At 45.6% G+C, this 233,410-nt stretch overlaps 2 protein-coding genes, 1 long non-coding RNA gene and 1 other non-coding gene across 23 annotated transcripts; 2 read left to right on the forward strand and 2 right to left on the reverse strand.

The window, feature by feature from the left end:
- Nucleotides 1-10,115: 10,115 nt before the first annotated feature.
- LOC130267320 (uncharacterized) lies at nt 10,116-16,200 on the reverse strand. Its single transcript, XR_008843142.1, has 3 exons — nt 16,013-16,200; nt 11,638-11,851; nt 10,116-10,249 (listed from the first exon to the last, which is right to left on the reverse strand). It is a non-coding gene; the product is annotated as an uncharacterized LOC130267320 (long non-coding RNA).
- A 26,089-nt stretch (nt 16,201-42,289) lies between these two features.
- LOC130267318 (zona pellucida sperm-binding protein 4-like) lies at nt 42,290-155,225 on the reverse strand. 11 transcript variants are annotated; one of them, XM_056516869.1, is made up of 16 exons: nt 126,390-126,528; nt 105,412-105,495; nt 98,441-98,528; nt 95,015-95,091; nt 80,755-81,789; nt 51,062-51,183; nt 48,211-48,316; nt 47,727-47,879; nt 47,175-47,365; nt 46,656-46,753; nt 46,458-46,585; nt 45,035-45,224; nt 44,812-44,962; nt 44,506-44,584; nt 42,638-42,754; nt 42,290-42,440 (listed from the first exon to the last, which is right to left on the reverse strand). In XM_056516869.1, exons 7-16 carry the CDS (start codon nt 48,302-48,304, stop codon nt 42,304-42,306), a joined length of 1,338 nt encoding a protein of 445 aa, XP_056372844.1. In that variant the 5' UTR covers nt 48,305-48,316; nt 51,062-51,183; nt 80,755-81,789; nt 95,015-95,091; nt 98,441-98,528; nt 105,412-105,495; nt 126,390-126,528; the 3' UTR covers nt 42,290-42,303. The 11 variants fall into 11 exon arrangements, with proteins under 11 accessions (XP_056372844.1, XP_056372845.1, XP_056372846.1 ...); XM_056516870.1 differs by lacking the exon at nt 126,390-126,528 and adding an exon at nt 124,828-124,934; XM_056516871.1 differs by lacking the exon at nt 98,441-98,528.
- Nucleotides 126,421-190,157, forward strand: LOC130267319 (zona pellucida sperm-binding protein 4-like). 10 transcript variants are annotated; one of them, XM_056516876.1, is made up of 14 exons: nt 127,124-127,238; nt 139,727-139,810; nt 153,157-153,336; nt 172,767-172,888; nt 175,096-175,201; nt 175,821-175,973; nt 176,336-176,526; nt 176,948-177,045; nt 177,121-177,248; nt 181,934-182,123; nt 182,196-182,346; nt 187,372-187,450; nt 189,700-189,816; nt 190,009-190,157. In XM_056516876.1, exons 3-14 carry the CDS (start codon nt 153,252-153,254, stop codon nt 190,143-190,145), a joined length of 1,557 nt encoding a protein of 518 aa, XP_056372851.1. In that variant the 5' UTR covers nt 127,124-127,238; nt 139,727-139,810; nt 153,157-153,251; the 3' UTR covers nt 190,146-190,157. The 10 variants fall into 10 exon arrangements, with proteins under 10 accessions (XP_056372858.1, XP_056372851.1, XP_056372854.1 ...); XM_056516879.1 differs by lacking the exon at nt 153,157-153,336 and adding an exon at nt 155,001-155,082; XM_056516877.1 differs by lacking the exon at nt 127,124-127,238 and adding an exon at nt 127,358-127,470.
- LOC130267887 (U2 spliceosomal RNA) lies at nt 185,192-185,382 on the forward strand. The gene has a single exon (XR_008843324.1). It is a non-coding gene; the product is annotated as a U2 spliceosomal RNA (small nuclear RNA).
- Nucleotides 190,158-233,410: the final 43,253 nt, after the last annotated feature.

Below are 233,410 nucleotides of genomic sequence, written 5' to 3' on the forward strand. Positions count from 1 at the left end.
GGAGTGGGCCAAAGCACTTTCGTTGGTACCCTGGAAGCAGGCAAACTCTCCACGTCGGAAGAGGGCCTTGGTACATACATTTGTACCTGTGCAGGAGGAAAACTCTCATTGCTCCGAGAGGGCCTAGGTACGTACGTTGGTACCTCTGGAACAGACAAACTCTCATTGCTCCGAGAGGGTCTAGGTACGGTCTTTGGTGCTCGCAATTTGGGCCAACTTTCTTGGTCTTGAGCAGGTCTTGGCACTTTGCTGTATGAAGAAGATGACTGATGCTGTAGAGGCTCCTCCTCCTTGAGTACGGTGGTGGAGGCATCAGGAGCAGACCATTTCGGCCTCAGGTTGAAGGGATCCGATTCACAATCTGTAGACGGAAAGTATTTGAAGGGAAGCTGTGTTGGGGCTGTTGGTCTTGTGACCGCTGCAGCCCATTCTCCACGCAGGCTCTGGAGGGGGTGTATTCCACTATCTCATCCACCTCCAGAGAGTAGAACTTTTTATGAAGATATGGCCTCTGTACTGCTCGCCGGTTTACGAGGATGGTTTGCCCTGTGTGGCAATCCAGGAGTGTCCCATAACCTCTGACCTTGTTGAACTTGGCCACAGTTGCTCTTCATCGTTCTAGTGGTTCCTCCCCTTCTCGGGGGGTGATCCCACTTGCGGATGTAGCGTGCCTCCATCTCTTTAGTATTTTCCTGATAACAAATCCTTTCTTCAGGAGGCAAATGCACATGCTTTGGGGCGTACAGTTCTCTGTGTCGGGCCTTTAATTTGTCCATCAACTCAGCCAGCTCCGCTTCTTGATGGGCCCTTTCCCTTTGTGCGGTTGGAATTGGTGGGAGTGGCTTCCCAGGTATAGGTTGTAGAACCACGTGCATATATTCAATGAGTCCTGGCTCATCCCCAAAAATCCACTGGGGCAAATCTGGTGAGCACGGTCGTGCACTTGGCAATCTGGATAGGGGTATTTCAGCTTCAGGGCTGGAGAAGGAAAAAAGGCCGCCTCTGGCGGTGTACTCACTGCAGACTCCTCCGATGGGATTTCGGCCCACGAGCCCCAAGTTCTGTGGTTAGGGGACAATCTCAACGGTGATGCATCTCCAGGTGTCCCTGCGCTCTCTGCTGGAGGTGTGTCCGGCCAGTCATCCTCGTCATCGGGCAGTGGGGGAAGATTGCAGGCCCCCTCTTCATCCAGTGACAACCGCTGCAGACGGTCGGCAATTTCTTGGAATAGTTGGGCCGCGACTGCCACAACTTTCCGCTGTTCCGGCGCCATTTTGCTGTTCTCACCATGTGGAACGCTGCTCTCCTCCATGTCTGTACTCTCGGGCTCCTTGTGCAGACTGAAGAGGTCGCTGTGCGTGGTGTCTTTTATATTGGGCTTCCCCAAAATGGCGGCTGGCAGGAAGGACGTCATCGGTGCAGCTCCGACTTCCTGTCCTCCCAGAAACGACTCCTCTGTTTCCAAGTTCCCTTTCGGCTGCGATACAGCAACTTGACGTGGCGCAGTGCGGGCCTTTTTCGCGCGCTTCTCTGGTAGCAGGTTAAATCTCCCTGTGCCGACCAGACGAGAGGATAGTAGCATGTATTCATTTTGCAGTTTACACATTCTTGCTGCGCATAAATTTTCGCCTCCCCCCCTTACTTTTCATGTGGCCCCCTTGCAACTTGCACCACACGCACCGCTCTCGTGCACAATAATGCAGTTTACAGCACATGAATAAAGTCTATTATATTGGGGGGGAGTACAGTTTCACTAGTGGCAACAGCAGCAGGCACGCACCCGAATCCTGTTCGTCAGACACCAAAAAGCTTTGTGGTAAACTTGGGGAATAAAGCCATGTGGGGGTGTAAGGTAGTTGGGGTGTTGCTGTTCAGTATTATAAAGTGCGCTGTTAACCCTTGTCACTTGTGACGCCAGGGTGAGGGTTAAAACTCTGTAAAACTCTGATGCTGGGCCTATCGGCACCCTTCCCAAGAGAGATAGGTGAGTGTAAAATAAATAGATTGTCCACAGCAGTGCTGAACTTAATACTTGCGGAATCTTTACTGAAGATTTTCTGTATTTGCAATAACGGTAACAGTCCAGATAAGGGTGGGTTCACACTACGTTTTGTCCCATACGGGAGCGCATACGGCAGGAGGGAGCTAAAAGCTCGCGCTCCCGTATGTAACCGTATGCGCTCCCGTATGCCATTCACTTCAATGAGCCGACCGGAGTGAAACGTTCGGTCCGGTCGGCTCATTTTTGCGCCGTATGCGCTTTTACAACCGGACCTAAAACCGTGGTTGACCACGGTTTTAGGTCCGGTTGTAAAAGCGCATACGGCGCAAAAATGAGCCGACCGGACTGAACGTTTCACTCCGGTCGGCTCATTGAAGTGAATGGCATACGGGAGCGCATACGGTTACATACGGGAGCGCGAGCTTTTAGCTCCCTCCTGCCGTATGCGCTCCCGTATGGGACAAAACGTGGTGTGAACCCAGCCTAACAGAGTCTATTTAAACAGCACAGCAGTGATTGACAGATGCTTAGGACCAGAAAGTTCTCTTTAGCTTTAGAGGATTGTATTTGTATAGATCCGCCGGGTTTAGGGGTTTGATTAGGTCCGGAGATCTTGTGGAGATAGTGGGGAATTGTATTAACTATCCGTCTCTAGCGCAGGCTTAGGCCTAGTAATTTGTCTTGTAAGCTGCTGAGGTCCTACCTCGTTCAGAATCAGCAACCCAAGAGCAATGATGCTGCTTGCTTGGCAGCAAAGGAACAAGAGAGAGCTAAATGGATACAGCTTCCTTATATGGGCAGGAGCTGGCCGTTTTGGATGGGTCCAATCAGCTGTCACTCACCGTTACAATGGATTGTGGGTGATCATATGTCCAAAACCACCAAAGGTCCTTTAGCAAAAACCATAGAGTTCTGCAACCCGATCACATGACCCGCAGGTCCTGCGACACAAACAACGTAAGGCTGCTTTCACACTGTGAAACAGTTCCGTTTAGGAACTTCCGTCAGAAGTTCCGTCACTATATCGGCGAAACCCGGCCGTTACAAAACCCCTGACGGCCGTGACTAAGTTGCATTGCAGCCTATGGGGTTTTGTAACTGCCCGTTTGCACCCGCATATGCCCATAATTCATTACGGGCGTTATATAGTGATGGGACATCGTGGCGGAAAAATTACTGCATGCAAACTTAGAAGTAAGGAGAGATCTAATGGGACAGTCAGGAGAAAACACAAACATAAAATGACTCACAGGAGACGTCTTCTCTGTTGTTTATCCTTTTCTTCTTCATCTGGTCCAGACGCCATGTCTTCTTCCAGCTCCATCTTCCTCTGTGAAGTTTGACGCCTGGACATCATTGGTTCCTCACTTTGCCAACCGCTCCTCAACCTCTGTATAAAGACAACAATCATTATAACCCTACAAGAGATTGTGTTTTCCCCTGCTCATCATCCCCCCCCTGCTTATCATCCCCCCTGCTCATCATCCCCCCCTGCCCATCATCCCCCCCTGCTCATCATTCCCCCCCTGCTCATCATTCCCCCCCCTGCTCATCATCCCCCCCGCTCATCATTCCACCCCTTGCTCATCATCTCCCCCTGCTCATCATTCCCCCCTGCTCATCATCCCCCCTCGCTCATCATTCCACCCCGCTCATCATTCCATCCCTTGCTCATCATTCCCCCCCTGCTCATCATTCCCGCCCCTGCTCATCATTCCCCCCCTGCTCATCATTCCCCCCGCTCATCATTCCCCCCTGCTTATCATTCCCCCCCCCTGCTCATCATCCCCCCCCTGCTCATCATCCCCTCCCTGCTCATCATTCCCCCCCTGCTCATCATCCCCTCCCTGCTCATCATCCCCTCCCTGCTCATCATTCCGCCCCCCCACTGCTCATCATTTCCCCCCCCCACTGCTCATCATTTCCCCCCCCACTGCTCATCATTTCCCCCCCACTGCTCATCATTCCCCCCCCCTGCTCATCATCCCCCCTCGCTCATCATTCCCCCCCTGCTCATCATTCCCCCCCTGCTCATCATCCCCTCCCTGCTCATCATTACCCCCTTCCGCTCATCATCCCCCCCTGCTCATCATTCCCCCCCTTCTCATCATCCCCTCCCTGCTCATCATCCCCCCCCCACTGCTCATCATTCCCCCCCCACTGCTCATCATTTCCCCTTCCCCACTGCTCATCATTCCCCCCCCACTGCTCATCATTCACCCCTCCCCACTGCTCATCATTACCCCCCTGCTCATCATTACCCCCCCCCGCTCGTCATTACCCCCTTGCTCGTCATTACCCCCTTGCTCGTCATTACCCCCCTGCTCGTCATTACCCCCCTCTGCCTCATCCTCCTCCCCCACTCATAATTCTCCCCTGCTCATTGATCCCGCCTCCTCCTGCTTTTTCTATTTTTCATATTTGCTTACCTAGCCGTGCTCGGCAGGCTCAGGTAGCGTCGGGTCTCGTGGGCTGTGACGAGTTACGTCTTCTGCGGCTCCTCTGCACGAACTCACTCGTCATTTCCTGCAGCGCTGGGGTGTAATGAAGAAAACTGTGCCCTGTAGCGGGGCAGCTGCCGGAAATGACGAGTGACGTCCCTGAAATTGTGCAGAGGAGCCGCAGGAGAAGTCACTCGTCACAGCCCACATGACCCGACGCATCACCTGAGCCTGCCAAGCGCGGCCAGGTAAGGAAATACTGAGCAGCCCGCAGGGATGTCCCGAATGTGACGGGGGCCCCCTGCGGGCTCGGGGCCCGGAGCAGGTGCTCCATGAGTGCCAATGATGATCCGGCCCTGCATAGAGGGGAGATTCATTTGACAGAAGTTTGTGCAGGGATAAGTTAGTTTTATCCCTAAATAAGATACGGACCCATCTGCCCAAGGGAACGGGAAACAGGATTTGTGAGTCTGGATAGTGTTAGTAGATAAGCCTAGGCTAAGTATATGGGATTTGTTGCTATTAATTTTATAATAGGAGATGTTTCCAAATGTGTGCAGGTCTTGTCTCATATGAGATAAAGAAACTAATGGGTCTCCACATATTATGACAACATCGTCAGCAAAGAGGCCTATACGATGATTAACACCTCCCACGTCAATACCCGAAATGAAGGGATTAGTTCTTATTTTTTCTGCCTGAGGTTCAATTATTAAATGGGCACTGTCACCAACTTTTTTTTTTTATATGTTGTAGTACTTATGTACGACAACATATCTCTAATATATTTTCATAATTTTTTTATTATTATGGTGAAATTTACGTTTGAAAACCGGCCACTAGTCTTATTTTTCTTTTTGAACATTTAGAATAATAAATATTTTTTGTCAAGGAGGGGAGTGTTTTGTTAAAATTATAGTACGGCCATTGATATTGTAAAATAGCAGTATCTGCCATAATATAGTTTCCCAATATTATGCCCCTAGGTTCACAACTACAAATCACAGCATGCCCTCACAGTCAATAGCTGTCTGGTCATGCTCAGAGTTGTAGTTTTGAAACAGCTGGAGGCACACAGTTAGGAAAACACTCATGGCATGTGTATGTATATACATATATATATATATATATATATATATATATATTCAAATGAGCTCACCACACCCCTATACAGGTAGTGTGTCCTGCAACCAGCTCTGACTCCAGTTAAGAAGTCTCAGAACTGATTGGGATTTTATGCCAAGCCAGAACTCTCTCCAGAAGGAAAGAGAACCCATCTGCAGACAGCTGTTTCGGGGTACTTGCCCCTCGTCAGTACAGAGCAGGGTTATCTGGCTTGGCCGGGTATAGGACACACTACCTGTATAGGGGGTGTGGTGAGCTCATTTGAATATTTTTTACCCAGGTGCCCGCGGAGTGCAAATGGCCTACTTAAATCTCCGTCCCACGTCAAAAGTGGCGTCCTCTCCCCGAGGAAAATACTGATCCCTTATATATATATATATATATATATATATATATATATACATACGAATGCCGTTATATACAGTGGGGATCAAAAGTTTGGGCACCCCAGGTAAAAATTTGTATCAATGTGCATAAAGAAGCCAAGGAAAGATGGAAAAATCTCCAAAAGGCATCAAATTACAGATTAGACATTCTTATAATATGTCAACAAAAGTTAGATTTTATTTCCACCATTTACACTTTCAAAATAACAGAAAACAAAAAAATGGCGTCTGCAAAAGTTTGGGCACCCTGCAGAGTTAATATCTTGTACTGCCCCCTTTGGCAAGTATCACAGCTTGTAAACGCTTTTTGTAGCCAGCCAAGAGTCTTTCAATTCTTGTTTGAGGTATCTTTGCCCATTCTTCCTTACAAAAGTCTTCCAGTTCTTTGAGATTTCTGGGCTGTCTGTCACGCACTGCTCTTTTAAGGTATAGCCATAGATTTTCAATTATGTTGAGGTCAGGAGATTGTGAAGGCCATGGCAAAACCTTCAATTTACGCCTCTTGATGTAATCCCCCGTGGATTTCGGTGTGTTTAGTATCATTATCTATTTGTAGAAGCCATCCTCTCTTTAACTTCAGCTTTTTCACAGATGGCATCAAGTTAGAATCCAAAATTTACTGAAATTTTATTGAATCCATTTTTCCTTCTACTCGTGAGATGTTCCCTGTGCCACTGGCTGCAATACAACCCCAAAGCATGATTGATCCACCCCCTTGCTTAACAGTTGTACAGAGGTTCTTTTCATTAAATTCTGTTCCCCTTCTTCTCCAAACGTACCTTTGCTCATTCTGGCCAAAAAATTCAATTTTAACCTCTTTGGTCCACAGAACTTGTTTCCAAAATGCATCAGGCTTGTCTATATGTTCATTTGCAAAGTTCAAACGCTGATTTTTGTGGTGAGGACGTAGAAGAGGTTTTCTTCTGATGTCTCTTCCATGAAGACCATATTTGTACAAGTATCTCTTTATAGTGGAATAGTGTACCACAACTTCAGTGTCTGCCAGATCTTTCTGGAGAGATTGTGCAGTCAAATGTGGGTTTTGAATTGTTTTTCTCACAATCCTGCGAGCTGTTCTGTCTGATATTTTTTGATGATTTAGAACAATCCATGACACTGGCAGGTCTCAGCTTTGCAAAGGGGGCAGTGCATGCTATAAATTCTGCAGGGTGCCCAAACTTTTGCAGACACCATTTTTTTGTTTTCTGTTATTTTGAAAGTGTAAATGATGGAAATAAAATCTAACTTTTGTTGACATATTATAAGAATGTCTAATCTGTAATTTGATGCCTTTTGGAGATTTTTCCATCTTTCCTTGGCTTCTTTATGCACAATAATACAAATTTTTAACTGGGGTGCCCAAACTTTTAACCCCTTAAGGACACATGATGCTCTCATACGTCTCCATTTCCGAGTCCTTAAGGACACATGACGTATGAGAACGTCATGCGCTTTCCCGGCCCCCCGCAGCCATCTGGAGCGGAGTCGGTGCCCGATGCCTGCTGAAGTCGTTCAGCAGGCATTGCGGCATATCGCCCAGGGGGGTCATGATGATCCCCCATGTCGGCGATGGCCGCAGATCGCTGGACAATTCAGCCCAGCGATCTGCGGCGGATTCCGGGTCAATCGGGTCTCCAGTGACCCGGTGACCCTGAATTACTGGCTGATAGCCATAGCCAGCAGGGGAGAGGTGGCACTGGGGCCACCTCATGATCGCCCTGATTCGTCGGCCGGTTTACCGGCCGACCAATCAGGGCACCTGCTGCGGATGTCACTCCCGCAACCCGCTCCGCCCCTCTTCCGGAGGACGTGAGCAGATGCGGGACGTGGACCCCGGCAGCTGGGGACCCCGATCCCCGGCGTCCTTGTTGGGATCGTGGCCCCAGGAGCGGCGGCGAGGGACTGACCTGCAGCGTGGATCAGCAGTTGGACGTGAGTGACAGCCTCCTGCTGTTGCTTAGCAACAGCTCCCAGCATGCAAAAAGGGCATGCTGGGAGCTGTAGTTATGCAACAGCAGGAGGCAGACCACCACAACTCCCAGCATTCCCTTATGGGCATGCTGGGACTTATAGTTTTGCAACAGCTGGAGGCACATTTTTTCTATGGAAAAGTGTACCTTCAGCTGTTGTTTATCTACAACTCTCAGCTAAAGTGCATGCTGGGAGTTGTAGTGGTGCATCTGCTGGTTGCATAACTACAACTCCCAGCATGCCCGTTGGCTGTCGGTGACTGCTGAGAGTTGTAGTTTTGCAACAGCTAAAGGCACACTGGTTGTGAAACACAGAGTTTTTTTTTTTACTTAACTCGGTGTTTCACGACCGGTGTGCCTCCAGCTGTTGCAAACTACAACTCCCAGCATGCACCGGACATGCTGGGAGTTGTAGTTTTGCAACAGCTGGAGGCACACTGGTTGTGAAACACTGAGTTAAGTAGCAAACCAATGTGTCTCCAGCTGTTGCATAACTACAATCCCCAGCATTCCCAGCCAAAGTAGTATGCCTCCAGCTGTTGCAAACCCTCCCCCCCACCCCCCCAATGTGAAGGAACACTCGCATGGGCGGAGGTTTACAGTAAGTATCCGGCTGCAAGTTTGAGCTGCGGCAAATTTTCTGCCGCAGCTCAAACTGCCAGCGAGAAACTACTGTGAACCCCCGCCCGTGCGACTGTACCCTAAAAACACTACACTACACTAACACACAATAAAATAAAAAGTAAAAAACACTACATATACACAGCCCCCCTCCCCAATAAAAATGAAAAACGTCTGGTACGCCACTGTTTCCAAAACGGAGCCTCCAGCTGTTGCAAAACAACTACTCCTAGTATTACAAGACAGCCACTGACTGTCCAGACATGCTGGGAGTTTTACAACAGCTGGAGGCACCCTGTTTGGGAATCACTGGTGTAGAATACCCCTATGTCCACCCCTATGCAAATCCCTAATTCAGGCCTCAACTGCTCATTGCGCTATCACTTTGGAGTCCTATCGTATTTTAAGGCAACAGTTTAGGGTCACATATGGGGTATCGCCGTACTCGGGAGAAATTGTGTTACAAATTTTGGGGGGTATTTTCTGCTATTACCCTTTTTAAAAATGTAAATTTTTTTTTTTTTACATATGCAAAAGTCGTGAAACACCTGTGGGGTATTAAGGTTCACTTTACCCCTTGTTATGTTCCCCGAGGGGTCTAGTTTCCAAAATGGTATGCCATGTGTTTTTTTTTTGCTGTTCTAGCACCATAGGGGCTTCCTAAAGGTGACATGCCCCCCAAAAAACATTTGTCGCTCCTTCCCTTCTGAGCCCTCTACTGCGCCCGCCGAACAATTTACATAGACGTATGAGGTATGTGCTTACTCGAGAGAAATTGTGTTTCAAATACCAGTAAAATTTTCTCCTTTTTACCCCTTGCAAAAATAAAAAAAATTGGGTCTACTAGAACATGCGAGTGTAAAAAATGAAGATTTTGAATTTTCTCCTTCACTTTGCTGCTATTCCTGTGAAACACCTAAAGGGTTAAAACACTTACTGAATGTCATTTTGAATACTTTGGAGGGTGCAGTTTTTATAATGGGGTCATTTGTGGGGTATTTCTAATATGAAGGCCCTTCAAATCCACTTCAAAACTGAACTGGTCACTGAAAAATAGTGAGTTTGAAAATTTTGTGAAAAATTTGAAAATTGCTGCTGAACTTTGAAGCCCTCTGGTGTCTTCCAAAAGTAAAAACACGTCAATTTTATGATGCAAACATAAAGTAGACATATTGTATTTGTGAATAAAAATAAAATTTATTTGGAATATCCATTTTCTTACAAGCATAGAGCTTCAAATTTAGAAAAATGCTAAATTTTCTATTTTTTCATGAAATTTTTGAATTTTTCACCAAGAAAGGATTCAATTTACTACAAAAAATTACCAATATGTTAAAGTAGAATATGTCACGAAAAAACAGTCTCGGAATCAGAATGATATGTAAAAGCATTCCAGAGTTATTAATGCTTAAAGTGACAGTGGTCAGATGTTCAAAAAACGCTCTGGTCCTAAGGTGTAAAATGGCTGGGTCCTTAAGGGGTTAATCCCAACTGTACTAAAACTATAATTAGTGTAAAATCTACCAGTAAAAAATAATTCAGCACAAAAGGGTTCAATGTCCACTATATACCCTACCTCATAGTTATATAGCACGTGACAAGGTGTTTATACGAGCGGTTGCCGCTCAGACTAAGAGGGGATTCTTCAAATATTTCACCGCTATCGTCCATATCCTCAAACTCTGAGAAATCAAAGTCTTCCATCTGGAAAATAGAAAACACGACAATATTTAACTTTTTTTAGGTACCTGGAGTCTTGTGGCTTTCAAAACTCCCACAGCATGTGGTCTATTGTATTGGTATACTTGACATCATAAGTATCGGACCCTCATCCAGCTGATTGGGATGCACTTACAATTCTTTGTTCTTACACTATACCTGTAGCATATTATGCAAATTATATCTTATGCAAATACTTTGGAAGGTTTCCCCTGAGGCTGCAGGTACATCTCAGCAGATATACGTCGAGAAACCTACGAGTTGGGTCACGAGCCCATATGTGACATAATATACTGTAATATACATTCGTATTTTCTGTATAGTGTCTTATCATTTGGGACCCTTTTGGGCAGAGACGGTCCACACATCCATCTCCAAATGATTATGACCGTTGTTGTCTGGCAATAATTTTATAATTTTTTTTCCCATGATTGGGATATAGTATCTACACTATTTTAATTGATTATTAGTAAAAGCTATGTTTTCAATAAGTCCCTCCCCGCTCCATATGGTTTGCACCACGAGTCTTGTTATTTTTCTTTAATAATAAGTATAAATAAGTGCTAGAGGGGATTCTAGTAGGAGAACACAGTATATACACCAGATTCTCAGCAAACACTGACACTGAATGATCTGAATGGAAACCAAATTATTGGGAAAACTCTTCATATGTCAGAACTATTAGAAGCAGAACTATTAGAAATTAGGAATTTTAGGATTTGTTTTGAACATTAACCGGTTGTCTTCTGTGGATAACCCTGTCTCTATACTCTCATAATACAGACAAAAAGGAGCGCTCCATGGTGCAATAAATAACATATGTGGAAACGCTAGTAATGATAGAGCGCTTACCAATGTTAGTTGTGCAAGTGCCAGCACAACTTGGATAATAGCATGAAACAGATCCCTCTGCTGCCGCTCCACAATATAAGCAATATAAAACCAACGACCTCCAGACCAGTGGATGATAGGGCGCTGAGGGACCAGGCAACAGTTGAAGCAATCAGCTTATATTCCCAGCATGCAACGCATTTTGCGCTAGTGCGCTTCATCAGGCATATCCACACTATGGAAGTCCAGTAGCAGATCTTCCAAGGAAGATCCAGATTATGCTGAAAGAATAAACATGTTCATGCTATTGACAAAATCCTCCTCCATTCTATGTGGAGCCGAATCTGCAAGGAAATTCACTGACAAAATTCCTTGATAAATTTCTGTAGTATACATGGGTCCTAAAGCCTGAGCTGCTAAACCAGTCCATGGACATGAGCGGCACAGTTTCTGGGAAAACACAAATTTCTTTTGCACATACATGTTATGCAGGGGGATTCCAAAAGGATGGTGCAAAATGATATTCAACGGTATTCAATTACCCGGGAGAACGGAACACGAATTTATGAACATCCAAAGACGCACGATCTATCCAGGACTTATCTATACAACACAAATGTTCAGAGCGATTTCTATTGGTTACACGGCAGATGTTTAGAAGGTGGTCCAGTCCTGTCCAGATGCCTTCAGCATATCCTCCTATATGGTCTCCATTGTCTCAGGGATGTATTGTCTTAGGTGCTTCAAATCTTGTGGCTGGAAGGAGAAGATACACTGAGTCATTGATGTAGAGAGAAGTCACAAGGTGACAGATCTGACAATTGTGAAGACCACTGCAACATTACTGAATTGTTCAGTCACTATAAAGATGTGGAGGTACCGGCACTGCTGTGTCACGGAACAGTACTATATGTACGGCCAAAAATTGTACAAAATCCCAGATAATAGAAGATGTGCGGTGCTGTACATTAAAGTGCTACAGTATATTGCACAAAAATAGAAAAAAGCTAAGATGGAGCACTCACCACGTAGATCTTCTTCTTACAGTCTTTATTACATTGCACTTAAATGAACGTGAACGAACACGGGACAAGTTCAGGGGAGGGGGTTACGGACAGGAGGCGGGGAGAACACAGGTGGAGGGCGACCATTGTTTCACGCTATCAGCGCTTCTCCGGCCCAGACTCGAGAGAAGAGAACAATGGTCGTCCTCCACCTGTGTTCTCCCCGCCTCCTGTCCGTAACCCGCTCCCCTGAACGTGTCCTGTGTTTGTTCATGTACATTGAAGCGTAATGGAATAAAGACTGTAAGAAGAAGATTTACGTGGTGAGTGCTCCATCTAAGCTTTTTTCTATTACTGAATTGTTGTTTCCATCTGAATGTTCTCAGATACCGGAACGTTGTGTTGGCCATGCCGGAAACAACAATTCACCAATGTTAAGCTGCCTTCATGATGGCTAAAGAGAACATCTTCCCCCCCCCCCACCCCCCACATGATCTGGAGGACCTGACACAATGGAGTGAAGACCATATCTGAGGATATGCTGACACACGCCTAGAATACACTGAACTACCGCCTAGACATCTCCTGTGTTACCAACACTTGGATAGATAGTGTGTCCCCCCATTACATAGTTGTGAATGTGCCCCTAGGACTCATTTACATTATGTAATATCAGTCCGGAGATATTTTTGGGGTGGAGATTCCATCTGGGGTGGGTGCCGGCGAAACAAGCCAGCACTAGGACCACTCACAAATGCAATGTCTCAAAAGATGGGAATGCGTTTCCGAGCATATTTCGACAGAAGAATGAAAGTGTTCATTCTATCAGCGGAGTCTGAGATCTGGAATTTCCAAGGAGGAATTTAGTGTGAATGTAGAAGGATCCCATTGAGAACAAAGGAAAACCAAGTGGAATTCCACTCAGAAAATATATAGATGAAGGGTATGTTCATAGGTACACTATTCGCTGTAGAAATTCACCTGCAGATTTTCTGCAATGGACAATCAATGGGTAGTAAATGGGTATTGCTGTGATTCAATAGGAACCTTAATGAATGGGATGGACTCACCGCGATTTGTTATATCAATCCCGCACAGTAACAAGCCATGAGGCTGTGAGCACATCACATGACCAGGACTGATTTTTATGGCTCCTATTGAATGACAGCAAGCAGAGATCTTGACAATTAATGCTAAAAATATACTGAAAACTTTAGCTCAGTGTTTCCCATCCAGGGTGCCTCCAGCTTTGGCAAAATTACAACTCCAAGCATGCCATACGGGCATGCTAGGAGTTGTAGTTTTGCCACAGCTGGAGGCACCCTGGTTGGGAAATTCTGCTTTAGCTAACGAAACAGTTGACTCTATTCATTCAAAACAATCTTCAGATTTCAGTAAATCTATCTAAAAGATTTATGTTTTATTTGTCCAGGTCCAAGCCGGTTGCTGTTTTGTTGCTATGAAGGACTCTGCAGAGAGGACACACTAATAAGAATATTAATATGATCAACTTTATTGCTAAATTGTGAAGGACATTATACTTCTGGCTAGATGATCACCACAGAGACCGAGTTATATAAAGAACATTTTATGGGATTTCATTATTACAAATAGTGAAAGAAAGGGCATCAAATACTTCGGAGCCTGAGATTCAACTATATATTTAACTCTAAGAGATAATGGGGGAGCAGGGAAAGGGAATTCTCCATTGTGGAGAGGAAATTCGGTAGCTCGTGGGGACATAGAGTGGTCATTTTCAGTACTGCAATTTAAAAGACAAACTTTGTGTAAACTATTTAAAGGAGTACTCTACTGCAGAGTACTCCTGCTCCGTCCTGCCCGGGCTGCAAAATAAATGAAAATGAACCATCACTCACCTCCCTGGGTTCCCGCGGAGCAACACTACAGCTGATCGGTCCTCCGGTGCATCTCCTTCATACTTCCGGGTGTAACGAAGCGTCACATGGCGCTCAGCCTATCGCCGGCCGAGGCTGAACATCGCGGCGGCCGGCGATAGGCTGAGCGCCATGTGACGCTTCGTTACACCCGGAAGTATGAAGGAGATGCACCGGAGGACCGATCAGCTGTAGTGACGCTCCGCGGGAACCCAGGGAGGTGAGTGATGGTTCATTTTCATTTATTTTGCAGCCCGGGCAGGACGGAGCAGGAATACTCTGCACTAGAGTACTCCTTTAAGGTGGGTATTACGGTGTAAAATATCAGATGGACAGGTAAAACATTGGGGGATATACAGAACATCCCTAAAATAGGTTGTCCAACAGTATAACTAACACATATATATATATATATATATATACATATATATGTCCATACATTTAATATATATTTGCACAATCGTCTGTAGAGAAACGCACTGGAGGGTGAGATGAAAGAGCACGAGGTGAAGAGTGTCCTACAGACCCTAGGGTGCGGGTCCCTACCAGGGGACAGGCAGCATTGCTTTAATAGCAATTTTACTTATGTACTGTGCAGTGTTATTTCTATTTATTGGGCCAATGTGCACTATAGTATATAGAATATAAAATATATTTGGATATTTGTGCAATTGTTCAGATTAATTATCTACAATATTTGGAATATCTTTAGATTCCGGGCACATGCAATTTGTATTGTATGTCTGTCATTTCTTCATATGTAGATTTACTATTTGTTTCATCATATCTCGTGTTCCGCCATCACAGTTTTTAATTTGTCAAATGTGTTTATGGGTTTTATGGGTATTTTGGGATTCTATGGATTGTATATGAGAAAATAAAATAAAAACGAAATAAAAAGCTAAAATAAAATCTATTGGATATTTTGTGTAATTTTGTCAGAATGTGTTCTTTCGGCCATCTTGTCAGAATTATCAAAGTGTGTTTAAAGGAGTACTCCGCCTCTAGACATCTTATCCCTATACAAAAGGATTTCGGATAAGATGTCTGATCGCTGGGGGTTTGGACGCTGGACCCACGCGATCTTGGTCCGGCACCCTGGCATTTTATGTTCAGAACCCCAGCTGCCCTAGGCTGCCGGTGGCCGTGGTCGTCACTACCCCGTTCTTAATGTCTATGGGAGGGGGTGATTGTTGTGGTCGCTCTTAATATGGCACGGAGCGGAGTTCCCTCCGTGCAGCAGATTACTTGGGTGTCAGGCCGGAGATCCTGGGGGTCCCTGCGGCTGGAATTCCAGCGATTTGACATCTTACCCCTATACTATGGATTAGGGATATGATGTCTAGGGGCAGAGTACCCCTTTACATTCAGAGACCTTTGTATTTCTTGATTTTAATGTTATATTCCATCTATGATTAAGTGACAATGTAGGGGCTGGGTGGTATGCCCCACATATTGTTGTTTATACCTGCACTCTATTAGATATAGAATACTCTATAATATAGATGGATGGACAGTTTATATAATATTTAATAGAGAACATTTCACCCGACACATGAGAATGAAAATTGCCAACTGTGTCCTGTATCATTTGGTAGTATTTCCTAAAGCTAATGTTTTGTAGACAGATGGCTACCATGCAGCATTGGGCACCATAGTCAATAGTCTATAGATGCTATATGACAGAGCTTCCCATATCCACAGCACCCGTCTCTACATGGCGCTGGGTCACACACGGGAGACGGTGCTATGGAGAATGAAGTCCAAGAATTCAACACTCTCCTTACTAAAATGACTCGTGAAACTGATTACCCCAAGGGTTAACATTAAAGTATGATGAAGAAAATAAGGGTGCAAAATATCCACTACCTCTCTGTTCTAAATAAATATGGGGTCATCTAGGTATTGTTAAATAACACTACATTGGATGTCCACCAATGGTGGCTATCAATGAAAATGTTTTCAAAAGCCCCACATAGACAGTGATGATGATGACCAAGACGACCATGATGACCAACCAGTATAGTTCCAGCTGCCTCGGAAAAGCTGGAAAGGATGGTGATCTGTATTGCTATAGTACACTGACAGCCATATTGACAGCATGAAGGAAACAGATGAGTACGGATAAAAGAAACTTCCAGAAGGTCAACCGTCACTGCAGCACTCCACCAATATGGTTGCAAAGATACACTTAAAGACTGTGAAAAATAAGATTCTCTGGTTAAAATTTATATTTTTTATACATACACAAAAAAATACAATATATATATTTCTATCTATCCCTCCACTTACTGAAGTATAAAATCCAGTTGATGACATCACAATGACATCATGAAGGTTCTATTCAGACAGACGAAGCTGATGACTTTCCCTCATTCACTTGCTACTACTTACTCAGGAAAGTTATATGTGAGTGCTCACTTGCGATTTCTGCGATTCTAGAGAGATATTTTTCTTCGCATTCTTCATACAATGAAGGCAACAAAGAAGAGAAATAATTTAGAAAAAGAAGGAGAGAAGAAGGAGAACAAAACTGCCATCGAGCAGAGAGATAATGGCCAGGAGACTAAGAAACCAAAAAAGAACAGGTTCTTAGGTTACCTGCGAAACGCCGGGACCTGGATGAGAAAAACTTCTGACAAAGAAAAGAGAAGTTTGAGTGAACTCCCAGGACCCAGCAACATTGATGTGATGGACAGCAAAGGTAGGACCTCTTGTAATAATCAGGGACTGGAGAAAGCCAAGAAAAGGCCAAGTGTCTTAGCCCATCTGCAGACGCCATGGAAGTGGCTTGCTGACCTAAAATGGAGAGGATCATATGTACTCAATGAGGAAACTCCAGACATTTCCTCTGAACCAGGTCACAAGGAATCAGCACATGAAGCCAAGAAATGTCCAAGGGTCTCCTTAGTCAAGCTACAGGCACCTTGGAAGTGGCTTGCTGATCTAAAATGGAGAGGATCATATGTACTCAATGAGGAAACTCCAGACATTTCCTCCGAAACAGGTCACAAGGAATCAGCACATGAAGCCAAGAAATGTCCAAGGGTCTCATTAGTCAAGCTACAGGCACCTTGGAAGTGGCTTGCTGATCTAAAATGGAGAGGATCATATGTGGTCAGAGAGGAAATCCCAGGACCCAGTACATCTAAAGAGCAGCAAAAAGATGATGAGGGGGATCATACCATCCTACAGTCTGGTACGTCATCTAAAACAGTCCCCCTATCACTACACTGCTTCACTTTACACAGTATACTTGGGAAAGGAGGTTATGGCAAAGTCTACTTAGGAAGAGACATCATACGAAAAGAATATGTGGCCATTAAAGAAACAAACAAGAAGTGGTTCACAAGATATGGACACACGTTCATAGAGCGCCATGTCCTCCAACTCTCCCACCAGTGCCCTTATTTAATCCATGGCCTGGCAGCCTTCCAATCACTAAGAAGTGTCTACTATGTTATGGAGGTGGCCACCAGAGGGGATCTGAATGACTTTATCCTAAGGTACAGTCCTCTTAAAGTCAGAACAGCAAAATTTATCACAGCTGAGGTGGTTTGTGGCATACAGTTCTTACACAGTAAAGACATTGTCCATAGGGACCTCAAACCAGGAAACATTCTCCTAACCCAAGATGGCCACATCAAAATAACAGATTTTGGCCTTGCTGCGAGAGATGTATTCCTGAAGATCAGAGGTACACCGGGGTACGCAGCCCCAGAACTTGTAAAGAACAAGGCACATGGGAGAGGAGTGGACTACTATTCCATTGGCGTCATCCTCTATAAAATGCTAACTGGACGGCTTACAGTTTACATGATAAATGATCATGATGCATTTTACCCATGGTTCCTGACTCCTGACTCAGTAGACATCATAAGAGGACTGCTTTGTAAAGACCAGTTTCAGAGGTTAGGAGTTACATGCAACATCAGGACACATCAGTTTTTTGAAGACATTAACTGGAATGATGTGGAAGCCAGAAGGATGAGACCACCAGCAAACATGACGGCAGCTCCTGCTATGATTTACCCAAATGCTGAAGAAACTGGGCACCTTGTGGAACAACCATTGGAAATCACAGCTAAAACTCACAAGATCTTTAATGATTTTAGCTTTGTGTGTCCAGCATGGTCGGATTATTATCATCCTGTCATCATTCAGACTGAGGACAATCGGATGGGTAAAAGGCTATTCAGGAAGAAAAAACCCTAATACCCTAACCCCATCCATTTTCTACCATCTTTGCTGTCAATAAAGGCTGTGGCTGCCACCATTTGTATATGTGTTTCTTTATAATGATGGTTAGGAATCTGGGGACATTACAACACTATATTATATTCATGTGTCTATATGGCTAATACCCCAAGTATCCCAAAGGGAGATATTGGGGGAGATTTATCAAAACCTATCCAGAGAAAAAGTTGCCCAGTTGCCCATAGCAACCAATCAGCTTGCTTCTTTCCTTTTTAACAAGGCCTCTGCAAAAATTAAAGAAGCAATCTGATTGGTTGCTATGGGCAACTTCTCAGATGCTGCTGGGGAATGTGACAGGGGGGGATGTGACAGGTTGGGGAGAATGTGACAGAGGGGGGAATGTGACAGAGGGGGGAGAATGTGACAGAGGGGGGGGGAGAATGTGACGGGGGATGTAATGGGGGAGAATGTGACGGGGGGGAATGTGACAGGGGGGAATGTGATGGGGAGAATGTGATGGGGGGGGAGAATGTGACAGGGGGGAATGTGATGGGGGAGAATGTGACGGGGGGGATATGACGGGGGGGGGGGAGATTGTGACAGAGGGGGAGGGAGAATGTGACGGGGGAAATGTGACGGAAGGGAGAATGTTATAGGGGGGGAGAATGTGACGGGGAGGGAGAATGTGACAGGGGGAGAGATTGTGACAGGGGGGGTAGATTGTGACAGAGGGAGAATGTCATGGGGGAGAATGTGACAGGGGGTGGAATGTGACGGGGAGGGATGTGACAGGGGCGGGAGAATGTGACAGGGGGGAATGTGCCAGGGGGGAGAATGTAATGGGGGGGTGGAGAATATGACAGGTGGAGGAGAATGTGACGGGGGGAATGTGACAAGAGGGGGGGAGGGGATGTGACAGGGGGAAATGTGACGGGGGGAGAATGTGACGGGGGGGGAGAATGTGATGGGGGGAGAATGTGACGGGGGGGGGGGGGGTTATGGGGAGAATGTGACCGGGGCGAATGTGAGGGGTGAGGGGGGGGGGAGAATGTGACAGGGGTGGGAGAATGTGACAGGGGGGGGGGAAATGTTACGGGGTTGAGATGTGATATGGGGAGAATGTGACAAGAGGGAGGGGGGGAGAATGTGACTGGGGGGGAATGTGATGGTGGGGAGAATGTGATATGGGGAAGAATGTGACAAGAGGGAGGGGGGGGAGAATGTGAAAGGGGGAATGTGACATAGGGGGAGAATGTGATGGGAGGGAGATGTGATATGGGGAAGAATGAATATTTCATATTGAAATCGCAATATTGAGGCCCATTATCGCAATCGCACATTTTCCCCATATCGTGCAGCCCCAATATATACATATCACACTCTAGGCCGGAACAAGCGGAATTAGCGCGAAACTTTGCCGCCAGTCGCCTCGCTTCGGAGCGCCCTGCTTCGTGTCTGAGATCTGGTCGTCCGTCGTTGCCAGAGGAGTCAAGCTACTGCAGCCCTGCGGTGAGTGCGGGTACCCTGTTTGTTATTTTTTTGGTACCTGATTTGTGACTTTGGGCTTCTTTGGTCCCCAGGACTGATAGGAACTAGGACTCTCCTCCTCCCGAGGACAGACCATTACTGACAGCTGTTCACTATTAGTGACTGAGGCTCTTAGCACACTTTTTGATCAAAACGTGTCCCCCATCCACCACGGGGAGGTGGCCTCATTTAGGATGGGACCCTAGCACAAATTCTGGGCCTCACGCTCAACTATCCACTCACCTCTGCTGGGCATATAGCCTCTGACTGGGTGACATGCTGGATCCATTTAAAACTCCACCTGTGAAAAAGGGGGAGGGGTGCACAGTTAAACAGGGTGCCATTTCCCCCTGAATTGTACATACAAGAAAAAAGAAAGATAGCCAGCACAACAGCCTAATACACGGGTGCACACTGCCATGGCAGATACAGAGTATACAAAAAAAAAGAGGATTGCAGCAGCACACATTGGTCAAAAATAAATTATTATATATAGTATTTTTCTTTTATTTTTTACGTTATTCACTTTTTATTACCTGTACCAGTATTCCTGACAGGCAGTGAAAGAGTTACCATATAGTTACCACCCACACTGAATTTAGATCTATAAGCTAAGCAGCCCTGCCATCTACTGACATTTTTGGGGTACTGTTAAGGATAAGTGTTGCATAGAAGATTCCAGAACACAGAGTCAAGATCTGTTTTTTAGCCTCTGTATACACCCAGTATAACTGGAGATCAGAGTTAAAGGGGTATTCTAGGTTTATACATCTTATCCCCTATCAAAAGGATAGGGGATAAACTGTATGATGGCAGGGGTCCTGCTGCTTGGGACCCTCACGATCTCGGTGCAGTCCCCAGCATTCTGTGCCGGGAGCTGCCTCTGAGACAGGGATGTCACGGCCACGCCTCCCTAGTGACATCACGGCCACGACCCCTCCATTCATGTCTATGGGATGTCATACCATGCCCCCTCCAATAGAAATGAATGGAGGGGGCATAGTATGACGTCAGTAGGGGGCCTGGCAGTGATGGCATGTCCCTGTCTCGGAGGCAGCGCCCCGGGGGCTGCACAGAGATTGTGGGGGTCCCCAGCAGCTGGACCCCTGCAATCATACATCTCATATCAAAGTAAGCACAGACCACTACCAGACATAGTTAGGTGCCCAATCTTTTTCCTTTGCAGTGTATTTTCTAGACTTTCTTGCACACTAATGAGCAGTTCTGTTAACCTCAACATGTATTGTACCTAAAATGTAGACATATTGTAGGGCATCTCTGTACTAATATAAAAGCTAAGTAACTGATGACCATGACTGGTATATAGATGGGTGAACTCAAACATAGACTGATAGGGGTGACCCTTATGTTTCTTATGACTGATCAATATACTAATAGTAATATGCCATTGCTGCTGGAAAAATATATCTGTTCCCCTACCCTTTAACCCATATACATCAGAATGCTATATGTTATTGCTAAATAGTGCAGAAGAACTTTGCTTTCCTTAAATCAAAACATTTCAGCTTGCTCTTTGCCCGTAATTAAGATTAGAACCTTGAGATGGAGACTATGGATACAAGACGTCTAAACATTAGACTTCGTGGAAAGATGGAGAAATCTCAAGCTAGAAGTCTTGCAACATAAATGACTTATGCTATGCAACGCTCAAAGGACCAATCAGCATATAGAATGACTCATAATTTTACCTTTCACCCTCCCCTTTCTGTCAGTTTGTAAAAAAACAAAATTTACTTCCTGTAATAAAGGAGAACTCCCTGTGATACCGAGGAGGAAACTCATACCAACCTGGCCAGGTGTGAATTTTCTTACGTCGATGCTTGGAAAAATGAGTACAGCGGTAGTCACTCACAGATTAAGGCCGCACATTAACCAATCCTTAACAATACTAGTAATGTGTAACACATCTCGACATCCAGTGAAGGGAACTCCATCTTCCATAGTGGTGAAGGGAGTCATATTATGTAGATATTATTGGCACGTACTAGTTCTGAGCAATGGTATGTGACAACCAACATAACATAAGGGCAGTCCATGGCAGAAGTACATCAGGTGAGAGAGAAAAGGAGGAAGAAGAGAAAGAGGTAAAGAAAAGAAGGGTTGGGGAAAGGGTAAGGAGAGGATCCAGGAGCAGAAGCAATGGAAGAAGTGATTACCTTGCGTGCTGGAGCAGCCACGGACCTCCACGACCCCCCGGCGTGACAAATCAATAAAATCCAAGAAGTCACGACAGGTTCCATGGAGTGAGTGTATGAGTGGGGTAAAATGGAGAGGGACCAGAGCAAGTAAGAGCTGCCTCTAGTCTCAATTTAAGGAATCTTTCTAGAAGTTTCTAAATGACTGGCGTGCTTGGTAGGTTTGCTCACAGCTCAATGAGCATGTTCCCATTGGTGGCCAGTAAAATGAGACTGAAGTTCAAGTTCCCACTTAGTTATAATTTGGGTCGGGCTTGGGGGATAAAGAATTAATTAGGAATACATAGAGATTCCCAAGGCTGGGATATTAGAGGTAGTATGTTTCATGTTTTGCAGAAGGGATGTATAATTGGCCTCAAATAAGTTTGTGCTGGGATAAGTTAGTTTTATCCCTAAATAAGATATGGACCCATCTGCCCAAGGGAAACGGGAAACGGGATTTGAGAGTCTGGATAGTGTTAGTAGATAAGCCTAGGCTAAGTATATGGGATTTGTTGCTATTAATTTTATAATAGGAGATGTTTCCAAATGTGTGCAGGTCTTGTCTTATATGTGATAAAGAAACTAATGGGTCTCCACATATTATGACAACATAGTCAGCAAAGAGGCCTATACGATGATTAACACCTCCCACGTCAATACCCGAAATGTAGGGATTAGTTCTTATTTTTTATGCCAGAGGTTCAATTATTAACCCCTTAAGGACCCAGCCAATTTTCAGTGTAGGACACGGCCATTTTTTGCACATCTGACCACTGTCACTTTAAACATTAATAACTCTGGGATGCTTTTACCTTTCATTCTGATTCCGAGATAGTTTTTTGTGACATATTCTACTTTATGTTAGTGGTAAAATTTTGTCGATACTTGCATTATTTCTTAGTGAAAAATTCAAAAATTAAGTGAAAAAATTGAAAATGTTGCATTTTTTTTTACTTTGAAGCTCCCTGCTTATAAGGAAAATGAATATTCCAAATAAATTATATGTTGATTCACATATACAATATGTCTACTTTATATCTGCATCATAAAGTTGACATGTTTTTACTTTTGGAAGACATCAGAGGGCTTCAAAGTATAGCAGCAATTTTCCAATTTTTCACAAAATTTTCAAAATCGAAATTTTTCAGGGACCAGTTCTGTTTTGAAGTGGATTTGAAGGGTCTTCATATTAGAAATACCCCATAAACGACCCCATTGTAAAACCTGCACCCCTCAAAGTATTCAAATTGACATTCAAAAGGTTTGTTAACCCTTTAGGTGTTTCACAGGAATAGAAGCAAAGTGAAGGAGAAAATTCAAAATCTTCATTTTTTAAACTGGCATGTTCACCCAGTTTTTGAATTTTTACAAGGGGTAAAAGGGGAGAAATCTTCCTAAAATGTATAACCTAATTTCTCTCGAGTAAGGAAATACCTCATAAGTGTATGTCAAGTGTTCGGCGGGCGCAGTAGAGGGCTCAGAAGGGAATGAGCAACAGTGGGATTTTGGAGAGTGAGTTTTTCTGAAATAGTTTTTGGTGGGCATGTCACATTTAGGAAGCCCCTCTAGTGACAGAACAGCAAAAAAAAAAACATATGGCATACTATTTTGGAAACTAGACCCCTCAAGGCACGTAACAAGGGGTCCAATGAGACTAAACACACCACAGGTGTTTCACAACTTGGATGTGTAAACGATAATTTTTTTTCCCACTAAAATACTAGTTTTCCCCCAAATTTAAAATGTTTACAAGGGTTAATAGGAGAGAATGCCCACCAAAATGTGTAACCCCATTTCTTCTGAGTATGGAAATACCTCCTATGTGCACGTCAAGTGCTCTGCTGGTGCACTACAATGCTCAGAAGAGAAGGAGTCACATTTGGTTTTTCAAAGTAAATTTTGCTGCAATGGTTTTTGGGGGGCATGTCTCATTTAGTAAGCCCCTATAATGCCAGGACAGAAAAAAAAACAAAAAACACATGGCATACTATTTTGGAAACTACACCCCTCAAGGAACGTAACAAAGGGGAAAAAGTGAGCCTTAACACCCCACAAGTGTTTGACGACTTTTCGTTAAAGTTGGATGTGTAAATGATTTTTTTTTTCACTAAAATGCTGGTTTTCCCCCAAATTTTACATTTTTACAAGGGGTAATAGGAGAAAATGACCCCAAAATCTGTAACCCCATCTCTTCTGAGTATGGAAATACCTCATATGTGCACGTCAAGTGCTCTGTTGGCGTACTACAATGCTCAGAAGAGAAGGAGTCACATTTGGCTTTTGCAAAGTAAATTTTGCTGAAATGTTTTTTTGGGGGCATGTCCCATTTAGGAAGTCCCTATGGTGCCAGGACAGCAAAAAAAAAAAAAAAAAAAAACCCACATGGCATACTATTTTGGAAACTACACCCCTCAAGGATGTAACAAGGGGTACAGTGAGCCTTAACACCCCCCAAGTGTTTGACGACTTTGGATGTGTAAATGATTTTTTATTCTTATTTTCCACTAAAATGCAGTTTTTTCCCAAAATTTTACATTTTTACAAGGGGTAATTAGAAAAATGCCCCACAAAATGTGTAACCCCATCTTTTCTGAGTATGGAAATACCCCATGTGTGGACTTCAAGTGCACTGCGGGCGCACTACAATGCTCAGAAGAGGAGTCACATTTGCAAATTTTGCTGAAATGGGGGGCATGTCGCATTTAGGAAGCCCCTATGGTGCCAGGACAGCAAAAAAAAAAGATCACATAACATACTATTTTATAAACTACGTCCCTCAAGGAACGTAACAAGGGGTACAGTGAGCCTTAACACCCCATAGGTGTTTGATAAATATTCATGAAGTGGGATGTGAAAATTTGGTTTTCTTACACTAAAAGGCAGGGGTTACCCCAAATTTTTCATTTTCACAAGTGGTAAAAGGAGAAAATGTCATTGTAAATGTGTAAATACATTTCTTTGGAGTAAGGACATACCTCATATCTGGGCGTAAACAGCATGCACACCGGCCTCAGAGGTGCCGGAGATCAGTCAGGGTCCTTGAGCTTTGGCTTTCTCCTATGGAGCCAGAACAGTGGGACCCCCCTCAAGGGGCATTACATGGGGTAATTAACTGGGGTACACTAAATAACTAAAATGGGGTACAGTGGGACATAAAATTATAAATTATGTTCCCAGAATGATGACCCAGAGCATAGCCAAAACTAAAAAAAATATGCCCATCCCAAACCCCATGCTCTGAATCATCATTCTGGGAATGTGATGTGTGTGGCCGTCCCTAACTTGTTGCCTCAAATGCGCACCCCGCTCAGGTGGAGAGAGAGCGCTGTGCATTTGAGGAAAAATAGAAAGTCCCCGATGATAGTGACTCAGTGACCCATGACCCAGAGGTCTTATCAGTTTTTATTTTTTCAGATTAAATATTATTTTGGGCAATTTAGTGGTTTATGGGGTTAAAACTTGGAATGTACTCTGGACTTGGTACATTGGGGTCAAATTATGGAAAATTAAAATGAGAAGGGAAAAATTTAGTACTCCATGGAAGTGTGGTACTCCCTGAAGCAATCCTTAATGCAGAGGCCCGGATGATCGGGGCAAGTGTAACACACTCTGCATCTTTTCTGGGTTCGTCCCTTCTTTCCAGTGTGGGGGACTTCACCTGGAAAGTGTTGACCTCGGACGATCCTGGCACCTATAACTCAAGTTCCTTGGGAAGTCCAGCCTGCTCTTTCCCGGTCGCCAAAGATCAGGACCTTTAGGACTTCTTCTTGGAACTGGAGGAATGTCCCTGTGTTGCCAGCGTGCTGGGACAGTACAAAAGAGTTGTACATGGCAACCTGTACCAAGTAGACCACAACGTTTTTGTACCATACCCGTGTTTTGCACATGGCCATGTATGGCTTGAGGACTTGATCAGAAAGATCAACTCCCCCCATATACCGATTGTAGTCCAGAATACAATTGGGCTTGAGGACCGGTGTTGTGGTACCTCGCACAGGGACAGGTGAGCTGCCATTACCATGAATAGTGGTCAGCATAAGGACATCCCTCTTATCCTTATACTTGACCAGCAACAGGTTTTCATGGGCAAGGGCACGGGACTCACCCTTGGGAATAGGTGTCTGGATCAAATTTAGAGGGAGGCCTCTCTGGTTTCTCCACACGGTCCCACAAGCGGATGTGGATCTGACGGCAAGGGATGTGAAGAGAGGGATGCTGGTATAAAAGTTGTCCAGGTACACGTGGTAACCCTTATCCAGCAATGGGTGCACAAGCTCCCAAACGAGTTTCCTGCTAACACCCAGAGTGGGGGAACAAGCTGGGGGTTCAATACGGGAGTCTCGTCCCTCATACACTCTAAACTTGTAAGTGTACCCGGAGGTACTCTCACAAAGTTTATAGAGCTTCAAGGGAATATACTGGCGGAAGATGAGTCTCCCTTTAAAACTGATAAGAGATTCACCGACCGAGAACTCCATGAGGGGTACGTAGGCCTCCAAAAATTTGGCCCCAAAGTGATCGATGACCGGCCTCACTTTGTAAAGCCGGTCATAGGTGGGATCACCTTGGGGTGGACATGCCGCATTATTTGCATAATGAAGGCATTTCCGAATGGCCTCGAACCGCTTCCGTGTCATGGCCATACTGTAAAGCGGGGTCTTGTATAGGACGTCCCCGCTCCAGTAGTGCCTGACACTAGGCTTTTTGTCCAGGCCCATATGCAGCAAGAGGGCCCAAAATGTCCTCATCTCTGCTGCATCAATGGCGCGCCATTCATTGGGCCTGGCCAAAAAAGAATCAGGATGGTGGGCGATGAACTGCCTGGAATACAGATTCGTCTGCTCCACCATTAGATTGACCAGGCCGTCACTGAAAAAATAACTGAAATAGTCAATTTCAGTAAACCCAGCCATGTCAATCCGGATTCTGAAGTCGCCAACAAACTCCGGAACAATTTTGCGCAACTGGATTATAATCGAAAACCCAGGTCCCTGTGAGTCGAGCGCCAAAACTGATATGGATTTTATCAGTTACCTAGTAACTATCTTGCTCCAGTCCAAATCTGTAATCTGTATACAAAATGTATATACCAAAGTAAATCAAATGGAGCCATGTCAGTTTCAAGTACTTCAAAATCCTGCTTCAGAGCTTTATTGCAAAATGTCCATGCTTATATCACCATTGCAATTAACGTAAGTTCCCACCCTCAATAGTGTGGGGGGGGGGGGGTGTTCTTAGTCCTAGCATACCATATAAGGTATAGTCCTTTGTTAAACTTCAGCGGGCTTCAAGTTCTCTTGGTTGTTGGCCAGCAACTTCCTCTATTCGATGGTGGGGGCAAAACAGGAAGGAGTAGCATGAGAAGAATGGAAGTTTTGTGTCCCAAAATGGCAATTTTATGTTACATACATATATTCACACATCCATTACCCCATCTGAACTGACTGGCAGCCATGTAATGCTACATCAGAGGTCAGGTGACACCTATGACGGACAGTTTGCAGACAGTATATACAGGTATTGGGATTCAGAATCTGAATTTGCATCAGATGTTCTGCTAAGGATCTTCCATACTGTGCACTAAACAGCAGAATCCCACGGAGATCAATGGTGATTTGCTGTTCAGTGCACACTACGGAAGTCCAATAGCAGATTCATACATGTTCATGCTTTTGACAGAATCCTCCCAGAAAAGCCCATTAACGTAAGGGACTTTTATTTCCGCAGTAAAATTCTGCGCAAAAATAAGTGCAGGTTCTATGTGGAGCCGAATCCGCAAGGAAATTCACTGACAAATTACTTGATAAATTTCTGTAGTATACATGGGTCCTAAAGCCTGAGCTGCTAAACCAGTCCATGGACATGAGCGGCACAGTTTCTGGGAAAACACCCATTTTTTTTAATACCATACAGTTCCTTCCTAACAACTTCAGCGCTGCACAGATATTTTTCATCTTCTGTAACAAACCACTTCAGACGTTCACATTCATTTAATTCAATCTCTATTTTTTATTTTTGCACATACATGATATGCAGGGAATTCCAAAAGGATGGGGCAAAATGATATTCAACAGTATTCAATTACCCGGGAGAACGGAACACAAATTTATCAACATGGAAAGAAACACGATCTATCCAGGACTTATCTATACACCACAAATGTTCAGAGCGATTTCTATTGGTTACACGGCAGATGTCTAGAAGGTGGTCCAGTCCTGTCCAGACGCCTTCAGCATATCCTCCTATATGGTCTCCATTGTGTCAGGGATGTATTGTCTTAGGTGCTTCAAATCTTGTGGCTGGAAGGAGAAGATACACTGAGTCATTGATGTAGAGAGAAGTCACAAGGTGACAGATCTGACAATTGTGAAGACCACTGCAACATTACTGAATTGTTCAGTCACTATAAAGATGTGGAGGTACCGGCACTGCTGTGTCACGGAACAGTACTTAATTACACGACCAAAAATTACAGAAAATCAAAGATAATAGAAGATGTGTGGTAGCCGTCACGCCCCCTCCCATAGACTTGCATTGAGGGGGCGGGGCGTGATGTCGCACAAGGGCGGAGTCAAGACGTCGTGATCTTCCGTCCCCGTGGTCGGGAGCCATAACCTCCAGTGCTTCCGGAGCAGTAACAGGTGGGTGCTTCGTGCTATATTACGGGGGTCCCCAGTGGCAGGACCCCCGCGATCAGACATCTTATCCCCTACCCTTTGGAGCACCCCTTTAATGTCTACAGGAGGGGGGTGACAGTTGTGGTCACTTGTAATACGGCACGGAGCGGAGTTCCCTCCGTGCAGCAGATTACTTGGGTGTCAGGTCGGAGATCCTGGGGGGTCCCTGCGGCTGGAATTCCCATGATTTGACATTTTATCCCTATACTATGGATTAGGGATATGATGTCTAGGGGCGGAGTACCCCTTTTAATTCAGAGACCTGTGTATTTCTTGATTTTAATGTTATATTCCATCTATGATTAAGTGACAATGTAGGGGCTGGGTGGTATGCCCCACATATTGTTCATACCTGCACTCTATTAGATATAGAATATTGTATAATATACAGTATAGTATAAGAAAGACGTGATTCAAGAGTTCAAAGGTAATTTTGTCCTTGACTTTTAAAAACTCATGTGGAATAAAAGAATGTGCTAAACACAACCTAAAATTCCTATTCATGGAAGAGCTTAGGCTATATGTAATTTGTTGTTCACATATTTTAATTGTATCTTTGGAAGGACCTAGTGCAATGTTTCCCAACCATGGTGCCTCCAGATGTTGCAAAAGTACAACTCCCAGCATGCCTGGACAGCCTTTGGCCATCTAGGTATGCTGGGAGTTGTAGTTTTGAAACACCTGGAGGCACACCGATTGGGAAACATTGACCAAGGGTAATGTTTATTGATTAAATTGGGTTTGGATCTGGGAGGATATTTCTATGCATATTTAAACCCTCAATCATAACAACCGTCCACCATGCGAGTATTCCTTGCAGAATGACCAGTGAGATTAGATTTGAGCTGGGCCTCTCAGAGCACACATATCTATACTGAAGCTCAGCTTACACTAGACTCAACTGACCTCCTCCCCCCCTTTACACTACATAGGGGAGGCTTTAGGGGTTCCCATTGGCAGGCAGGGTCACTGCCCTCATTTAAGGGTACAGTAACAAAATATATACACAATATAATGGATCTGGAAAATATATTACTTTGCAATTGTCATACTTATTGTAGGCCCAAAAATGAATCACCATATTTAATAGTATGATATCGGACATCTTGTATACATCCGCCATATTGTGTATACAGTATAGACAATGGCCAGTATTTATCATTGTAGGTATAATTGAAGCATTTTTCTACACCTTTTTTGTGTGTGCTGGTAATGTTCAGGAGCACCAAATTTATTACATTGTCACAGAGCATTTGATAAATTTTGGGCAGGTAAACATTTTCAGAAATTTCTCTTCACATACTCCAAAAAACTAAGCTTAGTCTGGGCTGGTGTAGTTTGAGACTTTTCAGTGACTTTGCGCCTTTTCACAAAAAGGCGCCGCTCATAAAACCCTTCCATATGATGTGTATTGTTAAAATGAGTGGATTACAACTCAAAATCAGCAGAAATGTGTAAATCAAATGGCACAAAAAAGGCACAAATAAACCCCACTTGCTCCTTTGTTGTGCCTTTTGTAGACACAAGAAAACTGTCTAAAGACAATGATAAATGTCGGCCAATGCCTTAGTATTACTGAAGAGCGTTGCAGTCATTAGCATTTGTGAGCATTCCAGATGTGAACTGTGACCTTGTTCTAAGCAGTGCTAGCCTTGTGTCTAGGTTATTGCAACTAACAATTAATTACCCATTTGACCAGACAGAGAGAGAGATTCACACGTCTATGTAAAAGAGACCTCCATGTTATTCTTATTTGGACGTCTAGATGGGCCCCAAGATGTCTATAACAATCCAGGTTTTAATTACTTATGACGTATGGACCACTAAAAATAATTCAGGGATAATTTTTTGACATATACATAAGTGTGGAATGTGGGTTTGAAACAAACATTGGACAGTTAACCCTTAATGGTAATGATGCTAATTGTTCATGCAATAGCACCCCCTAGCATATGGGTAGTTGACATTACACCAACAGGAAAGGCATTATTGGTGAAATGCTCAATGCATTCTAGGTATTATAGTGATGTCATAATCATTACCATATGTACACACCCAACCTACATTCATTGGGAAATTCCAATTTAGGAGGGTGTGTCTAATTAAAAAGTCTGGTAAACCAGATTTTAGACACTGTAGAAAACACAAACACACAAAGAAACAAAGAGAAGACATAACTAGAGGAAAGACTTAGACAAAGGTCTGCCACTGAAAGAGGTCCACAAGATAGAAGCCATGGTATCGTAGATCCCGGCAAGTCGGATTGATCACACGGTACAGACTATGGCTACCCATGAGGATGTGATGGACCATTCAGCTTTCCTAAGAGCCGAAGCAAGGTTCTTAAATAGACCTGGTAAGACCCACAAAAATGGTATTCCATTTAATTAAGACCAATTTGGATAATGTGTATGGAATTATACCATTTAGATTGGCAAATAAATTTAAATAATGAATTATCTCCATATTGAGATTATAGTTTTAGGATATTGCGAGACTTCATTCTACCTGCAGAAGAATCAAGACTCCTAATCTATCAAAGCATTAAATAATTGCTTATACATATTGATAGAACTCCTACTTACCAAAGTAAGGGTTATAAGTATATTTCCCACACAGGAAACTTGTTTCAAGTTCTTCCTCCTAAAATATAGTCTAGCAAGATCAAAAAACTCTGCTATTTGTCTTACCAAGATCACATATAGAAAATAATCCAGAATGGGGTGGAAGTATATTAAACTTCTTCCATGTTTATTTCCTTAGATGGATTTGCCCATTGTTGGAATCATGTGATTTGTAGTTGTTTAGAAAGGGGTGGGGAGTGTATTTAGTATTCCATATTGATGTCTATGATTAAATATTGCCCATCTTGATATCATGGGGTGTCCTCTGGACAGAGTGATATGTAACTTTTATTGCATGATATTTCTAACCTAGCAGCTCTTGTTTTATTGTAACAAGTTACTTACTACTCACATGTTTTGCTCTACTATATGTAGTGAATTAACAATTTTATGTTTACTAGCATATCTAATAGATTGTTTATAACCAATAAAATTTGCATACTTTAATACCTGTGTATTGTATATTACAAAACTACATCTTTAAGCGTTAATGTCATCCCATCATAAAAGACTTTGTTTATATCTGAGGAAATAGTCGGACTCAGATGTAAATTGTATTGATTGGCTTTGTCTACAACTCACCAGGTCATAATTTTGAAAAAAAAAACTTGTGATTCATTTTTATGACCATAATTCATACTTGAGTTATTACCACACAACACAATGAAATACAATCATTACCAGTAAGGCTTTTATTGGGCCCAACACAGTACGCTACCAAACTGCCCGCGACAGTATAAAGCCACACTGCAGCTATTGGTGCTAGGACACCCCACTAACAGTAGCACAGAAAGGGTATTGTATCCCCTGTGAATTTGTAGGGCTGGTGGAATTTTATTGAATAAATAATCCGTCTGTGCTTCTGGCTGTGTGTCAGATTCTACAGAGGGAGCAGTTTTTTGTGGAGGTCAGGGCCAGGTGAAGAAAAGAAAAATTGAGTGACATCAGAGAAGGATGTCATTCTGGGGTATTGTGCAAGGGAAGGGCTATACTGAGGTCTGTATTTGACAAATTATAAATATACACATTATATAGCGCATTCTAATACACAACCATTGTATGAAATTATACAGGTGCACGCTGTTTGGCTGAACTACAAATACAAGCAAAATAATTTCAGCAGCACAGAGCTGTATTGGCCAAATAATAAGCTAAGACCCTCTTTTTCACCATAGCAGCATTTCTAAGTTAAAATAGGTAATATTTCATATATAGCTGTGCTAGCAGTGTACTACTGTCTCTTTGCTCCTCGCTGCTTAAGAGCCATAACATTTTTCCATTCACAGGCTTGTATAGGCTTCCAGAAGGCAGACCATACAAGTGGATTGCAGCAGAGCAGCTAAAGAGACCTCAGTCATGCTGCAAGTGATCTGATGAGTCTCTGAAAGCCTGCTCATTTAGATGCAATGATCATGACATCTAACGGCATGATGGCTGATAACGGCTGGGACCCATGTCTATAAAGACCACAGCTCCTGCACTCACTATATTGTGTAAGACATTAGGTAAGGCAGCAGTAAGCTTTTCAGCCACAATAGATAGTTTCCATGAGAACAGACTCATTAGATAAGGCAGTAGTGAGCCAATGTTTATGTTAACTGACAATAAGGCAGCCACTTAATCACAGTAAATAGTTTGTCAGTAGAGGCTCACTGCTGCCTTGAGTCTAATTAGCAGTGATATCAGTACACCCCTGTGACGGATCCATCTGCTGGTTAACCTCTTGACCCCAATTAGAACGTTGTGGTTAACCGCAGACACCTCTCCATTCCATTCGTACGGGTGGTCGGCGTTTGCCGACCACGAGGCGGTGGCCATTTATTGGGACCCGAAGAAAAATCAGCAGTGTGCGGTACAAATCCTATGGAACTAAAAACGGACCCTTTATCTACCAAACACCGCTGGAAGCTGCCGCCCGCCTTCTATTTCGTCCTTTGTATGTTTTAATGTGTTTTCTTGTTGTGTTCTGGGATGGCAATTGTCTCTGTCCTGGGAGATAATTGGATTTCTTCGTCCTGGGAGATAATTGGATTTCTTCCCAGTTGTCTGGGGAATAGAGAGGAGGGAGGTATGGGTAAAGTGGGAAGGGCTTATGTTGAAGCCACTGCGATTGGCTACTGTCCACTATGTTTTACAGTCTTCCATCAGGTCCCCTAGGGGAGTGGCCACCTGGTGGAGACCTGCATAAATACCGGGCAGGTAGCCCCATTAAAGCCATTCCTGTTTGACCCTCAAGACGGAGCTGGTCTCTTTTGTGGGGGGATTACTATTGGGATAGGGCTTTGGTTATTTCTAGCTATGGAAGGAGTTCGACTGATTTGCTGATCGGGAGCAGCCGCGTTCGTATCCTCCGATCGGGAGTTGGATGGTCGGCTGGAACCAACCTGCGTTCCTGGAGAAGGGGATCATTCCAAGCAGTGGCTTCCTCTACCTGTCGGGGAGTGTCGTAACAATTCAGCTCCCCCCTTGTGGGACACTCCGACAGACCCGGCTTGACCCTTTTGGTGGGTCAACTTGGGGATGACCGGATTAGGAGGTGGTAAGAACATCGGTTTGCCGAGACAATTCATCTGCATTCCCGTTCTGCTTATCGGGTCGGTAGCTGATGTTGAAGTTATATGGTTGTAAGGCCAAACGCCATCGCAGCAGCTTCCATTGTCTCCTGAAACCCGGTTAAGCCAGACTAGGGGATTGTGGTCCGTCACAAGGGAAAATTCCTGTCCATACAAATAAGGGCTTAACTTTTCCAATGCCCAGACCAGGGCCAAGCATTCCTTCTCCACTGCCGCATAACTCACTTCTCGGGGTAACAGCTTTCTACTGAGATATACGACAGGGTGTTCTCCTCCATCTTCCCCGACCTGGCTCAGCACAGCCCCCAGTCCAAACATGGAACATCTGTGTGGACGAGAAACCGTTTGTTAGGGACTGGGGCAGCCAGGACATGGGCATTCACAAGAGCTTGTTTAAGGGCCTGAAACGCAGCTTTACAAGATGGAGACCACAGGACCTGCTTAAGGAGATTTTTCTTGGTCAGGTCAGTCAGGGGTTTAGCAATAGTGCTGTAGTCGGCGACAAAGCGTCTATAGTACCCTGCTGTCCCTAGGAAGGCTAGCACCTGGGTCTTAGTGATAGCTGTGGGCCAGTTAGCTACTGCCTCTATCTTGGCTGGCTCAGGTCTCTGGCTCCCACACCCCACTCTGTGACCCAGGTATTGCACTTCAGCCATGCCTAAATGGCACTTTTCTGGCTTCAATGTCAGGCCAGCGGCCCGAATTTTGTCCAGGACTACCCCTACATGCACCAGGTGTTCCTCCCAGGACCCACTGTAGATCACAATGTCATCCAGGTATGCACAAACAAATTCCTGGAATCCATCAAGAAGTCTATCCACCATGCGCTGGAAGGTAGCCGGGGCATTCTTCATCCCAAATGTCATGACCTTGAATTGGTACAAGCCAAATGTGGTGACAAAGGCCGACTTGGGGATAGCATCCTCGGCCAGGGGAATCTGCCAGTAGCCTTTACACAGGTCTATGGTGGTCAGATAGCGCCCCCTGGCAATGCAGTCTAATAATTCATCTACCCGGGGCATCGGGTAGGTGTCAGTGCTTTGCTCGTTGAGTCGCCTGTAGTCCACACAGAACCGGGTGGTCCCATCTTTCTTAGGCACCAGGACTACAGGCGAAGCCCACGGGCTATCAGAGGGTTCGATGACCCCAAGCTGGGTCATCTCCTGTATCTCCTTCCGCATTCCTTCTTGGACTGCTTCAGGGATATGGTAAGGGGGTTGTCGCAGAGGGTTATGTCCAGGGGTCTCTACCTTATGTACAGCTAGGGTAGTGTAGCCGGGCTCTTGGGAGAACATCGCCTGCTTCTCCCACAGAAACTGTCTTGCCTGTCCCTTCTCTGTGGGGCTCAATCGGTCACCTAGCTGTACAAGGCTGGTAAGGTCAGTCTGGGAGTCCCTCTCTAACAAATCGGGTAAGGGTAAACTCTTTGTATCGTCTGCAGCAGGGGCACATATTGCAGCGATAACCTCCGGTCTCTCCTGATACTCCTTCAGCATGTTCACATGAAAGGATCGCTGGATCCTCTCATCTGAACAGCTGGCTATAAGGTAGGTAGTATCACATACCTGAGCTAACACCTTATACGCAGTGGCATTGCTAGGGTTTGTGTCACCCGGTGCGGTAGAAAATGGTGTCACCCCAACATGCTGGGAGTTGTAGTTTTGCAACAGCTGGAGGCACCCTGGTTGGGAAACACTGACATAGATAGATAGGGAATACATATAGACCAGGGGTACTCACCTACTTTTAGTGAGGGTCCGCTTATCCAGGTCTGCCATCCGGTAAAGGTCCAAGCTGTATGCTAAGGCTTGGTGCACACCTAGCGGCCTCACTGCCATGAAGGCAATAGCAAACTAACAACTGAAGTATGGAGGATGTATGACCTGAATACTGCTGCACACTGTAACCACTGACTATAGTACTGCCACACACTGTACCCACTGAATATAATACTGCCACACACTGTACCCACTGAATATAATACTGCCACACACTGTACCCACTGAATATAATACTGCCACACACTGTACCCACTGAATATAATACTGCCACACACTGTACCCCTGAATATAATACTGCCACACACTGGGCCCCTGAATATAATACTGCCACACACTGTGCCACTGGTATATTACTGCCACACACTGTACCCCTGAATATAATACTGCCACACACTGTACCCCTGAATATAATACTACCACATACTTTGCCCTGAATATAAAACTGCCACCCACTGTGCCCCTGGTATATTACTGCTACCCACTGTGCCCCTTAAAATAATAATGCCATCCACTGTGCCCCTGAAAATAATTCTGCCACACACTGGGCCCCTGTTATATTACTGCCACACACTATTCCCATGCAACATTACTTGCAGATGCTATGCTCTAACGCTGACTAATTGTACCTCTGTGTCTCTTAAAACAATAAAATGAAGCCACTGTGCCTATAGAATGAATGACGCCACTGTGACCCCAGAATTAATGATGCCAGTGACCACAGAATTAATGATGCCACTGTGCCCACAGAATTAATGATACCACTGTGCCCACAGAATTAATGATGCCACTGTGCCCACAGAATTTATGATGCTACTGTGCCCACAGAATTTATGATGCAACTGTGCCCACAGAATTTATGATGCCTCTGTGACCACAGAATTAATGATGCCACTGGGACCACAGAATTAATGATGCCACTGGGACCACAGAATTAATGATGCCACTGGGACCACAGAATTAATGACACAACTGTATCCCCAGAATTAATTATGCCACTGTGCCCACAGAAGTATTGATGCCACTGTGCCTCCAGAAGTAATGATGCCACTGTGCCTACAGAATTAAGGATGCCACTGTGTCCCACAAAATTAAAGATGCCACTGTGACCCCAGAATTTATGATGCCACTGTGCCCACATAATTAAGGATGCCACTCTGTTCCACAAAATTAAGGATGCCACTGTACCCACAGAATTAATGATGCCACTGTACCCCCATATGATCTTTGCCACTGTAACTCTCCATCTGTTGTAAACTACAACTCCCATCATGCACAGACAAAAGGTCATGATGGTAACTGTAGTTCTACAATAACTGGAGAGTCACAGATGTGGGAACACAAACTTTTACCTGAGAGCTTAGGCTCGCCCTCCCAGGTCCCGCACTGCTCCACTGCTCTGGCCTCTTCTAGTCAGGCCTGGCCAGAGCAGATGATGCAGGCAGCTAATGGTCCCACCTGCATCATAGGAGAAGCGCAGAGCAGGGACACATCGCTCCCTTGCTCCAAGCCGCGGCTATTCATTTGTATTGGCGTTTTAAAGACACAGCTACAAATGAATAAGGGGAGATCCAGCGGATGGTCCGAATGACTGGTGGACGCAGTCCGGATCCGGACCGTGGTCTGCCAGTTGAGAACCCCTGATATAGGACATAGATCAATGTTTCCTAACCAGGGTGACTCCAGTTGTTGCAAAACTACAAAACCTAGCATGCTGGGAGTTGTAGTTTTGAACAGCTGGAGGCACCCTGTTAAGGAAACACTGATCTATGTCCTATCTCATGTTTCCCAACCAGAGTGCCTCCAGCTGTTGCAAAACTACAACTCCCAGCATGCATGGACAGCATTGTAGCTTTGCTTTGGAGACACCTTGGTTGGGAAACACTTATTTATGTCAGTGTTTCCCAACCCTCCAGCTGTTGCAAAACTACAACTCCCAGCATGCTAGGATTTGTAGTTTTGAAAAAGCTGGGGCACCCCTGGTGAGAAAGGGGTGGGGGGGGGGGGGGGTGAGCAGGGATTGTGCTGGGAAGGGGGTTGGGATGATGCTGGAAAAGGGTGGGCATGGATGGTGGGGGGTAGTTGGAGAATGTGGCGAGATTTCACCGGGTCAGGAAAGCAAAGTTGCAGGAGGTGCAATCGTTGTTTGGCAAATTGAACGTTGCCTGTCGCATTATGCCTATGGGGAGGGTTTTTTGCAGGCGGTTGGGGTTGGCCACAGCGGGGGTGTTAGTTCCCCATCACTATGTGCGCTTGAATGCGGAAGTTCGGGACGACTTGGTGGTTTGGGAGTCATTTTTGCCTTTGTATAATGGGAGGTCGCAGTGGTTGTTACCTTGGATGGATGATAGGGGAGCTGGAATTGTTCACCGATGCCTCGTGTTCAGTGGGTTTTGGGGCCCTACCTTTCATGGGCAGTGGTGTGCTGGGGAGTGGCCTGAGTCTTGGCGTGCGGCTGGGTTGCTGTCGAATTTAGTTTTACTGGAGCTGTTTCCGATAGTTCTGGCCACGGAGATTTGGGAGGACAGGTTGCGGGATAGGAGGGTCAGATTTTGGTGTGACAATATGGGGGTGGTGGAGGCCAATTAACCATCAGTCGTGCTGCTCTCTGCCGGAGCTGCGTTTTCTGCGTAGGTACCCCTTCTCCCATATAGCAACTCAAAGGGGGAGAACCCAGTAGATTCCTGGGGTACCTCTCTGTAGGAAAACAGATGAGGCAGGAATCGCTCCCAGTCTCTGCAAGTGTCGGAAAAGGTCCTCAACATCTGTTTTGAGGGTGCCATTCAATCGCTCGCAGAGACCGTTATTCTGTGGATAAGGTGAGCTAAGCAGTGGTTTAATGCCGCACACCTTCCACAGTTGTTGGGTGTGCACAGTGGTAAATTGGGGTTCCCTGGTCAGAGAGAATCTCCTTAGGGAACCCAACCCTGGTAAAAATCCTAACCAGGGCATCAGAAACTGTCTCTGCCTCTACATTAGACAGCGCTACTGCCTCTGGGTAGCGGGTGGCGTAGTCCACCACGTGTGGACCTACAATGTCAACGGCTATGCGGGCAAAGGGCTCCCCAATGATAGGCATAGACATAAGCCTAGCTCTTGGGTGATCCCCCCACTTTCCTACCCATTGACAAGTGTCACACGTACTACAATATATCCGCACAGCCTGATTGAAATTTGGCCAAAAGAAGTTCTGCAGGATCCTATAGGCTGTGCGTTGGGATCCTAGATTTCCAGCTAGCTGAACATCATGCCCTATCCGCAGAATCTCCTGCCGGTATTTTGCGGGTACTACTAGCTGTCTGAGTGGGAGTAATCCCGGGCATTGAATCGGGCTGGGAGTAATCCCGGGCGTTAAATCGGGCTGGTTGAACATAATTGTTCGCTGGTGGCATCGTGGGGATGTGTTGCGCCGGAGGGGTGATACATAGTAGAGGTTGGAGGTGCTGCCGGTTTGTACTCCACTCGGGTAGGGACCTTGGTTGTTGCCTGGTCCAGCTTCCGTGCATCTGTGTACTCATCAGCCAGACGAGCAGCTTCGGGTAAGGTAGCGGGTTTGCGGTCCCTAACCCACTCTCGAACTCCTGCAGGAAAACAATCAAAGCAGTGCTCCAACAAAAACGCTTGTAGTACCTCTTCCCCAGTTACCGCTTGGCACCTGCCATCCAGTGGGCTGCGGTGCGGTGTAGTCTGCATGCCCACTCCACATAGGAATCGCCAGCTTGTTTGTTAGTGTCCCGGAAATGCCGCCGGTACGTCTCAGGGGTTACAGCGTATCTGGCCAAAAGGGCATCCTTTACTGCCGGTAACTTGTAATTTCCTCCTCTGGGATGGCCCGAATCACCTCACTGGCCTGGCCGGATAACTTCCCAGAGAGGATGGTGACCCATTCTTCTGCGGGTACCTGGTGTAAGGCACACTGCCTTTCAAAATCAGCCAGGAACTCGTCAAAATCTCCTGATTCAACAACATTTTTAAATGCTGCAAACGGTACCTTCCTCCTTCCAATATTGTTATTGGGTACCTCTGCTGCGGCGGCTCCTCTTCCCTGGGGCACCTGCTGTGCTGCTTGCACCTGCACTACAATATCTGCTGCAGGGTTGGGGCCGAAGTGTGCCAGCCTTATCTGGACTGCCCTGGTTAAATTGTACCTCCCCAGGTGTTAAATCCAGTATGCCAGGCACATTAGCTCTCTCCATTCCCTGTGCCGCATCCATTTCCAATAATATGGCAACAATCTCTCTTTAGATTACTTGCTGATCGTCCTCTGCGTTCCAATATATCTTTAAGGGTAGCCCGCCTTAATTCTCCATACTGCATTTCCATCCTGGGATGTGTAGCTGGCCTTCTGGGCGATGGGATTTGTCCTGCCGTTTGCCACCAATTGTTACAACACTCCCCGACAAGTAGAGGAAGCAGCCACTTGAAATGATCCCTTCTCCCGGAACGCAGGTTGGTTCCAGCTGACCGTCCAACTCCCGACCAGAGGATACGAACGCGGCCGCTCCCGATCAGCAAATCAGTCGAACTCCTTCCATAGCTAGAAATAATGAAAGTGCTGTCCCAATAGTATTTCCCCCCCCCCCCCCACAAACGAGACCAGCTCCATCTTGAGGGTCAAACAGTAATGACTTTAATGGGGCTACTTGCCCGGTATTTATGCAGGTCTCCACCAGGTGGACACTCCCCTAGGGAACCTGATGGAAGACTAACAGTGGACAGTAGCCAGTCGCAGTGGCTTCAACATATGCCCTTCCCACTTTACCCATACCTCCCTCCTCTATCTCCCAGACAACTGGGAAGAAATCCAATTATCTCCCAGGACAGAGACAATTGCCATCCCAGAACACAAGAAAACACATTAAAACATAAAGGACGAAATAGAAGGCAGGCGGCAGCTTCCAGCGGTGTTTGGTAGATAAAGGGTCTGTTTTTAGTTCCATAGGATTTGTACCGCACTCTGATATTTCCTAAGGTCCCAAAATCGTCCACCGCCTCATGGTCGGTGAACGACAACCACCTGTACGAATGGAAAGGTGTCTGCAGTTAACCACAACGTTCTAATTGGGGCCAAGAGGTTAACCAGCAGATGAATCTGTCACAACCCCCTCATAGCACTGGTCTTGGTCCATGCTGATTCCAGACAGCTGCATATGTTTTGATGAAAACTTTGTGCATGTTGCTTTTGTCAAATAAAGCTATAGTAGTTAAACCCTAACACCCCCATATGCAAGGTCAGAGTTTTGTCAAAAGTTGCAAGTCTATGGCACTTCAGTACCTCATCTCACAAGTTCTGCATTTCCCAGGGAGTGTGTCAATCCAGCTGGCAAGCCACACCTCCTTTTATGGCCTACAATATCACAGCTCATCCCCATAGGATGACCTGCCAACACCAGGTACCCTAGTAGGCATATTATACCTGGTCTGTAACTTGTGCCAAGCAGATGTCTATAAGGGCTGATATTGCATTAATCACAGTAAGGGGTTGAGTGACCATTTCACCTTAACTGCAGCTGACACCCACCACTAATGAGTAGATCAGTACCGCTGGCACCTGCTGTGTAAGTAGGCCTAGTTTCCAACCCTGAAGGTAGTTTCCCTACCTGCTGAAACATTTTCTGTGGATGGTTGTACAGTACAAATAAATGGATTAACACCCAGAATATAGCACAAGGGTATAAGTGTGACATGGTAAGTGGATGCTCAGTCCATTCAGAACATCCTTCACTAGAAAAGACGCACACTTCGAATCTTTAGAATTTCAAAAGCTTTAGTAACATTTAGTTAATATAAAAAGGTTACAAAAAAATTCTCACCCATTGTGCTCTAAGCGCCAGACAACTTTGGATACTTCCAGCACCTGTATTACCTTATCCCTTTGTGATGGAAGGAGCACTTGGAACTGGGAGCCCAAGCCAGAGTGACAATTACCTGGATAAAGACTAACCAGGAGCCCATGAAAAGGGTGAAAACATCCCAGAATCCAAAGTTGTCTGGCGCTTAGAGAGCACAATGGGTGAAATTTTTTTTTGTAACCTTTTATTTTAAACTAAATGTTAAAGCTTTTGAAATTCTAAAGATTAGAAGTGTGCGTCTTTTCTAGTGAAGGATGGTTGTACAGTGTTTAACCCATAGATCTTTCCAGTGATTTGGCTCTTATAGTGCATAGGGTCTCACAGTGCTCTAACATATGTCAAGCTGCACAGCAAGGTGATGCTGATATGCTGACTGCCTAGCCCATTTAAGCAGTCAGACCATTTCGCCCCTGGAAATGTATACTCTGCAGAAGTGCCCTTGAAGTAGCACAGGATGATAAACATGTACTGCTTTTATATTTATGACTACTACTCCACCACCTATAGAGCACTCTTCTGCATCCCTTTCTGCAAGTGTAAGGAGATTGGTCCCTACAAGGCTATTGCCCCTTATTGAGAAGTGCACTTGCATTAAATATGCCAAATGTATTAAGACTTGCATATCAGTCAGTCAATTGCCCCTGAATTCCAGGTGGAGGTCCAAACTGCGTTTTAGACAGCACAAGGTGGTCTACAGTTGGGTCCAGTGAGTCATTGTCTTTGTTTAGAGAAAAATCCTATATGGGCAGAAAAGTTCTAGAAATTAAACTGCCTGCAGTCAGGGACCTTATGGCATCATGTTACCTCAATTTTAGTAACAACAACTTCAGTAACCGATCAGTCCCCAAAATAAAAACCACAAGTTCTTTTAAGAAAGCTTTATTCAAGCATTCACACTGGACACTGCGCATTTCTTTTGTCTGCTGTACAAGTAGATACCAAGAAGTGACATCATCAAGACGAAGCCAACACTTGCTGCTCCTTGTAGCCAAATCAGGGCAAGATCAGAACCAAGGGGACCTGTAATAGGGGGTTAGACTTTAGGATACCATGCAACCAAGTGTCATTTTCAGCTCCTACAAGAATTAATCTCTCAAAGTGCAATTAATGTAATATCCAATGAGTTGGTGTTCTTATGCCAACTTGCAATTTGACCCAAGACATTAAGTTACCATGGATCCCAATATCCACATTAGTTAATCTGTATATCACATTACCTTCCTCTTCATGAAGAACCTTATCTGCTTCCATCGCTTCAGAATAAAACATAACTGGACCATGAGAAGTGACTGTGGTAGGAGCATCCTCTGGTTCCCATGATTTAGCTGCTCTCCCTGCAGGAGAAAGGGAAGTGTTACTCTATAGACACCTTTTAGAGAGATCATTTGTGCTTACTGTATGTGAACTTTACTATTTGTATTTTGTTATAGATTCCATATTTTGTGGTTTTTCTCCAAAGTCTGAGTAGGTCTTACTAACCCTTCCCCTTAGCACTAATGGGGCAGGGGGCATCGTATAGTGGTTCCCAGACTGACCCAGCACTGTTCTAGTATTACCAGGGTAGCACAGACAGTGTTACCTCTTGGTGCAGTCCTGGTTCAACAGTAGAATCACATCTCCCAGCTCAGCATCTCCAGGACCTGATCCACCCTGAAGCCGTGTTACTAGGCAATGCCTGCCTGGTGTAGTCACTCCAGAAGAGCCCACCAAGTCCTGACACCGTGGGACAATTTTCTGTGGCTGTCGACCATTTAAGTGAGTCTTATTCTGGGCACATAGGTGATGTAGCGTGAGGATTAGTGGTGTTTGTCATCATCTGATAAGGGACTGCTACATAACCTCCAGCAAGAATGTTGGGTCAGTGTCTTAGCAAGTGGGAGGAGCAGTCTTAGCAGTGATGGGGAGACAGGCTTTTTACCTGCCCACCTACTTTCAGTGGTTGGACGTAGACCAGACAGTGGCCAAGATCATAATTTTAGGAGCACTGCCAGGTGGGCTGGCACAGCACCCTTCGAAGCCATCTATGGGGCAGTTTGAAAACTGGTCTAGTACATAGAAGTCCTGCTGTGATGGCCCACTTTGTAATCTGATGGACTGTACATTGCATAGTGCATAGAGGATCTGCCAGGCTGCCTTATGCCTTTGCCTTTCAAAAAACAGATGTCAGCCAGTTAGCTTTTTACTGCAGCTGATGTGCGGCTTTGAGGGACTGAGACTCCTAGCATTGGTCAGGGTAACAAAAACCTCCAGACTCCAAAAGGACTTGGATTGGTGCAATATAGACAAAGGTTGATTTATTCTGGAACAACCTGTTTTGATGCTGAACAGGCACCTTTTCAAGTTCACTTGAAAAAGATGCCTGTTCGGCATCAAAACGCGTTGTTCCAGAATAAAGCGACCTTTGTCTATATTGCTCCCATCCTTTCTGTGCGGATCCAAGTCCCTTTGGAGTCTGTAGGTTTTTGTTACAGTTGCTACACCGTTGCAGTGGTGGGACTGGCTGCATTTTGGAATACTCTACCAGTGTTGTGCCTGGGTCTAAGCACAACTTACAGGGTAAGCGCTGCCATTAGTTATTGGTACAGTTCACCTACTCTTAATGCACTATGGAGCGCTTCTTGTTATGTTTTCTCTAGCACTGGTCAGGGTGCATTTACACCCCTTTTTTTTGCAATACAGTTCCTGTATCAGGTTTTTGATGAAAAAATTCCTCAAACTACCAAAATGTGTGTACAAATTTAAACCTGTCTATAGATTGAAAAAATGTCTAGTTGCATCTGTTTATGATAAAATAAAGACACAAGACGGATGCATTGTTTGGCATGTGTCTTCATTACAGTTTCAAATTTTTGCAATACAGGATACTGTACTGCAAAACATGGTGTAAATGCACCCTCACATGGTTTTATACAAAATTAGCAAATTAGGAACACTAAGTGGCCTCAATCTTTAAGTGCATAGAGTAAGCACATTCAAGAAACAGATTCTATTCAGAAAAAAGTTGCACTTTTAGTAGTAAACAATGTGGATAGAATCTTTCAACAGGTGTCAAACTTTTTGAGAAACAATATACATCAATACATACTATTCCTTGGGGTGCAGTTCACAGAACATGACTCCGTGGCAGATGGGACACATACAGAAGCGCTGCAGTGGAAGTACACCTGTAGGGCCACAAGACAAGTCATTGTACAATGTCTTCAACTTCTGGTTTAGACTGCTCATTTTGGAACAAATGCTGTTGTATAGAAGATCAAGTACTGAGTATGTTACATAGCAAGTCTGCTAGGGGCATCTAGTCAAGTGATCAGTTTTAACACATTATCTGGTTTAGTAATAGGGCACCAATGCTGCAATAGACAAGTCTAAAGGTTACATAGAAGAAGCTTACCAATCCATTAAGAGCAGTCTGGGTGCTAGAATCCACAAAGGTGAAGGTGCTAACAATGAAGCGCTTGTAGTGTGTTGGGAAAGGCACGGCCTGTGTGGAAGGGCCAACAGGAACCAGCTGGGTAAGATAGTTGTCTCCTTCAAAAGGGCAGCTGAAACGTGAACACAATATATAGTTATACCTTGGCTACCATGAACAAGACATTCTGTAAGTCAGTCCTCACCTGTTTAATAAGATGGGCCATTGGGGAGCATCAGTAGGCACAGGAGAATTGGTGGCCCAACAGTTGTTTAAGACCAGGATTATGCTGGGGTCAGTCCTCTGCAGAATCCGAACTTCGACATCTACAGGATCCCTTAATATTCTCTCAATAGGATAATCTTGATCTGCATAGTATGTGGTATACTGCCCATCTGTAAGACATGGACATCAGTTTCTGTAACACTAATCCAACTGACTATGGAAGAGCTTTATAAAGTAGCGGCTACTACAGCTGCACACTACTGATATCTGCAGATTGGAAGGAAACTACAGCTCCGAGTCTGAATAAATATAAGTACTTCTAAAAGCTGCTTGTGGATTTTAAAGTGCTTTATCTGTGTTTCTCATTCTTGAAGAATTACCTTCACACCTTTTCCCCTATGGGACATTTATAAGCAATCATTTAATTAGATCTATAATACTAAACCAGTTTCACATCTGGAGGCTCATTATAGCTTTTCCAGGTGTTACTCAGGTTAGTTGGGCATCTGAAACCAACTTGTGTATTTTCAGTAACAGTTCAGTTTTGCTTCCAAAGCTGGAATAGGTCAGTCCCTCTGTTAGGGTGCATTCCCACACAGCCTAGATGCAGCGCATTTCATGCTGCGCAAAATTTATGGCAGCAGCGGAAAATATGCTGCATATTCCTTGCTCACTGTACACGCAGGGCTTTCCAGCGGCAGCCCTATGTGTGCAGTGAGTTTTGGAGGCGGAGCTGCGCGTCACAGTCATGCTGGCACACGGCCCTGCCTCTAAAACTCACTACACGCATAGGGCTGCCACCGGAAAGCCCTGTGTATAGTGAGCAAAGAATACGCAGCGTATTTCCCGCTGCTGCAGTAAATTTTGCGCAACGTGAAATAAACTGCGTATACACTGTGTGGGAACTCACCCTTAAACATGAATTGTTCTGATGAGGCTGAAGATAGTGAGCCAAGGTACTGCCAATATCAGGATTACCTCCTACATTTAGGCTTCATTAATCACCAATCCAGTCTGCAACAAGATTGACCCTAACCCAAATTCCTGCTCTTAAGCATTTATAAAGTTTACAAGGATAAATTGTACAAGGGCATTGCTAAGTTTACACAATCTTTTTATTAGGCCTCTGGACAAGCCAGAGACCACCTGTGTCATGTCCCAGTTTGCCACAAGAGTAAGTGGAGTCTTAATGCATTTCCCCATGGCCCCTGATGTGAGATCCTTACTGTAGTCTGGACATTAAGCTAGGCCATATTTTTTTACCTGTACATCTTTACAAACATCCTATATCACTACATTTTTGCAACAGCATCTGCTTTAGATTTTATCAGATCTTATGCTGAATCCTACAATGTATCAAAGCTGTACAGAATTTGTACTTTGACCAGTTCAAACCAAGTTACCTCGGGCTATTCTCATCTCCAGGAGCAGAGGTCCAGATGTAGATACAGGGAGAGGTGGAGGAAGGGTCAGAACTTCTACTTGCAGAGGGGTAATACCAGAATTGGAGTAGCTGCAGCGTACAGTCACCCTGCATTAAGATGAGCATGTTAGTAATCTGACCAGTGCTAGTAGGGTCGCCATCACTCTGGAATTCTTACCTTATTGTACTGTCTCTAGTGATGGATCCCATTGGCCAAGTCCTTATATTTTTGGTTGCCTCAAATGTGTGTTCGTACACTATAGACATGCCAGCCACCTGTGAAGCCAGACCAGTCAGACAACCTTACTAAATTAAGTCTGCAAGACCAAGTTAGATTGCAGTGTGCATACAATTCATTGCAGACAGAGCAAAGCTGGTAGAAGCCTGAGGCCATGTTCACATTTCTATGCATTACAATCTGGCAGTGATTTCTGAGCAGAGTCCTGATGAATTCAATGGGATTCTGCTGATGTGCACATGGTGGATTTTCTGCCCCAGATGTTTCTGGCACAGAAATTCCATTTTCTGTGTCTATGCAAAGAACGACCATGTTCTATGGGACAGAGCATTCCTGTGCAGTCCCAGCAGTGTCCAGAATGTTTGCATGGACATTCTGTGAACATTGCAGCATGTGAACAGAGCCTTAGACTCAAATGCAGGCTCATCTTGCAGAGATTTATGGATTGTTTTCAGTTACCTGTTGGGGACTCCCACAGGACAGCGGGATCTGGTACCCAATGAATGATGCAGTTGTTGCTACCCTCAGGTTGGGGCAGGAGTTGGAATCTACATCCACTACACGTACAGAGTCCAGGAGTAGGGATGGTACAGCCAGGTCTTTTGAGATGGCAACCACCATGGTGTTCTCAGCAGAGCAATAGGCAGTCACTATGTACAGGGAAGACAAATTGTTAAGGCAGCGACACATTACTACCCCTCTACGAGTGTTCATGATCACTGGTGGCTTGTACCCAGATAACCAAGTTCTGGGCACTACTGAGCCAGTTTATGCAGAAGTATCACCAGCTTTAGGACCCAAGGATGGATAATTCTTTAGAGGTAACAATAAAGTTATATGTATTCCAACAGCTGAGTAGTGAACACTGGCCTTACTTTCTAGAAGCAGTGTGCAGCTCGTTCCTTGTTCTAGTATACTGTTCTACCTGCAGGCCACATAAGGTGCACCGTAGCCATGGTTGTCATGCATCACTCTGCTACACTAGTTCCAGTAGCTTTATAGAAGCCTTACATTTCTTTCCATAGAAGCAGCGCAGGGTGACATCCTGAGAGAAGCAGCATCCAAGGCCTTCACAGATCTCTCTGGATACAGAGTCATTGGCACACTGCAGACGGTCAGCTTGCTGAACTGAAGCGCACTCACTCGCACTAGGAGCATCCATAGCTATAGAAGATTTAGAAGACAACAGTATTACATTATTGATTCAACATCAAGGCCCTAGTAGCCTGCATTTACTATTATGTTTGATCTTAGCCAGTCACAAAATGCATGTAGGTTTTACTTTACAGGAGACTTCCAGATGAACTGCAACCTGTCCCATTGCAATGGGGTGGGGGGGGGAAGTCTACGTGCCCCCCCCCCCCCCCCCCCCCCAAAGTCTGTGAAGCAAAGCACCAAGCTTTCTGCCGAGTAGGAAAAAACCACCCAAAGAAAAAAAAAAAAAAAAAAAAAGACCAATAATGACGTAGTCATCTGACTTATCTGTAAGGATTACCTGGGAGAGCAGGAAGAATAGGGCACATAAGATCCTTCTTGTGATATTGGGGTTTTCCAGTAAGTAGAATTTCTTCTAGAGTGACAGTCATCATGTAATTTCCATTCTGCAAACACAAGTTTATTTTTAAATGGAAGAACCCCGATTCACCACAAGTAGTTTTGTGTATGGAGTTAGTGTCACACCATCTCATGCAACTGTGTCCTGCCATTACACTGAAGGAACAAGGAAGGGTTTATGTTGTGGTACCAGCACCTTCCTAAAAATACATAAATATCAAGTTACCAATAGCAACAAGAGTTTAACAGTAATGTCAAGTTCTGATTAGAGATGAGCGAACTCACAGTAAATTCGATTAGTCATGAACTTCTCGGCTTGGCAGTTGATGACTTATCTTGCATAAATTAGTTCAGCTTTCAGGTGCTCCCGTGGGCTGGAAAACGTGGATACAGTCCTAGGAGACCCTTTCCCTAGGACTGTATCCACCTTTCCAGCCCACTGGAGCACCTCAAAGCTGAATTTATGCAGGATAAGACATCAACTGCCGAGCCGAGAAGTTCGTGATGAATCGAATTTACTGTAAGTTCGCTCATCTCTAGTTCTGATTAGTTGCTATAGGCAACCAAGTTTCTCTTTATTATGTATTAGGGATCAATGTATTTTGGCCGATATTCATGATTTTGGACGTTATCAGCAATTACCTTGACGATAATGCACCGCCCCCCCTGCCAGAGACAGCTGCTGCCCCATTGCCTCCCCCATCCCCGGTTTCATAATTACCTGTTCCCAGGGTCCGCACTACTTCTGGCTCCTGCGATGCTGTGCAGCGCAATGAGTGATGTCCTCAACGCGATGTCACCGTCCGTGGGCACAGTGACCGCTCAGGATGCTGCCGAAGCCAGAAGTAGAGTGGACCCCGGGCACAGGTAATTATAAAACCGGGGATGGTTGGACTAAGGACAGGCAGGGGGAGAGAAGCAGGCGGCGGCGGAAGTCACTGGCCCCACAAAAGCCGATGCAGTTCATTGATTTAAAGCGCCCCTGGCCTCGAAGAAGCAGCTGCAGATCATTGATTTAAAGTAAAAACAAAAATGTAGCCAGCACATGGGTGCATGCTGCTGTGGCAAGTGCAAGACATGTTAAAAAAGAAAGTGGCAGCAGCACACTTAGTCAACAAAATGGAGGCTCTTGGTGCACTTTTTGATGAAAACGTGTCCCCCCCCATCCACCACGTGGAGGTGGCCTCATAGGATGGGACCCTAACATTCACTCACCTCAGGCTGGGCGACATGCTGGATCCACTAACAACCTAAAACCACCTCCTTTGATAAAGGGGGAGGGGATGCACGGCTAGAGGGAGCCACCCCCCCCCCCCCCCCCAATTGTGACCAAGTGTGCTGCCGCCATTTTCTTTTTTAACATGTCTTGTACTTTCCACAGCAGCGTGCACCCGTTTATTGGGTTTAGGTGCTGGCTACGTTTGTTTTACTTTAAAACTCTCGATCCCTATTATGCATTAGTGTTGAGCGGCATAGGCCATATTCAAATTTGCAAATATATGGATGAATATTTGTCATATTCGCATATTTGTAATATGCTTGTTTTATTTTTGCATATGTGAAAATTTGCACGCCAGTCTCACAGTAGTATTAGAGCCTTCTTTACACCACACAAGCTGGAGAGGGATAACTGAAAAATAAAAATTAAAAGTAATATTCGTAATTATGAATATATAGCGCTATATTCACTAATATTTGTGAATTTGCGAATATGTGATATTCGTGAATAAAATTTGCATTGCGAATATTCGCGAGCAACACTTATGTATTGTCTCTGGTAGCTCACTGATAATTCTGTAGGATTGATGATCACAATGGTCAGAATTCTAAATAAATGCTCTACTTGTTTGAGACTTTTGGGAGATGCCCATGTCCCCTTGTCAGGTCAGTGTCTTAGAGCTTTCATTTATGATTCCGTCAGTCATGATCATCAATCCTATGGAATTACCAGTAAGTGCTTCGAGAAAACCCTCTCACTTCTAGAGTGCGGATTATTTTGTAAGGGTACATTCCCACACGGCGTATTTGCTGCTGCATATTTTATTTTCTCTGTTGAAGTCAATGGGTAGGAAAATACGCAGCACCAAATACACAGCAAAATACGCCGTGTGGGAACGTACCCTATATGTGGATTATGCAGACCCAAGCTGACTTAAGCAGAGTTAACTGGGACTGACTAGACTTCACCCCTGTGATAGATTACCAGGCTTTGACATTTACCTGTGGGGCACTCGGTAGGTGGAAGCGTGGTTAGGCTTTGGGTCTCTTCAGGACACCAGACACTCAGGTCTTGACTTCTGTACTCAGATAAGACTGGAACTCAAGAGAGCTAGCTAACTCCTTCCTTAGTTTATATAGGAGGAGGAGGAGGAGGACTGGGGGTCCTATAGGTTATCTCCAAATTATCTGGACACACACACACCCATCTTTACAGGACTAAGATGTATATTCATCTAGATAATACATTAACCATTTGTAGGAACACAGAGTCCTGAGGAGCCAGAGGACTAGGACAGAATCCACCTGAGAAGGACCATAGATTGTACAAAAGTGTCACTTCTGTACTGGGCCACCACTTACATATACTTCACGCTACCATCATATATTGCAAAAATGTACCCGAGTAAATAGCACAGTGCAGTGACCAAGTTAAGGTACTGTACAGTATTAAGATGTGTGAACAAGTGATGCTTAGGGAATGCCTTAGCAGGGGTGACTGATCCTACTCAGATGTTGCTCCCCAATGATCAGGGAGTCCAGTCTGTCAGATTCTAGATCCCATCATGACTTACCTCCTTGCGCACATAGCAGCCATCAAAGGAAGAACCAATCACCACTGAGCTGTCAGATTTCTGTCCAATCCAGGTTCCACAAGAGGAGTCATTGTGAAGGTAGTGAGACTTTCCATCCTTGTCTACAAGTAGTCAGATATCTTACAGTTATTGAGCCCAAGGATGACATTCACAGCTACAATATTAAGTGTTCAGGCCTTACAGAACCCCTTGTGACCCATGACCCCCCCCTAACATTTGCTGCAGGATTTGCATGGCATGTCAGTGTTTATAGCAGTAAAAATTTGTATCTAGAAAAACCTGGAACCAAAATGCAACATTAAAAGGAGAATTTTATATAGTAACATTTTTTCCCAGACAAATGAGCCCCTGTGATCTAATATGGAGTCAGCGCACTGTGCAGGAAAAGAGCTGGGTTGACCACAGCACAAAGTCAGCTGACATGCCACCTCCATAGCATTCATGTATCCGATTCTCCCATAGAGATACATGGAGGAAGGCATGGTCACCACTGCTTCGTGCCATGGTCTAGACAACAGTCATTCATGGGAGAGCCAGGGCACTGAGGGATTTGGATGGGTGGTCCCAGTGTGTTTTTACTGGACTACTCCTTTAACTTTATATCCTTTTAAATACCACTGTCATATAGCAGAGTCTCCATTAGATGGCATTAAAGTTTCCATGTTTATTCCAATTACAAACACACCACCTAGTGGCCATAGTACAACTGGTGTATGTTTATAAGCTGGCAGTGATGACCAACCGGTGGCAAAGTCTACAACTCATAGTATGCCGAGTTAGTGATACAACAGCTGGAGAGCATTCTAAGGGAGTAGTCTGATTTGCTGTAACTTTCCACAGCAATCCTGTTTATTTGCATTAGGAATCCACACATTGCAGGAAAATTAAAAGAGTCTAAGGATAGAGCCAGACTGCAATTTATGTCACTACTTGATTTTAGTTCTAAAGCATCACTGTCCGGATGGCTGGTGGCAGGATGGCACTCTTGTCTAAGACTAGCACCAAAACTTGTGATCAATAGACTTTCTCAGTGTGAGATGAATTTAGGCACTAGATTTAAAGGGGTACTCTGACCCCAAGGCATCTTCTCCCCAATCCAGAGGATAAGGGGGATAAGATATCTGATCATGGGGGTCTCTCACATGCAGCACCCACCTTTGGGAACTGCATGCACCCGCAGAGTCTGCCGGGTCACAACTACGGGGCCTGAGTATCATGACGTCACGCCCCACCTCCGCAATGATAGTCTATGGGATGCCGTCACACCACCTCCCATAGACTTGCATTGCGGGGGTGGGGCATGATGTCACAATACTCCAGCCCTATAGTCTTGACCCAGCAGACTCCAAGGCTACATGCAACACCCAGAGGTGGGTGCTGCATGCAAGATAGTGGGGGTCCCCAGTGGCAGGACCCCCCACGATCAGGGCTGGAGTACTCCTTTAAGCAGTGGGATTAAGCTTTGTAGCCGAGTTCACACTATGGAATTTCCTAAATGAAATTAAGTTTTGAAATTCTAGTGCAGAAATTCTACCCTAACACTGGGGTAGTGGAGAAGCTTTTTAAGGTCAGGTTTTTTTTCCCCTGAGGCCATTCCACCTCAAACTCTGCAGCAGAATCCCACAGCCAGCAATGGGATTCTGCTGCACACTGAAGTTTGAGGCGGAATGGCCTCCAGGAAAACACAAAAAAACCTTGACCTTAAAAAACTACTCCACTACCCCAGCATTGGGAAAATTTCATTCTGAATGCTTGAGTGGTCATGACATCATGGCCACACCCCTCAATGCAACTCTATGGGAGGAGACATTACAATGCTCAGGGGTGTGTGGGGTGAGGGTTGTGGTGCTGCCAAGATCACAGGGGGTCCCAGCAACAGGACCCCTGCAATCAGACATCTTAACGCATATCATTTTGGGCAGGGGGATAGGATGTCTATTGGCAGAGTTCCCCTGAACAGCCTTTACTAAACAGGAGATCACCTTTAGGATCTAGTCACACTATTCTGCACAGATTTGATGCACAGGGTTTCAGCTGTGATCAGTTTACATTGAAATCTGCAGCAGAAAATCCTGCACACAATACCACACATGTGAATAGACCTTAAACTTGTGGCATACTCATTTTAGAGGGATTGCTACCAGACAAGGCCCTTTTAGGGTCACCTGTGAGATTCAGTTGTAATTTAAGAGGCATTGCTGGTAGGACATGCACCACACTGCTTTATGCCAGGATAGATGAGTAAAGACTTTAGCTACATGTCTGATAAACCAATGTCAGGAGACACCACTGACACTATAGCTATTCAGCTGCCACAAAGTCACTATAGCCCAATCACTACAGGTGGAGATCACAAGTCATATTTTATAATATTTTCTTACAGAGGGTTTTAGGCTTCACTTGCTAATATATTGTAGCACTCACCAATGATGGTCAAAGCAAAGGCTGCATCCTCCAGCAAAGAAGGGAGAGAAAACTCCATCACTTCAGATCCACAATGCAGATGGGAAGGATCATCCCAGTAGTCCTGTACTGCACACACTACAGATCCCAGCCAATAGGTCCAAAGGACCAGTGCAATCCCCAAACCTGCTCCACAGAATCCCATCTTGTCAGCAGCCCCCTATACCTCAGTCTGCTATAGCCTGGAGCTTTATACCTTGTGAATGATACCAGAGCCGCTCTGTGATAGGACGGGAGATGTCAGGTGTGAGGTGTATCATTAAGGGTCACTAGTGAATTCTATCATCAATCAGCGTGGAGTGGCTTAACCCCTTCTTAGCCTAGCTATACAGGAGGATATTTATGAAAACCTGTGATGGGGAAGAGTGACACAGTTTCCCATAGCAACCAATCATATTGCTTCTTTAATTTTTAAAAAGGCCTCTTAAAAATGAAAGAAGCAATATGATTGGTGCTATGGGCAACTGCACCACTTTTTCCCCTACACAGGTTTTGATCAATCTCCGCCACAGTCCATTAGGGTAGGTTCATGCTATACTAAGGGTAGGTCATATCCATCAGCATCCCACTGAAAATAGGATGTCAACATATACTGTTAATGGGAGCAGAGGGCCGCATTCACTTCTAGGACCTATGCACCATTTTAAGGGTGCAATACTCTCCGCCATGGGTCTGTTTAAAATAGCGCATACCGAACGGAGTCACTAGAGTGATTCTGTTCAGCTATAGAAGCGAATGGGGTCCGCTGCTCAAATTAACAGTATACATTGGCGTCCTGTTTTCGGCAGTATACCGACAGATACGATTAACAGTGGCAGAAACGTAGTTTGCTTGTACCCTTAACAGGAGCAGCCAACCCCATTCACTTCAATGGCCAAAAAGAGTCACTTAGGGGGACATGTATCAATGTTGGTGTAGGTAGACATCTTTTTTAGATCACTTTGGTTGGTCTAAATGTGGTGCATTTGCACCAAATTTAGCAACAAACAAAGCCAAGTTTATTATGGTTAAAGATAGTTGAACAAGGCTGTACATTTCCCGGGACACAGCCCAGGTGTCGAAATAGTAATAGCAATGAGAGAACTTAAACAACTAAACACGGGTATGCGGTACAAAATAGAACAGCAAGGGGTGAGCCAGGGAGGCTAATACAATGAGAATGGATATCTGACATCCGGGGAGTAAGAGGAAGAGATCCACGGGGACAATACAGACTCAAATCTATCTACCGCATCCTCTTTAATAGCATTGAGTTTCTCCGCCAACATAATAACATTGACCCGATCTACTACCCTTGGTAAGGACAAGGACGGTAATTTCCAGCTAGCTGCAATGTGTATACGTGCAGCTAAAAGAATAAACTGCGCTAGACGGAAGACCTTGTTAGGCATTTTTGTAGGATGGGCCCCCAGTAGACAAAAGGCAGGTTGGAGGGGGCATCTAGAGGAACACACTTCTCTCAACAGTGTGACTATAGAATTCCAAAATCGTCTAACAATAGGGCAACCCCACCAGATATGATACATGTTCCCCACCAAGGGGCAGCCCCTGAAACATAAAGGGGAAACCATTGGATAAATGGCGTGGAGCCTAGAGGGGACATAATAGGCCCTATGGAGAATTTTCACGGATGTTTCAGTAAGAGATACCTGCCAACTACCTTTACTAAGAAGCTCACAACATTCCTGCCACTTATCTGGAGTAAGTGTAACATGGAGATCGGATTCCCATTGTTGCATAAAGGGGAGTTTACAACCTTCAGGAGGAGAAATGAGGTGTGCATAGACCAGGGAAAGCAGGCCAGAGCGAAGAGGTGAGTATAAGGCGGTAGATTCAAAGAAGGATGAGGAGACAGTGTTAGAGGGAGGGGACAGTGTGGACAAAAAGGAAAAAATTTGACGAAGACGGAGGAGTTCAGAACTAGGGGGTGAGTGTTGTGTCATGAATGCCTCCATCGTCGTCAATTTGTTACGGGACAAAAAGTCATGGAGATATCTGAAATTATTAGACGTCCACCACGCAAATGCTGTTGTATGGAGACCAGGGAGGAAAAAGGGGTCATGAAAGAGAGGAGTGAGGGGAGAAGCACCATATTGTAATGAAAACTTAAACCGGACCCTTCGCCAAAGCGACAGAGAGTATAGAGTCAACAAAGCAGAAGATGGGAGAAGATGGGAGACAGGTGGAATAGACCAAAGAAGAGCAGAGGGAGAATACGGAGAGGTGAGGGAGGATTCCAAGCGGACCCATAGAGGAGCACCAGAGGGGGCGTGGAACGGCATAAGCTGAGCTAGCCTGGCTGCATGGTAGTATCTAGCAAAGTTTGGTACAGACAGACCCCCCCAATCTTTTATGGAAATACATCATTTTCCTCGGGATACGGGGGGCTCTACCACGCCACATAAAACGAAACACATCTCTTTGCAGAGCTCGGAGATCAGCAGGCGGGACAGGGATAGGGAGAGAAGGAAACAGATAGAGAAGACGGGGGAGCACAACCATTTTAACCGTGTGAACCTGTCCCAGCCACGACAGAAAAGGCAGGTCCCAGGATCGAAGGTCAGAACGAATAGATTGGAAAAGCGGAGGATTGTTAGCCTGGTACAACGTAGAGATAGATGGAGTAAGGACAGTGCCCAGGTAGGAAAGTTTAGAGAGAGAGTCTGGGAAGCCAAAGTTCAAATTGATCAATTTTTGTGTGCGATGGGACATGGAGGAAGAGGGTCTCCGATTTGGAGTTATTTATCCGTAATCCCGAAAGGGCTGAGAATCGGGAAAGGATACTAAACAGATTAGGGAGGGAGACAAGAGGGTTGGTGATGGTGAGAAGTAAATCATCTGCAAATAAACTAAGTTTATAGTCATCGGAGCCTATCCTCGCTCCCGTCACATCAGGGGAAATACGGATCGTGGCCGCCAGGGGCTCCATCGCCAGCGCAAAAAGAGTCGGCGGATCCTGACCGGGGAGGGAGTGATGGCGGGCAGTTTAAGAAAGGCAGAGGGATTGGAGTATAGCAAGCTGAGAATGTGTACAAAGGAACCCGGAAATCCCATGTAACGGAGCACACCAAATAGATAGGGCCAGGTGACACTGTCAAAGGCCTTCTCGATGTCGAGGGCAAATGCCAGTAGGGGTATGGATTTCGAGGAGCTCCAATGAAGAATGTTCAGGACTTTACGGAGGTTATCAGGAGCTTGACGGCCCGGGATGAATCCGACCTGATTGGGATGGATAAGACGGGGGAGGATGGAATTAAGTCTATGGGCCAGGATAGTGTTACGCCGAGCGCTCCGGGTTCCCGCTCCTCCCCGGAGCGCTCGCCTCACCTCCTCCGCTGCAGCGCCCCGGTCACGTCCTCTGACCCGGGGCGCTGCGATCCTGCTGCTAGCCGGGATGCGATTCGCGATGCGGGTAGCGCCCGCTCGCGATGCGCACCCCGGCTCTCCTACCTGACTCGCTCCCCGTCTGTTCTGTCCCGGCGCGCGCGGCCCCGCTCCCTAGGGCGCGCGCGCGCCGGGTCTCTGCGATTTAAAGGGCCACTGCGCCGCTGATTGGCGCAGTGGTTCCAATTAGAGTTATCACCTGTGCACTCCCTATATTACCTCACTTCCCTTGCACTCCCTTGCCGGATCTTGTTGCCTTAGTGCCAGTGAAAGCGTTCCTTGTGTGTCCCTTGCCAGTGTTTCCAGACCTTCTGCCGTTGCCCCTGACTACGATCCTTGCTGCCTGCCCCGACCTTCTGCTACGTCCGACCTTGCTTTTGCCTACTCCCTTGTACCGCGCCTATCTTCAGCAGCCAGAGAGGTGAGCCGTTGCTAGTGGATACGACCTGGTCACTACCGCCGCAGCAAGACCATCCCGCTTTGCGGCGGGCTCTGGTGAAAACCAGTAGTGGCTTAGAACCGGTCCACTAGCACGGTCCACGCCTATCCCTCTCTGGCACAGAGGGTCCACTACCTGCCAGCCGGCATCGTGACAGTAGATCCGGCCATGGATCCCGCTGAAGTTCCTCTGCCAGTTGTCGCTGACCTCACCACGGTGGTCGCCCAGCAGTCACAACAGATTGCGCAACAAGGCCAACAGCTGTCTCAACTGACCGTTATGCTACAACAGTTGCTACCACAGCTTCAGCAGTCATCTCCTCCGCCAGCTCCTGCACCTCCTCCGCAGCGAGTGGCCGCTCCTGGGATACGCTTATCCTTGCCGGATAAGTTTGATGGGGACTCTAAGTTTTGCCGTGGCTTCCTTTCCCAATGTTCCCTGCATCTGGAGATGATGTCGGACCTGTTTCCCACTGAAAGGTCTAAGGTGGCTTTCGTAGTCAGTCTTCTGTCCGGAAAAGCCCTGTCATGGGCCACACCGCTCTGGGACCGCAATGACCCCGTCACTGCCTCAGTACACTCCTTCTTCTCGGAAATCCGAAGTGTCTTTGAGGAACCTGCCCGAGCCTCTTCTGCTGAGACTGCCCTGTTGAACCTGGTCCAGGGTAATTCTTCCGTTGGCGAGTATGCCGTACAATTCCGTACACTTGCTTCAGAATTGTCCTGGAATAATGAGGCCCTCTGCGCGACCTTCAAAAAAGGCCTATCCAGCAACATTAAAGATGTTCTGGCCGCACGAGAAATTCCTGCTAATCTACATGAACTTATTCACCTAGCCACTCGCATTGACATGCGTTTTTCTGAAAGGCGTCAGGAACTCCGCCAAGATATGGACTCTGTTCGCACGAGGCGTTTCGTCTCCTCGGCTCCTCTCTCCTCTGGTCCCCTGCAATCTGTTCCTGTGCCTCCCGCCGTGGAGGCTATGCAGGTCGACCGATCTCGCCTGACACCTCAAGAGAGGACACGACGCCGTATGGAGAACCTCTGCCTGTACTGTGCTAGTACCGAACACTTCCTGAGGGATTGTCCTATCCGTCCTCCCCGCCTGGAAAGACGTACGCTGACTCCGCACAAAGGTGAGACAGTCCTTGATGTCTACTCTGCTTCCCCACGTCTTACTGTGCCTGTGCGGATGTCTGCTTCTGCCTTCTCCTTCTCTACAGTGGCCTTCTTGGACTCTGGTTCTGCAGGAAATTTTATTTTGGCCTCTCTCGTCAACAGGTTCAACATCCCAGTGACCAGTCTCGCCAGACCCCTCTACATCAATTGTGTAAATAATGAAAGATTGGACTGTACCATACGTTTCCGCACGGAGCCCCTTCTTATGAGCATCGGATCTCATCATGAGAGGATTGAACTTTTGGTCCTCCCCAATTGCACCTCGGAGATTCTCCTTGGACTTCCCTGGCTTCAACTTCATTCCCCAACCCTGGATTGGTCCACTGGGGAGATCAAGAGTTGGGGGTCCTCTTGTTCCAAGAACTGTCTAAAACCGGTTCCCAGTAACCCTTGCCGTAACTCTGTGGTTCCTCCTGTAACCGGTCTCCCCAAGGCCTATATGGACTTCGCGGATGTTTTCTGCAAAAAACAAGCTGAGACTCTACCTCCTCACAGGCCTTATGATTGCCCTATCGACCTCCTCCCGGGTACTACTCCACCCCGGGGCAGAATTTATCCTCTCTCTGCTCCAGAGACTCTTGCCATGTCCGAATACGTCCAGGAGAATCTAAAAAGGGGCTTTATCCGTAAATCCTCCTCTCCTGCCGGAGCCGGATTTTTCTTTGTCTCCAAAAAAGATGGCTCCCTACGTCCTTGCATTGACTACCGCGGTCTTAATAAAATCACGGTTAAGAACCGCTACCCCTTACCCCTCATCTCTGAACTCTTTGATCGCCTCCAAGGTGCCCACATCTTCACTAAATTGGACTTAAGAGGCGCCTATAACCTCATCCGCATCAGAGAGGGGGACGAGTGGAAAACGGCATTTAACACCAGAGATGGACACTTTGAGTATCTGGTCATGCCCTTTGGACTGTGCAATGCCCCTGCCGTCTTCCAAGACTTTGTCAATGAAATTTTTCGTGATCTATTATACTCCTGTGTTGTGGTATATCTGGACGATATCCTAATTTTTTCTGCCAATCTAGAGGAACACCGCCGGCATGTCCGTATGGTTCTTCAGAGACTTCGTGACAACCAACTCTATGCCAAAATTGAGAAATGTCTGTTTGAATGCCAATCTCTTCCTTTTCTAGGATATTTGGTCTCTGGCCAGGGACTACAGATGGATCCAGACAAACTCTCTGCCGTCTTAAATTGGCCACGCCCCTCCGGACTCCGTGCTATCCAACGCTTTTTGGGGTTCGCCAATTATTACAGGCAATTTATTCCACATTTTTCTACCATTGTGGCTCCTATCGTGGCTTTAACCAAGAAAAATGCTGATCCCAAGTCCTGGCCTCCTCAAGCAGAAGACTCCTTTAAACAACTCAAGTCCGCCTTTTCTTCGGCTCCCGTGCTCTCCAGACCTGACCCTTCCAAACCCTTCCTATTGGAGGTTGATGCCTCCTCAGTAGGAGCTGGAGCTGTTCTTCTACAAAAAAATCCTTCCGGGCATGCTGTCACTTGTGGTTTTTTCTCTAGGACCTTCTCTCCAGCGGAGAGGAACTACTCCATCGGGGATCGAGAGCTTCTAGCCATTAAATTAGCACTTGAGGAATGGAGGCATCTGCTGGAGGGATCAAGATTTCCTGTTATTATCTACACCGACCACAAGAACCTCTCCTACCTCCAGTCGGCCCAACGGCTGAATCCTCGCCAGGCCCGGTGGTCTCTGTTCTTTGCCCGATTTAATTTTGAGATTCACTTTCGTCCTGCCGATAAGAACATTAGAGCCGATGCTCTCTCTCGTTCCTCGGATGCCTCAGAAGTTGATCTCCCTCCGCAACACATCATTCCACCTGACTGCCTGATCTCCACTTCTCCTGCCTCCATCAGACAGACTCCTCCAGGAAAGACCTTTGTTTCTCCACGCCAACGCCTCGGAATCCTCAAATGGGGTCACTCCTCCCATCTCGCAGGTCATGCGGGCATCAAGAAATCTGTGCAACTCATCTCCCGCTTCTATTGGTGGCCGACTCTGGAGACGGATGTTGGGGACTTTGTGCGAGCCTGCACTATCTGTGCCCGGGATAAGACTCCTCGCCAGAAGCCCGCTGGTTTTCTTCATCCTCTGCCTGTCCCCGAACAGCCTTGGTCTCTGATTGGTATGGATTTTATTACTGATTTACCCCCTTCCCGTGGCAACACCGTTATTTGGGTGGTCGTTGATCGATTCTCCAAAATGGCACATTTCATTCCTCTTCCTGGTCTTCCTTCTGCGCCTCAGTTGGCTAAACAATTTTTTGTACACATTTTTCGTCTTCACGGGTTGCCTACGCAGATTGTCTCGGATAGAGGGGTCCAATTCGTGTCTAAATTCTGGAGAGCTCTCTGTAAACAACTCAAGATTAAATTAAATTTTTCCTCTGCATATCATCCCCAGTCCAATGGACAAGTAGAAAGAATTAACCAGATCCTGGGTGATTATTTGCGACATTTTGTTTCCTCCCGCCAGGATGACTGGGCAGATCTCCTTCCATGGGCCGAATTCTCGTATAACTTCAGGGTCTCTGAATCTTCCTCCAAATCCCCATTTTTCGTGGTGTACGGCCGTCACCCTCTTCCCCCCCTCCCTACCCCCTTGCCCTCTGGTCTGCCCGCTGTGGATGAAATTTCTCGTGACCTTTCCATTATATGGAGAGAGACCCAAAATTCTCTCTTACAGGCTTCTTCACGCATGAAGAGGTTCGCGGATAAGAAAAGAAGAGCTCCCCCCGTTTTTTCCCCTGGAGACAAGGTATGGCTCTCCGCTAAATATGTCCGCTTCCGTGTCCCTAGCTACAAGTTGGGACCACGCTATCTTGGTCCTTTCAAAATTCTGTGTCAAATTAATCCTGTCTCTTATAAACTTCTTCTTCCTCCTTCTCTTCGTATCCCTAATGCCTTTCACGTCTCTCTTCTCAAACCACTCATCCTCAACCGTTTTTCTCCCAAATCTGTTCCTCCCACTCCTGTTTCCGGCTCCTCGGACGTCTTCTCGGTCAAGGAGATTTTGGCTACCAAAAAGGTCAGAGGAAAAAATTTTTTTTTAGTAGACTGGGAGGGTTGTGGTCCTGAAGAGAGATCCTGGGAACCTGAGGACAACATCCTTGACAAAAGTCTGCTCCTCAGGTTCTCAGGCTCCAAGAAGAGGGGGAGACCCAAGGGGGGGGGTACTGTTACGCCGAGCGCTCCGGGTTCCCGCTCCTCCCCGGAGCGCTCGCCTCACCTCCTCCGCTGCAGCGCCCCGGTCACGTCCTCTGACCCGGGGCGCTGCGATCCTGCTGCTAGCCGGGATGCGATTCGCGATGCGGGTAGCGCCCGCTCGCGATGCGCACCCCGGCTCTCCTACCTGACTCGCTCCCCGTCTGTTCTGTCCCGGCGCGCGCGGCCCCGCTCCCTAGGGCGCGCGCGCGCCGGGTCTCTGCGATTTAAAGGGCCACTGCGCCGCTGATTGGCGCAGTGGTTCCAATTAGAGTTATCACCTGTGCACTCCCTATATTACCTCACTTCCCTTGCACTCCCTTGCCGGATCTTGTTGCCTTAGTGCCAGTGAAAGCGTTCCTTGTGTGTCCCTTGCCAGTGTTTCCAGACCTTCTGCCGTTGCCCCTGACTACGATCCTTGCTGCCTGCCCCGACCTTCTGCTACGTCCGACCTTGCTTTTGCCTACTCCCTTGTACCGCGCCTATCTTCAGCAGCCAGAGAGGTGAGCCGTTGCTAGTGGATACGACCTGGTCACTACCGCCGCAGCAAGACCATCCCGCTTTGCGGCGGGCTCTGGTGAAAACCAGTAGTGGCTTAGAACCGGTCCACTAGCACGGTCCACGCCTATCCCTCTCTGGCACAGAGGGTCCACTACCTGCCAGCCGGCATCGTGACAGATAGATGTTAAAATTTTGGTATCAATGTTTATAAGGGAAATCGGTCTATAATTAGAAACTAGTTGGGGGTCCTTTTGGGGTTTGGGGATGACAGCAATATGTGCATCCAGGTACTCAGAGGGAACGGTGGAAGCAGAAAAAATCTTGTTATACAAATATGTCAAATGGGGTAATAAGATAGGGGCGAATTTTTTGTAATAATGGGCTGACAGTCCATCCGGACCGGGGGCTTTCCCTAATTTAAGGCCGGAAATAGTATTGGTGACCTCCACCTCAGTTATAGGGCCTCCCAGAGCCTCTTTATCATCAGAGTTGAGAGAAGGAAGATTTGCGGAGGCAAGAAAAGAAGATAAACAAGAGGAGAAGTCAGGCGGAGGGTGAGGTTCAGAATATAGACGGGAGTAAAAGTCGAAGAAAGCCTTGTAGATGTGTTGAGAGTGTGAGGAGTACGAACCTGGGTGAATTTGCAGTCTGTGAACATAGTTGAGCATACGTCTTCGTCTCAGCTGGCGGGCTAGCAACCGATCCGGTTTATTAGCGAATCGATAATAAAGAGCTCCCGTCCAACGGATAGCCCGCTCCACCCGGTGAGACAAAACCGCATCCAACTTCAGCTTAGTGTCACGGAGTGCCTTATAAAGATATAAAGAGGGGTGTAACTGGTGGGCAAGGGACAGCTTAGATAGTCTATGCTCTAGGACAGTGACATATTTATCTTGGTCCCTCTTGATACCAGAGGCTATAGCAATGAAGGTACCTCGTATGTGGGCCTTGTGAGCCGCCCACACCCAAATGGGGTCACTATCAGGAGTCGAATTAATATCAAAATACGACTTCAGAGAGTCAGAGACCTGTTGCTTCACCGCTGGGTTAGACAGAAGAGCCTCATTCAATCTCCAGCTAGACGGAGTGGTAGGGCGACCCACAAGGTTCAGTACAGTCATCACCATGTCATGATCAGACAATGAGGACAATACATGCCTAGAATATAACAGGTAGGGTAGAGTAGTAGTATTAGTAAGGATCCAGTCTATGCAGGAATATTGCTGGTGGGAGGGGGAGTAATAAGAGTACCCACGGGCGGAGCCGTTATGCTCTCTCCATGTATCCGCCAGGGACAGCGAACGAAACTGGTCTAACAGGGTACGGTGCTGGGTACCAGAGCGTCTGAAGGGAGCATTAGAGGACCTATCTAGCTTGCCATTTAATACAAAATTAAAGTCACCCGCCCACAAAAGCACATCATAAGAGAGGGAGGACAGGTTAGAGCATAAGGATAAGAAAAAGGAAATAGGGTCAACATTAGGTGCGTAGGAATTTACCAAACATACAGTTTTACCGTATAACGTACCTAGTATAATCAAAGTACGACCCTCAGGGTCGGTCTGTATGGATGACACTTCAAAGGGAAAAGAGTTATGAAAGCAGATAGCAACCCCACGGGACTTAGTATGAAAAGAAGAAAGATAAAACCTAGAGTAAGTAGGATGAAGGTGGGAGGGGAAGGAAGAAGGCGTAAAGTGAGTTTCCTGTATACAGATAACGTCTGGCTTATGACGTATATAATCCTTAAATGCCTTCCGGCGCTTAGAGGGGGAATTAAGTCCCCTCACATTATGAGATAAAATACGACACATCACCCCTGAAGACACATAAAGCTAAGCAACCCCCCCACATAGCAGTAGACATACTAAGAGGCAGCCCCGGACTAATAACAAGCAATGTAGGCTTCCCTGAGGGCTCACAAGAGCCTGAATGCAATGGTGGCATACCACAAACCATACATAAAACTGATAGAACATACAATACAAAACAAAAAACAAAGAAAAGAACATGGAGAGTCACAACCCACTCCAGAGTGGAGTGACATACTTCCATCTTGGGAGTCGAGAGAACATGCAGTCCAGTCATCACCTACTCCTGCATAACATGTATGGACAAGGACTGAGCAAAAATGAACATGAACTTAGTCCACCAGTCCATCCAGGGCCATATGGAAGTCAGGTAATCCGCTCTTCGACCCGGGATAGGGTGTCGGCTGGGCGAGAAGTTGAAGGGACCACAGTCCAGGTTCGAGCAGGGCGACCCTGTCGTTGCGGTAGTGGGGGTGCATCGGACCAAGCGATGCGCTCTTTAAGAAGAGCCTCCTGCGCTGCGGCCAGGGATTGAACCGTGTAGTTGCGGGACCCAACTTGAAATGAAAGGGAAAACGGGAATCCCCATCTATATTTAATCTGCTCACGTTGCAAGGCTAGGGTAACTGAGCGCATGGAGCACCTCCTCTCCAGCGTGGAAGGGGCCAGGTCTGAATAAATCCGGACTTCTGGGGGCACAGCTGGCAAGTTGGGGGCATTCCTTGTAGCCGACAGGATCAAGTCCCGAACCTCCGCATAGTGCAGCTTAAGCACAACATCTCGAGGAGTGTCAGGGTTGCGTGGTCTGGCCAGGGCCCTGTGAATCCTGTCCATACGAAGCAATTCAGGAGCAGTCTGCGGGAGGAGGGCCGCAAACAGTGTCGTAACAGTCCCCTTAAGGTCGGTGGTGGTCTCAGGTAAGCCCCTGATACGAAGATTAGCTCTCCTCGAGCGATTTTCAATATCCTCCAGTTTTAGCTCCAGAGCTTCCAACTTGTCATTGTGGGCATCTATATCGCGGCAATCAACCTCTGCCGCGTCAGCCAGCTCATCTAGCCGGGTTTCATTATCCGCTACCCGCTGGCCCAGCGCTTGTATTTGCTGAGAGAAGTCACTCACCTCCTTTTGAAGTTCAGTGCGGAACAGCTTCTGGATATTCCGGTACATGTCAGCAGTTGAATGCTGTGCAGCGGCTGCTCCGTCCTCCCCGTCCGACTGCTGGTCAGAGTGTTGAGGAGATGTCGGCGCCATCTTGGTGGCTGGTGAGGCGCAGAACAGCTCGGGGATTGACTGGGATAATCTCCCCGAAATCTTCTGCCTCTGCTGCCTGTTTCGCCTGGAGGACATGGCGGGATCGGACGGTCAGTCCTGTCGCTTGTGGAGCCGGTAAGGCGCTTAAAGGAGCTCAATTCGGTGTGGCGGGCACGGAGCTCACATTACTTGCATCCGCACTCATGAGCCGCGCATGCGCCCATTTGCACCAAATTTACCACACTTGTGCAAGGCACATGATAAATTTCGTGCAAAGTTCTAAATTTACACACAGTTCTATTTGTACACCTGATCTACACCTCACAGGAAAAGTGGACACAGGGGGAGATTTATCAAAACCTGTCCAGAGGAAAAGTTGCCCAGTTGCCCATAGCAACCAATCAGATCGTTTCTTTCATTTTGCAGAGGCCTTGTTAAAAATGAAAGAAGCGATCTGATTGGTTGCTATGGGCAACTGGGCATCTTTTCCTTTGCACAGATTTTGATAAATCTCCCCCACAGGGATTTTGCTCTATTGCTTTGAGGTCGGATTCCATTGATAGTTTTTATCCAACAGAAAAAACGCCAGAAAAACTGTCCCAGCTTTTTCCTGCATTTTGTCAGTTTTTCTTGCATTTTTTTCTAGCGTTTTTGCTGGTGTTTGGAAACAAAAACTGTACTAAACTTTTTTTAGTTTTTTTTTTCTTCAAAATTTAGATCTGTGAATGCGGAGGGCTATGTCAGATTTAGTGGATTTTTTAAATATCAATAAAAGGGTTAACGAGGACTGTGGGGGAGTGTTTTTTTTATAAATTTTTTTTTACAATGTGTTGTGTTTTTAATAATTGAATTTTCAGACTTAGTAGTGGAAGGCATCTTCTAGACAGAATCCATTACTAGGCCGGGGCTTAGCGGTAGCCCCCAAAACAGCTAGCGCTAACCTCCAATTATTACCCCGATACCCACCGACACTTTTTTTAAAATAATTTTTTTCAATAAAATGGTTAACAAGGGCTGTGGGGGAGTGTTTTTTTTAAATACATTTTATTTTCAGTGTGTCCGTGTTTTTTTATAATTGAATTTACAGGGTTAGTGGTGGAAGCCGTCTTATAGACGGTATCCATTACTAAGCCGGGGCTTAGCGTTAGCCCCAAAATCAACTTGCGCTAACCCCCAATTATTACCCCGGTACCCACCGCCACAGGGGTGCCGGGAAGAGCCGGTACCAACAGGCCCGGAACATCAAAAATGGCGCTCCTGGGCCTAGGCGGTAACAGGCTGGCGTTATTTAGGCTGGGTAGGCCAGTAACAATGGTCCTCGACCACCCTGGCAACATCAGGCTGTTGCTGCTTAGTTGGCATCTGGCTGATACTGAAAAAATTAGGAAACCACACACGTTTTTTTTATTTATAATAAACAAAAAAAAACGCATAGCCAGATACCAACCAAGCAGCAACAGCCTGACGTTACCAGGGTGGGCGAGGACCATTGTTACTGGCCCTCCCCAGCCTAAATAACGCCAACCTGTTACCGCCTAGGCCCAGGAGCACCATTTTTGACGCTCCGGGCCTGTTGGTACCTGCTCTTCCCGGCACCCCTGTGGCGGTGGGTACCGGGGTAATAATTGGGGGTTAGCGCAAGTTGATTTTGGGGCTAACGCTAAGCCCCGGCTTAGTAATGGATTCCGTCTATAAGACGGCTTCCACCACTAACCCTGTAAATTCAATTATAAAAAAACACGGACACACTGAAAATAAAATGTATTTAAAAAAAAAAACACTCCCCCACAGCCCTTGTTAACCATTTTATTGAAATAAAAAAAAATGCTGGTCATCGTCGCAGTCCACCGAATCTGACGTAGTCCTCCACATTCACGCATCTGAAATGAGAAGAAAAGAAAAGCAAGAAATATAGGTTAGTACATTTTTTTGTGCTCTCCCCTGGGAAGAGCGCACATAATGCAACGTGTTCCTAAACAGGGAGCCTCCAATTGTTGCTAAACTAAAACTCTCATCATGGGGGGCTGTAGTTACGCAACAGCTGGAGGCACACTGGTTGAAAAACACTGATTAGAGTTTGTTACTTAACTCAGTGTTTCCCAATCCATGCGCCTCCAGCTGTTGCTAAACTAAAACTCCCAGCATGTACGGTTTGTCAGTGCATGCTGGGAGTTATAGTTTTGCAACAGCTGGAGGCACACAGGTAGGGAAACACTGAGTTAGGAAACAGACAATGTTTCCCAACCAGTGTGCCTCCAGTTGTTGCAAAACTACAACTCCCAGCATGCCTTGGCAGTCTGGGCATGCTGAGAGTTGTAGTTTTGCAACAACTGGAGGAGAACAGTTTGGAGACCACTGCGTAGTGGTGTCCAAACTGTAGCCCACCAGATGTTGCAAAACTACAACTCTCAGCATGCCCAGACTGCCAAAGCATGCTGGGAATTGTTGTTCGGCAACATCTGAAGGGCCAGATGTTACAGAACTACAACTCCCAGCATACCTGGACTGTTTGGGCATGCTGGGAGTTGTAGTTTTACAACAACTGGTAGAGCACAGATTGGAGACCATTGCACAGTGGTCTCCAAACTGCGACCCTCCCGATGTTGCAAAACTACAACTCCCAGCATGCACAGACAGCTGAAGGCTGTCTGGGCATGCTGGGAGTTGTAGTTTTGAAACTACCAGAAGCAGCAGTGAAGAGCTTCACTGCTGCCTCTGATGCAGATGCCGCCACCTCCAGCTGTTTTGTAGGTGCCCCCCCGCCGCAGCTCTCTGCGTCATCTTCCCCTGCTCTGCTTGGACTTCTAGCGGCGGGCAGAGCAGGGGAAATGAACTTTACCCCCCAGTCAGCTCATTCACTGTGATTGGTCCACAGGAACAAAGTGGTAAATAAAATTTTTTTATTTTGCTTTAGTTTGCGGCGGGGTAGTGCTGCCCGAGCGGACCGCATGTGTCCAGGTACCTGGACAGGGTTGCGATACCTGGCAGGCTTGTCCGGCACAGGGAGTCGCATCCCACATGGGCCTCCCCGCTCCGGCGGTGTCACGTGACACACGGGACTCCGGCCGGGCGGAGTCTCGACGTGTCAGTGGGTATAGCAGACTTGTGCTGCAGTTCCGCCTCTGGTAGGTAGGTGGCGATGCAGTACAAGTAAATAAAAAAAAGAAGTTTTTTTTTTAAATCATAAATACACGATAATAGATACAAATAAATATACATACATATAATATAGCAAGAAGAGTAATTGTTCTAAATATATGGTTGCAATGTGATTATGATAAGTCATGCATTGAGGGGTCTTGGTACACCGGTGTTGGTGCACCAATCACATGTATCGTTCTATAGGGGGGGGGGGAGTTGAGGCAGGGGTTGCAGATACAATGTGGGATAAGGGTTTGTCGCAGTGGGTTGGATCAGATATACACGGAGGGGGGGTTAGGTTGAGGTTAGGCAAGTCAGCTATCGGCTTGTTTTAGGCAGATTGTGCACGCAAGTGGTCAGGTAGCCTAGAACGTTTCTCCTCTCCTCCCCAGATTGGGTGGTCTGTATACAGTTGGTGGTCATTTCACTCCTGTTTTTCTTTTTCCAAAAACTACACTGGTGGCTACGGTCAGTACCAATCAGATATCGTTCCGTTTTATTCCTCATCTTGCACGGTCATTATTTTTTAGTGAGATCGGGTTCTCATTGTCACCACTTTTCATAACACTTCCATCACACTAGTTAAATGGTAAACACTGCAGCTGTTACACATAGGCGCTGAGTTACTGCTAAATCTGTTATGTTCATCAGATAGGGTTCAGTGCGTCATTACTACTGTCACGTACGCAGAGCATTCTCGTCACACGGGTAGTGGTCACTGCAATCTTGACCCTTCTTCAAGGGTGACCACTTGCCTGCGGTGGTTGCTGACACGTCTTCAGAGCCATTGCTAGTTAGTTAGGAACGGTGTTCACTATAATCTTGACTCGTAGTCAGGAGGTGGTTACTGTTCGTTAATTCATGGCTACATGTGCCATACTTACATTCACGGTCAGACTCACTGTCATCTCATGTTTCACACGCTTCAGGTGGTACTCTGGGATGGCACTTGCATCACGCTTTCATTCGCTTACGTTTGCACGTTCAGTCACTCTCAGCATTACCTTCAACATTAAAGGGGTAGTCCAGTGGTGAAAAACGTATCCCCTATCCTAAGGATAGGGGATAAGTTTGAGATCGCGGGGGGTCCGACCGCTGGGGCCCCCTGCGATCTCTCTGTACAGGGCCCCGGCTCTCCGGCCAGATAGCGGGTGTCGACCCCATCACGAAGCGGCGGCCGACACACCCCCTCAATACATCTCAATGGCAGAGCCGGAGATTGCCGAAGGCAGCGCTTCGGCTCTGCCATAGAGTTGTATTGAGGGGGCGTGTCGGCCGCCGCTTCATGCGGAGGTCGACACGCCCCCTTCCCGTGGGCTGTCGGGGCTCAGTACAGGAGATCGCAGGGGGCCCCAGCGGTCAGACCCCCCGCGATCTGCATCTTATCCCCTATCCTTAAGATAGGGGATAAGTTGTTCACCACTGAGTCACCACTGGATATCTCCTTTAAGTGTGTATTCGGTTCGTCCATACCGTGCAATCACTCACAGCGGCCATACCGTGCAGTCACTCGTAGCATCCATGCCACACGTTGCTACACAGCCTACGCTCATATCTTCGCTCCACACGTAACACATACACGGTAACTACACTCATTGCACACTGCTTTCGCGACACATGGCAGTTTCCATACTGCACGTAGGTCACAGTGCACGTAAGCACTCACAACGTTTCATATCGTGCAGTCACTCATAGAGTTTCATGCAGTCGTTCATAACGGTCATACCGTACACTCAAAAAAAATGCATATATAGTACGTACATGCGTTGTAGCTTATATGCAGAAGGTGCAGTTACAGTGTTGCATTCAGTACACAAGGTCATAGTAGCATGCAGTAGGTTACAGGGTTAGGCATAACACTACCAACAAAATAGAACCAGATCATGTAAAATGACTTTTATTAACACATATGCAAAAAATACATACAATAAAAAATAATAAAAAGAGGATAAAATAAGGCACTATAATAGCAGTCACAGACGCTCGTTGCGTATTTGCAGTGAGTACATTGTAGTATCGTATACAGTACATACGCTCACAGGGTTATATTGCAGTGGGTAGTTATTAATACAGTCCATGCGCTCATAGTCTCGTTGCAGTGGGTATAATTAGTTGTACACCAGTATACATGCTATAGTGTCATTGGTAGGGGTCACAGTCATAGGTGCCATAAACAGTAATATGCTCATAGTGTCACATGCAGTAGGTATAGTTAGGGTAGTTTGCAGTACATATGCGCAGTGTTATATGCAGTGGGTACAGTCACACTGGTATGGTATACAGTGCATACGCTCATAGTGCAACAGGCGGTAGGCACAGTTAGGTGGCATACAGTGCTTATGCTCAGTGTCATATGCAGCAGGTACAGTTAGTGTTTTTGCTAAAGCACGTATACTCATAGTGTCATATGCAGAACCCACAGTTAGTGTTGCATACAGTACATGCGCCCATAGTTTCTCACGCAGCAGATACAGTTACTGTTGTGTATAGTGCATACGCTCGTTGTGTCACATGCTCCGTGTACAGACATAGGGTCATACAATCAGACCTTGAGCACTGTTCGTGTGCTTGTCGTGGTCATATTGCACTCACGTGTGCCGTCCTTTCCATACATACGCAGGTCACTGTCCAGAACACATGCTCATAACTATTGTTGTATCTAGCTTCAAACTGTCTTACCATACACACGCCCATAGCTTGCACTGTTCATACGCCCATGGATTTACACGGAATATACTATACACACATTCGTAGCTTCATACGTTACAGATGCTCATAGATTGTTCTCTACAATCAGTAATAGTTACACTGAACATACCTCGGTGCCAGTATACTTCGCATACATTTAAGCTTGCACTGTACATACGTTTGTAGTATTCCACGGTACGTACGTTTGCAGTTTGTGGTCAGCATTAATCTGTTTAGGCCATTCAGGCAACATCACGCGAGCGTCGATCACGTCCACAGCATTATTCAAGACTTGTCACGTCAACAGGTACAAGGTTTGAGTTAGATTGTCTTGTTACAGGCACGATGGTTACGCAAAGACCTGTCACATCTACAGGCACGAGGATACGCAGGACCTGTCTAAACTACAGGTACGATAGGCACGCGGAGACCGATCATGTCTACGGACACAATGCTTGTGTCATATACAGCAGGTACAGTTAGGGTTTTTGTTTACAGTACGTACACTCATCAGTGTCACACGCAGGAGCCACAGTTAGTGTTGCATACAGTACATGCATTCATAGCGTCTTAGGCAGCAGGTACAGTCACTGTTGTGTACATTTCATGCACTCGTTGTGTTATATGCAATGTGTACAGACAGTTAGACACTCAGGCCTTGAGCAATGTTCGTGTGCTTGTCGTGGTCATATTGCACTCACGTGTGCCGTCCTTCCATACATACGCGGGTTACTATCCAGAACATATGCTCATAACTGTTGTTGTATCTAGCTTCATACTGTCTTACCATACACATAGCTCGCACTGTTCATACGCTCATTGTGTTATATGCAAGGTGTACATACAGTGTTAAACACTCAGGCCTTGAGCACTGTTCGTGTGCTTGTCGTGGTCATATTGCACTCACGTGTGCCGTCCTTTCCATACATACGCGGGTTACTATCCAGAACATATGCTCATAACTGTTGTTGTATCTAGCTTCATACTGTCTTACCATACACATAGCTCGCACTGTTCATACGCTCATTGTGTTATATGCAAGGTGTACATACAGTGTTAAACACTCAGGCCTTGAGCACTGTTCGTGTGCTTGTCGTGGTCATATTGCACTCACGTGTGCCGTCCTTTCCATACATACGCGGGTTACTATCCAGAACATATGCTCATAACTGTTGTTGTATCTAGCTTCATACTGTCTTACTATACACATAGCTCGCACTGTTCATACGCTCATTGTGTTATATGCAAGGTGTACAGACAGTGTTAAACACTCAGGCCTTGAGCACTGTTCGTGTGCTTGTCGTGGTCATATTGCACTCACGCGGGCTGCTATTCAGATCATATGCTTATAACTGTTGTCGTATCTAGCTCATACTGGCTAACCATACACATAGCTCGCACTGGTCATACGCTCATGGATGCATACGGCGTACACTACATATACGTTTGTAGCTTTCATACGGTACAGATGGTCATAGCTGGTACTCTACAATTACCAATAGGTACACCGCACATACCTCTGTGCCAGTGGACTTCACATGCGTTTAAACTGGCACTGTAGGCATATCACGGGGCATACAACACTTTCAGGTTTTGTCTAACTCAACACAGTATTCCTTTCTCTTTGACACTAATGTCATTCTATCTTGCATCGGGTTCTGCCACTCTTCTCTGCACTTATCTCATAGTACCATCAAATCTCATCTTTCAGGTATCCAGCACTTCATTTCTTTATCGCACCCGGACAGGCTTTCTATGCTTTCGTCTCAGGCTGTCAAGGCTGCGCTCAGAGGGGTCTTGGCCCGTAGCTCCAGTATTCCGGCTCAGGAGGCCTATCAGCGGTGAACTGTTTAGGTCATTGTCTAACGTGTTGGACGGTAACCCATTCAGATTCGAGCACAGCCTGATACTGAAGTCGGCAGAGTACCTAGCGTTCTATGGTTCCTCTGACCGAGAGAATTCTCGTGTGCCAGGCGGGGTTCGGCACACTCACCGAAAGCTCACTTAAGGTGGCAGGGTTCTTGGTTTGAGGTTTCACTTTCTGTCACCAAAACTTCCCGGTGGGGTGCTGTGGTCGGTTTCTTCCTTTCAGGCAAGAAGTGGTGCCCGGTGGCGGGGTTGTCCCAACTGGTAAACTTTCTCCGCGACAAGCCTTCGGAGTCACCACTGTTGCCTTTCAGTGAGGGGGCTCTGTCCACCTCTTTATTCATATCACATGTCCGCACATTGCTTCGTACATTAGGCTACAACCCTAGGAAATATTCAGGACACTCATTTCGGATAGGAGTTGCATCTGCGGCCTCCAGGCACAAAGTACCAACACATGTGATACAGAAGTTGGGCAGATTGCGCTCTGACGCATACACCACTCATGTCCCAGATCCCTCGAGGGAGATGACAGATGCATTTCACTATTTGGCTTTATAATAAACATTACTCAATTTACCCTAAATGGTGTTGTCTTTTTGCCCTCTAAAGGCAGACCCTCAGCGTGGTTTTCAGGCACACCACAACCGCTGTTCTAGGGGGGCAGGTAGATGCTAAGTTACAGTGATGTTAATCATGTTTCTTTCAGGTTTCCCTGGTGGCAGGTAACAGGTAAGACTACGTACAGTGATAAGTCCTGACCACAAGTAGAAAGCCTATAAGGCTGCATTTGTGGGAGGGGCTTAGCATATTTAACCACCGCTGTCCCCTCCCTCGTATGCTGGGTTGACGTAACCCACCCACCTCACCCTTTCTTTCATCAATATACATAAGGGGATGCCCTCTAAAGGCGGACCCTCTGCACGGTTTACAGGCACACCACAACCGCTGTTCTAGGGGGGCAGGTAGATGTTAAGTTACAGTGATGTTAATCATGTTTCTTTCAGGTTTGCCTGGTGGCAGGTAACAGGTAAGACTTCGTACAGTGATAAGTCCTGACCACAAATTAAGTTAATAAATGCGGATTGCTGCGGGTCTCTAGAGAATGACCTGCTGCGATCTGCACCTCAGCCCCAGGACTACAACTCCCATCATGGACGGAGTCTGTCCTTGATGGGAGTAGTATTCCTAACAGTCCCAATAGAGTCCCGCAGCCGTGGGATGTGCAAGAGCCATCCCTCAGCGCTGCGGTACTACAACTACTCCCATCATGGGACAGATTCTGTCCCATGATGGGAGTAGTTTTAGTACCGCAGTGCTGAGGGCTGGCTCCTGCATCGTCCAGCGTCCAACACTTTTCTACGTGTCCTTCCTACCACTCGTAGATTTTTAGTTGATTTTTGCAAAAAAAAAAGCACAATTGCGCAAGAAAAAATCAACGTTTTTTTTTTTGCGCAAATGATACATTCCAGTCCACTGGATTAAGTTGTCTATGGTACACCAAGCAGGGGACAACTTTAGAAAATCATCCACCAAAAATACGCAGCTCAAATGCAAAAAAAGCGCAATTGCGCAAAATCTGTAGACATGAAAAGTAGTCTAAAGGCAATAATACATGTCCCCCTTAGTTCAGGAAAGTAGTCGCTATTTTTAGCGGACTCAAAAACGCGGCCCACTGCACTTTTTAAATGGCTCATATGACCCAAACAGAGTCACAAGGAGACTCCATTGAGCTATAGAAAGGGGTTGGGGTCCATTGCGCCCATTAACAGTATACATAGACCTCCGTCTTTCGGCAGGATGCCAACGGATATGACTAATGGGGCACCCCACACTGGGTGGGCGTTTCAATGGGTTGTGTTTTGTGTTTCACTGTTCCACAGAAAGGTTCTGAAATGCTTCCTTCAGTGTATTTAATACTAAAGTCCAGATTTTTGGGTAATTTTATATAGCAGAAAGCTAATTATAAAAAGCAATCAAAAAGTCATAAAAACAAAAATGGTGCATGAAAACTATAGATCACAGCCTCATACACCACGTACATGAAAAATGTAAGAGTTACTGTATAGGGTCTGAAGAAGACAATTTTAAGCATACTCATTTTCGTCCAAAAAGTTATAATTTTTTAAGGTATAAAAAAACAAAAAACACCTATATAACTTGGGTATTGTTTTAATTGTATAAACCTACAAAATAAAAATAAGGTGTCGTTTTTACTAAAAAAGTGTACAGCGTAGGAACGGAAGCCCCCAAAATTTGCTAAATTACATTTTTTCTCAATTTTGCCCCACAAATATATATTTTTTGTTTTACCATAGATTTTGTGGTGAAATGACTGATGTCAGTACAAAATACAATTGGTGGTGCAAAAAACAAGCCCATATGGGTCTGTAGGGGAAAAATTGAAAGCGTTATGGCCACAGCGAGACATAGTTTATTAAGGAGGGGGGATGTCAGACGAGCAGGAGACACATAGATACTAAGGGGGGATGGATGGTGCCACAGCCAACTATCACCATAATAAACAATAGAACAGGAAAAACACTTGGATACTGAAAGGGGGAGAGGGGGTGGACAACCGAATACACACTTTAAGGGGAGGGTCATATTTTGCTCCACATTTGATGCTGTTTTTTCTTACCAATTGAAGTCAAATGCGCAGCAAAATACGCTATGTGTGACCGTATCCTAATACTAATGGTGGTGAGGGGTGATGTGAGACGAGCAGGAGAAACCTGGAAACTAAGGGGAGGATGATGAGGGATGAGCAGGGCTGATGCAAGGATTTTTGCCACTCTCCTGCTGTTGCAAAACTACAACTCCCAGCATGCCCAGAGTTTGCATGTAGTTTTGCAACAGCTGTAGGCACCCTGGTGTGTATATATACTCACACCACTTCCCCCTCCCTAACATTAACATGTAGTATGTGTGAATATACATATATGTCCATATACACACTCCCCCCATACACCCACATGTGAGGCCATATTGTAGGAATTACAGGCAGATGTCTTCAGGGTTTGATGCCTTCCTTCCCCACACGACCTCTAAAGCAGCAATGTAAACAGGACAACGTTCTGAGTAACTTTTTTTTCTTAAGCCCCTTTCACACTATACATTCATCCGTTTTAAGGATCAGTTATAATGTTCCGTTATGAAAACCCTGAAAATCGGCTGTTACAAAATCCCATTATAGTCTATGGGATTTTTACATTATCCGTGTGCACTATTTTTCGGTTCATTCAAAAGCCGGTCTGCTGCTAATGCCATCTGGCCATTGAAATGAATAGCATCCACTGTCCCGTGTTGCTGAATACATCAGCATCCTGTTTTCGGTGGAATGCCAACTGATAGCCTACGAGATGTGGTGTCCCAGCACCAATAGCTGCCCTGTGGCTTTGGAGTGTCTCGGGCAGCTAGGTAGCGTACGGTGTTGGACCCACTCAAAGGACTTACTGTAAGATTAATTATGTTCATACTTTATTGCACAAATAATATATTTTTCTAAATTAATTATCTTACTATTATATGTATATATGTGTTTTCTATGTTACTGTAACTTTAATTGAGAGCAGTGAACCCCATGTTACCCTGCCTGCCAATGAGAACCCCTAAAGTCTCCCCTGTATAGTGTAGGGGGGGGAAGGAGTTTTTCAGGTTAGTGAAGTCTGAGCTACAGTGTGGTTCAGGTGTGTTGTGCCGTGTGGTCTGAGGAGAGGCCTGCTTCAGATCTAATCTCTGAACTGGTCATCCTGCAAGGATTACTCGCAAGGAGGAAATTCATGCCTCTGCAGAACAGTCTTCAGTACCTTGACAGGACTCTAGCAGCCAGGATTTAATCTTCTATCTCACAAGTCAGTATTAATCTGTTTGGTGTAAGCACCGTAAGTCTCAGCAAGGCAACAGGGCTCCCATGGGGTTACGCTACACTCTCTCACCTAAAGCCAGCTGTACGTGTATTACCATCTGCACCAGCTCAGTAAAGACAGTTATCCGTAACCTGACATCGGTGTCTTCATTTACTTCCCGTGTCTGGCCCAGGAGAAGCTGTCCCCAACCTCGGACGGTGTATAGGATATCAGTGCCACGGCATCACAAAGTGATCAAGTATTTCTACTAGCACCCCGTGGACACCACATCTTGTTTTGGCGTGCACAAACAGGATACGGGTGTGTTCCTAGAAAACCACCCAGTCTGATCTGTATGCTAGAAGCCGCACGGAGCGTGCGACAGTTTATGCGCCAGAAATACTGTACAAGACTTTGCTTTTTTGCCGACCAGCGCTAAGGAAATAGAGGTAGAGCACTTTATTCAAGGCCATACAGTGTGTGAAGATTGCAAAAGACTGGGTAACTCCAGTTTACCAGTATGTGTAAGCAGCGCAACAAATTCATGCTGCGCCACAGTATCCAGTTCGCCCCAGAAGAGGTTAATCCAGCGAGCGCAAAGAGGGCGAAGGATTCCCACCATATGAAACGCCCCGCCACGGGGTGCGGGAACCAAGTTGCTGTGCCAAAGCCTAAGAGGAACTCAAAGGACAGGGGATGGTTGAAGAGGCTGCATGGATGATGGATTTCTGGCTGGCGCCCATTTCGGGGGAGTTTGCTATAGAGCCAGCAGCAGGACTCCACCCACCAGTTGTGCCTTATGTGATGGGAGTGAAGAAGGTGGCAGCCGCCACTTCACCAAAACCCAAAAGTGACATCACTGAGCTGGTCGGACGCCCCAGCGCCTTGGAAGGCGGAAGAGCCTGCGTCCTCATAGCTACCCATATGGGGTTCTCTTCATGACATGTCATCACCTCCGAAAGCCGAATCTACTACTGACCAATCAGCGCCTGGACCCGGTAAACGATCCAAGTCACCCCCACTGCCACGGTGGGTGCTTGGCGACGAACCTGCGGTCATCCAGGTGATGTATAAGTACTTGACCCCTCTGCCTGACAAAGAACACCCCCCCCCCCTCCGATTCCCTCTGGCCTGACTCCAAAAGTGGAGCAGGAGGCCGGTATTGTTGCCATAATTCAAGAGATCCATTGAGCAAAGAGAGCTGGAGCACGCCAGCGATGGTGGTTCCCACCAGAAGTACATCAGCAACAGCAAGTTGACACTAAATATCTTGAATGGGTGTATATCCACGTACTTGACCACCCTATCCCAGGTGAAGCCCCTTTAGTCTGGCGACAGGCCACTGTTGTCAAATTTGATAATTTTTGGGTTTGGGACCCAGATGGACTGTCACCATGGTGGCACTATCCTAGTGAACAGGAGGGCTGTGAAAAGAGATTACCTACCCCGGCCCTTACACAATATTGAAAGTGGGGAAACTGTTGAATATACCCCAGTACAGAGTTCCAGAGGAGAATGGGCGGCTGCAGTAACCAGACAGAAAAACCCTACGCAGTTGCTATTTGTCTATTTCTCCTGAGAAGATTGGTCCTCTGACCCGCATGGACTGTTCACCACTAAGGTGGCTGCAGATGCAAAACCCCAGTCACCTCCACTAGAAGAAAGAGTTGAGGGAGTAGCTTCGGCAGAACCTCCCGCCCCAGTAGCGCCAGCTGCCTCTGTACAGATGGTGGTGGTTATTATTAGTCTCACTGTTTTGCATTAAAATCTCTCTAAAGTATCCTGGACCAACACAATTAACCCGCTAGAGTGTTCTCCAGAAAGAGCTGCAAGATTCCTGTCCCAGCCAAGAAGAAGTGGTGACCGCCACCACTGGGATGGCAAGTACCCTACTTATTAAAAGTCGGCAACAGAGATGAGCCACAATAATGTCAAGGGCCCTGGAGGCTAACAAAAGGGTCACATGGGATGGGCCCCCACTCCCCATTTCATTCAGGGCAATGGCAGGGTTATTTTGGTAGTCTTATACATGAAGTTTGGCAGCTTATGAGTTAACATTTACTTACGGTGGTGCTGAGTTCTTTTGCAGGGCCGGCTGTTGCTGGGCAGACTTGGATCTGGGATCTCCTCCTGATTGGTGGCCTCTCCTACGGCGGGAATCCTGAGAGTGATATATACCCAGCCAGGCCGGTGAGAGGTTAGTCTGCTGGAAGAAGAATCAGCTCGCCCACCCTCCCTCCCTTGTCACGGCAGTTTTTTGAGGTTGTCACCTTCGTGGTGGACAGTGTTTTATGTTAGCAGTGGGGGTGTCACCCAGATTCCTCTGGGTGGACAGCTAATGTTTATGGTGTTTATAATTCTGGTTATAAAAGTCATTTCTTCATGGTAGTTATTAAATTATTTATTTATTAATTAAAGGATTACTAAATTATTTATTTATTATATTAATTACCTCAATAAATGACCGTGGCCTTTCTTCCAAAGACTGTTTGTCTTTTTTTATGTAATTCTAGTATATGGTTTCTTTGTGGGGGATGTGGGGGTCCCTATCCCATGCTGTTCCCTTAATGAGCCTCATCTGTTTTCTTGTGTGCCTGTATTTTTTTGTTTTGGCATCCAAGCCTAAGTTCTTGCCATTGTTTTCACCCTGCTATACCAGTCTGTGCAGGACTTTCATATAAATGCCCCAGGACTGATACTTGTTCTACCTACCAGCCTGTGAAGGACATTCGTAATAATGTCCCAGGACTGCTACAAGTTCCAGTTAAAGGGGTACTCCGGTGGTCAACGTGGTGTTCAGTTTTGGACTTACCCTATTTGTTTTGTTTCATTTCTATTCTTGTTGTTTAGGCTACTCTATTTCCTTTCTTTGTTGTCTTTTTATCCCCCACTTTGTTTTCCTATCTTTGCTTCTATTTCCTGTTTCTTGCTGTGCTGAAAACTACAAATTCCAGCATGCCACATGCCTTGCTGGTTTGGGGCGGCTCCTTTTTTTTTCCCCGCCCTTTACCCACCCCACTATTTTCCCGGGCCGGCCCCCTTATACACATCACACTAATATAATCAGCCCTGGTTGGGATACACTGGCATACACACACAAAAGGGACTACAACTCCCAGCATGTGTCATTCAGGAGTCTTTAGTCTGTGGTATAACACCTGCATGCTGCCTCTGTAGTCTCCTGGGGGTTGTAGTTCACCACACCTCTATAGGGCATACACCAGTGTTTCCCAACCAGGGTGCCTCCAGGTGTTGCAAAACTTCTACTACCAGCATGCCTGGACAGCCAAAAGCTGTCCGGGCATGCTGGGAGTTGTAGTTTTAATATAGCTGAAGACACCCTGGTTGGGAAACTATGCACTTTGTTTGTAATATACTGAATAGGCTAGGCCAGTGTTTCCCAATCAGTGTGCCTCCAGCTGTTGCAAAACTACAACTCCAAGCATGCCCAAAGGCAGTCAGGGCATGCTGGGAGTTATAGTTTTACAACAGCTGGAGGCACACTGGTTTGGAAACACTGGTGTAACATGATGTGTATGCAGAATAGGCTAGAACAGTGATTCCCAACCAGTGTGCCTCCAGCTGTTGCAAATCTACAACTCCCAGCATGCCCAAAGTCTGTCTAGGCATGCTGAGAGTTGTAGCTTTGCAACAGCTGGAGGCACACTGGTTTGTAAACACTAGCATACACACACATAACAGGGACAACAACTCCCAGCATGTGTCATTCAGGAGTCCCCCGCCCCCCTTCACACATAGAAATCATCCCCAGTCCGAGATTTATTCCCCTGCAGTCTATACATCCCCAGCCCGTGCACTTTGTTATCCTCCCCTTCAGATAACACTCTTATCTTCTCTGTCTTCTTTCAGTGCAGACCTGCGTCCTCAGAAGTATGTCCTCTCTCCCCCTGCTCTGGCTTCTTTCTCTCATGCACACCTGCGTCCTCCAGGAGGGGGAGATTCGGGGGCGTGGCTTCTTTCTCTCATGCAGATCTGAAAGAACAGAGAGAAAAAAAGCCCTGACATGTTGTCCACAGCCTAATCCTAACATGGCCGACATTGTGGACAATAGTAAGAGATCCAACACAGAACTACAGAACTTCCTGGCCCACAAACAGGTAAGAAAAAAAGACACATGCTACACAAACATATAATACATGTCAATTGCAAAAAACATGAACATTAAAAGAAGATGCAGTATAGACAAAAATCTTAACCACCGAAGTACCCCTTTAAGGATATGCAACGGTTTCAGGAAATGTGCCTGTCCTTGGCCCAAGAAGTAACCAAAAATGCTTGTGTGCCCAACTATGTTGAGAACTCTTTATACATATTCTTATGCCTTCCTAGTTGGTTGCCATTAATGGTAACAGTGGCTAATATGTTTTTGATTAGTCAGAGTTGTCTAGTGCAGTGAAAATGTATATCCTAGATAGTCTTAAAGTGTACTAATGTCTTATATTGTCTTATCTTGATTTCTTGAAGTTACTGTCGTGATTAATGCATATAGCCAGACAGCTAAAAAAAATGTATTTTCATATTCAGTCAGGATGTATATCTAACTCTCTTTAAGTTTCATGTTGTATGTCTTAAGTGTCTCCTGAAGCGCATGAGGGCCCCCGAAATTTAAGGAGGTACCTTGGTAGTAAAGTTGTCGTGGAGGAAGATTTCTGTCTTTGTCCTTGTTTGTCCCTGGGTGTGGCCATGGAGAAGGACTCGACTTCCTTCATCATGGGAAGAAGTTACTAGAAGCCAAAGGGCCCGTGGCGCAGGACCAGTTGCAAAATGATAACCTACTGCAGCACCAGCCCGCCATCCAGAGTTCTCTTAGAAGCGTCCACTGCAACCCATAGTGTACAACAAGGACTTTTCTGTGTATGTAATGTCCTCTGTTTGTATTTCCCCATTCCATCTGCAGTTATAAGGGTAACAATCTTGTATGATCCGTCTACTTGGCACAGAACAATACACAAGGCATTTGGTTCAACATTGTGCACCAACGTTAATCCTAGCCTGGAAGGAACTCTCTTTTGCACTAAACCACATTTTCCCCCTACATCAAGAAGACTGCCCTTCACCACTCTGGGCGCCAAGGTCGGCTGTGTTTTAGAGGGGGAGTTTGTGGTGTCCCAGCACCAATAGCTGTCCTGTAGCTTTGGACTTTCTCGAGCAGCTAGGTAGCGTACAGTGTTGGGCTTACTCAAAAGACTTATTGTCAAATGAATTATGTTCATACTTTACTGCACAAATAATATATTTTTCTAAATTAATTATCTTACTTTTATATGTATATATGTTTTCTATGTTACAGTTCCTTTAATTGAGAGCAGTAAACCCCATGTGACCCTGCCTGCCAATGAGAACCCCTAAGGTCTCCCCTGTATAGTGTAGGGGGGGGGGGAAGGAGTTTTTCAGGTTAGTGAAGTCTGAGCTACAGTGTGGTTCAAGTGTGTTGTGCTGTGTGGTTTGAGTAGAGGCCTGCTTCAGATCTAATCTCTCAACTGGTCATCCTCGCAAGGAGGAAATTCATGCCTCTGCAGAACAGTCTACAGTACCTTGACAGGACTCTAGCAACCAGGATTCAATCTTCCATCTCACAAGTCAGTATAAATCTGTTTGGTGTCAGCACCGTAAGTCTCAGCAAGGCAACAGGGCTCCCATGGGGTTACGCTACACTCTCTCACCTAAAGCCAGCTGTTTGTGTATTACCATCTGCGCCAACTCAGTAAAGACAATTATCTGTAACCTGACGTCAGTGTCTTCATTTACTCCCCGTGTCTGGCCCAGAAGAAGGACCGTGTATAGGATGACAGCGCCCTGGCATCACGAAGTGATCAGGTATTTCTACTAGCACCCCATGAACACCACATAGAGATAAGACATTGTGAACCTAGCCCCAGCATCCCGCCAAGAACAGGAGATCCCTCCCACAGCATCCCACCGTGAACAGGAGGAGATCAACGTATTTACTGTGGAAGATCAGCCACATGCAACAAAACCAAATGGAACACATTGGGGGAGATTTATCAAAGCTGTCTATGTCCCGCATCAATATGGACCAAACTACAGAGCGTTAGGCCAGTCTATTGTGCGCCTAATTTATCAAAAGTCGCACAGCTCTTGATAAATTCTTCGGGATCTATGCTTTAGACTGTATATAAACCTCCTTCAGCATGGTCTGACATTTCAGCGTACTTTAAGCCGACGCGACTTGTCGCTGAAAAGTCGCTTTTGGTAAATTCAGCACCAATGCATTTTTCCGTCTAAAATAGACTAGAATGCATCATGTTCTAAAAATCCTCTAAAGCAAAAGTCGCAAAAAAGTCACACATATTTAGACTGCGACTTTCTGTGCGACAAATATTAGATAGGAAAAAACAGTCTAAATCCTTTGATAAATCCCCCCCATTATCTCCTTTTTTGCTACAGAAAACGCCATTGGAGGGTTTCACATACAGCTTTATGTGCAAGATTTTCATGCATTTTTTAAGTCAGAAATGGATTCAAAAGGAATGGCAAATAAAAAAGTTAGATCTCCTTGCTGGAAAAAACTGAATGAAAAGCTGTCAAGAACTTTAACAAATAGCTGTGTGTGTACCTACCCCTTATGGAAACCAACCCAAAAAAGTGTGAAAAAACATTACAATACCGGACAGTTTTTCATCCACAAAAAAGGATCTTCCACTTAAACTTCTACGATGGACGTCCAATTTTAGTGAATGTGAATTACCATCCATTATTCTATGTAGTTTATTGGAACAAAAAAGTAAGAAAAAATTATTTAATTTCCCTTACATCTAAGGTTGCCACCTGGCTGGTATTTTACAGGCACAGCTGGTATTTTAGACACCCTGAGGGTGTTTTTAGATTAAAAATATCGGCAATGTATTTTACAAATGGACATTGCTTGGGCCAGTTAGGGATGCATTTAACTATTAGTGCATCTTACAGACGTGTCAATAGTTAAATACGGTGCATAGCTGATTGACAGATCAAAAAGCCATTGGTTCCTTGCCCTGTCAATTACTTTTGCTGCTGCCCGTGATATACAGGCAACCACAATAGGCCGGACCTCTCTTCCTCTGCGCTCTGTCGCATGAATTACTTCATTATGCGTCAGAGTACAGAGCGGAGGAGAAAAGAGCCAAGGAGAGAACAATCTACACGGAAACCTTTATGTTTTTTCCTGACAGTAGGGGCCTTCACTACATTTACTTAAAGGGGTCTGTCACTATTGCTTATAGGGAACAGCTATTAATACCTAAAAGGGCTCACTAAAGGAAACTGCTATTACTACCTAAAGGGGATCAATAAAGGGGGCTGCTATTACTACCTAAATGGGATCACTAAATGCATCTGCTATTACTACCTAATGAAGGTCATTAAAGGGGTATTCCGCCCCTAGACATCTTATCCCCTATCCAAAGGATAGGGGATAAGATGTCAGATCGCCGCGGTCCCACTGCTGGGGAGCCCTGGGATCCCCGCTGCGGCACCGCGCTATCATTACAGCACAGAGCGAGTTCGCTCTGCACGTAATGATGGGCGGTACAGGGGCCGGAGCATCGTTACGTCACGGCTCCGCCCCTCGTGATGTCACGGCCCGCCCCTTTCAATACAAGTCTATGGGAGGGGGCGTGGCGGTCGTCACGCCCCCTCCCATAGACTTGCATTAAGGGGACGGGCCGTGATGTCACGAGGGGCGGAGCCATGATGTCACGCTTCTCCGTCCCCCGTATCGCCCGTCATTACGCACAGAGCGAACTCGCTCTGTGCTGTAATGATAGCGTGGTGCCGCAGCGGGGATCCCAGGGCTCCCCAGCAGCGGGACCGCGGCGATCTGACATCTTATCCCCTATCCTTTGGATAGGGGATAAGATGTCTAGGGGTGGAATACCCCTTTAAAGAGCAATTCCCTGATAAAGCCTATGGCTCTGCAGCTGCCCCAAAATTACAACTTTCAGCATGTTGCACCATTACTAGACATGAGCGTACTTTTTTCAAAATTGTCAGTTCAATTTGGCTCGGTTTGACGTGATCCGGGAATAAAATTAGCCCCAAACACGTTTCCAACACTGCCTAACAGCACTAAGCGTTAATTTCTAACGCAAATTTGTTTTCCCTTAGTCCTAACAGCAGCACAAGTGGGGTGTTTCTGGCCCTGTGAAGCTGGCAGGACGGTGGAATTTTTAATTCCGCCCAAGCAATTAACATAATTGAACCCCCCATATAAGGCCTCCTCCTCCCCAGGCCATAGTGCCTTAATAACAAGCAAAATTATACAAACTACAAGGGCGGGAAATTTGTGTGCTGCTGTTAGGACTAAGGGAAAACAAATTTGCATTAGAAATTAACGCTTCCCTGTCGTCCTAACCAGCAGCACAAGTGGGGACTTAGCAAGTAACAATCACAAATAGGGAGGGACTAAGGAGGAGCGGCACTTAGGATGGAACGCCCAAAGGCCAGCCCTCCCATACGTTTGGCATTAACCCGGTAATGTTTGATAAATGTGTTGTGTGTGCTCCAGGAGGCAGCAGCACAAATTTGTTCTAGTGGAACAGACCTTCTTTCAGCAAAGGAGGTAGCAACTGCCCGGGTAGAGTGGGCAGTAACAAAAGAAGGAGGAGTTAGCTCCTGAGCTATAAATGCCTCCCTGATTGCCTCTTTGACCCATCTACTCAGAGAGGGTTTGGAGGCCTTTAGACCTTTGTTCTGTCCTGAAAAAGAAATTAAAAGGTTTTCGGATCTTCTGAATTCACCAGTTCTTGAGATGTATATCTTGAGACTTCTTGAAATGTCCAAGGAATGGTTAGCAGCTTCCTCAGAAGAGGAAGGGTCTGGGCACAGAACTGGTAAGGAGATAACTTGGTTAATATTGGAAAAGGTTGGTACCTTGGGAACAAAGGTCGGAAAATATCTCAACAAGACTCTGTCTTGTAAAAAGAGAGTATAAGGCTCAAAAGCCGCTAGGGCCTGAAGCTCGCCAATTCTCTTGGCTGAGGTTATAGCCAACAAAAAGGTGACTTTAAGGGACAAGTACCTAAAGTCCACTTGGTCCAAAGGCTCAAAGGGGGGAGAACTCAACCCCTTGAGAACGACAGACAAATCCCATTGGGGAATAGGCCTAAGGACTGTAGGCTTAAGTCTTTCGGCTCCTTTGAGGAACCTCTTGATTAGGAGATCTTGAGATAAAGATCTGCCTAGAGAGGCAGAGAGTGCAGCAACCTGCACTTTTAGAGTGGATGGGCTAAGACCCTTGTCAAGGCCATCCTGCAGGAACTGAAGCAAAGCAGAAAGAGGAGGATCTGAGGCAACTACCTCTTTCTTAGCACACCATTGCAGGAAAATCCGATTTATCCTGGAGTAAGCTCTATTAGTAGATGCTGCTCTTGAGTGAGCAAGAGTTCTCAAGACCACTACCTAGTAGGGTCCTGTCAATCTCCAGGCTGTCAGATTGAGTCTCCTCAGATCTAGGCAGGAGCCTGTGTTGTGAGACACAAGGTTCTGCACGTGGGGAAGCCTCCAATAACACCCTTGACTCATCCTCATGAGCTGGGTGAACCAGGACCTCTTTGGCCAGAATGGTATGATGGTGATTACTGAGGTCTGGTCTTGCCTGACTTTCATCAATACCCTCGGTATCATGGAAAGTGGAGGGAAAATGTAGGCCAGCCTGAACCTCCATGGAATGGACAGAGCGTCTACTGCCACAGGATTGTCCTCTTTGTAAAGAGAGCAAAACCTGTTCACCTTGGCATTCAGACGAGTTGCCATGAGATCTATCTCTGGCATACCCCACCTCCGGGTTATCTTGTGGAAGATATCCTCTTTCAGGGACCATTCCCCTTGGACTGGAAGACCGCGGCTCAGACGGTCTGCAACTATATTGAGATCCCCCTTGATGTGAACTGCTGAGAGGTGGGATAGATTGGTCTCTGCCCAAGAGAGAATTAGTCCGGTCTCCTCGAGGAGAACTTTGGACCTTGTGCCTCCCTGTTTGTTTAGGTAAGACACTACAGTCGTGTTGTCTGAACAGACTTTTATCGCTTGCCCTAGAACTAGGGGAGCGAAGTGATAGAGAGCTAGACGGACGGCTCTCAACTCTCTCATGTTGGAAGAGAGGAGTCTCTCTTGAGAAGTCCAGGTACCTTGTACCCGAGTTTTGTCCAGATGGGCTCCCCAGCCTACAAGGGAGGCGTCCGTGGTCAGAATGATCCAATGAGGTTGAATCAAGGACTTCCCATCTGACAGAGTTGTCCACCATCTGAGGGATGCACGGACTTCGACAGACAGGGAACATCTTTTGTCCAACCCTTTGGGGTTGCGATTCCAGACACTCAAGAGCTGATCTTGAAGTGGACGGAGATGCCATAGGGCCCAAGGTACTGCCTCTGCAGACGCTGACATGTGGCCTAGCATTTTCATCAGAGTTCTGATGGAGACCCTTTGGGGAACCATTAAGAACTCGGCGGCTCTTACGACTTTCTCCTTCCTCTCTGGGGTCAGAGATTAGGTCATGTGAGAGGAGTCGATTATGAACCTCAGAAACCTTCTGGAGGTAGAGGGGACGATCTCTGATTTGTCCCAATTTATGATCCATCCTAAATGCTGGAGAAAATCCAGAGCAAGTTGAAGATGAGACTGCAGTACGTCTAGAGATGCGGCTTTTAGAAGCCAGTCGTCTAGGTAAGGGATGATTTCCAGGCCTTTTAACCTTAAGGCGGCCACAACCGGAGCCACAACCTTTGTAAAGGTGTGGGGAGCGGAAGAGATCCCGAAGGGCAGCACGGCAAACTGATAATGCTTTACCATACCCTTTATGGTGACAGCAATCTCAAAAATTTCCTGTGAGCAAGATGTAAGGGGACGTGCAGGTAGGCCTCTCTGGTTTGGAGGAACCTCCTCTAGGGCCCGTTTCTCTAGGTACAATAGTACCGACTCCTCCAGAATGGATTGTTCTGGTTGAGGGAGTCTTTTTGTTAAGAAAAATTTCCTTGGTGGGGGGGGGGGGGGAGACAAATTCTATTTTGTAGCCCGACCGGACTACCTCTAGAACCCAAGGATCTTGGATTTCCTTCATCCAAGCGGAGAGAAATAAACTCAAACGGCCTCCTACTGGAGAAAAAACTGTAGACAGAGCTTCTGTCAGGACCTCTGGAGGGGAAGGGAGAGGGGAGACGTTGGTGGGATCTGGGTGAGAGTCATAGCTCAGACTTGCGGTCTTTGCCCCGACCGCGTCCGCCACCACGCTTAGATCTTTGAATTTGGCGCCTCTGGGTCCCAGAGGAGCCCTGAGATCTGCCCCCTCGGCCTCTACCGCGGCCACGAAAGGTCTGCACAGGAAGGGACTTGCCTTTTTTATCAGCAAAACCCTCCATAATTCGGTCCAGCTCGGACCCGAAGAGCCTATTGGGTTCAAGAGGCATGGCACAAAGGTTTATCTTGGAGGTGGTATCTGCCACCCAAGGGCGTAACCAGAAGGGGCGTCTGCTTGCAGAGGATAGTCCCATAGACTTTGCTGCCAATTTTAGATGCTGCTGAGTGGCCTCACAAAGAAAGTCAGCACCCAGTAGCAAGGTGCTGAACAAGTCCAAAATGTCTTCTCTGGGGACATTACCATCGACGTCGGACTGGGTCCTTAGGATACGATCCTTGATGAAATTGGCCACCTCATTAGAGGCAATGGTCACCGTAGCAGAGGCTGAGGCAGCAGAGTAATTCCTCCTGAGCAGGGAGTCCACTTTCCTGTCAAGGGGGTCTTGCAGGTTGCTACCGTCGTCCGCGGGAACAAGGATGCGCTTGTTTATCCTGGTAACAACCATATCCACCTTGGGGGGTGGGACCCAGGCTTCTGACTCTGCCTCGGCCAGGGGGTACATGAGCTTAAACCTCCGAGTAAGGACAGAGGGTTTGTCCGGATGTTTCCACTCAGTGGTAATTAACTTTTTTAAAGAGTCATCCACTTTAAAAACCAACGGTTCTTTAGGGGTGGATGTTGAGGCTTCCCCTTGATCCGCATCCTGGTCCCTTGACCGGATGGATCTTAGTAAACGCTGAGTTTTCTCAACGGGAAAGATGGAGGGAGAGATGACTTCTTCCACTGTTTGTTCCGAATGGTCTCCCACGGACATAGCTGTATACTCTACTATGGAGGAGGGACTAGGAGATGTCCTAGGTCTCTTGGCAGAGGACACTTATTATATTCATAGGTGTCCGGAAGAGGAGTGCCGCAGTCGGCACACGTAAGGTGACGCTTTTTAGAGGACGCCTTACGTCCGGAGTATTGGTCACCGGAGGGTGGAGTAGACATCCTCTATAAAGATAGAGAGAAAAAAACGATAAGGAAAAATTTTTTTTTTTTTTAAACCCCACCCTAAGATAGGAAAAAATAGGCGGCACCTATGCAAGGAAGCCTAGTTGAGAAAAAACAAGCTGAATGAAATACACCAGTCTTGCAGTCACAGGTCTAGCTGAGCACAGCAGAGACCCTAACCAGGCAAGAGCTGCTTTATATAGGGAAGGGGATGGCGCCAACTTTGAATAGGCTCCACCCCCGGAAATGAGATACAGGAAGGGAAACTAGTTCCCAGGTCAAAAGCGCTCCTACACAAAAATCTAATAATAACAGCCAATATAAGCCTACCACAGGCTTAGATATAATAAAGAAAGGGTCCTGTAGATATTCGGAGTGAAAACTCCGAATATCAGAGACTACCAGAGAATACGCCGGCCGGAAGAGGAAGGTGACGCACGTACACGTACAGCGATCTCAGAGCGAAGCTCCGACCTGAATCACTGACCAGGTACGGAGCTCCCAAACAGCGCATATCCGCACGGGAAATGCACTGACACAGAGCATCGCACCGAGAAGCTGCGAGGAGATAAGCACAGGTCAGACCTGTAAAGGAAAGGGCTAAAAAGCCCAAACATAAGCAGCCACGCTGCAGAACATATGTATGAGAAGTATATAAATCCAGGCAGGCTTATTGAGCCTGCCCCGTCCTGCTGTCCAGCACAGGACAGAAAAAAAGCACTATGGCCTGGGGAGGAGGCCTTATATGGGGGGTTCAATTATGTTAATTGCTTGGGCGGAATAAAAAATTCCACCGTCCTGCCAGCTTCACAGGGGCAGAAACACCCCACTTGTGCTGCTGGTTAGGACGACAGGGAAAGCCCTGAGTTCAAGTAGTTTTAAAGTGGATTTAAGGCTCACTTATGATGACATTCGATCAGATTCTTTAGGTTTAGGCTAGGATTTAGGGTTGCCACCCTGCCGGTATTTTACCGGCACAGCCGGTATTTTCATCTACATTCCGGGCTGTGCCGGTAAGTTTGGATGAAAAATACCGGCCATGCAATGGCCGGTATTTTTCATTCACTGACAGGGGCGGACGGAGCAGCATCCCCAGAACAGCACTGCTTTCATGACCGGCCGTACAATGCCCAGGTCTGACACCACCAGCCTGTGACAGGGAGAGCTCCGTGCGATGACAGGAAGAGACTGTACAGTGCTGGGGAGGGGGCGTGACCTCCTGTCTCCTCTCTCCCCCTCCCCCTCCTTCTCTCTGCCCCGTGCAGTCTTACAACCCTCCATAGGCAGAGCAGGGAGGGGAGAGGCCGTGTATTCTGTCTCCCTCTGCAGCGCAGGGCGGGTGAGTGTCTGTGTGTATATGTGTGTGTGTATATATGTGTCTGTGTATACATGTGTCTGTGTGTATATATGTGTCTGTGTGTATATATGTGTCTGTGTGTATATATGTGTCTGTGTATATATATGTGTCTGTGTATATATATGTCTGTGTATGTGTCTCTATGTGTCTGTGTATATATGTGTGTGTGTGTGTGTGTGTGTGTGTAGGGGGGGGGGGGGGGGGGTAAACTGCCTAATCTGGGGGACAACTATGCTGCCTAATCTGGGGGACAACTGGGGTACAACTATGCTGCCTAATCTGGGGGACAACTATGCTGCCTAATCTGGGGGACAACTATGCTGCCTAATCTGGGGGACAACTATGCTGCCTAATCTGGGGGACAACTATGCTGCCTAATCTGGGGGACAACTATGCTGCCTAATCTGGGGGACAACTATACTGCCTAATCTGGGGGACAACTGGGGTACAACTATGCTCCTAATCTGGGGGACAACTGGGGTACAACTATGCTCCTAATCTGGGGGACAACTGGGGTACAACTATGCTCCTAATCTGGGGGACAACTGGGGTACAACTATGCTCCTAATCTGGGGGACAACTATGCTCCTAATCTGGGGGACAACTATGCTCCTAATCTGGGGGACAACTATGCTTCCTAATCTGGGGGACAACTATGCTCCTAACCTGGGGGACAACTATGCTCCTAACCTGGGGGACAACTATGCTCCTAATCTGGGGGACAACTATGCTGCCTAATCTGGGGGACAACTATGCTGCCTAATCTGGGGGACAACTATGCTCCTAATCTGGGGGACAACTATGCTCCTAATCTGGGGGACAACTATGCTGCCTGATCTGGGGAAAAACTACCCGGCCCTCCACAATATTTTTAGTTTCTCATGTGGCCCCATGGGATAAATAATTGCCCACCCCATTCCTCCTCAACCCCGGACATTCCTTAACCTGGAGCCGCCCGGGGAAAGGAGAAAGTGAAGACAAGAGACTGGTGAGACCTCTCTGCAAAATTGTGTATTTAATGCAGTGTTTCCCAACCAGGGTGCCTCCAGCTGTTGCAAAACTATTACTCCCAGCATGCCCAGACAGCCTTTGGCTGTCCGGGCATGCTGGGAGTTGTAGTTTTGCAATAGCTGGAGGCACCCTGGTTGGGAAACACTGATTTAATGTTTTAATGTATGAAACTATCTGCTGCGCTCTGTATCTAATCCTGTCATGTGCGATACTGTCTGCTGAGCCTGTGTATCTAATTCTGTCATGTGGTATATGAGCCTGTGTATCTAATCCTGTCATGTGCGATACTGCCTGATGAGCCTGTGTATCTAATCCTGTCATGTGCGATACTGTCTGCTGAGCCTGTGTATCTAATCCTGTCATGTGTGATACTGTGAGCTGAGCCTGTGCATCTAATCCTGTCATGTGTGATACTGTCTGCTGAGCCTGTGCATCTAAATCTGTCATGTGTGATACTGTCTGCTGAGCCTGTGTATCTAATCCTGTTATGTGTGATACTGTCTGCTGAGCCTGTGCATCTAATCCTGTCATGTGTGATACTGTGTGATTAGCCTGTTTATCTGACGTTGCGCAGGGGGACGTCACTCGTCATCAGAGAGAGCCAGCGTTGCTGTCGCGCACCACCACTTCCGCCGCTGCTGGCATAAATAGGGTTTTGATAGGTATTCTCTAAATGTAATTTTTTTTGTGCGATATAGGAAAATTCCCCCCACATATATATTGTATCCCTCCAATCCCCTATGCCATTTCTTAAACCCCCCTCCCATCCCCCATGCCATTTCTTAAACCCCTGATCCCTCAGCCCCTGTGCAATCTGGCCCCTCCCCTTTTGTAGCTCCACCCCCACATAGCCACACCCATGACCGGTATTTTTCTGAGGGAAAGGTGGCAACCCTACTAGGATTCCACTGAGTTTTTTTACCCACCAGCAAAAATGTTTTTCTGGTGTTTTTCCTGGTGTATGGAAACAGCCAGTTTTGTCCCCTGTGGCAGTTTTTTTACTTCCTTCAGGGTACCACTCTGTGGGTTGGATGCTGAGTGCCCAGTCCACAGAGTGTAAGGTGATGAGGAGTGATGTACAGCATCATTACTCACCTCCCCCGGCTGTATAGTATACAGTTACCCTCACTGGTAACGTCAGGTTGTTGCTGCTTGGTTGGTATTGTGCCGAAAATAAATGATATGGGGAACCCTATGCGTTTTTTTATTTATTTAATGCATAGGGTTCTCCGTATTTTTATACAGCCAGATACCAACCAAGCAGCAACAGCCTGACGTTACCAGGGTGGGTGAGGACCATTGTTACTTGCCCTCTAGTGATGAGTGGCATAGGTCATATTCGAATTCGCGATATTTCGCGAATATATGGAAGAATATTCGTCATATATTCGCCAAATTCGCATACTCGTTATATTAGTTTTTTCGCATATGCGAAAATATACGCGCATATTCTCGAATATTGAGCCCTCCCTTCTTTAATGGTATAGGGAACTATGACAAGTGCATTAACTGATTTTTTTTGCCCATTGAAACCAATAGGCCTATTGTGGTCTATGGGGATCTCACAGCATGTGAAACAATTAGATGAGCAGGACTGTCTCAGCAGCACAGTGGATGAGAGACCACCATGGGTTCGAGTCCGAGGGTGGGACAGAGTGTTACAGTGCTGTGGTTTAACTTTACTTTACTGGAAAAGCAGCTAAGTTGCCCATAGCAACCAATCAGATCGCTTGCTTAATTTTTCACAAGACCTCTGCAAAATGAAAGAAGCGATCTGATTGGTTGCTATGGGCAACTCAGAAACTTTTCCTGGAAAAGTTTCTGAGTTGCCCATCGCAACCAGATTGCTTCCTTCATTTTTCATAGGCCTTTTCAAAAATGAAAGAAGCAATCTGATTGGTTGCTATGGGCAACTGCACAACTCTTCCTCTACACTGGTTTTGATGAATCGCCCCCATAGAGGGAGATTTATCAAAACCTGTCTAGAGGAAAAGTTTCGGAGTTGCCCATAGCAACCAATCAGAGCGCTTCTTTCATTTTTCAGAGGCCTTTTCAAAAATGAAGTAAGCAATCTGATTGGTTGCTATGGACAACTGCACAACTCTTCCTCTACACTGGTTTTCCGCATATGCGCATATTCGCGAATATTGAGTCCTCCCTTATTTAAAAGTATAGGGAACTGTGACTGGTGAATTAACTCTGTGATTTTTTGCCCATTGTGCTCTATGGGGATCTCACGGCATGTAAAACAGTAAGATAAGCAGGACCGTCTCGGCAGCACAGTAGATGGGAGGCCACCACGGGTTCGAGTCCCAGGGTCAGACAGAGTGTTACAGTGCTGTGGTTTAACTTTACTTTCCTGGAAAAGCAGCTGAGTTGCCCATAGCAACCAATCAGATTGATTCTTTAATTTTTCACAAGGCCGCTGCAAAATGAAGGAAGCAATCTGATTGGTTGCTATGGGCAACTCAAAAACTTTTCCTCTGGACAGGTTTTGATAAATCTCCCTCTATGGTGGAGATTCATCAAAACCAGTGTAGAGGAAGAGTTGTGCAGTTGCCCATAGCAACCAATCAGATTGCTTCTTTCATTTTTGAAAAGGCCTCTGAAAAATGAAGGAAGCAATCTGGTTGCTATGGGCAACTCAGAAACTTTTGCAGGAAAAGTTTCTGAGTTGCCCATAGCAACCAATCAGATCGCTTCTTTAATTTTGCAGAGGCCTTGTGAAAAATGAAAGAAGCAATCTGATTGGTTGCTATGGGCAACTGCACAACTCTTCCTCTACACTGGTTTTGATGAATCTCCACCATAGAGGGAGATTTATCAAAACCTGTCAAGAGGAAAAGTTTCTGAGTTGCCCATAGCAACCAATCAGATCGCGTCTTTCATTTTTCAGAGGCTTTTTCAAAAATGAAAGAAGCGATCTGATTGGTTGCTATGGGCAACTCAGCAGCTTTTCCAGGAAAGTAAAGTTAAACCATAACACTGTAAAACTATGTCCCACCCCGGGACTCAAACCCGTGGTGGTCTCCCATCCACTGTGCTGCCAAGACGGCCCTGCTTATCTTACTGTTTTACATGGGGAAAAAAAGCGAATATTCGTAATTACAAATATATAGTGCTATATTAGTAATATTCGCGAATATGCGATATTCGCGATTAAAATTCAAATTGCAAATATTGGCGAGCAACACTATTGCCCTCCCCAGCCTAAATAATGCAGCCTGTTACCGCCTAGGCCCAGGAGCCCCATTTTTGACGCTCCAGGCCTGTTGGTACAGGCTCTACCCGGCACCCCATGTGGCGGTGGGTGCCGGGGTAATAATTGGAGGTTAGTGCTAGCTATTTTTGGGGCTAACGCTAATCCCGGGCTTAGTAATGGATTCCGTCAATAAGACCGGCTTCCACTACTAAGCTTGAAAATTCTATTTAAAAAAATCCCACAGCCCTCGTTACCATTTTATTAAAAGAAAAAAACCCAGTTCATCCGCCATAATCCATCGAATCCGCCGTAATCCTCCGCATACATGGATCTGAAATGAGAAGAAGAAAAGAAACACAAAAAAATGGTTATGACATTTTTGGCACCCTCCGCTGGGGAGAGCACCCATAATGCAATGTCTACTCAAACAGGGAGCCTCCAGTTGGTGCAAAACTACAACTCCCAGCATGCCCAGACAGACTCCTTTGGCTGCCTGGGCATGCTGGGAGTTGTAGTTTAGCAACAGCTAGAGTCTCCCTGTCTGGGAAGACACTGCCAGAAGGGTCTATTCACATTATACAAAACGGACAATGTGAACAGAGCCTCAGACCTGGCTCCCACCTGTAGCTCCACCCCCTAATGATGTCATCACTAGGGGGCGAAGCTACACCGACGCAGCCGGTACTGGAGGGAGGTAAGGAGACTTCTTCATCTTCTGTATACACTATATACAGCTATCTATAGATAGCTGTATATAGTGTATACTGCCCAAAGGGTTAACCTACACTATCCAGTAGTGTAATTTAACTCTTTCCTTGCCAGGCTGGCGCATAGTGCACCGCTCAGCAAGGGGTTAAGTGAGCCGGCAATGTACGCATTGCAGACTCACTGTAATTTCTTGCTGGGCAGTAGATATATAAAATTCACATCAGGATGATAACTTCTGACACCTGTTGCGATCTGTCTATTAAGGCAGGTACTACAGCTCCCAGCATGGAGCAGAGTGTGCTCCATGTTTGGAGCAGTAGTACCTGCAGTTAAGAAAAGATCACAGCGGAAGTCACTTCTGACACCCGCTGTGATCCTCCTGTATAAAGTATACAGTGGGGATCAAAAGTTTGGGCACCCCAGGTAAAAATTTGTATTAATGTGCATAAAGAAGCCAAGGAAAGAAGGAAAAATCTCCAAAAGGCATCAAATTACAGATTAGACATTCTTATAATGTGTCAACAAAAGTTTGATTTTATTTCCATCATTTACATTTTCAAAATAACAGAAAACAAGTGTAAAGGTGTAATGTATATGTAGTGTTTTACTCTTTATTCACGGGTTAGTGTAGTGTTTTTAGTCTACATTCACACGGGCGAAGGTTTACAGTGTGTTTCCAGCTGCAGCGGAAAATTTGCGGCATCTCAAACTTGAAGCGGGAAACTTGCTATAAACCCTCGCCCGTGTGAATGTACCCTGTACATTCCCGTAGGGGACGGCTGGGCAAAACTACAACTCCCAGCATGCACTGGCAGACCGTGGATGCTGGGAGTTGTAGTTATGCAACAGCTGGAGGCACACTGGTTGGGATTGGGAAACACTGAGTTAGGTAATAGACTACCGCAATGTTTCCGCACCACTGTCTGTTTCTTAACTCAGTGTTTCCCAACCCGCGTGCCTCCAGCTGTTGCAAAACTACAACTCCCAACATGCATGGTCTGTCAGTGCATGCTGGAAGTTACAGTTTTGCAACAGCAGGAGACACACAGGTTGGGAAACACTGAGTTAGGAAAAATACAATGTTTCCCAACCAGTGTGCTCCAGTTGTTGCAATATTACAACTCCCAGCATGCCCAGACAGCCGAAGGACATGTTGGGAGTTGTAGTTATACAACAACTGGAGGAAAACAGTTTGGAGACCACTGTGTAGTGGTCTCCAAACTGTAGCCCTCCAGATGTTAAAAAACTTCAACTCCAAGCATGCCCAGACATGCTGGGAGCTGCAGTTCGGCAACATCTGAAGGGCCAGATGTTGCTGAACTACAACTCCCAGCATGCCTGGACAGTCTCAGCATGCTTTGAATCGACATCTGGCACACTACAGTTTGGAGACCACTGTATAGTGGTCTCCAAACTGGGCCCTTCCAGATGTTGCAAAACTACAACTCCCAGCATGCTGAGACTGTCCAGGCATGCTGGGAGTTGTAGTTCTACAACATCTGAAGGGCCAGATGTTACAGAACTACAACTCCCAGCATGCCTGGACTGTCTGGGCATGCTGAGAGTTGTAGTTTTGCAACATCTGGAAGGACACAGTTTGGAGACCACTGCACAGTGGTCTTCAAACTATGGCCCTCCAGATGTTGCAAAACTACAACTCCCAGCATGTTCAGACAGCCAAAGGCTGTTTGGGCATGCTGGGAGTTGTACTTTTGAAACTCCTAGAAGCTGCAGTGAAGATCAAGGTGATCTTCACTGCAGCATCTGACACCGCCGCCGCACCACTTTTCTGCCGCCGGTCCTGTTCCCCGCGTGACTGCCGCCGGTCCCGAAGTAACGGCTGCCGGTTCCCGCCGCACCCATGGCCCCTGCACATTGCCGCCATCTTTCCCCCGCTCTGCCCCGAAATCCAGTGGAGGGCAGAGGGGGAAATGAACGTTCACCCTGCCCCTGCCCTGCGATTCGCCAATCAGTACACCGATTGGCCAATCGCAGGGGATAGGAGGAGGTGGCACCCTGCCATCTCCCTCCTATCCTCTAGGATGATCGGGGCTGTCTCTCACAGCTCCGATCATCCCTATTTTCCGGGCTATCAGGTCATCAGAGACTCGATCAGCCCGGAATAGCAGCAAGTCGCCGATCTGAATTGATCAGCGATTTGCGGCAATTGCCGACCGGGGGGGGGGGGTCTCAGGAACCCCCCCAGGCATTTGCACTGGATGCCTGCTGAATGATTTCACCAGGCATCCCGGTCCCCACCCGCTGCGCGGCGGGGACCGAAATTCCCACGGGCATACAGGTACACCCTTCGTCCCCAAGAGGTTAAAGGGGCACTCCACCAAAAAACATTTTATCCTCTATCCAATGGATAGGTGATAAGATGTCCGAACGTGGTGGTCCCGCCGATGGGGACCCTGCGATCTCCGGCACGGAACCCCAATCATCAGAACTCTGCTCCATGCTGGATGACTGGTGACTACAGCCACCATGCCCCCTCCATTCATGTCTATGGGAGGAGGCCTCCTCACGCCCCCCCCCCATAGACATGAATGAAGGGGGCTTAGCATGACGTCACGAACGCGGAAGGCGGGACCCCTGCTATCAGACATTTTACCCCTATCCTTTGGATAGGGGATAAGATGTTTTTCAGTGGAGTACCCCTTTAATGAATCAGCAGAAAATCCACAATAGTAGCAAATTTGTCAATGGTAGTAAAATTCGTTGCAGAGTTTCTGCAGCAAATATCCTGCAAAAATTCTACAGTAAATCCGCCTGTGTGAACAAACCCTGAAACCCCATTCAAAAGCATTGTAGCAATGATTTTTCAGCTTATATATGCAACCACACATATATACTAAATATATATATATATATATATATTATACTAATATACTAAAACTATAATTAGTGTAAAATCTATCAGTAAAAAAGAATTCAGCACATAAGTGTTCAATGTTCACTATATACCCTACCTTATAGTTATATAGCATGTGACAAGGTGTTGATACAAGCCATGAGGCTGTGAGCACATCACATGACCAGGACTGATTTTTATGGCTTCTATTGAATGACAGCAAGCAGAGATCTTGACAATTAATGCTAAGAATATACTGAAAACTTTCGCTGAGTGTTTCCCATCCAGGGTGCCTCCAGCTGTGGCAAAATTACAACTCCAAGCATTCCCGGACGGGTTGTAGTTTTGCCACAGCTGGAGGCACCCTGGTTAAAAAACTCTGCTTTAGCTAATGAACCACTTAACTCTTTTCATTCAAAACAAACTTCAGATTTCAGTAAATCTATCTAAAAGATTTATGTTTTATTTGTCCAGATCCAAGCCGGTTGCTGTTCTGTTGCTATAAAGGACTCTGCAGAGAGGACACACTAATAAGAATATTAATAAAGATCAACTTTATTGCTAAATTGTGAAGGACATTATACTTCTGGCTAGATGATCACCATGAAGACCGTGTTATATAAAGAACATTTTATGGGATTTCATTATTACAAATAGTGAAAGAAAGGGCATCAAAGACTTCGGAGCCTGAGATTCAACTATATATTTAACTCTAAGAGATAAAGGGGGAGCAGGGAAAGGGAATTCTCCATTGTGGAGAGGAAATTCGGTAGCTCGTGGGGACATCAAGTGGTCATTTTCAGTACTGCAATTTAAAAGACAAACTTTGTGTAAACTATTTAAGGTGGCTATTACGGTGTAAAATATCAGATGGACAGTAAAAACATTGGGAGATATACAGAACATCCCTAAAATAGATTGTCCAACAGTATAACTAACACACATATATATATATATATATATATATTTATGGCCATATATTTAATATATATTTGCACAATCGTCTGTAGAGAAACGCGCCGGAGGGTGAGATGAAAGAGCACGAGGTGAAGAGTGTCCTACAGACCCTAGGGTGCGGGTCCCTACCAGGGGACAGGCAGCATTGCTTTAATAGTAATTTTACTTATGCACTGTGCAGTGTTATTTCTATTTATTGGGCCCATGTGCTTTATAGTATATAGCATATAAAATATATTTGGATATTTGTGCAATTGTTCAGATTAATTATCTACAATATTTGGAATATCTTTAGATTCCGGGCACATACAATTTGTATTGTATGTCTGTCATTTCCTCTTATGTAGATTTACCATTTGTTTCATCATATCTCGTGTTCCGCCACCACAGTTTTTAATTTGTCCAAAGTGTTTATGGGTTTTATGGGTATTTTGGGATTCTATGGATTGTATATGAGAAAATAAAATAAAATAAAAACTAAATAAAAAGCTAAAAAAAATCTATTGGATATTTTGTGTAATTTTGTCAGAATGTGTTCTTTTGGCCATCTTGTCAGGATTATCAAAGTGTGTTTAAAGGGGTACTCCGCCCCTAGACATCTTATCCCCTATACAAAGGTTTGGGGATAAGATGTCGGTTCGCTGGGGGTTAGTACGCTGGACCCACGCGATCTCGGTCCAGCACCCTGGCATTTTATGTTCAGAACCCCAGCTGCCCTAGGCTGCCGGTGGCCGTGGTCATCGCTACCCCTTTCTTAATGTCTATGGGAGGGGGTGACGGTTGTGGTCGCTCGTAATATGGCACGGAGTGGAGTTCCCTCTGTGCAGCAGATTACTTGGGTGTCAGGCCGGAGGTCCTGGGGGTTCCTGTGGCTGGAATTTCAGCGATTTTACATTTTACCCCTATACTATGGATTAGGGATATGATGTCTAGGGGCAGAGTACACCTTTACATTCAGAGACCTGTGTATTTCTTGATTTTAATGTTATATTCCATCTATGATTAAGTGACAATGTAGGGGCTGGGTGGTATGCCCCACATATTGTTGTTTATACCTGCACTCTATTAGATATAGAATACTGTATAATATAGATGGATGGACAGTTTATATAATATTTAATAGAGAACATTTCATCCGACACATGAGAAGGAAAATAGCCAACTGTGTCCTGTATCATTTGGTAGTATTTCTTAAAGCTAATGTTTTGTAGACAGATGGCTACCATGCAGCATTGGGCACCATAGTCAATAGTCTATAGATGCTATATGACAGAGCTTCCCATATCCACAGCACCCGTCTCTACATGGCGCTGGGTCACACACGGGAGACGGTGCTATGGAGAATGAAGTCCAAGAATTCAACACTCTCCTTACTAAAATGACTTGTGAAACTGATTACCCCAAGGGTTAACATTAAAGTATGATGAAAATAAAAAGGGTCCAAAAGATCCACTACATCTCTGTTCTAAATAAATATGGGGTCATCTAGGTATTGTTAAATAACACTACATTGGATGTCCACCAATGGTGGCTATCAATGAAAATGTTTTCAAAAGCCCCACATAGACAGTGATGATGATGACCAAGACGACCATGATGACCAACCTGTATAGTTCCATCTGCCTCGAAAAAGCTGGAAAGGATGGTGATCTGTATTGCTATAGTACACTGAGAGCCATATTGACATCAGGAAGGAAACAGATGAGTACGGATAAAAGAAACTTCCAGAAGGTCAACCGTCACTGCAGCACTCCACCAATATGATTGCAAAGATACACTTAAAGACTGTGAGTTAAAATTTATATTTTTTTTATACATACATATACATGTAAAAAAACAATATATATATATTTCTCTCTATCCCTCCACTTACTGAAGTATAAAATCCAGTTGATGACATCACAATGACATCATGAAGGTTCTATTCAGACAGACGAAGCTGATGACTTTCCCTCATTCACTTGCTACTACTTACTCAGGAAAGTTATATGTGAGTGCTCACTTGCGATATCTGCGATTCTAGAGAGATATTTTTCTTCGCATTCTTCATACAATGAAGGCAACAAAGAAGAGAAATCATTTAGAAAAAGAAGGAGAGAAGAAGGAGAACAAAACTGCCATCGAGCAGAGAGATAATGGCCAGGAGACTAAGAAACCAAAAAAGAACAGGTTCTTAGGTTACCTGCGAAACCCTGGGACCTGGATGAGAAGAACTTCTGACAAAGAGAAGAGAAGTTTGAGTGAACTCCCAGGACCCAGCAACATTAATGTGATGGACAGCAAAGGTAGGACCTCTTGTAATAATCAGGGACTGGAGAAAGCCAAGAAAAGGCCAAGTGTCTTAGCCCATCTGCAGACGCCATGGAAGTGGCTTGCTGACCTAAAATGGAGAGGATCATATGTACTCAATGAGGAAACTCCAGACATTTCCTCTGAACCAGGTCACAAGGAATCAGCACATGAAGCCAAGAAATGTCCAAGGGTCTCGTTAGTCAAGCTACAGGCACCTTGGAAGTGGCTTGCTGACCTAAACTGGAGAGGATCATATGTACTCAATGAGGAAACTCCAGACATTTCCTCCGAACCAGGTCACAAGCAATCAGCACATGAAGCCAAGAAATGTCCAAGGGTCGCGTTAGTCAAACTACAGGCACCTTGGAAGTGGCTTGCTGATCTAAAATGGAGAGGATCATATGTGGTCAGAGAGGAAACCCCAGGACCAAGTACATCTAAGGAGCAGCAAAAAGATGATGAGGGAGATCATACCATCCTACAGCCTGGTACGTCATCTAAAACAGTCCCCCTATCACTACACTGCTTCACTTTACACAGTATACTTGGGAAAGGAGGTTATGGCAAAGTCTACTTAGGAAGAGACATCATACGAAAAGAATATGTGGCCATTAAAGAAACAAACAAGAAGTGGTTCACAAGATATGGACACACGTTCATAGAGCGCCATGTCCTCCAACTCTCCCACCAGTGCCCTTATTTAATCCATGGCCTGGCAGCCTTCCAATCACTAAGAAGTGTCTACTATGTTATGGAGGTGGCCACCAGAGGGGATCTGAATGACTTTATCCTAAGGTACAGTCCTCTTGGTGTCAGAACAGCAACATTTATCACAGCTGAGGTGGTTTGTGGCGTACAGTTCTTACACAGTAAAGACATTGTCCATAGGGACCTCAAACCGGGAAACATTCTTCTAACCCAAGATGGCCACATCAAAATAACAGATTTTGGCCTTGCTGCGAGAGATGTATTCCTGAAGATCAGAGGTACACCGGGGTACGCAGCCCCAGAACTTGTAAAGAACAAGGCACATGGGAGAGGAGTGGACTACTATTCCATTGGCGTCATCCTCTATAAAATGCTAACTGGACGGCTTACAGTTTACATGATAAATGATCATGATGCATTTTACCCATGGTTCCTGACTCCTGACTCAGTAGACATCATAAGAGGACTGCTTTGTAAAGACCAGTTTCAGAGGTTAGGAGTTACATGCAACATCAGGACACATCAGTTTTTTGCAGACATTAACTGGAATGATGTGGAAGCCAGAAGGATGAGACCCCCAGCAAACATGACGGCAGCTCCTGCTATGATTTACCCAAATGCTGAAGAAACTGGGCAGCTTGTGGAACAACCATTGGAAATCACAGCTAAAACTCACAAGATCTTTAATGATTTTAGCTTTGTGTGTCCAGCATGGTCGGATTATTATCATCCTGTCATCATTCAGACTGAGGACAATCGGATGGGTAAAAGGCTATTCAGGAAGAAAAAACCCTAATACCCTAACCCCATCCATTTTCTACCATATTTGCTGTCAATAAAGGCTGTGGCTGCCACCATTTGTATATGTGCTTCTTTATAATGATGGTTAGGAAGCTGGGGACATTACAACACTATATTATATTCATGTGTCTTTATGGCTAATACCCCAAGTATCCCAAAGGGAGATATTGGGGGGGATTTATCAAAACCTGTCCAGAGGAAAAGTTGCCCAGTTGCCCATAGCAACCAATCAGCTTGCTTCTTTCCTTTTTAACAAGGCCTCTGCAAAAATTAAAGAAGCAATCTGATTGGTTGCTACGGGCAACTTTTCCGATGCTGCTGGGGAATGTGACAGGGGTGGGGGGGGGAATGTGACAGGGGGGAGAATGTGACAGGGGGAGAATGCGATAGGGGGGAGAATGTGACAGGGGGGAGAATGCGATAGGGGGGAGAATGTGACGAGGGGGGGGAAGGACAATGTGACAGGGGGGAGAATGTGATGGGTGGGATGTGACAAGGGGGGACAATGTGACAGGGGGCGGAATGTGACAGAGGAGGAGGGAGAATGTGACTGGGGGGAGAATGTGACGGGGGGGGGAACTAAGACAGGAGGAGAGATTGTGACTGGGGGGAGGAGATTGTGAAAGGGGGGGGGGGAGATTGTGAAAGGGGGGAGATTGTGACGTGGGGGAATGTGATGGGGGGAATGTGACAGGGGGGGAGAATGTAATGGGGGGGGGTGGAGAATGTGACAGGTGGATGAGAATGTGACAAGAGGGGGGAGAATGTGATAGGGGGGAATGTGACTGGGGTGAGATGTGATATGGCGAAGAATGTGACGGAGGGGAAGAATGTGATGGGGGAAGATGTGACCATGGGGAGAGAATCTGACAGGGGAGATAGAAATTAAATGGGGGAGATGTGAAATGGGCGGTGGACATAAAATAGGTGGATAGATGTGGAATTGGGGAGATTGGACATGAAATGGGGGGATTTCACCATTTATTTATCGCATCGCATATTGAAATCGCAATATTGAAGCCCATAATCGCAATCGCACATTTTCCACATATCGTGCAGCCCCAATATATACATATCACACTCTAGGCCGGAAGAAGCGCAACTAACGCGAAACTTCGCTGGCAGTCGCCTCGCTTCTGAGCGCCCTGCTTTGTGTCTGAGATCTGGTCGTCCGTCGTTGCCAGAGGAGTCGAGCTACTGCAGCCCTGCGGTGAGTGCGGGTACCCTGTTTGTTCTTTTGTTGGTACTTGATTTATGACTTTGGGCTTCTTTGGTCCCCAGAACCATAAGGACTCACAGGCACTAGGACTCTCCTCCTCCCCAGGGACAGACCATTACTGACAGCTGTTCACTATTAGTGACTGCGGTCTGAGCTCTCTTGTTACAAACTACTACAGTGCCCTCTTCTCTTGTTCAGTAATCTAATATATATATATATATATATATATATATATATATATAACATATATATATATATATATATATATATATATATAGTATTTTTCTTTTCTTTTTTACGTTATTTACTTTTTATTACCTGTACCAGTATTCCTGACAGGCAGTGAAAGAGTTACCATATAGTTACCACCCACACTGAATTTAGATCTATAAGCTAAGCAGCACTGCCATCTACTGACATTTTTGGGGTACTGTTAAGGATAAGTGTTGCACAGAAGATTCTAGAACACAGAGACAAGATCTGTTTTTTAGCCTCTGTATACACCCAGTATAACTGGAGATCAGAGTTAAAGGGGTATTCTAGATTTATAGATCTTATCCCCTATCAAAAGGATAGGGGATAAACTGTATGATTGCAGGGGTCCCGCTGCTTGGGACCCTCAATATCTCATTGCAGTCCCCAGCATTCTGTGCCAGGAGCTGCCTCTGGGACAGGGATGTCACGGCAACACCTCCCTAGTGACATCACGGCCACGCCCCCTCCATTCATGTCTATGGGATGTCATACCAGGCCCCCTCCAATAGGAATGAATGGAGGGGGCATAGTATGACATCAGTAGGGGGCCTGGCAGTGATGGTATGTCCCTGTCTCGGAGGCATCACCCCGGGGGCTGCACCGATACTTCTCATATCAAAGTAAGCACAGACCACTACCAGACATAGTTAGGTGCCCAATTTTTTCCTTTGCAGTGTATTTTCTAGACTTTCTTGCACAACAATGAGCAGTTCTGTTAACCTCAACATGTATTGTACCTAAAATGTAGACATATTGTAGGGCATCTCTGCACTAATATAAAAGCTAAGTAACTGATGACCATGACTGGTATTAAAAGTATAGATGGGTGAACTCTAACATAGACAAATAGGACTGACCTTCACCCACTCCTCCACATCTCCATCCTCTATGACCTCCAGTCTTTCACCTTGAGTGATGGTCAGTTCATCAGCCTGGGCTCCCTGTACAGAACACAGAAGGGAAATCATTCCAGGCAATAGGTTAGCTATGAAACCCAACTCATTCTCCCAGAAATTCAGATTTAAGAAGTCATTTAAAAATCTGTTTAACTTTCTGGCACCAGTTGATTTAAAAAAAAAAAATTTCTAACGGAGTACCCCTTAAGGACTCAGCTCTTTTTTGCAAATCTGACCACTGTCACTTTAAGCATTAATAACTCTGGGATGCTTTTACTTTTCATTATGATTCCGAGATAGTTTCTTCGTGACATATTCTACTTTATGTTAGTTGTAAATTTGCGTTGATACTTGCATCAAAAATTGATGAAAATTTAGAAAATGTTGCATTTTTTTAAAACTTTGAAACTCTCTGCTTATAAGGAAAATTGATATTCTAAATAAATTATATATTAACTCACAAATACAATATATTTACTTAATGTTTCCATCATAAAGTTGACATGTTTTTACTTTTGGAAGACATCAGAGGGCTTCAAAGTTCAGCAGCAATTTTCCAATTTTTCACAACATTTTCAAAATTGACCAGTTTAGTTTTTAAGTGGATTTGAGGGGCCTCCATATTAGAAATACCCCATAAATAACCCCATTATAAAAACTGCACCCCTCAAAGTATTCAAAATGACATTCAGTAAGTGTGTTAACCCTTTAGGTGTTTCACAGGAATAGCAGCAATGTATAGGAGAAAATTCAAAATCTTAAAGGGGTATTCTGGTGAAAACCTTTTTTCTTTTAAATCAACTGGTGGCAGAAAGTTATACATATTTGTAAATTACTTCTATTAAAAAATCTTAATCCTTCCTGTACTTATTAGCTGCTGAATACTACAGAGGAAATTCTTTTCTTTTTGGAATGTTCTCTGATGACATCACGAGCACAGTTCTCTCTGCTGACGTTATTATAATAATACTTTATTTATTGTTGGCCTTAGTGGGATTTGAACCTAAGTCCCCAGCACTGCAAGGCAGCAGTGCTAACCACAGAGCCACCATGCTGCCCTTAGCATACATCTGCTATGCATGGTTGCTAAAATGGACAGAGATGTCAGTAGAGAGCACTGTGCTCGTTATGTCATCAATGTTCAAAAAAGAAAGGAATTTTCTCTGTAGCATTCAGGAGCTAATAAGTACAGGAAGGATTAAGATTTTTTAATAGAAGTAATTTACAAATATGTTTAACTTTCTGCCACCAGTTGATTTAAAAGAAAAAAGGTTTTCACCGGAGTACCCCTTTAATTTTTTACACTCGCATGTTCTTGTAGACCCAGTTTTTGAATTTTTACAAGGGGTAAAAGGAGGGAAATTACCCTTAAATGTGTAACCCAATTTCTCTCGAGTAAGGAAATACCTCATATTTGGATGTAAAGTGCTCTGTGGGTGCACTAGAGGACTCAGAAGGGAAGGAACGACAATGGGGTTTTGGAGAGTGAAATTTTCTGAAATGGTTTTTGGGGGGCATGTCACATTTAGGAAGCCCCTATGGTGACAGAACAGCAAACAAAAAAAAAAAAAACACATGGCATACCATTTTGGAAACTACACCCCCCAAGGAACGGAACAAGGGGTCCAGTGAGCCTTAACACTCCACAGATGTTTGACGACTTTTCATTAAAGTTGGATGTGTAAATAAATGTTTTATTTTTTTTTTCACTAAAATACAGTTTTTTCCCCAAATTTTACATTTTTACAAGGGGTAATAGGAGAAAATGTCCCCCAAAATATGTAACCCATTCTCTTTTGAGTATGGAAATACCCCATGTGTGGACGTCAAGTGCACTGCGGGCGCACTACAATGCCCCCCGTGTTGCCAGAACAGTGGAACCCCCCTACATGTGACCCCATTTTGGAAACTACTCCCCTCACAGAATGTAATAAGGGGTGCAGTGAGCATTTACACCCCACTGGCATTTGATAGATCATTGGAACAGTGGGCTATGCAAGGGGTCCCCCGTGTGTGTGTGGGGGGGGGGTGTCCATTGTTCTGGCACTATGGGGGCTTTGTAAACGCACGTGGCCTTCAATTCCGGACAAATTTTCTCTCCAAAAGCCCAATGGCGCTCCTTCTCTTCTGAGCATTGTAGTTCGCCCGTAGAGCACCTTACATCCACATATGGGATATTTTCATACTTACTGGGGTTACAAATTTTGCGGGACTTTTTTTCCCAATTTCGATTGTGAAAATGAAAAATTTAGGGTAACACCAGCATTTTAGTAAAAAATATTTTTTTTTCATTTTCCCATCCAACTTTAACGGAAATTCGTCAAACACCTGTGGGGTATTAACCCCTTAAGGACCCAGCCCAAATATACCTTAAAGAAGATATCCCATGCAGCAAAGAAAAAAAATACCTAGCCATTCCATAGTATATTCACCTACCACCTCTCTGACATGTTTGTGATTTTTTTTCCGGCCCCCATTCACCGGCTATTCAGCTCATAAATTCCAGTTACTTCCTGGTTATGGTGGCTATGCCTGTGATCTCAAAGACTACATTTCCCTGCATGCACTGCTCACATTTCCTGCTCTCAGCTGCCTGAGCAGAGAGCTTGTTACCACCCCTAACTTATGTTAGCCACTCCCACAGCTCTGCTAGCTCCCTCCCACATAACACGGAGCTCCAATCATAGCCCTATACAGCAGGGGGGCCACGAGGAAACAAAATGTAATCTCAGTGCTCAGAGAGAGGGACCCTGGAGTTGAAGCTGCAGTTTCACACTGTAAAATCACTCCCTCCCCCTCCTCCTCTCAATGAAACAGCTTTACACTGGCACAATCACCTCCCCCTCTCCTCTGCCCTGCACTCCTCTCTCCCCAGTGCTCAGTGTGACAACTCTACTCTCCCTCCCCTCCATTCTCAGTGTGACAGCCCTACGCTGGCAGCTCCCTCCCCTCCCCCCTCTCCTCCGTTATCAGTGTAAAAACATTAGCAAGGAGAGGGGAGAGAACTATGATCTGAATCAGCCGACATATAGGCAGTGCTGCTCAGCCAATCACTGCAGAACAGAGGGAGGACAGTGTGAATATTCATCAGATGGGAGGGGCTAAGGCCCAGCTCAGGGAGCTCTCTGCAGCACAGGGGTTTTCTGGGTAATTGTCACGTCACAGCCCCTGGATGCTGCTGATAACAGCCTGAATAGGGGGTCGAAAGTCATGAAAACCTGGAACAGCTGAATTTCCTGTCAGACAGAAGAATGCAGAAAAAGCTTGTTTCTAAGCAGCATTGGTAATGGAAGTGATTTACAAACCTATATAACTTTACCTTCTGCACTAAAAGCTGAACAATTGTTTACTGTGAGACTTGTCCTTTAACCCCTTAAGGACCAAGGACGTACCGGTACGTCCTTGGTCCTGCTCTTCTGATATAACGCGGGGTTACACAGTAACCCCGCGTCATATCATGGCGGGCCCGGCGTCATAGTGAAGCCGGGACCCGCCTCTAATAGCGCGGAGCACCGATCGCGGCGCCGCGCGCTATTAACCCTTTAGCCGCGCGCTCAAAGCTGAGCCGCGCGGCTAAAAGTGAAAGTGAAAGTTCCCGGCTAGCTCAGTCGGGCTGTTCGGGATAGCCGCGGCTAATCGCGGCATCCCGAACAGCTGACAGGACAGCGGGAGGGCCCCTTCCTGCCTCCTCGCTGTCCGATCGCCGAATGACTGCTCAGTGCCTGAGATCCAGGCATGAGAAGTCATCCGGCAGAATCGTTGATCACTGGTTTCTTATGAGAAATCAGTGATCAACATAGAAGATCAGTGTGTGCAGTGTTATAGGTCCCTATGGGACCTATAACACTGCAAAAAAAAAGTGAAAAAAAAAAGTGAATAAAGATCATTTAACTCCTCCCCTATTAAAAGTTTGAATCACCCCCCTTTTCCAATAAAAAAAAAACCACAGTGTAAATAAAAATAAAAATAAACATATGTGGTATCACCGCGTGCGGAAATGTCCGAATTATAAAAATATATCATTAATTAAACTGCTCGGTCAATGGCGTGCGCGCAAAAAAATTCCAAAGTCCAAAATAGTGCATTTTTGGTCACTTTTTATATCATTTAAAAATGAATAAAAAGTGATCAATAAGTCCTATCAATGCAAAAATGGTACCGCTAAAAACTTCAGATCACGGCGCAAAAAATGAGCCCTCATACCGCCCCATACACAGAAAAATAAAAAAGTTATAGGGGTCAGAAGATGACAATTTTAAACGTATTAATTTTCCTGCATGTAGTTATGATTTTTTCCAGAAGTCCGACAAAATCAAACCTATATAAGTAGGGTATCATTTTAATCGTATGGACCTACAGAATACATATCAGGTGTCATTTTTACCGAAAAATGTACTACGTAGAAATGGAAGCCCCCAAAAGTTACAAAACAGTGTTTTTTTTTTCAATTTTGTCGCACAATGATTTTTTTTTCCGCTTCACCATAGATTTTTGGGCAAAATGACTGATGTCATTACAAAGTAGAATTGGTGGCGCAAAAAATAAGCCATCATATGGATTTTTAGGTGTAAATTTGAAAGAGTTATGATTTTTTAAAGGCAAGGAGCAAAAAACGAAAATGCAAAAACGGAAAAACCTCCGGTCCTTAAGGTGTTAAGGACCCGGCCATTTTTTTAACATCTGACCACTGTCACTTCAAGCATTAATAACTCTGGGATGCTTTTACATTTCATTCTGATTCCGAGATTGTTTTTTCGTGACATATTCTACTTTATGTTAGTGGTAACATTTTGTCGATACTTTCATAATTTCTTGGTGAAAAATTCCAAAAATTTATGAGAAAATTGAAAATTTTGCATTTTTTAACTTTGAAGCTCTCTGCTTATAAGGAAAATGGATATTCCAAATAAATTGTACATTGATTCAAATAAACAATATGTCTACTTTATGTTTGCATCATAAAGTTGACATGTTTTTACTTTTGGAAGACATCAGAGGGCTTCAAAGTTCAGCAGCAATTTTCTAATTTTCCCAAAATTTTCAAAATCTGAATTTTTCAGGGACCAGTTCAGTTTTGAAGTGGATTTGAAGGGCCTTCATATTAGAAATACCCCACAAATGACCCCATTATAAAAACTGCACCCCTAAAAGTATTCAAAATGACATTCAGTAAGTGTGTTAACCCTTTAGGTGTTTCACAGAAATAGCAGCAAAGTGAAGGAGAAAATTCAAAATCTTCATTTTTTACACTCGCATGTTCTTGTAGACCCAGTTTTTGAATTTTTACAAGTGGTAATAAGAGAAAAAGCCCCCAAAATTTGTAACCCAATTTCTCTCGAGTAAGGAAATACCTCATATGTGTATGTCAAGTGTTCGGCGGGCGCAGTAGAGGGCACAGAAGGGAAGGAGCGACAATGGGATTTTGGAGAGTGAATTTTTCTGAAATGGTTTTTGGGGGGCATGTCACATTTAGAAAGCCCCTATGGTGCCAGAACAGCAGAAAACACCACATGGCATACCATTTGGAAACTACACCCCTCAAGGCATGTAACAAGGGGTCCAGTTAGCCTTAACACCCTTTGACAACTTTTTGTTAAAATCGAATGTGTAAATGAAAAAAAAAATTCACACTAAAGTGCAGTTTTTCCCCCAAATTTACAATTTTTACAAAGGGTAATGGGAGAAAATGCCCACCCAAATTTGTAACCCCATCTCTTCTGAGTATGGAAATACCACATGTTAGGACGTAAAATGCTTTGCGGGCGAACTACAATGCTCAGAAGAGAAGGAGTCACATTTGGCTTTTTGAAAGCAACTTTTGCTGAAATGTTTTTTTGGGGGCATGTCACATTTAGGAAGCCCCTGTGGTGACAGAACAGCAAAAAATACCCACATGGCATACTATTTTGGAAACTACACCCCTCAAGAACGTAACAAGGGGTCCGCTGAGCCTTAACACCCCACAGGTGTTTGACGACTTTTCGTTAAAGTTGGATGTGTAAATGAAAAAAAAATTTGTTTTTTACTAAAATGCAGTTTTTCCCCAAAATTTTAGATTTTTACAAGGGGTTTCTTCTGAGTATGGAAATACCCCATGTTAGGACGTAAAATGCTCTGCTGGCGAACTATAATGCTCAGAAGAGGAGGAGCGCCATTGAGCTTTTGGAAAGAGAATTCGTTTGGAATGGTAGTCAGGGGCCTTGTGCGTTTACAAACCCCCCCCCCCGTGGTGCCAGAACAGTTGACCCCCCACATGTGACCCCATTTTGGAAACTACACCCCTAACAGAATTTAATAAGGGGTGCAGTGAGTATTTACACCCCACAGATCTTTGGAACAGTGGGCTGTGCAAATGAAAAATTAAATTTTTCATTTTTACGGACCACTGTTCCAAAAATCTGTCAGACACCTGTGGGGCGTAAATTCTCAGTGTACTCCTTATTACATTATGTAAGGGGTGTAGTTTCCAAAATGGGGTCACATGTGTCGGGGGTCCATTGTTCTGGCACTATGGGGGCTTTGTAAACTCATGTGGCCTTCAATTCCGGACAAATTTTCTCTACAAAATCCCAATGGCGCTCCTTCTCTTCTGAGCATTGTAGTTCACCGGAAGAGCACTTTAAATTCACATATGGGGTATGTTCTTACTCGGAAGAGATGGGGTTACAAATTTGGGGTGGCTTTTTTCCTATTTTCCCTTGTGAAAATGAAAAATGTAGGGTAACACCAGCATTTTAGTGAAAAAATATAATTTTTTTAATTTTCCCATCCAACTTTAATGAAAATTCGTCAAACACCTGTGGGGTGTTCAGGCTCACTATACCCCTTGTCACGTTCGGTGTGGGGTGTAGTTTCCAAAATGGGGTCACATGTGGGTATTTATTTTTTTTGCGTTTGTCAGAACCGCTGTAAAATCAGCCACCCCTGTGCAAATCACCTATTTAAGCCTCAAATGTACATGGTGCGCTCTCATTCCTTAGCCTTGTTGTGCGTCCGCAGAGCATTTTACGCCCACATCTGGGGTATTTCCGTACTCAGGAGAAATTGCGTTACAAATTTTGGGGGTCTTTTTTTCCTTTTACCGCTTGTGGAAATAAAAAGTATGGGGCAACACCAGCATGTTAGTGTAATTTTTTTAATTTTTTTACACTAACAGGCTGGTGTAGCCCCCAATTTTTCCTTTTCACAAGCGGTAAAAGGAAAAAAAGACCCCCAAAATTTGTAGTGCAATTTCTCCCGAGTACGGCGATACCCCATATATGGCCCTAAACTGTTTCCTTGAAATACGACAGGGCTTCGAAGTGAGAGAGCGCCATGCGCATTTGAGGACTAAATTAGGGATTGCATAGGGGTGGACATAGGGGTATTCTACACCAGTGATTCCCAAACAGAGTGCCTCCAGCTGTTGCTAAACTCCCAGCATGCCTGGACAGTCAGTGGCTGTCCACAAATGCTGGGAGTTGTTGTTTTGCAACAGCTGGAGGCTCCGTTTTGGAAACCCTGCCGTACAAGACATTTAAAATTTTTATTGGGGGGACAGTGTAAGGGGGTGTATAATTAGTGTTTTACTCTTTATTATGTGTTAGTGTAGTGTAGTGTTTTTAGGGTACATTCACACTGGCGTGTTACGGTGAGTTTCCCGCTAGGAGTTTGCGCTGCGGCGAAAAATTTGCCACAGCCCAAACTTGAAGCAGGAAATTTACTGTAAACCTGTCTGTGTGAATGTACCCTGTACATTCACATGGGGGGGCAAACCTCCAGCTGTTTCAAAACTACAACTCCCAGCATGTACTGACAGACCGTGCATGCTAGGAGTTGTACTTTTTCAACAGATGGAGGCACACTGGTTGGAAAACCTTCAGTTAGGTTCTGTTACCTAACTCAGTATTTTCCAACCAGTGTGCCTCCAGCTGTTGCAAAACTACAACTCCCAGCATGTACTAATCACCGAAGGGCATGCTGGGAGACGTAGTTATGCAACAGCTGGAGGTACCCAACTACAACTCCCAGCATGCCGAGACAACAAACAGCTATGTGGGCATGCTAGGAGTTATAGTTTTGCAACATCTGGAGGGATATAGTTTAGAGACCACTGTATAGTGGTTTCAAACTGCAGCCCTTCAGCTGTTGCAAAACTACATATTCCAGCATGCCCAAACAGCTGTCTGGGCATGCTGGGAGTTGTAGTTTTGCAACATCTGGAGGGCAACAGTTAGAGACCACAGTCTCAGACTGTAGCCCTCCAGATCAACTTACAGGCTTCCGTATGATCCTGGGAGCCGTCCTCTTCAGACGCACGTCACGCCGCCCGCCGATCAACGTCGCCGCAGCCTCCGGATCGGTAAGTGGACATCGGCGCCCGGTCCCCTTCGGTTCCCCGTTCTGCCCCGCCTATTGTGGGTGGGCAGGACAGGGAAAACGAAAGTTAACCCCCCCGCCCCCGGTCTGCTATTGGACGCCGCCTCTGACGATCAATAGCAGACCAATAGCAGGGATAGGAGGGGTGGCAACCCTGCTACCTCACTCCTATGCCTACAGGGGGATCGTGGGTGTCTTAGACAACCGCGATCCCACTTCTATACCGGGTCACCGGGTCCCCATAGACCCGTATGACCCGGAATCCGCGCAAATCGCAAATGTGAATTCACTTGCGATTTGCGCCGATCGTCGACGGGAGGGGGTTGGGGCGTAGTCTGATGACCCCCCCTGGGCATTTGCGCGGGGTGCCTGCTGATTGATATCAGCAGTCACCCTGGCACGGTCCCCACCCGGCACGCGGCGGGGACTGAAATTCCCACGGGCGTATGGATACGCCCTGGGTCCTTAAGTACCATGACGTCAAGGCGTATCCATACGCCCTAGGTCCTTAAGTGGTTAAGGCTCACCATACCCCTTGTTACATTTCGTGAGGGGTGTAGATCCCAACTTTTCCTTTTCATAAGGGGTAAAAGGAGAAAAAGCCCCCCAAAATTTGTAACGCAATTGCTGAGTGACTGGGAACTCCAATGTGGGAGCAGTCACCTCAGGAGACACAAAAGACAATGGGGGAGATTTATCAAAACCTGTGCAATGGAAAAGTTGCCCGGTTGCCCATAGCAACCAATCAGATTGCTTCTTTCATTTTGCAGAGGCCTTGATAAAAATGAAAGAAGCGATCTGATTGGTTGCTATGGGCAACTTTTCCTTTGCACAGGTTTTGATAAATCTCCCCCAATGTGCCTGCAGTTGGCAAATCATCTACAAGGTGCTAGAAACATTTCTCAGAGGTTTTGGTCCATATGGACATGATGACATCACACAGTTCCTCCATATGGACATGATGACATCACACAGTTCCTCCATATGGACATGATGACATCACACAGTTCCTCCATATGGACATGATGACATCACACAGTTCCTCTATATGGACATGATGACATCACACAGTTCCTCCATATGGACATGATGACATCACACAGTTCCTCCATATGGACATGATGACATCACACAGTTCCTCCATATGGACATGATGACATCACACAGTTCCTCCATATGGACATGATGACATCACACAGTTCCTCCATATGGACATGATGACATCACACAGTTCCTCCATATGGACATGATGACATCACACAGTTCCTCTATATGGACATGATGACATCACACAGTTCCTCTATATGGACATGATGACATCACACAGTTCCTCCATATGGACATGATGACATCACACAGTTCCTCCATATGGACATGATGACATCACACAGTTCCTCCATATGGACATGATGACATCACACAGTTCCTCCATATGGACATGATGACATCACACAGTCGTCTTGTGTTCTCAGAGGTGGTATTCTGCATACTGTGGTTGTAACAAGTGGTTATTTGAGTTACTGTTACCTTTCTGTCATATAGAACCAGTATTCTCATTCCCTGACCTCAACAAGATATTTTGGGACTTCCGGTTCCGGCGCGGGAGATGTAGGCGGCTGAGACGGTGAGCTCCCACATCCCTGGCTGCAATCTGCCACGTACCGGCCTGTATCATCGCCCCGGGAGCCCCGCACACCACCCGCCGCTCCCCGACACCGTACAAAATGGATCGCTTCGTTCAGCGAAGCGCCACTCCGGCCCCGCAGCCCCAAACGCTGCCGGAGCTCTCATCGCAGCAGCGCGGCGCAGCGAAGATGGCGCCCGCGCTCACCGCTGAGACCGCACAGACCAGCCTGCCAGCGCAGGAGGCGACATATACTCTCCCCCAACAACAGCCGAAATGCCTGGAGAGGACCGCCACAGGGGACACTTCCAAAGGTACTGCTGCCAAATCTACCAATATGCCAAGCCCAAGGGAGGCTGAAACTGGCATGGACATTACTACATCAGGGGACACTATGAATACCACAGAGCAATGCAGCACTCCTGCTGCACCACCTGCATCACAAATCTCCCCAGACTGCCAGGGGCAACCTTATGAAGGGGGTGGCATTGACTACCAACTAATAGCAGAAAAGGTGGCGCAGAAAATGTTCCCCACGGTGCAACATATTGTAGAGGAGGTTCTGAAGTCCACCCTCCAAAACCTACATATTGATGTGGCTTCTCATTCAACCCGCCTGCAGGAAGCTGAGCATCGCATTTCTACTTTGGAGGACTCAGACACTACCACGGCTAAGCGCTTGCAATTGGCCGAAACGGAACTCCGGCGGATCTCTGAAAAGATGGAAGACTTAGAAAATAGATCCCGCAGAAATAATCTCCGTATTGTGGGAGTAAAAGAATCAGTGGCGCCTCAGGACTTACAGCGATTCTGCGAAAGGGACCTTCCAAAAGCCCTAGGCCTGAACCACCCTTGCCGGGTAGAGAGGGCGCACCGCATTGGCCAAGGTCAGGCTCCAGTTTCATCGCAAGGTCCTTCATCGACGACGGATCACCGCCCCCGACAAGTAATCCTCCGCTTTTTAGATTTTAATGATAAAGTGGAAATTCTCCAAGCATACAGGCGCTTGTCTCAACCGTTTGAACTTTTTGGAATGCGCCTTCTTCTATTTGAAGATTATTCGGCGGAAGTAGCGAAACGACGGAGAGCCTTCAGTGCAATCTGCACTTCTCTATTCAAGGCCAAATACAGATTCCAACTACAATATCCAGCAATTTTGCGTGTATTTCACCCTGACGGCAGCATCTCAGTTTTCAAGTCTCCTGAAGCTGCTTCAACGGCCCTGGACCATCTTCATAAGTCATCCACACCACGTTCATCGAGGCGAACACACCGGAGATCTCGCTCGCCCAGAGGACCACGCCGCTCAAGATCTTCCACGAGAATCTCAGCCTACTCACCGGACCCAAGAGATCGTCGCAAAAGGCTACGCTCCCCAAGAAGAGGTAGTGGGGACAATCGTCGATCCTCGCCGGAGTGAAGAGATTATCTGTGACGATGGACTATGATTCTGCCTTGTTCCAGTTTGCCACTGGTTTGGAGTGATTATTGCTCTGATCTCCTTCTCAGGTCGTATGTGAATACACTGTCTAATTAATGCATTTCTTGCGTGCATGTAATAATTAAGTATCACTTCTGTGTCTTGTTTGCCAATGTGCTTTGTACTCTTGCTAACACGGGGGGAACAGTTAGTTGCACACTTTTTCACAATACCAGTTGTGGGGGTCCGAGGGGTGATGTGTCGGGGATGGGGGGGCGGAGCTGTCAATCCTCTCAATGTGGCTGTTTTCACGCTCACCCCCTGCACCCCCCGAAAAAAGGGAGTCCTATACCCCAAGAGAAGTAGGGAGTTTAGCCCTGCCTCCCAGGAGGATGCCTTCTGTTCAGGTTTTTATGTTTCCCTGGTTTTTGTTTTCTTTTGTTCAGAGATACTTAGTTTATTCCTGTTCAGTCACGCTCATTACACTACAATATAAGCTTAGCCCTCAGTATATGTCGTTCATACTCTTCATCAGACACCTCTTGCTGCAGCACTCTTACTATGGCAGGAACAATCAAACATTTCAACGCTATTTTGTTTTAGTCACCTGACAATATAGTGGCAATGGTATCTTTTATCTCTTGGAATGTCAAAGGTCTCCGTTCACCTCATAAGAGACGTATGTTCTTAAGACACCTGAAAAAAATGCAGCCGGACATAGTTTTACTACAGGAGACTCATCTGACAGACTTAGACTTCTTTAGGATGCAGCAGCAATGGGTGGGACATGCTTATGGTTCATCAGCTCAAGAGGGGAAGGCAGGTGTTCTTACACTCATTAATAAATCATTCCCGTTCACGTTCATTTCCCACGACACAGACTCTGAAGGGCGACTTTCCCATCTCCTTATAGATCATCACGGGGAAATACTTAGCATTTATAATATCTATGCCCCAAATGGGGCTAACACGACCTTCTATAGAGACTTAGTGACCAGGACGCAGTCAGACACCAACTTGAGTAGAATATTTGGGGGTGACTTCAATTCTGTAGTGGATCCCTTGGTGGATAGGAAATCTGTAGGCGCCCGCCCGGTACCCACCAGGACCAGCGACCAAATTCTCCCGACCTTTATGGAGCAGCTGGGATTGCAGGATGCCTGGCGATTATGTCACCCTGATGATCGTGAGTTTACTCATTATTCCAATGCCCATGGTTCGTGGTCAAGGATTGATTATTTTTTCCTCAGTGATGATCTGAGTGGCCGCCTGCGAACGGTGGACATTGGGGAACTGGCACTCTCTGATCATGCCCCAGTAATCTTGTCCTTACAGCCGACATTCCCAAAAGGCTCGGATATATTATGGAGATTCCCCTCATTGCTAACCAAAGATGAATCTTTTCTAGAACTCTTAAGGGGATGGTGGTTAGAATATGATTCCCTAAATTCAGAACATAAAACTGACTCGCTATTGTTTTGGGAAACGGGAAAAGCGGTATTAAGAGGTAAATTGATAGCCCACATGTCTGCCCTGAAGCGAACTGCCTTGACTAACTATGTAACAGCTAGGGATAATCTCAGAAAGGCGTACTCAGCATTTGTGTCATCCCCAAATGTAGAACTTAGAAATAGATGGAACGATGCTAGAACCCAGTATGAAACGTGGCTCGATCGTAAGGAACGTTTAAAAAGATCATACTTTGAGGTAGATCTCTTTCGGTATGGTAATAAGGCAGGACGTCTCATGGCCCGCTTGGCCAAGGGTGGTCATGCTCCCCATCATATAATCCAATTGAAAGATTCCACGGGTCAATCTCATACGAATCCCCACCATATAAATAGGATCCTAGCACAATATTATGAGAATTTGTATAAAGACACCCCGTCGGATTATTCTGCCGGCCAACGCTTTTTAACTGATATTGAAATGCCTACACTGACGGAGGATCAACGGGAAATCCTTAATGCCCCGATCACAGAAGAAGAAGTGAATCAAGTCATTAAACATTTACACAACTGTAAAGCTCCGGGTCCGGATGGATATCCCGGGGAATTTTACAAGGCCCTGTCGACTCATATTTCACCAACGCTGGTAGGTGTCTTTAATAGCTTTATGACGACAGGACACCTCTCCAAAGAAGCCTCTCTAGCCTACATAAAAGTGCTTCCGAAACCCGGAAAAGACCCCTCAGACCCAGGATCGTACCGTCCAATATCATTATTAAATCAGGATGTAAAGATACTTTCCAAAATATTAGCCGATCGCCTTTCCCGCTTTATGCCCTCTCTGATAGGCCCTCACCAGGTGGGATTTATCAGGAACAGATCGGCTACAATAAACTTACGGACGGTTATGGCAGTCTTAGACAGGCTTCATCACCACCCTCAGCCAGGAGACCAACCAGCATTGCTCACACTTGATGCGGAAAAAGCATTCGACAATGTACGTTGGGACTGGTTGGGGATGGTATTGGATAAAATTGGTCTTCAGGGAGCGTTCCGTACCTATTTATCGGGGGTTTACCGAACCCCGGTTGCAAGGGTATATTCCTCAGGGATCTTATCTACACCTTTCCAGTTGTATAGGGGCACGCGCCAAGGATGCCCTCTCTCCCCACTCTTATTTGACCTTGCAATAGAACCCCTGGCGCGCTCCCTCATACATTCTTCGATCTACAATGGGATCAAACTGAAAGGACGACAGGTTAAACTGACCATGTTTGCCGACGACATCTTACTTTTCATTAATGATCCGGGCACTTCGCTTCAGGGCATTCTGGCACATCTTAAACAATTTGGGGACTTTTCTGGGTATCGCATAAATATTTCCAAGTCGGAACTACTGCCATTGGGCCTCTCAAATCCTCGTGGGGTGGAGAGGATCTTGGATTTGGGAATAAAACTTGCCTCCACTCATATAACATATTTAGGGATCAAACTGGGGCGTACACCGGATAAATTGTATACCCTAAATTACCCGCCTTTGTTTGAAAAAATACATGCGGAATTGAGAAGATGGAAATCGATTCCTCTTACATTCCTGGGGCGCTGTCATCTCTTGAAGATGATAAGCTTCTCCAGACTTTTATATCCACTTCAAACCCTGCCCTTACTACTACGCCACGATGATGTCAAAAAATTTAATTCGGGATTCACAAAATTTATATGGGCGGGTAAAAGGCCTAGAATTGCTCTACGCAAACTGATGCTGGACAAACAGGACGGAGGCCTCAATTTTCCAAACATCAGGGGTTATAACTTAGCATGCCTCTTTCGCTTCACGGTGGACTGGATTCACGGCTCCTCCTTTCATGCCATCTATGACCTTGAGGCAGACTTAGCCTCTCCATGGACTCTATCTGCCCTCCTACACACGTCATACTCGAAGTTGCCTCCTCTCGTAAGGAGATCTGCTCTTCTGAGAGATACGATAGTGGCATGGAAGGAGGTCCGGAAATTGTTCCATCTTCCCTTCCTGATTTCAAAACATCATCCATTATCAGGACACCCGGAAGCACCCCATAACATACCTGACAGGATTAGGGCGACATGGGCGGAAAAGGGTTTGAGGAAAGCCGGTGATTTTATGGACAAATCAAACAGCTGCTGGTTATCCCCATCTATGTTACGGGCGAAATATGACCTGCCACCCTCACATACATTCCCCCTGAACCAACTGCATTCATTTTTTGCTTCCCGCTTGCGGGCCCTAAATATAGAATTAACAAATCATGCTCTGGATTATGTGATAGGGGATGGTTCCCACAGATTAACTGTGTCCACCATTTATCCAGTCCTACGAAGAAAGTTACTCAACATAGACACCAACACCCTTTTTTCCTCATGGTCCTCATGGATACCGGGAGATGACGTTTCGGACTGCATCCTACAAGGGTGGCGCATAGTGAAACGACTTATAATAAATGAAAGATGGCGGGAAACTTATTTCAAGCTCGCTCACAAAGCCCTTTATGGTTTCAATATTCTCCCTTCTCCCGACTTCCCCGACCGAATAACATCCTGCCCGAAGTGCTCTACACCCCTGACTGACCTGTGGCATGGGATTTGGACGTGTACACACACCAAGACATACTGGCACATGATAATGTCTTACATTAACACCGTATGGGATCTCATTTTACCTTATTCACCCAGAACCCTGCTGTTTCACCAATTCCGTCCCCCGGATATAGCAGGATGTCCAGGTACTAGGGTCCCCCCACTGGTACATATCACCTTGCACATAGCTCTCCGCTGTCTTTTTGCTTCGTGGCTTTCACCCTCAATACCAACTTTGGGTATGGTTATTACACAAATGAAATTGTATTGCAGAATAGATAAACTAGACACTGAAAGACACAAAACCACGAAAACAGAACAATTCTTTGAAAAGTGGAAGGTTTTTATTGTTTCCCAATACACTCCGACTGAGATTGCAGAAATCGTTCGACCGTTTAGCGCAACGGAATGGTATTGTATGGGTATGTTGGGGGACACTCTGGGTGCCTTACGCTTACCTTCCTAAGAGTCAATTGTATGCCATCGCTCTCGGACATTGTGACAACAAATGTGGATCTTAATGGAGGGTACTACATGATGGCCTATATGAATCTTCCTGTATACTTATCGCAATTGCGTGAACGACTTCTGTATCCTGAGGCCCGCCACACCTTTCGGATTGCTTCTTATCTCAGGGACTGTTTATCGATGGAGAAGTGGCGAGCCTCGGAGAGGACTTTTCAATGACTGGATGGGCTGAGCTATATGAGCAAATAATTGTTCTTCTTTTCTTTTCTCTTTTTACACAAAGAAAAAAAAAAAGTTTTCCTCTTCTTACTCCTTTGCAAGGAGTATATTTCATGATCTCTGTTTATTATGCATAACTGAAATAAAATGTGTTTAAAAAAAAAAAAAAAAAACAAGATATTTTGGCCACACAAATGCCGCTCACTGGATATTTTCCCTTTTTAGACCATTCTCTGGAAATCCTAGAGAAGGTTGTGTGTATGAATGAAGATTTTGGGGAATTCTCTGCTGTTTTGGCACTTATGTAGAGATGGTAGATATTAAACTCTCACAGAGGCTTTTCAGTGTGAACAGACATCATTTGCTCTACGTCTATTTTCTATAGCTTAGAATAGAAGTTTATTGACGTCCTAACACAAGGCTTTACAAATGTTGTGTTGGCCCCAGGTTTTTGTCAGCCCGTTCCAAAGTGTACATCTTTAAAAAAAAACATATTTTACCTCCTTCGCCTACGTCCCTGCGCTGATCCCCTGTTCGCCCTCAGGTTTACATTCCAGGGTTACAGGAGTAGCAGACGTCAGGTGACCATCGCAGCCAATCAGAGGCCTCAGTGCTGATGCTCCAGACTCAGGAGTACAGAGTGTCATGGCGAGGCTGCTGGGTGACTGCGGTGGTCACCTGACACCGGAGCGCCATCCCAAGACATCCGCTGCTGAATACCGCAGGCAGCTGACCCCAAGAATACCTTCACACTCTGGCACCCAATTGGTTACTATGGGCATCTTGCACACGCTACTGCAGTGTTTCCCAACCAGTGTTCCACCAGCCATCGAATGTACAGGCATGCTGGGAGTTGTAGTGTTTCAACAGCTGCAGGCACATTAGTTGCGGAACACTGCCCTACCATATACAATGTATAACTTTTCCATCATATCGGGTTATTAATGGGAATCTGTGACAGTGATGACACCGGGGAGATGAGGGGACAGTAATAACAGACACACAGGGGAGGTGGGGAGATGAGGGGAGACTAATGACTGTGACACACAGGGGGAGATTAGGGGACAGTAATAACCTACACACAGGGGAGGTGGGGATACTAATGACTGTAACACACGGGGAGATTAGGGGACAGTATTAACCGACACATGGGGGCAGGTAAGGAAGATGAGGAGATTCTAATAACTGTGACACAGGACACACAGGGGTAGGTGAAGGGACAAAAATGACTGTCACACTGGGGGGGACATGAGGGAACACTAATGTCTGCGACACAGAGGGAGATGAGGGGACACTACTAACTGTGACACAGGAGGAGATGATAGGACACTAATGACTGATCACATGACGTCACAGAACGTCCCATTGCTTAGTGACGTAGTAAATATTATTTACTGCCTCCAAAATTCATAACAATTTAGTCAAACCCTGTCCTAACATCTCTACACATATGGCCTCTGACAGACGTGAGACACTGTATAGACATAGTAAAGCATACATCCTATACATAATAATACTCATACATATTTATACTGCTAAACTACAACTCCCAGCATGCCCGGACAGCCATTGGGAGTTGTAGTTTTCCAACAGCTGGAGGCACACTAGGAAATACCGCCCTAGCCTATACAATGCACTACTTTTCCATCATGCCCCTGCGGAAAAATGTATGTTGGCCGCACCAAAAGGAAACTCAAGATAAGAATATCTGAACACATTTATAATATTCAGCGAGGATTTGAAGGACATCATCTGTCACTACATTATAAAGAAATGCACAGACAATCATGTTTAGCCTCTACTTTTTGTGGAATTGAACTGATCCCCCGACACTGGAGAGGGGGGGATTATATTTCCCCTCTCTCACGAGCAGAATCGAGATGGATATTCAACCTCAACTCTATAATCCCATATGGGTTAAATGTGGAGTTCGAACTATTCGGCTTTCTACAGAAGTAACCATGGTGTTCAAAAAATCGGATAGATACCTGAGAAGGACTGCAGGGAGAAGGATTATAAAAAGGTTACAATAACAAACACAATTAAAATAAAGAAAGAATTCACAACGGAGGAAATAATTAGATATAGCTAAATCTCAAGATAATAGACTCATAATGAAGTAAAGGAATACAAGGAGTTAAACCTTTTGGATCGGACAACCGGAAGCTACATAATACATGGAGGGACCTGTTACTTACCAGCCTTGACGAAGGAGACCGATTCTAAGGGGGAGATTTATCAAAACCCGTGCAGAGGAAGAGTGGTGCAGTTGCCCTTAGCAACCAATCAGATCGCTTCTTTCATTTTCCACAGGCCTCTAAAGAGGCCTGTGGAAAATGAAAGAAGCGATCTGATTGGTTGCTATGGGCAACAGCACCACTCTTCCTTTGCACAGGTTTTGATAAATCTCCCTCTAAGTCTTCGAAACGCGTCGCTAGGAAGTTTGGACCCTGTCAACCGCCGTTCAGTGACGTCACTGCAACCGCCGATTCCACCAGGCGACTTCCAGTTTGTCAGCGGTAGGTAGAGACGCCACCAGCCGGGGCCAACTCCCGCTGCACAAGTATCCAACAGGATTCCGTTTCTATTTGGATAAAATACCGCATCAAGGAAAAAAAACGCATCATTACCGCAGAAGAACCGCAGAAGTGCAAAACTACCGGAGTGAGTACAACTTCACCAAAATCAAACAGGTCCTCTCCTTTTAGGATACCAAGAGTCACAATGTGGCCCCTTTATTATTGCATGGAATCATAATATTCTAATATTGCATATTCCAATAGTAGGAACCCAAAGGACAGTATATGGTGGGACTAAGTCCAATTGTTCTTAACAAAGACTGCACCTTTACCATCCCCATTGCAGGTGGGCTTGCTGAGCATTATAGTACTTCTTTGCAAGTATATATATATTTATTAACCCTACGGAAATTGTTGCACATGTATTTATATATTTATTTATTATCTATCACTCCGGCACCTAAAAATACCTTTATATTTGCCCTCACCCAACAGTGAACTTACCTAAATTTTTTACCATTATTGTATTAAGGTACTTCTTTTTGCAGCTTTTTATCTCACCTCTTTTATATATTTATATACTGTTTCACATTGTTTCTTATACATATATTTATTTATTCATTTATCGTAGATATTTATCCGCAGCGCTAACTAATTTATTATATTATATTTATTCTCAATCTTGGTACATTATACAGGGATTAGTACCTTTGGTTAAGCAGCAGTGGATTATATATCATCAATATATATATATAAGCATACTAGCGCGGGTGTTGCATATCTACTTTTCCATCATACTTGGTCAGATCACTACAACCTCCATCATACCAGGAAATACTGTCAGAACATGATGATGGGAGTTGTAGTCTTGTGGGAGCTGCAGAGTGACAGGTTAGGGATCATTACATTAGGATGTGCGGTTGTTTGGACAATTTTCCAGGATTTCCTGAATTGCCCCCATGTAAACAAGTGCAGGTGCGATGCCCCGGGCTCCCCATGTGCCCGCAGTCACTATAGTAACAGCTGCCCCCCTCCTGCAGGGCACCCGGTGCCCTCTCCCCTCTGATGCCCCGGGCTCCCCATGTGCCCGCAGTCACTATAGTAACAGCTGCCCCCCTCCTACAGGGCACCCGGTGCCCTCTCCCCTCTGATGCCCCGGGCTCCCCATGTGCCCGCAGTCACTATAGTAACAGCTGCCCCCCTCCTGCAGGGCACCCGGTACCCTCTCCCCTCTGATGCCCCGGGCTCCCCATGTGCCCGCAGTCACTATAGTAACAGCTGCCCCCCTCCTGCAGGGCACCCGGTGCCCTCTCCCCTCTGATGCCCCGCGCTCCCCATGTGCCCGCAGTCACTATAGTAACAGCTGCCCCCCTCCTGCAGGGCACCCGGTGCCGTCTCCCCTCTGATGCCCCGGGCTCCCCATGTGCCCGCAGTCACTATAGTAACAGCTGCCCCCCTCCTGCAGGGCACCCGGTGCCCTCTCCCCTCTGATACCCCGGGCTCCCCATGTGCCCGCAGTCACTATAGTAACAGCTGCCCCCCTCCTGCAGGGCACCCGGTGCCCTCTCCCCTCTGATGCCCCGGGCTCCCCATGTGCCCGCAGTCACTATAGTAACAGCTGCCCCCCTCCTGCAGGGCACCCGGTGCCCTCTCCCCTCTGATGCCCCGGGCTCCCCATGTGCCCGCAGTCACTATAGTAACAGCTGCCCCCCTCCTGCAGGGCACCCGGTACCCTCTCCCCTCTGATGCCCCGGGCTCCCCATGTGCCCGCAGTCACTATAGTAACAGCTGCCCCCCTCCTGCAGGGCACCCGGTGCCCTCTCCCCTCTGATGCCCCGGGCTGCCCATGTGCCCGCAGTCACTATAGTAACAGCTGCCCCCCTCCTGCAGGGCACCCGGTGCCCTCTCCCCTCTGATGCCCCGGGCTCCCCATGTGCCCGCAGTCACTATAGTAACAGCTGCCCCCCTCCTGCAGGGTACCCGGTGCCCTCTCCCCTCTGATGCCCCGGGCTCCCCATGTGCCCGCAGTCACTATAGTAACAGCTGCCCCCCTCCTGCAGGGCACCCGGTGCCCTCTCCCCTCTGATGCCCCGGGCTCCCCATGTGCCCGCAGTCACTATAGTAACAGCTGCCCCCCTCCTGCAGGGCACCCGGTACCCTCTCCCCTCTGATGCCCCGGGCTCCCCATGTGCCCGCAGTCACTATAGTAACAGCTGCCCCCCTCCTGCAGGGCACCCGGTGCCCTCTCCCCTCTGATGCCCCATACTCACTTTCCTGGGAGGAGGCTGCATCCTGATGGCTGCTCCTGTGTAATCAGGACAAGGTAGAACCAGCCCAAAACTCACCTCCACCAGCGCCCCGCCCCATCACAGCAGGCCCTGCCCACACCGTGGATCACAACGGACAAACCCCGCCCCGTTACACCGTTTACCACGCCCCCTACATGACAGTCAGGTCCTGTGACCACGCCCTCTCAGTTCATCAACCGCCTCAGCAAACACGCTCGTGTATTTACTGGGACACCATCTAGTGGCGCCATCTAGTGTTATAACAGCGGTGCTGCAGGCATGCGGTATTGCTATGCCGTCTGTTCACGCAGTTTATATATGTTAGGCTGGGTTCACACTACGTTTTGTCCCATACGGGAGCGCATACGGCAGGGGGGAGCTAAAAGCTCGCGCTCCCGTATGTCACCGTATGCGTTCCCGTATGTCATTCACTTCAATGAGCCGACCGGAGTGAAACGTTCGGTCCGGTCGGCTCATTTTTGCGCCGTATGCGCTTTTACAACCGGACCTAAAACCGTGGTTGACCACGGTTTTAGGTCCGGTTGTAAAAGCGCATACGGCGCAAAAATGAGCCGACCGGACCGAACGTTTCACTCCGGTCGGCTCATTGAAGTGAATGGCATACGGGAGCGCATACGGTCACATATGGGAGCGCGAGGTTTTAGCTCCCTCCTGCCGTATGCGCTCCCGTATGGGACAAAACGTAGTGTGAACCCATGGAGGTTGTAGTGATCTGACCAAGTATGATGGAAAAGTAGATATGCAACACCCGCGCTAGTATGCTAATATATATATATTAATGATATATAATCCACTGCTGCTTAACCAAAGGTACCAATCCCTGTATAATGTACCAAGATTGAGAATAAATATAATATAATAAATTAGTTAGCGCTGTGGATAAATATCTACGATAAATGAATAAATATATATATATATATATATATATATATATATATATATATATAAGAAACAATGTGAAACAGTATATAAATATATAAAAGAGAAGAGATAAAAAGCTGCAAAAAGAAGTACCTTAATACAATAATGGTAAAAAATTTAGGTAAGTTCACTGTTGGGTGAGGGCAAATATAAAGGTATTTTTAGGTGCCGGAGTGATAGATAATAAATAAATATATAAATACATGTGCAACAATTTCCGTAGGGTTAATAAATATATATATACTTGCAAAGAAGTACTATAATGCTCAGCAAGCCCACCTGCAATGGGGATGGTAAAGGTGCAGTCTTTGCTAAGAACAATTGGACTAAGTCCCACCATATACTGTCCTTTGGGTTCCTACTATTGGAATATGCAATATTAGAATATTATGATTCCATGCAATAATAAAGGGGCCGCATTGTGACTCTTGGTATCCTAAAAGGAGAGGATCTGTTTGATTTTGGTGAAGTTGTACTCACTCCGGTAGCTTTGCACTTCTGCGGTTCTTCTGCGGTAATGATGCGTTTTTTTTCCTTGATGCGGTATTTTATCCAAATAGAAACGGAATCCTGTTGGATACTTGTGCAGCGGGAGTTGGCCCCGGCTGGTGGCGTCTCTACCTACCGCTGACAAACTGGAAGTCGCCTGGTGGAATCGGCGGTTGCAGTGACGTCACTGAACGGCGGTTGACAGGGTCCAAACTTCCTAGCGACGCGTTTCGAAGACTTAGAGGGAGATTTATCAAAACCTGTGCAAAGGAAGAGTGGTGCTGTTGCCCATAGCAACCAATCAGATCGCTTCTTTCATTTTCCACAGGCCTCTTTAGAGGCCTGTGGAAAATGAAAGAAGCGATCTGATTGGTTGCTAAGGGCAACTGCACCACTCTTCCTCTGCACGGGTTTTGATAAATCTCCCCCTTCGAATCGGTCTCCTTCGTCAAGGCTGGTAAGTAACAGGTCCCTCCATGTATTATGTAGCTTCCAGTTGTCCGATCCAAAAGGTTTAACTCCTTGTATTCCTTTACTTCATTATGAGTCTATTATCTTGAGATTTAGCTATATCTAAGCGTTTTAAGTAATGTGTATATTCTAGTTATAATTAGCAAGTTGGTAGATAGATCCGCTAATTATTTCCTCCGTTGTGAATTCTTTCTTTATTTTAATTGTGTTTGTTATTGTAACCTTTTTATAATCCTTCTCCCTGCAGTCCTTCTCAGGTATCTATCCGATTTTTTGAACACCATGGTTACTTCTGTAGAAAGCCGAATAGTTCGAACTCCACATTTAACCCATATGGGATTATAGGGGGAGATTTATCAAAACCTGTGTAGAGGAAGAGTGGTGCAGTTGCCCATAGCAACCAATCAGATCGCTTCTTTCATTTTTCACAGGCCTCATCAAAAATAAAAGAAGCGATCTGATTGGTTGCTATGGGCAACTGCACCACTCTTCCTCTGCACAGGTTTTCATAAATCTCCCCCATAGAGTTGAGGTTGAATATCCATCTCGATTCTGCTCGTGAGAGTTGGGAAATATAATCCCCCCCTCTCCAGTGTCGGGGGATCAGTTCAATTCCACAAAAAGTAGAGGCTAAACATGATTGTCTGTGCATTTCTTTATAATGTAGTGACAGATGATGTCCTTCAAATCCTCGCTGAATATTATAAATGTGTTCAGATATTCTTATCTTGAGTTTCCTTTTGGTGCGGCCAACATACATTTTTCCGCAGGGGCATGATGGAAAAGTAGTCATTGTATAGGCTAGGGGGGTATTTCCTAGTGTGCCTCCAGCTGTTGGAAAACTACAACTCCCAACGGCTGTCCGGGCATGCTGGGAGTTGTAGTTTAGCAGTATAAATATGTATGAGTATTATTATGTATAGGAGGTATGCTTTACTATGTCTATACAGTGTCTCACGTCTGTCAGAGGCCATATGTGTAGAGATGTTAGGACAGGGTTTGACTAAATTGTTATGAATTTTGGAGGCAGTAAATAATATTTACTACGTCACTAAGCAATGGGACGTTCTGTGACGTCATGTGATCGGTCATTAGTGTCCTATCATCTCCTCCTGTGTCACAGTTAGTAGTGTCCCCTCATCTCCCTCTGTGTCACAGACATTAGTGTTCCCTCATGTCCCCCCCAGTGTGACAGTCATTTTTGTCCCTTCACCTACCCCTGTGTGTCCTGTGTCACAGTTGTTAGAATCTCCTCATCTTCCTCTGTGTCACGGCCATTAGTGTCCCCTTACCTGCCCCCATGTGTCAGTTATTACTATCCCCTAATCTACCCCTGTGTGTCACAGTAATTAGTCTCCCCTCATCTCCCCACCTCCCCTGTGTGTCTGTTATTACTGTCCCCTAATCTCCCCCCTGTGTGTCACAGTCATTAGTCTCCCCTCATCTCCCAACCTCCCCTGTGTTGTCTGTTATTACTGTCCCCTCATCTCCCCCTATGTGTTACAGTCATTAGTCTCCACTCATCTCCCCCTGTGTGTCACAGTCATTAGTCTCCCCTCATCTCCCCACCTCCCCTGTGTGTCAGATATTACTTTCCCCTCATCTCCCCAGTGTCATCACTGTTGAAGATTCCCATGAATAACCCCATATGATGGAAAAGTTATACATTGTATATGGTAGGGCAGTGTTCCGCAACTAATGTGCCTGCAGCTGTTGAAAAACGACAACTCCCAGCATGCCTGTACATTCGATGGCTGGTGGAACACTGGTTGGGAAACACTGCAGTAGCGTGTACAAGATGCCCATAGTAACCAATTGGGTGCCAGAGTGTGAGGGTATTCTTGGGGTCAGCTGCCTGCGGTATTCAGCAGCGGATGTCTTGGGATGGCGCTCCGGTGTCAGGTGACCACCGCAGTCAACCAGCAGCCTCGCCATGACACTCTGTACTCCTGAGTCTGGAGCATCAGCACTGAGGCCTCTGATTGGCTGCGGTGGTCACCTGACGTCTGCTACTCCTGTAACCCTGGAATGTAAACCTGAGGGCGAACAGGGGATCAGCGCAGGGACATAGGCGAAGGAGGTAAAATATGTTTTTTTTTAAAGATGTACACTTTGGAACGGGCTGACAAAAACCTGGGGCCAACACAACATTTGTAAAGCCTTGTGTTAGGACGTCAATAAACTTCTATTCTAAGCTATAGAAAATAGACGTAGAGCAAATGATGTCTGTTCACACTGAAAAGCCTCTGTGAGAGTTTAATATCTACCATCTCTACATAAGTGCCAAAACAGCAGAGAATTCCCCAAAATCTTCATTCATACACACAACCTTCTCTAGGATTTCCAGAGAATGGTCTAAAAAGGGAAAATATCCAGTGAGCGGCATTTGTGTGGCCAAAATATCTTGTTGAGGTCAGGGAATGAGAATACTGGTTCTATATGACAGAAAGGTAACAGTAACTCAAATAACCACTTGTTACAACCACAGTATGCAGAATACCACCTCTGAGAACACAAGACGACTAGCCTTAAAAGCAGATGGGCTACAGCAGCAGAAGACCACACCAGGTGCCGCTCCTGTCAGCTAAGAACAGGAAACCGAGGCTAAAATTCACACAGGCACCAAAACTGGACAATTGAAGATGGAAGAACGTTGTCTGGTCTGAGGAGTCTTGATTCCAGCTGTGACATTCAGATGTCAGGGTCAGAATTTGGTGTAAACAACATGAAAGCATGGATCTTACCTTGTATCAGTGGTTCAGGCTGGTGGTGGTGTAATGGTGGGGAGGACATTTTCTTGGCACACTCTGGGCCCCTTAGTAATAACTGAGCATGGTGTAAACACCACGGCCTACCTGAGTATTGTTACTGACCATGTCCATCCCTTTATGACCACAGTGGAGCCATCTTCTGATGATACTTCCAGGAGGAACTGTGTGATGTCATTATGTCCATATGGAGGAACTGTGTGATGTCATCATGTCCATATGGAGGAACTGTGTGATGTCATCATGTCCATATGGAGGAACTGTGTGATGTCATCATGTCCATATGGAGGAACTGTGTGATGTCATCATGTCCATATGGAGGAACTGTGTGATGTCATCATGTCCATATGGAGGAACTGTGTGATGTCATCATGTCCATATGGAGGAACTGTGTGATGTCATCATGTCCATATAGAGGAACTGTGTGATGTCATCATATCCATATAGAGGAACTGTGTGATGTCATCATGTCCATATGGAGGAACTGTGTGATGTCATCATGTCCATATGGAGGAACTGTGTGATGTCATCATGTCCATATAGAGCAACTGTGTGATGTCATCATATCCATATAGAGGAACTGTGTGATGTCATCATGTCCATATGGAGGAACTGTGTGATGTCATCATGTCCATATAGAGGAACTGTGTGATGTCATCATGTCCATATGGAACAAAACCTCTGAGAAATGTTTCTAGCACCTTGTAGATGATTTGCCAACTGCAGGCACATTGGGGGAGATTTATCAAAACCTGTGCAAAGGAAAAGTTGCCCATTGCAACCAATCAGATCGCTTCTTTCATTTTTAACAAGGCCTCTGCAAAATGAAAGAAGCAATCTGATTGGTTGCTATAGGCAACTGGGCAACTTTTCCTTTGCACAAGTTTTGATAAATCTCCCCCATTGTTTTTTGTGTCTCCTGAGGTGACTGCTCCCACATTGGAGTTCCCAGTCACTCAGCAATTGCGTTACAAATTTTGGGGGGCTTTTTCTCCTTTTACCCCTTATGAAAAGGAAAAGTTGGGATCTACACCAGCCTGTTAGTGTAAATATTTTAATTTTTTTACACTAACAGGCTGGTGTTGCCCCATACTTTTTATTTTCACAAGAGGTAAAAGGAAAAAGAGACCCCCAAAATGTGTAACATAATTTCTCTTGAGTACGGAAATACCCCATATGTGGACGTAAAATGCTCTGCGGACGCACAACAAGGTACATTTGAGGTCTAATTCGGTGATTTTTACAGGGGTGTCTGATTTTACAGCAGTTTTGACATAAACGCAAAAAAATTAATGCCCACATGTGACGCAATTTTGGAAACTACACTCCTCACGAAATGTAATAAGGGGTATAGTGAGCCTTAATACCCCACAGGTGTTTGATGAATTTTCGTTAAAGTTGGAAGTTACAAAGCCCCCATAGTGCCAGAACGATGGACCATACCCCCCCCCCCCCCGACATGGGACGTCATTTTAGGAAACTACACCCCTCATGTAATGTAATAAGGGGTACAGTGAGCATTTATGTCCCACAGGTGTCTGACAGATTTTTGGAACAGTGATCCGTGAAAGGGAAAAATTAAATTTTTCATTTGCACAGCCCACTGTTCCAAAGATCTGTCAAACGCCAGTGGGGTGTAAATGCTCACTGCACCCCTTATTACATTCTGTGAGGGGTGTAGTTTAAAAAATGGGGTCACATGTGGGGGTTCCACTGTTCTGGCACCATGGGGGGCATTGTAGTGCGCCCGCAGTGCACTTGACGTCCACACATGGGGTATTTCCATACTCAGAAGAGATGGGGTTACATATTTTGGGGGACATTTTCTCCTATTACCCCTTGTAAAAATGTAAAATTTGGGGGGGAAAATGCATTTTAGTGAAAATAAATCAATTTACACATCCAAATTTAATGAAAAGTCATCAAACACCTGTGGGGTGTTAAGGCTCACTGGACCCCTTGTTACATTCCTTGGGGGTTTATTTTCTAAAATAGTATGCCATGTGTTTATTTTATTTTATTTTGCTGTTCTGGCACCATAGGGGCTTCCTAAATGTAACATGCCCCCAAAAACCATTTCAGAAAAACTCACACTCCAAAATCCCATTGTCGCTCCTTCCCTTCTGAGTCCTCTCGTGCACCCACAGAGCACTTTACATCCACATATGAGGTATTTCCTTACAAATTGGGTTTCAAATTGGGTTACAAATTTTAGGGTGATTTCCCTCCTTTACCCCTTGTAAGAATTCAAAAACTGGGTATTCAAGAACATGCGAGTGTAAAAAATTAGGATTTTGAATTTTCTCCTATACATTGCTGCTATTCCTGTGAAACACCTAAAGGGTTAACAAAATGTCATTTTGAATACTTTGAGGGGTGCAGTTTTTATAATGGGGTTATTTATGGGGTATTGCTAATATGAAGGCCCCTCAAATCCACTTCAAAACTGAACTGGTCAATTTTGAAAATGTTGTGAAAAATTGGAAAATTGTTGCTGAACTTTGAAGCCCTCTGATGTCTTCCAAAAGTAAAAACGTCAACTTTATGTTGCAAATATAAATGAGACTGTCACGATGCCGGCTGGCAGGTGGTGGATCCTCTGTGCCAGAGAGGGATTGGCGTGGACCGTGCTAGAGGATCGGTTCTAAGTCACTACTGGTTTTCACCAGAGCCCGCCGCAAAGCGGGATGGTCTTGCTGCGGCGGTAGTGACCAGGTCGTATCCCCTAGCAACGGCTCAACCTCTCTGGCTGCTGAAGATAGGCGCGGTACAAGGGAGTAGACAGAAGCAAGGTCGGACGTAGCAGAAGGTCGGGGCAGGCAGCAAGGATCGTAGTCAGGGGCAACGGCAGAAGGTCTGGAATCACAGGCAAGGAACACACAAGGAACGCTTTCACTGGCACTAGGGCAACAAGATCCGGCGAGGGAGTGAAGGGGAAGTGAGGTGATATAGGGAAGTGCACAGGTGTAAACACTAATTGGAACCACTGCACCAATCAGCGGTGCAGTGGCCCTTTAAATCGCAAAGACCCGGCGCGCGCGCGCCCTAGGGAGCGGGGCCGCGCGCGCCGGGACAGAACTGACGGGGAGCGAGTAAGGTACGGGAGCCGGGGTGCGCATCGCGAGCGGGCGCTACCCGCATCGCGAATCGCATCCCGGCCGGAGGTGGTAACGCAGCGCCCCGGGTCCGTGGAACCGACCGGGGCGCTGCAGTGAGGGAAGTGTAGCGAGCGCTCCGGGGAGGAGCGGGGACCCGGAGCGCTCGGCGTAACAGTACCCCCCCCCTTGGGTCTCCCCCTCTTCTTGGGGCCTGAGAACCTGAGGATCAGACTTTTGTCCAGGATATTGTCCTCAGGTTCCCAGGACCTCTCTTCTGGACCACAACCCTCCCAATCCACTAAAAAAAAAGTTCTTCCCCTGACCTTTTTAGAGGCCAAAATCTCTTTGACAGAGAAGATGTCCGAGGAGCCGGAAACAGGAGTGGGAGGAACAGATTTAGGAGAAAAACGGTTGAGGATGAGAGGTTTAAGAAGAGAGACGTGAAAGGCATTAGGGATACGAAGAGAAGGAGGAAGAAGAAGTTTGTAAGAGACAGGATTAATTTGACACAAAACTTTAAAAGGACCAAGATAGCGTGGTCCCAACTTATAGCTCGGGACACGGAAACGGACATATTTAGCGGAGAGCCATACCTTGTCTCCAGGGGAAAAAATGGGAGGAGCTCTTCTTTTCTTATCTGCGAATCTCTTCATGCGAGAAGAAGCCTGTAAGAGAGAATTTTGGGTCTCTTTCCATATGGTGGAAAGATCACGAGAAATTTCATCCACAGCGGGCAGACCAGAGGGCAAGGGGGTAGGGAGGGGGGGAAGAGGGTGACGGCCGTACACCACGAAAAACGGAGATTTGGAGGAAGATTCAGAGATTCTGAAATTATACGAGAATTCGGCCCAAGGTAGAAGATCTGCCCAGTCATCCTGGCGGGAGGAAACAAAATGTCGTAAATAGTCACCCAAGATCTGGTTAATTCTCTCTACTTGTCCATTGGATTGAGGATGGTATGCAGAAGAAAAATTTAATTTAATCTTGAGTTGTTTACAGAGAGCCCTCCAGAATTTAGACACAAATTGGACGCCTCTATCCGAGACGATCTGTGTAGGCAACCCGTGAAGACGAAAAATGTGTACAAAAAATTGTTTAGCCAACTGAGGCGCTGAAGGAAGACCAGGAAGAGGGATGAAATGTGCCATTTTGGAGAATCGATCAACGACCACCCAAATAACAGTGTTGCCATGGGATGGGGGTAAGTCAGTAATAAAATCCATACCAATCAGAGACCAAGGTTGTTCGGGGACAGGTAGAGGATGAAGAAAACCAGCGGGCTTCTGGCGAGGAGTCTTATCCCGGGCACAGATAGTGCAGGCTCGCACAAAGTCCACCACATCAGTCTCTAGAGTCGGCCACCAATAGAAGCGAGAGATGAGTTGCACAGATTTCTTGATGCCCGCATGACCTGCGAGATGGGAGGAGTGACCCCATTTGAGGATCCCAAGGCGTTGGCGTGGAGAAACAAAGGTCTTTCCTGGAGGAGTTTGCCTGATGGAGGCTGGAGAAGTGGAAATCAGGCAGTCAGGAGGAATGATGTGTTGAGGAGAGAGTTCAATTTCAGAGGCATCTGAGGAACGAGAGAGAGCATCGGCCCTAATGTTCTTATCAGCAGGCCGAAAGTGAATTTCAAAATTAAATCGGGCAAAGAACAGAGACCACCTGGCCTGACGAGGATTCAGCCGTTGGGCAGACTGGAGGTAGGAGAGGTTCTTGTGATCGGTGTAAATAATAACTGGAAATCTTGATCCCTCCAGCAGATGCCTCCATTCCTCAAGTGCTAATTTAATGGCTAGAAGCTCTCGATCCCCGATGGAGTAGTTCCTCTCCGCCGGAGAGAAGGTCCTGGAAAAAAAACCACAAGTAACAGCATGCCCGGAAGAGTTTTTTTGTAGAAGGACAGCTCCAGCTCCCACTGAGGAGGCATCAACCTCCAATAGGAAGGGTTTAGATGGGTCAGGTCTGGAGAGCACGGGAGCCGAAGAAAAGGCAGACTTGAGTCGTTTAAAGGCGTCTTCCGCTTGAGGAGGCCAAGACTTGGGATCGGCATTTTTTTTTGTTAAAGCCACAATAGGAGCCACAATGGTAGAAAAATGTGGAATAAATTGCCTGTAATAATTGGCGAACCCCAAAAAACGTTGGATGGCACGGAGTCCGGAGGGGCGTGGCCAATCTAAGACGGCAGAGAGTTTATCTGGGTCCATTTGTAGTCCCTGGCCAGAGACCAAGTATCCTAGAAAAGGAAGAGATTGGCATTCAAACAGACATTTCTCTATTTTGGCATAGAGTTGATTATCACGAAGTCTCTGAAGAACCATACGGACATGCTGGCGGTGTTCTTCAAGATTGGCAGAAAAAATCAGGATATCGTCCAGATATACAACAACACAGGAGTATAGGAGATCACGAAAAATTTCATTAACAAAGTCTTGGAAGACGGCAGGGGCGTTGCATAGACCAAAGGGCATGACCAGATACTCAAAGTGTCCATCTCTGGTGTTAAATGCCGTTTTCCATTCATCCCCCTCTCTGATGCGGATGAGATTATAAGCACCTCTTAAGTCCAGTTTGGTAAAAATATGGGCACCTTGGAGACGATCAAAGAGTTCAGAGATGAGGGGTAGGGGGTAGCGGTTCTTAACCGTGATTTTATTAAGACCGCGGTAGTCAATGCAAGGACGTAGAGAGCCATCTTTTTTGGACACAAAGAAAAATCCGGCTCCGGCAGGAGAGGAGGATTTACGGATAAAGCCCTTTTTTAAATTTTCTTGGACGTATTCAGACATGGCAAGAGTCTCTGGGACGGACAGAGGATAGATTCTGCCCCGGGGTGGAGTAGTGCCCGGGAGGAGGTCAATGGGACAATCATAAGGCCTGTGAGGAGGTAGAGTCTCAGCTTGTTTTTTGCAAAAAACGTCCGCAAAGTCCATATAGGCCTTAGGGAGACCGGTTACATGAGGAAGCACAGGGACACGGCAAGGTTTACTGGGAACCGGTTTTAAGCAGTCCTTGGAACAAGAGGGCCCCCAACTCTTGATCTCCCCAGTGGACCAATCCAGGATTGGGGAATGGAGTTGAAGCCAGGGAAGTCCAAGAAGGATTTCAGAAGTGCAATTGGGGAGGACCAACAGTTCAATCCTCTCGTGATGAGATCCGATGCACATTAGAAGGGGCTCCGTGCGGAAACGTATAGTACAGTCCAATCTTTCATTGTTTACACAATTGATGTAGAGGGGTCTGGCGAGACTGGTCACCGGGATGTTGAACCTGTTGACGAGAGAGGCTAAGATAAAATTTCCTGCAGATCCAGAGTCCAAGAAGGCCACAGCAGAGAAGGAGAAGGCAGAGGCAGACATCCGCACAGGTACAGTAAGACGTGGAGAAGCAGAGTAGACATCAAGGACTGTCTCACTTTTGTGCGGAGTCAGCGGACGTCTTTCCAGGCGGGGAGGACGGATAGGACAATCCTTCAGGAAGTGTTCGGTACTAGCACAGTACAGGCAGAGATTCTCCATGCGGCGTCGTGTCCTCTCTTGGGGTGTCAGGCGAGACCGGTCGACCTGCATAGCCTCCACGGCGGGAGGCACAGGAACAGATTGCAGGGGACCAGAGGAGAGAGGAGCCGGGGAGAAGAAACGCCTCGTGCGAACAGAGTCCATATCCTGGCGGAGCTCCTGACGCCGTTCGGAAAAACGCATGTCAATGCGAGTGGCAAGATGGATGAGTTCATGTAGGTTAGCAGGGATTTCTCGTGCGGCCAGAACATCTTTAATGTTGCTGGATAGGCCTTTTTTAAAGGTCGCGCAGAGTGCCTCATTATTCCAGGATAATTCTGAAGCAAGGGTACGGAACTGTACGGCATACTCGCCAACGGAAGAATTACCCTGGACCAGGTTCAACAGGGCAGTCTCAGCAGAAGAGGCTCGGGCAGGTTCCTCAAAGACACTTCGAATTTCCGAGAAGAAGGAGTGTACAGAGGCAGTGACGGGGTCATTGCGGTCCCAGAGCGGTGTGGCCCAAGCCAGGGCTTTTCCAGACAGCAGGCTGACTACGAAAGCCACCTTAGACCTTTCAGTGGGGAACTGGTCCGACATCATCTCCAAGTGTAATGAACATTGGGAAAGAAAGCCACGGCAAAACTTAGAGTCCCCATCAAATTTATCCGGCAAGGATAGTCGTATTCCAGAAGCGGCCACTCGCTGCGGAGGAGGTACAGGAGCTGGCGGAGGAGATGATTGCTGGAGCTGTGGTAGTAACTGTTGTAGCATAACAGTCAGTTGAGACAGCTGTTGGCCTTGTTGCGCAATCTGTTGTGACTGCTGGGCGACCACCGTGGTGAGGTCAGCGACAACTGGCAGAGGAACTTCAGCGGGATCCATGGCCGGATCTACTGTCACGATGCCGGCTGGCAGGTGGTGGATCCTCTGTGCCAGAGAGGGATTGGCGTGGACCGTGCTAGAGGATCGGTTCTAAGTCACTACTGGTTTTCACCAGAGCCCGCCGCAAAGCGGGATGGTCTTGCTGCGGCGGTAGTGACCAGGTCGTATCCCCTAGCAACGGCTCAACCTCTCTGGCTGCTGAAGATAGGCGCGGTACAAGGGAGTAGACAGAAGCAAGGTCGGACGTAGCAGAAGGTCGGGGCAGGCAGCAAGGATCGTAGTCAGGGGCAACGGCAGAAGGTCTGGAATCACAGGCAAGGAACACACAAGGAACGCTTTCACTGGCACTAGGGCAACAAGATCCGGCGAGGGAGTGAAGGGGAAGTGAGGTGATATAGGGAAGTGCACAGGTGTAAACACTAATTGGAACCACTGCACCAATCAGCGGTGCAGTGGCCCTTTAAATCGCAAAGACCCGGCGCGCGCGCGCCCTAGGGAGCGGGGCCGCGCGCGCCGGGACAGAACTGACGGGGAGCGAGTAAGGTACGGGAGCCGGGGTGCGCATCGCGAGCGGGCGCTACCCGCATCGCGAATCGCATCCCGGCCGGAGGTGGTAACGCAGCGCCCCGGGTCCGTGGAACCGACCGGGGCGCTGCAGTGAGGGAAGTGTAGCGAGCGCTCCGGGGAGGAGCGGGGACCCGGAGCGCTCGGCGTAACAGAGACATATTGTATATGTGAATCAATATATAATTCGTTTGGAATATCCATTTTCCTTATAAGCAGAGAGTTTCAAAGTAAAAAAAAATGCAAAATTTTCAAAATTTTCCTCAATTTTTGATGCAAGTATCGACGAAAATTTACAACTAACATAAAGTAGAAAATGTCACAAAAAAACATTCTTGGAATCAGAATGAAAAGTAAAAGCATCCCAGAGTTATTAATGCTTAAAGTGACAGTGGTCAGATTTGCAAAAAAGAGCTGGGTCCTGAAGGTGAAAAGAGCCTTAAGGGGTACTCCGGTGGAGAACATTTTCTTTTTTTAAATCTGCTGGTGCCAGAAAGTGAAACAGATTTTTAAATGACTTCTTAAATCTGAATTTCTGGGAGAATGAGTTGGGTTTCATAGCTAACCTATTGCCTGGAATGATTTCCCTTCTGTGTTCTGTACAGGGAGCCCAGGCTGATGAACTGACCATCACTCAAGGTGAAAGACTGGAGGTCATAGAGGACGGAGATGTGGAGGAGTGGGTGAAGGTCAGTCCTATTTGTCTATGTTAGAGTTCACCCATCTATACTTTCAATACCAGTCATGGTCATCAGTTACTTAGCTTTTATATTAGTGCAGAGATGCCCTACAATATGTCTACATTTTAGGTACAATACATGTTGAGGTTAACAGAACTGCTCATTAGTGTGCAAGAAAGTCTAGAAAATACACTGCAAAGGAAAAAGATTGGGCACCTAACTATGTCTGGTAGTGGTCTGTGCTTACTTTGATATGAGATGTATGATCGCAGGGGTCCTGCTGCTTGGGACCCCCACAATATTGGTGCAGCCCCCGGGGCGCTGCCTCCGAGACAGGGACATGCCATCACTAGGGTTGCCACCTTTCCCTCAGAAAAATACCGGTCATGGGTGTGGCTATGTGGGGGTGGAGCTACAAAAGGGGAGGGGCCAGATTGCACAGGGGCTGAGGGATCAGGGGTTTAAGAAATGGCATGGGGGATGGGAGGGGGGTTTAAGAAATGGCATAGGGGATTGGAGGGATACAATATATATGTGGGGGGAATTTTCCTATATCGCACAAAAAAAATTACATTTAGAGAATACCTACCAAAACCCTATTTATGCCAGCAGCGGCGGAAGTGGTGGTGCGCGACAGCAACGCTGGCTCTCTCTGATGACGAGTGACGTCCCCCTGCGCAACGTCAGATAAACAGGCTAATCAGACAGTATCACACATGACAGGATTAGATACACAGGCTCAGCAGACAGTATCACACATGACAGGATTAGATGCACAGGCTCAGCAGACAGTATCACACATGACAGGATTAGATGCACAGGCTCAGCTCACAGTATCACACATGACAGGATTAGATACACAGGCTCAGCAGACAGTATCGCACATGACAGGATTAGATACACAGGCTCATCAGGCAGTATCGCACATGACAGGATTAGATACACAGGCTCATATACCACATGACAGAATTAGATACACAGGCTCAGCAGACAGTATCGCACATGACAGGATTAGATACAGAGCGCAGCAGATAGTTTCATACATTAAAACATTAAATCAGTGTTTCCCAACCAGGGTGCCTCCAGCTATTGCAAAACTACAACTCCCAGCATGCCCGGACAGCCAAAGGCTGTCTGGGCATGCTGGGAGTAATAGTTTTGCAACAGCTGGAGGCACCCTGGTTGGGAAACACTGCATTAAATACACAATTTTGCAGAGAGGTCTCACCAGTCTCTTGTCTTCACTTTCTCCTTTCCCCGGGCGGCTCCAGGTTAAGGAATGTCCGGGGTTGAGGAGGAATGGGGTGGGCAATTATTTATCCCATGGGGCCACATGAGAAACTAAAAATATTGTGGAGGGCCGGGTAGTTTTTCCCCAGATCAGGCAGCATAGTTGTCCCCCAGATTAGGAGCATAGTTGTCCCCCAGATTAGGAGCATAGTTGTCCCCCAGATTAGGCAGCATAGTTGTCCCCCAGATTAGGAGCATAGTTGTCCCCCAGGTTAGGAGCATAGTTGTCCCCCAGATTAGGCAGCATAGTTGTCCCCCAGATTAGGAGCATAGTTGTCCCCCAGATTAGGAAGCATAGTTGTCCCCCAGATTAGGAGCATAGTTGTCCCCCAGATTAGGAGCATAGTTGTCCCCCAGATTAGGAGCATAGTTGTACCCCAGTTGTCCCCCAGATTAGGAGCATAGTTGTACCCAAGTTGTCCCCCAGATTAGGAGCATAGTTGTACCCCAGTTGTCCCCCAGATTAGGCAGCATACTTGTCCCCCAGATTAGGCAGCATACTTGTCCCCCAGATTAGGCAGCATAGTTGTCCCCCAGATTAGGCAGCATAGTTGTCCCCCAGATTAGGCAGCATAGTTGTCCCCCAGATTAGGCAGCATAGTTGTCCCCCAGATTAGGCAGCATAGTTGTACCCCAGTTGTCCCCCAGATTAGGCAGCATAGTTGTCCCCCCGATTAGGCAGTTTACCCCCCCCCCCCCCTACACACACACACACACACACATATATACACAGACACATAGAGACACATACACAGACACATGTATACAGACACATATATATACACAGACACATATATATACACAGACACATATATACACACAGACACATGTATACACACAGACACATGTATACACAGACACATATATACACACACACATATACACACAGACACTCACCCGCCCTGCGCTGCAGAGGGAGACAGAATACACGGCCTCTCCCCTCCCTGCTCTGCCTATGGAGGGTTGTAAGACTGCACGGGGCAGAGAGAAGGAGGGGGAGGGGGAGACAGGAGGTGCACGCCCCCTCCCCAGCACTGTACAGTCTCTTCCTGTCATCGCACGGAGCTCTCCCTGTCACAGGCTGCTGGTGTCAGACCTGGGCATTGTACGGCCGGTCATGAAAGCAGTGCTCTTCTGGGGATGCTGCTCCGTCCGCCCCTGTCAGTGAATGAAAAATACCGGCCATTGCATGGCCGGTATTTTTCATCCAAACTTACCTGCACAGCCCGGAATGTAGATGAAAATACCGGCTGTGCCGGTAAAATACCGGCAGGGTGGCAACCCTAGCCATCACTGCCAGGCCCCCTACTGATGTCATACTATGTCCCCTCCATTCATTTCTATTGGAGGGGCATGTAAATCCAGACTGACAGGACTCCCTGCTCCTATAGCCGTTTGGGCAGTATACAGTATATACAGCTATCTATAGATAGCTGTATATAGTGTATAAAGACGACAAGGTCCACTTACCTTCCTCGCTCCCTGTCCCTGCTGGGTCCATGTAGCTCCGCCCCTAGTCATTATGTCATCAGGGGGCGGAGCTACAGAAGGGAACCAGGCTAGTAAATCTGAAGCTCTGTTCACATTGTCCGTTTTGTATAATGTGAACAGACTCTTCTGGCAGTGTATACCCAGACAGGGAGACTCCAGCTGTTGCTAAACTACAACTCCCAGCATGCCCACAGCCAAAGGCTTCCTGTTGGGGTAACATTGCATTATGGGTGCTCTCCCCAGCGGACAGCGCCAAATATATAACCAATTTTTTGTGTTTTTTTTCATCTCATTTCAGATCGGTGTATGCAGAGGATTACGGCGGATTCGATGGATTACGGTGGATTTTTTATTTTTTTTATTTTAATAAAATGGTTAACGAGGGCTGTGGAGGAGTGTTTTTTAAAATAAAATAATTTTTTCCAATGTGTTGTGTTTTTTTTAATTGAATTTTCAGACTTAGTAGTGGAAGCTGGTCTTATTGACGGAATCCATTACTAAGCCAGGGCTTATCGCTAGCCCAAAAAACAGCTAGCGCTATCCGCCAATTATTACCCCGGTACCCAACACCACAGGGGTGTAGGGGAGAGCTGGTACCAACAGGCTCGGAGAGTCAAAAATGCTGCTCCTGGGCCTAGGCAGTAACAGGCTGGCGTTATTTAGGCTGGGGAGGGCAAGTAACAAAGGTTCTCGCCCACCCTGGTAACGTCAGGCTGTTGCTGTTTGGTTGGTATTGTGCTGAGAATGAAAATACGGGAAACCCTATGTGTTTTTATTTAATTTATTTATTTAAATAAAATAAAAAAACACATAGGGTTCCCCGTATTTTCATACGGCACCCCTGTGACGGTGGGTACCGGGGCAATAATTGGCGGTTAGCGCTAGCTGTTTTTGGGGCTAGCGCTAAGCCCTGGCTTAGTAATGGAGTCCATCAATAAAACCGGCTTCCACTACTAAGCCTGGAAATTCAATAAAAAATAAAAAAAACACATTGTAAAAATTATTTAATTTTAAAAAAACACTCTCCCACAGCCCTCGTTAACCATTTTATTAAAAGAAAAAAATAATCTGCCGTAATCCATCGAATCCGCCGTAATCCTCTGCATACACGGATCTGAAACGAGAAGAAAGAAAACACAAAAAATTGCTTATGACATTTTTGGTGCTGTCCACTGGGGAGAGCACCCATAATGCAATGTCTACCCAAACAGGGAGCAACCAATTGGTGCAAAACTATAACTCCCAGCATGCCCAGACAGCCTTTGGCTGTCCGAGCATGCTGGGGGTTGTAGTTTAGCAACAGCTGGAGTCTCCCTGTCTGGGTAGACACTGCCGGAAGGGTCTGTTCACATTATACAAAACAGACAATGTGAACGGAGCTTCAGATTTACTAGCCTGGTTCCCTTCTGTAGCTCCGCCCCCTAATGATGTCATCACTAGGGGGGGAGCTATACGGACCTGCCCGGGACTCGAGGGAAGTAAGCGGACTTCATCTTCTGTATACACTATATACAGCTATCTATAGATAGCTGTATATAGTGTATACCACCCAAAGGGTTAACCTACACTGTCCAGCAGTGTAAGTTAACTCTTTCCTTGCTGTGTTTGCCATAGCGCACAGCTCAGCAAGGGGTTAAGTGAGCCAGCAATGTGTATACTGTATAAACATTGCAGGCTCACTGTAAGTTCTTGCTGGGCAGTAGATATACGATGTATACCTACGGCTCAACATCAGCTGTTCTCCTGGCTCTGTAGCCCTGAGAGCAGCTGATCCCGACATTCACATCAGGAGGATCGCAGCGGGTGTCAGGAGAAGTGACATCCTCTGTGACCTGGCCCTTATTGCAGGTACTACTACTCCCAACATGGAGTACACTCTGCTCTATGCTGGGAGCTGTTGTACCTGCATTAATAGACAGATCGCAGCGAGTGGAATTTCTGACACATGATACGATCTGTCTATTAACCTCTTAAGGACCCAGCCATTTTACACCTTAGGACCCGGCCATTTTTTGAACATCTGACCACTGTCACTTTAAACATTAATAACTCTGGAATGCTTTTAGTTATCAATCTGATCCCGAGATTGTTTTTTTGTGACATATTTTACTTTAACATAGTGGTAAAAAAAAATTTGTAACTTGCATCCTTTCTTGGTGAAAAATTTGAAAATTTGATGAAAAATTTGAAAATTTTGCATATTTCTAACTTTGAAGCTCTCTGTTTGTAAGGAAAATGGATATTCAAAATATTTTACATTTTTTTTTCACATATACAATATGTCTACTTTATGTTTGCATCATAAAATTGACAAGTTTTTACTTTTGGAAGACACCAGAGGGCTTCAAAGTTCAGCAGCAATTTTCCGATTTTTCACAAAATTTCCAAACTCAGGGACCAGTTCAGGTTTGAAGTGGATTTGAAGGGTCTTCATCTTAGAAATACCCCACAAATGACCCCATTATAAAAACTGCACCCCCCAAAGTATACAAAATGATATTCGGTCAGCCTTTTAACCCTTTAAGTGTTTCACAGGAATAGCAGAAAAGTGAAGGAGAAAATTCACAATCTTCATTTTTTACACTCGCATGTTCTTGTAGACCCAATTTTTGAATTTTTACGAGGGGTAAAAGGAGAAAATGTATACTTATATTTGTATCCCAATTTCTCTCGAGTAAGCACATACCTCAAATGTTTATGTAAAGTGTTCGGTGGGCGCAGTAGAGGGCTCAGAACCGAAGGAGTGACAAGGGGATTTTGGAGAGTACGTTTTTCTGAAATGGTTTTTGGGGGGCATGTTGCATTTAGGAAGCCCCTATGGTGCCAGCACAGCAAAAAATACCCACATGCCATACCATTTTGGAAACAAGACCCCTTGAGGAACGTAACAAGGAATAAAGTGAGCCTTAATACCCCACATGTGTTTCACGACTTTTGCATATGTAAAAAAATAAAATAAAATTTCACTAAAATGTGTGATTCCCCCCAAATTTCACATTTTTGCAAGGGTTAATAGCAGAAAATACCCCCCAAAATTTGTAACCCCATCTCTTCTGAGTATGGAGGTACCCCATAAGTTGACCTGAAGTGCACTACGAGCGAACTACAATGCTCAGAAGAGAAGGAGTCATATTTGGCTTTTTGAGAGCAAATTTTGCTCGGGGGCATGTCCCATATAGGAAGCCCCTATAGTGCCAGGACAGCAAAAAATACCCACATGGCATACCATTTTGGAAACTAGACCCCTTAAGGAACGTAACAAGGAATAAAGTGAGCCTTAATACCCCACACGGGTTTCACGACATTTACATACGTAACAAAAAAAATAAAAAATGTTATTAAAATGGGTGTTTCCCCCCAAATTTCACATTTTTGCAAGGGTTAATAGCAAAAAATACCCCCCAAAATTTGAAACCCCATCTCTTCTGAGTATGGAGGTACCCCATAAGTTGACCTGAAGTGCACTACGAGCGAACTACAATGCTCAGAAGAGAAGGAGTCATATTTGGCTTTTTGAGAGCAAATTTTGCTCGGGGGGCACTTCGCATTTAGGAAGCCCATATGGTGCCAGGACAGCAAAATAAACCCCACATGGCATACCATTTTGGAAACTAGACCCCTTGAGGAACCTAACAAGGGGTACAGTGAGCATTTACCCCCACTGGTGTCTGTCAGATCTTTGGAACAGTGGGCTGTACAACATTTTTAATTTGCACAGCCCACTGTTCCAAAGATCCGTCAGACACCAGTGGGGGGTAAATTCTCACTGCACCCCTCATTACATTCCATGAGGGGTGTAGTTTCCAAAATGGGGTCACATGTGGGGTTTAGTTTTTTTTGCGTTTGTCAAAACCGCTGTAACAATCAGCCACCCCTGTGCAAATCACCTCAAATGTACATGGCGCACTCTCCCTTCTGGGCCTTGTTGTGCGCCCCCAGAGCACTTTGCGCCCACATATGGGGTATCTCCGTAGTCGGGAGAAATTGCATTACAAATTTTGGGGACTTTTTTCCCTTTTACCTCTTGTCAAAATGAAAAGTATAGGGCAACACCAGCATGTTAGTGTAAAAAATTTATTTTTTTACACTAACATGCTGGTGTAGATCCCAACTTCACATTTTCCTAAGGGGTGAAAGGAGAAAAAGCCCCCCAAAATTTGTTAGGCAATTTCTCCCGAGTACGGCGATACCCCATATGTGACCCTAAACTGTTGCCCTGAAATACGACAGGGCTCCAAAGTGAGAGCGCCGTGCGCATTTGAGGCCTAAATTAGGGACTTGCATAGGGGTGGACATAGGGGTATTCTACGCCAGTGATTCCCAAACAGGGTGCCTCCAGCTGTTGCAAAACTCCCAGCATGCTTGGACAGTCAACGGCTGTCCAGCAATACTGGGAGTTGTTGTTTTGCAACAGCTGGAGGCTCCATTTTGGAAACAGTGGCGTACCAGACGTTTTTCATTTTTATTGGGGAGGGAGGGGGGCTGTGTAGGGGTATGTGTATATGTAGTGTTTTTTAATTTTTATTTTATTTTGTGTTAGTGTAGTGTAGTGTTTTTAGGGTACAGTCACATGGGCGGGGGGTTACAGCGAGTTTGAGCTGCCGCGCAAAATTTGCTGCATCGCAAACTTGCAGCCTGATACTCACTGTAAGCCCCCTGCCCATGTGAATGTACCCTGTACATTCACAGGGGGGGACCTCCAGCTGTTGCAAAACTACAACTCCCAGCATGCACAGTCTATCAGTGCATGCTGGTAGTTATAGTTTTGCAACAGCTGGAGGCACACGGGTTGGGAAACACTGAGTTAGGAAACAGACAATGTTTCCCAACCAGTGTGCCACCAGTTGTTGCAAAACCACAACTCTCAGCATTCTCAGGCATGCTGGGAGTAGTAGTTCAGCAACATCTTAAGAGCCAGATGTTGCCAAACTACAACTCCCAGCATGCTTGGAGTTCTAGTTTTGCAACATCTGGAGGACTACAGTTTGCAGACCACTAATACAGTGGTTCTCAATCTGTGCCCTTCCAGATGTTGCAAAACTACAACTCCCAGTATGCCAAAACTGTCCAGGCATGCTGGGAGTTGTAGTTCTGCAACATCTGAAGGGCCAGATGTTACAGAACTACAACTCCCAGCATGCCTGGACAGTAAGGGCATGCTGAGGATGTGTAGTTTTGCAACATCTGGAAGGGCACAGTGGTCTCCAAACTGTGGACCTCCAGATGTTGCAAAACTGCAACTCCCAGCATGCCCAGACGCCAAGGGCTGTCTGGGCATGCTGGGAGTTGTAGTTTACAGGGTCCCAATACAGCAATGCATGTCGCTTTACGGCGACGTGCATTGCTGTAAAGGGCCCGGCCGCGGCTGAAGATCTACTCACCTGTCGCCGCCGCCGCCATCTTCCTCGCCGGGATCCGGGTCTTCAGGGACGAGGTAAGTACCGGGGCCGGTACCCAGCACTCCCCCATCCCCCGCAGCGTCCTCCGGTCTTCCTCCCGTCCTCTCCGGACTTTCAGGGGCCGGGCAGGACGGGAGGAAGTAACCGCCCCCCCCTGCGATTGGTCGGTTAGTTAACCGACAGATCGCAGGGAATAGGAGGAGGTGGCAGGTTTGCCACCTCGCTCCTATGCTTTAGCATGGTCCTGGCTGTCTGTGACAGCCGGGATCATGCGAAATTACCGGGCGGTCGGGTCCCAGAGACCCGATCAGCCCGGTATCGCCGCAGATCGCAAGGGCGATTTCCCTTGCGATTTGCGGCGATCGCCGACATGGGGGGCCTACATGGCCCCCCTCGGCGTTTGCCCTGGATGCCTGCTGAAGGATTTCAGCAGGCATCCAGTTCCGATCTCTGCCCGGCGAGCGGCAGAGACCGGAAAACGCCAGGGCGTACTAGTACGCCCTGGGTCCTTAAGGCCCAGGGTGTGAGGGCGTATCCATACGCCCTGGGTCCTTAAGAGGTTAATGCAGGTACTAGAGGCTCCCAGCATGGAGCAGAGTGTACTCCATGTTGGGAGTAGTAGTACTTGTAGTTAAGGAATGATCACAGCGGGTATCACTACTGACACCCGCTGCGCTCCTCCTGTATAATGTATAGATGCGGCCGCTCTTCTATGGTCCCCTGCACTGCTGTATATATATATACATATTCCTAGAGCTGTGATAGGCTGGAACCATCTGGCCAATAACAGCTCTCTGCGGGAAATATGAATGTGTGTATATATACGTCAGTGCAGGGGACCATAGTAGAGCAGCTGCATCTATACATTATACAGGAGGATCACAACGGGCGATCTGTCAATAAGTACAGGTACTACTGCTCCCATCATGGAACAGTGTGTTCCATGCTGGGAGTAGTAGTACTGCCTAAAATATGTAAAACAAAAAGTGCAAAACACACACACACTACATTTTTATTATTGTCGGTTACATTTTTAGTGCTTTACTTGCCCACATAAATTGATCCCTGTTTAAAAATTTATAAACCTTTCGGAATAAAAAAGACACATTTCGTTAGATACAATTTTTTCCATCACTACTATATCTTTTTTATAATTTTTTTAGGGTACCCTACAAAATTTTAATAAAAAAGGTATTTCTAAAAAAGTCCAAAAAAGAATAAAAACCGCCTGCAAAAACGCAAAATTTAAAACCAACATGGCGTTTTTCTTGGCGTTTTTGCTCTCCCATAAACTTCTATGGGAGGAAAACGCCACGATTTCAGGGCAAAAAACACCAAACTAAGTTATGTCGGACGTTTTGAAAATCCAGCCTCTGAGTCCAAAATTGCTGAAAAACGCCAAAAGGATAAAAAAAAATGCCAAACTGAAAAATGCCAAGTGAATCTGGCATTTTGCAGCTTACTATTGACTTGTAGCTAACATCTGGACGCGGCGTTTTTTCACTGAAAAAACGCTGTGCGGGAAAATTGGCTTTTTTAATGGCGTTTTTGCAACAACAAAAAAACCTTAGTGGAGTTCCAGCCTAACTCTGATCTCCAGTTACACTGGGTGTATACAGAGGCTAAAAAAACAGATCTTGTCTCTGTGTTCTGGAATCTTCTATGCAAAACTTATCCTTAGCAGTACCCCAAAAATGTCAGTAGATGGCAGTGCTGCATAGCTTATAGATCTAAATTCAGTGTGGGTGGTAACTATAAGGTGACTCTTACACTGCCTATCAGGAATACTGGTACAGGTAATAAAAAGTGAATAACGTAAAAAAGAAAATAAAAAAACATATACATATATATATATATATATATGTGTGTGTGTATAAGATTACTGAACAAGAGAAGAGGGCACTGTAGTAGTTTGTAACAAGAGAGCTCAGACCGCAGTCACTAATAGTGAGCAGCTGTCAGTAATGGTCTGTCCCTGGGTAGGAGGAGATTCCTAGTGCCTGTGAGTCCTTATGGTTCTGGGGCCCAAAGAAGCGCAAAGTCACAAATCAAGTACCAACAAAAGAACAAACTGGGTACCCGCACTCACCGCAGGGCTGCAGTAGCTCGACTCCTCTGGCAACAACAGACAACCCGATCTCAGACACAAAGCAGGGCGCTCAGAAGCGAGGCGACTGCCGGCGAAGTTTTGCGCTAGTTGCGCTTCTTCCGGCCTAGAGTGTGATATGTATATATTGGGGCTGCACGATATTGGGAAAATGTGCGATTGCGATTATGGGCCTCAATATTGCGATTTCAATATGTGATGTGATATAATAAATAAATGGTCAAATCCCCCCATTTCATGTCCAATCTCCCCCATTCCACATCTATCCACCTATTTTATCACATTCTCCCCCATATCACATCTCCCCCCCCCCCATCACATTCGCCCCAGTCACATTCTCCCCCCCGTACATTCTCCCCCCTCTTGTAACATCCTCCTCCACCTTTCACATCCCCCCCCGTCACATCCTCCCCCGTCACATTCTCCCCCTTGTCCCAATCTCTCGCCCTGCCACTTCCCCCCGTCACAATCTCCCCCATGTCTTATTCCCCCCCCAAAAAAAAACCCGCCCCACTTCTCCCCCCCTCCCCACTTCTCCCCCCCTCCCCACTTCCCCCCCCCCCCCTTCACATTCTCCCCCGTCACATTCTCCCTCCTCCTCGGTCACAATCTCCCCCCCTCTTTCACATTCTCCCCCTTACCACATTCTCCCCCCCCCCCCCTGTCACATTCTCCCGCCCTGTCGCATCGGAAAAGTTGCCCATAGCCCATAGTAACCAATCAGATTGCTTCTTTAATTTTTGCAGAGGCCTTGTTAAAAAGGAAAGAAGCAAGCTGATTGGTTGCTATGGGCAACTGGGCAACTTTTCCTCTGGACAGGTTTTGATAAATCTCCCCCAATATCTCCCTTTGGGATACTTGGGGTATTAGCCATATAGACACATGCATATAATGTAGTGTTGTAATGTCCCCAGCTTCCTAACCATCATTATAAAGAAACACATATACAAATGGTGGCAGCCACAGCCTTTATTGACAGCAAATATGGTAGAAAATGGATGGGGTTAGGGTATTAGGGTTTTTTCTTCCTGAATAGCCTTTTACCCATCCGATTGTCCTCAGTCTGAATGATGACAGGATGATAATAATCCGACCATGCAGGACACACAAAGCTAAAATCATTAAAGATCTTGTGAGTTTTAGCTGTGATTTCCAATGGTTGTTCCACAAGGTGCCCAGTTTCTTCAGCATTTGGGTAAATCATAGCAGGAGCTGCCGTCATGTTTGCTGGTGGTCTCATCCTTCTGGCTTCCACATCATTCCAGTTAATGTCTGCAAAAAACTGATGTGTCCTGATGTTGCATGTAACTCCTAACCTCTGAAACTGGTCTTTACAAAGCAGTCCTCTTATGATGTCTACTGAGTCAGGAGTCAGGAACCATGGGTAAAATGCATCATGATCATTTATCATGTAAACTGTAAGGCGTCCAGTTAGCATTTTATAGAGGATGACGCCAATGGAATAGTAGTCCACCCCTCTCCCATGTGCCTTGTTCTTTACAAGTTCTGGGGCTGCATACCCCGGTGTACCTCTGATCTTCAGGAATACATCTCTCGCAGCAAGGCCAAAATCTGTTATTTTGATGTGGCCATCTTGGGTTAGAAGAATGTTTCCGGGTTTGAGGTCCCTATGGACAATGTCTTTACTGTGTAAGAACTGTACGCCACAAACCACCTCAGCTGTGATAAATTTAGCTGTTCTGACACCAAGAGGACTGTACCTTAGGATAAAGTCATTCAGATCCCCTCTGGTGGCCACCTCCATAACATAGTAGACACTTCTTAGTGATTGGAAGGCTGCCAGGCCATGGATTAAATAAGGGCACTGGTGGGAGAGTTGGAGGACATGGCGCTCTATGAACGTGTGTCCATATCTTGTGAACCACTTCTTGTTTGTTTCTTTAATGGCCACATATTCTTTTCGTATGATGTCTCTTCCTAAGTAGACTTTGCCATAACCTCCTTTCCCAAGTATACTATGTAAAGTGAAGCAGTGTAGTGATAGGGGGACTGTTTTAGATGACGTACCAGGCTGTAGGATGGTATGATCCCCCTCATCATCTTTTTGCTGCTCTTTACATGTACTTGGTCCTGGGATTTCCTCTCTGACCACATATGATGCTCTCCATTTTAGATCAGCAAGCCACTTCCAAGGTGCCTGTAGCTTGACTAACGAGACCCTTGGACATTTCTTGGCTTCATGTGCTGATTCCTTGTGACCTGGTTCAGAGGAAATGTCTGGAGTTTCCTCATTGAGTACATATGATCCTCTCCATTTTAGGTCAGCAAGCCACTTCCAAGGTGCCTGTAGCTTGACTAAGGAGACCCTTGGACATTTCTTGGCTTCATGTGCTGATTCCTTGTGACCTGGTTCAGAGGAAATGTCTGGAGTTTCCTCATTGAGTACATATGATCCTCTCCATTTTAGGTCAGCAAGCCACTTCCATGGCGTCTGCAGATGGGCTAAGACACTTGGCCTTTTCTTAGCTTTCTCCAGTCCCTGATTATTACAAGAGGTCCTACCTTTGCTGTCCAACACATGAATGTTGCTGGGTCCTGGGAGTTCACTCAAACTTCTCTTTTCTTGGTCAGAAGTTTTTCTCATCCAGGTTCCGGCGTTTCGCAGGTAACCTAAGAACCTGTTCTTTTTTGGTTTCTTAGTCTCCTGGCCATTATCTCTCTGCTCGATGGCAGTTTTGTTCTCCTTCTTCTCTCCTTCTTTTTCTAAATGATTTCTCTTCTTTGTTGCCTTCATTGTATGAAGAATGCGAAGAAAAATATCTCTAGAATCGCAGAAATCGCAAGTGAGCACTCACATGTAACTTTCCTGAGTAAGTAGTAGCAAGTGAATGAGGGAAAGTCATCAGCTTCGTCTGTCTGAATAGAACCGTCATGATGTCATTGTGATGTCATCAACTGGATTTTATACTTCAGTAAGTGGAGGAATAGATAGAAATATATTATATATATATATATATATATATATATATATATATATATATATTGGTTTTTTTTAATGTATGTATAAAAAAATATAAATTTTAACCAGAGAATCTTATTTTTCACAGTCTTTAAGTGTATCTTTGCAACCATATTGGTGGAGTGCTGCAGTGACAGTTGACCTTCTGGAAGTTTCTTTTATCTGTACTCATCTGTTTCCTTCATGATGTCAATATGGCTGTCAGTGTACTATAGCAATACAGATCACCATTCTTTCCAGCTTTTCAGAGGCAGCTGGAACTATACTGGTTGGTCATCATGGTCGTCTTGATCATCATCATCACTGTCTATGTGGGGCTTTTGAAAACATTTTCATTGATAGCCACCATAGGTGGACATCCAATGTAGTGTTATTTAACAATACCTAGATGACCCCATATTTATTTAGAACAGAGAGGTAGTGGATATTGTGGACCCTTTTTTATTTCATCATACTTTAATGTTAACCCTTGGTGTAATCAGTTTCACAAGTCATTTTAGTAAGGAGAGTGTTGAATTCTTGGACTTCATTCTCCACAGCACCGTCTCCCGTGTGTAACCCAGCGCCATGTAGAGACGGGTGCTGTGGATATGGGAAGCTCTGTCATATAGCATCTATAGACTATTGACTATGGTGCCCAATGCTGCATGGTAGCCATCTGTCTACAAAACATTAGCTTTAAGAAATACTACCAAATGATACAGGACACAGTTGGCAATTTTCATTCTCATGTGTCGGGTGAAATGTTCTCTATTAAATATTATATAAACTGTCCATCCATCTATATTATACAGTATTCTATATCTAATAGAGTGCAGGTATAAACAACAATATGTGGGGCCTACCACCCAGCCCCTACATTGTCACTTAATCATAGATGGAATATAACATTAAAATCAAGAAATACACAGGTCTCTGAATTTAAAGGGGGTACTCTGCCCCTAGACATCATATCCCTAATCCATAGTATAGGGGTAAAATGTCATATCGCTGGAAGACCAGCCGCAGGGACCACCAGGATCTCCGGCCTGACACCCAAGTAATCTGCTGCAAAACTACAACTCCAAGCAAGCCCAAAGGCAGTCAGGGCATGCTGGAAGTTGTAGTTTTACAAAAGCTGGAGGCACACTGGTTTGGAAACACTGGTGTAACATGATGTGTATGCTGAATAGGCTAGAACAGTGATTCCCAACCAGTGTGCCTCTAGCTGTTGCAAATCTACAACTCCCAGCATGCCCAAAGTCTGTCTAGGCATGCTGGGAGTGGTAGCTTTGCAACAGCTGGAGGCTAGCACACACACACACATAACAGGGACTACAACTCCCAGCATGTGTCATTCAGGAGTCCCCCCCCCCCCCCTTCACACATAGAAATCATCCCCAGTCCGAGATTTATTCCCCTGCAGTCTATACATCCCCAGCCCGTGCACTTTGTTATCCTCCCTTTAGATAACACTCTTATCTTCTCTGTCACGCCCCCTCCATAGGCTTGCAATGAGGGGGCGGAGCCGTGACATCACACGGGGCGGAGATGTTACGTCACTATGCTCCGTCCCTGTGATTGCTAGTAATCTAGCGGGGTGCGGCATGGAAGATCACGGGGTCCCCAGCGGCGGGACCCCCGCGGTCAGGCATCTTATCCCCTATCCTTTGGATAGGGGATAAGATGTTTTAGCGCCGGAGTACCCCTTTAAGCCGACGCGACTTGTCGCTGAAAAGTCGCTTTTGATAAATTCAGCACCAATGCATTTTTCCGTCTAAAATAGATTAGAATGCATCATGTTCTAAAAATCCTCTAAAGCAAAAGTCGCAAAAAAGTCACACATATTTACACTGCGACTTTCTGTGCGACAAATTTAGACATGAAAAAACAGTCTAAATCCTTTGATAAATCCCCCCCCCCCCCCCCCCATTATCTCCTTTTTTGCTACAGAAAACGACATTGGAGGGTTTCACATACAGCTTTATGTGCAAGATTTTCATGCATTTTTTAAGTCAGAAATGGATTAATAAAGGTAAATGGCAAATATAAAGATAGATCTCCCGTAACATCCACCTGTCCACCTGCCTCCTCGTTGTGCCTCCATTTGCTCAGTCATCACGGCGGTGAGTTGCTGGATCTAGTTTCCTGTTTATTGTATATAAAGGTAGATCTCCCTGCTGGAAAAAACGGAATAAAAAGCTGTCAAGAACTTTAACAAATAGCTGTGTGTGTACCTACCCTTTATGGAAACCAACCCAAAAAAGTGTGAAAAAACATTACAATACCGTATAGTTTTTCATCCACAAAAAAGGATCTTCCAAAGGATCTTTTGGACTTTAGCGATCCAAAAAAGTGAGGAAGATACCTTTTTTATTTAAATTTCATAGGGTAACATAAAAAAAAATTATAAAAAATATACATTAGTGTTAGAAAAAAATTGTATCTAACGAAATGTATATTTTTTTGTAAAGAAATTTTATTTAATTTTGAAACAGTAAGCAATTTATGTGGGCGGGCAGGGCACTAAAATGTATCCGACAATTATAAAAACATAGTGTATGTGAGTGTCTAACTTTTTTATTCATTTTTAGGTAGTACTACTTCTCCCAGCATGGACCACACTGTTCCATGATAGGAGTAGTAGTACTTTGACTCACTGTCAGATTGCCCCGGCTGTCACATTTGTCAGCTGCGGCGATCCTCCAGTATACTGTATAGGCTGGCCGCTCTCCTCTGGTCCCCTGTACTGCCGTATATTTAAAAATATTCTTATTTCCCGCTGAGATGTGATTGGCCAGAGGGTTCTAGCCAATCACAAATGTCTGGGAAATATCAATATTAGGACATATACGGCAGGGACCTTAGAAGAGCGGCCGGCCGGATCTATACTTTAAACAGGATGATCGCAGCTGATGTCTAGAGTGACATCAGCTGTGATCATTTCTACTACTACCCCCAACATGGAGCACACACTGCTCCATGATGGGAGCTGTAGTACCTGCATTAATAGATTGCAACAAGCGTCACCTCTGACACCTGTTGCGATCTGTAAAAGTACTACAGCTCCCATCATGGAGCACAGTGTGCTCCATGTTGGGAGTAGTAGTAGAAATGATCACAGCTGATGTCACTCTAGACATCAGCTGCGATCATCCTGTATAAAGTATAGATGCAGCCGGCCGGCCACTCTTCTAAGGTCCCTGCCGTATATGTCCTAATTAGGGATCGACCGATTATCGGTATGGCCGATATTATCGGCCGATAATCACGATTTTGGGCATTATCGCTATCGGCAATTACCTTGCCAATAAGCCGATTGCTACGCCGAGCGCTCCGGGTCCCTGCTCCTTCCCGGAGCGCTCGCGGTGTTCCCCTATCTGCAGCGCCCCGGTCAGACCCGCTGACCGGGAGCGCTGCACTGACACTGCCGGCGGGGATGCGATTCGCATAGCGGGACGCGCCCGCTCGCGAATCGCATCCCAAGCTACTCACCTGTCCCGGTCCCCGGCTGTCACGTCCTGGCGTGCGCGGCTCCGCTCCTTAGGGCGCGCGCGCGCCAGCTCTCTAAGATTTAGAGACTTCACTAACCTGAAAAACTCCTTCCCCCCCCCCTACACTATACAGGGGAGACTTTAGGGGTTCTCATTGGCAGGCAGGGTAACATGGGGTTCACTGCTCTCATTTAAAGTTACAGTAACATAGAAAACACATCTACATATAACAGTAAGATAATTAATTTAGAAAAATATATTATTTGTGCAATAAAGTATGAACATAATTAATCTTACAGTAAGTCCTTTGAGTGGGTCCAACACCGTACGCTACCTAGCTGCCCGAGACACTCCAAAGCCACAGGGCAGCTATTGGTGCTGGGACACCACATCTCGTTAGACTATCAGTTGGCATTCCACCAAAAACAGGATGCTGATGTATACAGCAACACGGGACAGTGGATGCTATTCATTTCAATGGCCAGATGGCATTAGCAGCAGACCGGCTTTTGAATCAACCGAAAAATAGTGCACATGGTCCGAACACTGATTCACTGTTTTGTGACCGGAGAAAGAAGGAAAGAAATAGTGCGTGCACTATATATCCCGTTACTTTCTCCCATCACAAAATAATGGCTGTTATTAATAACGGGCTATGACGGGTTAAAACAGATAATGTAAAAATCCCATAGACTATAATGGGATTTTGTAACGGCCGATTTTTAGGGTTTTCATAACGGAACATTATAACGGATCCTTAAAACGGATGAATGTATAGTGTGAAAGGGGCTTAAGAAAAAAAAGTTACTCAGAACTTTGTCCTGTTTACATTGCTGCTTTAGAGGTCGTGTGGGGGAGGAAGGCATCAAACCCTGAAGACATCTGCCTGTAATTCCTACAATATGGCCCCACATGTGGGTGTATGGGGGGAGTGTGTATGTGGGTATGTCTTAAGCCTGCAGGGCTGTATTTGTGCGAGGGGCGGAAGTAATTGATCGCTCCTTGCATTTCCAGGTGGGCCTTATTGGGAACAGGTGGGGGCGTGTGTATATAACTTCCCCCTCTCCTACAGGGGCGGAGCACGTGTCGTTTGTGGAATCTCTGCTTCCTGCATCTGGGTTTGAATCTGTTGTAGAAAATCCAGTCTTGTAATAATTCGGGCTCAGTGGTCTGCCAGGGATAGTGAATTTGCAATAGTTGAAAAAACACAGACAGACAGAGTCAGTGGTCCAACAACTGATTTCTCCTCCAGCATAGCAAGAAATCCCTGGAGGAGCTCAGTGTTCAGTTTATTTATGTAGACAACAAAAGGAGGGTTTTCAATAGCCACTCCCATAGTACAGAGCCACACCCATACACTCCCATAGTACAGAGCCACACCCATACACTCCCATAGTACAGAGCCACACCCATACACTCCCATAGTACAGAGCCACACCCATACACTCCCATAGTACAGAGCCACGCCCATACACTCCCATAGTACAGAGCCACGCCCATACACTCCCATAGTACAGAGCCACGCCCATACATACAGTCAGCATTAGGTTACAAGGTGATTCAGCCTACAGAAGATATGACACTTCCATGTGCCATCAACAAAAAAACCCCACATCTGCAGGGACCATGTGTGGTCAGTCGACAACACATGAATCTACGCCATATCGCACAATATGAAGGCAAGGTGACAACTTAATATTTCCACGACAAATCTGCAAAATCTTCAGAGCTGCTGCTCACGGTGCCGAGGCCTCGCTCATCATGAGTCTGGCTTGGGGGGTGCAGGCGCGGCATACCTGGCAGCTCCGCTGGCTGTCTTATCTGGGGATGCTGTGTCTCACTCTGATTATAAGGTAATATAGGGCAGGTATGGTTCTGGCTGGCTCTGCCCGCAGCGGTAGTGGAGTCCAGGAGCGGCAAGCAGGTGAGTTAAATCGTGCTGGGGGTGGCGCGGCCTCAGCATCTCACGCAGCCTGCTAGCTGCCTCATGGCAGCATGTTGACCACCCGCACAGCTACAATTGTCTATGCCCTTGGGACAGGTTGCGGCAGCTGCCCAGTTCTCTGCATGGCCGCTCGGTAGGCGGTCCTGTCAGCTTGTCTGCTATCGTTAATCTAAAGTATAGTGCAATGCTCAATATAACGTTTGCTGTATGCAGTGTGGTGCACTGCTTTGCAAAGAATCGTTTCAAATATAACTTTTGCTTTGTGCTGCAGTGCTCTGCGGGGTATATGGTGCCCTTGCAGTATACGGTACAGTGTAATGCTCTGCAAAGGGTCTCATTACAATATAACAGTATAGTGCAGGAGGCGGTATCGTTTGATTCCGCGCTCTTTTTCTAACTGGCTGCAGGCATTTGCTATCCTGGCCGGTGTAGTGGAGGAAAAAGCACCGGAACACTGTTCTGGCCTTTTCTGCTACATGGATGCGATAGGGGAGGCATATCGTACCAATGGCGGGACCGCCTGGCTGCGTTATGATGAACAATTTCAGCAGAGGATGGCGGTACGCCCCTCTTTGCGGTGGGACCACAAGGATATAGGTTTGTGGATGAGGCTGATGGCCCCCCCGCGGGCGGGTCAGCAGTTTGGGAAGGGGGCGGGGCGCCAGGCCCAGCTAGGTCCGGGGGGGGGGGGGGTGCAAAAAGGGTATGCTGGCAATTTAATGAGGGGAATTGTAAATTCGGGACGGAGTGCCGATTTCGGCACGAGTGTTCCAGGTGTGGCGGGGCACATGGCCTGTCACGATGTTTCAAAAAGGGAGGCGGGAAAGCCGGCAATGCTGACTTTAAGAGGGGCGACGCCGGTGGCAGTGGAAAGGATGGCGCCTTTCCTCGACCGTTACCCAAATAGGGCTGCAGCGGAGTTACTGCGTAAGGGGTTTTCGGAAGGTTTTCATATTCCTAGTGTTGCGGGTGTTTCGGTAGGGGCAGTGCGGAATTTGTTTTCCGCTCGGCTCCGACCAAGGTTGGTTGAGGAAAAATTGTTCAAGGAGGTGCAGTTAGGCTGCATGGCGGGGCCATTTGGTTCCCCGCCGTTGCCTGATTTGCGGATTTCCCCGTTGGGGCTGGTACCTAAGAAGGAACCCAATAAGTTTTGCCTCATTCATCATCTCTCCCACCCGGCGGGTGAGTCGGTGAATGACGGGATTGATCCGGCACTTTGTGCTGTGTCGTACACGTCTTTTGATGCCGTCCTGGTATGGGTGAGGCGATACGGTGCGGGGACATTGCTGGCAAAGACGGACATTGAGGCCGCTTTCCGCCTTCTTCCGGTACATCCGAATAGTTTCCACCTGTTGAGTTGCTGCTTGGAGGGGGAGTATTTTGTTGACCTTTGCCTCCCCATGGGGTGTTCGGTTTCCTGCTCCTATTTTGAGCACTTTAGTTCGTTTTTGGAGTGGGTAGTTAAGCAGGAGTCCCGGGTTAATTCTGTTCTGCATTACCTGGATGACTTCTTGTTTGTCGGTCCAGCGGGGTCCTTGGTTTGTGCTTTCTTGCTACAAGCCATGGAGCGGGTGGCGGCCTGGTTCGGGGTTCCGCTGGCCCCCGATAAGACAGTTCCGCTGGCCGCCGATAAGACAGTTAAGACAGTTAAGTTGTTACGTTTTTAGGGATAGCTATAGATACGGTGGCTATGGAATGCAGGTTGCCTCAGACAAGCTTGGGGAGTTGAAACTGGTGGTGGAACATGGGCGTCGGGCTAGGAAACTGAGGTTGCAGGAGATCCAGGTGCTCTTGGGGAGGTTGAATTTTGCCTGTAGGATCATGCCTATGGGGAGGGTGTTCTGCCGCCGCTTGGCAGTGGCTACGGCTGGGGTGGTGCAGCCGCACCATTTCATTCGCCTTTCCGCAGACTTGTGGGAGGATTTGGGGGTTTGGAGCGACTTTTTAAGCCGGTACAACGGCCGGTCGCTCATCATGGACAAGCCGGTTTCTAATGGGGACCTGGATCTCTTTACGGACGCTGCGGGTAGTTGTGGGTTCGGAGCTTACTTGGGGGGTGAATGGTGTGTGGGTTTCTGGCCTGAGGCTTGGAGGACGGCCGGGCTGACGAGGAACTTGGCACTGTTGGAGCTATTTCCTAGGGATCGACCGATTATCGGTATGGCCGATATTATCGGCCGATAATCACGATTTTGGGCATTATCGGTATCGGCAATGACCTTTCCGATAAGCCGATAATGCCCCACCCCCCATATCGCCCCCACCACACCGCGACCGCCCCCCCGACCCACCGCACCGCGTCGCACCCCCCACCGTAGTGCTGGGCGGTATACTGGTATGGATTTTTGCCCATACCGCTATACCGGTCGGGCCGCTCCCCCACCCTCCGAGTCAATAAAAAAAATTTAACTTACCCATAATGGGGGTGGTCCGGGTCATCCATCGTTCCTGTAGTGTCCGGGGGCGTCCCGGGTGAACCGGTCCGGGCTGTCCTTCTTCTCCGGCGGTCATCTTCTCCACTCCGGGCAGGCTCCGGCCTAGCAGCTGCATAGACCCCGCTACGCCGTGACGTCAGGTGCGTCGCTGCGCACGGGCGGCGTCTATGCAGCGTACTAGGCCGGAGCCTGCCCGGAGCGGAGAAGATGACCGCCGGAGAAGAAGGACAGCCCGGACCGGTTCACCCTTCACCCGGAACGCCCCCGGAAACTACAGGAAGGATGGATGGCTCGGACCACCCTGACAGGTAGGGGGAGAGAAGCGGGTGGTGGCTGCGGCGGCCTATAGCACCGCAAAAGCCACTGCAGTGCATTGATTTAAAGTGCCCGCTTTAAATCAATGATCTGCAGCGGTGTCGCGGGGGGATAAATAGCCGATAACTTATACCGGAATATCGGTATAAGTTATCGGCTATCGGCCGTAACCTCCACCGATTATCGGTATCGGCCCTAAAAAAACGATATAGGTCGATCCCTACTATTTCCCATTGTTGTTGCAGTGGAGATTTGGGGCGATTCGTTGAAATGTAGAAAGGTGTGTTTCCACTGCGACAATATGGGGGTGGTCCAAGCCATTAACGGACAGACGGCGAATTCTCCGCCTGTGGTTAGTCTGCTGCGTAGGCTAGTTTTGAAGGGGCTTGAGCTGAATTCCCACTTTGTTGCTCTGCATGTTCCTGGGGCTGCTAATGATGTCGCTGATGCTCTCTCTCGTTTTCAGTGGGGGCGTTTTCAAGAGTTGGTGCCGGAGGCTGCGGAGGGATTGGTCCCCTGTCTCGACTGGATGTGGAATCTGGTGTAGCCGGTCCATGAGTGGGGATACCTGCGTGGCGTACCGTCGCTGGTGGGTGGATTGGTGTTACGCCTAGCGCTCCGGGTCCCCGCTCCTCCCCGGAGCGCGTACGGCGTCTCTCTCTCCGCAGCGCCCCGGTCGGTCCCGCTGACCGGGAGCGCTGCCCTGTCATGGCCGTCGGGGATGCGATTCGCACAGCGGGACGCGCCCGCTCGCGAATCGCATCCCAGGTCACTTACCCGTTCCCGTCTCCTGCTGTCATGTGCTGGCGCGCGCGGCTCCGCTCTCTAGGGCGCGCGCGCGCCAGCTCCCTGAGACTTAAAGGGCCAGTGCACCAATGATTGGTGCCTGGTCCAATTAGCTTAATTGGCTCCCACCTGCTCCCTGGCTATATCTGAGCTCCTCCCTTGCACTCCCTTGCCGGATCTTGTTGCCCTTGTGCCTAGTGAAAGCGTTTTGTGTGTCTAAAGCCTGTGTACCAGAACTTCTGCTATCCACCCTGACTACGAACCTTGCCGCCTGCCCCCGACCTTCTGCTACGTCCGACCTTGCTTCTGCCTACTCCCTTGTACCTCGCCTATCTTCAGCAGTCAGAGAGGTGAGCCGTTGCTAGTGGATACGACCTGGTCACTACCGCCGCAGCAAGACCATCCCGCTTTGCGGCGGGCTCTGGTGAAAACCAGTAGTGACTTAGAACCGATCCACTAGCACGGTCCTCGCCAATCCCTCTCTGGCACAGAGGATCCACTACCTGCCAGCCGGCATCGCGACAGTAGATCCGGCCATGGATCCCGCTGAAGTTCCTCTGCCAGTTGTCGCCGACCTCACCACGGTGGTCGCCCAGCAAGCCCGTCAAGAGCACCAGCTGTCGTACTTGACCACCATGACACAGCAACTCCAGTCGCAGCTACAGCAGCAACAGTCACAGCTACAGCAAGTTCAGTCTCAACTACAGCAGCAACAACCATCTCCTCCGCCAGCTCCTGCACCCCTTCCGCAGCGAGTGGCCACTCCTAGCCTCCGCCTGTCCTTGCCGGACAAATTTAATGGGGACTCTAAGTTTTGCCGTGGCTTCCTTTCGCAATGTTCCCTGCACTTGGAGATGATGTCGGACCAGTTTCCTACTGAAAGGTCTAAGGTGGCTTTCGTAGTCAGCCTTCTGTCTGGAAAAGCCCTGTCATGGGCCACACCGCTCTGGGACCGCAATGACCCCGTCACTGCCTCTGTACACTCCTTCTTCTCGGAAATTCGAAGTGTCTTTGAGGAACCTGCCCGAGCCTCTTCTGCTGAGACTGCCCTGCTGAACCTGGTCCAGGGTAATTCTTCCGTTGGCGAGTACGCCATACAATTCCGTACTCTTGCTTCAGAACTATCCTGGAATAATGAGGCCCTCTGCGCGACCTTTAAAAAAGGCCTATCCAGCAACATTAAAGATGTTCTGGCCGCACGAGAAACTCCTGCTAACCTGCATGAACTCATTTATCTTGCCACTCGCATTGACATGCGTTTTTCTGAGAGGCATCAAGAGCTCCGCCAGGAAAAAGACTTAGATCTCTGGACACCTCTCCCACAGTCTCCATTGCAATCTGCGCCTAGGCCTCCCGCCGAGGAGGCCATGCAAGTGGATCGGTCTCGCCTGACCCTGGAAGAGAGGAATCGCCGTAAGGAAGAGAATCTTTGTCTGTACTGTGCCAGTACCGAACATTTTTTGGTGGATTGCCCAATCCGTCCTCCACGTCTGGGAAACGCACGCTCGCACCCAGCTCTCGTGGGTGTGGCGTCTCTTGATGCTAAGTCGGCTTCTCCACGTCTCACGGTGCCTGTTCGGATTTCTACTTCAGCCAGCTCTTCCCTCTCAGCCGTGGCCTGCCTGGACTCTGGTGCCTCTGGGAATTTTATTCGGGAGTCCTTAGTGAATAAATTCCGCATTCCGGTGACCCGTCTTGTCAAGCCACTCCACATTTCCGCGGTCAACGGAGCCAGGTTGGATTGCACCGTGCGTTACCGCACGGAGCCCCTCCTAATGTGCATCGGACCTCATCACGAGAAAATTGAATTTTTTGTCCTTCCTAATTGCACTTCCGAAATTCTCCTTGGACTACCCTGGCTTCAACACCATTCCCCAACCCTGGATTGGTCCACTGGGGAGATCAAGAGTTGGGGTCCCTCTTGTTCCAAGGACTGCCTTAAACCGGTTCCCAGTACTCCCTGCCGTGACCCTGTGGTTCCTCCTGTAACCGGTCCCCCTAAGGTCGTTAGGGACTCTGCCTGCCACAGGAAATGCCTCTCCCCCCCTCCCAGTCCCATCAGGCAAGCCTCTGTGTCCCCTCATGGCCCTCGTCCTGGTGTCACACTGCCCCGTGCCAGGCCTCGCCCTCTGCCCTCCCTCCCCATTCCTACTCCTGCTGTTCTGCCTGCCATTGAGGAATCCCTCCATCCTTTCCCGGTGTCCTCATCCCAGGGGAGGCAGTTACCGGACAAAGAGAAGGGGAGACCTAAGGGGGGGGGGGTACTGTTACGCCTAGCGCTCCGGGTCCCCGCTCCTCCCCGGAGCGCGTACGGCGTCTCTCTCTCCGCAGCGCCCCGGTCGGTCCCGCTGACCGGGAGCGCTGCCCTGTCATGGCCGTCGGGGATGCGATTCGCACAGCGGGACGCGCCCGCTCGCGAATCGCATCCCAGGTCACTTACCCGTTCCCGTCTCCTGCTGTCATGTGCTGGCGCGCGCGGCTCCGCTCTCTAGGGCGCGCGCGCGCCAGCTCCCTGAGACTTAAAGGGCCAGTGCACCAATGATTGGTGCCTGGTCCAATTAGCTTAATTGGCTCCCACCTGCTCCCTGGCTATATCTGAGCTCCTCCCTTGCACTCCCTTGCCGGATCTTGTTTCCCTTGTGCCTAGTGAAAGCGTTTTGTGTGTCTAAAGCCTGTGTACCAGAACTTCTGCTATCCACCCTGACTACGAACCTTGCCGCCTGCCCCCGACCTTCTGCTACGTCCGACCTTGCTTCTGCCTACTCCCTTGTACCTCGCCTATCTTCAGCAGTCAGAGAGGTGAGCCGTTGCTAGTGGATACGACCTGGTCACTACCGCCGCAGCAAGACCATCCCGCTTTGCGGCGGGCTCTGGTGAAAACCAGTAGTGACTTAGAACCGATCCACTAGCACGGTCCTCGCCAATCCCTCTCTGGCACAGAGGATCCACTACCTGCCAGCCGGCATCGTGACAATTGGGAAGTGTTGGTTGAGCGTTTGGGCCTGGGGAGGGCCGATTCGGAGTGGGAGGCGGCTGTTCTTTTTTATGTGGGCAGGGCATTTTGCAAAGGGGTCTCCCCTTCTAGGCTGGGTCGACGGCTGTCGGTCCTTGCCTTTTGGTTTAAAGCGAAGGGGCTTCCGGAAGCTACGAAATGCTTTCTGGTTCGGCAGGCTGTTAAGGTTTTCGGGAAAGGGGTCGTTCACAGGGATACCAGAAAGCCGGTATCTTTTTCGTTGTTGGTAGAATTGGGGCGGCGTTTGGATGGGGTGGGTACTTCCCGTTATCAGGTCATTTTATTTAGGTTGGCTTTCGCCCTGGCGTTTTTTGGGGCGTTTCGGATTTCGGAGCTGGTGGCTCCCAGTAAATATCTGTTGGGGGGGACTTCTTTTCGCGGACGTCCGGATTGTGGATGGGGTTTCGGAATGCCTGCTGCGCCATTCCAAGACGGACCAGGCGGGTAGGGGCAGAGTGGTGAGGTTGGCCTCGTTGGAGGGGTCGGAGGTGTGCCCGGTGGCTGGCTACCGGGAGTTCTTGTCGGTGCTGTTTATGAACATGCTGCATTATGTGCGCTCTTCCCAGGGGAGAGCACAAAAAATGTACTAACCCATATTTCTTGCTTTTCTTTTCTTCTCATTTCAGATGCGTGAATGCGGAGGACTATGTCAGATTCGGTGGACTGCGACGATGACCAGCATTTTTTTAAATTTCAATAAAATGGTTAACAAGGGCTGTGGGGGGAGTGTTTTAAAAAAAAAATTTTCAGTGTGTCCGTGTTTTTTTATAATTGAATTTTCAGGGTTAGTAGTGGACGCCGTCTTATAGACGGAATCCATTACTAAGCCGAGCTAGCGCTAACCCCCAATTATTACCTCGGTACCCACCGCCACAGGGGTGCCGGGAAGAGCTGATACCAACAGGCCCGGAGCATCAAAAATGGCGCTTTTGGGCCTAGGCGGTAACAGGCTGGCGTTATTTAGGCTGGGGAGGGCCAGTAAAAATGGTCCTCGCCCACCCTGGTAACGTCAGGCTGTTGCTGCTTTTTTTTTTTTTTTTTTTAATTATTATAAATAAAAAAAACGTGTGTGGTTCCCTAATTTTTTCAGTATCAGCCAGATGCCAACCAAGCAGCAACAGTCTGATGTTACCAGGGTGGGCGAGGACCATTGTTACTGGCCTACCCAGCCTAAATAACGCCAGCCTGTTACCGCCTAGGCCCAGGAGCGCCATTTTTAATGCTCCAGGCCTGTTGGTGGCTCTACCCGGCACCCCTGTGGCGGTGGGTATTGGGGCAATAATTGGAGGTTAGCGCTAGCTGTTTTGGGGGCAAACGCTAAGCCCCGGCCTAGTAATAGATTCTGTCTACAAGACGCCATTCACTACTAAGCCTGAAAATTCAATTATAAAAAACACAACACATTGGAAAAAAAAATTTATAAAAAAAAACACTCCCCCACAGCCCTCGTTAACCCTTTTATTGACATTTAAAAAAACCGCTGTTCATCGTCGCAATCCACCAAATCTGACATAGCCCTCTGCATTCATGTATCGAAATTTCAAAGAAAAAAAACAACAAAAAGTTTAGTACAGTTTTTTGTTTCCAAACACCAGCAAAAACGCTAGAAAAAAAATGCAAGAAAAACTGACAAAACGCAGGAAAAAGCTGGGACAGTTTTTCTGGCGTTTTTTCTGTTGGACAAAAAATATCAATGGAATCCGACCTCAAAGCAATAGAGCAAAATCCCTACATCCACTTTTCCTGTGAGGTGTAGATCAGGTGTACAAATAGAACTGTGTGTAAATTTAGAACTTTGCACAAAATTTATCATGTGCCTTGCACAAGTATGGTAAATTTGGTGCAACACATTTAGACCAACCAAAGTGATCTAAAAAAGACGTCTACCTACACCAACATTAATACATGTCCCCCTAAGTGACTATTTTTGGCTATTGAAGTGAGTGGGGTTGGCTGCTTCTGTTAAGGGTACAAACAAACTACATTTCTGCCACCGTTAATCGTATCTGTCGGCATACTGCCGAAAACAGGACGCCAATGTATACTGTTAATTTGAGCAGCGGACCCCATTCGCTTTATAGCTGAACAGAATCACTCTAGTGACTCCGTTCGGTATGTATGCGCTATTTTAAACAGACCCATGGCGGAGAGTATTGCACCCTTAAAAGGGTGCATAGGTCCTAGAAGTGAATGCGGCCCTCTGCTCCCATTAACAGTATACGTTGACATCCTATATTCAGTGGGATGCTGATGGATATGACCTACCCTTAGTATAGTATGAACCTACCCTAATGGACTGTGGCGGAGATTTATCAAAACCTGTGTAGGGGAAAAAGTGGTGCAGTTGCCTATAGCAACCAATCAGATTGCTTCTTTCATTTTTAAGAGGCCTTTTTAAAAATGAAAGAAGCAATATGATTGGTTGCTATGGGAAACTGTGTCACTCTTCCCCAACACAGGTTTTGATAAATATCCCCCTGTATAGCTAGGCTAAGAAGGGGTTAAGCCACTCCACGCTGATTGATGATAGAATTCACCAGTGACCCTTAATGATACACCTCACACCTGACATCTCCCGTCCTATCACAGAGCGGCTCTGGTATCATTCACAAGGTATAAAGCTCCAGGCTATAGCAGACTGAGGTATAGGGGGCTGCTGACAAGATGGGATTCTTTGGAGCAGGTTTGGGGATTGCACTGGTCCTTTGGACCTATTGGCTGGGATCTGTAGTGTGTGCAGTACAGGACTACTGGGATGATCCTTCCCATCTGCATTGTGGATCTGAAGTGATGGAGTTTTCTCTCCCTTCTTTGCTGGAGGATGCAGCCTTTGCTTTGACCATCATTGGTGAGTGCTACAATATATTAGCAAGTGAAGCCTAAAACCCTCTAAGGAAATATTATAAAATATGACTTAATGTCCTAGACTTTTGATCTCCACCTGTGGTGATTGGGCTATAGGGACTTTGTGGCAGCTGAATAGCTATAGTGTCAGTGGTGTCTCCTGACATTGGTTTATCAGACATGTAGCTAAAGTCTTTACTCATCTATCCTGGCATAAAGCAGTGTGGTGCATGTCCTACCAGCAATGCCTCTTAAATTACAACTGAATCTCACAGGTACCCCCTAAAAGGGCCTTGTCTGGTAGCAATCCCTCTAAAATGTGTACCACAAGTTTAAGGTCTCTTCACATGTGCAGGATTTTCTGCTGCAGAGTTAAATGTAAACTGACTGATCACAGCTGAAATCCTGTGTGCCTAGATCCTAAAGGTGATCTCCTGTTTAGTAAAGGCTGTTCAGGGGCACTCTGCCCCTAGACATCCTATCCCCTGCCCAAAAATGATACGGGATAAGATGTCTGCAGGGGTCCTGTTGCTGGGACCCCCTGTGATCTTGGCAGCACCACACCCCCTGAGCATTGTAATGTCTCCTCTCATAGACTTGCATTGAGGGGTGTGGCCATGTCATGACCACTCAAGCATTCAGAATGAATTTTTTCCAATGCTGGGGTAGTGGAGTATTATCTTTTTCTTTTCAGGAGGCCATTCTGCCTCAAACTCTGCAGTGTGCAGCAGAATCCCACTGCCAGCAATGGGACTCTACTGCACTAGAATTTATAAACTGAATTTCATTTGGAAATTCTGTAGTGTGAACTCGGCTACAAAGTTTAATCCCACTGCTTAAAGGGGTACTCCAGCCCTAAGACATCTTATCCCCCTATCCAAAGGATAGGGGATAAGAGGTCTGATCGTGGAGGTCCTGCCACTGGGGACCCCCATTATCTTGCATGCAGCCTCGGAGTCTGCTGTGTCAAGACAATAGGGCTGGAGTATCGTGACATCATAACTCTGCCCCTGTGTGACATCACACCCCACCCCCGCAATGCAAGTCTATGGGAGGTGGTGTGATGGCATCCCATAGACTTGCATTGCGGAGGTGGGGCATGATGTCATGATACTCCGGCCCCGTAGTAGTGACCCGGCAGACTCTGCGGCTGCATGCAGCTCCCAAAGGTGGGTGCTGCATGCGAGATGGTGGGGGACCCATGCAATCAGACATCTTATCCCCCTATCCTCTGGATTGGGGAGAAGATGTCTTAGGGTTGGAGTACCCCTTTAAATCTAGTGCCAAAATTCATCTGACACTGAGGAAAGTCCATTGATCACAAGTTTTGGTGCTAGTCTTAGACAAGTATGCAATCCCACTGCCTAACTGTATCTTGCCACCAGGCATCCTGACAGTGATGCTCTATAACTAAAATTAAGTAGTGACATTGTGGTGTCCCGGTACCGCATCCTATACGATACCTGTATATGGGTCCCCATAGCCAGTCCCTAGGATGTCAGAGTCCTTATTTAGTCCACCCCTTGTTACCTCTCATCTAGATAATAGTTATCTTAGTTTACTCAGGATTTATATAAAGATAATTGTACAAATGTATATGTGGTTAATTACCTGTACGGAGCGTAACAGGACCTGCGCGTCTTGTGAATAGGTAAATTATGTTTTTTTTTTTTTTTTTTTTTTGCTTAACCTGTTGGATGAAGGGCATATGCATACACCTGTGGGAATCTCGTTCCCCGCCGTGCCGCGCCAGGACTGGGGTGACTGCTGATATCTATCAGCAGGCACTCTGTGCAAATGCCCGGGGGTCATTAGTACTAATGACCCCCGGGCATTTGCACGGAGTGCCTGCTGATAGATATCAGCAGTCACCCCAGTCCTGGCGCGGCGGGGACCGAAATTCTAATGGGTGTATGGATACGCCCTTCATCCAACAGGTGAAGCAAAAAACACCCATAGAGTTTACCTAATCACAAGATGTGCAGGTCCTGTTACGCTCCATACAGGTAATTAACCACTTAAATACATTTGTACAATTATATTTATATAAATCCTGAGTAAACTAAGATAAGTATTATCTAGATGAGAGGTAACAAGGGGTGGACTAAATAAGGACCCAGACATCCTAGGGGCTGGCTATGGGGACCTATTTACAGGTACTGGGACACCACAATGTCGCTACTTGATTTTAGTTATAGAGCATCACTGTCAGGATGGCTGGTGGCAAGATAGTTGGGCAGTGGGATTGCACACTTGTCTAAGACTAGCACCAAAACTTGTGATCAATGGACTTTCCTCAGGGTACATTCACACGGGCAGGTTTACAGTAAGTTTCCTGCTTTAAGTTTGGTCTGCGGCAAATTTTTCGCCGCAGCTCAAACTCCTAGCGGGAAACTTACCGTAACACGCCAGTGCAAATGTACCCTAAAAACGCTACACTACACTAACACATAATAAAGAGTAAAACACAACATACACCCCCTTACACTGTCCCCCCAATAAAAATGAAAACGTACTGTACAGCAGTGTTTCCAAAACGGAGCCTCCAGCTGTTGCAAAACAACTCCCAGCATTTCTGGACAGCCATTGACCTTCCAGGCATGCTAGGAGTTAAGCAACAGCTGGAGGCACCCTGTTTGGGAATCACTGGTGTAGAATACCCCTATGCAATCCCTAATTTAGTCCTCAAATGCGCATGGCGCTCTCACTTCAAAGCCCTGTCGTATTTCTGTAACCGGGAGAAATTGCACTACAAATTTTGCGGGGGCTTTTTCTCCCTTTACCCCTTATGAAAAGGAAAGTCGTGGGTTACACCAGCATGTTGGGGTGAAAAAAAAAAAAAATTTTAATAAGTGCTACCCCATACTTATTTTCACAAGCGTTAAAAGGAGAAAAGCCCCCCAAAATTAGTAACACAATTTCTGCTGAGTACAGAAATGCCCCATATGTGGGTGTAAAACGCTCTGCAGATGCACAACAAGGCTCAGGAGTGAGGGCGCACCATGTACATTTGAGGCCTAAATTGGTGATTTGCACAGGGGTGGCTGATTTTACAGTGGTTCTGACATAAACGCAAAAACATAAATACACACATGTGACCCCATTTTGGAAACTACACCCCCATGGAACATAACAAGGGGTATAGTAAGCCTGAACACCCCACAGGTGTTTGATGATTTTTCATTAAATTTGGATGGGAAAATGAAGAAAAAATGTTTTCACTAAAATGCTGGTGTTACACTAAATTTTTAATTTTCACAAGGGAAAATAGAGGAAATGGGGTTACAAATTTTGGAGTCTTTCCTGAGTAAGAACATATCCCATATGTGGATGTAAAGTGCTCGGTGGGCGCACTACAATGCTTAGAAGAGAAGGAGCGCCATTAGTATTTTGAAGAGAAAATGTGTCCGGAATTGAAGGCCACATGAGTTAACAAAGCCCTCATAGTGCCAGAACAATGGACCCCCCCACATGTGACCCCATTTTGGAAACTACACCCCTCATGTAATGTAATTAGGGGTACAGTGAGCATTTACGCCCCACATGTGTCTGACAGATCTTTGGAACAGTGGACATGAAAAATACAAATTTTCATTTTCACAGACCACTGTTCTAAAAATCTGTCAAACACCAGTGGGGTGTAAATACTCACTGCACCCCTTATTAAATTCTGTGAGGGGTGTAGTTTCCAAAATTGGGTCACATGTGGGGTCCACTGTTCTGGCACCACAGGGGGCTTTGTAAACACACATGGTCCCTGACTACCATTCCAAACAAATTCTTTCCAAAAGCTCAATGGTGCTCCTTCTCTTCTGAGCATTGTATTTCGCCTGCAGAGCATTTTACATCCTAACATGGGGTATTTCCATACTCAGAAGAGATGGGGTTACAAATTTTGGGGCATTCTTTTTTTTTTTTTATTTACACATGAGAAGGATCTGCGCTGTTATCAGTGAGTTTAGGCCTGAGCCTTGTGGCAACGGCTGATCGTTACCAAACCATGAGTGTATCAATCCCTAAGCACTCAAAGATCTCCGGACCGTATCAATCCCCTAAATCCAGACAGATCTTCGCAATTAAACCTAAATCTAGAGACATATGAAACAAGTCAAGGTCCACAACAACTGCCAGTCACTGAAGTGTATAGAGACTGTTACTATTCATTGGATGTATCGCAAGCCTTTAAAGTTTAACTATCTTGTGGACCTCAGTCATTGTTCATATGCACCTGTTGTTACTGGGAAGGGCGGCGCTAGGCCGGAGAATTATCTCGGCATACTAGCCCTCAGCCTGGCGTCAAACTATAGGGTTAACCTTAACCCCTGATATACTGAAGCAATACCCTGACTGCATTACCCCTACCACAACATATATTGCAGTCTGGCTCTATCCTTAGACTTTTTTTTTTTTCCTGTAATGTGTGGATTCCTAATGGCCCAACGCAAATAAACAGGCATGCTGCAGAAAGTTACAGCAAATCAGACTACTCCCTTAGAACAATGCTCTCCAACTGTTGTATCACTAACTCGGCATACTATGAGTTGTAGACTTTGCCACCGGTTGGTCATCACTGCCAGCTTATAAACATACACCAGTTGTACGATGGCCACTAGGTGGTGTGCTTGTAATCGGAATAAACATGGAAACTTTAATTTGTCTAGGAAAATGTTACTAAATAAACCTCTAATGTTGAATTTTGGTTCCAGGTTTTTCTAGATACTAATTTTTACTGCTATAAACACTGACATGCCATGCAAATCCTGCAGCAAATGTTAGGGGGTCATAGGTCACAAGGGGTTCTGTAAGGCCTAACACTTAAAATTGTAGTCTGTTGCTGTGAATGTCATCCTTGGGGTCAATAACTGTAAGATATCTGACTACTTGTAGACAAGGATGGAAAGTCTCACTACCTTCACAATGACTCCTCTTGTGGAACCTGGATTGGACAGAAATCTGACAGCTCAGTGGTGATTGGTTCTTCCTTTGATGGCTGCTATGTGCGCAAGGAGGTAAGTCATGATGGGATCTAGAATCTGACAGACTGGACTCCCTGATCATTGGGGAGCAACATCTGAGTAGGATCAGTCACCCCTGCTAAGGCATTCCCTAAGCATCACTTGTTTACACATCTTAATATTGTACAGTACCTTAACTTGGTCACTGCTATTCACTCTGGTAAATTTTTGCAATATGATGGTAGCATTAACTATGGCTAGTGAAGTATATGGAAGTGGTGGCCCAGTACAGAAATGACCCTTAAGTACAATCAATGGTCCTTTTCAGGTGGATTCAGTCCTAGTCCTCTGGCCACACTCCTCAGGACTCTGTGATTGTTCCTACAAATGGTTAATGTATTTAGATGAATATACATCTTAGTCCTGTTAAGGTGTGTGTGTGTGTCCAGATAATTTGAAGATGACCTATAGGACCCCCCAGTCCTCCTCCTATATAAACTAAGGAGTTGGCTAGCTCTCTTGAGTTCCAGTCTTATCTGAGTACAGAACAGTCAAGACCTGAGTGTCTGGTGTCCTGAAGAGACCCAAAGCCTAACCACGCTTCCACCTACCGAGTGCCCCACAGGTAAATGTCAAAGCCTGGTAATCTATCACAGGGGTGAAGTCTAGTCAGTCCTAGTTAACTCTGCTAAAGTCAACTTGGGTCTGCAAGTCCCAGCAAGCCCTAAAGTCTCGTCACTGGTCATCTCCTTGGGCCTAACTGAGCTGTAAAGACAATTCAATCTGTCTACCTCAGTAAAGCTGCCATTGTTCTGTAACTTTGCATTGGAGTGATTAGTTGCCCTGCCCCTAACCTAGGAACCAGCAGCCATACCTCTGGGGTAGAGAACCATGCCCTGGCATCATGAATACAAAGGTTAATGCCAACTGCCCCTAGGGTAATACCTGCCCTTAATCAAACCCTCACCACATAAGGCCCTTTGGATGTTGTATAGCACTTTAAAATTAGGAATATGCAAAAGAAAAAAGCCCGACAGAGGGCACTACCTTCTGCCATTACCCAAGGTGATGCTTAGTGAAGGAATAGGCTAAGAGCTCAACACCTTTAGGATCCAGCAGCCACCGATGGGATGGGTCACATATACAAAGAATAATCCGCACTCCTCTAGAAGTGTTTTCTCTGAGCACTTGCTGGTAATGCCATAGGATTGATCATGACTGATGGAATCATAAATGAAAGCTCTAAGACAGTGTATTGGGAGATGTCCATGTAACTTCAGTGCTTTGCCCTCCACTACACTGACATGACAAAGGGACATGAGCATCTCCCAAAACACTCTCAAACAAGTAGAGCATTTATTTAGAATTCTGACCATTGTGATCATCAATCCTACAGAATTATCAGTGAGCTACCAGAGACAATACATAATAGGGATTGACTTTTTTTTAAATTTATTTATTTATTTTTTTGGACTGATCTGTGGCCTTTCAGACCGATAGCCGTTAACCAGAATATCGGTATAAGTTATCGGCTTTGTCTCTCCCCGGGCCCGAAGCGGCTGCAGATCATTGATTTAAAGCGGGCGCTTTAAATCAATGAACTGCAGCGGCTTTTGTGGGGCCAGTGACTGCCGCCGCCCACTTCTCTCCCCCCTGCCTGTCCTTAGTCAAACCAATGCTGCTGCCCCATTGCCTCCCCCATCTCCGATTTTATAATTGCCTGTGCCCGGGGTCCAGGCTACTTCTAGCTCAAGCAGAGTCCTGAGCTGTCACTGTGCCCACTGATGGTGACATCTCATTGAGGACATAACTCATCATTGCGTTGCAGGAGCCAGAAGTAGTGCGGACCCCGGGAACAGGTAATTATAAAACCGGGGATGGGGGAGGCAATGGGGCAGCGGCAGTCTCTGGCAGGGGGGCATAATCGTCAAGGTAATTGCCGATAACGTCCAAAATCATGAATATCAGCCAAACCAATAATCAGTCGATCCCTAATACATAATAAAGATAAACTTGGTTGCCTATAGCAACTAATCAGAACTTGACATTACTGTTAAACTCTGGTTGCTATTGGTAACTTAATATTCACATATCTACATCTGTTTAGGAAGGTGCCGGTACCACAACATAAACCCTTCCTTGTTCCTTCATAGTGTAATGGCAGGACACAGTTGCATGAGATGGTGTGACACTAACTCCATACACAACCTACTTGTGGTGTATCGGGGTTCTGCCATTTAAAAATAAACTTGTGTTTGCAGAATGGAAATTACATGGTGACTGTCACTCTAGAAGAAATTCTACATACTGGAAAACCCCAATATCACAAGAAGGATCTGATGTGCCCTATTCTTCCTGCTCTCCCAGGTAATCCTTACAGATAAGTCAATGACTACGTCATTATTCATTTTTTTTATATATATATATATATATATATAATTTTTTTTTTTTTTTTTTTCCCTACCTGGCAGAAAACTTGGTGCTTTGTGCTTCAGACTTAGGAAAAAGGTTTCCCTGCTACTAATATGTTGGCATCAGTAGTAACTTGAGACCTAAATAAGCCCAGAAAAGAGCAAAAGATACTTAACCAACCAAAAGTCTTAAAGGGGTTAGTCCGACAAAAAATAACTCCTATATCCACTGGATAGGGTTTAGTTCCCTGTAGATGGGGGACAAGTTGTCTGGCAGACTATGCCTTTAAGGTCACCTTACCCCTAGGTGCTAAGACCCCTTCATGGTGTCCCATAGGTGCTGTAAATGTCTGGAGGTGTTGCTTTCTTTAGAACGTAGACTCCCTCCCCCCCCCCCCCCCCCCCCCACCCCATTGCAATGGGACAGGTTGCAGTACATCTGGAAGTCTCCTGTAAAGTAAAACCTACATGCATTTTGTGACTGGCTAAGATCAAACATAATAGTAAATGCAGGCTACTAGGGCCTTAATGTTGAATCAATAATTTAATACTGTTGTCTTCTAAATCTTCTATAGCTATGGATGCTCCTAGTGCAAGTGAGTGCGCTTCAGTTCAGCAAGCTGACCGTCTGCAGTGTGCCAATGACTCTGTATCCAGAGAGATCTGTGAAGGCCTTGGATGCTGCTTCTCTCAGGATGTTGCCCTGCGCTGCTTCTATGGAAAGAAATGTAAGGCTTCTATAAAGCTACTGGAACTAGTGTAGCAGAGTGATGCATGACAACCATGGCTACGGTTCACCTTATGTGGCCTGCAGGTAGAACAGTATACTAGAACAAGGAACAAGCTGCACACTGCTTCTAGAAAGTAAGGCCAGTGTTCACTACTCAGCTGTTGGAATACATAACTTTATTAATGTCACCTCTGAAGAATTAACCATCCTTGGGTCCTAAAGCTGGTGATACTTCTGCATAAACTTGCTCAGTAGTGCCCAGAACTTGGTTATCTGGGTACAAGCCACCAGTGATCATGAACACTCGTAGAGGGGTAGTAATGTGTCGCTGCCTTAACAATTTGTCTTCCCTGTACATAGTGACTGCCTATTGCTCTGCTGAGAACACCATGGTGGTTGCCATCTCAAAAGACCTGGCTGTACCATCCCTACTCCTGGACTCTGTACGTGTAGTGGATGTAGATTCCAACTCCTGCCCCAACCTGAGGGTAGCAACAACTGCATCATTCATTGGGTACCAGATCCCGCTGTCCTGTGGGAGTCCCCAACAGGTAACTGAAAACAATCCATAAATGTCTGCAAGATGAGCCTGCATTTGAGTCTAAGGCTCTGTTCACATGCTGCAATGTTCACAGAATGTCCATGCAAACACTCTGGACACTGCTGGGACTGCACAGGAATGCTCTGTCCCATAGAACATGTTCGTTCTTTGTGTGGACAGGGAAAATGGAATTTCTGTGTCAGAAACATCTGGGGCAGAAATTGCACCATGTCCACATCAGCAGAATCCCATTGAATTCATCAGGACTCTGCTCCGAAATCACTGCCAGATTGTAATGCATAGAAATGTGAACATGGCCTCAGGCTTCTACCAGCTTTGCTCTGTCTGCAATGAATTGAATGCACACTGCAATCTAACTTGGTCTTGCAGACTTAATTTAGTAAGGTTGTCTGACTGGTCTGGCTTCACAGGTGGCTGACATCTCTATAGTGTACAAACACACATTTGAGGCAACCCAAAATATAAGGACTTGGCCAATGGGATCCATCACTAGAGACAGTACAATAAGGTAAGGGGAGAATTCCAGAGTGATGGCGACACTACTAGCACTGGTCAGATTACTAACATGCTCATCTTAATGCAGGGTGACTGTACGCTGCAGCTACTCCAATTCTGGTATTACCCCTCTGCAAGTAGAAGTTCTGACCCTTCCTCCACCTCTCCCTGTATCTACATCTGGACCTCTGCTCCTGGAGATGAGAATAGCCCGAGGTAACTTGGTTTGAACTGGTTGATCAAAAGTACAAATTCTGTACAGCTTTGATACATTGTAGGATTCAGCATAAGAATCTGTGATAAAATCTAAAGCAGATGCTGTTGAGAATGTAGTGGTTTAGGATGTTTGTAAAGATGTAAAGGTAAAAAAATATGGCCTAGCTTAATGTCCAGACTACAGTAAGGATCTCACATCAGGGGCCATGGGGAAATGCATTAAATGTTATCCAGGAAACTTATTATTTTTTTACATATCAACTGGCTCTAGAAAGTTAAAGATTTATAAATTACTTCTATTAAATATTAATCCTTTCAGTACTTATGAGCTGCTGAAGTTGAGTTGTTCTTTTGTCTAAGTGCTCTCTGACACATCTCAGGAAAAGCCCAGTTTAGAAGCAAATCCCCATAGCAAACCTCTACTACTGTGTAGTAGCAGAGATGTCAGCAGAGAGCACTGTTGCCAGACAGAAATCAACTCTACTTCAGCAGCTGATAATTATTGAAAGGATTAAGATTTTTTAAATAGAATGATTGGGGGGGGGGGGGGGTCCTGGAATAACCCTTTAAGACTCCACTTACTCTTGTGGCAAACTGGGACATGACACAGGTCTCTGGTTTATCCAGAGGACTAATAAAAAGATCCAGTGTAAACTTAGCAATGCCCTTGTACAACTTAAACTTGTAAACTTTATAAATGCTTAAGAGCAGGAATTTGGGTTAGGGTCAATCTTGTTGCAGACTGGATTGGTGATAAATAAAGCCTAAATGTAGGAGGTAATCCTGATATTGGCAGTACCTTGGCTCACTATCTTCAGCCTCATCAGAACAATTCATGTTAACAGAGGGACTGACCTATTCCAGCTTTGGAAGCAAAACTGAACTGTTAAAGGGGTATAAAAATGTGAAATGCAGAAAAAGCACTTTAACCCCTTAAGGACCAGGCCATTTTACACCTTAGGACCAGAGCGTTTTTTGCACATCTGACCACTGTCACTTTAAACATTAATAACTCTGGAATGCTTTTAGTTATCAATCTGATTCCAAGATTTTTTTCGTGACATATTCTACTTTAACATAGTGGTAAAATTTTGTGGTAACTTGCATCCTTTCTTGGTGAAAAATCCCAAAATTTGATGAAAAATGAGAACTTTGCGTTTTTCTAACTTTGAAGCTTTCTGCTTGTAAGGAAAATGGATATTCAAAATTTTTTTTTATTCACAACTACAATATGTCTACTTTATGTTTGCATCATAAAATTGACGTGTTTTTACTTTTGGAAGACACCAGAGGGCTTCAAAGTTCAGCAGCACTTTCCCAATTTTTCACAAAATTTTGAACCTCACTTTTTTTCAGAGACCAGTTCAGGTTTGAAGTGGATTTGAAGGGTCTTCATATTAGAAATACCCCATTATAAAAATTGCACCCCCCGAAGTATTCAAAATGACAATCAGTAAGTGTGTTAACCCTTTAGGTGTTTCACAGGAATAGCAGCAAAGTGAAGGAGAAAATTCACAATCTTTATTTTTTACACTCGCATGTTCTTGTAAACCCAATTTTTGAATTTTTACAAGGGGTAAAAGGAGAAAATGTATTTTTGTAGTCCAATTTCTCTCGAGTAAGCACATACCTCATATGTCTATGGAAAGTGTTCGGCGGGCGCAGTAGAGGGCTCAGAAGCGAAGGAGCGACAAGGGGATTTTGGAGAGTACGTTTTTCAGAAATGGTTTTTGGGGGGCATGTTGCATTTAGGAAGCCCCTATGGTGCCAGAACAGCAAAAAAAAACACATGGCATACCATTTTGGAAACTAGACCCCTTGAGGAACATAACAAGGAATAAAGTGAGCCTTAATACCCCACACGGGTTTCACGACTTTTGCATATGTAAAAAAATATATTTTTTTTCACTAAAATGTGTTTTCCCCCCAATTTCACATTTTTGTAAGGGTTAATAGCAGAAAATACCCCCAAAATTTGGAACCCCATCTCTTCTGAGTATAGAGGTACCCCATAAATGGACCTGAAGTGCACTACAGGTGAACTACAATGCTCAGAAGAGAAGGAGCACCATTGAGCTTTTGGAAAGAGAATTTGTTTGGAATGGTAGTCAGGGGCCATGTGCATTTACAAAGCTCCCCGTGGTGCCAGAACAGTGGACCCCCCCCACATGTGAACCCATTTTGGAAACTACACCCCTCACAGAATTTAATAAGGGGTGCTGTGAGCATTTACACCCCACTGGCGTTTGACAGATCTTTGGAACAGTGGGCTGTGCAAATGGAAAATCACATTTTTCATTTTCACGGATCACTGTTCCAAAAATCTCAGACACCTGTGGGGCGTAAATGCTCACTGCGCCCCTTATTACATTACATGAGGGGTGTAGTTTCCAAAATGGGGTCACATATGGGGGGTCCATTGTTCTGTTACCATGGGGACTTTGTAAACACAAGTGGCCTTCAATTCCGGACAAATTTTCTCTTCAAAATCCCAATGGTGCTCCTTCTCTTCTGAGCATTGTAGTGTACCCATAGAGCACTTTACATCCACATATGTGGTATGCTCTTACTCAGAAGAAATTGGGTTACAAATTTTGGGGGGCTTTTTTTATTTTCCCTTGTGAAAATGGAAAATTTAGGGTGACACCAGCATTTTCCCATCCAACTTTAATGAAAATTTGTCAAACACCTGTGGGGTGTTCAGGCTCACTATACCCCTTGTTACATTCTGTGAGGGGTGTCGTTTCCAAAATGGGGTCACATGTGGGTATTTGTGTTTATGTCAGAACCACTGTAAAATCAGCCACCCCTGTGCAAATCACCAATTTAGGCCTCAAATGTGCATGGTGCACTCTCACTCCTGAGCCTTGTTGTGCGTCCGCAGAGCACTTTACGCCCACATATGGGGTATCTCCGTACTCAGGAGAAATTGCATTGCAAATTTTGGGTCTTTTTTTTCCTTTTACCTCCCGTGAAAATAAAAAGTAAAGGACAACACCAGCCTGTTAGTGCAAAAAAAAATTTTTTTTTTGCACTAACAGGCTGGTGTAGACCCCAACTTTTCTTTTTCATAAGGGGTAAAAGGAAAAAAGCCCCCAAAATTAGTAACGCAGTTTCTCCCGAGTACGGAGATACCCCATATGTGGCACTAAACTGTTACCTTGAAATACGACAGGGCTCCGAAGTGAGAGAGCGCCATGCGCATTTGAGGACTAAATTAGGGATTGCATAGGGGTATTCTACGCCAGTGATTCCCAAACAGGGTGCCTCCAGCTGTTGCAAAACTCCCAGCATGCCTGGACAGTCAGTGGCTGTCCGGAAATGCTGGGAGTTGTTGTGTTGCAACAGCTGGAGGCTCTGTTTTGGAAACACTGCCGTACAATACGTTTATTTTTTATTAGGGGGACAGTGTATGTATTTTACGCTTATGTGGTAGTGTTTTTAGGGTACATTCACACTGGCGGGTTTACAGTGAATTTACCGCTAGGAGTTTGCGCTGCGGTGAAAAATTTGCCACAGCCCAAACTTGAAGCAGAAAACTTACTGTAAACCTGCCAGTGTGAATGTACCCTGTACGTTCACATGGGGGGGGCAAACCTCCAGCTGTTTCAAAACTACAACTCCCAGCATGTACTGACAGACCGTGCATGCTGGGAGTTGTACTTTTGCAACAGCTGGAGGCACACTGGTTGGAAAACCTTCAGTTAGGTTCTGTTACCTAACTCAGTATTTTCCAACCAGTGTGTCTCCAGCTGTTGCAAAACTTAAACTCCCAGCATGTACTGATCGCCAAAAGGCATGCTGGGAGATGTAGTTATGCAACAGCTGGAGGGATCGCAACTACAACTCCCAGCATGCAGACAGCTGTTTGCTTTTTAGGTTTGCTGGGAGTTGCAGTTTTGCAACATCTGGAGGGCTATAGTTTAGAGACCACTATAATGGTCTCAGACTGTAGCCCTCCAGATGTTGCTATGTAACTCACCGGCTTCCGTTGGATCCCCGGTTCTCTTCTTCCACCGATGGGTAAGTGGATATTCGGCACCGGTCCCTGTCGGTTTCCCCGTCCTGTCCCACCTATTGTGGGAGGGCAGGACGGGGAAACCGAAAGTAAAACCCTCCACCCCCGATCTGCTATTGGTGGTCGCGTCTAGACCACCAATAGCAGAGATAGGAGGGGTGGCACCCCTGCCACCTCACTCCTATCGCTGTAGGGGGATCGTGGGTGTCTAGGACACCCGCGATCCCCCTTCTATTCCGGGTCACCATAGACCCGTATGACCCGGAATCTGCGCAAATCGCATGTGTGAATTCACTTGCGATTATTGCCGACATGGGGGGTCTAATGACCCCCCCCCTGAGCATTTGCGCAGGGGGGCCTGCTGATATCAGCAGTCACCCGGCACAATCCCCGCCCGGCGGGGACCAAAATTCCCATGGGCGTACAGGTACGCCCTTGGTCCTTAAGTACCAGGGAGCAAAGGCGTACCTGTACGCCCTTGGTCCTTAAGGGGTTCAAATCCACAGGGCAGCTTTTAGAAGTACTTATATTTATACAGACTCTGGGCTGTAGTTTCCTTCCAATCTGCAGATATTAGTAGTGTGCAGCTGTAGTAGCCGCTACTTTATAAAGCTCTTCCATAGTCAGTTGGATTAGTGTTACAGAAACTGATGTCCATGTCTTACAGATGGGCAGTATACCACATACTATGCAGATCAAGATTATCCTATTGAGAGAATATTAAGGGATCCTGTAGATGTTGAAGTTCGGATTCTGCAGAGGACTGACCCCAGCATAATCCTGGTCTTAAACAACTGTTGGGCCACCAATTCTCCTGTGCCTACTGATGCTCCCCAATGGCCCATCTTATTAAACAGGTGAGGACTGACTTATAGAATGTCTTGTTCATGGTAGCCAAGGTATAACTATATATTGTGTTCACGTTTCAGCTGCCCTTTTGAAGGAGACAACTATCTTACCCAGCTGGTTCCTGTTGGCCCTTCCACACAGGCCGTGCCTTTCCCAACACACTACAAGCGCTTCATTGTTAGCACCTTCACCTTTGTGGATTCTAGCACCCAGACTGCTCTTAATGGATTGGTAAGCTTCTTCTATGTAACCTTTAGACTTGTGTTTTTTTTTTTTGTTTTTAACCCCTTAAGGACCCAGCTCATTTTCACCTTAAGGACGAAGCCCTTTTTTCGCAAATCTGACCACTGTCACTTTATGCACTAATCAGATGCTTTTACCGATTATTCTGATTCAAAGATTTATCTTTTCGTGACATATTCTACTTTGTTAGTGGTAAATTTTCATGGTTACTTCCTTTCTTGGTGAAAAATCCCCAAATTTCATGAAAATTTAGCATTTTTCTAACTTCTAAACTCTCTGCTTGTAAGGAAATTTTGATATTCCAAATTTTATATTCATGAATACAATGTCTACTTTATGTTGACATCATAAAATTGACATTTGTTGTGTTTGAAAAAATTAGAGGGCAATCTTTAAAATTTTCATGAAAATTGCAAAATCTGAAGGGACAGATGTTACAGAACAACTCCCAGCATGCCTGGGCAGTCTAGGCATTCTGAGTTGTAGTTTGGCAACATCTGGAGGGCTACCATTTGGGCACCACTGTAATAGTGGTCTCCAAACTGTGACCCTCCAGATGTTGCAAAACTACAACTCCCAGCATGCCCACAGCCTCTGGCTGTCTGGACATGCTGGGAGTTGCAGGTTGGCAAACACTAGAAGGGCAGCAGTAAATATCGCTTTACTGCTACCTTTCTTTCCCTCCCACCGTTACTTCCCTATCTGCACCACTGATCTCCGCTGTCTCCACCTATGATCAGCGGTCCCCACAGCATCGTCTGCACAGGTAAGGCCGCCATCTTCTTCCCCACCCCTGTTCTGCCAGACATCCAGACTAATGGCAGGGTATAGGATATTGCAGTGCTGTAACCTTGCTCCTATCCCTCAGGATGATCAGGGCTGTCACTGACAGCTCCGATCAGACCTTTTTTCCGGGTGATCGGGTCACCAGAGAACAGACTAGCCCAGAATAGGAGAAAATCGGTGTCTGAATTGACATGCAATTTTTCTCCAATCGCCAAATGATTTCAGCAGGCACCCTGGTCCAGTCCCAAACCAGCTAGCGGCAGGGACCAGAATTCCCACGGGCATATCCATACGCCCCACATACTTAAGTACTCAGGATGCAGGGCATATGCATATGCCCTACATCCTGAACAGGTTAAAAAAAAAAACTAAAATAAAGTTTAAACAGTCTGTTGGCATACCCTCCCCTCCGCTACCAGCACGCCATGCCACATGAGCCGTAGTACATAACTGTAATTATGAGCAATTGAGGGAAGGGAGGCCCACCCAGAACTACAATACATAAAGAACAGACACTACCATGCGCACACGCATCCAAGCATACCCTAGGAGCTCCCTGGTTCCCCCTAGTCACTATGACTGAGAGGCTCCCTGAACTGGAGGATCAGTAGAAATCTAGCAACAACCAGCCCAGACCTTGTCAAATTTCTTCACACTTCCTACTAAAATATAGGGCATGGTACAGAGGGGACATGTTAACTAGGGCAATCCACTGGGCCAGAGGGGGTAGGACTCATCCTTCCATGCCATCACTAACTTTACAGGCACAAAAGGAAACATCAAAACACGCCTATAAGAGCCTGTTTCCAACCCATTAACTCAACATATCTCAGGTATTAAAACAAAGGAGAATTCTAAGTGATCTGACAAGAACGTCGCAACATCCCTCCAAGGGCGCAACAGAGGAAAGTCCAAACCGCATGTAAGGTGCCCCTCACTCCCACACCTAAAACAGATATACTCCAGTTAGACTACATTGGATGGGGGTCTCTGGGTTGGATAATACAAACTGAGAATAAACCTGGATTGAATAAGCATATCCCAGGCACTAACTACTGTAGAATACATTTTGACACCCTCCTTCCACATATCCTCAGACTGGGAATATCCTCCACCCACTTCAACTCCGCCATAGCAAATGGATCCAGACCCACCAACTGCAGTAAGGCATAACTGAGTGAGGCTTCGCCAGGTACTGACCTGGCGAAGCCTCTCACTCAGTTATGCCTTACTGCAGTTGGTGGGTCTGGATCCATCTGCTATGGCGGAGTTGAAGTGGGTGGAGGATATTCCCAGTCTGAGGTCATGCGGTCTCTGCAGTTTTGGTCCCTGGAGGTCACCCCTATGTTTCATGAGCTAGAATTGCTACTGGGGACCACTGGGTCCCCAGTAGCAATTCTAGCTCATGAAACATAGGGGTAACCTCCAGGGACCAAAACTGCAGAGACCGCATGTCGCAACTGAAGATACCTGAAGTGGGCATCCTGAGGGACATTAAAATGCGCTCTAACCTCAGCAAAGGAAGGGAAGACGGTCCTCTCCAAACAGGTGCATGGCAAATCTGATTCCCTGGGAGCTCCAAAAGCCGGCTGCCTCCAACTCCCATAGGTGGTCCAAATGTGGATTACCAGACAGGGGTGCTCTCGGAGAAACAACCAGCTGAGTGAAATGTCCAGTAGCCACCGACCAAACCACAGCCACTGCCTTAATAGGTGCCGGCAAAGAGCAGGAACATGCCTGTATAACGTGTTAGTCAGTGTCTCATAAGAGGCCAGGAGAGCACCTGCCAAAGCCATGAAGGTATTTGAAAGGTCCAGGTCTATCCACCAGGCCGCATACACCAGCTGCAAAGCTAGAAAATTATGCATATTGACATAAGTACCTGGAGCAGAGCCTGTCCCAACCTTGGAGGTTTATTCTGCCAGTAGAAGAATCTCCAGAGCTCAGTTAAGCTTGACAAAAAACCCTGGGAGGAGTGAAAGAGGTACAAGAACTTGGAGAGCATCTTAAAAAGATTAACCCTGCCAGGCAAGGAGTTCCACGCCTGTTCGGTTCTCGGCCTTTTGGCTAAGATCAAGTGTAGTATCTGTTCTTATCAGTTTTTCATGCCGGTGTACAGTAACGCCGGTATGGGGCTGGTGGGGATGGGTGCTGCATGGAGGGTGCAGATGTACCAGGGCTTTCCGGGGCTGGTTCTGAGGAATCAGCTCGACGGCTGCCCCGATGAGACCTGTTCCCTCCGGGTCTCACCATGAGGCTGAGAGGGTCTAGAGCCGAGGTACTTTTGTGCCTCGGAGTGGTGACCCCGAGGTGCCGAAACTCACTGGGAGAATAGACTCACGGAGTTGAAGCACTGGCACCATAATCTCTTCACCTTGTGGCACTCACCTCTTGATTCCCGGCCTTCTGGCTAGGATCAGAGAAATTTTTATAGATCCGGCCGGATGTCCAGGCAGTATATCTGCACACATTCACTTATTTCTTTTTTTTTTTGTCTCACTGTCACTTTTTGCGTGTTGTGTGTTCACAGGATTTGTCAGGATGCGGTAGCCCTTCTGGGTGTCCCTCCTGGCAGTCTAGGGGAGGTGTGTGTGGCCATTAGGTTCCGCACCTCCCTGCAAACACCCCGGGTACTCCTGCTTTGGCAGGGTACCTACCGTAATCGGCTCTGCGGGCAGATACCTTGGCTAACGCCAAGGGGGATGCCGGGAGCATTTGTGGTCCCCTAGTAGCTTCGGCAAAAAGGGACATTGAACCTGGAACCTCGCAGGTACCTTTTGGTCCGGAGGCGAAGGGTAAGGTTTGTTGGGGGGCCTCTCTCCTATCGGAGAAGGGCTTGCAATAGACCGCATCCTTTGTGCACGTTTTTTTTAGTGTAACACGTTTGCACTTTTTCTTGCACTTTGGGTGAATCGAAAGCACGTTCCTCGGCTTTAGATAAAAAGAGTTCCACGCCTGTAATCAAGTGAAGTTAGTAGGGGATCCTAATTAAGGGCCATAAACTCAGAATAGTTAGACACCTCCTCTGCCAAGTATTTGAAGCGGGACACTGCTTGTAATCCATTAGGAAGGACAGAAGGCAGAACCCACCCCCACTTGGGACAAGGACATTATGGATGATTTAGCCCAATTAACCTGCAAACCCAAAACCTCCAACAGCTGATGTTGGGGCCTCCTTGGATGCTCTATTTTGTCTAAGTACACTAAGGTATTGTCTGCCTATAAAGAAATCTTCTTGGTCAGGGAACCCCCTAGCGATCCCCTTAATAGAAGTAGAGGAGCAAACTGCCGCTGCCAGGTGCTCAACAGCTAAAGCAAACAAAGGCGATAGGGGGCACCCCTGCCCAGTGCCTCTGCCCAACTGGAACAACCCGGGGATCTCCTCCAAATTAGTGCATACATGGGCCCTAGGGAAGTCATACAGCAACCGAACCCATTTCTGAAAAAACGGGTCTGAAGCAGAAGACTCGCATCAGGCACCAAATGTAGTGCCACTCAACAGAATCAAAGGTCTTTTATAGACATCAAGGCTGACCACATAACCAGGGGATCCATCCTCCTCCACTGCAGAAATGTTTAAGCTATAGTCCTTTCACGTTAAAGGGGTTCTCCACTGCCCTGCCTTCCGGAGCTCTGTTTGCAGTGTCCGGAAGTTTATTACTTTGAACGCTGCGTGCGGGCTTCCGTGTTCGAGGCCACCCCCTCGTAACGTCATGCCCCCTCAACGAAAGTCTATGGGAAGGGGGTGCAACCGCTGTCACACCCCCTTCCCATAGACTTTCGTTGAGGGGGGGTGTGACATCACAAGGGGGCAGCCTCAAACATGGAAGCCTGCACACAGCATTCGGAGTAATAAACTTCTGGACACAGCAAGCGGAGCTCCGGAAGGCAGCAGTGGAGAACCCCTTTAACATCATGACCCAGTCTGATCAGGATGAACTACAGAGGAAATGTGCCCTCCCCTAAGCCTGTTCACCAGGACCTTTTGCCTGAATATTGAGATCCACATTAAGGAGGGAAATAGGGTGGTAAGAGTCCAGCAACCTTTAGCCTTGCCTATTGCAGCATTAGTGCAACTTAGTGCTTTACTGCAGACTTGCTATTTAACATACTTGGTGCTTGATCTTCTATACAACAGCATTTGTTCCAAAATGAGCAGTCTGTACAACAACTTCTAGTTTAATGTCTTCAACCTGGTGTTCAATGACTTGTCTTGTCACCCTACAGGTGTACTTCCACTGCAGCGCTTCTGTATGTGTCCCATCTGCCACGGAGTCATGTTCTGTGAACTGCGCCCCAAGGAAAAGTATGTGTTGCTCGCAAATATTCGCAATTCGAATATTCATGAATATAGCACTATATATTCGTAATTACGAATATTCGCTTTTTTTTTTTTTTGTTTTCTTCTTCACAGTGATCACCCCTCTCTGCTTCCAGCTTGTGTGGTGTAAAGAAGGCTGTAATACTACTGTGTGAGACTGGCGTGCAAAAATTCGCATATGCGAAAATTAGCATATGTTTTGTATATGCTAACTTTCACATGTTAATTTTCGCATACATGAATTTTCGCATATGCGAAAATAAAACAAGAATATGCGAATATTTGTCCATATATTCACGAATTCGAATATGGCCTATGCCGCTCAACACTATTGCTGTATTGTTTCTCATAAGGTTAGACACCTGTTGAATCGAGATTCTATCCACATTGTTTACTACTAAAAGTGCAACTTTTTTCTGAATAGTATCTGTTTTTTGAATGTGCTTGGAGTGCATTCACACCATGTTTTGCAATAGGTCCCATATGTCTTCTATGTGAAAATCATATGCATTGACTCTCCATTGAAAATCGTATGCCAAAAGATGCATCAGGTTGTCTGTCTTGCATCCTGTAAGGTTTTGTCAGTTTTTTCCTGTACCCAAAACATAGCCTACCACAGTTTTTGGGCCAGGTGAAAAACTGTATTATATGTGTTAGAATTTTATTTAAAAAAAAATTTCAATGGGAATTGTGTGCATACGGTTCCATCCAGTTTTTGACTTTGCATAGTTTTTTTTTTTTTTTTTCTTGGAATTTCAATCAAACTTTATTCATAATGGAGTGGAAAGTTAAAAACAAATGCATTTTTTATTTTTTCTTAAACAGATGCAACCAGATTTTTTAAACCATATACAGTTTTTAACTGTAGGTTAAAATTTGTACACACATTTTGACAGTTTAATCCAGTTTTGAGGAATCTGTATCATCAAACCTGATACAGAAACTGTATCACAAAAACATGGTGTGAATGCACCCTTGCTCTATCCACTGACTTTTATACTAATGAGCAAATTAGGAACACAGTAGGTACATTCAGTTTTTTGCAATACAGTTCCTGTATACATTTTCAACTTGAAAGCAGTATGGAACTGTGTACAAGATGCAAAATGGATGCATTGTTTGGCCTTTTTTTTTTTTTTTTTTTTTCCCCCCTTACCCTACATGGGTTTTTGGTCCAATATATGGTTTTTCCAATTTTTTTCTAATGGATGCAACTGACATTTTTCAAACCATAAACAGGTTAACATTTGTATACATGTTTTGAGGAATCTGTCAAAAAATAAGGAACTGTATTGTAAAAAAAAACATGGTGTGAATGTGCCCCGACCAATGTAGGAGTCTCAGACTTTTTATTTTTTTTAAATCCACACATCAGCTGAAGTAAAAAAAATGTCAGCCAATCACCATAAAGCAGGTTGACCCACTGCAGATATGACAGATCCTCTGCTAACTGCAATGTACAGTCCATTAGGAATTACAAAGTGGGCCATCACAGCAGGACTTGTATGTACTAGACCAGTTTTCAAACTGCACCATAGATGGCTTCAAAGGGTGATGTGACAGCCCACCTGGCAGTGCTCCTAAAATTATGATCTTGGCCACTGCCTGATGGTCTACATCCAACCACTGAAAGTAGGTGGGCAGGTAAAAAGCAGTGATGGGAGACAGAGGCTAAGACTGCTCCTCCCACTTACTAAGACACTGCTCCCAACATTCTTGCTGGAGGCTATGTAGCAGTCCCTTATCAGATGCTGCCAAACACCACTAATCCTCACACTACATCACCTATGTGCCCAGAACAAGACTCATTTAATGGTCCACAGCCACAAAAAAATTGTCCCACGGTGTCAGGACTTGGTGGGCTCGTCTGGGGTGACTACACCAGGCGGGCATTGCCTAGTAACACGGCTTCAGGATGGATCAGGTCCTGGAGCTGCTGAGCTGGGAGATGTGATCCTACTATTGAACCAGGACTGCACCAAGAGGTAACACGGTCTGTGCTGCCCTGGTAATACTAGAACAGTGCTGGGTCAGTCTGGGAACCACTATACTATGCCCCCTGCCCCATTAGTGCTAAGGGGAAGGGTTAGTAAGACATACTCAGACTTGTTTTGGAGAAAAACCACAAAATATGGAATCTATAACAAAATACAAATAGTAAAGCTCACATACAGTAAGCACAAATGATCGCTCTAAAAGGTGTCTATAGAGTAACACTTCCCTTTCTCCTGCAGGGAGAGCAGCTAAATCATGGGAACCAGAGGATGCACCTACCACAGTCACTTCTCATGGTCCAGTTATGTTTTATTCTGAAGCGATGGAAGCAGATAAGGTTCTTCATGAAGAGGAAGGTAATGTGATATACAGATTAACTAATGTGGATATTGGGATCCATGGTAACTTAATGTCTTGGGTCAAATTGCAAGTTGGCATAGCACCAACTCATTGGATATTACATTAATTGCACTTTGAGATTAATTCTTGTAGGAGCTGAAAATGACACTTGGTTGCATGGTATCCTAAAGTCTAACCCCCTATTACAGGTCCCCTTGGTTCTGATCTTGCCCTGATTTGGCTACAAGGAGCAGCAAGTGTTGGCTTCATCTTGATGGTGTCACTTCTTGGTATCTACTTGTATAGCAGACAAAAGAAATGTGCAGTGTCCAGTGTGAATGCTTAAATAAAGATTTCTTAAGAAGTTGTGTTTATTTTTTTTTCCTCTTTGGGGGGGGGAGGAGCAGGGCTGATCTGTTACTGAAGTTATTACTAAAATTCATTGAGGTAACAATATGCCATAAGGTCCCTGACTGCAGGCAGGTCAATCTCTAGAATGTGTCTGCCTCTAATGTGTTAGAAAGATAAAAAAAGAGAGAAAAAGGAACACAATAGCACCCCTGGTGAAGTACATTAGGCACAGGTAGGGAGATGCTGGTAATAACACTCACCCTGTGGTGTTGCGCTCAGAGCACATCTGGTATTGCATATCATAGAATGGGATCCTGCAGCTTGATTCCCCCCGATCCCAGGCAGCATCTGGTCCAGTAATGGTATAGGTGGCAGAAGAAACAAAAAAACTTATTCCAAGTGCCAGATCCCTTGAGGTAGTCAGTCTTCAGTCAACCCCCTCCTCTCCCCGTCTCTAGACGGAGTGGAGGGGGTTGACCTAAGACTGACTAAGTTATGTTTTTTTTTTCTTCTGCTGCCTAGATCTATTGTGTTAGAGATCCTAAATGGGCAATGACTCACTGGACCAATGACAACTGTAGACCACCTTGTGCTGTATAAAACTCAGTTTGGATCTCCACCTGGAATTCAGGGACAATTGACTGATAATAAATTTAGCATATTTAATGTAAGACTTGCTTAAGTGCACTTCTCAATAAGGGACAATAGCCTTGTAGGGACAAATCTCCTTACACTTGCAGACAGGGATGCAGAAGAGTGCTCTATAGGTGGAGTAGTAGTCACAAATATAAAAGCAGTAAATGTTTATCAAATCCTGTGATACTTCAAGGGCACTTCTGCAGAGTATACGTTTCAAGGAAAATGTTGTGACTGCTTAAATGGGCTAGGCAGTCAGCCAATGGGACAGGTCAGGCTGTACATCGGCATCACTTTGCTGTACAGCTTGACATATTATAGTGCATAGGGTCTCACAGTGCTCTAACCCAAAGATCTTTCCAGTGATTTGGCTCTTAAACACTGCACAACCAGCCACAGAAAATGCTTCAGCAGGTAGGGAAACTACCTACAGACTTGGAAACTAGGCCTCCTACTTACACAGCAGGTGCCAGCAGTACTGATCTACTCATTAGTGGTGGGTGTCAGCTGCAGTTAAGGTGAAATGGTCACTCAACCCCTTACTGTGATTAATGCAATATCAGCCCTTACACCTCTGCTTGGCACAGTTACAGACCAGGTATAATCTTCTAGGGTACCTGTGTTGGCAGGTCATCCTATGGGGCTGTGATATTGTAGGCCATAAAGGGAGGTGTGGCTTGCCAGCTGGACTGACACTCCCTGGGAGATGCAGAACTTGTGAGATGAGGTACTGAAGTGCCATGGACTTGTAACTTTTGACAAAACTCTGACCTTGCATATGGGGGGGTGGGGTTTAACTATTATAGTTTTAATTGACAAAAGCAACATGCACAAAGTTCTCATCAAAACATATGCAGCTGTCTGGAATCAGCTTGGACCAAGACCAGTGCTATGAGGGGTTGTTCTGATATCACTGCTAATTGGACTCAAGGCAGCAGTGAGCCTCTACTGACACACTATTTACTGTGACTAAGTGGCTGCCTTATTTAATGTGTTTCCATAAATTGGCCTACTACTGCCTTACCTAATGAGCCTGTTCTCATGGAAACTGTCTATTGTGGCTGAAAAGCTTACTGCTGCCTTACCTAATGTCTTACTCAATACAGTATGTCAAAATGGACTCGCTTGTTCCTTAATCATGAATCTAAGCAATACAACCCTTCCCTGCACCCAAACGATCTTATTTCCATACTGACAGGAGCTCTGCATTAAGAGTCACAGCTTAAAAGGGAGAAAGTACAGATATGGAAGATCTCTGCACCTTGGCTAACTTTCCTTTTTATACTTTATCATACACCAGTTGTCATTTGCTGTACCACCCCTTCAACACCAAGAAGGTGCAGAGGATAAATGTACACCCTGGCTGCCTGGTACTTGATCCACCTGCATGTACATTTATGCACTGCATCATGTATGATTTATTAAGTGAGCTGTGGTCTTTATAGACATGGGTCCCAGCCATCATGCCGTTAGATGTCATGATCATTGCATCTAAATCATCAGATCACTTGCAGCATGATTGAGGTCTCTTTAGCTGCTCTGCTGCAATCCACTTGTATGGTCTGCCTTCTGGAAGCCTATACAAGCCTGTGAATGGAAAAATGTGATGGCTCTTAAGCAGCGAGGAGCAAAGAGACAGTAGTACACTGCTAGCACAGCTATATATGAAATATTATCTATTTTAGAAATACTGCTATGGTGAAAAAGAGGTTCTTAGCTTATTTGGCCAATACAGCTCTGTGCTGTGGAAATTCTTTTGCTTGTATTTGTAGTTCAGCCAAACAGCGTGCACCTGTATAATTTCATACAATGGTTGTGTATTAGAATGAGCCATATAATGTGTATATTTATAATTTGTTAAATACAGACCTCAGTATAGCCCTTCCCTTGCACAATACCCCAGAATGACATCCTTCTCTGATCAATCACTCAATTTTTATTTTCTTCACCTGGCCCTGACCTCCACAAAAAACCTCCATCTGCAGAATCTGACACACGGCCAGAAGCACAGATGGATTATTCAATAAAATTCCACCAGCCCTACAAATTCACAGGGGGTACATTACCCTTTCTGTGCTGCTACTGTTAGTGGGGTGTCCTAGCACCAATAGCTGCAGTGTGGCTTTATACTATCGCAGGCAGTTTGGTAGCGTACTGTGTTGGGCCCACTAAGACTTAATGGTAATTGTATTTCATATTGTGGTAACTCAACTATGAATTATGATCTTAAAAATGAATTACGAAAAAATTTTAAATTGATCAAAATTATGACCCGGTGAGTTGTAGGCCAAGACAATCAATACAATTTACATCGAAGTCTGACTATTTCCTCAGATATCAACAAGGTCTCTTATGATGGGATGACATTAACGCTTAACCCCTCAATTTTGTATCACGATTTTTATTTTCCTGTTTCGCCGTAGATTTTTAGGTAAAATGACTCATTACAAATTAGAATTTGTGGCGCAAAAAATAAGCCATCATATGGATTTTTAGGTGCAAAATTGAAAGTTATGATTTTTTAAAGGTAAGGAGGTTTAAAAATGTCATCTTCTGACCCCTATAACTTTATTTTTCCACGTACAGGGCGGTATGAGGACTAATTTTTTGCGCCGTGATCTGAAGTTTTTATCGGTATGATTTTTGTTTTGATGGGACTTTTTGATCACTTTTTTAATGAATTTTTTTAATGTTATAAAAAGTGACCAAAATACGCTTTTTTGGACTTTGGAATTTTTTTGCGCATACGCCATTGACCGTGCGGTTTAATTAATGATATATTTTTATAGTTCGGACATTTACGCACGTGGCGATACCACATGTTTATATATTTTTTTTTTTACACTGTTTAATTTTTTTTAACACGCCTGTGATCAGCATTATCGGCGCTTGACTGCTCCTGCCTGGATCTCAGGCACGGAGCAGTCATTCGTCGATCGGACACCGGGGAGGCAGGTAAGGGCCCTCCCGGTGTCCGGTCAGCTGTTCGGGACGCCGCGATTTCACCGCGGCGGTCCCGAACAGCCCGACTGAGCAGCCGGGTCACTTTCAGTTTCACTTTAGAAGCGGCGGTCAGCTTTGACCGCCGCTTCTAAAGGGTTAATACCGCACATCACTGCGATCGTCGATGTGTGGTATTAGCCGCGGGTCCCGGCCGTTGATGAGCGCCAGGACCGACGCGATATGATGCAGGATCGCGGCGCGATCCCGCTTCATATCGCGGGAGCTGGCGCAGAACGTAAATATACGTCCTGCATCCTTAAGGGGTTAAAATGATACCCTACTTATATAGGTTTGATTTTGTCATACTTTTGGAAAAAAAATCATAACTACATGCAGGAAAATTTATACGTTTAAAATTGTCATATTCTGACCCCCTATAACTTTATTTTTCCGCGAAGTTTTTAGCGGTACCATTTTTGCATTGATATGACTTATTGATCACTTTTTATTCATTTTTTCATGACATAAGTGACCCAAAATGCACTATTTTGGACTTTGGAAATTTTTTGCGTGTACGCCATTGACCGTGCGGTTTAATTAATGACACATTTTTATAATTCGGACATTTCTGCACTCGGCGATACCGTTTTTTTTATTTACTTTTTTATTTTATATGGGACATGGGTGATTTAAACTTTTATTAGGGGAGGTGTTAAATGATCACTTTTTTCACCTTTTTTTTTTTTTTGCAGTGTTATAGCTCCCATAGGGACCTATAACACTGCACACACTGATCTTTTTTACATTGATCAGTGGTTTCTCATAAGAAACCACTGATCAATGATTCTGCCGCTTGACTGCTCATGTCTGGATTTCAGGCACTGAGCAGTCATTCGGCGATCGGACAGCGAGGAGGCAGGTAGGGATCCTCCAGCTGTCTTGTAAGCTGTTCGGGATGCCGTGATTTCGCCGCGGCGATCCTGAACAGCTCCCTGAGCAAACCGGCATGGTTTCACTTTGAATGCCGTGTCTAAAGGGTTAATAGCGCGCCGCACTGCGATCAATGCTGTGCGTTATTAACCACGGGTCCCGGGTGTGGCCCTGCGTTATAGATCTGGAGCGGACTCATGACGTACCCGTACGTCATGGGTCCTTAAGAGGTTAAGGATGTAGTTCTGTAATATACAATAATACATGTATTATAAAAGTATGCAGATTTATTGGTTATAAACAAATGAGTAGCAAATGCTATATGCAAATTTATATATTAGATATGCTAGTAAACATAAGCTTGTTAATTCACTACATATAGTAGAACAATACATGTGAGTAGTAAGTAACTTGTTACAACAAAACAAGACCTACTAGGTTAGAAATATCATACAATAAAAGTTACATATCTCTGTCCAGAGGATACCCCATGATATCAAGATGGGCAATATCTAATCATAGACATCAATATGGAATACTAAATACACTCCCCACCCCTTTCTAAACAACTACAAATCACATGATTCCAAGAATGGGCAAATCCATCTAAGGATATAAACATGGAAGAAATTTTATATACTTCCACCCCATTCTGGACTATTTTCTATATGTGATCTTGGTAAGACAAATAGCAGAGTTTTATGATCTCGCTAGACTATATTTTAGGAGGAAGAACTTGAAATAAGTTTCCTGTGTGGGAAATATACTTATAACCCTTAGTTTGGCGAGTAGGAGTTCTATCAATATGTATAAGCAATTATTTAATGCTTCGATAGATTGCGTCTTGATTCTTCTGCAGGTACAATGAAGTCTCGCAATATCCTAAAACTATAATGTCAATATGGAGATAATTCATTATTTTATTTAAATTTATTTGCCAATCTAAATGGTACAATTCCATCCACATTATCCAAATTGGTCTTAAACAAATGGAATACCCTTTTTGTGTCTGTTTAAGAACCTCGCTTCAGCTCTTAGGAAAGCTGAATGGTGCATTGCACCATCAAGGGTAGCCAAAGTCTGTACCGTGTGATCAATCTGGCTTGCTGGGATCTACGATATCATGGCTTCCATCTTGTGGACCTCTTTCAGTGGCAGACCTTTGTCTAAGGCCCTTTAAATTTCACAGCTCCTTGCGCGCATGCCCTAGGAGACGGGAAGCGCATGCCGGAGCTGTGACACAGGAGAGGAGACGGCAGAGGAACATGGTGACTAATGGGCCGGGATTCGCATGCGGGCGTGTCCCGCGATGTGAATCCCGGCCCCACTGGTAGACGGGGTCACAGGGACGCTGCGCTCACGGCCGGTGCTTGCGGCCGGAGCGCAGAGTGTAACAGTACCCCCCCCCCCCTTTTGGTCTTCCCCCTCCCCTGCTTTTGCAGTTCAGGAATGTCCTGAGAAGGTCCTGGTCCAGAAAGTTGTCCTGTGGCTCCCAAGACCTCTCCTCCAGACCGAATCCTTCCCAATCTACAAGAAAAAAATTCTTTCCTCTGACAAATTTGGAGTCCAAGATCTCCTTATAAACAAAACATCAGAGGTGCCAGAGATGGGAGAAGGTGAGATGTCCTTTTGAGAAAAACATTTGTAGATGGCTGGTTTCAAGAGGGAAACATGGAAGGAATTCGGGATCCGGAGGGAGGAGGGCAGATGGACGGAATAGGCCATAGAATTGTCTCTTTTTTACCTTATAGGGACCCGAATAGCGAGGACCTAGTTTATAACTGGGTATCTTGAACCAGATATATTTAGTAGATAACCAGACTTTGCCACCCAGAGAAAATTCAGGAGGAGGACGTCTTCTCTTGTCCGCTTGGAATTTCATGTGAGAAGTAGCAATGTGTCTTCTGCCAGATGGAAGAAAAATTCAGCAGTTGTTCATTCACAGCAGGAACTCCAGAGGAAGAAGATAAGGGGTGAGGAGGACGAGATCCAAGTCCATAGACCACATAGAAGGGTGAAGTACCAGTGGAATCTGAATCCCTATGATTGTAGGAGAACTTAGCCCAGGGAAGTAGATCAACCCAGTCGTCTTGACGCGCAGAAATGAAATGGGGCAGATAGACTCCCAAGATCTGATTCACCCTCTCAACCTGTCCATTAGATTTGAGGGTGGTAGGCAGAGAAAAAATCCAGCTTAACTTGTAGGCATGAGCAGAGGGCCCGCCAGAACTTAGAAACGAATTGGACACCACGGTCACATACTATATGGGAAGGAAGTCTGTGTAAGCAAAAGATATGCTGAAGAAAAAGCTTAGCAAGCTGTAGTGCTGAAGGAAGTCCGGGTAATTGTACAAAATGAGCCATTTTAGAAAATCGGTCCACTACCACCCAGATGACTGTATTGCCATGGGAAGATGGAAGGTTGGTAATGAAGTCCATGGAAATATTGGTCCAGGGAAGCTCTGGAACCGTCAAGGGCTGAAGAAGTCCCGCTGGCTTGGAACGAGGGGTCTTATCCCAAGCACAGACTGAACAGGACCAGACAAAGTCAACGACATCCCGTTTTAAGGTAGGCCACCAGTATTGTCTGGAGATGAGCTGTAGGGATTTACAAATTCCGGGATGGCCAGCCAGAAGAGAAGAATGCCCCCATTTCAAGACTCGAAGCTTCATACGGGGAGATACGTAAGTCTTTCTGGGAGGCAGATGCTGAAGACTTGCAGGAGCTACAGAGATGAGACGTTCAGGAGAAATAATGTGCGGAGGAGGAGATTTATGGTCATGCACATCAGAAGACCTGGAAAGGGCGTCTGCTCGTAAATTATTTTCCGCAGGACGGAAGTGGATATAGAAGTCGAATTTGGAGAAAAATAGAGACCACCGGGCCTTCCGCGGGTTGAGTCGATGGGCAGTCTTAAGATCGAGCAAGTTTTTGTGGTCTGAATAAATAGTAACAGGATGTACAGAGCCCTCCAAGAGGTGATTCCATTCCTACAACGCCAACTTAATGACCAAAAGCTTGCAATTTCCAATGGTATAGTTTTTTCTGCAGGGGAGAAGGTTTTAGAGAAAAATCCGCCGGTTAAAGTTTTCCCCTTAGTAGACTTTTGCATTAACTCTGCTCCTGCTCCAACTGAAGAATCATCCACTTCCAAGATAAATGGCCTGTTAGGATCGGGTCTAGATAGAACAGGAGCAGATGCGAAGGCGGACTTTAACTGTTTGAAGCGTAGAGATGATTTTCACGGAGGTGCTGTAACACTTGTCGGAGGTGAGAGCGATGAGAGTGGACATTAGGCGAGTAAATGAGTATGTCATCCAAATAGACAATGACACAGGAGTACAGGAGGTCACGGAAAATATCATTGACGAATTCCTGGAAGACTGCTGGAGCATTAGAGTCCGAATGGCATCACTAGATATTAGAAATGCCCATCACGAGTTGTTGCAATGCGGACCCCAGCGAAGAACTTCTCCAGTTTTCCAATCCAGCTGTGGAGCATGGAGTTGTATCCATGGTAGGCCAAGCAAGAGAGGAGAAGTACAATGTGGGAAAACATAGAAGGACAAGTTCTCCCTATGCGAGACTGTGACCTGCATAGACAATGGTTCTATGCAACATAGCACAGTACAGTACAGTCTTTCACCATTAACCATAGAGATGTACAGAGGTTTTAATAGGCGGGACACCGGCAGACGATGCCTATGTACTAGGGAAGCATCAATAAAACTTCCTGTGGAGCCAAAAAGGCAAGAATAGAGATGAACTCTTTGGAGGGCAGGAAAAGCTGGACCGTCATATTAAGCGTGAAGAGGTGGTATTCACACCTAGTGAGGTCTCTCCCACAAACCCGACCGTTTCCCTGTGACTGAGGATGCAGAGGACAATGTTTCAGGAAGTGGTCTGCACTGGCGCAGTATAAGCATAGATTCTCAGTTCGTCGGCGAGTCCTTTGTTGTGGAGTCAGGCGAGACCGATCCACCTGCATAGCCTCCACTGCAGAAGTCAACGTAGAAGGTTGTGGTGGCTGCCGGAAGACAGGTGCCAGACGAGGAAAGCGTAGTTTGTCCCATCGCTCTAAGAAACAGATATCAATCTGGGATGCCAACTGTAAAAGCTCATTCACATTAGATGGCAATTCCCAGGCAGCGAGGACATCCTTGATTTGATTTGATAGCCCTCTCTTGAAGGTGGCGCAAAGAGCTTACTCATTCCATGCTAACTCCGATGCCAGGGCATGAAACCGAATGGCATACTCGTCCACAGAGGAGTTGCCCCGAGAAAAACTCAGCAATGCTATCTCAGTGGAGGAAGCTCGAGCAGGTTCTTCGAAGACACCCCAAAATTTGGTGAGTAACGCCTGGAGATTGGTTGTGAGGGCATCAATGCGATCCCAAAGCGGAGTTGCCCAGACCAAAGCCCTTCCAGTTAGAAGACTGAGGATGAAAGTCACTTTCGCTCGTTCCGTAAGGAACTGATCCGTCATGAGTTCAATTTGCATGGAGCACTGAGTAACGAAACCACGACAGGACTTCCGATCCCCCTCATATTTCTCGGGAAGAGACAGACGGAGTCTTGATCCAGAGATGACAGCAGGAGCGGGAGGTGCCACCGGAGCAGGAGGTGGTGATTGTTGCAGTGCAGTTAGCAACTGCTGCATCGTGGCGGCTAACTGGCTTAACTGCTGTGACTGGAGCACCACGATGGAAGCGAGATCCGGAATATCAAGCAGAGGAACCCCAGCAGGATCCATGGCCGGATCTTGCTGTAACGGAGCTAGATGTGGATCCACTAACCTGTGTGGCTGATGACTCGGACTGTATCGGGGAGGGGAGTCTAAGGTGCTGCTGGTCTTCACCAGAGCACACCGGAAGGCAGGATGGGCTTGCTGTGGCAAGCGACACCCAGGTCGCTACCCCCGACACGGCTCAACCACACAGGTAGCTGGGCAAGGTGAGGTACTGAAGGACAAGGCAGTAACGTAGTCAAACGTAGCAGAAGGTCAAGGAAGACGGCGAAGGTGGGGAGTCTAATAACGTAGCGGAAGGTCTGGAAACATGGGTAAGGCTAACAGGCTATAAGGGTCGCTTAATCTCAGGCTAGGGGCACTGAAGATCTGGCAGGGAAGTGTGGGAGGTGCAGGGACTTTACAATGTAGTGTCAGGTGCAAACAGTAATTATGGGCGTACTGGCCCTTTAAATTTCAGAGCTCCAGCGCGCGCTTGCCCTTGAAGACATAGCTGTGACATCGGAGAGGAGGCGGCAGCGGAACATGGGGAGTGACGGGCCGAGATTCACATGCGGGCGCGTCCCGCAATGCAAATCCTCGCCCCGCCGGTAGACGGGGATACAGAGACTCTGCGCTCACGGCCGGTGTTTGCTGCCGGAGCGCAGAGTGCAACAGTAATACAAATACAGCCATCTGATGGATGGAGGAGTCGACTCTTACTCCGTTATTACAAACATTTTTAAGTGTATCCTAACATTAAGGCTGCATATTTATACCTGCAGATACCAACAGAGCAGGTTGCTGGCTGGGAAAGGTACAGATTTGGCAAATTTTAGCCAGGGTGGCATCTGGGTGTGCGGCCATGGGAGGTGACTTATTTCCAACCTTTTTGTTTTGCCGATAACAGCATTTTCGTCCTAAATGTGTTTCGGACACTGAGACTCATCAATGGGTTGTGGTCAGTTCACGTTATATGCAGTTTTGATGTGTTTTCATATTCAAAGTATAAGTTTTCTTTAGAGATTTTAGATATTAATGGCACTATTTCTCAAAAAAAAAAAAAAACTATACTTTGAATAAGAAAACACTTCAAAACTAAATATAATGTGAACTGACCCCAACCCACTGATGAGTAATTCTGTTATCGGCAAAAAAAGGTCGGAAATATGTCACCTCCCATGGCCGCACACCCAGATGCCACCCTGGCTAAAAGTTGCCAAACCCGACCCTTTCTCAGCCAGCAACCTGTTCTGTTGGCATCTCCAGGTAAAAATATGCAGCCTAAGGGCATATTCCCACTTGGCGTGTAAGCAGCGTATTTCAGGCCACTCAAAATCTGCAGCAGCTGGAAATATGCTGCGTATCCCTCACTCACCATACACACAAGGACTTCCGCCTCCAAAACTCTTTACACACATAGGGCTGCCGCCAGAAAGCCTTGTGTGTATGGTGAGCGAGGGATACGCAATGTATTTCCTGCTGCTCCAGATTTTGCGCAGCATGAAATACACTGCGTATACGCCAAGTGGGAACGTGCCCTAAATGTTAGGATGCAGTTAAAAATGTTTGTAATAACGAAGTAGGGGCTGACTCTATCCACCAGATGGCAGTATTTGTATTACTAGTTTACATCCTATGGTAAATTATTACCAATACTGCCATCTGGTGTATAGAGACAGAAAATTGATTGTTGAAATATCAGGAAATTTGTTAATCTCAACTGACATCTGCCACTCATGAACTTAATTAAAAGTGTCTAATATAATACAATTATACAAAGCACTAGTTTAAAAAATAAGGTGAATGGTGGAAAAAGTAATTTTTGGTTTCAGTTTCCGGCCAAGCACAACCTAAATTTTTGGTTTTGGTCCAGAATTTTCATTTCAGCATACCCTTTAACATATATAGATCACTAGATGATCTCCCACCGGGAACTGCAGTGATGAGACTCCAGACCCTATCGCTGCAAAGACAGAAGGTTTATGGGCAATAGATGAAGTTTAAGCCTGTTAAAGGGGTACTCCGGCACTAAGACATCTTATCCCCTATCCAAAGGATAGGGGATAAGATGCCTGACCGTGGGGGTCCCGCCGCTGGGAACCCCCGTGATCTTCCACGCCGCACTCCGTTAGCATCAGTCCCTGGAGCGTGCTAGCTCCGGGTCTGATTACTAGCGATCACAGGGACAGAGCATAGTGACGTCACGGCTCTGCCCCCGTGTGACGTCACGCTCAGCCCCCTCAATGCAAGCCTATGGAGGGGGCGTGACACCCCCCTCCGTAGGCTTGCATTGAGGGGGCGGAGCCGTGACGTCACACGGGGGCAGAGCCGTGACGTAACTATGCTCCGTCCCTGTGATCGCTAGTAATCAGACCCGGAGCGAGCATGTTTATGCTGTACATACAGTCAGCATGTTTTGTTCTGTGCATATGGTTAGCATGTTTTATTCTATGCATACGGTTAGCATGTTTATTCTGTACATGTGGTTAGCATGTTTATTCTGTGCATATGGTTAGTATGTTTATTCGATGCATACGGTTAGCATGTTTGTTCAGTTCATATGGTTAGTATGTTTTTTCTGTGTATATGGTTAGCATGTTTATAGGGTGCGTTCGGTTATCAGTTTATTTGGTGCATTCGGTTATGTAGCAAATATGCTCCGCATTCGTTTTGGGTGTGTTCCAGCTCTTTCTGTACACACAATCATAATACACGGTTACAGCTTTCATACTGTGCATACGTTCATAGGAGTTATACCGAGCATACATTCTTATGCCTGCCACATCTGCAGGGGGATGCAGTACATAGCTTGTTGTTACTGACACGTCTTCAGAGCAATAACATCTTGATTCAAAGGATGGTTGTTTACCTGTTAAGCCTGCCACGTCTGCAGGGTGGTGCATCACATAGGTTATTGTTACTGACACGTTTTCAGAGCAATAACATCACAACGTTATTGTAAATCTGTTATGCCTGCCTTGTTTGCAGGGAAATGCACTACATAGGTTGTTGTTACTGACACATCTTCAGAGCGATAACATCTCGATTAGCATGTATTATTCGGTGCATATAGTTAGCATGTTCCATGCTGTGCACACGTGTAGCTTTTAATCTGTGCATACGGTTAGCATTTTATTCCGTGCATACATTTAGCGTGTTTTATTCTGGGCATATGGTTAGCGTGTTTTATTCTTGGCATAGATTAGCATGTGTTATTATGTTAGCATGTTTTATTCTGTGCATATGGTTCGCGTGTTTTACTGCGTGCATACTGTTAGCGTTTTATTCAGTGCATATAGTTAGCATGTTTTATTTTGTTAGCATGTTTCATTCTGTGCATACGGTTTGTGGGTTTTTATCCTGTACATACAGTTAGTGTGTATTTTCTGCACATGCGGTTAGTGTTTTATTCTTGGGCATATATTCTGTGCATATAATCTGTGCATATGGTTAGAGTCTTTTATTCTGTACATACGGTTAGAGTATTTTATTCTGTGCATACGGTTAGTGTTTATTCTGTACATACGGTTTAGCATATTTTATTCAGGGCATATGGTTTAGCATGTTTTATTCTGTGCATATGGTTTAGCATGTTTTATTCTGTGCATATGGTTTAGCATGTTTTATTCTGTGCATATGGTTTAGCATGTTTTATTCTGTGCATACGGTTAGCATGGTTATTACGTGTATACGGTTAGCATGTTTTATTGTGTGCATGCAGTTTGCATGATGTATTTCGGGCATACGATTAGCATCTCAGTCCGAATATATGGTTAGCATGTTTATTCTGTTTGTGGTCAGCATGTCTACTGTGTGCATTTGGTTATTATTCGGTGCATTCGGACATGTAACAATTATGCTTAGCACTCGCTTGGGTGTGCGTTACTAGCCTTTTACTGTACTTATACTACACATTCACTGCACTCGTTTCTGGGCATACGTTCATAACAGCTATACTGAGCACACGTTCATACTGCCTGTCACGTTGCAAGGGGGATTCACTATTTAGCTATTGTCGCTCGCACGTATCTCATGTTCATAGCATTTCTTATTGCATGTGGTCATAGCATTCATACCGGGCACACGTTCATAGCATGTATTCGGTGTGATACAGCCACAGCAGTTATCAGGCTCTCGGTATAGGCACCTTTCTAAACAATTGTTCAGCGCATACTTGTAGTATTCATGTGGGTTCATAGCATTTATCTATGCCAACTATGCAGTTAAAAAACATTAGTCATTTTAAGGTGCACTATTGGTTCATGCCTCGCCTGCAGGGGAGATGTTCTAGATTAGCTGTCACATCTTCAGAGCAAATGTCATCATTATACATAGGAAGTACATATCCGTTATGCCTGCCATGTTTGCAGGGAGATGCACTACGTGGTTATGGTTACTGACACTTATCACAGCAAGGAGTTGTGATACATAGGTGATTGTATACATGTTATGCCTGCCATGTCTGCAGGGAATACATCACATAAGTTGTTGTTACTGACACGCTTTCAGAGCAATAACATCTCGACTCAGGGGTAGCCCTATATAGATTGTTGTTAGTGACATGTTTTCAGGGCATCAATATCTCATCATATAGGTGCTGGTAGGCTTGTGTTTGCCATGGCAGTAGGGTCCCATCACTTATGAGCCACGATGCTTGACTTTCGTCTTGGTGTAGTCACAGAAGGACAGGTTGGATGCACTCCAGGGGTTATCACAAAGTCATAACAAATACTTAATTGTACTCATGCTAGTTGTCGTTGTCACTTGCTGGATTTTTGGCCCTTTACAGACATGCCATTGCACGAGGTCACGGCTCACTACAAACATATGGCAAAGTTTGCCACAATTGCACAGTTTTTCTTACACCTTTTATCGGCCAGTGACAAAGTTGTAATATAGTTACACATATGTCCCTGCACCTTTTGGCATAGTGTTGTCGTGTGGGGGAGCTTGGTATTTGGTAATCGCCATAACCAATGTGGTCAAATACATGGGGTTAGGACGAGGTACGCATTAATCAGTTTCTTTGTTACTATTGTTTTTTTTTGTCCCTCTATAGGCCTGCCCACGCACGGTCGCAGTTCTGGGCACAAATCTAACCGCTCAAAGTATGATTATGATTATTTGTTATTACTGTTTATTACTACTATTATTGTTTGTTGTTTTCATTTCTTTATTTAAGTATTGTTACTGTTATTACTGGTGTTACTTATTGCATTTTTAGGGGGGTTAGTCTCAGGTAGGTATCAGACATTTGTAGCCACGACCACAAATATAGATCCATGTGGCTGAAAACTTAGGCTAGTTTCAGACTACGGAATTTCCGCCTGCAATTCAGCTTTGAAATTGCAGGCGGAGATTCCGCTTGCTAAAATGCATAGTATAGTGAATGGGTTTCTCTTCACAAATTCACACTTCGGAATTTGTAAAGCGGAATTTGTGAACGGAAAATCCGCTTAGAAATTTCCGCCTGAAAGGGGTTGCTCTTTCGTCAGGCGGAAATCCGCGTGGAACACATTGCAGTCTATTGGAGACTGCAGTGTCCACGCGGTCCTAGCGCTGACTGAAATTTTCTGCCCGGAGACTCCGTAGTCTGGACCTAGCCTAATGCCTGCCATCTGCTAAAACATGTAAGCACAAGGCATACACAAGACCATCTACAGAAGTATAATATGAGCAAAAAAAAAATCCTTGAGAGTTTGTGTAAGAAATATTGGAGTGTTTTTTAACCTGTTGGGGACGAAGGGCATATGTATACGCCCTTGCGTCCTGGTACTTACGCCTGTGGGAATTTCGGTCCCCACGCAAATGCCCAGGGGGGTCATTAGACCCCCCCATGTCGGTGATCGGCGCAAATCGCAAGTGAATTCACACTTACGATTTGCGCCGATTCCGGGTCATTACGGGTCTATGGTAACCCGGAATATAAGGGGGATCGCGGTTGTCTAAGACACCTACGATCCCCCTGAAGGGATAGGAGTGAGGTGGCAGAGGTGCCACCCCACCTATGCCTGCAATTGGTGGTCTAGGTGCGACCACCAATAGCAGATCGGGGGCGGGGGGGTTTACTTTTGTTTTCCCCGTCTTGCCCACCCTAAATAAGTGGGGCAGAACAGGGAACCGAAGGGGACCGGGCGCCGACGTCCATTTACCCGTCTGGAGGCAGCGGGTGACTGTGATCGGCAGGCGGCGACGTCGTGCGGCAGAAGAGGACGGCTCCCTGGATCCTACGGAAGCCGGTAAGTTGCCTAGCAACATCTAGAGGGCTACAGTGGTCTCTAACCTGTAGCCCTCCAGATGTTGCAAAACTACAACTCCCAGCATGCCCAGACAGCTGTTTGCTGTTTGGGCATGCTGGAATATGTAGTTTTGCAACAGCTGGAGGACTGCAGTTTGAGACCACTATAAGTGGTCTCTAAACTGTATCCCTCCAGATCTTGCAAAACTACAACTCCTAACATGCCCAAACAGCTCTTTGCTGTCTGGGCATGCTGGGATTTGTAGTTTTGCAACATCTGGAGGGTCACAGTTTGGAGATCACTGGGCAGTGGTCTATAAACTGTAGCCCTCCAGATATTGCAAAACTGCAAATCCCAGCATGCCCAAACAGCAAACAGCTGTCTCGGCATGCTGGGAGTTGTAGTTGCGTACCTCCAGCTATTGCATAACTACATCTCCCAGCATGCCCTTCGGCGATCAGTACATGCTGGGAGTTGTAGTTTTGCAACAGCTGTAGTTTTGCAACAGCTGGGTATATGACAGGTAGTCTTTTTTAGGTATTTCCTATTTATGTCTGTTGTATTGCATTGCTGCTTCCTATATTACCTCAATGTATGTTAGATATTATATCTATTGTTACGATATTATAAACATGCAGCTACGCCAGCCTTATATTATGTATACTCTTGACTGAATACCTACATTACCCATACCAGGTCCACTGGCACCTGTTGTCTCCTGCGTAAGGTCATCCTCTGCCTTTTTCTAATTTTTTTAAACTGTTTTTTTATTGTCTAATAAAGATTGTTATACTTTTTGAAATAATATTAGTATTGTGGGTCTCTTTGTTTTTGGCTATATATTGGTACCCCCGGGACCTACATACGGCACGTATTGTTTTGCCGTCTTTGTTGTTTGGCTAAATTAAAAGTACAATTCCCAGCATGCACGGTCTGTCAGTACATGCTGGGAGTTGTAGTTTTGCAACAGCTGGAGGCACACTGGTTAGAAAATACTGAGTCAGGTAACAGAACCAGTGTGCCTCCAGCTGTTGCAAAAGTACAACTCCTCAGTCAGTACATGCTGGGAGTTGTAGTTTTGAAACAGCTGGAGGTTTGCCCCCCCCCCCCCCCCCCCCCCATGTGAACGTACATGGTACATTCACACGGGCAGTTTTACAGTAAGTTTCCTGCTTCAAGTTTGGGCTGTGGTAAATTTTTCGCCGCAGCGCAAACTCCTAGCGGGTACCTCACCGTAACACACCAGTGCGAATGTACCCTAAAAACACTACATTACACTAACACATAATAAAGAGTAAAACACTACATATACACCCCCTTACACTGCCCCCCCCCCCCAATAAAATGAAATACGTATTGTACGGCAGTGTTTCCAAAACGGAGCCTCCAGCTGTTGCAAGACAACAACTCCCAGCATTTCCGGACAGCCACTGACTGTCCAGGCATGCTGGGAATTTAGCAACAGCTGGAGGCACCCTGTTTGGGAATCACTGGCGTGGAATACCCCTATGTCCACCCCTATGCAATCCGCAATTTAGTCCTCAAATGCGCATGGCGCTCTCTCACTTCAGAGCCCTCTCATATTTCAAGGAAACAGTTTAGGGCCACATATGGGGTATTTCCGTACTCGGTAGAAATTGAGCTACAAATTTAGGGGGGCTTTTTCTCCTTTTACCCCCTTTTGAAAAGGAAAAGTTGGGGGCTACACCAGCCTGTTAGTGTAAAAAAATAAAAAAAAATTACACTAACATGCTGGTGTTGCCCCATACTTTAAATTTTCACAAGCGGTAAAAGGTAAAAAAGACCCCCAAAATTTGTAACACAATTTCTCCTGAGTACGGAAATACCCCATATCTGGGCATAAAATGCTCTGCGGGCGCACAACAAGGCTCAGGAGTGAGAGCGCACCATGTGCATTTGAGGCCTTAATTGGTGATTTGCACAGGGGTGGCTGATTTTACAGCGGTTCTGACATAAATGAAAAAAAATAAATACCCACATGTGACCCCATTTTGGAAACTACACCCCTCACAGAACGTAACAAGGGGTATTTGTCAGGTGTTTGACGAATTTTCTTAAAGTTGGATGAGAAAATAAAGAAAATCATTTTTTTTCACTAAAATGCTGGTGTTACACTCAATTTTTCATTTTCACAAGGGAAAATAGAAGAAATGGGGTTACAAATTTTGGGAGCTTTCTTCCTGAGTAAGAACATACCCCCCATATGTGTATGTAAAGTGCTCTGCGGGTTCACTACAATGCTCAGAAGAGAAGGAGCAACATTGAGATTTTGAAGAGAAAATTTGTCTGGAATTGAAGGCAACTTGTGTTTACAAAGCCCCCATAGTGCCAGAACAATGAACCCCCCCCCCCCACATGTGACCCCCATTTTGAAAACTGCACCCTTCATGTAATGTAATAAGGGGTACAGTGAGCATTTACGCCCTACAGATTTTTGGAACAGTGGTCTGTGAAAACGAAAAATTAAATTTTTCATTTGCACAGCCCACTGTTCCAAAGATCTGTCAAACGCTAGTGAGGTGTAAATATTCACTGCACCGATTATTAAATTCTGAGAGGGGTGTAGTTTCCAAAATGGGGTGACATGTGGGGGGGGGTCCACTGGTCTGGCACCACCGGGGGCTTTGTAAACGCACATGGCCCCTGACTTTCATTCCAAACAAATTCTCTTTCCAAATGCTCAATGGCGCTCCCCCTCTTCTGAGCATTGTAGTGCGCCAGCAGAGCACTTGATGTCCCCACATGGGGTATTTCCATACTCATAATAAATGGGGTTACAAATTTTGGGGGGTCACTTTCTCCTATTACCCCATGTAAAAATGTAAAATTTGGGGGGAAAAATGCAATTTAGTGAAAAAATTTTTTTTTTCATTTACACATCCAACTTTAACAAAAAGTCGTCAAATACCTGTGAGGTGTTAAGGCTCCCTGTACCCATTGTTACGTTCCTTGAGGGGTGTAGTTTCACAAATGGTATGCCATGTGGGGTTTTTTCTGCTGTTCTGGCACCATAGGGGCTTCCTAAATGGGACATGCCCCCCAAAAACCTTTTCAGAAAAACTCACTCTCCAAAATCTCATTGTTGCTCCCTCCCTTCTGAGCCTTCTACTGCGCCTGTCGAGCAATTGACATACACATATGAGGTATTTCCTTACTCGAGAGAAATTGGGTTACAAATTTTGAGAGGATTTTTCTCCTTTTACCCCTTGTAAAAATTCAAAAACTGGGTCTACAAGAACATGCGAGTGTAAAAAATGAAGATTTAGAATTTTCTCCTATACTTTGCTGCTATTCTTGTGAAACACCTAAACGGTTAACACACTTAATGAATGTCATTTTGAATACTTTGAGGGGTGCAGTTTTTATAATGGGGTCATTTGTGGGGTATTTCTAATAAAAAGGCACTTCAAATCCACTTCAAACCTGAACTGGTCCATGAAAAATTCCGATTTAGAAAATTTGGTGAAAAATTTGAAAATTGCTGCTGAACTTTGAAGCCCTCTGATGTCTTCCAAAAGTAAAAACATGTTAACTTTATGATGCAAACATAAAGTAGACATATTGTAGTTGTGAATCAAAATATAATTTATTTGGAATGTTTATTTCCCTTACAACCAGAGAGCTTCAAAGTTGGAATACATTTTAAATTTTTTCATCAAATTTTGGAATTTTTCACCAAGAAATTATGCAAGTATTGACCAAATTTTACCACTAACATAAAGTAGAATATGTCACGAAAAAACTGTCTTGGAATCAGAATTAAAAGTAAACGCATCCCAGAGTTATTAATGCTTAAAGTGACAGTGGTCAGATGTGCAAAAAACGCTCCGGCCCTTAAGGCCAAAATGGGCCTGGTCCTTAAGGGGTTAAACGACACATAGATTTTCAATTATGTTGAGGTTTGAGGTCAGGAGATTGTGAGGGCCATGGCAAAACCTTCAATTTACGCCTCTTGATGTAATCCCCCGTGGATTTTGAGGTGTGTTTAGGATCATTATCCATTTGTAGAAGCCATCCTCTCTTTAACTTCAGCTTTTTCACAGATGGCATCAAGTTAGCATCCAAAATTTGCTGAAATGTTATTGAATCCATTTTTACTTCTTCTCGTGATATGTTCCCTGTGCCACTGGCTGCAATACAACCCCAAAGCATGCTAGATCCACCCCCATGCTTAACAGTTGGACAGAGGTTCTTTTCATTAAATTCTGTTCCCCTTCTTCTCCAAACCTACCTTTGCTAATTCTGGCCAAAAAGTTCAATTTTAACCTCATCGGTCCACAGAACTTGTTTCCAAAATGCATCAGGCTTGTCTATGTTCATTTGCAAAGTTCAAATGCTGATTTTTGTGGTGAGGATGTAGAAGAGGTTTTCTTCTGATGATTCTTCCATGAAGACCATATTTGTACAAGTATCTCTTTATAGTGGAATAGTGTACCACAACTCCAGTGTCTGCCAGATCTTTCTGGAGGGATCGTGCAGTCAAACGTTGGTTTTGAATAGTTTTTCTCACAATCCTGCGAGCTGTTCTGTCTGATATTTTTCTTGGTCTTCCAGATCTTACTTTAACTTCCACTGTTCCTGATGACTGACATTTCTTAATTACATTCCGAACAGAGGATATAGACATCTGAAAACATTTTGCTATCTTCGTGTAGCCTTCTCCAGCTTTGTGAGCATCAACTATTTTCAGTTTCAGATTTCTAGACAACTGCTTAGAAGAACCCATGGTGCTGATTGTTGGGGTAAGGTCAGATGAATCTGGGCATTTAACCCCTTAAGGACACATGACGTTCTCATACGTCTCCATTTCCGAGTCCTTAAGGACACATGACGTATGAGAACGTCATGTGTTTTACCGGCCCCCCGCAACCATCTGGAGCGGAGCCGGTCCCCGATGCCTGCTGAAATCGTTCAGCAGGCATCGGGGCATATCGCCCAGGGGGGTCATTATGACCCCCCATGTCGGCGATGGCCGCAGATCGCTGGACAATTCAGTCCAGCGATCTGCGGCGGATTCCGGGTCAATCGGGTCTCCAGTGACCCGGTGACCCGGAATTATTGGCTGATCGGGGCCGTCAGAGACGGCCCCGAACAGCCAGAGCCAGCAGGGGTGAGGTGGCACTGGTGCCACCTCACGATCGCCCTGATTCGTCGGCCGGACTACCGGCCGACCAATCAGGGCGCCTGCTGCGGGTGTCACTCCCGCAACCCGCTCCGCCCCTCTTCCGGAGGACGTGAGCGGGTGCGGGACGTGCACCCCGGGTGCTGAAGACCCCGATCCCCGGCGCCCCTGTTGGGATCGGGGCCCCAGGAGCAGCGGCGGCGGCGGAGACGACGAGGGACTGACCTGTGCGGCGAGGATCGTTGGAGGTGAGTGACAGCCTCCTGCTGTTGCTTAGCAACAGCTCCCAGCATGCAAAAAGGGCATGCTGGGAGCTGTAGTTATGCAACAGCAGGAGGCAGACCACCACAACTCCCAGCATGCCCTTATGGGCATGCTGGGACTTGTAGTTTTGCAACAGCTGGAGGCACATTCTTTCTATGTAAAAGTGTACCTTCAGCTGTTGTGTAACTACAACTCCCAGCTTGCACAATCAGCTAAAGTGCATGCTGGGAGTTGTAGTGGTGCATCTGGTGGTTGCATAACTACAACTCCCAGCATGCCCGTTGGCTGTCGGTGACTGCTGAGAGTTGTAGTTTTGCAACAGCTGAAGGCACACTGAGTTAAGTAGCAAACCAGTGTGTCTCCAGCTGTTGCATAACTACAATCCCCAGCATCCCCAGCCAAAGTAGTATGCCTCCAGCTGTTGCATAACTACAACACCCAGCATGCCCTTCCGCTGTCCGTACATGCTGGGGGTTGTAGCTTTTGCAACAGCTGAAGGCACACTGGTTGCAAAACACTGAGTTTGTTACCAAACTCGGTGTTTCACAACCAGTGTGCCTCCAGCTGTTGCAAAACTACAACTCCCAGCATGCACTGATAGACCGTACATGCTGGGAGTTGTAGTTTTGCAACAGCTGGATGTCCCCCCCCCCCCCAATGTGAATGTACAGGGTACACTCACATGGGCGGAGGATTACAGTAAGTATCCGGCTGCAAGTTTGAGGTGCGGCAAAATTTCTGCCGCAGCTCAAACTGCCAGCGAGAAACTACTGTGAACCCCCCGCCCGTGTGACTGTACCCTAAAAACACTACACTACACTAACACACAATAAAATAAAAAGTAAAAAACACTACATATACACATACCCCTACACAGCCCCCCTCCCCAATAAAAATGAAAAACGTCTGGTACGCCACTGTTTCCAAAAAAGAGCCTCCAGCGGTTGCAAAACTACAACTCCCAGCATGCACTGATAGACCGTACATGCTGGGAGTTGTAGTTTTGCAACAGCTGGATGTTCCCCCCCCCAATGTGAACGGACAGGGTACACTCACATGGGCGGAGGATTACAGTAAGTATCCGGCTGCAAGTTTGAGCTGCGTCAAATTTTCTGCGGTAGCTCAAACTGCCAGCGAGAAACTACTGTGAACCCGCGCCCGTGCGACTGTACCCTAAAAACACTACACTACACTAACACAAAATAAAAAGTAAAAAACACTACATATACACATACCCCTATACAACCCCCCTCCCCAATAAAAATGAAAAACGTCTGGTACGCCACTGTTTCCAAAACGGAGCCTCCAGCTGTTGCAAAACAACTACTCCCAGTATTGCCAGATAGCCGTTGACTGTCCAGGCATGCTGGGAGTTTTACAACAGCTGGAGGCACCCTGTTTGGGAATCACTGGCGTAGAATACCCCTATGTCCACCCCTATGCAAGTCCCTAATTTAGGCCTCAAATGCGCATGGCGCTCTCACTTTGGAGCCCTGTCGTATTTCAAGCCAACAATTTAGGATCACATATGGGGTATCGCCGTACTCGGGAGAAATTGGGCTTCAAATTTTGGGGGGTATTTTCTGCTATTACCCTTTTAAAAAATGTAAAATTTTTGGGAAAACAAGCATTTTAGGTAAAAAAAATATATTTTTTTTACATATGCAAAAGTCGTGAAACACCTGTAGGGTATTAAGGTTCAAATTACCCCTTTTTACGTTCCCCGAGGGGTCTAGTTTCCAAAATGGTATGCCATGTGTTTTTTTTTTGCTGTCCTGGCACCATAGGGGCTTCCTAAATGCGGCATGCCCCCAGAGCAAAATTCGCTTTCAAAAAGCCAAATGTGACTCCTTCTCTTCTGAGACCTGTAGTGCACCAGCAGAGCACTTTTCACCCCCATATGGGGTGTTTTCTGAATCGGGAGAAATTGGGCTTCAAATTTTGGGGGGTATTTTCCGCTATTACCCTTTTTAAAAATGTAAACATTTTGGGAAAACAAGCATTTTAGGTAAAAAAAAATTATTTTTTTTACATATGCAAAAGTTGTGAAACACCTGTAGGGCATTAAGGTTCACGTTACCCCTTGTTACGTTCCCCGAGGGGTCTAGTTTCCAAAATGGTATGCCATGTGTTTTTTTTTTGCTGTTCTGGCACCATAGGGGCTTCCTAAATGCGGCATGCCCCCAGAGCAAAATTTGCTTTCAAAAAGCCAAATGTGACTCCTTCTCTTCTGAGACCTGTAGTGCGCCAGCAGAGAACTTTTCACCCCCATATGGGGTGTTTTCTGTATCGGGAGAAATTGGGCTTCAAATTTTGGGGGGTATTTTCTGCTATTACCCTTTTTAAAAATGTAAAATTTTTGGGAAACCAAGCATTGTAGGTAAAAAAAATATATATTTTTTTTACATATGCAAAAGTCGTGAATCACCTGTAGGGTATTAAGGTTCACTTTACCCCTTGTTACGTTCCCTGAGGGGTCTAGTTTCCAAAATGGTATGCCATGTGGTTTTTTTTTGCTGTCCTGGCACCATAGGGGCTTCCTAAATGCGGCATGCCCCCAGAGCAAAATTTGCTTTCAAAAAGCCAAATGTGACTCCTTCTCTTCTGAGACCTGTAGTGCGCCAGCAGAGAACTTTTCACCCCCATGCAAGGTGTTTTCTGTATCGGGAGAAATTGGGCTTCAAATTTTGGGGGGTATTTTCTGCTATTACCCTTTTTAAAAATGTAAAATTTTTGGGAAACCAAGCATTTTAGGTAAAAAAAAAATATATTTTTTTTACATATGCAAAAGTCGTGAATCACCTGTAGGGTATTAAGGTTCACTTTACCCCTTGTTACGTTCCCTGAGGGGTCTAGTTTCCAAAATGGTATGCCATGTGGTTTTTTTTTGCTGTCCTGGCACCATAGGGGCTTCCTAAATGCGGCATGCCCCCCAAAAACCATTTGTCGCTCCTTCCCTTCTGAGCCCTCTACTGCGCTCGCCAAACAATTAACATAGACATATGAGGTATGTGCTTACTCGAGAGAAATTGGGTTTGAAATACAAGTAAAAATTTTCTCCTTTTTATCCCTTGCAAAAATTCAAAAATTGGGTCTACAAAAACATGCGAGTGTAAAAAATGAAGATTTTGAATTTTCTCCTTCACTTTGCTACTATTCCTGTGAAACACCTAAAGGGTTAATACACTTACTGAATGTTTTTTTTGAATACTTTAGGGGGTGTAGTTTTTATAATGGGGTCATTTATGGGGTATTTCTAATATGAAGACCCTTCAAATCCACTTCAAAACTGAACTGGTCCCTGAAAAATAGTGAGTTTGAAAATTTTGTGAAAAATGTCAAAATTGCTGCTGAACTTTGAAGCCCTATGGTGTCTTCCAAAAGTAAAAACTCATAAATTTTATGATGCAAACATAAAGTAGACATATTGTATATGTGAACCCAACAAAAATATATTTTGAATATCCATTTTCCTTACAAGCAGAGAGCTTCAAAGTTAGAAAAATGCAAAATTTTCATTTTTTTCATCAAATTTTGGGATTTTTCACCAAGAAAGGATGCAAGTTACCATAAAATTTTACCACTAAGTTAAAGTAGAATATGTCACGAAAAAACAATCTCGGAATCAGAATGATAACTAAAAGCATCCCAGAGTTATTAATGTTTAAAGTGACAGTGGTCAGAATTGCAAAAAACGCTCCGGTCCTTAAGGTATAAAATGTCTCGGTCCTTAAGGGGTTAAAACCTTTGAGATTGACATCACCTAGTCTTCCCAGATGATGATTGACACTGACAGGTCTCAGCTTTGCAAAGGGGCAGTGCATGCTATAAATTCTGCAGGGTGCCCAAACTTTTGCAGACACCATTTTTTTGTTTTCTGTTATTTTAAAAGTGTAAATGATGGAAATAAAATCTAACTTTTGTTGACATATTATAAGAATGTCTAATCTGTAATTTGATGCCTTTTGGAGATGTTTCCATCTTTCCTTGACTTGTTTATGCACATTAATAATTTTTTTTACCTGGGGTGCCCAAACTTTTGATCCCCACTGTATCACTACCTAAAGGGGGTCACTAATAGTGGCTGCTATTACTAACTAATGGGGGTCACTAAAGGGGAATGCTATTACTACCTAAAGGTAGTTACTAAAGGGCACTGAGATTACGCCATAAAGGGGGTCACTAAAGGGCACTGCAATTACTACCTTAAGGGGTCACTGAAGGGGCATTCCCTGATACAGCCTATGGCTCTGCAGCTGACCCAAAACTACAACTCCCAGTATGTTGCCCCTTGACCTTTACTAATATATAGTGCAACATGTGTGTAGTTTTGGTTTGGGGCAGCTGTAGAGCGTGTATCGGTGTATCAGGGCATGCTAGGAATTATAGTTAGTAACTAACTGCAACTACCAAATTTTATAAAAAGAGATCAAAAAGTCACATCAAAACAAAAATGGAACTTTTAAAAACTACAGATCACAGCGCAAAAAGAATTTGCCTTATTACTGCCCATATATAGAATAACAGAATAGTTATAGGAGTCAAAAGAAGACAAAATCTCCTGCACAGGTATGGTATTTCTTATATCACTTCCTGTGATGTCACGCATATATAAGTATGCAAATTAGCATGACCAGTATATTTTTTGCAAGAAAGGTGGTAACCCTATGTGACATTCACTGATAAAGACCTCTTCATGGGCACATGATTTTAATTATTAATTAAATATGAGCTGCGCTCGCTCCATCCACCCTTGATACTGGCTGTTATCAGCAGCTGATACTCACCATACCTGACCAGCATCAGGGATCTCTCTGATGCCGTCCTTTAAAGCGTACCTGTCATAGTGCAAAAAAAAGAAAAAAAGTGATATGTTGCTCGGGACCCAATCCTGATCATGTGCATATAATTTATGTGTCTCGGACCTATATATCCAGAGATATAAGCATTAATCTGCTGGTGAGTTACTTTTTCATTGTGCAGGCTGGAGGGGGCGTGTCAGTCTGTCTCCCTCACAGGAGCAAGCCTGGGCAGTTAGCCAATCAGTACTCTCTACTCTGTAACTCTTTCCTCTCTGGTTTCATGCTGTACATGTTAAACAGAGGAAGATGCTTGGAGCTTGCCTGCAGTAATCAGAAGACTTTATGGTGAATTCATAACGGGATAAAATGTATAAATATAAGAATAGATCTTTATAAAATTAGTGCAAGGATTTTTTTTTATAAAAGTACAGCATTTTTATGAATACATGTACTATCTGTTTTATCTTCTCCTAGTAAAGCTGGATGCTAATCAACATAGCTGTCACTATGTGTGTCATAAACTGTGTTAAAGCAGTGTTGCCTCCAGCTGTTTTAAAACTACAGCTCCCAGCATGTCCACACATCCTTTATCTGTAGTTTTGCATACACAATAGAAATCTCCTATACTGGATACCGGTATACTTTACGGCCGGTATCCAGTATGCTGTAAAATCTAGACTAGTCTGTCTGGCTAAAAGACAGGCGACCCCTAGTGGTGGCTATTTTGAGCTTGAATTTCAGGTGAAAATTTAAAAAATGTTTAACAGGTGTATATTGTGAAATGTCATATTATAATGAGTCCTGCAATATATGAAAAGTTTTTAACAATGACAGTGCCTCTTTAACTCTCTAGATGCTGGCTGTACTAGACTGTCCCCAAAATATATGTTGGGCTTACGTCTAGAGAGTTGAGAATAAGAACACGTGAACACGTAAGGGATATCCTAGCAGCAAGGGAGATAGATGATATCCACACTTTGAAAACAATTCCCAGGCATTTCAAGCTTGCGCATAAAGGAGATCCACAGGGACTGAGAATCAGAGGGATTGAGAGAGTACACACTGGCATTAGTGGGGGTGATGTGCCGAATTTATTAGCCAGGAAAGAATGTCGATGGATAGTGACACTTGGAACACTGGCACCACAAGGCTTAAATGAACAATTAAGTTTTGCTTCCTTTTTGTGAAATATGTCCACCTGTAATATGATTTTAATTGTTCTGTGTTTTTTTTTATTTTTTTAGTAGGTTTTTAAATACTCTACAGTGTCATATCGTTAGTTTGTTATGGGAACCGGCTATAATGCATGACGTGATATTCTCTGACACCAAAAGGCCAAAAATTTTAATCTTGTATAGAGATAAGCCCAAATACATGGACAGAAGAAAAAAAGAATGGGAGAATAACAGCTTAAACCACATTGACAAGATGTTGTATGGTCTCTTACCTTTCACCCCTGCCCTCACAAGCTTACCCTCACAGTGTCTCACCTCCCCTTCCTCCCCTTTTTCCCCCTTTTTTACTCCTCAAATGATTTTCTTTTAATATGTGTGTATAAAATGACATAGCACAGTGTGATTTCTTGATGTTTAATTTTGATATGTAGTGAGTGATACACAGATTTTGTATACTGTAGTGCATGTGGCTGTGCGTCCACGGACGGGCGAGCATATAGTCATGCATCCTAATATTTACACGCTAGAGGGAGACCATATAGTATGGCACATTTTAAAGGGTGAATATGAAAAATTCTTTGTATATGGTGTTTTGTTAAAGGGGTATTCCAGGACTTTTTTTATTTGACTATGCTACAGGGGCTGTAAAGTTAGTGTAGTTCATAATATAGTGTCTGTACCTGTATGTGACGGTTTTCTCACAATTCTTATGTGATTTTCACCCCAATATTTATTTTTAACAGCATACAAAATGACTGTTGTCTCAGAATTTTTCCCAGCTTGCAATGCGGTCGAGACCTGACTCACTAGTCAGATGATGACAGGGAGCCTGTCTGCTTCAATGGGGGGAGGGATCAATCTGCAACTAATGCAACAGCTGTAGGCACCCTGATTGAAGACCACAGGTCTGCAGCTCATTTATGTTTCAATGGGTGGGGTAGCTGATGTGTGGGAAGGAGGAAAATGGTGTCATGGGATTTGTAGGCAAACAAAAAAAATGAAAACAGGAAATACAAGTTCACAGAAAGCTATCCACAGTGTTCTGGTAATCTCACAGCATAGCCATTTAGCCCAAGACAAGCGCTGATCCATCTTAAGCATGTCCATTACTGTCTGCTAGGTACATACTAAAATCACCTTATGATGGATAACCCCTTTAACTGCCACGATCGGGGTGCATATATATATGCACAGCGACCATGGCACAACACATACACAAAGTATGTGCACAAGTAACTTGTTTTAATTCAATTCATATATTCTTAAATTGTCTGATCTTTGTTGGTGATATAATGTTTGTATATATAGAGGTGTTAAGTGGTGATCGTAGATGCTAGCTATGAGAGCTTGGAGAGAGGCATGATGGGAGTCAGAGTGGCGTACCGAAAATAAGGTGCATGCCCGCCCCATATATAAACACCTACTTTACACAGTAACATTAGCCCCCTGAGGAAGGAGCGAAAGCGTGCTCGGGGTCCAGACGCAAATCCAGCTACTGACATGGGTGAGTGACCACTGATCCTAATATCTAATTACAGGGACAATAAGGGTGATAGTGACCCCGATATGGGAATAGGAATATGCCATTTGGTACCTTTCACTATACCTAGTCTCTGAGCTTTATTTGATAGCTATGTGATCACTGCATATGGATGTTCTATACCCACTGATATACAGTATTGTAGCTCTTTTTGTAGCTCTGGCTTGTTATGTCTGTAATTCTGGCTGACATCATTACATTTTTTATACTGTTTTTTAAGTGTACTTTAATAAAATTTATTTTTTATGATTCAAGTGGGAGTCAACTTGGTTTTTATAGTGTAAAAAAGTTTGGTGTTACCAAGTGTTGACATGTACATATATATATATATATATAGATATATATATATATATATATATATATATATATATATATATATAATGGAAGTCTAAATAGTTGCCGCACTAGTATGTATGAACATAAAGGCAACGGCAGGTATAGCTGGTTGGAGCTGTATAGTGTAATATTATCCCCAGGTTATATCTAATATTGCATCTCAGTTTCATTGAAGTAAATAGAGCTTATGGTGCGTTCACACCACGTATAGACACTTAACAGACCCATAAAGGTTCACACCACTATTAGACCAATAAGGGTGCATTTACACTGCATTTAGACCCATAAGGGTGGGTTCACACTGCTTTTTGACCTATAACAGCGCATCCACACCGAGATTAGACCCATAAGAGTGCGTCCACACTGGGATTAGACCCATAAGAGTGAGTCCACACCGTGATTAAACCCATAAGAGTGCGTCCACACTGTAATTAGACCCATAAGAGTGCGTCCACACTGTGATTAGACCCATAAGAGTGCGTCCACATTGTGATTAGACCCATAAGAGTGCATCCAAACCATGATTAGACCCATAAGAGTGCATCCACACAGTGATTAGACCCATAAGAGTGCATCCACATTGTGATTAGACCCATAAGAGTGCATCCAAACCATGATTAGACCCATAAGAGTGCGTCCACATTGTGATTAGACCCATAAGAGTGCATCCACACTGTGATTAGACCCATAAGAGTGCGTCCACATTGTGATTAGACCCATAAGGGTGCGTCCACACTGTGATTAGACCCATAAGAGTGCATCCACACTGTGATTAGACCCATAAGAGTGCGTCCACACTGTGATTAGACCCATAAGAGTGCGTCCACATTGTGATTAGACCTATAAGAGTGCGTCCACATTGTGATTAGACCTATAAGAGTGCGTCCACACTGTGCCTTTAAATTGTGTTTAGACCCAGAGGCGTACGTATACACCCAAAAGGGTGAGTTCACACTGCTTTTTAGACCCATAAGGGTGAGTTCACCATGCTTTTAGACACATAAGGGTGTGTTCACTCCATATTTAGACCCATAAGGGTGCATTCATGCTGCATTGAACCCATAAGGCTGCATTTACATTGCATTTAGAACTATAAGGCTGCATTCACACCACGTGTCAGGCCCAAGGTGATTCCTAGGCACTGATTATGGAATCATACATGTGTATTAGAATTGTATTTACGTATAATGTTTAAAACCAAGACCTGGGTAAAGGGTCATTCAGACTATGTATCCAATTTGTTTTTTTGTACTCTAGATTTATTTGGGAGGAGGTCTGTCTGTTTGTTTTATACCTCCTTTGAAGGTAGGGGGTCAGTGGGGAGGGGGGAATCGAGTTTTCCCTCCAGAAAAACCACTATAAACCGAAATGCTGGATAAACCTTTGTTTAAGCCAGTGCCAAAAGCTGACAAGATGCTAATAGCTGGACACTCACTCACAAGGACTGCTATACCATTATGCTGTAAGGACTTCACTTTTCTTTTCTGAACTTGTCTTGCCGAACTCTTTTATATATTTTTGTACCTGTCATTTGTTTATTTGATACATTTCAGATTAAATGTTTAATTTATCAGCTCTGGTCTTTGATCTCTAAATATAGGAGCTCACCTTTCTGAAGGAAGCTCTGGTGAAACACGTTTATCAAAGGGTTAATTTGGTGACTTGCTGGCACTAGTAGTGGATACCCAGAGGTCTGATGGCTTTAACCCTTGCACCATCACAATCTCTCTAGCATCTGGGCCAGTGGCGTAGCTAAAGAGGTCGCAAAGGTCGCCATTGAGACCGGGCCCCCCTGCCACTATACTATACTATGGCCGCAGGTCAGGCCCCCAGGCACAGCCCCAGGTCCCGGGCCTGAAGGGGAGGCATGTCGCCGCGGACGCTGCCATTACCAGGCTCGGCGCTAGCCTCAAACGCCCCGCCCCTCCCCTCCCCCGCTGAGGTCCCGGGCTTGAAGGGGAGGCTTGTGGCAGCGGTGCTGCCAGTACCAGGCCCGGCGCGGCGCTAGCCTCAACCCCCCCCCCCTTCTACCACAACTCCTAAGTACAGACCATAATGTTGCCGAGACATACACCCCCCTCCTCCCCTCACCGTATGCAGCGCAGGCACTGCAGTCACGCTCCTAATGCCTGCAGCAATGGCCTAGGAGTGAGCGCAGAGGAGGGACCGGATCACCAGCAGGAGGGGTTAATGGAGGAGCATGGATGATGTGTGTGTGTGTATGTACTGTATGTATGGTGTATGTATGATGTGTGTGTATGTACTGTATGTATGGTGTATGTATGATGTTGTTTGTATATGTACTGTATGTATGGTGTATGTATGATGTTGTGTGTGTGTATGTACTGTATGTATGGTGTATGTATAATGTGTGTGTATGTACTGTATGTATGGTGTATGTATGATGTGTGTATGTACTGTATGTATGGTGTATGTATGATGTGCATATATGTACTGTATGTATGGTGTATGTATGATGTGCATGTATGTACTGTATGTATGCTGTATGTATGATGTGTGTGTATGTACTGTATGTATGGTGTATGTATGATGTGTGTAAATGTACTGTATGTATGGTGTGAGTATGATGTGTGTAAATGTACTGTATGATGTGTGTGTATGTACTGTATGTATGGTGTATGTATGATGTGCATATATGTACTGTATGTATGGTGTATAGTTACATAGTTAGTATGGTTGAAAAAAGACATACGTCCATCAAGAATTGAAGGGAAGGGTGTAAGGGGATAAGGGGAAGGGATGTTGTTTTATAATTCTGCATAAGCATTAATGTTATTTTGTTCCAGGAATGTATCTAACCCTGTTTTAAAGCTATTAATTGTTCCTGCTGTGACCAGTTCCTGAGGTAGACTGTTCCATAAATTCACAGTTCTTATGGTAAAGAAGGCGTGTCGCCCCTTTAGACTAAACCTTTTCTTCTCCAGACGGAGGGAGTGCCCCCTTAATTTCGGGTCCGGAAGGGTGTGTGGGGGTTGTTAATTTCGGGTCCGAAAGGGGGAAGTTATATTTGGGGTCCAGAGGTGGTGATGTGTGTATGTACTGTATGTATGGTGTATGTATGATGTGCATATATGTGGTTTATGTATGATGTGCATATATGTACTGTATGTATGGTGTATGTATGATGTGTGTACTGTATGTATGGTGTATGTATGATGTGTGTATATGTACTGTATGTATGGTGTATGTATGATGTGTGTATATGTACTGTATGTATGGTGTATGTATGATGAGTGCATGTACTGTATGTATGGTGTATGTATGATGTGTGTGTATGTGTGTGTATGTATGATGTGTGTGTATGTACTGTATGTATGATGAGTGTATGTACTGTATGTATGGTGTATGTATGATGTTGTGTGTGTATGTACTGTATGTATGGTGTATGTATGATGTTGTGTGTGTATGTACTGTATGTATGGTGTATGTATGATGTTGTGTGTGTATGTACTGTATGTATGATGAGTGTATGTACTGTATGTATGGTGTATGTATGATGTTGTGTGTGTATGTACTGTATGTATGGTGTATGTATGATGTTGTGTGTGTATGTACTGTATGTATGGTGTATGTATGATGTGTGTGTATGTACTGTATGTATGATGAGTGTATGTACTGTATGTATGGTGTATGTATGATGTTGTGTGTGTATGTACTGTATGTGTGGTGTATGTATGATGTGTGTGTATGTACTGTATGTTTGGTGTATGTATGATGTGTGTAAATGTACTGTATGTATGGTGTGTGTATGATGTGTGTGTGTATGTACTGTATGTATGATGTGCATATATGTACTGTATGTATGGTGTATAGTTACATAGTTACATAGTTAGTATGGTTGAAAAAAAACATACGTCCATCAAGTCCAACCAGGGAATTGAAGGGAAGGGTGTAAGGGGATAAGGGGAAGGGATGTTGTTTTATAATTCTGCATAAGCATTAATGTTATTTTGTTCCAGGAATGTAGCTAACCCTGTTTTAAAGCTATTAATTGTTCCTGCTGTGACCAGTTCCTGAGGTAGACTGTTCCATAAATTCACAGTTCTTATGGTAAAGAAGGCGTGTCGCCCCTTTAGACTAAACCTTTTCTTCTCCAGACGGAGGGAGTGCCCCCTTAATTTCGGGTCCGGAAGGGTGTGTGGGGGTTGTTAATTTCGGGTCCGAAAGGGGGAAGTTATATTTGGGGTCCAGAGGTGGTGATGTGTGTATGTACTGTATGTATGGTGTATGTATGATGTGCATATATGTGGTTTATGTATGATGTGCATATATGTACTGTATGTATGGTGTATGTATGATGTGTGTACTGTATGTATGGTGTATGTATGATGTGTGTATATGTACTGTATGTATGGTGTATGTATGATGTGTGTATATGTACTGTATGTATGGTGTATGTATGATGAGTGCATGTACTGTATGTATGGTGTATGTATGATGTGTGTGTATGTGTGTGTATGTATGATGTGTGTGTATGTACTGTATGTATGATGAGTGTATGTACTGTATGTATGGTGTATGTATGATGTTGTGTGTGTATGTACTGTATGTATGGTGTATGTATGATGTTGTGTGTGTATGTACTGTATGTATGGTGTATGTATGATGTTGTGTGTGTATGTACTGTATGTATGATGAGTGTATGTACTGTATGTATGGTGTATGTATGATGTTGTGTGTGTATGTACTGTATGTATGGTGTATGTATGATGTTGTGTGTGTATGTACTGTATGTATGGTGTATGTATGATGTGTGTGTATGTACTGTATGTATGATGAGTGTATGTACTGTATGTATGGTGTATGTATGATGTTGTGTGTGTATGTACTGTATGTGTGGTGTATGTATGATGTGTGTGTATGTACTGTATGTTTGGTGTATGTATGATGTGTGTAAATGTACTGTATGTATGGTGTGTGTATGATGTGTGTGTGTATGTACTGTATGTATGATGTGCATATATGTACTGTATGTATGGTGTATAGTTACATAGTTACATAGTTAGTATGGTTGAAAAAAAACATACGTCCATCAAGTCCAACCAGGGAATTGAAGGGAAGGGTGTAAGGGGATAAGGGGAAGGGATGTTGTTTTATAATTCTGCATAAGCATTAATGTTATTTTGTTCCAGGAATGTAGCTAACCCTGTTTTAAAGCTATTAATTGTTCCTGCTGTGACCAGTTCCTGAGGTAGACTGTTCCATAAATTCACAGTTCTTATGGTAAAGAAGGCGTGTCGCCCCTTTAGACTAAACCTTTTCTTCTCCAGACGGAGGGAGTGCCCCCTTGTCCTTTGGGGGGGGGGGGGGGGGGGGGGTTAACCTGGAACAGTTTTTCTCCCTATTTTTTGTATGGGCCATTTATATACTTATATACGTTTATCATATCCCCCCTTAAACGTCTCTTCTCAAGACTAAACAATTGTAACTCCTTTAATCGCTCCTCATAGCTAAAATGTTCCATGCCCCATATTACCCGTATATACTCGAGTATAAGCCGACCCGAGTATAAGCCGAGACCCCTAATTTCAACCCAAAATCCCAGGAAAAGTTATTGACTCGAGTATAAGCCTAGGGTGGGAAATACATCATCCCCCCCTGTCATCATCCAGACCCGTCATTAACATCCTCATCATCATCACCGCCTGTCATCATCCAGACCCTCATCATCATCACCTGTCATCACCCCCTTGTCATCATCCCACACATCCCCCCTTCATCATCCCCTTGTCATCATCCCCACCCCCCTTCATCATCCCCTCGTCATCATCCCCACCCCCCTTCATCATCCCCTTGTAATCATCCCACACCCCCCCTTCATCATCCCCTTGTCATCATCCCCACCCCCCTTCATCATCCTCTTGTCATCATCCCACACCCCCCTTCATCATCCTTTTGTCATCATCCCACACCCCCCCTTCATCATCCTCTTCTCATCATCCGCCCTAAGTGGTCTTCAACCTGCGGACCTCCAGAGGTTTCAAAACTACAACTCCCAGCAAGCCCGGGCAGCCATCGGCTGTCCGGGCTTGCTGGGAGTTGTAGTTTTGAAACCTCCGGAGGTCCGCAGGTTGAAGACCACTGCGGCCTTCGACATCATCCAGCCCCCTCTCACCCCCTTTAGTTCTGTACAGTACTCACCTCCGCTCGGCGCTGGTCCAGTGCTGCAGGACTGTCCGGAGAGGAGGTGGTCCGGTGGGATAGTGGTTCCGGGCTGCTATCTTCACTGGGGGCGCCTCTTCTCCGCGCTGCGGGCCCGGAATAGAGGCGTTGCCTTGACAATGACGCAGAAGTACGTTGGCAATGAACGTACCTCTGCGTCGTTGTCAAGGCAACGTGACTATTCTGGGGCCGGGCCCGAAGTGCTTAGATGAGGCCTCCCCGGTGAAGATAGCAGCCCGGAACCACTATCCCACCGGACCACCTCCTCTCCGGACAGTCCTGCAGCACCGGACCAGCGCCGAGCGGAGGTGAGTACTGTACAGAACTAAAGGGGGTGAGAGGGGGCTGGATGATGTCGAAGGCCACAGTGGTCTTCAACCTACGGACCTCCGGAGGTTTCAAAACTACAACTCCCAGCAAGCCCGGACAGCCGATGGCTGCCCGGGCTTGCTGGGAGTTGTAGTTTTGAAACCTCTGGAGGTCCGCAGGTTGAAGACCACTGCGGGTGGGGAGTTCACTCGAGTATAAGCCGAGGGGGGTGTTTTCAGCACGAAAAATCGTGCTGAAAAACTCGGCTTATACTCGAGTATATACGGTAGTTTAGTCGCACGTCTCTGCACCCTTTCCAGCTCCACAGTGTCCCTTTTATGTACAGGCGACCAAAACTGAACAGCATATTCCAGGTGAGGCCGTACCAATGCTTTATAAAGGGGGAGTATTAACTCCCGGTCCCTTGAGTCCATGCCTCTTTTTATACATGACAATATCTTGCCGGCCTTGGAAACAGCAGCCTGACATTGCATGCTATTCTGTAGTCTGTGATCTACAAGTACACCCAGATCCTTCTCTACTAGTGACTCTGCCAGTTTAATCCCCCCTAAGACATACGACGCATGCAGGTTATTAGTACCCAGATGCATAACTTTACATTTATCCACATTGAACCTCATTTGCCAAGTGGATGCCCAGACACTTAGTCTATCCAAGTCATCTTGTAACTTATGCACATCCTCTATAGACTGTACCGTGCTACAAAGCTTGGTGTCATCTGCAAAGATAGAAACAGAGCTGTTAATACCATCCTCTATATCATTGATAAATAAATTAAACAGCAGCGGGCCCAGTACTCAACCTTGGGGTACACCACTAATAACCGGGGACCAATCAGAGTACGAATCATTGACCACCACTCTCTGGGTACGATCCATGAGCCAGTGTTCAATTCAGTTACAAACTAAAGTTTCCAAGCCCAAGGACCTTAACTTACCTGTCAGACGTCTGTGAGGGACAGTATCAAATGCTTTAGCAAAATCCAGAAACACTATATCCACAGCCATTCCTCTGTCAAGGCTTCTACTCACCTCTTCATAAAAGCAAATTAGATTGGTTTGACAACTTCTATCCTTAGTAAACCCATGCTGGCTATCACTTATAAGGGACTACATACAGGAATACATAGGGGATAATAGTATTATAAGTCCTTCAAACAATTTACCCACAATGCACGTTACTTACCGGTCTATAATTGCCTGGCGAAGACCTAGAGCCCTTCTTGAAGATTGGCACCACATTCGCCTTGCGCCAGTCCCTTGGCACAATACCAGACACCAGAGAATCTCTAAATATCATGAACAAGGGTACAGATATTACTGAACTTACCTCTCTAAGAACTCTTGGGTGTAGTCCATCCGGTCCTGGAGATTTGCTTACATTTACTTTACTTAACTTACCTTGTACCATCTCTACATTAAGCCAGTTCAGTACTTTACATGATGTGTTACCAGCACTGACCTGGCCAATGTCAGCTCCTTCTTCCATAGTATATACAGAACTAAAGAACCCATTCAGTAGCTCCGCCTTCTCTTGATCACCCGTGACAACCTCCCCATTATCATTATTAACCCCTTAAGGACTCAGCCCATTTTGGCCTTAAGGACTCAGACAATAAAATTTTTACGTTTTCATTTTTTCCTCCTCGCCTTCTAAAAATCATAACTCTTTTATATTTTCATCCACAGACTAGTATGAGGGCTTGTTTTTTGCGCGACCAGTTGTCCTTTGTAATGACATCACTCATTATATCATAAAATGTATGGCGCAACCAAAAAACACTATTTTTGTGGGGAAATTAAAACGAAAAACGCAATTTTGCTAATTTTGAAAGGTTTCGTTTTCACGCCGTACAATTTATGGTAAAAATGACGTGTGTTCTTTATTCTGAGGGTCAATATGATTAAAATGATACCCATTATTACATACTTTTCTATTATTGTTGCGCTTAAAAAAAATCACAAACTTTTTAACCAAATTAGTACGTTTATAATCCCTTTATTTTGATGACCTCTAACTTTTTTATTTTTCCGTATAAGCGGCGGTATGGGGGCTCATTTTTTGCGCCATGATCTGTACTTTTTTTTGATACCACATTTGCATATGAAAAACTTTTAATTAATTTTTTATAATTTTTTTTTTAATAAAATGCATTACAAAAGTAGGAATTTTGGACTTTTATTTTTTTTTTTCGTTCACGCCGTTCACCGTACGGGATCATTAACATTTTATTTTAATAGTGCGGACATTTACGCACGCGGCGATACCAAATATGTCTATAAAAAATGTTTTTTACGCTTTTTGGGGGTAAAATAGGAGAAAACTGACGTTTTACTTTTTTATTGGGGGAGGGGATTTTTCACTTTTTTTTTACTTTTACATTTTTTTACATTTTTTTTTTACACTTGAACAGTCCCCATAGGGGACTATTCATAGCAATACCATGATTGCTAATACTGATCTGTTCTATGTATAGGACATAGAACAGATCAGTATTATCGGTCATCTCCTGCTCTGGTCTGCTCGATCACAGACCAGAGCAGGAGACGCCGGGAGCCGCACGGAGGAAGGAGAGGGGACCTCCGTGCGGCGTTATGAATGATCGGATCCCCGCAGCAGCGCTGCGGGCGATCCGATCATTCATTCAAATCGCGAACTGCTGCAGATGCCGGGATCTGTATTGATCCCGGCACCTGAGGGGTTATTGGTGGACGCCCGCGGGTCCCTGGCTGCGATCAGCAGCCGGGATCAGCCGCGCATGACACGGGCATCGCTCCGATGCCCGCGGTTATGCATAGGACGTAAATGTACGTTCTGGTGCGTTAAGTACCACCTCACCAGGACGTACATTTACGTCCTGCGTCCTTAAGGGGTTAAGGGGTCCTACATGCTCTGTCCTTGTTTTTTTTGCATTTATGTATCTAAAAAAATATTTAGGATTAGTTTTGCTTTCTTTGGCCACCTGTCTCTCATTTAGAATTTTTGCTGTTTTTATTAAATTTTTACAAATTTTATTAAGCTCTTTGTACTGTTTAAATGTTATAGCTGACCCATCAGATTTGAATTTTTTGAAGGCTATTTTTTTGTTGTTTAATGCTCTTTTAACATCATTTGTCAGCCATGTAGGATTTAGTTTTAATCGTTTATATTTGTTCCCCTTTGGTATATATTTAGCTGTATAGTTATTTAGAGTTGATTTAAAGATGTCCCATTTACCTTCTGTATCAGTATTTGAGAACACCTCCCCCCAGTCTATGTCCTGTAGTGCAGCTCTCAGCCCAGGGAAATTTGCCTTTTTAAAGTTATATGTTTTTGCCTTCCTCGCCTGTCTTTGTTTTCTACATTTTAAGTCAAAAGTAACTATATTGTGGTCGCTATTACCAAGGTTTTCCCGCACAGTTACATTACCAACCAGCTCTGCGTTGTTGGAAATGATCAGATCCAACAAGGCATCACTTCTTGTTGGGTCCTCCACAAACTGGCCCATAAAATTATCCTGCAATAAATTTAGGAATTGTCGCCCCTTTGAAGTTTTAGCCAACCCCGGACCCCAATCTATATCTGGATAGTTAAAATCTCCCATTATTACCACTGTACCTGCCCGGGCGGCCCTCTCTATTTGTTTATGAAGCTGAACTTCTATCTCTTCAGTGATATTAGGGGGTCTGTAGATTACCCCAAATATTATTTTTTCAGTATTTCCCTCCTTTTGTAATTCTACCCACAGTGATTCCACATCCTCAGAATCATCACACACTATGGCATCGTTCACACTGACTTTCATACCACTTCTTACATACGGACAGACTCCACCACCTTTTCTGTTCATTCTATCCTTGCGAAACAATGTAAACCCCTGCAGATTAACAGCCCAGTCATGCGAGGAGTCCAGCCATGTCTCAGTGACCCCAACTATATCCATATGTTCCTCCAGTATCAAGGCCTCAAGCTCCCCCATTTTATTTGCTAGGCTTCTGGCATTTGTGAACATACACTTTACATTTCCATTAAGTTTTACACATATAGTCTCACTAATGGGATTTTCTGAGTTATTGGGGTTAATGTTATTATTTGAGTTATAAGGGCTAATTGTACTATTTAAGTTATTGGGGCTAATGGGATTTTTTGAGTTATTGGGTCTAACGTTATTATTTAAGTTATTGGGGCTAATGGGATTTTTTGAGTTATTGGGTCTAACGTTATTATTTAAGTTATTGGGGCTACTGGGATTTTTAGCATTATTGGGTCTAACGTTATTATTTAAGTTATTGGGGCTAATGGAATTTTTTGAATTATTGGGGTTACAATTTTTTGGGCTACATTTATTTTTACAGCTGGTTTGTAACCCATGGATCTTATCCACTGCTCTTAACCTCCCCCCACAGGACTCCTCTCCACCCACCATAATATCCTGACCCCTCTCTAACCTATCCATCCCACTGTCTGCTTTCTTTACTTTATTATCCTCCCCCTACTCACCTAGTTTAAATACTCTGCCACCCCTTCCAGGATTCTCTCCCCCAGCACAGCGGACCCCCTTCCATTCAGGAGCAAATTATCCGTACAATAGAGTTTGTACCCCAATGAAAAGTCAGCCCAGTGCTCTAAAAACCCAAACCCTTCCCCCTCACACCACGACTTAAGCCATGCATTTAACTCCCTAAGCTCCCGCTGTCTTTCCTGCAATGCGCATGGCACAGGAAGTATTCCAGAGAACACAACCTTAGAGGTCCTTCCCTTCAGCTTGGCACCTAGTTCCTTGTAATTATTCTTCAAGGACCTCCCCCTACCATGTATTCTGTCATTGGTTCCCACATGGACCACGACAGCTGAGTCATCCCCAGCCCCCCCTAGTAATTTGTCCACCCTTTCCACCACATGCCGAACCCTGGCACCAGGGAGACAGCAAACCATTCGGTTGAGGTGGTCTTGGCGACAAATTATTCTATCCGTCTTCCTGATTATAGAATCCCCTACCACAACTAACTGTCTTGGCCTACCTGTGTTACCATCCCCCACACTACTAGTTGAGCTGTTCCCCTGGCTGTTAGGGAGACCAGTATCCACTAGGGTTGCCATCTCTGATACTGAGGCCCTCGCATCATCGCCCAACTTGGCAATTTTACTTGGGAGATCCGAAGCAGAAGTGACCTTCCTTTTCCTTGCCCCCTTTCCAGTCCCTCTAACTACATTAACCCAGCTCCCTACTTGGGCCTCCTGGCTAGTTTCTCCAACCTCCATTTCTACCCCACTAACTGCTTGCTCTGTAAGATTGTCAATCGCCCTCAATGTTGCATTTTGCTCCTCTAGATCTCTAATACGAGCTTCCAGGTGGGCAACATGCTCACATTTGTCACAGCGGTATTCACCCTGAAGCTGCTGCTCCAGAGATGTATACATGTGGCACAATGTGCACTAAAGAAAACCTCCAATCCTGCTGTCCATATCCTTGGTGACAAACAGCTGTTATTAACTATTAAGAAAAACTACTTGTATCAAGTGAGTGTAATAGGCGTGTGTTTGTATGATGTGTGTATGTTTCATAGTTGTGTGTAAGCTAGATGTGTGCATGTATGTGTGTGTATTTGTGATGTGTGTATGTATGATAGATGTGTGTAAGCTAGATGGATGTATCTATGATGTGTGGATGTATGATGTATGTATGAATGATAGGTGTGTGTATGTATGATAGATGGGTGTATGCTGTGTATATGTATCGTACATCTATCACACACGCAAATATCATAACCATACATCTACCATACATACACCAGTCTCATACACATCTATCATACATAAATACATATATTGTTCATTAATGTGGGGGGACAGGAGGTGATTGGGTATGGGTCAGACTTTGGGGTCTGGAGAGTTTGGCAGGGGAGCCTAGAGCAGAATTCTGGGTTCTGGGGAGGGGGCAGAGGAGCCTGGAGAGGACTTAGTGGTCTAGGGAGGGGGGAAGAGGAGCACGTAGGAGGACTTATGGGTCTGGGAGAAAAGTGGGGTTGGAACAGAGGAGCCAGGAGGAGGACAGAGGGGTCTGGAGGAGGACAGGTGTGATTCAGCCAAACTGAGACGAAACAGTGTGTAACAGTATTATTATTATTATTATGGAGGGATTATTATCTTTGGAAGGTACAGTGTGTGGCAGGGTTATATTCAGAGGGTACCGCGTATAACATGGTTATTTTTGAGGGTTTATATTCAGGGGTACAGTGGGTGGCAGTATTACGTTCATGGGCACCGTGTGGCAGTATTATATTCAGAGGGTATGGGGTGTGGTAGTATTATATTCAGAGAGCACAGTGTGTGGTAGTATTATATTCAGAGAGCACAGTGTGTGGCAATATTTTATTCAGGGGGAACAGGAGGTGGCAATTTTATATTCGGGGGTACAGTGTATGGTAGTTTTATATTCAGGAGATGCAGTATGTGGCAGTATTATATTAAGGGGGAACAGTATGTGGCAGTATTATATTCAGGGGATACAGTGTGTGGCAGTATTATATTCAGGTGGTACAGTGTGTGGCAGTATTATATTCAGAGGGTACAGTGTGTGGCAGTATTGTATTCAGTGGGTACAGTAGGTGGCAATAATATATTCAGGGGGTACAGTGTGTGGCAGTATTATATTCAGGGGGTGCAGTAGTTGGCAGTATTATATTCAGTGGGTACAGTGTGTGGCAGTACTGTATTATATTCAGGGGGTACAGTAGTTGGCAGTATTATATTCATGGGGTACAGTGTGGCAGTATTATATTCAGGGGGTGCAGTAGTTGGCATTATTATATTCAGGGGGTACAGTGTGTGGCAGTATTATATTCAGCGGGTACAGTAGTTGGCAGTATTATATTCATGGGGTACAGTGTGGCAGTATTATATTCAGGGGGTACAGTAGTTGGCAGTATTATATTCATGGGGTACAGTGTGGCAGGTTTATATTCAGGGGATGCAGTGTGTGGCAGTATTATATTCAGGGGGTACAGTAGTTGGCAGTATTATATTCATGGGGTACAGTGTGACAGTATTATATTCAGGGGGTGCAGTAGTTGGCAGTATTATATTCAGGGGGTAAAGTGTGTGGCAGTATTATATTCAGGGGGTACAGTAGTTGGCAGTATTATATTCATGGGGTACAGTGTGGCAGGATTATATTCAGGGGATGCAGTGTGTGGCACTATTATATTCAGGGGGTACAGTAGTTGGCAGTATTATATTCATGGGGTACAGTGTGGCAGTATTATATTCAGGGGGTACAGTAGTTGGCAGTATTATATTCATGGGGTACAGTATGGCAGGATTATATTCAGGGGATGCAGTGTGTGGCAGTATTATATTCAGGGGGTACAGTAGATGGCAGTATTATATGCAGGAGTACAGTGGATGGTAGTTTTATATTCAAGGAATACAGTGTGTGGCAGTATTATATTCAGGGGGTACAGTGTGTGGCAGTATTATATTCAGGGGGTACAGTAGTTGGCAGTATTATATTCATGGGGTACAGTGTGGCAGGATTATATTCAGGGGATGCAGTTTGTGGCACTATTATATTCAGGGGGTACAGTAGTTGGCAGTATTATATTCATGGGGTACAGTGTGGCAGTATTATATTCAGGGGGTACAGTAGTTGGCAGTATTATATTCATGGGGTACAATGTTGCAGGATTATATTCAGGGGATGCAGTGTGTGGCAGTATTATATTCAGGGGGTACAGTATTTATCAGCATAATAATGATTATTGTCTTCATACAGAGGATGAGGATCTACTGACAAAGTGAGAACCTATGATGTCTGGGTGTCAGACGCTGCAGAGAAGATGGAGCTGGAAGACGTCCTGCCGTCTGGCCAGATGAAGAAGAAAAGAAAAGACAACACAATAGAGAAGACGTCACTCTCTGATATAATTGTGTATTCTCCTGACTGTCCCATCAGAGCTGGAGTCACTTGTTAGTTCTGCAGTGATGATGGGTGATGCTGTACCCTAATCTATGGCTCTCCATCTGTAGCA

Source organism: Hyla sarda, chromosome 4, assembly GCF_029499605.1.
Source record: "Hyla sarda isolate aHylSar1 chromosome 4, aHylSar1.hap1, whole genome shotgun sequence".
NCBI classification, from domain to species: domain Eukaryota; kingdom Metazoa; phylum Chordata; class Amphibia; order Anura; family Hylidae; genus Hyla; species Hyla sarda.

Bases quoted from the DNA above. Each gene is read 5' to 3' on its own strand.
- LOC130267318 (XM_056516864.1), bottom strand. From the start codon at position 64,086: ATGTGTCGTATTTTATCTCATAATGTGAGGGGACTTAATTCCCCCTCT. The intron at 48,317-51,061 runs GTAAGTCATGAT...TTGTGTTTGCAG, and splicing joins GCTGCTATGTGCGCAAGGAG to AATGGAAATTACATGATGAC. The intron at 44,585-44,811 runs GTAAGCTTCTTC...GTGGCCCTACAG, and splicing joins AGACTGCTCTTAATGGATTG to GTGTACTTCCACTGCAGCGC.
- LOC130267319 (XM_056516875.1), top strand. From the start codon at position 167,700: ATGGGATTCTTTGGAGCAGGTTTGGGGATTGCACTGGTCCTTTGGACC. The intron at 177,046-177,120 runs GTAAGGGGAGAA...ATCTTAATGCAG, and splicing joins ACTAGAGACAGTACAATAAG to GGTGACTGTACGCTGCAGCT. The intron at 187,451-189,699 runs GTATGTGTTGCT...TTTCTCCTGCAG, and splicing joins GAACTGCGCCCCAAGGAAAA to GGAGAGCAGCTAAATCATGG.